The sequence below is a fragment of the Bombina bombina genome, chromosome 1 (assembly GCF_027579735.1).
Source record: "Bombina bombina isolate aBomBom1 chromosome 1, aBomBom1.pri, whole genome shotgun sequence".
In the NCBI taxonomy this organism is placed as follows: Eukaryota; Metazoa; Chordata; class Amphibia; order Anura; family Bombinatoridae; genus Bombina; species Bombina bombina.
Genome location: NC_069499.1, coordinates 1,173,478,424 through 1,173,766,781, shown reverse-complemented (window position 1 = coordinate 1,173,766,781; position 288,358 = coordinate 1,173,478,424). Strand labels below are relative to the sequence as shown.

Here is a 288,358-nt window from a genome sequence, read left to right as displayed (position 1 = left end):
TGACAGATGGTCTGGACTCTACTCCTCTCAGATGGCACGGGTTTAAAGGGACACTAAACCCAAATAAATTCTTTCATGATTCAGAAAGAGAATACACATTTAAACAACAATCCAATTTACTTCTATTATTTATTTTGCTTATTTTTTTAGATATCCTTAGTTGAAGAAAAAGCAATGCACATGGGGCTTCTAAGTGCAGCAACCAATCAGCAGCTACTGAGCCTATCTAGATATGCTTTTCAGCAAAGAATATCAAGAGAATAAAACAAATTAGATAATAGAAGTAAATTAGAAAGTTGTCTAAAATTGCATGCTCTTTCTATATCATGAAATAAAAAAATGGGTCTCATGTCCCTTTAAGGGATTTTGCTCTTCTCCATTTCAGGTGACAAATGGTAGGCGTCTGAGAAGCCAGCTGTCCCAATGCTTTTTGCAATCATTATTTAACCATTAGCTGCAGCCATTTGAGGTAAAGCAAATATACACAAATGTTTGCTATATGATGCTAAGCAGAAATTGCCACTGTTTGCTGACAATCTTACTGTTTTCTTCATGGAGTCTCTAGATTCCCTCCTAGCCCTATTGGAGCTGCTTATAGAGTTTGAACGGTACTCCTATTATAAAACTAATGTCACAATACCCTAGCTTATTGTTGGGAATTTTCCTCTTGCATACATACCTCATAATAGATAGGAATTATGACCCACTTACGAAATCAAACACTTTTATGAAGTGTCATGGCTCAGCAGAGTGGTGGTGGTCAAAATCACAGACTTACTTAAATTAACATGCTCATTTCAGTGTATTCCATTAAAGATCCGCACCCCTGTCTTAGAGAAGATGCAGGGTTTGTTTAATCCATATATTTTGAGGTCTAGATGACCTAAAGTGGCTCTTAGAGCGTTTCAGTACCCAACGTCAAGCATCACTATAAAGCTTTCTTCCTGACAAATATCTCGGCATGGTGGTCGAATGTAATACATGTGTTAGAGAATTAGCAAGCATATCTTCCAGCTTATATTTCTTTAAAGTATTTACTGTGGATACTGATGCATAGACATGCTTCCTTGTTTCTGACCAACTTTATAGTTTGAACATGTCTTGATAAATGGAATTAACTGAAACATTTGCCAATGATCTTACCCTTTCCAGGGTCACTCCCTGAAATGCCTATTCATGTGCCATAGATGCATCCACAAACTTGGCCTACATGTGGCCAATGATATATAAATATACCAAGCTAAAAAAATGTATGCCTCTTTAGGAACTGATGGGGGTTCTGGGTTTCCAAAGAAACTGAAATTTGAAGGCATGCATTTATTTGTGCTCTTAAAATGTTGGAGTTTTCCTATTGAATCCCTGCATTCACCAATGGTATGGAAAGTGAGTTGGAAGAGTGAGACACAGCTAGCTATACAAGCCCTGAACTCTGCATTATAAATGTCAGCTGAATTGCCCTTTCTTTGTGAGTTTGCATATTAGGATGTGCGTGTGACAAACCCTACCATCACTGTAGCATCTGAAGGAGACTGTGGACTAGCCTCCTGCCCACAGATTATGGCCTGTGGAAAAGACCCAGGATTTTACCCTATTTCCCGGGTCAGGGCACGCAGGGGAACAAGGCGGTGACTACCGAGGAGATGCCGCTAAGGCGCAGCCCAGGTAATCGGCCTATTGGAACTATTTTCGGATGTTTTATTCCCTATGTCTGTTACCAGGGGAAGGTGCAGTTTTCTATCACAGTTGGCCCATTTGTACCGGCAATGGGACACTTAGGAACCCTGGTTGGATTCTACAAAGGCATGCTTCCTTCAGGGCGGGGATCCGCCCCACACGTAGCCAGATCTGTGGCACTAGTTTTGGTCACCTCCAGGACTGCCCGGCTGGCTTATCCCCTTATCAGGGAGACAAGTTCCCAGACTCTAAGGTTCCACTAAGCCTACATGCCCAGAGGACAGGCTGAGTTGTATCTGTCTGTCCTATTGTATATTCTCATTGTTCCCCTGATTGAGTTAATCTATTCTGTGGTGTATACCCATTGTTTCCTTGAGTGAGTTAATTATCCAGTCAAAGGGGGGTTGTCCCTGAAAGTATATAAAATGTATGTGAACCTTGCAATAAAGAGTTATTCCTTTGGTTTTACCTAAACTTGAGTCCTGTCTCTTGGTTGGGGTAAAGGGCTATTGTCAGCTATCTACCTGCTGGAGGGGTTTGGAGGGCAGGAGGCAACTTTTTGGCAGAGGTACCCAGGTACCCAGGCGGGTCTGTCACAGTGGAAGACTGAAATGGAAAGCAAGTCAGACCCGCTTAGATTGGCAAAATGATAATTATCCCTAAGAGAGCTATTCATTTAGTAACTATAATTGAGCTTTGCGATACACATATGGTGGAAGTGCCTGGTCATTAGATCACTATGGCATTGAGCATTTCCAGAATGTATGAGATTTGCCGCTCTGCAAAAACAATCTCCTGAGTTGGGTCTCTCTACGGTGAGTCTTAGATTCTACATGAGTCAGGGTTTCACCCTGCTTTGTTTGCTATTTGCTGCTGGCTGCCATTTTTACTCACCTGTCTCTATCTAAGTCTCTTGCAGAGTGTGTAACGCTGCTCACTCACATAGGCGCCCTCTTATGACCAAACTGGAGAACATCATCAGTGAGAGATATGTTCAGTCTGCCTTTGCCCTTGCGTTGTCTCAGACTTCTTTGTGAGTTCCTGTGTATTACGTGGCTTGTCTGATGTCCCTTCTGGTTCCTGATCCATGGCTTGTTCCTGACTCAGCTGTTCTCTTAGTCCCTGATCCCGGCTAATCTGACTACTCGCTTTGGTTCCTGATCCGGCTCATCTGACTACCAGCTCTGGCTTTGACTCCTGGCTTGTCATTTGGCTTTTGGACTGTTTATTATTTTTTGTTATTATTAATAAAGGTTTGATTATTTTTGCATTTATCGTCTCAGTCTGATTCCTGGTACCCTGACATTTTGATTTCTATTCATTTATATTTTAATATCAGTAAATTAACATTAGCTAAGAATAAGCTCAAAGAGACTTAATCCCTCCTGGCTCCAAAATGTGTACTGGAGAGAGAGGACTCATTTGCATAGGGCTAAAATGCAGATGGCTATTATTGTTACTGTTCAGAACCACCTAAATCCTCCACCCTGTTGGCAAAGTTATATTTCCTTATTATATTGTTTCCTATATGTTTTTCTGTTTATATTTTGTGTAGTGTTTGTCACCATAAGCTTACTAGTTTGTTTAAAGAAACTAGTCCTGGTGAAATCAAGCATTTGCATTAGTTCCTTTTGGTACAGTTGGTCCTGTCTTATTATTACAGAAATACTGGTAGCAGAGGTGCTGGACCTGCCTTCTGGCTATGCCTTTCCCTGTAGGAGAGACCTGCTGCAGAGTCTATGGAGCTGTAAGCAAAGAGCTGGCCTTGTGAGCCCCAATTGTCTTTGTAAAACCAGTGCAGGGTAAAAAATCAGTACCTGTCTGGAGGAAGTAGTGTGGCAGAGGGGATGTTACCTGCCTGGAAGAAGCAGTGAGATGGACGGATCTATTCCTGTCTAGAAACAGCCAGGCTTATTCATAGAAGCATATTCTCTGTAGGGTGCTAGACCTAAGAGTTCCACCCAGAAATGATATGCTCCTCAAAATGCAGATAACCATCCAGATAGATAGCTTTATTTAAATTCAACTGCAGAAATGCCTGAAAATGTTTTAGGTATCCTTTACTACAACTAGCACAACCCCTCTCACTTAATTCAACAGCATAAAAAATTACCAATAAACTAAATTCTGGTCACAATGGATGTCAGTGTCCTCTGTACAAACACCCCCATGAAGATAGTTTATCAGTCTGTAAGAAATGTGTCTCTAAAAGGCAGGATACAGAGAATATTCCCAATTCCAATATACTACAGAATTCATCCTCAAACATAACAACTTCTACTTTAATGTAAAATCACATGAAATATATAGGTCAAACAAAACAACCAATACACAAGGATGAATCATCACATACACTGCATACACCAACCAGATACAGGAACCCCAGTGGGTAAACATTTTTCACAACCTGGACAGTCTGTAAAGGATTTAAAATGATTAATCTTAAAGGGAGGTGTCTTGTGTTACTATGAGGTTCTTTGAGCACTCTGTGTCATATACGGCAATCACTTGCAAGTTATACGATTACCACTGAGTGAAAAGAGAACACTGGGGAAAATGGCATTAATTATTATTATTATTATTATTAATAATAATAATTAGTAATTTTCTGCCAAAGTGTGTGGCACTAGAATGGTAAATAAAGAGGGCAGAGCAGGTAGGGTTAGTACATTCATGGTTAAAGTCTATGCAGCACCATTAGCAGTGCCCTGGACCACAGAACGATACCCCCAACATTACAGGTTGCAAACACTTTAAGCTAAGTCTTGATCCACAAGGTAGAAGGCTAAGGACTTGAGGGGATAGATAGGGTCAATGCACTAGGTAAGCTGTACGGTTAATGCAGTCTTTGGAGGGATGTAGGTTAGGGTTAATGAAGTACTGGATGAGTTTTGGAGGCAGGAGGTTAATGTTATGAGGGGTATTGAAGCTAGGGGCTATATCATGTAAAGGGTTAATGCACTAGGAGCAAAAGTGTTTATGATTTACAAGCTGCTGATCAATGATGATCAACCAATATCTAAAAACAGACTACATAGAGATCAGATAATAAGCTACAACAATATAGTAAAACACCCTCTGAAGTGGTAAGAAACCCCAGTACAGAACAGATATTCATAGAACTCCAATTGTACATTTAGTTATTACTTGTACAGTATGAGTCTTTTACACTGCAGCTGTCTACATGAGTAGTAACCAGACTGCTGTGCTTTGCCTTGTGCTTACTAACCTGCTCTTCTGCTGCCCAGATTTATTGCTCACTCTTGCATCTGTCAGAAGAATCAGTATAGATACCAGTGGGACTGACAGTAAGATGCAGCAACTGATAATGATGAAGGCCAGTTGGAGGAACGTGAAAGGAGGAGAGCAGCACTCACCCTTGTAACACAGATACGCTGTCTGCGGACACCTGAAGAACGAATAGAAAGAGCAATTGATTATAACACAGAACACTTAGTTGATCTATATTTATTCATAAAACAATAGAGCAGAAACTACTAGTATGTATCTACAGAAACCAATAACTAATACCTTCGTTTCTATTATCCAGCTATGGCTATATTACAAGTGGTGCGCTATTTAGCGCTCCCGTTTGAGGGCTAGATTACATGTGGAGCACTAAATTAAATTGTAATTAAATTACAAAGGACTGGTTATTGCTACCACAAGCTCGCGGTAGCAATTAGCCCTTATAAAATTAACCAGAGGTCAGACCTCTGGTTAATTTGATAAATATGCCCCAAATGCCCCCAAAATACTGTCTAGTGTATTCTTTTAAAAAATAAAGATGGCAGCATTGTTATTTTTTAATAAAATTACTGCACCAGGCAGTATTTTGGGGCTAAAGTTGACACTGAAAACTGCCTTTACATTGTGGTCTATGGGAACTGTGTGTTCCCAGTAAATAAATATGTATAAGCTTATATACATATATATTTATGTATTAGTATGTGTATATACACATAAATATATGTACAGTATATATAATCATATACATATATATTTAGCACTGCTGCCCATCGCAATGCTAATTACCCCCTGCGCTGAACAAGCTGCAGTAGGAGCCTCTGGAAGTGCGCTCTCGTTAGTGCAATACTTCCCAGAGTTCGCATTGCTGAAAACTTGTAATACCAGCACACATTAGAGAGCGCTAGTATTACACAGCGGAGCGCAAATATCGCTTTCATCAAAGCGATATTTAGTGATCTACTTGTAATCTGGCCCTTAGTGTTAACTTTGCTAGATTTTACGCGTCAGGTAGTGCTCATATTATATACATCATTTTGCGACACAGTAATTCAGTTTTGATTTAGAGGGTACACATATGAGTTTCTGTTAAAGAAAAACAGCGGCACAGCATACATATTAAATCAGTATATTCGTACGTTGGAGCCAGCAGCTATGGACAAGTGTTCTAATTGCTACTAATTAACATGATGTTACAATCATCAAAAAAGGTGCTGCATACAATCAAAGATAAGAGGTCCTATAGCCGCTGCAGTAATAAGTGTAGATCCAAAGGATTTGAATATACATAACAAAAAAATAGTACCCTCTCATGTTATAGGCATAGGAGTATATAATGCTAAGACCAGATTCCTCACATTATTTATATGGATTAAAGATCACTGCCAGGAGACATCTAAAAGCTGTTAAATGTAAACTAAAAAAGAGTGTGGGAGGCGCCCAAAGGCAGTCTGTTATTTCCTTTTTAACCATTATAAATGTGGCCAGAAACAATGTTCCCAAATACTTGTACCTATTTAAAGTACAAATGTACAAATGTTTATACAAAGATATCCAACAACTCAATAGTTTTTATCAATAGAGAATTTATTCAATAAAAAACTAAATACAATTAAAAAACCTTTATAAAATACACATTCATTTAACACTCTCAATATAATTACAAAATTACTAAAGACACTGGTGTCTATTAATATGTAACTGCAATCTGCTAACAATTATAAATCAATTGCAGCTAATATAAAAACATAGATAAAAATAGCCACTAATGTGGTCTAAATGATAATTAAATATAATCGTTGTTTTCTAACAATTTAAAATATATTCTGTTCCATTCTGTTAATTCTAACACAATATGTGTTACAATGACACACACAGTGAAACCGTTGCTGCTCTATAATACGAGCCAGTCCAATTTTGCAAGCTGATTTTTGGAAGATTTGCAGCTACTAAAATGTACGAGTAAGTTCATAAAGTTCAGACTAAAATTGATAGTACAAGTTGATTTGTGGTTAATAGGAGTAAAAAGGTAAGTTCCTATAGCTCAAAATAAAGTGGATATTACCTCTTTTGTCATCACTTTATTTGTCAGATTACTGGATGGTACCTGTATATTTCCAGACAGTCTGAGTGATCCTCGATCGATTCCTTGGCACCGCTACTCAGCGATTCTCGTTTTTCAGAGTGGGTGGTTGGATTTATCCGGAATTGTTATCCGCCAATTAGCTCCTTCAGTTATCGGGTCTTCTAGTGCGAGCACTTTTTTGAACGTGGTTTCGATGTGCTCCTATCGCACCACCAGTAATCTCTTGTTGAAGTATATTGCCGGTGTTGCGGTTATGGGAGTATGGGCTGTATATAAATCCTCAGGCCCTTTTCCAAACAATTTTCAAGCTGTTCTTAGACCATTTTTAGGCTCTTTTAACAGTCTATGAAGCTAAGAACAAGATCAACGTGTGTTGGCTCCCACAGAGTGCCATTTGTTACATTGTGTATTATACTTTGAAAGTATGTATATGTGAGATTAGAATTAAAGAAAAACATTGATGCTGACATTAGGAAACACAGTGTAATATTTTAGACAAAGATTTTAAAATTCGAATTGATGTTTGATTCTGTGAGGTCCATTTATCATTGTGCGGACGGACATGATCGGACATCTTAAGCTAATAGCCCAAAGGGATAGCCCACCTAACATTAAACTGTCATGATTCAGATACAGGATACATTAAAATCACCTCTTTACTGTCTTGCTATTTTCAGTGTATTTCTTCCTTCTCTTGAATTTCTTTTTCAGTAAGAAATGTCATCTTTTATGCCAGCACATTTTATAACACCTGTGAAGGGGCGGTTTTTAAAACTAGATTGCAATCAGGAGGGGTACACAGGTACAGAGAGAAAACTGGCCCAGCTCTTAAAATATCCATTGATTGCAAATAAATACATATGATACCCTTATTCCATGTTATATTTGCAATTATTCCTGCTCAGAATAATGATAAATTTACTCTATATACATATAGTGGCATAAATAAACAGATATGAAAGACAACATTGTTTAGAACAAAAAAGGAATTTAGGGACATGTAAATATGTTTGCAAAAGATTTTTGACTTAACACACACCCACACACATATATATATATATATATGCATGTGCAAAGATATATGTACAAATTCTAGCATTAATAATCATTTATAAAAACAAAATATGAGATAAAATCATATCATGACTTCTAGAAATAGAAATACACATTAATTCATGTGAAAGTGTCATATAACAGATTCAATTTAAAAATAACTTTCTATGAGATATTGTTTGTTGAGGTATGAATGTAGCTATTTCTTGGACATTAAAAGATTAGCTTTAGAGAAATGTGCTTGTTCATGGACAGTAATGAAATGGTATAAATAAAGTTGGGAAAAACCTGAATAACTGCGACATCGATGACTGTTAGTTAACAACAGTCTGATGCTCTTCGCACAATACTTGATGTGCGTGTTTTTGAAGGCTTTTTTGATAAATAAGGGTATCGTATTCAGATCCGCGTCAGCGATGTCTGGCGAGCATATTGACGCCTGTGAATGCACTAAGATTGACGCTTTGATAAATTTACCCCTAAAGGACTTGGAAAGGTTAGAGAATGTCTTTATGTAATCTGCCCCAGTGAGTATATCTGTATGATGTGCAGAAACTTACTGTATTACACACAAAAGGAAGTAAGTATACCTCTATTATACTTCTATTATATGCTGAGCAGTAATACACAGAGCAGTGTGAGCATCTAGTTTGTAAGAGACAAATGTGCCTTTGCATTATACACGGTGCAGTCACACTGTATATCAACATTTAAAAGCAGGGTAGATATTCGTGGAATACACAAATAAGTGTGTGTTATTTGTATTACACATAGCTGCCAACAGTTGAGCAGAAAATTCTAGACACTCTTTGGCCCATATTTATCAAAGTCTGGCGGACCTGATCTGACACTGTGGATCAGGTCCGCCAGACCTCGCTGAATACGGCGAGCAATACGCTCGCTGTATTCAGCATTGCACAAGAGCTGCTGGTGCAACGCCGACCCCTGCAGACTCGCGGCCAATGGGCCGCCAGCAGGGGGGTGTCAATCAACCCGATCGTACTCGATCGGGTTGATTTCCGGCGATGTTTGTCCACCTGCTCAGAGCAGGCGGACAGGTTATGGAGCAGCGGCCTTTGTGACCGCTACTTCATAACTGCTGTTTCTGGCGAGCCTGCAGACTCGCCAGAAACACGGGGCATCAAGCTCCATACGGAGTTTGATAAATATGCCCCATGGAATCAGGGCAATCAGTTAAGAAGGCTAGAGGAGTACTGAGCATGTTCACTGACAGTTCCACCCCAGTCCCTCAAAGGGATAGATGTAAGGGACAATTTTTAGCAAGTGATAAGAGACCACATACCAGGAGTTGGCAGGTATGAATTATATACAGAACAGTGTGTGTATATTACACACAGAGATCTGTGTCTTTTTAAAAACAGAGATAAAAGGGCTGATTTATCAAGGGCCGAATGGCCTCTGATGTCCCTGTTTCCGCGCGAATCTTCAGGCTCGCCAAAAACAGCAGTTAAGAAGCAGCGGTCTTAAGACTGCTGCTCTTTAACTCGTCCACCGCCTCTGAGGCTGCGGACATCAATCCACTTGACCGTATATGATCGGGTTGATTGGCACCCCCTGCTTGCGGCCGATTAGCTGTGAATCTGCAGGGGGCGGCATTGCACAAGCAGTTCACCAGAACTGCTTGTGCAATGTTAAATTCTGATAGCGTATACTGTCGGCATTCAGCAATGTCTGTCGGACATGATCCGCTGAGCGTATCATGTCGGACAGACATTTGATAAATCGGCCCCAAAACCTTTACTACACATTCCCCAGCTTTGCACAACCAACATTGTTATATTACAGGGACAGTAAACACCAAAAATGTTATTTAAAAAGATAGATAATCCCTTTATTTACCATTTCGCAGTTTTGCATAACCAACACTGAAATATACTTTCTACCTCTGTAATTACCTTGTCTCTTAGCTTCTGCAGACTGCCTCCTTATCTCAGATCTTTTGACAGACTTGAATTTCAGGCAATTAGTGCCGACTTAAATAACTCCACGTGCATGAGCAAAATGTTATTTATATGAAACACATGAACTAATGCCCTCTGGCTGTGAAAAACTGCCAAATGCATTCAAATAAGAGGCGGCCATCAATGTCTTAGAAATTAGCATATGAGCCTACCTAGGTTTAGCTTTCAACTAAGAAAACCAAGAGAACAAAGCAAATTTGATGATAAAAGTAAATTAGAAAGTTGTTTAAAATTACATGCCCTATCTGAATCATAAAAGTTTAATTTTTACTTTACTATCCCTTTAATATACTTTATAACATTTAAACCTCTAAATTTCTGCCTGTTTCTAAGCCACTACAAACAGCCTAACATGCTTTTTATTAGTTTTTCACAACAGGAGACTGCTAGTTCATGTGTGCCATATAGATGACATTTTGCTCACTCCTGTAGAGTTGTGCAGGACACAGTACTAATTGGCTAAAATGCAAGTCAGTAGATAATAAATAAATATCCATGTGATAGATAAGGGGGTTGTCAGAAGATACTAGTAGATTAATATAGCCATGTTGGCTGTGCAACACTGGGGAATGGGTAATAAAGGGATTATCTCTATTTTTAAACAATAAACATTTTGGAGTAGACTGTCCCTTTAAACAAAAAGAAAATGTATTAATGACTCATCTAAATAGGGCAGTATTTGCATCAATGCTACAAACAATCAGAGCTGAATGCCTTGATCCTTTCATTAGATTGACCTTGGCTCTCACCTGCACGTGGCTCCAAGATTTTCCACTACCAAACATTGTCCCCCATTTTCACAGTAACTGAGATCGATATCACAGAGACTCCTGCAGGTTCCACTATATTCTTTGTATCCTAATCCACACTCCACTGAACCAGATATATTTTCTTTCACTGCATCTGGTAAGTTTAAGATATCCTGACCTAAGAACTGTTTATGAGGAAGGGATTGTGTGACTCTGGGGGTCTGTGTGCCCATCTGACATGAAGTAAACAGCAGTGTTTTCCCTACTAGCTTTTGTGTGGTGGTGGTTTGAACTGTTAAAATATTAATCACATCTTCTCCCTTTTTTCTGCTGGCAATGTGCTGCAATTCAGCAGAGCCTATATTATTTATAGTCAATTCTGGCATTCCATTTTCCTTCACAGGTGGTACCTCGAGAAATTCTGAGTTTCCGCTGCTTTCTGATTGAAGAAACTGGTCATTTACAAACAATGGATATGCAATGTTACTATTTTTATCTCTTCCTTTATTAGCTCTCTCTCTAACATGCCGTAATGTCTGATTGTCTAAAGTTTGGTTGGTTCTCTCAGATCTGGAAATTGTTGGTTTAACTGTCTTAGGTACAGGCTGCAGCTTCCACTTATTCTGTATTTTAAGTTTTCTCTTTTTAAGATTTTTTGATGAGTTAGTAGTTCTTCCTGATCCATTTATTGTTGGTTTAATGAGGAATACCTTTTCATTTCTTCCATGATGAAATCCTAGCTGTCTCTTCCTTTGACTGCCCACTAGATGGTCTATTCTTCTTAACCAGTCAATTGTTTGTTTTACCTTTTTAGAAAACAGATGTCCCTTCCTCTTGTGTTGTAATTCCAAATGTCTCTTCATCTGATTATATGAAATGTTAATACTTCTTGACCCATCAGTCAGTTGTTTAGAATTCTTTGGAATCAGCTGTCTGTCACTATTAGATGATTTTGGTTGTCCAGTACGGTGCTCAATACCCTTCCTAGTTGCCCCCTTACGTGAATGTTTCTTTATCCTTCTGGTTGATCTTCCTTGAATCTTTAGTATTCGAAGATTAATTTTTCTCTCATATTTTCTCAGCTGGTATTTCAGTATTTCTTTAAAAATATCTGCATCTTCCATCACCTGTATGCTATTCTTTCCGTTAAGAGCTTCATAAGGAAGCCACAATTTATCCTCCTCATGAGGGAAGGAGTCGTCATCTTCTGATATCAACACTGGAAGTACTTTGGTTTTGATATTTTGTAACATTTTTACTCTGTTTGGCAAATTATTCCATGATCCTGTAATCAAAATAATGCAATATTATTCTCTCTCCCACCATATAAATATACTTTAATGCTAAAATGTGTAAAACCTGACAATTAGTCTGGAAAACTAACATTTTATTTAATTTAGGGAATTAATTTAATTATAGTGGTAGTGTTAGGTGTAATTGTAACTTAGGTTAGGTTTTATTTTACAGGTACTTTTGTCTTTATTTTAGCTAGGTAGTTATTAAATTGTTAATAACTATTTAATAACTATTCTACCTAGTTAAAATAAATACAAAGTTGCCTGTAAAATAAAAATAAACCCTAAGCTAGCTTCAATGTAACTATTAGTTATATTGTAGCTAGCTTAGGGTTTATTTTATAGGTAAGTATTTAGTTTTAAATAGGAATAATTTAGTTAATGATAGTTATTTTTATTCAGATTTATTTAAATTATATTTAAGTTAGGGGGTGTTAGGGTTAGACTTAGGTTTAGGGGTTAATAACTTTAATATAGTGGCGGCAACGTTGGGGGCGGCAGATTAGGGGTTAAGAAGTGTAGGTAGGTTGCGGCAACATTGGGGGTGGCAGATTAGGGGTTAATAAATATAATGTAGGTGTCGGCGATGTTGGGGGCAGCAGATTAGGGGTTCATAAAAGTATAATGTAGGTGGCGGTGGTGTCTGGAGCGGCAGATTAGGGGTTAATAATATAATGTAGGTGTCGGCGATGTCGGGGGTGTCAGATTAGGGGTTAATAAGTGTAAGATTAGGGGTGTTTAGACTCGGGGGTTCATGTTAGGGTGTTAGGTGTAAACATAAATGTATTTTCCCCATAGGAATCAATGGGGCTGCATTAGGAGCTAAATGCTGCTTTTTTGCAGGTGTTAGGTGTTTTTTTCAGCCGGCTCTCCCCCATTGATTCCTATGGGGAAATCGTGCACGAGCACGTTCAGCCAGCTCACCGCTAACGTAAGTAGCGCTGGTATTGAGGTGAGATGTGGAGCAAAATTTTGCTCTACGATAACTTTTTGCGGTTAACGCCGGGTTTGGAAAAACCCATAATACCAGCGCTGTCTGTAAGTGAGCGGTGAGCATAAACTGCTCGTTGGCACCGCACAGCTTCTAACGCCAAACTCGTAATCTAGCCGATTGTGTTTACCACATCTATTGGAAGTTTATTACATGAATCCACCACTCTTTATACTGATCCCTCACATTTCTCCTGAATCTGCTATCCTCTAACTTTAGATTGCGATCCCTTGTTTTGGCACTGCTTTTTTAGGGAAAATGCTTTCAGCTTCCACTTTATTAAGTCACTTCATATATTTGAAAGTTTCTATCATGTAACCTCTTTCCATTCTCTCCTCTAAACTATTCATGTTAGATAATATAGTCTCATTGTAAGTTTTATATTTAAGACCATGTACTATTTTAGTTGCCCTCCTTTGGACAGTTTCTAGTTTACTTATATCCTTCTAATGGTTTTCAGAACTGTACACAATATTTCAAATGAGGCCTAACTAGTGATCTGCAAAGTGTCATAAGAACCTTGCTATATCTGCTGCTACAACCTCTACCAATGCAACCAAGTTTTCAAATGGCCTTAGAGGATGCACTGCTGCACTGTGTACTAGATTTTAAATAGTCTGAATTAGTAATTCCCAAATCCCATTGTACCATTAAAGGGACATTAAACACTAAATACATGCTAGATAGAATGATGCATTCAAAGAAAAGATAAGTCCATGAGTAACATGTAGATGCATTTTTTAAAGTTTCATTAGTTGTTTAAAAAGTGACAAAATAAGTGTAAAGTTTTAGTGTCTATAAAACACTGGGAGCTGCCATGTTGTAACTTGTGTTACCTTCTCTGCTGTGGCCAATTAGGGACCATTATAAATAGGTCACTAGAGTGTGCAGCCAATGGTTGTGCTGGATTTAACAGTGTTCTGCACTTCTAATTTCTAACAGGAACTGAAAAGCTCACAATTTCAGAATGGAATTACAGGCAAAGAGGACAAAATAAATAATAAAAGTATATTGCAGAGTTGTTTTATATATACAATTTATCATTTTATATTACCATTTCAAAGTGTTTAATGTCCCTTTAAGGCTGATATTGGCCCTTGCTTTTTTTATCCTAAATGCAAAATTTTGCTCTTGGTAATATTCAATTTTAAATTTTAGATCCCATTTATTTGCCCAGTCCCCAAGTTTTTTTTTATATCTTTGCTCAATGAATCCACCCCTCCTTGAACATCAGCTTTGTTACAATTTGTTTGGATCATCAGCAAACACATCTTCCCCTGGAGCCCACTACCAATATCACTGACAAACATATTAAACAAAACAGGACAAAGAACTGACCCTGGGGAACACCACTAGTATTTGGCCCCTAATCATCAAACGTGGTTATAGAATAGAGGAAACCAAAATATATATGAAACTTATACTATGTTAGAAATGCACAAACTTAATTTACAATAAAGCTTGATACAAAGCTATGCTATCAAGAACCTACCTGAACAAAGCACAAACGAAATCTCCAACAGGAAGCCAAACATAACGTTATAAAAGTCCATAACTCTGATTAATAGTTACTCTAATATGCCACAGTCTGCAGCCTACACCTCTTCTCAGAACGCTGTAAGAATATGAAGTAGTGCGTTCATACTACACAATCAAATGTTCTTCCTTGTAATTATTATCTTGGGAGTGTTCTTTCTTGTTACTTATGAGAAATTACTCCATGTTTCAAGCAGATGTTTATAGGAATCTATTTCTCCAGTTTGTGAAAACAGATGATGGCAAGCAGTCAGTATGAGATCCTTTAATAGTTAAAGGGTATTGTGAATGCTGACAATAATTACTATTATATTACTATTAACACTATTGATTTATAATGTGCTGATATATTCTGCAGCACTACAAAGTGCAATTTAATGACAAACAGACCACAAAGCATACACAAAGAAATAAAATGATCTGAGGACTCTGCTCCCATTAGAATTTACAAACTAACGTCTAGATTATGAGTTTTGCATTATGGTGAGAAAGCAGCGTTATGGCTCTTTTTCACTACCGCTGGTATTGCGAGTTTTGCAGGTATATCTGTACCGCACACTTTTTTGACAGTAACGCAACGTAACTACCGCAGCTTTCAAAAAGTTATTTTTCAATGGGACTTCCACAGTGCCGGTATTACGAGTTTGCTTGTCCGCCCAAAAGGTGAGCGGTACAGCCTATACCGTCAAGATCCGTACCGTAAACTGAAAGTCAGTAGTTATGGCTTTTATGTTACAGAGCTGTAGCATAAAACTGATAACTAAAGTGCTAAAAAGTACACTAAAACCAATAAACTACCTATTAACCCCTAAACCGAGGCCCTCCCGCATCGCAAACACTAAAATAAAATTATTAACCCCTAATCTGCCGCTCTGGGCATCGCCGCCACTATAATAAACATATTAACCCCTAAACCGCCGCACTCCTGCATCGCAAACACTAGTTAAATATTATTAACCCCTAATCTGCTGTCCCTAACATCGCCGCAACCTACATTACTGTTATTAACCCCCTGATCTGCTGCCCCCAAAATCACTGCCACTATACTAAAGTTATTAACCTCTAAACCTAACCCTAAGTCTAACCCTAACCCTCACTAACTTTAACACAATTTAAATTATTCCAAATAAAAATTACAATTGCTACCTAAATAATTCCTATTTAAAACTAAATACTTACCTGTAAAATAAAACCTAAGCTAGCTACAATATAACTAATAGTTACACTGTATCTATCTTAGGTTTTATCTTTATTTCACAGGTACGTTTGTATTTATTTTAACTAGGTAGACTAGTTAGTAAATAGTTATTAACTATTTACTAGCTACCTAGCTAAAATAAATACAAATGTACCTGTAAAATAAAACCTAACCTGTCTTACACTAACACCTAACCTTACACTACAATTAAATAAATTACATTAATTAAATACAATTAACTAAATTAAAAAACAAACAAACACTAAATTACACAAAATAAAAAAGAAATGATCAAATATTTAAACTAATTACACCTAATCTAATAGCCCTATCAAAATAAAAAAGCCCCCCCCCCCAAAATAAAAAAACCCACTAGCCTAAACTAAACTGCCAATAGCCCTTAAAATGGCCTTTTGCGGGGCATTGCCCCAAAGAAATCAGCTCTTTTACCTGTAAAAAAAAATACAAACAACCCCCCAAGAGTAAAACCCACCACCCACACAACCAAACCCCCCAAATAAAATCCTATCTAAAAAACCTAAGCTCCCCATTGCTCTGAAAAGGGCATTTGGATGGGCATTGCCCTTAAATTACTAGTGGGAATTCAACTCCTGGCCACCAGGTGGAAGCAAAGAACACCCCAGCAAAGCTTCAAGTATCCTCCATTACTAGGCTGACCATACGTCCCATTTTGAAAGGGACAGTAACGTTATTTTATGTTTCTTCCCCCGTCCCGTCGTTTCTTTAATAATGTACATTTTGTTTGGTTTTTTTTTATTTATCTGATTGCGGCCAGCATCAGTCTCATTTTTTAGCACACACCGCACACACCACTACTAAAAAATGTTAAAGTCCCCGCTGGCGGGGAGGGCAATTTGTTTTTCACTGCAGGGTTGTGGTTGGGTGACCGTGCCCACATGATCCACACCACGTTTATGCCGCTTGCGCTCAAAATTAGGGACATAATCGAAAGTGATAGGTTAGTCGAGTGAGTTGAGGGGAGAGACTTCAAGACGAGGTCACGAGAGGGAAGATAGCTAGAACTACTAGCTAGCCGCCAAGCAATGTCTTATAGGAGTATGGAGTCTGACTAGATCTGTCATCGATCTAAAGATCATGTGCCTCTGCCATCATCAATTCTGATCATCAGAGAAATAATTCAATATATCAACTTCTGCAAGAGATGTGCACGGTAAGAGTCTGACCTGTGTGCCTATCAATTTAACACTATAAAATGATCCTGCTGCAGTGCAACAGGATGCTAATTATGTTGTACAGTTATCATTATCAATCAAGTAACTGTTTCCACATTTTTCTCAGTTCTTCCTCCATGTAACATTTTTGGGCAACTCAGCTAAAATCTACAACTACTTATACTAATCAATCCAGATCTTCCAAACTCCTGTTCAGAGAGTACACTTTTACCCTACCTTTACCAAAAATCAGTTAAAGGAACATTACACACTAAATAAATGCTATATAGAATGATGCATTCAAAGAAAAGATTAGTCTGAGAATAACGTAGATGTATTTTTTAAAGTTTAATTAGCTGTTTAAATAGACAAAATAAGTGTAAAGTTTTAGGTCTATAAAACAATGGGAGCTGCCATGTTGTAACTTAGGTTACCTTCTCTGCTGTGGCCAATTAGAAACAGTTATAAAGAGTTTACTAGAGTGTGCAGCCAATGGCGGTGTGGAATATAACAGTGTTCTACACTTCCATTTCTAACAGGAACTGACAAGCTCACAATTTCAGAATGGAATTACAGGGAAAAGGGTCAAAATAAATAATGAAAGTATATTGTAGAGGTTTTTTTATATATACAATTTATTATTTTATATTATCATCCTAAAGTGTTTAATGTCCCTTTAATAATTTTGTGGAATTGCCTTGACAACATAGAGGATACTTTGGAAACATTGAGTTAGTTAAAGGGCATGTGATTAAAAAATATACACATTCACAATTTAGATCATGGGACATTGTGAAAACACTGGGGATTGGTATTTAGAAGTTATGGTGAAAACTCACTTTTTTAAAGCATGTTTGTGTTTGGCAAATGTAAAATTGTATGATAAATTTGAATACTTTATGATAGTGGAGATAGTGATACCAATAACAGAAGAATAATTGTTGGCTCAATAGTTTATATTCATGTCATAAAAGTTAATTTTTTTTAAATATCGTACTTTTTTTCCTATGAATAAAGAATATTAACCCTGTCCCGTTTTTGACATCTCAATGTCCCGTTTTTGTCTCAATGAAATATGGTCAGCCTTTCCATTACCCAGAATCCCCAGTCATTCTTTGCCTGCGTAATATTGTAGGTGATGTGCGAAGAAGGTGTCTGAAGAAATCAAGTTATTAATCCATTAATGGGTAATTTCACAAAAAGAACAGCACCATCCAAAGATGAATAAAAGTGTATCTTTATTGGGACATCTCCAAACACAGCACAGAACACGACGTTTCGGTCAGATGACCTTAATCATGTGATTCTGATTCACATGATTAAGGTCATCTGACCGAAACGTCGTGTTCTGTGCTGTGTTTGGAGATGTCCCAATAAAGATACACTTTTATTCATCTTTGGATGGTGCTGTTCTTTTTGTGAAATTGGACATTGTTGGAGGTCATTGGCAGGACCTGGGTACGTGCACCTCCCTGCAGATTGATGCTGTTTTCATTCTTCCATTAATGGGTACCTTTCCCTGCAAGCAAGGATTGGGATATGCGTTGTCCTTGTAATTCTCTTTAGTAAGAGTAATGGTGGCTTTTAGCAGTTGGAAGATGACGAGGTGGTCTTTGCTTACATTCCAACATTTTTGCATCCCCTATATAGAAAACCAGGGTTGGTTACTCTGTTTTTTTTCTTGTTTTTTTAAAATTAGTTTTTATTGGCAGAGAAAAAGCAATCACATGACAATCCAAGGGTACAGTGTCAAAACATTTCAACAAAGATCGGTGCGCAGACCGTCAATTTGTATATATTATAAACAGAGAGTACATTGAACAATATGTAGAGGATAATGGTATTACATTGCGTATTGGGAAGGAATTACATTTATCGAGTACTCTGACAGGCATGTAACCAGAATGCAATAAACGTTACTTAGTCATAAGTGATCGCCTCCATCTCTTTTTTGTTCCTTTATTATAATAACTTATATCAATTATATCAACATTTATTAAACCTCAACACTTAACCAAAAACATCCTAACCAGGGGGAACAAACAAACAAACAAACAAAAAACAAATAAAAAAAAATGTGAGAGATTTGGCTCTACCTCCTCAACTTGGAGGACCACACAATTTAGAGATTAAGATATATTAGAACAGCATTTCTTCTGAGAAATCCGCTCTAGGTTGATTCGTAACTGACTCACTGAGAACCTGCCATTCCTCCCCTCAGAGTTGGTAAAAGCATTATCTCAAGTTGTGCAAAGGGCCTAAGGATTCGTTGCTGCAAGGCTGGTTGTAGTGTTTTTATAAAAGGCTGCAATTTTTTTTAGGAAAGGTTGAAGCCTGTGTTTTGTGCTTAGTTTGACATCAAGCTGTTCTACAAAAAGTTGTTTTATTAAACAAATCTTAAATTGGGCTATCGTTAGTGGTTGTTTAGAGATCCACTTATCAAGAATACAGTGTCTCGCTAACAATGTGCACAAGGTGAGTAGCCTATGGTGTTTTTTATGCGTGTCTTCCCATCTAAAAAGGTATATTTTACTCAAATCTATCTCGGTTTCTATGTTGAATGTAGCCTTTAACCAATATTGGTATTGTCCCCAAAACCATCTGACTAACGGGCATGAGAAGAAGTAGTGTTGGAATGAGGGGGACTCGCTGCAGCATTTAACACAAATGTCGGGGTGTTGTGGTTTCCATTTTGATAACCTATGGGGAGTAATATAATCTTTATGTAGCATTCTGAGCTGCGCCTCTCTAAGGGGCACTGCTAACGTCGCTGATTTGATGGCCTCCAAACTAATTGTCAAGTCTTGTAATGTCAGTGGAGGTGAGAGATTGTTATGTAGTTTCGTTAAAATATGTGTTTGTATTGTGATTTCTTTTCGTTTCAATAATTGCTCATATAAGTCTGACAGTGAGAAACGCCCTATTTGAAACAATGTCTGGGAGATGGCAAAAGGGGATTTGTTCCAGAACTCTGGATTGGATTGCAGGAGGCTCGACACATAATGTCTCACCTGAAGATAAGCAAAAAAATGTTTGTTAGAAATATGAAACCTAGTTTTGAGTTCTTGAAAGGATTTGACAGTTTGTTGTAATGGGTCCAACACATCACCCACTGCCCTAAGTCCAAGAGTTTTCCAAGCGCGGAACGTCTCACACACACATTTACTGCTGGGAAATCTGGGTTTCCTACTAGGGGTATGAATTTAGGAGTATATATTTATTAATCAGTCGCCAAGCTTGTAGAGGGTCTCTATATAGGATACTATTGGCAATTGATGATGGGATATCCTTCAGTGTGGCATAGGGAAGGTATGCTAATGCCATAGGTGCCAGTGTTGCTTCCTCAAGTTGCACATCGCAAAAATGGGAGGTGCCCAGTTGCCAGTCAGTTATCAGCCTAGCCAAGGTCACCCAGTTATAAAGCTTTAAATTTGGGAGGCCCAATCCTCCACTAAGGAAGGAAAGTTGCAATTTCTCTGCAGCTATACAGGGTTTTTTTCTCCGCCAAATAAAAGAGGATATGGCTCGGGTCAGAAGTGTCAGATCATCCTTAGTCATGAGAAAGGGCAACATAAGTAATGGGTAGATTATCTTTGGCAGTATGGTCATTTTAACTAAGTTAACTCGGCCCGACAATCCCAGGGGAAGGTTGATCCAGCTATGGAGCTGAGAGGCAAGACTGTTTCACTTTTCAGAGATATTCAAATTATACATTTTATGGGGGTCTCTATGTACCTTAATGCCAAGATACGTGCTTCTATAAATGGGAATGTATGTCCAGAACTAAAGTGTTTGTTTAGCCACAAGATCTCTGATTTCGATGCGTTGATCTTGTAGCCCGAGAAGTCGCCAAATTCTGAGATTGTATTTAGTATGTGTGGTATGTGCCATGAAGGCGTGTCAACAAATAGCAGCATGTCGTCTACATATAAGGCCATGTGTATGGAGTGACCTCCTATTGTGATGTCCGGGAAAATCTGTCTCAGTTTTATCGCCAATGGTTCTAATGCCAGGTTAAACAGATGGGGTGACAGGGGGCAACCCTGTCTAATACCCCTCTGTAGCTGAAAATCCGGTGAAAACAGGCCATTAGTCAATATACGTGCCTCAGGTGAACTATACATTTTGCATATCAGATCTATAAAGGGGCCCTTAAAATTAAATTGTTGCATAGTATTAATCAGGTGAGACAATTCCACAAGGTCAAAGGCCTTCTCTGCGTCAAGACACAGCAGAAAGGCCTCTTTAGCGTCAGTCTCCCCCCCCCCACCCAAAGACCAGTAATGATTGACAACTTTAAGTACTTTGCGAAGGTTGACTACAGAAGTGCGTTTGGAAACAAATCCCATCTGATCTGGGTGAATTAACAAAGGAAGAACAGTTTTTAGCCTGTTAGCCATAATTTTCATGAAGAGCATGTAGTAAGTGTTTAGAAGGGATATGGGCCTGAATGAATCTGGGAGGGAGTGGTCCTTACCCAGTTTGGGAATAAGGGTGATGTGGGCAGAGGTGAAACCCTTCGAGCGGGCTGTCTCCTCCTTAAAGTAGGTATTAAATAGTTTAGTCAGTGTGCTTGTAATCTGTGGTTGGAGGATTCTATAAAATTCAGTAGGAAGTCCGTCTGGGTCTGGCACTTACCCTAACGGAATAGATTTTAGAGTAAATACTATTTCTTCATCGGATATGGGTGAGTTTAAGTCGTCTAACTGTTCCTGAGTCAATTGGGGCAAATTAAGAGTTTGCCAGAAGCGAGCCTGGGAGTCAGGGTCAGATGGGACTTGACGGGTATATAGTTGTGCATAGTATTGTGCAAAGCATTGTGCAATATCTTTTGGGGATGTGTGTGTGCGTCCTTGAAATTTCAGCGCTGCTACATTGGATTTTGCTGTCCTGGGTTTACCCAGCCTGTTTCCGAACCTAAAGTATTTACCTGCTGTTCTCAGCAGACCCAAGGCAGCCTGGGGCTTCATAAATGCATCAAGTTCCGCCTTTACGGCCCCATACGCCTCATATGTATCGGATGACCTAGTCATACGGTATTTCTTGCAAGCCTGACTCAACTGTTTTTTAAGCTCCATGTACCTGTGTTGAACTTTAAATTTGATTTTAGAAACATACGATATTATGGAACCTGTTAGTACCGTTTTTGCCGCCTCCCAGAAAAGCTGGGCATTTTCTAAATGTGCAAAGTTGTCTGTGTAATAGTCTGTCCAGCTCTGAGTTAAGAATTTTACGAAAGCTTCTAATGAGGCCAAATGTGTTGGGAATCTGAGAATGTTTCTGTTTGGACACGGGCCAGACGAGTTCAAAGTCAACTAGACAGGCGCGTGGTCCGACAGCAGTATGTCATGAATTTTACAGCTATGGACTTGCATGACAAGGGAATTCAAAATCATGAAAAGATCTATCCTAGATAGGGTATGTTTGGCCTTGGCCAGGCACGTGTAGTCTCTACCCTCTGGGTGTTGCAACCTCCATATATCACAGGTGTCAAGGTGCGAGTCAAACATGTTACAAATCTTGGACTCATATCTGGCTTTATAGTTTTTTTTTGGGTCCCTGACCGAGTGGGTATCTAGCCATACTCTGTCCAGTTCTTGTGAGGGGGAAATGTTAAAATCCCCGCCTATGATCAGTTTTGATCCTATATGGGGAGTCAATTTTTGTATCAGATATTTCCAAAAAAACATTGATCTATGGTTGGGGGCATAGACATTGCAAAACACATAATCGACAGAGTTGACATTTGCCTGCACTATCAGGAATCTTCCCTCTGTGTCTGAGTAGGTGTGGTTGATAAGTACCGACAATCTTTTACCAAACAGGATGGCTAGACCTCGACTCGCGCTGGTGTGTGAGAGATAGGATACATGACCCACCCAGTCCCTCTGTAACTTAGAGTGTTCCATATCATTTAGATGAGTTTCTTGCATTAGGGCAATGTCAGCTCCCAGCCACCTGAGGTGAGTGAGAACTGCTTTTCTTTTGATGGGGGAGTTAATTCCCCCCACGTTCCATGTTATTATTTTAAGTGACATGTTAGACTAGGGTCCTGAGGAGGTATGATCGGAGGTAGAGCCAAATTTTTTTTATTAAATTGGTTATTAAAGTACTAAGCTGTGAAACCTCACAAGGTGGGGCAGGATGCAACAGAGATTGGGCAAAATAAGCTGGGTCATACCATATATGGGATCTAGTGTGGCACTTAACACCTCTTCCTGAATTTGGGGGAGCGCCATGTACGTGCACCAGGTGTTCTCTAAGCGCTGGTACCATAATGACCTTAAGTATGTATGAATATGAGGTGCCCTCATCCATGAGGCAGGGATACAGCTTATTAAGTATCGATGGGGTGTTATGTTCAGGAGTATGAGTGTGAGCTACCCTATCTATCTGTCTCTGGGGCATTGTGTGAGTTGAAGAAAGTGTGCTGGGGGTATAAACACATATAACCAAGGCATTGGTCTCAAGGACCAAAATTATCAACAACAAAAAACAAAAACAGAACAATAACAATAAAACTAGAAACAGTACATTAGGGAGACACAGATCAAACATTTGAAAGAAACTTCGTGGGGTGATGAGTATACTCCTGTTGGGAACATCGTCCCAGCCGTACCTGAAAAAGAAGGTATACAAACTCCCCTGTTCCCCCCACCCCACAATATTGCAATAGAACCAGGAAACAACAATGAAAATACCTATACAAACAGTCAACAATATCTTTACACAGGCTATCGCTAAATGGGGGAGAAGAGCAAATAAATGTAAACAAACCAGAGTCCAAAGACTCACATTAGTTACCCATTTTATTAGGACTTCGCTCCATCTGAATTGTGTGTTTTCCTTCAGATGCCAGCCCTCGGCCACCATCCAGGCCAAAGCAAAAGGAAGCATCATCTCCATTTATTAAGTCTCAGTCAAGACAGAAAATCCAAGATTCCTAAAGCTAAAGATGAGATAAGAGATAAGATATTGATTTTCAGTCGGCAGGTAGCTGCGCAGGGCCTGAGGGGGATGAAAGAACTTTGTGCCATACAGTGTTTGTAGGCGCAGTTTGGCAGTATAGAGTAAAGCTACCTGATGACCTTGCTCGTGCAGTTGGGAGCACAGGGGGACGAACTCCTTTGTTTTGTGACCTCCATGGAGAAGTCCTGAAACAGCAGAAGTTTTGAGCTTTCGTATAGAATTTCTTTGTGCGATCTGTATGCTCGTAGGATCTTCAATTTCTCCTGAAAATTTAAGCATTTAAATATGACCTGTCTGGGTCTTTGATTTGCATGTTTAAGAGTTCTTTCCGGCCCCACCCTGTGGGCTCTTTCCACATCTATAGGAAGGATGTCCGTGGGGATTCCCAACAGCTTGGGGAATGTGAGAGCGGTAAATTCCAAGAGGTCTTTCCCATTCAACGATTCAGGGACCCCCACTATGCGCAAATTGTTGCGCCTGCTCCTGTTTTCTAGGTCATTGACACGCTCTCGAAGGAGGTGATTTTCCTTAACTAGTTGCTTAAGTGTTGTTTCTGAGCTAGCTTGCCTGTCCTCAACATCTGAGATACGGGATTTAACTTTGCTTATTTGCGAAGAAAACTGTCGGACCTCGCTTGTTTGGTAGGTTTAGACTGTCTACGGTAAATACAGAAGGTGTGAGACTGCGCCAAAATAAAACTACTACACAAACTCCAAAAACAGATAGAAGTCTCTCAGATTCTATAGAAACTAGCAAATATTTAAAATGCTTGATAATGGAGCGCTCAAGGAGAGCTAAAGTACAGCCGTGTTGGACAGATTATAATACCAGATATGAGTAGACTATAGCAAGCGCAGAAGATTAACCACAAATGCCTAATCTATAAGTCCTAAATAAATACTAGGCAGTACTGCAAATAAATTACTACAATAAATGCAATCAATGAAGTGCGGATAAAAAATGCGAATAAAAAATGGGTATATTTATATAGAGCAATTCATAAGTATGTTTATAAAAAATGTTACATAGATATACTGAAATTCATAAAAATACATTTAATACAATTAATACAATAAGTAAAAGGTCGACCTTAATATCTCAAATAACAATGCATCAATAAATACAATAAAATACAGAAATAAAAATATACAAAAAACAAAGTGCAAAATACAATGGTTTGATACTGTATGTCCAATCGAACAAATGTGATAGTCTATAAGAGAGTCTTTTAGTCCTTTGTGCTTGCAAACTTGAGTATCCGTGTAGACGACAAGCCTCCTAGTGACAAAGGACAGATTCCTTAAGGCAGTGTGTAGAGCCTTATGTGAAATATATAATCTGTACTCACAGTTAAGAAAGTCGATATCTGCAAAAGTATGATGCCCAGGTGCATATACTTGTGTGTTCAATAGTCCCAAAGGATCACCACACCATAAAATTGATAACAATTCGATGATATAAGTATAAATACGATATGGATAAATATGAATATATAATTAATTACAAGTATTAACTACTCGCAATCCTGGAGCCTTCGATCCTACCAGCGGCAGCTAACTGAATAACCCCTGAGAACTGACAGGATGAATTGCAATCAGGCTGAACAGTCTAGGGTGCCGTGGGCCAAAAATTCAGATTCACCGTCTGGTCACAGGAATAACGGCTCTATGCGAATATGGATATTAGCTCCGTGAATGGAGTGATTATGAGCAACGCGTTTCAATTTTTCAATCTTTGTCAAGCTCGTTACCGGAGTACTCTTTCCCGGGTAAATATATACCTATATCTGCGTTCTGATTGAAGGAATTCATAACCAATCGCAATCGCTGCAGGCGCTAACTGTCAATCTTTCTTTGTTCTAAGCCGCGGCCAAGGTACAAACGGCAAGTTGCCATGCCAACATTAAAACTTACAACTTGCTAGAAAAATGGTATGATATATACAAACCACTACTTTAACTGTCATAATCGCACTTGGAAATCAGATTAGAAATGACATCATGATAAATATATAAAAAACACATAAAAAACGAATCGAGTAAAACTGCCAGAGGATATCACATTTAGTAATTTGAAAAGTTTTAGAAGCTTATTAAAATATTTGTTTAAAATTCTTTCACTAGCTTTAATAAGGTGATAAGTATCCTCAGATATAAATATGATAAATATATTTAAATAAATTTAAATATATATTGGGAATAAGGAAAAAGTGGTGAAAAACATATTTGACATTAAAACTAAAATATAATAAGATTAAATATCAAATCTTATTAAAACTTATAAAAATTGGAGTGATAAAATCATATATAAAAATATTAGTATTGTTTTCTTATTCTAACAATATTATTATAAAAAGCAACCTAAGTCAAACTCAAGATTTAGACCATTTGGAGTTAATGTTCTAAGCTCAAATATCCACTTGGCTTCTAATTTGAGAAGTTCATTTAATACATTACTCCCTCTCCAGTTTGGTTTTATTTTGTCAATCACAGTGTAGCTAAAGTGCTTAGTGTTCCCATTATTGCATCTTTTGAAATGTTTAGGGACAGGGAGATCTTTGTTCCTTTCGAGATTCATGTTTTCAATTGAGTTTAGATGTTCCCTAATTCTATCACGTATAGGCCTAGTGGACTCACCTATATATTGAATCCCACATGAACACTCTAATAAATAAACCACATTTGAGTCAGTGCACCTGTATAAGTTTTTGATTTTATATACCTTCTTTGTAATTGTTGATTTAAATTCTTTTCTTTTAGTTGATTGTTTGCAGGCTTTACAGCTCAAACATGGGAAAAAACCCACAATTTTGTCACCTTTCAAATCTATATCATTTAGAGAACTATCTGTTTTCTTTAAATCAGTAGGCGCTAAGTAATTTTTCAGATTCTTGCATTTCTTATATATTACACTAGGTTGATTTGGCAAACATGGGCCAATCACTTCATCAGACTTTAAAACATGCCAATGTTTTTTGAGGATTCTTTCTAATTTTTTAATATCCTTATTGTATTGTGTAATAAACGGGACTGTTAGTTCACCATCTTCCCGTATAGTGGCAACATTAGTTTTACTCTGTTTTCTACTCAATAAGAGATCCCTATTCATATTAGCGGCCTCGGTTCTTGCATTTTCTATTAATTCTACATTGTATCCCTTATTGATAAATTTATTCACCAAAATTTGTGATTGTTGATTGTAATCTAAATCTTCCATGCAATTTTTCCTAATTCGCATGAATTGGCTTTTTGGAATGTTTTTCTTCCATTTATCCAAATGGCAGCTTTCTGCATGTATATAGCCATTGGCATCTACGGGCTTAAAATCAGTTTTGTTGCCTCTCCATATAATAAATATATCATCTATATAACGTTTATAGGAGACCAGATTTGCCCCCAGATCGGTGGAGTCAAGAAATATTCTCTCCCACAGACCCATAAATAAGTTAGCATAACTAGGGGCAAATCTGGTCCCCATCGCTGTCCCACATAATTGCAAGTAAAATTTTCCATCAAAGTTAAAATAATTGTGAGACAGAATAAATCTAATGCTCTCAATTAAAAAAGATTTTTGTTCTGCTGGAAGTGTGTCATCTTTATTCAAATAAAATGTGATTGCTTCAAGCCCTAATTCGTGTTGGATACACGTGTATAGCGCTGAAACGTCACATGTGGCTAAAAGGCATTCTTCATCCCATTCAATATCCTCCAACATTCTCAGGACATCAGTAGAGTCCTTCAAGTATGAAGGAAGACTTTTTACATGATCTTGCAGAAATATATCTATATATTCTGAGAGATTCGCTGTAATTGATTCAATACCCGAGACTATAGGTCTCCCAGGGGGGTCAGAAATATCCTTATGAATTTTTGGGAGACAATATAGGAGTGGAATTTTCGGACATTTAGGTATGAGGTAACTACTCTCCTTATCATTTAAAATACCTACATTGTTTGCCCTCCTCACTAGAGCATTCAGTTCTGTTAAAAAATCATCAGTAGGATTCTTTTTTAGAATTTAATAAGTTTCTTTATCATTCAGTAGATTATAACACATACCGAGATAGCGGTCCTTATCCATAAGGACTATCCCCCCTCCTTTGTCCGCTGGTTTCACTATTACTGTGTTATTAAGTTCTAAGTCCTTTATTTCTGATAGTTGTGCTTTAGTTAGATTTGCCTTTCTGTGTCCTGTTTTTTTCAACTCCAAATTTTGTATATCTTTAGTAACTAACCTCTCAAAGGTCTCGATTGCCCCTCCTTTTATATGTTTGGGGTAAAAACGTGATTTTTCTTTTAGATTTGAATGTTTAAATGTCTCATCTTCCTGTCCTAGAGTATTAGTTCTCTCATATGGAGTTCTTAAAAACCATTTTTTAACCGTTAGGTTTCTAATAAATTTGTGTGCGTCTATAAACGCACCAAATTTATTCACCCTATTCGATGGGGCGAAAGAAAGGCCTTTATTTAGAACCTCAGTTTGTTTCTCTGTTAATTCAATTTTGCTCAAATTGTATATATTACTCCTATCTTCATTTAGAACCTTTTTGTTTTTGGATTTCTGTAATCCTCTCCCTCTTCTCCCCCGTTTTCTGAAGCCCTTCTTTTTCTTTGGCTTTGATGTATGTGTTGTAGATTTACCTCCTCCCAATTTTGATCTCTCTCTAAAAAATGATTCTGTCTCGTTCCTGAATCACTTGGGCCTTGTGTTAGTTGTTCATTGAGTAAAGAATTTTCATTTAATTCTTCTTGATCAGGGAAAGTTAGAGGTTAGAATCTATTTTTATTTTTTAAAATGACATTTCTTGGGGAGCCGAAATCATTACTTCTAAATGCATGTCGATTACGTGTGTGCCACTGGTTTGGAGTATTTCTCCAATTGTTATTATAATTTCTATTTTTATTGTTATTATATGTGCTTTCCCTATATTGATCCCTTGGGTTGGAATCTAGAGTCTTAGAATGAGCATTTTGCCATTTAACTTTGATGGAAAATTTTTTACTTGCAATTATGTGGGACAGCGATGGGGACCAGATTTGCCCCTAGTTATGCTAACTTATTTATGGGTCTGTGGGAGAGAATATTTCTTGACTCCACCGATCTGGGGGCAAATCTGGTCTCCTATAAACGTTATATAGATGATATATTTATTATATGGAGAGGCAACAAAACTGATTTGGAATGGTTCTTTTCGAGAATGAATAATAATGAAAAAAATCTGAAATTTACATTTGAAATTCATGAAACGAGTATAAACTTTCTAGATTTACAAATAAATATTATAAATAACAAGATTGTAACGAAAACTCATTTTAAGCCCGTAGACGCCAATGGCTATATACATGCAGAAAGCTGCCATTTGGATAAATGGAAGAAGAACATTCCAAAAAGCCAATTCATGCGAATTAGGAAAAATTGCATGGAAGATTTAGATTACAATCAACAATCACAAATTTTGGTGAATAAATTTATCAATAAGGGATACAATGTAGAATTAATAGAAAATGCAAGAACCGAGGCCGCTAATATGAATAGGGATCTCTTATTGAGTAGAAAACAGAGTAAAACTAATGTTGCCACTATACGGGAAGATGGTGAACTAACAGTCCCGTTTATTACACAATACAATGAGGATATTAAAAAATTAGAAAGAATCCTCAAAAAACATTGGCATGTTTTAAAGTCTGATGAAGTGATTGGCCCATGTTTGCCAAATCAACCTAGTGTAATATATAAGAAATGCAAGAATCTGAAAAATTACTTAGCGCCTACTGATTTAAAGAAAACAGATAGTTCTCTAAATGATATAGATTTGAAAGGTGACAAAATTGTGGGTTTTTTCCCATGTTTGAGCTGTAAAGCCTGCAAACACTCAACTAAAAGAAAAGAATTTAAATCAACAATTACAAAGAAGGTATATAAAATCAAAAACTTATACAGGTGCACTGACTCAAATGTGGTTTATTTATTAGAGTGTTCATGTGGGATTCAATATATAGGTGAGTCCACTAGGCCTATACGTGATAGAATTAGGGAACATCTAAACTCAATTGAAAACATGAATCTCGAAAGGAACAAAGATCTCCCTGTCCCTAAACATTTCAAAAGATGCAATAATGGGAACACTAAGCACTTTAGCTACACTGTGATTGACAAAATAAAACCAAACTGGAGAGGGAGTAATGTATTAAATGAACTTCTCAAATTAGAAGCCAAGTGGATATTTGAGCTTAGAACATTAACTCCAAATGGTCTAAATCTTGAGTTTGACTTAGGTTGCTTTTTATAATAATATTGTTAGAATAAGAAAATAATACTAATATTTTTATATATGATTTTATCACTCCAATTTTTATAAGTTTTAATAAGATTTGATATTTAATCTTATTATATTTTAGTTTTAATGTCAAATATGTTTTTCACCACTTTTTCCTTATTCCCAATATATATTTAAATATATTTATCATATTTATATCTGAGGATACTTATCACCTTATTAAAGCTAGTGAAAGAATTTTAAACAAATATTTTAATAAGCTTCTAAAACTTTTCAAATTACTAAATGTGATATCCTCTGGCAGTTTTACTCGATTCGTTTTTTATGTGTTTTTTATATATCTATCATGATGTCATTTCTAATCTGATTTCCAAGTGCGATAATGACAGTTAAAGTAGTGGTTTGTATATATCATACCATTTTTCTAGCAAGTTGTAAGTTTTAATGTTGGCATGGCAACTTGCCGTTTGTACCTTGGCCGCGGCTTAGAACAAAGAAAGATTGACAGTTATCGCCTGCAGCGATTGCGATTGGTTATGAATTCCTCCAATCAGAACGCAGATATAGGTATATATTTACCCGGGAAAGAGTACTCCGGTAACGAGCTTGACAAAGATTGAAAAATTGAAACGCGTTGCTCATAATCACTCCATTCACGGAGCTAATATCCATATTCGCGTAGAGCCGTTATTCCTGTGACCAGATGGTGAATCTGAATTTTTGGCCCACGGCACCCTAGACTGTTCAGCCTGATTGCAATTCATCCTGTCAGTTCTCAGGGGTTATTCAGTTAGCTGCCGCTGGTAGGATCGAAGGCTCCAGGATTGCGAGTAGTTAATACTTGTAATTAATTATATATTCATATTTATCCATATCGTATTTATACTTATATCATCGAATTGTTATCAATTTTATGGTGTGGTGATCCTTTGGGACTATTGAACACACAAGTATATGCACCTGGGCATCATACTTTTGCAGATATCGACTTTCTTAACTGTGAGTACAGATTATATATTTCACATAAGGCTCTACACACTGCCTTAAGGAATCTGTCCTTTGTCACTAGGAGGCTTGTCGTCTACACGGATACTCAAGTTTGCAAGCACAAAGGACTAAAAGACTCTCTTATAGACTATCACATTTGTTCGATTGGACACACAGTATCAAACCATTGTATTTTGCACTTTGTTTTTTGTATATTTTTATTTCTGTATTTTATTGTATTTATTGATGCATTGTTATTTGAGATATTAAGGTTGACCTTTTACTTATTGTATTAATTGTATTAAATGTATTTTTATGAATTTCAGTATATCTATGTAACATTTTTTATAAACATACTTATGAATTGCTCTATATAAATATACCCATTTTTTATTCGCATTTTTTATCCGCACTTCATTGATTGCATTTATTGTAGTAATTTATTTGCAGTACTGCCTAGTATTTATTTAGGACTTATAGATTAGGCATTTGTGGTTAATCTTCTGCGCTTGCTATAGTCTACTCATATCTGGTATTATAATCTGTCCAACACGGCTGTACTTTAGCTCTCCTTGAGCGCTCCATTATCAAACATTTTAAATATTTGCTAGTTTCTATAGAATCTGAGAGACTTCTATCTGTTTTTGGAGTTTGTGTAGTAGTTTTATTTTGGCGCAGTCTCACACCTTCTGTATTTACCGTTGACTTTTGTTTGTCTCTCAGTGATTATTTGCAGCCATTATGGATAGAGATAGTGTTCTCTCTGAGTTGAGGATTGATTTTTATAAAGATATTGTGCTAAATATCCAAGAAAGAGTAAGAAATGGAGGGTTGAACAGTGACACCTTAGATCAGATGATGTTAGAATTGGAACATTATCTCAAGCTTGAGATGAGGTACAAGTTAGATTGTGCTTTCTTTGATGTATATATTAAAGAACAGCGGGTACCAAGGGGTCTCAGAATAAAAAAGGAGTGCGCCTTTGATGTAGAAGACTCTGAGTTTAAAAGTAAATGGAGGTTAATTTTGGAGGAGGCATCAATTAAACTTATGAAACTTATAAGGGAATTCAGAGCAAAACTTCTGGAGGATATTAATACCAAAATTAACTCTATAGACTCAAAATTAGGCCCATTTAAAGGAAGTAAAGAATATAAAGATCATGAATCAGAAATAAAAGCACGTCTGAGTACCAACAGAGATGAGCTTATGAACAATAAAGCAAAGAAACTAAAAAGAGATCGAGATGATTACAGCACTTATGAAAATGACCCTAATAATGAATGTTATATTACTCACACATGGAGACATAATAACAATAAAAAAGCATCTCCTAATACTACAATCAATAATCCACCAGTAGAACCTAATATACAAATGAAAGATAAAAAACCAATTAGAGATGAAAATGTTCAACATCAATATAAACAACCTAGTTTCCAAAATAAACCAAAGATAATGTCTTATAATTCTAATAACCTAAGGTTTGGAAATGACAATGGTATTAAACCACTTAGAAGGGAACAAGGCACTTGGCCTCAATCAAGATTGAGACATGCTGAATATAGTCAGCATATACAATATGAACAACCTAGAGTGTACAATGGTGGATATTACCCCAATGATAGAGAACACGTTAGTTTTGAGAATAGAAGTGGCAACTACTGGAGACAAAATAGAGATTATGAGTCTGGATATACCCAGTACCCACCGAATAGAACTAACCAATGGCAAAATGCTCATTCTAAGACTCTAGATTCCAACCCAAGGGATCAATATAGGGAAAGCACATATAATAACAATAAAAATAGAAATTATAATAACAATTGGAGAAATACTCCAAACCAGTGGCACACACGTAATCGACATGCATTTAGAAGTAATGATTTCGGCTCCCCAAGAAATGTCATTTTAAAAAATAAAAATAGATTCCAACCTCTAACTTTCCCTGATCAAGAAGAATTAAATGAAAATTCTTTACTCAATGAACAACTAACACAAGGCCCAAGTGATTCAGGAACGAGACAGAATCATTTTTTAGAGAGAGATCAAAATTGGGAGGAGGTAAATCTACAACACATACATCAAAGCCAAAGAAAAAGAAGGGCTTCAGAAAACGGGGGAGAAGAGGGAGAGGATTACAGAAATCCAAAAACAAAAAGGTTCTAAATGAAGATAGGAGTAATATATACAATTTGAGCAAAATTGAATTAACAGAGAAACAAACTGAGGTTCTAAATAAAGGCCTTTCTTTCGCCCCATCGAATAGGGTGAATAAATTTGGTGCGTTTATAGACGCACACAAATTTATTAGAAACCTAACGGTTAAAAAATGGTTTTTAAGAACTCCATATGAGAGAACTAATACTCTAGGACAGGAAGATGAGACATTTAAACATTCAAATCTAAAAGAAAAATCACGTTTTTACCCCAAACATATAAAAGGAGGGGCAATCGAGACCTTTGAGAGGTTAGTTACTAAAGATATACAAAATTTGGAGTTGAAAAAAACAGGACACAGAAAGGCAAATCTAACTAAAGCACAACTATCAGAAATAAAGGACTTAGAACTTAATAACACAGTAATAGTGAAACCAGCGGACAAAGGAGGGGGGATAGTCCTTATGGATAAGGACCGCTATCTCGGTATGTGTTATAATCTACTGAATGATAAAGAAACTTATTAAATTCTAAAAAAGAATCCTACTGATGATTTTTTAACAGAACTGAATGCTCTAGTGAGGAGGGCAAACAATGTAGGTATTTTAAATGATAAGGAGAGTAGTTACCTCATACCTAAATGTCCGAAAATTCCACTCCTATATTGTCTCCCAAAAATTCATAAGGATATTTCTGACCCCCCTGGGAGACCTATAGTCTCGGGTATTGAATCAATTACAGCGAATCTCTCAGAATATATAGATATATTTCTGCAAGATCATGTAAAAAGTCTTCCTTCATACTTGAAGGACTCTACTGATGTCCTGAGAATGTTGGAGGATATTGAATGGGATGAAGAATGCCTTTTAGCCACATGTGACGTTTCAGCGCTATACACGTGTATCCAACACGAATTAGGGCTTGAAGCAATCACATTTTATTTGAATAAAGATGACACACTTCCAGCAGAACAAAAATCTTTTTTAATTGAGAGCATTAGATTTATTCTGTCTCACAATTATTTTAACTTTGATGGAAAATTTTACTTGCAATTATGTGGGACAGCGATGGGGACCAGATTTGCCCCTAGTTATGCTAACTTATTTATGGGTCTGTGGGAGAGAATATTTCTTGACTCCACCGATCTGGGGGCAAATCTGGTCTCATAAACGTTATATAGATGATATATTTATTATATGGAGAGGCAACAAAACTGATTTGGAATGGTTCTTTTCGAGAATGAATAATAATGAAAAAAATCTGAAATTTACGTTTGAAATTCATGAAACGAGTATAAACTTTCTAGATTTACAAATAAATATTATAAATAACAAGATTGTAACAAAAACTCATTTTAAGCCCGTAGACGCCAATGGCTATATACATGCAGAAAGCTGCCATTTGGATAAATGGAAGAAAAACATTCCAAAAAGCCAATTCATGCGAATTAGGAAAAATTGCATGGAAGATTTAGATTACAATCAACAATCACAAATTTTGGTGAATAAATTTATCAATAAGGGATACAATGTAGAATTAATAGAAAATGCAAGAACCGAGGCCGCTAATATGAATAGGGATCTCTTATTGAGTAGAAAACAGAGTAAAACTAATGTTGCCACTATACGGGAAGATGGTGAACTAACAGTCCCGTTTATTACACAATACAATGAGGATATTAAAAAATTAGAAAGAATCCTCAAAAAACATTGGCATGTTTTAAAGTCTGATGAAGTGATTGGCCCATGTTTGCCAAATCAACCTAGTGTAATATATAAGAAATGCAAGAATCTGAAAAATTACTTAGCGCCTACTGATTTAAAGAAAACAGATAGTTCTCTAAATGATATAGATTTGAAAGGTGACAAAATTGTGGGTTTTTTCCCATGTTTGAGCTGTAAAGCCTGCAAACACTCAACTAAAAGAAAAGAATTTAAATCAACAATTACAAAGAAGGTATATAAAATCAAAAACTTATACAGGTGCACTGACTCAAATGTGGTTTATTTATTAGAGTGTTCATGTGGGATTCAATATATAGGTGAGTCCACTAGGCCTATACGTGATAGAATTAGGGAACATCTAAACTCAATTGAAAACATGAATCTCGAAAGGAACAAAGATCTCCCTGTCCCTAAACATTTCAAAAGATGCAATAATGGGAACACTAAGCACTTTAGCTACACTGTGATTGACAAAATAAAACCAAACTGGAGAGGGAGTAATGTATTAAATGAACTTCTCAAATTAGAAGCCAAGTGGATATTTGAGCTTAGAACATTAACTCCAAATGGTCTAAATCTTGAGTTTGACTTAGGTTGCTTTTTATAATAATATTGTTAGAATAAGAAAATAATACTAATATTTTTATATATGATTTTATCACTCCAATTTTTATAAGTTTTAATAAGATTTGATATTTAATCTTATTATATTTTAGTTTTAATGTCAAATATGTTTTTCACCACTTTTTCCTTATTCCCAATATATATTTAAATTTATTTAAATATATTTATCATATTTATATCTGAGGATACTTATCACCTTATTAAAGCTAGTGAAAGAATTTTAAACAAATATTTTAATAAGCTTCTAAAACTTTTCAAATTACTAAATGTGATATCCTCTGGCAGTTTTACTCGATTAGTTTTTTATGTGTTTTTTATATATTTATCATGATGTCATTTCTAATCTGATTTCCAAGTGCGATTATGACAGTTAAAGTAGTGGTTTGTATATATATCATACCATTTTTCTAGCAAGTTGTAAGTTTTAATGTTGGCATGGCAACTTGCCGTTTGTACCTTGGCCGCGGCTTAGAACAAAGAAAGATTGACAGTTAGCGCCTGCAGCGATTGCGATTGGTTATGAATTCCTTCAATCAGAACGCAGATATAGGTATATATTTACCCGGGAAAGAGTACTCCGGTAACGAGCTTGACAAAGATTGAAAAATTGAAACGCGTTGCTCATAATCACTCCATTCACGGAGCTAATATCCATATTCGCATAGAGCCGTTATTCCTGTGACCAGACGGTGAATCTGAATTTTTGGCCCACGGCACCCTAGACTGTTCAGCCTGATTGCAATTCATCCTGTCAGTTCTCAGGGGTTATTCAGTTAGCTGCCGCTGGTAGGATCGAAGGCTCCAGGATTGCGAGTAGTTAATACTTGTAATTAATTATATATTCATATTTATCCATATCGTATTTATACTTATATCATCGAATTGTTATCAATTTTATGGTGTGGTGATCCTTTGGGACTATTGAACACACAAGTATATGCACCTGGGCATCATACTTTTGCAGATATCGACTTTCTTAACTGTGAGTACAGATTATATATTTCACATAAGGCTCTACACACTGCCTTAAGGAATCTGTCCTTTGTCACTAGGAGGCTTGTCGTCTACACGGATACTCAAGTTTGCAAGCACAAAGGACTAAAAGACTCTCTTATAGACTATCACATTTGTTCGATTGGACACACAGTATCAAACCATTGTATTTTGCACTTTGTTTTTTGTATATTTTTATTTCTGTATTTTATTGTATTTATTGATGCATTGTTATTTGAGATATTAAGGTCGACCTTTTACTTATTGTATTAATTGTATTAAATGTATTTTTATGAATTTCAGTATATCTATGTAACATTTTTTATAAACATACTTATGAATTGCTCTATATAAATATACCCATTTTTTATTCGCATTTTTTATCCGCACTTCATTGATTGCATTTATTGTAGTAATTTATTTGCAGTACTGCCTAGTATTTATTTAGGACTTATAGATTAGGCATTTGTGGTTAATCTTCTGCGCTTGCTATAGTCTACTCATATCTGGTATTATAATCTGTCCAACACGGCTGTACTTTAGCTCTCCTTGAGCGCTCCATTATCAAACATTTTAAAGGTTTAGACTGTCTAGCTGGTGGGGAATCTAGCACACCTGAAGTAAACTTTATCCCAAAGTTTAAAGAGTTATAGTTAGTTGTAGTAGGTGGCGCAAAACAAGTTGCTATTCCCAATGTGTCTTACTGTAAATATGTGTGATAATATGTGGGCTCAATATATGTTAATGTTTTGATGAGTCCTAATTTTATATTCTCTTTTGGAAAAAAATGGATGTCGAAACTATTTAAGAAATAAATATGATCCTTTATTTGATTATGGTAAATTTAACCAATAGTAGTGATGCTAAAAGTACAGTTAAACAAAAATTATTACAATTCCTTCAAAGTTTAAAAAATGACACCGGTGTCTCTATGTATAAAAATGTACATAATATATAAAAAATAAATTAAATTAAAATAATAACGTTGAAATCTTATAATTTATACAGTTTTGGGTTTATCACAAGTTGTAATTTCTAACAGAATGTTTGTAGATAAAATTTTATAGTGGATAAAACAATAGTTGCTGTATAGTTCATATAGGATACTTTGTTTCAAGTTCAGCTATGCAACTGAGATCTTATCTTAGGCAACTATATATCAAATGTAGAGGTATGTTGGTGCGATTTTTATCACACTATAATATAAGTATACAAATTAGTACCTTGAAGTGTATCTGTTTGATATCACTTTTGTGAGATAATTGCGGTTAAATAAACGCCGCTATGCCAGTGTTTTGATTAAGTTTCAAGATCAAGCTGGTGGCAGTTCTATATGAGCTGCTGGCGGTTAAATAAATGCCGCTTTGGTTTCCTCTTATTAGGTGGGCTTATCTGTTTGCTGCGAGAAAATTCACTTTTATATAAGTGTTTGGGTAGTTGTCGTGGCCGCTCAGTTACCTTATCCTTTGTCGGTCTCTTAAGGGTTTCTTGGTGGGATCTTTGTTGTGGTTAAGTGCTAACCGTTTGCTGATGTTTTTTAAGTATCTCCGGTTTTTCTATTCTGTGGCTTGTCTGTCGGTCAGTGACCGATCACGATGGTATGGTTGTTGGATAACCTCCTGATGTGGAATTTTTGCGTGCCTTTCCGGTCTGTTGTTCCCAGGTTTCTTAGATGTTGGTCAGTGACCGATCTGGGTGCTGAAATGTGGTTGTTGGGATAAGTTGAAAGTTTGTAGGATAAGTAGAAAAAGGATTTCTAGTTATCAATGTGATCTTTGCGGTTAAATATATGCCGCTCAGTGGGAACTTGAATATTTCAACTGGGTATAGCTGGTATTCACTTTGTCTTCTCAAATCCTGTGCAGGTGTGCTCTGGTATCAACATGTTTCGGCTGGACAGCCTTTTTCAAGACGCTCGCTTGTTAGGGTGTCCACCCCAGCCTGTAAGGAGTCCATCTTTGGAAGGAAAAAAGATTTAAGCTCTTGCAGCAAAGATTTTTGATCTTGAGCTGGAGACTCTAAGCCTTTAGCAGGAGTTAGATTTTCAGCATGCATTTCCACAATGTGTTTCTGTTGCCTTCTATCCGCTGTCTTGGCCCTCTGGCTCATGATATCTTTTGTGGGGGGAGAGAGTCTGTGAAAATATTTGTCAACTTTCATGTAGCTTGGTAAGATGCTACCTTACTGCTTGGATCAATGTGTAGGTGCGACGAGTCCAATGTGTAGTTAATGTGCCATGTGGTATGAGAGTAGATGACAGAGCTTTCTTTTATTCTATGGGTCAAGAGTGATAAATAGAACCCAGGCAGTTCAACCAAGAGACAAGCAAAAGGGTTAAATGTCATGCAGTATGCTAAAGGAGTTTTCCCTACCTCCTGTTCTTTTCCCCCAGTAAACTGCGCCACGTGTTAGGCCGCAATTAGCATCCGGGTGTTTCAGAGGTCTTTCCTAGAAAAGTGTGGAGATATGCCTGCAATCTCTAAGAATAACCTTTGCAGGGACCCAGTCACTGGTATTTGACACTGTTTGTGGGGGAATGTCGTTGTCGTTGTCGGCAAAATGGCGATCACAACCTTCCCTGTTCTCAGTCTTAACAGCGTTCAGTTACCAAACTCCCCACTTAACTCACACTCTCTGGGTATGCAATGGGGCTCCGTATATGTGGTTGGACCTTGCTCACCCTCCTTTACACTCACGATGCGGCGTGTCTATGGCAGCCGTGGGGATTACAGCCAGAGCCAGATGCGTTGCACCCCCGCTTCTGCCACTGCGGCACTGTCGGGTATCCTCAGCTCCACTGCTCCGGAGCTGTCTCACGTCGACTGAGGGTACCGGCGGAATCACCTCTGATGCGCTCTTCTCACGAGCGGTACTTGAACAGCAGCCTTGTGCTGCGGCCTTGCCGTCCTTGCGTCCGGTGGCTAAGGCAGATGGGAAGCCCTGCACAAAAGAGATTTTCGACTAGCGAGAGCTAGGGTTAGCCTTCCCAGTAAGAAAAGAGTTGTGGGGAGCTGGATGGACCAGTCAGTGTGTAAAAAAGAGCAATTGTTAGGATTTTCTGAGCGGAGCTCTCACTGCTTGAGACCATCCCGATGACCCGCCCACCGGAAGTCTCTGTTTTTTTTTCTTTATCTACAAGTCTATGTCAGTGAGGATTCTGTCATACCTGTTTGCTGTACCTGCCCTACAGTGGATCCACAGGTAAGTGCTTTTACCTTCTAGGTGAGAAGGATGCAGCACTTAAATTCCTTGTTTAAAAAAAAAAAAAAAAAAAAAAAAAGGATAGTTTGAGAACAAGGTGGATCCTTATGGGACTGAATATCCCTTTTAAAATTTGGGGATTTATTGGGGGAAAAAAAGGATAGTTTGAGAACAAGGTGGATCCTTATGGGACTGAATATCCCTTTTAAAGTTTGGGGATTTATTGGGCAGCAGTTCAGGGCACTGTTCTGTCATGTAAAAGCTTTATTGATTTTGGCTATGGGGATTTGTTTGCACAGTTACCTTTTATTTTGTTTGGGTAATATCTCTTTAAGAAAGTTGTTGGTCCGCACCTTACTTTTGAATTTGTGATCATGTGACCGCTCAGTTACTTCCTGAGTGCTGAACGGTTTGTTTGTAGCCGGCTGTTTGGAAGCCGGATTTTCAAGGAGTTTCCTGCTTGTCGCATCTCTGATGGTTGCAGCTTTCTAAGATTTGCAGTTTGAACAAAATTGTTTTATCTGCTGGTGTGGATTGGAATCCTGGTTACCGGATGGGTGATTCTCTCCAGCGTGGCTGGGGTGTAGAGGTGCCGGTTCTAGTAATTATTTAATATCTATGCCTAAAGTTTTTTTATTCTAATTTAGAGTATAAGGAAAATAAAGGGCTATTTTATTTTTACTATGGATGCCAATCCCAAGCTTTCTCTGTCATTTGATAAATGTCTTTATTGTGCAGATGCCCAGGTTATTCCTTCTGTGCAATTTTGTTCCCCTTGCCTTAATAAGGTTTTATTATCTAAGGATAAGGATTCCTTATCTGAGCCTTCTTTTTCTCAGGATAATGCTGTTCAGGAGTTGTATCAGCCTTCCTCTAACTTGTCCCAGTCTTTGACAGATTCACATGCAGTGCCCTGTGGTTCCTCTCAGTCAGTTTCTGAGAGTGTTCGTTTGCCTAAAGATTTTTGCTGCACAGTTCACTTCTGCAGTTTCTGCAGCCCTAACTAAGTGCTTGTACCTAGTTCTCGTAAAAGGAAGAGGAAATCTAAGAACATTTCTATGGGTTCTGTTTCTGCCAAGACTGATTTGGTTAGTCTTTCTCAGTTATCTAGCGAGGATCATTCCTCTGCAGCTTCTGAGGGTGAGATTTCTGACTCGGAATCTGCAGTTCCTAGTACAGTAGATTCTGAGCAGGTTAATTTTAGATTTAAACTGGAGCATCACTGTTTAGTTTTGAAGGAGGTGTTAGCTACTTTGGATGACTCTGAAACAATTGCAGAGGCTCCTAAGAAGGCTAATAAATGGACTAGAGTTTTTTTATGTCAAACCTAAATCTGTGGAGGTTTTTCTGTTTCAGATCGCATGTCTGACATTATGAGGTCAATTTATCAAGCTACCTACAATTTATCAAGCTCCTGAAGGCTTGCCAGAAACAGAAGTTATGAAGCAGCAGTCTAAAGACCGCTGCTCTATAACCTGTCTGCCTGCTGTGAGGAGGTGGACAGAAATCAACCCGATCGAATATGATCGGGTTGATTGAAACCCCCTGCTAGCGGCCAATTGGCCACAAATCTGCAGGGTGCGGTATCAGGGACGGACTGAGACCAACCAGGGCTCCCGGGCGAAAATGTGGCAGGGCCCCCCACCTCCCCTTTGCTCCACCTATCTCCTCATCTCCTCCTCCTACCCTATTGCCCCTCCCATTTCCTGTGACCCTCCCACCTGCCTTGCCCCTCCCATCTCATATGCCCCTCCCCCACCATGTTTTTACTTGCCATATAAAGAGACAATTTTTTCCTTAAAGTCATTACACACACACCTGACTCACACAAGCATGGCACACACACACCTGACTCACACAGACACTGCACAAACATATCTGACTCACACAAACACTGCGCACACACATCTGACTCACACAAACACTGCGCACACACATCTGACTCACACAAACACTGCACACACACACACCTGACTCACACAAACACTGCACACACACACACACACCTGACTCACACAAACACTGCACACACACACACCTGACTCACACAAACACTGCACACACACCTGACTCACACAAACACTGCACGCACACACACCTGACTCACACAAACACTGCACACACACACATCTGACTCACACAAACACTGCACACACACACACATCTGACTCACACAAACACTGCACACACACATCTGACTCACAAAAACACTGCGCACACACACACATCTGACTCACACAAACACTGCACACACACATCTGACTCACACAAACACTGCACACACACACACACACACACATCTGACACACACAAACACTGCACACACACACAAACACATATCTGACTCACACAAGCACTGCACCCACACACACATCTGACTCACACAAACACTATGCACACACATCTGACTCACACAAACACTGCACACACACATACATCTGACTCACAAAAACACTGCACACACACACACACATCTGACTCACACAAACACTGCACACACACACACCTGACTCACACAAACACTGCACACACACACATCTGACTCATACAAACACTGCACACACACACACACACATCTGACTCACAAAAACACTGCGCACACACACACATCTGACTCACACAAACACTGCACACACACACATCTGACTCACACAAACACTGCACACACACACACATCTGACTCACACAAACACTGCAAGCACACACACATCTGACTCACACAAACACTGCACATACACATCTGACTCACACAAACACTGCGCACACACACACATCTGTCTCACACACCACAAACTCTGTAACACCCACATACACAAACACTACACACACTTGAATTACACACCAAACACTGCAACACACACACACCACACAAACACTACCCTACATGTACTGAAACAGATATTTGACTACAGAACAAGATCCACACTCTGCATCATCCTAAATTACTTATTTATTTAATTTGTTTGTCCTATTTTATAGGTACTTTTCTTAGAGTAGACAGAGGCAAGCTGAATCAAGTGTGTGATAAACGTTATAACAATCATGCTAAAAGAGATGAAAGATTAAAAGGACTTTTGTGTCTTACTACTACTAGCCAGCTTTAGTCAGCCCTCTATACTCTCTCTGCTCAGTGAATTTAACCCTAAAAGCTCTGCATGTTGTTTTATGTGTGCAGAACTTGTAGGATTAAGTTCACGTAGCAGGGAGAATGTAAATTGAAGCTGCCAGTGTCTCTGCTGCACCCAGTGATTTATTAGTTAGATAGTGGTGTCCGGGGTTGCCCCTGCCATAAAAAGTTTAAATAACACAGAACAAGTTGAGGGAATTTAAAAAAAACAACAACGGCACAGCAGTAAAATGTCCGTGGTTTTTTCACTGACACTGAGTGATTACTTACTGTGTACTGTCTGCAGAGGCGCTAAACAACCCCAGGCTGGATTTCTAAAGTGCAGCAGCACGTTATAAGTTACCTACTTCAATTGGCTTCGTTTTTCCTTCCACTTCATGGGTGACACACTCTCACTCACTCTCTCTGTATGTGCAGATAGAGCGCTCATGCCCCCAGCCAAGCCAGCCCTCCAGTCCTCCACTGTACATTTGAGCACGCCGCACAACTGCCCCACCCCCCAGAAAAGTTCCCGGCCAATTTTTATTTTTTTTTAAAATGTAAAATAATAAAAAAATAAAAAAAAATAATAAAAAAAATCTTTATTGCTGCCTGCAGTGGTGGCGAGCAGGAAGGGCCCTCTAAGATGTGGGGCCCTCGGGCATGGGCCGAATTGCCCGACTTGTCAGTCCGCCCCTGTGCGGTATTGCACCAGGAGTTCACAAGAACTACTGGTGCAATGATAAATGCCGACAACGTATGCAGTCGGCATTTATCGATGTGCAGCGGACATGATATGCTACATCGTATCATGTCCACTCGCACATTAATAAACTGAATAGAGTTTTTTTATGTCAAACCACAATCTGTGGAGGTTTTTCTGTTTCAGATCGCATGTCTGACATTATGGGGTCAATTTATCAAGCTCCGTACAATTTATCAAGCTCCTGAAGGCTTGCCGGAAACAGAAGTTATGAAACAGCAGTCTAAAGACCGCTGCTCCATAACCTGTCTGCCTGCTGTGAGGCGGCAGACAGAAATCAACCCGATCGAATATGATCGGGTTGATTGACACCCCCTGCTAGTGGCCAATTGGCCCGCGAATCTGCAGGGGGCGGTATTGCACCAGGAGTTCACAAGAACTATTGGTGCAATGATAAATGCCGACAGCGTATGCTGTCATCAATTATCGATGTGCAGCGGACATGATACTCTACATCGTATCAAGTCTGCTCGCACATTAATAAATTGACCCCTATATCTCAGGAATGGGAGAAGTCGGGTGTTTCTTTTTACTACTATTCCTCTTGAGGATAGTTCCTATGGATAGAAACTGGAGGTTTTCTTCATCAGGGTTTGCATTGGCTACCAGTCGCTAGTATTGCAACAGTTGCTGGTGCAGCCTTTTATTGGTGTGACTCATTGTCTGTTCTAATTTCAGGGGAGACTACTATAGAGGAGATCCAAGATAGGATCAAGGCTCTAAAGTTGGCTAAATACTTTTATCTGTGATGCCACTATGCAGGTTGTCAGGCTGGGAGCCAAGATTTCTAGTTTTGTGATACTAGCCCGCAGAGCCCTTTGGTTAAAATCTTGGTCTGTGGATGTGACTTCCAAATCCAAGCTTCTGTCTCTACCTTTTAAGGGTAAGACTTTATTTGGTCCTGGTCTGGCAGAGATTATTTCCACGGTTACTGGTGGAAAAGGAGTCTTTTTACCATAGGGTAAGAAGAATAGACCCAAGGGTCGTCATATTTCTATTTTTTGTTCCTTTCATAACTTTAAGGGACAGAAATATTCCTCTTCTAAATCTGAGCAGGTCAAGATTTATTGGAGAGCTATCCAGCCCTGGAATAAGGGTAAGCAGTCCAGAAAGCCTTCCGCTAATGCTAAGTCAGCATGAAGGGGCTGCCCTCGATCCAGTTCTGGATCATGTAAGGGGAAGGCTTTCCTTCTTTCAGCAGGCTTGGATTTGCGACGTTCCAGATCCTTGGGCAGTGAATGTAGTCTCCCAGGGATACAGGATAGGATTCAAATCTTGTCCCCCCAGGGACAGATTTCTATTATCAAGATTATCTGTAAACCAGGTAAAAGGAGAGGCCTTTTTAAACTGTGTAAGGGATCTGTCTTCTCTGGGAGTTATTATCCCAGTTCCTCTAGCAGAACAGGGTCAGGGATTTTTATTCATATCTTTTTGTGGTTCCCAAAAAGGGAGGGAACTTTTCGACCCTTTCTAGACCTCAAGTTTCTCAACAATTTTTTCAAGGTTCCGTCCTTCAAAATGGAGACTATTTGTTCTATTCTCCCTCTGGTTCAGGAGGGTCAATTTATGACCACCATAGACCTAAAGGATGCATATCTTCATGTGCCTATCCACAGTAAACATTTCAAGTTTCTGATGTTTGCTTTTTTGAATCAACATTTCCAATTTATAGCCCTTCCTTTTGACCTTGCCTTTGCCCCTCAAATCTTTTACGAAGGTTCTAGGGGCTCTTCTGACTGTGGCCAGGTCTCTAGGGATTGCACTGGCTCCTTACCTGGACAATATCTTGGTTTAGGCGCCATCTTTTCAGTTAGCAAGATCCCATACAGATTCTCTGTAAGTTATTCTTGAGTCTCACAGGTGGAAGGTGAATCTAGGGAAAAGTTTCTTGGTGCCAAGTACCGGGGGATGTTTTCTGGGGACAATCATAGACTCTTTATCTATGAAGATTTTTTTGACGGAGGTCAGAAAATTCAAGATTCTGGAGGTCTGTCATTCTCTTCAGTCCTCTGTTTGTCCATCAGTGGCAGTATGCAGGGAAGTAATTGGTCTCAGGGTGGAATCCATGGACATGTTTCCGTTTGCTCGCTTTCATCTGAGACCTCTACAGTTATGTATGCACAGTCAATAGAACGGAGACCACTTGGATCTCTCTCAGAGGATAGTTTTAGACTCTCAGACAAGGATTTCTCTGTCTTGGTGGATCTCCCAGGACAACTTGTCTCAGGGCACTTGTTTCCTGAGACCTTCTTAGGAGATTGTGACCACAGATGCCAGCCTGTTAGGCTGGGGAGCAGTTTGGGGGTCCCTAAGAGCTCAGGGACTTTGGACTCAGGAGGAGTCTGCCCTCCCTATAAATATCCTAGAATTGAGAGGAATTCTTAATGCTCTAACAGCTTGGCCTCAACTGAGTTTAGTCCGGTTTATCAGATTTCAATCGGACAACATCACTTCAGTGGTGTATATATCAACCACCTAGCAGGAACTCAGAGCTTGTCAGCTAGACTTGTGCGCATCGAAAAAAATTGTTTTGGTTCGTTTCGGATCGATTCGGATGTTTTCGAATTTCGTTTTTGGATCGATTTGAATTCGGATACATTCGAATACATTCGTTTCGGATTCGTTCGGATTCAAATAAATTCTGATGTATTCGGTTCGGATTCGATTCGTAAATTTGGAAGTTCGGTATGTGTTAGGTGGGATGTGCTGTGTATTAGACTAGTATTATGTACTGTAATATTAGGTGTAACCCATAGCAGAGTGATATAACCTAATATACAGTACAATACTAGTGTAATTGTGATTAGTCCATGGACATCCGAATGCTACGAATAAATCCGAACTAATTCGGATTTATTCGTTAGATTCGGTGCTACGGTAATTCGGAAATTCGAATCGATCCGAATCTCTGAATTTGACAAATTTGTCCGAATTTAAATTCGGAACAAAACGAAACGCATGTGTCTATTGTCAGCTATGAAGGAGGTGATTCACATTCTTCAGTGGGCAGAGTCTCACAGTTGTCATCTCTATGCCATTCATTCCCCAGGGGTGGACAACTGGGAAGCGGATTATCTAAGCAGGCAGACGTTTCATCCAGGGGAATGTGCGCTCCATCTGGAAGTTTTCTCATGTTAACCCTCAAATGGGGAGTTCCAGAGCTGGATCTCATGGCATCTCGTCTAATCGCCAAGCTTCCAAAATACAGAGCAAGATCAAGAGATCCTCAAGCAGCTCTGGTAGATGCCCTGGCAGTGCCATGGGATTTTGGTCAAATGTATCTGTTCCTCCTGTTACCTTCCTTTCTCGGGTGATAGCTTGTATCAAACAGGAGCAGGCTTCAGTGATTCTAATAGCTCCAGTGTGGCCTCACAGAACTTGGTTTGCGGACCTAGTGAAAAAGTTGTCATTTCCCCCGTGGAAATTGCCTCTGAGGAAGGATCTTCTAATTCGAATTTAGTCTCTCTGAAGCTGACTGCTTGGAGATTAAACGCTTAGTCTTGTCCAGACGAGATTTTTCTGTGAAGGTTTTTGAGACTATGATTCAGGCTATTAAGCCTGTTACTCGCAAGATTTATTATAAGGTATGACGTAAATACCTCCATTGGTGCGAATCTAGGTTTTTTTTCTTGGAGTTAGGTGAGAATTCCCCATATCCTGTCCTTTATTCAGGAGGGCCTGGAGAAGGGTTTATCAGTCAGTACCCTAAAGGGTCAGATTTCGGCTCTGTCGATTCTTCTGCAGAAGCGTCTGGCAATTTTGCCAGATGTTCAATCTTTTGTCCAGGCTTTGGTTAAAATCAGACCTGTGTTTAGGTCAATTGCTCCTCCTTGACAAAATTGGGTCAAAGAGGTATATTTTTCATCGTATAAAAAATCTGCTAGAGGTGTGGCCATATTGATTAGCAAAAATCTAAGTCATAAAATAAAGGAAGTTAAAACGGACCAACAAGGCCGCTATGTTATGATAACAATAGTAATAGATGACAGAGAAATTCTGATCTGTAACATATATGACCCAAATAAAAAAGATAAGAAATTTTGGGAGAATATTCAGAAAGAATTAATAAAATTCTCTAATATCGAGATAATAATGGCAGGGGATTTCAACCTGGCCCCAAAGACACAATTAGATAGAAAGAGAAAGCAGAATATAAGGAGAAACACAAATGGAAAAATCAATAAATATGAGGAAAAAATAATAAATGATATCCAAGAAACGCTAGGGGTGGAAGACATATGGAGAATAATAAATCCAGATAGCTTGGAGTACACACATATCTCAAGAGTACACAACACACTATCTAGGATAGACCTCATAATGACTTCTTTTAAGCCTTTGTAGAAATATAACAGACGTGACTGTTGGAGAAATGACTATATCTGACCATGCCCCAGTTACAATGATAATGAATCAATCAAGAAAGGGAAAAAAAAAACAGATTCTTTTATCCAAATTATTTGAACAACTCAATAAAATTTAAAAAGTTTTTAGATGAAAAATGGGATGAATATAGATCAAACAATATAGAATATATTAATAAACCGCAAACATTTTGGGAAGCAGCCAAAGCGACGCTAAAGGCAGACATTACATCATATATAATACAAAACAACAAGAAAAGAATACAAAAAGAGAGAAGATTAGCAAGAGAGTTAGCGCAAGCATATGCGGAATATAGAGGCTCACCCACACAAAACAATTTGACAAAATATTTTCAAATTAAAAAGCAGAGGAACAAATATATTATGGAACAAACACAATTTGACATGAGACGGAATAGCGGAAAATTTTACAGGTGGGGTAACAGAACTGGGAAGTACTTAGCAGCAACTACAAAAATTCAAAAACCTAAAAACACTATAAAGGCCATACTAAAAGGGAAAGAGATAAGTACTGACACAGAGACAATAATGGAAATATTCAGAGCTTATTATCAAAAGCTTTACAACACAGAGAGAACAAACGATAATAAGAACAAAAATTTATGGGAGAAAATTAAACTACCTAAGATAACGGAAGAACAACAAGACATGATAAACGCAAGAATAGAGAAAGAGGAAATACTAAGTGCTATTAAAAACTTACCAATAGCGAAAGCAGCAGGGCCAGATGGCCTCCCCATAGACTTTTACAAAACAATAATAGAAAAAATAATAGACCCATTACACAATATATACACAAACATGTATAACGAGGAAGGCTCAATATCACAAATATTCAAGGCTGCAAACATAGTGGTCATACCGAAAGAGGGAAAAGATTTAACATTACCGCAATCATACAGACCCCTATCTCTGATAAATACTGACTATAAGATTCTCATGAAGATACTAGCTAAAAGAATGAATAATATTATAACAGATATCATAGGAAGAGAACAAGTGGGCTTTATAAATGGGAGATCATCCACAACACATGTGAGGACTATACTACAAATATTGGAAAAATATAGATTAAACAAAGAAATGAGATTAGAGAGGAAACTACCGGAGGCCTTCCTGCTGTCGTTAGACGCAGAGAAGGCCTTCGACAGAGTCGAATGGGAACATATTGTTAACACACTCAAGGAGTTTAATTTTAAGGGCCCATTTTTGGAATTTATTATGAAATTATATACAAAAGCAGAAACACAGATAATAATAAACGGGGAAACATCTGAATCTATAACACTACTTCGCGGTACCCGACAAGGCTGCCCTCTATCACCACTATTGTTCGATCTGTCATTGGAACCATTAATATACTTACTGAAACAAATACCGTTTGGTATTAAGATGGAAGATCTTGAGATAAAAGCAGCCTTATATGCAGATGATTTGATGCTGTTTGTTGCAAACCCACAAAAACATATAAACCAGATCATTTTGAAAATAGAACAATATGGAGAGATATCAGGTTATAGAATTAACATCACAAAATCCAAAATTTATTGGAAACATAAAGGCAAAGACAATACGAAATATCCATTTGAAGTGGAAGACGATTATATAACATACTTGGGCATTAAACTAAACAATGATCCAACTAAGACATATAAAATAAATTACCATCCACTTATTGCGCAAATTAAAAGAGATCTAAAGATATGGAGTAAATTATATTTAAATTTGACAGGGAGAATACAACTAATTAAGATGATGATATTGCCAAGGCTACTATATCCAATGCAAATGTTACCATTTCTATTAAAGAAGGCAGACTTAATAAGTATAAATAAAATAATCAAAAACTTCATCTGGAAAGATAAGAAAGCGAGGATAAGCTTAAAGAAGCTGCAGGCTACCCAAGAATGTGGAGGTGCAGGATTACCAAATATTCAGTATTATAACTGGGCAATCCTATCAAAATATGCAATAGAATGGATAACGGAAAAAGGCCAGACAGTATGGCTAGAATTAGAACAGAAACTAGCCAACCCAATGAAGTTAACATTCCTGCTGTTTGCATCAACAAGGGAACTAACGAAAGAACAAAAGAATAACGCTATGATAAAAGATACACTATGGGCATGGAAAAAAGTCAATAAACAATTAGAAACAATAAAAGAGATCAAAATGTATATGCCAATACAGGGCAATCCCAGATTTGAACCTGGAAACTACTTTCCCTTTAAAAAAAAAAGATGGAAGCCCAATAATCAAACAAATTAAAGATGTAATGAATATGAAAAAAGGAAACATCAAAACAATGTTAGAATTAACCGACCAAGTGGATACCTTTAAGGGTCAGATTCTACCATACCTACAAATAAAACACCTTATCCAGACAGAACTGGAAAATCCAAGGGAAAATATAAAAGAAAAGATAATGGAGAACATTATTGAAAGAAGCAGAAAGTCAAAATACAAACTATCACTTATATACAAACAATTAATAAAAAAAGAATCATAATTATGTTTGAGAGACATAATAAAGAAATGGGATAGGACCACCTATACAGACATAGGGAAAGAAAGTATACTAAACTGTATAAAGATAGTAAAGAAATCAACACTGGATATGGGTTTAAGGGAATCGAATTTGAGATCATTACACCATGACTATATCACCCCTACAAGGAGAGCAAAATGGGGTAATGAGACTAACCCAGTCTGCATAAAATGTAATAAAAGCATACCGGATATAATACATTATATCTGGCTATGCCCCAAAATTAGACAGTTTTGGTACCAGGTAACAACACTAATATCACAAATAGTTAAAAATAAAATAATCTTAGAACTAGGGAACATCCTGATTTTTAATATACCTAAAGAAATCAAAAAAGAGGAAAGGAGACTAACAACAATGATTATATTATTGTCAAGAAAGCTGATATTTAAATTTTGGATTGAAAAAAGAAAAAAACCTACGATTAGACATCTAAAGGAAATAATACATCAGATTAATGTAGAAAGAGCAGACACTTTGGCTGACGTAGACAACAGAATTGAAATATTCTTTGAAAAATGGTCTCTATATATAGAAGGTCAATCTATAGAATTCCAAAGGAAAACTCTAAAACCTTTTGAAAATGCGGAATATTTCTTGGAAGCTCAAATTAGAGGAGAATGGAGCTTAATAGCACATTGATCGGAGGGGGGGGAGAGGAAGGAATCCGCTTTTTTTTTTTTTTTTTTTTTTTAACCACTCTTCTCTCCACCCACCTATGCACTCTCAACTCCATATAGAAATTAATAGGGCCAAAGAAAGACTGCCTATCAGAACTTAAAGGATGTATTTAAGAACTTATAAAATATAAATTGATTTGATAAAGGAAGGAATCTTTAGAAAATATAACTCAAATGAAAATGTAAACAAAAAACGAGGATGTTCCTAGAATACATTGTGGATATTAGTTAAAGAACTGTAACTTTTTTTTTCTTCATTCTCTCATGTCAATGTTGTAATATTTCCTTTGTTTTTTTTTTAATAATTACTAATAAAATAAAAAAAATAAAAAATACATACAAGGCAGTACCTGATTAAAAAGTCTTATCGAATAGGATAAATAGAGTCCGTAATATTTGCTCACAAATGTGACTCAGGAATGGTGAAAAAACAGCAGAGAAGTGAAAAAAGCTCTGAGTAGCTTGTATATCCAGTTTTGTTGCAGTGGAACCGGGACAAAGTGAATGCCCACTTTAAGGTGTGTGCTCCAAGGTTTGTTGAGATTTATAGCACATTTTGGAGATCCGTATTTCTATAGTTGTAAAGTGGTGGTAGATTATGGGGCGAAGAGTCTTTTTTGTACGCTGACCCCACTGTGTTATAACAGAGGTATTAGAGTCTCCTTGTCCTACTACCAGATCTGGTATATGGATCGGATCCGTAATAAATTAGGATTCCATTGGACACAATATTAACCAATAAATTGTTGTTCCTTCTTTTTTTCCTAATTCTTCCTCTAAGAAGGAGCGGTTGTTGCACAATCTGGGTGTTGTGCGTGCTTTGAAGTTCTATTTACAGGCTACGGCAGATTTTCGTCAATCTTCTGCTCTTTTTGTTATCTTTTCTGGTAAACGGAGGGGTCATAAGGCCACTTCTTCTACTCTCTCCTTCTGGTTAAGAAGTGTTATACGATTGGCTTGTGAGACAGCTGGCAGCAGCCTCCAGAGAAAATTACGGCTCACTCCACTAGGGCTGTCGCTTCCTCTTGGGTCTTATAAAATGATGTTTCTATGGAACAGATTTGCAAGGCGGCCACTTGGTCATCATTACATACTTTTTCCAAATTTGATGTTTTTGCCTCAGCAGAGGCTTCTTTTGGGAGGAAAGTTCTTCAAGCAGTGGTGTCTTCTGTTTAGGTTTGCCTGTCTTGTGTATCCATCCCTTCCATTCTGTGGACTGTAGCTTTGGTATTGGTTCCCACTAGTAATTGAATGGATTTGTGGACTCTCCATGCCATTGGAAAGAAAACATAATTTATACTTACCTGATAAATTCTTTCCTTTCCTGGCATGTAGAGTCCACAACCCGCCCTTATTTTAAGATGGCTTTTTTTCATTTTCTAAACCTCAGGCACCTACATACCTTTTGTTTCTTCTTCTCTTTCCATAATTCCTCGGCTGAATTACTGGGGATTGAGGGTAATGGGAGGATACTTGAAGCTTTGCTGGGGTGTTCTTTGCCTCCGCCAGGAGTTGAATTCCCACTAGTAATTGAATGGATTTGTGGACTCTCCATGCCAGGAAAGAAAATAATTTATCAGGTAAGTATAAATTGTGTTTTTTAGTAGTATGATTAGAGCATTTTTACCCCCCTTGGAAAGATTTCTACAGAAGTTCATGCTAATAACTTTCCAAAAAAAAAAAAAAAAAAGCTTTCGAAAATAATGTTCGTCCATTTAAGAATCAAATTAATATTTGTTGCTAATACTTCATGCATGTGTAAAATATAACAAATAAGAATTTGCTGCTTAAAATTAACATGGGGGTACAAGAAAATTTTTTAGAATTTTATTGCCAATTTGGGCACACCCTGTAAAATTGGTTCTTCACCCCTGTCTGTAAGAATCGGACAAGGTCTTTTGCTGCTTTATTTGTTTGTATATTGTAACATATGCGTCTCCAGGCAGTAATATATAATCTCTGGGAACACATTAAATCGATGTTAATTACAAATGTATTTATGCCAATGTGCCTTCCAGTAGTGCCTCACATTTGCTACAATGTAAATTATTTTATTTATTTGTAATCCCCCTCCTTCAAGAAGTTAAGAAAGACCCTCATGAGACCCTCAAAGGCAGGAAAGAGAGGTCGCAGTAAAGCCAGTAGATTACAACGAATAAATAAAAGGTCATATCATTAAAGTGTGTTTTTCCATGCTAAACTAATGGAATTTGGAATTCTAAAAAAAAAAATACAAAAATTGCAAAATTTGAATTCCAGTGGTCAGTCTTTTCTCCAAGCAAGGCGGTCCTGTCTCTCTTTTAAAAGCTGGTTAATTAGATATTTGGTGGGTAATCAAAGGAACAGTGTACTGTAATTTTCTTCACTCTTTTAGATTGAAATAGTTTTTATTATTGTTGTACAGTGTGAACAATACATGGGTCAGTTCGGTGGGAAAAAAAAAAAAAAAAAAACAGTTGACAAATTTCAAACAAATGTAAGCCATTTAACAGATTCTAATGGTCCACCGCTTCCTCCCTTTTAGTGAGTTCTGTTAGTCACTCTTTACCATGTGTCGTCAATCATAGCTCCTATTGAAGCCAACAATTATTTATTTAATTTTCTGTATCTAAACATATATAACAATCAACATATTTAACTAATGTAACCCCTATGCCAGTCAACTGCATAAATCATATTAATAAATGAACAATAAACGTTTCTTAACAGATCATCGTACCTTATGAACCCTCAGAGCGCACCTTCCAATCCCTCCCATCTTCTCCTATACTCATATCTTTGTCTCCTTCTGTCTCTCCTGTTATCTCGTCCTTATATTTGCTTCTCATTTAGAATCCAATAGAACCAAACTTGGTTGAAGACTTCAACTGTATCCTGTATGTAAGCAGCTGTCTGACACATGTCAAACATGTTTCTAATCCTTCCAAGTATCTCCCCCCTTTCTGGCACTCCTAGTTTCCAGTGTTTTGCTATAGCTGTGCGGGTCACTGTACATAAGATTCTAATTAACTTATTTATTGGTGTGTTAAACCTCAAATCATCGACGTTCAATAGTGCCTGCATAGGTGTCAATATAACTTGCTCCTCTAATATGGTGGTTAACATCTTGGACAGGTCTAGCCAAACCCTCTGAACATTTGGGCATTCCCACCACATATGAAAATATGTACCTAATTGCGTACAGCCTCTATAACACTGTGTGGTGCCTCCCTTAACCATGTGCGCTGTTTTTAGAGGGGTCAAATACCAGCGAAAAGTTGTCTTTATATTGTTTTCCCTCAGATCCGCTCCCAATAAGCCTCTAGCTGAGTTTAAAAAAATCTGGTTCCATGTTGTTAAGTCAAATGTTCTCTCTAAGTCCGCTTCCCACCGAAGAATGACAGGAGATTTTGTTGTTGTGTGTGATTCTTGGATGTGTAAATATAAATGTGATACCGCACTTTTCTGTCTAAAGTCCGCACTGCACAACCTCTCAAAGATGGTTGTGCCTTTGGACTCTATTCCAAACCTAAGATATGATGTAACAGCCGAAGCTATCTGTAAGTATAAAAACCAGGGAAGGCGTATCATTCCAAGTTTATCTTGAAGCTGTTGATACGTTATAATTTTCTTGTTGACCAAGAAGTCTGCTATTCTATATAAATCTTTGTTTTTCCATTAATTTCACTATCCAACAACCCTTGAAAAAGTCCGGCCGGGATCCGGACGAAACGCGTAGGGATACAGTGCTCTTGTGCTCCGGTTACAGCATCAGCAATAGCGGTCTAGGAGGCTTAGGCCTGCAGGGGGACGCTCCGGTGCCGGAACCTATAGTGACGTCAGACGCCGACTTTGTTCGGCGGTCCTGTTTGAAATCTGCTTTGGACATATCTGCCTGAGGATCCGGTCCTGTACTGCGGCTGTGTTGTATACTTGGTGCACGAATTTACTTACTTGAATGTAAGTTTTTATGTTGAATATTATCACTTGTTGTGACAAATAAATAATTCAAGGCTTCTTGCGCTTTTTGTACTTCTTTGCCTTAATAAATCTTTGTGTGCCCATTTATCTATGAGGCGACTAGATTCTCTGGAAACTATATATTTTATGGGTCTTATTAAAGAATTAGCCGGTAAAAATGCATATTGTTTGTTGTATATTTCTAGTTGTTTGATCGTCGTCTTGGTAATTAGGTTCTGAGAAATCTTAAGTCTCTCATCAGTATTTTTACCCCATAGTATATCTCCTGGGTCATCATAGCCCCCTACGAGTGCTTCTAATTTAGGCCATAGTATGTCCTCCTGTCTTCTCCCTAAGAGAGAGTTTTGGGCCAGTCTAGCTGCCGAGTAATAGTCCCTTAGATTTGGGAGTCCCACTCCCCCCAACTGTCTATGTCTAGTGAGTGTGTCATGAGGTATCCTTGCGTGTCTAGACCCTCTAAGATATTTATGAAGGTCTGTTTGAAGAGCTTTCAGGTCAGATTTATCTATGCTTATGGGTAAGGTACGGAACAAATACAGGAGTCTCGGGAGTACCGTCATCTTAATTGACGAAAGCCTCCCATACCAGGAGAAGTTATAACTCTTCCATTTCTGCAAATCAGCTCTAATCGACTTAAACATGGGTATATAGTTAGCTTTATATAGGTGAGAAGAGTGTGTCGTTAGTTTTATCCCCAAATATTTCAAGTCACTTTTCACCCAGTCAAAATCAAAATTTGTTTCAATCAGTTTGATGGTCTGCTTTGGTAAGTTTAATGGGAGTGCTTCTCATTTGTCTAGATTTAATTTGTATCCCGAAACGTCCGAAAATTGTTGTATGATGTCATATATGTGAGGGAGAGAAATTAGTGGTTTTGTTACTGTCAGCAGCACATCGTCCGCAAATAGTGCAATTTTGTGCTGGGACTGCTGTATTTGCAAGCCAGTAATGATTGGGGAATTTCTTATGTTTGCAGCTAATGGCTCGATGCAGAGCGCAAAAAGGAGGGGTGAAAGTGGGCAACCCTGTCTTGTGCCATTGAGAATTTTAAAAGTTGCAGATTGGTGTCCTATTGCTCTGATATATGCTGTTGGTGTTGAATATAAGCTTTTCATTGCCTTCATGAAAGATCCCGTAAATCCCATCTTTATCAGCACCGTGTTCATGTATACCCAGTCCACTCTATCGAACGCCTTCTCCGCATCCAATGATAGGATCAGAGAAGGCGTCCGCTCGCGTTGTAAGTAGTCTATAACCGTAATCATTCGTCTGATATTGTCTGGAGCCTCTCTATTTTTTACAAAGCCAACCTGATCTGGATGTATGATAGAGGGTAAGATGTGTTTCAGGCGATTGGCAAGTATTTTGGTCAAGATTTTCATATCCTGGTTTATTAAAGATATGGGTCTATAGTTTGAACACAGCGAAGCATTTCTACCTTTTTTGGGAATTACAATTATCTTGGCTTGTAGGAGGTCAGCGGGTATAGGTTGGCCCTCCAGTACATGGTTGGCAAATTTAACTATGTGGGGGGTCAATAGCTGTTTAAAAAGCCTATAGTATTCCCCCGGGAATCCATCCGGTCCCGGGGCTTTGCCTGGTTTGAGCTCCTTTATGGCCAATACCACTTCAGCATGTGTAACAGCTGAGTTTAACTGGTCTCGATCTTCCTCAGTTAATTGTGGTAGCTTCGCGGAGTTCAAAAACCTCTCGAGAATAGTCTGCGTTTGGGTGTTGTGTTGGACTTTCTCCCCATCATATAGCTTTTTATAGTAATCTGCAAAAGTGTTCACAATTTCTTGTGGGTGAGATGTGATATTGCCTGATGTGTTCTGTATATGTGGAATGGACATTGACTGGTACTCCTCTCTAATTTTTTTTAGCTAAATACCTATCAGGCTTATTTGCATAGATAAAATAATTAGCTTTAAGTCTTTGGGCTGCCCTAATAGAATTGTCGTTTAATAATGTTAGTAGATCTGCCTTCTTTTGGTTTAGAGAGTTCAATATATTTTGGGAGCCAGTCTGTTTATGTTCCTTTTCTAAAAGATTAATGTCTTGCTGGAGCTGCAGATAGCGAATGTTAGCTTGTTTTTTGTAATTTGTTTTTTCTTTTATTAATAGTCCTCTGAAAACTGATTTGTGGGCTGCCCACACCGAGATAGGGTTTGTTGTGGAGTCTGTATTGATTCTTCACTCTTTTAATGTGTTTTCAATGATCCATTTTACCAACAGAATACATAAAATTGTTTACAAATAGCTCATATACCTTTCTTTTGTCATTTGAAACTGATTCTGCCTATTGTATCCCCACCGATTCTGAATATTTCTGTATAAATATAATGGTAAAAAAAAAAAAAAAAGCTATGTAAAAAAGAAGGCTTTAAATGAAGTAATACTTCTAGTGCAGGGTTGTGATAGGTTCTAAAATGTTAATTTTCCATTGTTCTCTCTATTTGTGGTCTGTTCTCCCTAAAAGCTCATCCAATTGTATTGGGTAATGGTTTCAATAAGCAGAAATGGTTATTTCAAGTACACAAATAAACATAAATGAGATGTTCACTCTCCAACTAGGGTTTGTGGTAGTGGGTGTGGTGTGGGCGGGATCAGAAGTGTCAAGTAACATTTTGACCTGGCTAATAGCTTAAGACTTGAAATTTTGAGCCCTGTATATATACATACATATACATCTTTAGACATGTATATGTATGTATCTCTATGTTAAAGCCATTTGCCTCCCTTTTTTTTCTAACACCGGAAATCTAATTTTTTTAAGCCCTTATAACTTTTTTGTGCAATATTTTTTTTAATATTTTTAATTAGATGGTGTTATTGTGAGTGTAAGTGTACTTTGTAGTGTATTTTTGATGTGTTTGTTACACTTTTTGTTTTGCAAAACAGTAAAGCAGAGCTCTGAGGTCGCACTAACACAATGAGCGTTAACTTCAATTGAGCTCAAGTGATCGTGTTTACTTTCAACTTGTAATATAAGCAAAAAACCTGACGTGCGCAAACACCTGCGATAAACCCCTTTTTGCTTGCACGTAATTGTTGAATGCTATTTACATTTAGTTTTTGAAGTAAAGCAGAGTGGACTGAAATCTGGAAAGCATCAGTGGGTGTTGCAGAGATCCTAACAATTCCAGATATTTCAGGATGCATCTAACCCATCAGGTCAAATGTAAGTTCCAAGAACTGCCCATGACACGCCCAACTCCTCCCAGACTTATCTCCCATCACATACCAGAGCGGCTCCAACTTCACCACCCAGAAGTCCACTTCACCTCAATGTTGCTGAAAGTCTCTGGGAAATGTCAGGAGTCAATATTACCTAAATGTCTTACCTGAGTTCTCTGAAAAGAAGTGGCCGGCAATACCATTTTGAATGCTGCGTCCTGTCATTCTAAACACACTGTCAATGCTATTCCCAAGAGTCAGTACATGAGGGTCAAGGGTAATTGTACTGACCCTGGGGAATATGAAAATCATGCTAGAGACCTCACCGACAGATTTGTTGAGAGAGGATATAAGAAAGAAACTGTCACGCTCAGCTGCTGGGAAGCTCTGCAGTCCTCTCTGTGTGCTTGATTGACATGTGTCTGAGCCACCCCTTCCTGATGATGTCACAACCAGGCTTTTTATTCTGGGCTTCCTGTTTCTCCAGTGCCCGTTTGTTTGTTAACTTTGTGGCTTCTGATAGGATTTCGCTGAGGAATCTCTCTAACTGCTGCTTTTCTGTTGCCAATCTCTTCAAGGACTTACTATGCTGGATTAACCTTCAACCTCCTGATTACCTGTCTCCAAACAATGCAAGTACTGTTTGTTTTGTGAAACTTTCAAACTTCCTGTTTACCTGCTGCAAACCCTGCATATTCAGACTACTCTGTGTAGTGCAAATCTATTCAAATACTGTTATTTCTGTGAAACCTTCAATCTGCATGTTTACCTGTTTCCAAACTCTGCAAATACAATTATTCAGTGTAAACCTTCAAACTGCTTGATATCCTGTTGCCAATCTCAACAAGTACTGATTAATCTGTGTTAACCTTCAAACTACCAGCTTACCTGTTGCTATCACTGCAAGTTCTGACAACACAGTGTTAACCTTCAAACTACCTGATTACATGTTGTTAATTCTGCAAGTTCTGACTACACAGTGTTTACCCTCAAACTGCCTGATTACCTGTTGCATACTCTGCAAAGACTGTCTACACAGTGTTAACTCTCAAACTGCCTGATTACCTGTTGCATACTCTGCAAAGACTGTCTACTCAGTGTTAACCCTCAAACTGCCTGATTACCTGTTGCATACTCTGCAAAGACTGTCTACACAGTGTTAACCTTCAGACTGCCTGATAACAAATGACCTACTCCTGCATTATTAACTGTTTCCTGTTTTACCCTTCTTCTGTCTGAGTATAAGTGGACTATCCCTGCTCTCCTGATTCTGTGGAAGACATTTGAAACCAGTTCCTTATTCAGAAGTCTATCTGGCTGATATCATGAATTACTTTGGCACAGGCTAACCCTGCTCCATATCGTGAGTACTTGTTTTTTGGAGGTTGTCGTGGGGTCACGTCCTGGATTAAACTCAGAGTGCAAGGGTGTTGTTTAAGTTCGCCCTAGCATTTGGGTCTTCTTCTGGACATTTCCTAACCTGACAGTACAAACGGGCCATAATATGGACCCTGACGAGTTATCCAGGGCTGTGGCTCTACAAGGGCAACTTCTAGGAAATCATTCTGCTCATTTGCAATCTTTGGATTCCAAGCTTGACCAGATTACTGCTTTGCTTTATAACCTCTCCGCCCCTTCTCAAGCAACGGTGACTCCTGCTGCCACTGATACTAGCACCAATGCTGTCTTTAATCCACCTCAAACTGTTGGACAGAATATACCACGAATCCCACTTTCAGATAAATATGACGGTAATCCTGAAGAATGCTGTGGATTCCTTAATCAGTGCCGTTTACACTTCAGAAACAATCCTCAAGTTTATTCCAATTCTACTTCTAAAATCACCTTTATTATTTCTCTCTTGAAGGGTAAGGCTCTAGCCTGGGTGTCCCCTCTTTTAGAGAAGAATAATCTGTTACTACAGGATGTGGAATTATTTGTGTCCATTTTTTCTTCTGTTTTTGACAAGCCTGGGAGGTCTGCAGCTGCTGAGGCAGGATTGTTGGATCTGAGACAGGGATCCCTTTCGGTAGCTCAATATGCTATTGAATTCAGGACTTTAGCCGCAGAAACTGATTGGAACCATGGAGCCTTACGGGCAGTCTTTCGCAAAGGACTTTGCGAACGCCTTAAGGATGAACTTGTATTTCGGGAACTCCCCGATTCATTGGAGGGTCTTATCAATTTATGTATTACTCTTGACACCCGGTATTCTGAACGTCTTCAGGAGAGAGATAGGAATCGGAGATCCTTTGTTAAATCTTCTTTTCGTCCTCCTATTCGAACCTCAAGTCTTTCTAATAATAATTCCCAATCTCCTGAGTCTGTGGAACCCATGGAAGTAGGAGCTATTAAATTGTCAGAAGCTGAACGCCATAGAAGGCGTACTCTTGGGTTATGTCTGTATTGTGGTACCAAAGGACATTTACTGAAGGACTGTCCTATCCGGCCAGTAAAAGCCAAGGCTTAACTTTTGATAGAGGGACAGAGCTAAGCCAGAATCCCATGTCTTCCCTCAATTCTAAACTTTTTGTTCCTGTAACTATCTCTTTTGGAAACACCAAGTTTCGAGCTCAAGCTCTCATCGATTCTGGAGCTGCTGGAGTATTCATTGATTCAAACTTTGCTGACTCTCTCAGGGTTCCTCTTCAAGCCAAGAAACATTTAATTAAGGTAACTACTGTCAGTGGACAGCCTCTAGGTACTGGTATCATACAACATTCTACCATTCCTCTTCTTTAGACTGTGGGCATACTTCATTCTGAAATTATTCGTTTTGATGTCATCTCTTCTCCCCACATACCATTGATTCTGGGGTTACCTTGGTTGCAGCTTCATGATCCAGTTTTCTCATGGTCTAAAGGAGAACTTATTTCCTGGGGAACTACTTGTTTCAAACATTGCCTGCAAAATCCCTCTAAACCATCCTGTCCTGTCATAGCTATGGTGGAAGTTCCTGAATCATTGCCCAATTACTATCATGCCTTTTGTGATGTGTTTTCTAAAAAAGAGGCTGAGACGTTACCTCCTCACCGGATATTTGACTGTCCTATCGAATTGTATTCAGGGGCTCCTCTACCTAAGGGAAGGACCTATCCCCTCTCTCGTCAAGAAAATGTCTCTCTTGAGAAATACATAAAGGACAACTTAGCCAGAGGATTCATTCGTCCTTCCTCTTCACCTGTGGGTGGAGGTTTTTTCTTCATTGGGAAAAAAGATGGAGGTCTTCGTCCCTGTATTGATTATCGAGCCTTGAATCAGATTACTGTCAAAAACAGCTATCCTCTGCCGCTCATTTCTGAGTTATTCGATCGTCTTCAAGGTGCTTCTATTTTTTCCAAGTTAGATCTCCGTGAGGCCTACAATCTGGTCAGAATCTATAAAGGAGACAAATGGGGGACGGCATTTAACACTAGATTTTGTCACTACGAGTATCTAGTAATGCCATTTGGATTGTGCAATGCACCAGCAGTATTTCAGCACTTTGTTAACAAAATCTTCCGAGATTATCTAAATCAATTTGTTATCATTTACCTCGATGACATTCTAATCTATTCGAAAACATTACAGGAACATGTACATCATGTAAGACTGGTTCTTCAGAGGTTACGAGACAATTCCCTGTTCGCTAAATTGGAGAAATGCTCTTTTCATCAGAGTTCCATCCCCTTTTTGGGGTATATCATTTCTGAATCAGGTTTTGAGATGGATCCTGCTAAACTGTTGGCTATCAAGCACTGGCCCAGACCAACTACTCTCAAATCCCTGCAGAGGTTTCTTGGCTTTGCCAATTACTATAGAAAGTTTATAAAGAACTTTGCTGACATCACGTCTCCACTCACTTCTCTTACTAAGAAAGGGCAAAATTGTAAGAACTGGTCCTCTTCGGCAGTACAGGCTTTTGAAACGCTAAAATCAGCATTTTCTTCTGCACCTCTTCTCAGTCATCCAATTCCTGATTTCCAGTTTATTTTGGAGGTTGACGCTTCCTCTATAGCAGCTGGAGCTGTTCTCTCCCAACGTGATCCGACTACCAGCAAGATACATCCTGTGGCGTTCTTTTCGAAAAAATTCAATCCTGCCGAGTTAAATTATGATGTTGGCAATAAGGAGCTTTTGGCTATAAAATTAGCTTTGGATGAATGGAGGCATTGGTTAGAGGGTACCAGTCAACCTTTTTTCATTCTGACAGATGACAAGAATCTTTTATACCTCCAAACAGCTACACGTCTCAATCCTCGTCAGGCTCGGTGGGCCTTGTTCTTCTCCAGGTTTAATTTTGTACTTTCCTATGTTCCTGGTTCAAAAAATTCCAAGGCAGATGCTTTATCTAGGCAGTTCCAATCTTCTGAACATTCTCCATTGGATTCAGAACCTATACTACGTCCAGTCAAAGTTTTGGCTCAAGTATCCTCTTTTCCAGTACAGGCTTTACATGCTGCTCAAGTCTGGGTACCATCTTCTTGCAAACTACCTTCTGGTATCCTGTATGTACCCAAAGGATTACGTCTTAAGCTTCTACGTTGGGCTCATGACAACATTTCAGCAGGTTATCCGGGAATAACCAATACATTGTGGAAACTGAAGCAGCATGTTTGGTGGTCCACTATGAGGAGGGATGTTAAGGATTATATTGCTGTTTGTAGTTCTTGTGCTTCGAACAATCTTCTCATCGACCGTTTGGTCTATTACACCCTCTTCCTATTCCTCGTTACCCTTGGTCTCACTTATCCATGGACTTTGTTACAGATCTTCCTGTTTCTGCTGGAAATACGACCATTTGGGTAGTGGTGGATCGGTTCTCCAAGTCTGCTCACTTCATACCTCTTCCAGGCTTGCCTACAGCTCAAAGACTTTCTGAACTCTTTGTTCTACATATATCTCGTTTACATGGTTTTCCCACTGACATAGTCTCAGATTGTGGAGTCCAATTTGTTTCCAAATTTTGGAGGTCTTTTTGTAAACACTTCAGAATCAACATATCACTTTCTACTGCACACCATCCTCAATCCAGCGGACAGACTGAGCGTGTAAATCAAGCCTTGGAATCTTTTCTAAGACATTATGTAGACCATCACCATTCCAACTGGTCTCAGTTATTGCCTTTGGCGGAATTAGCTCACAACTCACGTTATAACGCCTCATTACAGACCTCTCCCTTTAAGGCAGCTTATGGATTTGAACCTAGAACCTTTCCTATGATTACCAGTCTACTGAAGTCCCTGGAGCAGATCGTATAGTGAAAAATCTCAGTAATCACTGGCAACTCATTCGTCAAAATCTACTCTCTTCTTCCTTAAGACATAAGAAATATGCTGATCGCAGAAGGTGCAAGGCTCCTTTACTTCGTACTGGAGACAGAGTATTTTTATCCACCAGATTCATACGTCTAAAACAACCTTGTACCAAGTTGGATCCTAAGTACATTGGACCTTTTCAAATTGTTTCCAGAGTTTGTTCTTCTGCATACCGCCTGGCCTTACCCAAGACTCTCAAGATCCATCCAGTGTTTCATGTCTCCCTACTCAAGCCAGTCATCTACAATCGGTACTCTATCAAGAGTAAACCACCTCCTCCACTTTCCGTAGAGGGAACTTCTGAGTTTGAAGTCAGCCAGATTCTCGATTCCAAGCTACGGGGCAATCGGCTGTACTACCTGGTCCATTGGAAGGGTTATCCTATCTCTGAACGATCTTGGGAACCGGCCTCTCATGTTCATGCTCCAGCTCTTGTCAAGTCTTTTCACAAGAAATACCCTGCCAGGCCCGGTCGGGTCCCCCGGAGGGGTCCTTGAGGAGGGGGCACTGTCACGCTCAGCTGCTGGGAAGCTCTGCAGTCCTCTCTGTGTGCTTGATTGACAGGTGTCTGAGCCACCCCTTCCTGATGATGTCACAACCAGACTTTTTATTCTGGGCTTCCTGTTTCTCCAGTGCCCGTTTGTTTGTTAACTTTGTGGCTTCTGATAGGATTTCGCTGAGGAATCTCTCTAACTGCTGCTTTTCTGTTGCCAATCTCTTCAAGGACTTACTATGCTGGATTAACCTTCAACCTCCTGATTACCTGTCTCCAAACAATGCAAGTACTTTTTGTTTTGTGAAACTTTCAAACTTCCTGTTTACCTGCTGCAAACCCTGCATATTCAGACTACTCTGTGTAGTGCAAAACTATTCAAATACTGTTATTTCTGTGAAACCTTCAATCTGCATGTTTACCTGTTTCTAAACTCTGCAAATACAATTATTCAGTGTAAACCTTCAAACTGCTTGATATCCTGTTGCCAATCTCAACAAGTACTGATTAATCTGTGTTAACCTTCAAACTACCAGCTTACCTGTTGCTATCACTGCAAGTTCTGACAACACAGTGTTAACCTTCAAACTACCTGATTACATGTTGTTAATTCTGCAAGTTCTGACTACACAGTGTTTACCCTCAAACTGCCTGATTACCTGTTGCATACTCTGCAAAGACTGTCTACACAGTGTTAACTCTCAAACTGCCTGATTACCTGTTGCATACTCTGCAAAGACTGTCTACTCAGTGTTAACCCTCAAACTGCCTGATTACCTGTTGCATACTCTGCAAAGACTGTCTACACAGTGTTAACCTTCAGACTGCCTGATAACAAATGACCTACTCCTGCATTATTAACTGTTTCCTGTTTTACCCTTCTTTTGTCTGAGTATAAGTGGACTATCCCTGCTCTCCTGATTCTGTGGAAGACATTTCCTGAAACCAGTTCCTTATTCAGAAGTCTATCTGGCTGATATCATGAATTACTTTGGCACAGGCTAACCCTGCTCCATATCGTGAGTACTTTGTTTTTTGGAGGTTGTCGTGGGGTCACGTCCTGGATTAAACTCAGAGTGCAAGGGTGTTGTTTAAGTTCGCCCTAGCATTTGGGTCTTCTTCTGGACATTTCCTAACCTGACAGAAACTCTGGAAAATATAAAGAAGCAAGTGGATGTTTTAGAAAGAAGTTCCCTGTTTGTTCCTTAAAAGAGATCCACCAATGTGGAAAACAAACCTAAGTTTATCACCACTTATAGCAATGAATTCCACAATATTTGTGGAATTATCAGAGACTCATTGTCAATTTTGGAAATGGATGATAAACTATGAGAAATTGTAAATGCAGGCCAAAACACTGGGTAATATATTATCACCGTCCATGTTACCTGGGTGTAAAAAAACAAATTGGCTTTCTTTGAAACCTTTTTAATTTTATTTCACTGTATTTAAATTGGGGTTAAGTTAGGGGGTGCTAGGTTAGGGGGCTTAGTTTTTAGTTTAATACTTTGCATTGTGGGAGGATGGCGGTTTAGGGGTTAATAGGCTAATTAGATACTTTGCGTTGTGGGTGTTGGCGGTAGAGGTGTTAATAGGTTAATTAGATGTTTGTGTTGTAGGGGGTTGGCAGTTGAGGTGTTAATATGTTAATTAGATACTTTGCGTTGTGGGGGGTTCGTAGTTGAGGTGTTAATAGGTAAATTAAGTGTTTGCGTTGAGGGGGGTTGGCAGATTACAGGTTAATACATTTATTAGGTATTTTGCGATGTGGGGGGATGGTGGTTTAGGGGTTAATATGTTTATTATGTAGTTTACGATGTGGGAGGATGGCGGTTTAGGGGTTAATATTGTGCATGTGTTAAGTGTTTGTTACGGCTTCCAGGGAGTCACAGTACTTTTTTACTAAGCACAAGGCTTGCTGCGCCTGCCTATGTTTAGCGAGCTAAAAATGGAGTAAAATCTCCATAAAGTGCGTGTAAGCTCTTGAGCTACATATGTGATACCGACTGGTTCTATGTTAGTTAATGTGAGTTAAACTGCGGGCGACGTGTAAAATATAGACGTAACTTGTCTGCTGCGCTGTATATGTGATCGCTCAATTAGCCTAAAAATTGGCGACGCTGGGTTTTGCGCCCGTCGCCAAATATGTGATCACGGTCTCAGACTCTGGTGTGCAGAGAATTGAGCAGTCATTTTATTCTTGGATCAAGGCAGCACAATGTTTTGAGCCTGCTCTGTGTATGTCATACAATGATAGCTTTACTAAAATCGTTTTTGCTAATAGAAGTGTATTGCAAAAATAACTCAATATAAAACTAAACTTCACAGATGTACATTTAAATTTTACCATTATGTTCCTTCATTTAGATCATAAAATGCAGCCAGATTCGTTATGTAGTATAGAACTGAATACGTTTGAACTACAGTATCAGGGTGATAATGTAAAGTTAGTCTGTTGCTATTTTACCAAATAGTAGTACTAAGTAAAGGAAAGATATACTGAAGTAAACTAACACTAATTCGCTATCAAATGTATACGCTCACAGTATACCGCAGTCTGACACAATGTAACTTTCCTGCCAGAAGATGTCGCGTTCACTTCCTTGTTAGTAGAGAACGCTCTGGCTTCTCTTTTGTAGTTACTTTTGCAACTTTATGAATTCAAGAAGTCGGAAGTACGTCAGACCCTAGCATACTTAGTTTAAGAACTACTTCCGGTCCTGAGTCACTGTGAGTAAGAATGGCTCCGCCGGGAGAGTGCAAGATGGCGACGGAGGGGACCGAACAGGTAAGAGAAATCAAAGAGGGAATAAACTCAGTATCTTGAGCAAACACTGATAGCAAGCGCATTGACAATACGATGCTGACAGGGATAGCAGACATCTATTTGTATGGCCCTGGCAGTCTGTCATTTTGCTTTGTAAAACTGTCAGGGCGAGCCGTATATCACTATGTTTTTCGTTTATTAGCGCTTTGTGTTATTGGTATTCTTTTGGCTCGGTTTTCAACAGTAGTTTAGTTGCGCAGCTTGTGCCATTATTTTGTGTGTGTTATGGACGCTCGTATATCACCTGAGTTCTATGGATGCTCAGTTGCTGGGCCAAACATTATTTATCTGTCTCAATGCAATGAGAACTCATATACGAGATATAGTGTCGTATTTATAATTCTTCGGACAGACAAGATTCACAGGTGTCTGGGCAGCATTCACTGCAATTAAAGGGCCATAATAATAATAATAAAAAAAGGTACTTGCTCTATTCGTTTGAACATGTAATTTTAAATCTATTGACCCTGCACTACTGTGTGTTTAGAGGTCTATAATAAACGTGCTCATTCTGCATAATAAAACAAACAAACCTTAAAGGGATAGGAAAGTCAGAACTAAACTTGCAAGAATCAGAGCATGCACTTTTAAGACACTTTTAAAATCACTTCTATTTTCAAATGCGCAGTATTCTCTTGGTATCCCACAAATCCTTTACTAGTGGAAGCTGTTTATGATTGTTGCCTGCAGTACAATGCTGTTCCTTCAGCAAAGAATAACAAGAGAATGAAGAATATTTGGTAATAATAGTAAATTTAGGACGCTAAAATACCCCTTTACTCCTGTCCCTTTAAGCAACATATAACATTGCATATTTTTTTCTCAAAACTATTTCATTAAATATAATTCTTAGTTATTGTAAACTTAAACAAATTAAAGCCCAGTATCAAATAATACTCTTAAAATCAGGGGCACTTTAATTAAAGTTTACAATGATGCTTATTTTTAAAAATATTTACCTTTGCATTATGGTAAACATAACGCGATCCTCCGCCCACATCTGCTGCTTTTACTAGCTTATCAATGACGAATCAGTCTTCCTCCAATCGCTTCATTGTCCCACAAGCTGGACGCCAAAGGGGTCACACAATTGGAGGAAGTCGGATTGGATTAGTTATTGATCTGCTAAAGAAAGCAGCAGATGCCGGCGGAGGATCCACGCTCTTTGTTCTACTGAGCAGGTCTGTTTTTTCCACAGCGCATGCAACACTGTCTAGTCACAGTGTGCCTGGTTGCGCCATCAAAATGAATGTAGCTTGCTCATGCTTCTAGACCAGTGCGGGAGCGAGCTACATTAATTTTTATGGCGTGACCGGGCACAATGTGACTAGACAGTGTTGCCGGATGCGCTGCGGAAAAACCAGACCCGCTCAGTAGAACAAAGAGCGGCGTTCTGGTAAAAGGAGCTTTTACTAATAATTTCTTTGCAATAATTTAATTTATAAAGCTGACGGTAAGCTAATGTTATATAATTCTGCACTATGTGCAGAATTATATAATATTAGTTTGTAAGTTTACTGCCCCTTTAAGTCGTTGACTTGACAATCACTTTAATTCTCTGCTGTTTATCCTTTTTTACAGATGGAGATGGATGAAACTCGTGGAGGCACTGGTCTACGCCAGTATTACCTTTCAAAGATTGAGGACTTACAGGTATTACATTTGTATGTTTTTTTAATTGTTCCAACAGATTCCTAGGTGCATCCAAGTTACGTTAATCATTCTCACACCTGCATATTATGTGTACATCTGAAATTTACTTTTTGGTCAGCTCATCTGCAAAGAGAAAAATGTATATAGTGTTTGTATTAGTGCGGGAATCAAATCTTGGTGTTGAACAGTTTTCAGACTCCAAGCAGAAAGCCTGACTTATGGTATGTCATCGATATACAGTTGTGCTCATAAGTTTACATACCCTGGCAGAATTTATGATTTCTTGGCCATTTTTCAGAGAATATGAATAACACAAAAACTTTTTTTCACTCATGGTTAGTGTTGGCTGAAGCCATTTATTATCAATCAACTTGGTTTACTCTTTTTAAATCATAATGTCAACAGAAACTACCCAAATGACCCTGATCAAAAGTTTACATACCCTGGTGATTTTGGCCTGATAACATGCACACATGTTGACACGAAGGGGTTTGAATGGCTATTAAAGGTAACCATCCTCACCTGTGATCTGTTTTCTTGTAATTAGTGTGTGTGTAAAAGGTCAATGAGTTTCTGGACTCCTGACAGACCCTTCTAGTGCTGCACTGACGATTCTGAGTCATGGGGAAAGCAAAAGAATTGTCAAAGGATCTGCGGGAAAAGGTAGTTGAACTACATAAAACAGGAAAGGGATATAAAAAGATATCCAAGGAATTGAGAATGCAAATCGGCAGTGATCAAACTCTAATAAAGAAGTGGAAAATGAGGGGTTCTGTTGAAACCAAACCACGGTCAGGTAGACCAACTAAAATTTTAGCCACAACTGCCAGGAAAATTGTTCAGGATGCAAAGACAAATCCACAAATAACTTCAGGTGAAATACAGGACATGTGGTGTAGCTGTTTCAAGATGCACAATAAGGAGGCACTTGAAGAAAGATGGGCTGCATGGTCGAGTCGCCAGAAGAAAGCCATTACTACGCAAATGCCACAAAGTATCCCGCTTACAATACGCCAAACAGCACAGAGACAAGCCTCAAACCTTCTGGCACAGTCATTTGGAGTGTTGAGACCAAAATTGAGCTTTTTTGGTCATAACCATAAATGCTACATTTGGAGAGGAGTCAACAAGGCCTATGATGAAAGGTACGCCATTCCTACTGTGAAACATGGAGGTGGATCGCTGATGTTTTGGTGATGTGTAAGCTACAAAGGCACAGGAAATTTGGTCAGAATTGATGGCAAGATGAATGCAGTTTGTTATCAAACAGAACGCCTCATTTTCTACTTCTTGATTAGAGTTTGAACACTGCTGATTGGCATTCTCAATTCCTTGGATATCTTTTTATATCCCTTTGCTGTTTTATACAGTTCAACTACCTTTTTCCCACAGATCCTTTGACAATTCTTTTTCTTTCCCCATGACTCAGAATCCAGAAACATCAGTGTAGCACTGGATGAAAGATGCAAGGGTCTGTCAGGAGTCCAACAGTACTAAAATAGAAACTTAGCTAAAAGTCTTGTAAAGATATATATATATATATATATATATATATATATATATATATATATATATATATATATATATATATATATATATATATATTTAGCAAATTAACCTCATGTTTGCTGCAATTGCTTTTCAGTAGCATAACCACCCACCACTTGCCTCATTTGGAGGAGCCAATCTAAGCTTGAGTCTGCAACTGACTAAGCTGGCTCCTTCAAAATGTTAGTAAACGTTTAGTTTTTTGCAGCTCTCATGTGATTTTATATAAAATGTTTATTTGTGTGTAATAAAATAACTCTGCAATATATTTTCATTATTATTTCTGCCCCATTTTCATGTGATTTAGCTCTAAAAATCAAAAGATTTTCTAATTCTCATAACTTGAAATGCACCCTGCTTTCTCAAGGCTTACTCTGCTATATATCTTTCCCTAAATCCTTGAACTGATAACTTAAAAACAATGCACTTTTTTGTCTGAAAAATAAATCCAAATATTCGGGGGAGTTTGGTTATTGAAAAACAGTTGCAGTAAAAAGGGATGCTAATTTAAGACTTAGCTAAAATGTTATTTTATAGCAACACAGCAGGAATATTTTATTACCAGGTTACTTTCCCGTTAAAGCAAATTAGGGAAATATAAGTAGCAGGGTTATCCTTCAGACGACATGCAGTGTGCTTTTTTTAGTTGTATTATAAAAGCCTGTCTGTGAGTGATTGGCTGTGCACGGGCAGGAGGCAGGGTTGAACAGAAGCGCTTGTGTGCAATGGTAAATGTGGGCAGCGGATTGATGCCCGCCAGAGGAGAAGCTGGGCGGGCAGGGGGAATCTGTACACCCCTGCCCGCTGTGTTTGATAAATTGAGCCCTTATTCTCAGCAATACTCCACATCCCAAAGGCAAAACTTTTCTTCACTTTCTTCGATGAGATTTTTTTAGTGCAATTTTTTCTGCAGGTCATTTTTAAATAACATAAAAATTTAAATTAGACAGTTACATTAAGGCACCAGTTCAAATACAATGTATTGGTTAACTGAAGAATAAAAGAATTTGTAATGCTTTATAATATAATTGCATTGCAAATTAGCTGCATACAATTTTTTTATTTTTTTTAATGTCTTTTGAATAAATCTGTTTCCTTTTCTCTTGGTCTGACATAGAAATGTAGTAATAAAAAAGATGCAATGCTCATACTAACGTCTTAAATTCAGAATAAACCGCTTTGCAGACTGGGAAAGGCTAAGGGGCGGGTTTGAAAAAATCTTTGAGAGCAAGTTAACAAGCAATGTGCTGCTGCTTTGCAGCGCTACTGCATATTTGATTGATCACTTCAAACAGAACTTTGCTCTGGATGCACTGTGTTAAGGAAAACTTACACACTGCAACCAGAGCACAGCTCTGTTTGAAGAGAACTGTCTAATGTGGAGCAGCACTACAAAGTTCAAGCGCTAACAGTTCCTGCATGTGTCCTGATTTTCTGCGATGACATCTCAGATCACTGTATGTTCTGCCTTGGGGCTCCACATTTGAAAAAGCATCTGAGCAATTAAGGAGGTAATCTACTGCTTTCAGTACTCATTCTAGATTGCTAATTTGCAGTACTGCAAATCATACGCAGCTTCAATCATAAGTAGCTCTCTCTAATGAACTGATTTTCAAACCTGTCCTCAGGCCTCCCTAACAGGCCACGTTTTGAAGATATCTGAAATTGAGGACAGGTGAAATAATCAGCTGCTTAGTAGTGATTTCCGGAAATGCTTGGACTGTCAGTGGGTTAAAAGGACAGTAGAAAAGACAACACAAGGTCTCCAAATGGCCTAGCACAGCCACAGACATCAAATATAATAAGTAGGTATGCACCATATGGTGTTATACAAGCTGACTGGAAATTCAAAGTCGCCCAGCTGACTGGCCTCCAGTCATGCAGGATCCTAATGTCGTCAGGTTCAGATCCCAAAGGTTGGATCTTCCTGTACAAACTGTTCTAAATAAAAGACACAGCACACCACATGGCCAAGTACAGCTTATAAACCAAGATAATGCATATAGAGGAACGCTCACATTTATAGCATCTCCAGGTGCAGACTGGAACCTTGCAGTTGCCCAGCTGACTAATATCCAGGTAAAACGTGAACCTTATGAACAGCATAAAAACAGGCAGTCACCATGCCCCAATGAACAACATTCAAGAGTGATAACAATTAAGATGGTTTTGGTGAAAACAAAGGCATCATGTTTCTCAAACCCCTAAGGGTTCCATCAGGCTCATACAAAATAAAATGACACACACTCACATTTGTTTACCCTAACAATATTTCTCATCTGTCACTATTATAACATCCTATTGGATAATGTTAGAACATCTCCAATAGGCTAAATACAAAAAAATAACTGCGCTCTCCATTAAAACATATATAAACAAAGCTCTCTATAAGTATTACCATAGAAACATATATTAAACAAAGCTCTTAAGAAAAAAACAATAATAGAAGCCCTATATATGACCAGACTCCAACCAGCCTGCTGCACCCAGTATTTCCAAGAGGTCTCCCATCCAGGTATTGACTAGACCTGGCCCTGCTTAACTTCCGAGATCAGATGGAATTGGATGCATTCAGGACAGTGTGGCAATAGGCACACACATCATATCCATCAAACATATTGTGTGTCCCTGCACATAGACCATGTCCTTAACTTCCCTAGTAAAACACCAACTTATACAACTTGTGACATTACCTACAATAACATACTAAAAACAACTAAACCTCAGTGTCTTAAGACCCAAACAAAACCCATTAATTCTACTTTATTCATACAACATAGCATAATAGTCCTGTTATTACTCTGCGTCAGTCGGGTCACTAATCAATAGGAGAAAAGCAACATCACTACACTTATACAATGTTGCCAACCAATGTTGAACAAAATAATTTGACATGATGATAAACTACATAACTAAAAAGAGAGAAGCGATCAACCTGGGAACAAACAATAGCATAAAAGCCTGTTCTATGGCTAGTTACCACCCTAGGAGCAGCCTCTTTTTGCTCACCATGTGCCTTTCACAGAGAAGAACTTTTCTGTAGTATATCAGTCTGATCCTGACTAAATAGTGCAGCCCAGTCCCGAAATACCAGGCAATCCCTCTCTGAACAAGAGAAACGGCAAAACCCCAGACATGTTTCAGCCGAGCTTGGTCCTCGTCAGTGAGGTGCAGCCATATCCCTCTAGGCACACTGAGCAATGGGTCCACGTCTGGTTTCCTGCATCACCCTTAGGGAGACTTTCCTCAGACTTCAGGAATGTTTTCCTTTGTGGAAAAAAACTGGGGTTAAATGAGGCTGCTCCTAGGTGGTAACTCGCCATAGAACAAGCTACTGAGCTGTTCGATCATGTTAGAGCACATCTCTCTTTGTATGCATAATAATAAACTTTATGTGCATGCTAATTAAAATAATCAATCTATATGTGCGTCCTGACAGTATCATTTGACTACCCATTATCAAACAATATTACAAAAGATAAAATATCGCCAAACTATGCAAAAGAAAATAATAAACCTATATATGTATTGTTGAGCTGTTTTTGCTACCTAGATTTAAACCCTATTGTAAGTCAAATTTTCAGTGAGTGACCCACACAAATTGTTTTTTTTTTTCAGCAGGCCCAGCAGATTCATAATATACCCTTATTACATTTATAATTCATGGCATATGAGAGAGCTGCCGCAAAAACTGTAAGAAAATGTTTAATATTTTCTTAGTCTTTTTTAAATAATGATGAGAATGGCCAAGTGATAACTGCTGTTACTATGATCGCCTTACTAAATTGACATCATGCGTAGCCACATGTGAAATAGGGGCTAATATGGGTTTTTGGGGGTTATGATATAGATAAGAGAGGCCCAATTGTTCACAACATAAAACACTTTTTTATTGCAAGGTGTTGACAGTTATCACGGTGATCACCTGCCTATACAGACAAAATTCATCTTTTTTGAGAGAGGGACTTGTCTGCTAGAAAAAACTTTATTAGGGGTCTCTACACAGATCAAATTTTTTTCTACTTTATTTTTAAAAGATCTTTTGTGTGGTACTGCTCTAAGACCACCATGAGTTTCGAAAGGGATTCTCTTTCAAATGAGGGGTCTTGAAGGTTTGTAGCCAGCCTTCAAGGCAGAAAATGCTGTGATGTGAGATGTCATCACAGAATATGCAGCCTGTGGGGTTTGAAGTACCTCCCCCCCTGCAGCTACAGTGAGCTTCCTGATTCTGCCCCCCTTTATCACCGGCACTCCTATAAAGCCTGGGAGTGCTGCCCACTAGACCACCAACAATCCCCGGCTTGATTTTCTGAAACGCATGGACCGTCAGTGAGTAAAAGGGACAGTAAAAACCTAAATACAAGACATTTCTGTTGTGTTGCTATATAATAGCATCCAAGTCTTTTTTGTTTAAACTTTTATTTAAAGCTAACAGTGGGGTACATATTATGCCATCTTTCTTTAAAGTGATGGTAAACTTTGGTGAATGAAAGCACGTTTTTTTAAAAATACTATAAAAAAAAATGGGAACTTTCATTCATCAAAGTTTACAAAGCAGCTGTTTTGTTAAAAAAATTACCTTTTTTTTCTTTTCACAGCTAGAGCAGCTTCCCCCACCTAGAGATCCTCTATTCATACGTCAGCAATGACTAATCCTGCTTCTTCCAATCACAGCTTTCCCCCCAGGGTAGTCATTGCCTGAGGCCATGCTATGATTGGAGGAAGCCGGATTAGTCATTGCTGACGTGTGAATAGAGGATCTCTGTGGGGGGAAGCTGCTCTAGCCGTGAAAAGAAAAAAAAGTAATTTTTTTAACAAAAATGCTGCTTTGTAAACTTTGATGAATGAAAGTGCCCCTGATTTTAATAGTATTTTTAAAAAACGGTCTTTCATTCACCAAAGTTTGCCTTCACTTTAAAGCAGCACATAGGGTATTTAAATATATCATACATAATCATACAGACATGTTTATCATATCACAAAATTGCTATAATCTTCTTTAACACATATCTTGTTATATCTACTGTACCTACTGTACTTTGAAGAAAAATGTAAATAAATAAAAAAAAATTACACCTGCATCTGTCATCCAAGTCTTAACGTTTTTAAAACAAATGTGATTGCATTTTTTATTGGCTGATAGATATCACATGATATAAGGAGGTAGGGAAAATGTAAGTAACTTTGAAAATAAGAGCCCAGTGAACAAAACTTGCTTGGCATGGAGTGAAATCATGCAAAATCTCTGGGGGTGGGTTAGCTTTTTTCTTTTAATATAGTGGTCTCTCTTTCACATTCTTGAACCCTGCACAGCGAGATAAACATCTCTTAAGTTATTTTTATTTTCTTGCATTACTGATGGATTTATTAGTGAAGTGCTTTAGATTATTGGGCCCTACGTGTTGATGCATTGTTTTTTATTTATACCATAATTGATCATGAAATTCTGCTTTATTCAGTCTTTTCTTTAGACTTTCTTTATTAAATCTAATTCATTAACACAAATTTCAAACCCACTAACCATAAATGGACATAATAGTCCAAGGATTAGTGTATATTAAATTTTGAATAGAGGTAATATATTTGGACACCCCAGATGTGGGCGGAGTTGGTCAGACGCATGTGTGCGACGTCCTGAAGCCGAAGATCGTAGCGACCATCCGCTTACACTCCCTATACGGCCTTTGTGCACTGTGAGGTCCGTTGAGGCTTCTACTTGCAGGGTCATATTTGATCCTACTTGGGTTACGGAGCAGGGAAGTGTCCCAGGCCAGCTGCGGCCCGTTGGCTAGGGCTCCATTCAGACGCCATCTCATCTGTCTGCTGGGGGACCATTTGGATGTCTGCTGGAAAGACCCACCACCTGCAGTGTGCACTTTGCCGGTACTGCTGGAGCTCCAGTCTATGCAATTTATGCCCTGCCTGCTAGGATCTGTGCTGGAATCGGGAGGACTTCTGCCTGCTGTTGGTTAACGGCTGTTATCTCCACTGAGTACCAATTTATCTCCCAGGACCCCGTGGCCGGCTTGAGAGAGACGGTGTGTGGCCACAAACCACACTTCATTTCACTCGCCTGCTGGATGTGGAGCTGAAAAGTGTGAGCTGGGCAGTATATACAGAGCTGTAGATCCTCATGCACGACTATAGGAACCTCTGTTGGGACATTATGGCAGATAAGTAGACTGGTTGCTTTTTCTTTTCCCTCTACTACTGCTTTATATATATATATATATATATATCACAAAATATAAAAAAAAGGGATCTGGGAAGTTGGATGGTCTCCAGGTTTACTATTATGCACCCGGAATTAACTTTGCCTTGAGACTCTCAAAGTTAATTAAACATAAATTGGACACTGCAGGTCTATTTAATTTGAACTCTCTGGGCTGATTTTAAGCTCCCGTGGTACCATATTAGCAAGCCCAAGGGTATTTAATATGGACTTATAAAGTGCTAGATATCTATCTTAATATTATCCACGGCTGTCAGAAAACCTATTATCCACCCTTATTTTGACCTACAGAGACTTTCAGAAGCCTTGTATTCCTCCAGTAGATCAGCTGCTGAGAGGGTCAACCTGTGTTTGTTTTCTTTTTTTTTTTTATGTCAACCTATATTCATGGGAACTGGTTATGTGCAGTTGGAGGCTTATTTAATAGGGCTGTTTTCACAATGTATTTACTAGAGCATTATATTTTTAGAGAGCTCTCTGCTTTAGGGGTGGTCGATTACACCCGTTATAAGGCATTTTTCTGCTGTATGATACTTTTTTCTCTTAGGTTCTTATCTATAGGGTTATTAGAGGTATAGCATCAAGTAAAGTGGGAGAATATTATGGAACCCTCTATGGTCGATTTAAAGGCCAGTTTAGGTTTTATATCTAAGCTGAATTGAAAGGCTAAACATTATTAAGAGCAAAGTGTTGACAGAGAATACTTTTGAATACTACTTACTACCTAGGCTTAGTTGCGTGCTTAAAGATATATTTGAGTTAGTTGGGAAGCTCTTAATTATAAAGACACTACATTTTTTTCACTGTTTTATTAAAAAAAAGAAAAACAAAACACACCTACACCCCCTGAATAGGGGAACTCACATTTTTTTCTTTCACAGTTCACTTTTGGAGATAGCACATCTTAATATATGGATAAATATGTCCATTTCAATAAATTAAAATCACCAATAATGCCTCCTAAAAAAGTTAGAAAAGCACGCAATAGTCTAGAGTTAGGCACTGAAAGTCACACAGATGATACTTTGCAAGCCACACTCCAGATAGATACGAATAATTTGGTGAAAAAAATTTCCGATATTGTCTTACCTCAATTTGATGGTATTAGAAAAGAAATCAACAGTCTTACAGCTGAGTTAAAACAATTTGTCCATAGAATCACTGAAGTGGAAGGCAGAGTGTCAGATCTGGAAGACACTAATTTTATACAGCAGGAGACCATTAAAGTTCAAGAAGATGAGCTCTTTTGTTATACAGAAACGCTTAGAAGACCTTGACAGATCGCGTAGGAATAACTTGAAAATTGTGGGTCTGCCTGAAACTGCAAAATATGGCAATCTGTTGCATTTTGTTTCATATATATTGCCACAGGATGATGCATCTACCCTTAAAAGGCCCATAATATTCAGGTGCCTGAATTTTCAGGACAAGACCCTAATTCTCAATACTTAACGCAAACCTAACACGCTTACAATTAAGGGGAATCAGGTCCTGATCTTTCAGGATTTTTTTGCAGATACCTTAAAACAAATAAACGAGAGAGCCCCGTTCTGCACCCAACTTTATTAATCGGGGGATAAAGGTCCATGTCCCTCTATCATGTGTTTTAACTTATGATAAGTTATGGACGGCAAAATTGCTCTCTCCTCTTGGAATGTGGGGGGGGATATCCTCTCCAATCAAGAGAAAAAGAATTAACCATTTAAAGCGTTTTGTTACCGATATCGCTATGATTCAGGAGACACACGTATCTTTAAGAGGTGGAGAAGCTTAAGTTTAGTTGGGTTGGGGAGGTGATCGCCTCCCCCGCATACAAGAGGAAGGGAGGTGTGGCTTGTCTCTTAAAAAAAAAAAAATCAGATATTCAGATATTGTCAAAAGAAATGGATCCAAAAGGGAGATTTTTAATTTTAGAAATTTCTGTACAAAATACCGTCTGGTAACATTTACGCCCCTAATACTCTCCAAATGGATTTTTGGGATAAGATATACAGTTATATGCAAAAGTTTAGGCACCCCTGACAATTTCCATTAATTTTCATTTATAAATAATTGGGTGTTTGGATCAGCAATTTCATGTTGATCTATCAAATAACTGAAGGACACTGTAATAATTCAGTAGTGAAATGAGGTTTATTAGATTATCAGAAAAGGTGCATAAACTTGGGCACCCTTGTCATTGTGTTAATTTGAATACCTATAAATACCTAGCACTGATTAATTGGAACACACAATTGGTTTGGTGAGTCCATTAAGCCTTGAATTTCATAGACAGGTGCATCCAATCATGAGAAATGGTATTTAAGGTGGCCAATTGCAAGTTGTTCTCTTTGACTCTCCTCTTAAGGCAACATGGGGGCCTCAAAACAACTCTCAAATGATTCTTCAACAGTATGGTTTAGGGCAAGGCTACAAAAAGCTATCACAGAGATTTAAGCTGTCAGTGTTCACTGTGAGGAACATAGTGAGGAAATAGAAGACCACAGGCACAGTTCTTGTTAAGGCCAGAAGTGGCAGGCCAAGTAAAATATCGAAGAGGCAAAGGATGGTGAAAACGGTCAAAAACAGCCCACCTCCAAAGACCTACAACATCATCTTGCTGCAGAAGGTGTCACTGTGCATCGTTCAACAATTCAGGACTCTTTGCACAAGGAGCTGTATGGGAGAGTGATGCCACTCAACAGAGTCGGGAGGTATGCAAACGCACATTTGGACAAGCCAGCTTCATTTTGGAAGGAGGTGCTGTGGACTGATGAAACAAAGATTGAGTTATTAGGTCATAACAAGGGGCGTTATGCATGTCGGCAAAAGAACACAGCACCCAAGACAAACACTTGCTACCCACAGTAAAATTTGGTGGATGTTCCATCATGCTGTGGGGCTGTGTGGCCAGTGCCGGTAATGGGAATCTTGTTAAAGTTGAGGGTCGCATGGATTCCACTCAATATCAGCAGATACTTGAGAATAATGTTGAGGAATCAGTCACAAAGTTGAAGTTACGCCGGGGATGGATATTTCAACAAGACAACAACCCAAAACACTGCTCAAAATCTACTCTGGCATTTATGCAGAGGAACAAGTACAATGTTCTGGAATGGCCATCCCAGTTTCCAGACCTGAATATAATTGAAAATCTGTGGGGTGATTTGAAGCGGGCTGTCCATGCTCGGCAACCATCAAACCTAACTGAACTGGAGATGTTTTGCAAGGAGGAATGGTCCAAAATACCTTTATCCAGAATCCAAACACTCATTACAGGCTATAGGAAGCATCTAGAGGCTGTTATTTCTGCTAACTGGGGAATTAAGGCTGATATCAAGGAGATTCTGATATCTGATCATGCACCTATTATATTGTCTATTAAAGTTAAGAAAGTCCAGGGAAAAGATGCTGGGAACTTTTTCCCCCTACATTTATGGTAAATGATCTAGGGTTTAGGAATTGGCTCATTGGAAAATGGCTGGAGCTTAAGCATTTTAACCAAGGGTACATAACAAAACCAGAGATATTTTGGGAGACTGCCAAGGCAGTACTCAGGGTTGGAATTAACCCCTTAATGACCACAGCACTTTTCCATTTTCTGTCCGTTCGTGACCAAGGCTATTTTTACATTTCTGCAGTGTTTATGTTTAGCTGTAATTTTCCTTTTACTCATTTACTGCACCCACACATATTATATGCAGTTTTTGTCGCCATTAAATGGACTTTCTAAAGATACTTTTATACTTTTTATTTATTTTCATCATATTTTATTATTTACTATAAAAAATTATAAAATGAGGAAAAAATGGAAAAAAAAACACTTTTTCTAACATTGACCCCCAAAATCTGTAACACATCTACAACCACCAAAAACACCCATGCTAAATAGTTTCTAAATTTTGTCCTGAGTTTAGAAATACCCAGTGCTTACATGTTCTTTGCTTTTTTTGCAAGTTATAGGGCAATAAATACAAGTAGTACTTTGCTATTTGCAAACCACTTTTTTTTTTCAAAATTAGCGCTAGTTACATTGAGACACTGATATATTTCAGGAATCCCTGAATATCCCTTGACATGTATATATATATTTTTTAGAAGACATCCCAAAGTATTGGTCTATACCCATTTTGGTGTATTTCATGCCACCATTTCACCGCCAAATGCTATCAAATAAAAAATATTGTTCACTTTTTCACAAATTTTTTCACAAACTTTAGGTTTCTCACTGAAATTATTTACAAACAACTTGTCCAATTATGGCATAAATGGTTGTAAATGCTTCTCTGGGATCCCCTTTGTTCAGAAATAGCAGACATATTTGGCTTTGGCGTTGCTTTTTGGTAATTAGAAGGCCGCTAAATGCCACATGTGTATTATGCCCAACAGTGAAGGGGGTTAATTAGGGAGCATGTAGGGAGATTCTAGGGTTAATTTTAGCTTTAGTGTAGTAGACAACCCCAAGTATTGATCTAGGCCCATCTTGATATATTTCATGCCACCATTTCACCACCAAATGCGATCAAATTAAAAAAAAGTAAAATTGTTCACAATTTTAGGTTTCTCACTGAAATTATTTACAAACAGCTTGAGCAATTATGGCACAGATGGTTGTAAATGCTTCTCTTGGATCCCCTTTTGTTCAGAGATAGCACATATATGGCTTTGGCGTTGCTTTTTTTAAATTAGGTCGCTAAATGCAGCTGTGCACCACACGTGTATTATGCCCAGCAGTGAAGGGGTTAATTAGGGAGCTTGTAGGGTTAATTTTAGCTTTAGTGTAGTAGACAACCCAAGTATTGATCTAGACCCATTTTGGTATATTTTTGGTATATTTCATGCCACCGTTTCACCGCAAAATGCTTTGGCGTTGCTTTTTGGTAATTAGAAGGCCGCTAAATGCTGCTGCGCATCACACGTATCATGTCTAGCAGTGAAGGGGTTAATTAGGGAGCTTGCAGGGTTAATTTTAGCTTTAGTGTAGAGATCACCCACCTGACACATCACACACCCCCTGATCCCTCAAAAACAGCTCTCTTCCCTCCCCCACCCCACAATTGTCCTCGCCATCTTAAGTACTGGCAGAAAGTCTGCCAGTACTAAAATAAAAGGTATATATGTTTTTAAGCATATTTACATACCCACTCCCAGATCACTTACATGTTATATTTATCCATTCCCTCCCCCCTCTCTCCCACTTATTGGAACTAAATTTGTTCATACTGTAGCAGTTCCCACCCGCTCCGCCCCCCTCTTCCTAAAAAAGGTTATTGCAGGATGCTCAATATCGACCCATCACTGCAATAACCGGAAAGCTTCTGGAAGCGATCAGGATAGCTTCCACCGCTTTCCAAGACCGACCATGTGCAGGGTACGTCTTCGGTCATTAACTGTATTTTTTTGGAGGACGTACCCTGCACGTCGTCGGTTGTTAAGGCTTTTGTGGTAAAAAAAGAAAAGATGCTGGAAAGCAAGAGATCTCCAATTGTCAAATCATTTTAGGAATAAATATATTACTTATCTACAACAGCAGACTAGGGCCAATTGGATGGAGTATCAAAAAGCAAGACTGGAAAGAGAAACTTTTCTTAACCAGCAGATGATCAACGTAGAGATTAAAAATAAAGGTCCTAAGTTTCTGGTTAATATTGTAAAAAGTAGGAAACAAAAGAACTTTATTAATGCAATCAGAATAAATGATCAGCGTATGACTGATGATAAAGAAATACAGGATCATTTTTTTCAGTATTTAAAATAATATATGCTCAGGATCCCGTTTCCTTATCTAATAAAGAATCTTTCTGGAAGTCACTGAATCTCCCTCAAATTTCTACAGATTCTTTGGTAGAATTGAATAGAGAAATTCATCAGGATGACATTTTACAAGCAATTAAAAGCGCAGCTAATGCAAAATCTCCTGGTCCAGACCAGATTCCAGACGAGTTTTAAAAGATTCTGACAGCATATTACTCCTATTCGCTCTTCCCTGTATAATAAATACTATACTCAAAATGAGATGCTATCCAAATTTTTTACAAATTCTAATATTGTATTAATCTTAAAAAAAAGTCAAGGATCCTGAGTCTATGGACTCCTACCGTCCTATCTCCCTTCTCAATGTGGACTATAAAATCTTGGCATCTATTATAGCGAACCGTCTCAAAAAAGTATTAAATACTCTTATACATCCTGATCAGACGGGTTTTATATAGGGCAGAACAGTGATGAAAAATATTAAAACAGTGTTGATGTTTATTGAGCACTCCTAGATTAAATCCCATATACAGGATAGTAAAAATCAAATTACAGGAGATTTTGCTCTGATTACGCTAGACGCTGAAAAGGCGATTGATTCAATCTCATGGAATCATTTATTTACCTCTATTGAAAAATTTGGGATATCTGGTCACTTTTTAAATTTCACTAAATTGATTTATAGCAAGCCCGCATCTTTTCTTATTAATGGAAATAAGTCTATAAATATCTTTCTCCAGAAAGTGACTAGACTGGGCTGTCCATTGTCCCCACTTTTATTTAATATTTCCCTAGAATTTTGGTAATAGCTTGTAGAAACAATCTGACAGGTGTCTCGGTTGGGGGCAGGAATCATGTTTTATCTTTTTATGCTGATGACATTCTTTTATTTATGAAGGACTCAAAGGTCTTAATTACAAAATTGCTAGAGATCCTGAAAATATATAGTGCTCTTTCAGGATATAAAATCAACACTAATAATTAAGAATTACTATGGATTGTTAAACTTAAGAATAGTTTAACAGATAGAGAAATGGACAAGAAAAACGTTGACAGTACCTCAGCACTCAAAGGGTTATTACTATAAGGGAAGTAATAGTATCAAGGAAGGGGTAGATGCCAGACAGTGGACATATAATAAAACATAACTTTTACTAGTATACTGGTAAAAAATGGAAGTGTAAGACATAGAATATGTGTAATGACAAAGACATTTAAAACAAAGCCTCATTGGTAATGGACAATTAAGTATGGACATTGGATACTTTGTCCTCACTTTATTTGACTCGTTTTGCCGCGCAGCTCAGCTCAGACCTTCGGTTACAGTATTGCATAGCCTAGAGTAATTGTTGTAGGGGTCAATCCCCTTTTGCAGATAGTTTTGTTGCAATCTACTTATCCCTGGACCATATTTGACTCCTTGGGGTCACACACACACACTGTATATACTTTTTTAACCTAAATTTTAAATGTCTTTGTCATTACACATATTCTATGTGTTACACTTCCATTTTTTACCAGTATACTATTAAAAGTTACGTTTTATTATATGTCCACTGTCTGGCATCTACCCCTTCCTTGATACTATTACTTCCCTTATAGTAATAACCCCTTGAGTGCTGAGGTACTGTCAACTTTTTCTTGTCCATTTCTCTTTATCAGAGCTTTCCAAACTTTTCATGTCGTGACACACTTTTTAGACCTACATCATTTCGCGACACAGTAATTCAGTTGTACTAGCAAACAGGAGGTTAAACCAATTTGTTTTAAGAGATACGGACACATACATAAATTATATAATAATGAAATGTATTTACAAGTAACAGTATGTATGAAGCAAGAAGTAAAAAAAAGTTTAATAACACCAATAGCTACTTACTATTTTAATGGGATGTATAAGGTTGATGGGATGAACACAGTTTCTGAATATTTGGTGTAATATTAGATAAAGACACTCACATTTTTAAGCTTCCACTTCCTATCCATATATCAAGACCAGGAGCAGCAATGCACTACTGGGAGCTAGTTGCAAAAAAAAAAACCCACTGACTTCAGCTCAGCATTTAAGCTGCCACCCTCAGAGCTCGGCGAGTCAGATTGACTACTTCCTGCGCTGCAAACACACTGCTGTCCCACTCACTGACTACACATGCAGTCACGAGCCAATTAAGGAGACTACACGTGCAGTCAGGAGCCAATGTGCCGCCAATGGGAATAGTTTCAGTTCCCACTGAGCTGCGCCAATAGGTTAAGATGATCTGTGTCCCCCTAGGTATCAATCACGTGTCAACCATGTGATATGCGTAGCAGGCAGGCTAAAAGTCAGAAACAAAAAAAAAATGTAAAAAAAATTTGTGCTGAAGCAGGGACACACCTACACACTGCTGCCAACACACTAGTGTGTCCCGACACACAGTTTGGAAAGCACTGCTCTATATACTCGACAGTCAGCACCCCCCTACAAACTAATAGTTATATAGCCTTGCATATGCAGTGCATTTGCACTGTTTGTTATAATTATAATTGGATACTTTATTGTTGGGGCCTTTATTTGTTTGATTACACTATTCACCAATATTACATTAGTTTAACAGATAACCCGTTTGTCTTAGCTACTCAGAAGATTAAATATCTGGGAATAGTCTTATCTAAAGATCCAAATAAGTGGTATGATTTGAACTACCCTCAGCTCTGGGTTGAAATTTTGACCTCTCTACGTGATTGTACTAAACTCCCTTTGTGAAACAAGAAGGGGGTGGTTTAAAATTCTCAAAGCGCCTAAATAGGCGCTTTGAGGATTTTAACCCCTTAAGGACACGGCCATTTTTCAATTTCTTTTCCTAAAGGACCAGGGCTATTTTTAAATTTCTGCGGTGTTTGTGTTTAGCTGTAATTTTCCTCTTACTCATTTACTGTACCCATACATATTATATACCGTTTTTCTCGCCATTAAATGGACTTTCTAAAAATACCATTATTTTCATCATATCTTATCACTTACTTTAAAAAAAATGATAAAATAATAGGAAAAAATGGAAAAAAACACACTTTTTCTAACTTTGACCCCCAAAATCTGTTACACATCTACAACCACCAAAAAACACCCATGCTAAATAGTTTCTAAATTTTGTCCTGAGTTTAGAAATACCCAATGTTTACATGTTCTTTGTTTGTTTTTTTTGCAAGTTATAGGGCCATAAATACAAGTAGCACTTTGCTATTTCCAAACCATTTTTTTTCAAAATTAGCGCTAGTTACATTGGGACACTGATATCTGTCAGGAATCCCTGATTAACCCTTGACATGTATATATATTTTTTTAGAAGACATCCCAAAGTATTGATCTAGGTCCATTTTGGTATATTTCATGCCACCATTTCACCACCAAATGCAATCAAATAAAAAAAATTGTTCACTTTTTCCCAAATATTTTCCCAAACTTTAGGTTTCTCACTGAAATTATTTACAAACAACTTGTGCAATTATGGCATAAATGGTTGTAAATGCTTCTCTGGGATCCCCTTTGTTCAAAAATAGCAGAAATATATGACTTTGGCGTTGCTTTTTGGTAATTAGAAGGCCGCTAAATGCCACTGCGCATCACACGTGTATTATGCCCAGCAGTGAAGGGGTTAATTAGGGAGCATGTAGGGAGCATCTATGGTTAATTTTAGCTTTAGTGTAGTAGACAACCCCAGGTATTGATCTAGGCCCATCTTGGTATATTTCATGCTACCATTTCACCGCTAAATGCGATCAAATTAAAAAAAACGTAAAATTTTTCACAATTTTAGGTTTCTCACTGAAATTATTTACAAACAACTTTTGCAAGTATGGCATAAATGATTGTAAATGCTTCTCTGGGATCCCCTTTGTTCATAAATAGCAGACATATATGGCTTTGTCGTTGCTTTTTGGTAATTATAAGGCCGCTAAATGCCGCTGCGCACCACACGTGTATTATGCCCAGCAGTGCAGGGGTTAATTAAGTCATTTGTAGGGAGCTTGCAGGGTTAATTTTAGCTTTAGCGTAGAGATCAGCCTCCCACCTGACACATCACACCCCAGGATCCCTCCCAAATAGCTCTCTTCCCTCCCCCATCCCACAATTGTCCCCGCCATCTTAAGTACTGGCAGAAAGTCTGCCAGTACTAAAATAAAAGGTATATTTAAAATTTAAAAAAAAATTGTAAAGCATATTTCTTCTGTTAAGTGTGATCAGTCCACGGGTCATCATTACTTGTGGGATATTAACTGCTCCCCTACAGGAAGTGCAAGAGGATTCACCCAGCAGAGTTGCTATATAGCTCCTCCCCTCTACGTCACCCCCAGTCATTCTCTTGCACCCAACGACTAGATAGGATGTGTGAGAGGACTATGGTGATATATTTAGTTTTTATATCTTCAATCAAAAGTTTGTTGTTTTATAATAGCACCGGAGTGTGTTATTCCTTCTCTGGTAGAATTTGAAGAAGAATCTACCTGAGTTTTTTTCTATGATTTTAGCCGGAGTAGTTAAGATCATATTGCTGTTTCTCGGCCATCTGAGGAGAGGCAAACTTCAGATCAGGGGACAGCAGGCAGATTAATCTGCAAAGAGGTATGTAGCAGCTTATTATTTTCTGACATGGAATTGATGAGAAAATCCTGCCATACCGTTATAATGTAAACCCAGCCTTGAATGCAGTAGATGTAGCTGATATCAGGCTGTCATGTATGTATATTTTATACTTCTCTGGTTTTTAGACTGTATACATAGACTTAACCTAATTTGCAGGGACTTGCAATAGGTTTTAAATGACAATTAATTATTGAGGTAAAACGTTTTTTTGCTGGCATGTAAAAACGTTTTTTTTCTCTGAGGTACTGGGTGAAAAAATGTTTTGGGCACTATTTTTCCACTTGGCAATAGTTTTGATTTAAATTAGAGCAGTTCACTGATCCCTCTCACTGTTATGTGTGTGGGGGAGGGGCCATTTTGGTGCTTTCACTATGCATCAGAAAAAACTCAGTCAGAGATTCATTTTCTTCCTGCATGATCCGGTTCATCTCTACAGAGTTCAGGGATCTCCAAAGCCTTTTTTGAGGGAAGTAATCATTACAGCAGAGCTGTGCTGATTGTATTGACTGTGATAAAAAAAAAACAAAAAAAAAAAACGTTTATTTGTGTATTTTTTTTCTGCTGCCTGGGTTAGTTATCATTTGCTGAGGGGAACAATCCTTTGCTAAAACTGTATATTCTGACAAAGATTGATGCTATAACTTAATTATTTTAACTGTTATAATATTTTTCTGTGCTTCTTAAAGGCACAGTTCGTTTTCATATTATTTGTAAATTACTTTGTAAAGTATTTCCAAGTTGCTGTTTATTTGCTAGTGTGTTAAACATGTCTGATTCAGAGGAATATCTCTGTGCTATATGTGTTAATGCCAAAGTGGAGCCCAATAGAAATTTATGTACTAAATGTATTGATGCTATTTTAAAAAACAGTCAATCTGTACAAATTGAACATATTTCACCAAACAACGAGGGGAGAGTTATGCCGACTAACTCGCCTCACGTGTCAGTACCTGCATCTCCCGCTCAGGAGGTGCGTGATATTGTAGCGCCGAGTACATCTGGGCGGCCATTACAAATCACATTACAAGATATGGCTACTGTTATGACTGAAGTTTTGGCTAAACTACCAGAACTAAGAGGTAAACGTGATCACTCTGGGGTGAGAACAGAGTGCGCTGATAATGCAAGGGCCATGTCTGATACTGCGTCACAGTTTGCAGAACGTGAAGACGGAGAGCTTCATTCTGTGGGTGACGGTTCTGATCCAAATAAACTGGACTCAGACATTTCAAATTTTAAATTTAAGCTTGAGAACCTCCGTGTGTTACTAGGGGAGGTATTAGCGGCTCTGAATGATTGTAACACAGTTGCAATCCCAGAAAAAATGTGTAGGTTGGATAAATATTTTGCGGTACCGACGAGTACTGACGTTTTTCCTATACCTAAGAGACTTACTGACATTGTTACTAAGGAGTGGGATAGACCCGGTGTGCCTTTCTCACCCCCTCCTATATTTAGAAAAATGTTTCCAATAGACGCCGCCACACAGGATTTATGGCAAATGGTCCCTAAGGTGGAGGGAGCAGTTTCTACTTTAGCTAAGCGTACCACTATCCCAGTGGAGGATAGCTGTGCTTTTTCAGATCCAATGGATAAAAAATTAGAGGGTTACCTTAAGAAAATGTTTGTTCAAGGATTTATATTGCAACCTCTTGCATGTATTGCGCCTGTCACGGCTGCAGCAGCATTTTGGTTTGAGTCTCTGGAAGAGACACTTCAATCATCCACACTAGATGACATCACACACAAACTTAAATTCCTTAAGTTAGCTAATTCATTTATTTCAGATGCCGTAGTACATTTAACTAAACTTGCGGCTAAAAATTCAGGATTCGCCATTCAGGCACGCAGAGCTCCGTGGCTGAAATCCTGGTCAGCTGATGTTACGTCTAAATCTAAATTGCTTAATATTCCTTTCAAAGGGCAGACCTTATTCGGGCCCGGCTTGAAAGAGATTATTGCTGACATTACAGGAGGTAAAGGTCATGCCCTGCCTCAGGACAAGGCCAAAGCCAAGGCTAGACAGTCCAATTTTCGTTCCTTTCGTAATTTCAAAACAGGAGCAGCATCAACTTCCTCTGCACCAAAACAGGAAGGAGCTGTTGCTCGCTACAGACAAGGCTGGAAACCTAACCAGTCCTGGAACAGGGGCAAACAGGCCAGAAAACCTGCTGCTGCCCCTAAGACAGCATGAATTGAGGGCCCCCGATCCGGGACCGGATCTAGTGGGGGGCAGACTTTCCCTCTTCGCCCAGGCTTGGGCAAGAGATGTTCAGGATCCCTGGGCGTTAGAGATCATATCTCAGGGATACCTTCTGGACTTCAAATCCTCTCCCCCAAGAGGGAGATTTCATCTGTCAAGGTTGTCAACAAACCTAACAAAGAAGGAAGCGTTTCTACGCTGCGTACAAGATCTTTTATTAATGGGAGTGATCCATCCAGTTCCGCGGTTGGAACAAGGACAAGGGTTTTACTCAAATCTGTTTGTAGTTCCCAAAAAAGAGGGAACCTTCAGGCCAATCTTGGATTTAAAGATCCTAAACAAATTCCTAAGAGTTCCATCGTTCAAGATGGAAACTATTCGAACAATTTTGCCCATGATCCAAGAGGGTCAGTACATGACCACAGTGGATTTAAAGGATGCTTACCTTCACATACCGATTCATAGAAGTCATTACCGGTATCTAAGGTTTGCCTTTTTAGACAGGCATTACCAGTTTGTAGCTCTTCCATTCGGACTGGCTACGGCTCCAAGAATCTTCACAAAGGTTCTGGGCACTCTTCTGGCGGTACTAAGACCGCGAGGAATTTCAGTAGCTCCGTACTTAGACGACATACTGATACAAGCTTCAAGCTTTCAAACTGCCAAATCTCATACAGAGATAGTACTGGCATTTCTAAGGTCGCATGGATGGAAAGTGAACGAAGAGAAAAGTTCTCTCTTTCCACTCACAAGAGTTCCCTTCCTGGGGACTCTGATAGATTCTGTAGAAATGAAGATTTACCTGACAGAGGACAGGTTAACAAAACTTCAAAATGCATGCCGTGTCCTTCATTCCATTCAACACTCTAAATCTGAATCAAGAGACCAGAAATTCTCTTCTATGGTGGCTTTATCGGCCACATCTGTCCAGGGGAATGCCATTCAGCAGGCCAGACTGGTCAATTGTAACAACAGACGCCAGCCTACTAGGTTGGGGCGCTGTCTGGAATTCTCTGAAGGCTCAGGGACTATGGAATCAGGAGGAGAGTCTTCTTCCAATAAACATTCTGGAATTGAGAGCAGTCCTCAATGCTCTTCTGGCTGGGCCCCAGTTAACAACTCGGGGGTTCATCAGGTTCCAGTCGGACAACATCACGACTGTAGCTTATATCAACCATCAGGGAGGGACAAGAAGCTCCCTAGCAATGATGGAAGTATCGAAGATAATTCGCTGGGCAGAGTCTCACTCTTGCCACCTGTCTGCAATCCACATCCCGGGAGTGGAGAACTGGGAGGCGGATTTCTTAAGTCGTCAGACTTTTCATCCGGGGGAGTGGGAACTTCATCCAGAGGTCTTTGCCCAAATACTTCGACGTTGGGGCAAACCAGAGATAGATCTCATGGCGTCTCGACAGAACGCCAAGCTTCCGCGCTACGGGTCCAGATCCAGGGATCCGGGAGCGGTCCTGATAGATGCCTTGACAGCACCATGGACCTTCAGGATGGCTTATGTGTTTCCACCTTTCCCGATGCTTCCTCGATTGATTGCCAGAATCAAACAGGAGAAAGCATCAGTGATTCTAATAGCGCCTGCATGGCCACGCAGGACTTGGTATGCAGATCTGGTGGACATGTCATTCTGTCCACCTTGGTCGTTACCTCTGAAACAGGACCTTCTGATTCAGGGTCCTTTCAAACATCAAAATCTAACTTCTCTGAAGCTGACTGCTTGGAAATTGAACGCTTGATCTTATCAAAGCGTGGTTTTTCTGAGTCAGTTATTGATACCTTAATACAGGCTAGGAAGCCTGTTACCAGAAAGATTTACCATAAAATATGGCGTAAATACCTATATTGGTGCGAATCCAAAGGTTACTCTTGGAGTAAGGTTAGGATTCCTAGGATATTGTCTTTTCTACAAGAAGGTTTAGAAAAGGGGTTATCCGCTAGTTCCTTAAAGGGACAGATCTCAGCTCTGTCCATTCTGTTACACAAGCGTCTGTCAGAAGTTCCAGACGTTCAGGCTTTTTGTCAGGCTTTGGCCAGGATTAAACCTGTGTTTAAAGCTGTGGCTCCACCATGGAGTTTAAACCTTGTTCTTAACGTTTTACAGGGTGTTCCGTTTGAACCCCTTCATTCCATTGATATAAAGTTGTTATCTTGGAAAGTTCTATTTTTAATGGCTATTTCCTCGGCTCGAAGAGTCTCTGAGTTATCAGCCTTACATTGTGATTCTCCTTATTTGATTTTTCACTCGGATAAGGTAGTTCTGCGTACTAAACCTGGGTTCTTACCTAAGGTAGTCACTAACAGGAATATCAATCAGGTGATTGTTGTTCCATCCTTGTGCCCAAATCCTTCTTCGAGGAAGGAACGTCTTTTGCACAATCTGGATGTAGTTCGTGCCCTTAAATTTTATTTACAGGCAACTAAAGATTTTCGACAAACGTCTTCCCTGTTTGTCGTTTACTCTGGTCAGAGGAGAGGTCAAAAAGCTTCTGCTACCTCTCTCTCTTTTTGGCTTCGTAGCATAATTCGTTTAGCTTATGAGACTGCTGGACAGCAGCCTCCTGAAAGAATTACAGCTCATTCCACTAGAGCTGTGGCTTCCACTTGGGCCTTTAAGAATGAGGCCTCTGTTGAACAGATTTGCAAGGCTGCAACTTGGTCTTCGCTTCATACTTTTTCCAAATTTTACAAATTTGACACTTTTGCTTCCTCGGAGGCTATTTTTGGGAGAAAGGTTCTTCAGGCAGTGGTTCCTTCTGTATAAAGAGCCTGCCTATCCCTCCCGTCATCCGTGTACTTTTGCTTTGGTATTGGTATCCCACAAGTAATGATGACCCGTGGACTGATCACACTTAACAGAAGAAAACATAATTTATGCTTACCTGATAAATTCCTTTCTTCTGTAGTGTGATCAGTCCACGGCCCGCCCTGTTTTTTAAGGCAGGTAAATATTTTTTAAATTATACTCCAGTCACCACTACACCCTTGGCTTCTCCTTTCTCGTTGGTCCTTGGTCGAATGACTGGAGGTGACGTAGAGGGGAGGAGCTATATAGCAACTCTGCTGGGTGAATCCTCTTGCACTTCCTGTAGGGGAGCAGTTAATATCCCACAAGTAATGATGACCCGTGGACTGATCACACTACAGAAGAAAGGAATTTATCAGGTAAGCATAAATTATGTTTTACATATGCAGCTGTGTAGGATCCCCCCCCAAACAGCTCTCTAACCCTCCACCTCTACCTTACTGGGAGCCATCTTGGGTACTGGCAGCTGTCTGCCAGTACCCTGTTTGCAAATACAAATGTTTTTTTTTTAGGTTTTTTTAATTTTTTTTCCCCATTTTTTCTGTAGTGTAGCTTCCCCCCCCCCTCCACAGACAAATCCCCCACCCGCTCCCAGATCCCTTAGCTTTATTTTTGTTGGGGATTGTATCCCCCCTTACTGCCAGTCTTATATAATTATTTTGCTGTAGTGTAGCGGTTCCCACCCGCTCCCTCCCCGTGCACGCGCCCACCCACCGGCCCCCGTGCGCGCGCCCAACAACCCCGCTCCCGATCCCGCCTTCCTCTCCAATTTGTCACCGATGGCCGCCCACCCGCCTCCCACGGTCAGCTCCCACCCACCAACGATTGCGGCCATCGATGCCGGTGCAGAGAGGGCCACAGAGTGGCGCTCTCTGCATCGGATGGGGGAAAAATGTTATTGCAGGATGCCTCGATATCGAGGCATCACTGCAATAACCGTAAATCGGCTGGAAGCGATCAGGATCGCTTCCAGCCGCTTTAATCCCCAAAGTCGTACAGGGTACGTCGCTGGTCTTTAAAGACCAGGTTGTGTGCGACGTACCCTGTACGACTCGTGATGTTAAGGGGTTAAACCACCCCCTTCTTGTTTCATTTTGTTTTGTGGATTTTGGAGGAAAATCCCTAAAAATTCTAAAGCAAAAGTACCCCCTCCCATTGCGCAGTCTGTATAAATCTCTTTTCTGCTAAACTCCCTTTGTCCCTTTCTGCCAAGATCTCGTTAATCAAAATAATTATATTCCCTAAGATATTTTTTCTTATACAGAATTTTCCATTATTCATTTATAGTAAAGATCTTTAAAAAAATATAAAAAAAAAATTCCATTGTTCGAAATTTCTATGGGGCAAAGGTAAACCGTGTATTTCTATTCAGAATCTTTCTCGTTCTAAAGAGGATGGAGGTATGGCATTACCTGATATCAAGGTTTACAATTGGTCAAGTATGGCTAAAATTGTGTTAGAATGGCTAGCGGGAGTAGATTATATTATTAATACTCAAGTGGAAGAAAGCATAATTTTTCCATATTCACTTAAGGCTCTTCCGCATCTATCTAAAACTGATAGCCTAAAAGTATTATTTTGAAGTTTACTTTTCTAAATATAATAAAAGCGTGGAATAAGATTTGCAAAGGGCTAGATTTAGATAATACCTTCTCCCCCCTTCTTCCTATTCAAGGGAATCCGGATTTCGAGCCTGGACACATAAGGGTTTGAGGTATATGATCCTACTCTTGAATCAAAACAAAATCGATTAAGCTTTTTGAACAATTAGTTTGAGAATTTGGATTAAGGAATAAAGACTTTTTCTCCTGTTAAGTGTAGTCAGTCCACGGGTCATCCATTACTTATGGGATATTAACTCCTCCCCAACAGGAAGTGCAAGAGGATCACCCAAGCAGAGCTGCTATATAGCTCCTCCCCTCTACGTCATACCCAGTCATTCTCTTGCACCCAACTAATAGATAGGATGTGTGAGAGGACTGTGGTTATTAAACTTAGTTTTTATTTCTTCAATCAAAAGTTTGTTATTTTAAACGGCACCGGAGTGTGTTGTTTTTTTTTTCTCAGGCAGCATTTGAAGAAGAATCTACCTGAGTTTTGTGTATGATCTTAGCGGACGTAACTAAGATCCATTTGCTGTTCTCGGCCATTCTGAGGAGTGAGGTAACTTCAGAACAGGGGACAGCTGGCAGGTTCACCTGCAAAGAGGTATGTTGCAGTATATTATTTTCTAAGGAATGGAATTGACTGAGAAAATACTGCTAATACCGATATAATGTAAGTACAGCCTTAAATGCAGTAGTAGCAACTGGTATCAGGCTGATATGTATGTAGGTTTACACTTAAGTATTTCTGGGGAATGGCACTTCTCTGGGAAAATACTGTATGCATATAACTTTTAGCCTAATCTGCAGTGTGAGCGACTAGCAGCAGGCTTTTTAATGACATTTCATAAATTAGATTTTAAACGTTTGCTGGCATGTTAAATCGTTTAATTATCTGAGGTACTTGGTGAAAAATTGTTTTGGGCGTTATTTTCCACATGGCTGTCGTTTGTTTTGAATTAAAACAGTTTACTGAGCTTCCCTCACTGTTGTATTGTGAGTGGGAGGGGCCTATTTTGGCGCTTTTACTACGCATTAGAAATTCAGTCACAGTCTGCCTTCTTCTCCCTGCATGATCCAGGACGTCTCTACAGAGCTCAGGGGTCTTCAAAACTAGTTTTGAGGGAGGTAATCACTCACAGCAGACCTGTGAGACTGTGCTTTGACTGTGATAAAAACGCTTATATTTTCAATTGTTATCAGTTTTTCTGATATTAAGGGTTAATCATCCATTGCTAATGAGTGCAATCCTTTGCTAAATTTATGCATTTACTGTGAAAATTTGTTTTCTATAACTAATCCAGTTCATTGTTATTCAACTGTGACAGTTTTTGTGTGCTTCTTAAAGGCACAGTAACGTTTTTTATATTGCTTGCAAATTTATTTTGAAAAGTATTTTCCAAGCTTGCTAGTTTAATTGCTAGTTTGTTTTAACATGTCTGACACAGAGGAATCTCTTTGTGCAATATGTTCAAAAGCCAATGTGGAGCCCAATAGAAATTTGTGTACTAATTGCATTGATGCTACTTTAAATAAAAGTCAATCTGTACATTTTAAGAAAATTTCACCAGACAACGAGGGGAAAGTTATGCCGACTAACTCTCCTCACGTGTCAGTACCTGCATCTCCCTCTCAGGAGGTGCGTGATATTGCGACGCCAAGTACATCAGGGCGGCCATTACAAATCACTTTACAAGACATGGCTAATGTTATGACTGAAGTTTTATCTAAATTACCAGAACTTAGAGGTAAACGCGACCACTCTGGGGTGAGAACAGAGTACGCTGATAATGTTAGAGCCATGTCTGATACTGCGTCACAAATGGCAGAACATGAAGACGGAGAGCTTCATTCTGTGGGTGACGGATCTGATCCAAATAGACTGGACTCAGACATTTCAAATTTTAAATTTAAGCTTGAGAACCTCCGTGTATTATTAGGGGAGGTATTAGCGGCTCTGAATGATTGTAACACGGTTGCAATCCCAGAGAAATTATGTAGGCTGGATAGATACTATGCGGTACCGGCGTGTACTGACGTCTTTCCTATACCTAAGAGACTTAAAGAAATTTTTACTAAGGAGTGGGATAGGCCCGGTGTGCCCTTTTCCCCCCCCTCCTATATTTAGAAAAATGTTTCCAATAGACGCCACCATACGGGACTTATGGCAGACGGTCCCTAAGGTGGAAGGAGCAGTTTCTACTCTGGCTAAGCGTACCACTATCCCGGTGGAGGATAGCTGTGCCTTTTCAGACCCAATGGACAAAAAATTAGAGGGTTACCTTAAGAAAATGTTTACTCAACAAGGTTTTATATTACAACCTCTCGCATGCATTGCGCCTGTCACGGCTGCGGCGGCATTTTGGTTTGAGTCTCTAGAGGAGACCATTAGCTCAGTTCCATTGGATGAAATCATAGACAAGCTTAGAGTCCTTAAGCTAGCTAATTCATTTATTTCTGATACCGTAGTACATTTAACTAAGCTTACGGCTAAGAATTCCGGATTCGCCATCCAGGCGCGCAGAGCGCTGTGGCTAAAATCCTGGTCAGCCGATGTGACTTCTAAATCTAAATTGCTTAACATACCTTTCAAAGGGCAGACATTATTTGGGCCCGGTTTGAAAGAAATTATCGCTGACATTACTGGAGGTAAGGGACATGCCCTGCCTCAAGACAGAGCCAAACCAAGGGCTAGACAGTCTTAATTTTCGTGCCTTTCGTAACTTCAAGGCAGGAGCAGCATCAACTTCCTACGCTACAAAACAGGAAGAAACTGTTGCTCGTTACAGACAGGGCTGGAAACCTAACCAGACCTGGAACAAGGGCAAGCAGGCCAGAAAACCTGCTGCCGTCCCTAAGACAGCATGAAGTGAGGGCCCCCGATCCGGCAACGGATCTAGTAGGGGGCAGACTTTCTCTCTTCGCCCAGGCTTGGGCAAGAGATGTCCAGGATCCCTGGGCGTTGGAGATCATATCTCAGGGATATCTTCTAGACTTCAAAGCTTCCCCTCCACAAGGGAGATTTCATCTTTCAAGGTTATCAGCAAACCAGATAAAGAAAGAGGCGTTTCTACGCTGTGTTCAAGATCTTTTGTTAATGGGAGTGATCCACCCGGTTCCTCGGTCGGAACACGGACAAGGGTTTTACTCAAATCTGTTTGTGGTTCCCAAGAAAGAGGGAACCTTCAGACCAATCTTGGATTTAAAGATCCTAAACAAATTCCTAAGAGTTCCATCGTTCAAAATGGAAACTATTCGGACAATCTTACCCATGATCCAAAAGGGTCAGTACATGACCACAGTGGATCTAAAGGATGCGTACCTTCACATACCGATTCACAGGGATCATTACCGGTACCTAAGGTTTGCCTTCCTAGACAGGCATGATCAGTTTGTAGCTCTTCCCTTCGGGTTAGCTACGGCTCCAAGAATCTTTACAAAGGTCCTGGGCTCTCTTCTGGCGGTACTAAGACCGCGAGGAATAGCGGTAGCTCCGTACCTAGACGACATTCTGATACAAGCGTCAAATTTCCAAACTGCCAAGTCTCATACAGAGTTAGTTCTGGCATTTCTAAGGTCGCATGGGTGGAAGGTGAACGTAGAAAAGAGTTCTCTATTGCCACTCACAAGAGTTCCCTTCTTGGGGACTCTTATAGATTCTGTAGAAATGAAAATTTACCTGACAGAAGACAGGTTAACAAAACTTCAAAATGCTTGCCGTGTCCTTCATTCCATTCAACACCCGTCAGTGGCTCAATGCATGGAGGTAATCGGCTTAATGGTAGCGGCAATGGACATAGTACCTTTTGCACGCCTGCATCTCAGACCGCTGCAATTGTGCATGCTAAGTCAGTGGAATGGGGATTACTCAGATTTGTCCCCTATGCTGAATCTGGATCAAGAGACCAGAGATTCTCTTCTATGGTGGCTTTCTCGGCCACATCTGTCCAGGGGGATGCCCTTCAGCAGGCCAGACTGGACAATTGTAACAACAGACGCCAGCATACTAGCTTGGGGCGCTGTCTGGAATTCCCTGAAGGCTCAGGGACCATGGACTCAGGAGGAGAGTCTCCTTCCAATAAACATTCTGGAATTGAGAGCAGTTCTCAATGCCCTTCTGGCTTGGCCTCAGTTAGCAACTCTGAGGTTCATCAGGTTTCAGTCGGACAACATCACGACTGTGGCTTACATCAACCATCAGGGAGGGACAAGGAGTTCCCTAGCGATGATGGAAGTATCAAAGATAATTCGCTGGGCAGAGTCTCACTCTTGCCACCTGTCAGCGATCCACATCCCAGGCGTGGAGAACTGGGAGGCGGATTTCCTAAGTCGCCAGACTTTTCATCCGGGGGAGTGGGAACTTCATCCGGAGGTCTTTGCCCAAATACTTCGACGTTGGGGCAAACCAGATATGGATCTCATGGCGTCTCGCCAGAACGCCAAGCTTCCTTGTTACGGGTCCAGGTCCAGGGACCCGGGAGCGGTCCTGATAGATGCTTTGACAGCACCTTGGACCTTCAAGATGGCTTATGTGTTTCCACCCTTCCCGATGCTTCCTCGATTGATTGCCAGGATCAAACAGGAGAAAGCATCAGTGATTCTAATAGCGCCTGCGTGGCCACGCAGGACCTGGTATGCAGATCTAGTGAACATGTCATCCTGTCCACCTTGGTCTCTGCCTCTGAGACAGGACCTTCTAATTCAGGGTCCTTTCAAACATCAAAATCTAATTTCTCTGAAGCTAACTGCATGGAGATTGAACGCTTGATTTTATCAAAGCGTGGATTTTCGGAGTCAGTAATTGATACCTTAATACAGGCTAGGAAACCTGTTACCAGGAAAATTTACCATAAAATATGGCGTAAATATTTACACTGGTGCGAATCCAAGAGTTACTCATGGAGTAAGGTTAGGATTCCTAGGATATTGTCTTTTCTACAAGAAGGTTTAGAAAAGGGTTTATCTGCAAGTTCTTTAAAGGGACAGATCTCAGCTCTGTCCATCCTTTTACACAAACGTCTGTCAGAAGTTCCAGACGTTCAGGCTTTTTGTCATGCTTTGGCCAGGATTAAGCCTGTGTTTAAGACTGTTGCTCCACCGTGGAGCTTAAACTTAGTTCTTAACGTTTTACAGGGTGTTCCGTTTGAACCCCTTCATTCCATTGATATCAAGCTGTTATCTTGGAAAGTTCTGTTTCTAATGGCTATTTCCTTGGCTCGTAGAGTCTCTGAGTTATCGGCCTTACATTGTGATTCTCCTTATCTGATTTTTCATTCAGACAAGGTAGTTCTGCGTACTAAACCTGGGTTCTTACCTAAGGTAGTCACTAACAAGAATATCAATCAAGAGATTGTTGTTCCATCATTGTGCCCTAACCCTTCTTCAAAGAATGAACGACTTCTGCACAATCTAGACGTAGTCCGTGCCTTGAAATTTTATTTACAGGCAACTAAAGATTTTCGCCAAACATCTTCCCTGTTTGTAGTTTATTCTGGTCAGAGGAGAGGTCAAAAAGCATCTGCTACCTCTCTCTCTTTTTGGCTTCGTAGCATAATACGTTTAGCCTATGAGACTGCTGGACAGCAGCCTCCTGAAAGAATTACAGCTCATTCTACGAGAGCTGTGGCTTCCACGTGGGCCTTTAAGAATGAGGCCTCTGTTGAACAGATTTGCAAGGCTGCAACTTGGTCTTCTATTCATACTTTTTCCAAATTTTACAAATTTGACACTTTTGCTTCTTCTGAGGCTGTTTTTGGGAGAAAGGTTCTTCAGGCAGTGGTTCCTTCTGTGTAAAGATCCTGCCTTTCCCTCCCATCATCCGTGTACTTCTAGCTTTGGTATTGGTATCCCATAAGTAATGGATGACCCGTGGACTGACTACACTTAACAGGAGAAAACATAATTTATGCTTACCTGATAAATTCCTTTCTCCTGTAGTGTAGTCAGTCCACGGCCCGCCCTGTTTTTTATGGCAGGTCTAAAATTTAAATTAAACTCCAGTCACCACTGCACCCTATAGTTTCTCCTTTCTCGTTTGGTTTCGGTCGAATGACTGGGTATGACGTAGAGGGGAGGAGCTATATAGCAGCTCTGCTTGGGTGATCCTCTTGCACTTCCTGTTGGGGAGGAGTTAATATCCCATAAGTAATGGATGACCCGTGGACTGACTACACTACAGGAGAAAGGAATTTATCAGGTAAGCATAAATTATGTTTTTACGTATCTTCAAGTCAGACATTTTCTTTCAGTTAAGGAGTTCTGCAAAAAAGAAACATTTTCTTTGGGTGGATTGGATATAATTAAATGATATAGGGCAGGGATACACTCAACAGCTCCTCTCTATAAAAAATTCAATTCATATCAAGGCCAAAAGGATATTAGCATATTATATGTTAAATGGGTTATCGATCTGGAGAATATGCAATTTGCAGACTTCAGAGAGGTTTTTTATAGAATCAATAGATATACAGCATCGATAACTAAAAAGGAGGCGCATATGAAACAAATTAATAGAGCTTATATTTACCCCTCTTATGAAGTCTAGTTGGAATTCGTCTGAGAGCAGTTTATGCTGTAGCTGTCACTCAAGTGAAGCGGACCTTCTTCACTGTTTTTGGCAATGTCCTAAGGTACAAAGAATGTGGTCTCAAATTGGATTTTGGTTGAATACATTTTTAGATATTAAAATCTCCTTGAATAAATATTACATTATTCTATTATGTAATGAGCCATCTATACAAAATAAAGCCTCAATTCAGCCATTCTAATTGGTCGGCATCTTATTCTTAAATCTTGGAAGGATAAATACACTCCCAGCTTTCAAGCCTTTCTAATGGAAATTAGATTTTTAATAGCAGTGGAGCAACATGAGGCCCTAATCTCACCGGAGAGCAAAATTAATAAATTTCTAAAGAAATGGGATAAGGTCCTCCTTTCTCTTCCATTAAGTTTCCAACTTCAAATTCTTCGCCCTATGAGACAGTCAACAGAATTTAGTTTAGTAGTTTTGGCTACTGATTGGTACCCTATGGAATGGAAAAACACGTAACCTTAGAGGGGGGGGGGGTGGAGGTTGTTTTTTTCTGTTTTTCTGGCTGTTTGAGTATCTGTTTGGCTGGCTATCTGTTTGGCTGGCTATCTGTTTGGCTGGCTGGCTGTCTGCCTGTTAGTCAATAAAAAGGGGGGAAAAAAGAGGTAATATATTTGAACTAACAAAAATGTTTCTAGTAAAAGACACTGCTTTTTCAGCGCAATATGCGCAATATGCGCATGTCATTTAATCAAAAACTTGTTTTAGGTATGACTGCCACTTTAACATGTTTCGTATGCATAGTTGTTTATCATAAAATTGCCATAAGAAAACATGAAGCCTTTATAAATTTTTAGCTCACGTGGTGCTCTCTGAAATGGGCATTGCAAATATTAGTTCTTTATTTTTTTTTCTAGTTAGTTGTCAATGAGAAGAGCCAGAATCTGAGGCGTCTCCAGGCCCAGAGGAATGAACTAAATGCTAAAGGTAAATATATATACATATCTTATAAACCTTTTGTCAATAGTTTCAGGTCAGTTATACATCAAAGAGAGCATCATACACTACAAGTTGACACATTTTACAGGACGGTTAGGAGCCACCCACACATTTTTAAAAGGACAGGAAACCTAATGTTTTTCATTAATCAGAGCATACAATTTTAAACAACTTTTCAATGTTATATGTGCAGCCAACAATAAGCAAATAGCAACCAGGTGCTGAACCTACCTAGCTATGCTTTTCAACAAAGGATACCTAAATAATGAAGCACATTAGATAGTAGAAGTAAATTGGAAAGTTGTTTCACATTGTATTCTCTTTGTTAATCATGAAAGACAAAATAGGGTTTCCTGTCCCTATAATGTCCATGGGAAGAGTTTATATTTCAAAATATGTTGAATAACTCAAAATATTAGAATAATAAATAACTTTAGGTGCTGTGACAACTAATGTTGTTTTACTTTAACATGTGAAGCATTTTGTGTATGGTTACTAATTGTGAGTTTTATTCAGTTCGTCTCCTACGAGAAGAACTGCAATTGCTTCAGGAACAGGGATCTTATGTGGGAGAGGTGGTTCGAGCTATGGACAAAAAGAAAGTTCTGGTTAAGGTTTGTAACAACAACTTTCTCAAAGAGAAGAATGCTAAAAAATATTTTTCAATCATGGCAGATCAGTCTCAACTGTTCCCCTCACTCCCAAACAATTAAACCTTCCATACAAGTTCATTACAAACTTATTAATGAAATGTAATATTGATTTCATGTAACCCATTTTTTTATCATTTAGCTAGAGCATACAATTTTAAACAAGTTTCTAATTTACTTCTATTATCAAAGTTGATTCAGTCTGTCCGTATTGTTTGTTTAATGAGCAGCAATGCACTACTGGAAGCTAGTTGATCACATCAAGTAAGCCAATGAGGAGGCATATATGATCAGCCACCTATCAACAGCTAGCTCCCAGTATTGTAATGCTGCTTCTCAGCCTACCTGGATATCTTTTTCAACAAAGGATACCAAGATAATGAAGTAAAATAATCAAATTAAATTAGAAAGTTGTTTTAAAACTCTGTATGCTCTGTCTGAATTGTGGGGTAACATTTGTTGACTTTGCTGTCCCTTTAACAGGTATCCCTACCCTGTGTTTCCCCAAGAGTATGCTGGCTTGACCTGTATAAATGCAACATTGAATGTGCTGTGTATGCTATGTTTATGCACCAGTAACTTAGTGTTTTTCTTTTTAGGTTCATCCTGAGGGGAAGTTTGTTGTGGACGTTGATAAAAATATAGATATCAATGATGTAAGTAATTGGAGTGGCTTAGCTGCTTGTGCATACATACACACATGCAGTACTAAAAAATAAAAATATCACAAGAAAAGATTACAAGTCTGCTAAATGCTAACTTAGAAAAGGCCTAATAACTTTTAGTTCAGGACCAGTAGAAAATGTTGGTTTCCAGTCCCTTTTATACTGTTATTTTTTTAGTAGGGGTGCACATTGAAAAGACTCAAATGTATGTTCCTGGTTTCAGGCTAACACTGCTACATAGCTTTACCCTAATTGGTTTTAGTTGATAACTCCCAAAGTACGTTATTACTAACATTATGACCATGGCTAGCCTTGTTGTCTGCAGACTAAATCCTATATTAGATCCCTCTAAGGCAAATTGTGGGTATAGTTTTGCTTTTGATAAACAATAGCAGTAGAAAAGATTTTAATTTGTTTTAAACATGTTTAGACTTGGTTAGAATTGCCCTGTAATTAATTATTTACTTTTCCTTTGATATAAGCTTAAATTTTATCAGAGTGGTCAGTAAACATTCGTTCATTTCAATATTTGTTTTTGTTCTGTGGAAGAGGGATAATAGTCTGGCGCTGTTTTTCAGGGTTTGGGCTAGGCCCCTTGAACCCTGACCTCAACCCCATTGCATACCTTAGGGTTTAATTGAAATGCCGATTGCGTGCCAGACCAACATCATCCAACATCATTTGACTGAATGGGCAAACATTTTCTCAGACACACTCCAAAATCTAGTGTAAAGCTTTCCCAGAAGAGATGCTGCTTTTTATAGCTGCAAATGGAGGGACAACATATTAATGTCCATGGTTTTGGAGTGGGATGTACAACACGTTCATATAGGTGTGATAGTAGTGTGTCCAGGTATGCACATGATTAAACATTTTGTAGCACATTTAACTTTTGTTTAAAGTCCTTTTCAGGCTATAGTGATTTGATTCCATACATTTGTTAACAGTTCTTTTGAATCAAATGTGAATTTTATTTTTAGTCATATTTTTTCCCCTAAAACTAGGATTGAAATGTATACAAATTGTTCAATTGAAGTTGTCATTACTGTATATATTCTACATACATCTCTGAGATAATTTCCTGCTGTTCTTCAGGTGACCCCAAATTGTCGTGTTGCATTACGTAATGACAGTTACACACTACACAAGATCCTTCCCAACAAGGTAGATCCACTTGTGTCTCTGATGATGGTGGAGAAGGTTCCAGACTCCACATATGAGATGATAGGAGGCTTAGATAAGCAAATCAAAGAGATCAAGGAGGTGATTGAGCTGCCAGTCAAGCACCCAGAACTCTTTGAAGCCCTGGGAATTGCTCAGCCAAAGGTGGGTGACAGTAGTTTGCGGGTTCTATCTTTTAATGTGCAATATCTGTTTATATGCATCGCTTTTAATAAATAACTGTGTTTCCAATATTGTTTGAAGTCTATGCACATTTTTATTATATAAATGTTAATCAATATACTATTTTTACTATTGGTGTTTATTTTTGTACATGCATGATACTCCTTTTAAAGGCTGTAAGTTGCTGGTTTTGAACACAGAATAAATTGACCTTATCTTCATTTGCATTTGTTTTTAGGGGGTGCTGCTGTATGGACCCCCAGGAACTGGGAAGACCCTTTTGGCTCGAGCTGTGGCTCACCATACAGACTGTACATTCATAAGAGTCTCTGGGTCAGAACTTGTACAGAAATTCATTGGAGAAGGTAAGATTGGGATACATAAGCTACATATATGGGTACCTAGAAACACCTGGAATTCCTCTTTGTGTTTCATTGTCCTTTTAATAAACAAACTATTGCATACAATTTTCAACAAATTTACAATTTATCTATTTGCCTTTTATCTATTTGCCATGTTTTTTGAAAAGCAAACCTAGGTAGGCAAAGGCGGATTGATTGCTGCACATATATATATCTCTCGTCATTGGCTTACTAAGTGTGTTCAAATAGCTTCCAGTAGTGCACTGCTGTTCCTTTAACAAAGGATACCAAGATAATGAAGTAAATTTAAAAATAGAAGTGCATTGGAAAATTGTTTAATAAAAGAAAGAAATTGGGCTTCAAGTCCCTTTCTTTTGCACAAGTTAATCCATTGATGTTATGTCCCTTTAATTTATTTTGCATCAGTTATTACATTGGTTGTATCATTTAATGAACTCAAAGCAAAATGTACCAAAAATAAAGTTTATGCTTAACTGATTAATTTCTTTCATTATGGTGAGAGTGCACAAGCCCTTAAATGTGGGATTAAACTCCAGTCCACTAGGAGGCAAGCAAAAATACCTAACATACCAAGATTTTTTTATCCCTCCCACATTTCTGTTAACCTCAGTCAAATGTACAGCCAAGAAAATGAGAATAACAGGAAAGGACACTAAGTAGGGTAAATAAAGTACAAACTAAAACTGCCGCCAACTGAATATAAAAAATGGTTGGGTCTCGTGCACTCATTGCAAAGGAAATTAATTTTAAGTTTTCTTTCATAAGGTGGTGAGAGCCTACAAGTCATCACATGCGGGATCTAATACTCAAGATGTGAAGTCAACAAGAATATAAAGAAAAAAGGGTGGATCATGAACTTAATGCAGGTGCACAAAGTACCAGACGCTGCCTAGAGTACTACTAATGCAGCCTCAGAAAAGGCAAAAACATTGAAATGAAAAAAGTTAGTAAAAGTGTGATGGGAAAGACCAGAGTAGCTGCCTTGCAAATTTGTTCTATTGAACGTCAGGCAACGTAGTGATCTTCTTTTGATAGAGCTTGAAATTTGACACTTCAAGGAACTTGCAGATAAACCCATATTTAGACGATCTTGAAGAAACTGAAGAACTCAATGAATCTGAAAAAGAATTCCAGCGGAAACCCTAACATTCACACCAAAGAATAAAAGGCTTACAAACCTTGTGCCAGGGTGCCAGGAATCAGACTGAGACGAGAAGAGCAAAAATAATCACACCTTTATTAATAGCAAAAAATAATAAAAAGTCCACAAGTCAAATAACAAGCCAGGAATCAAAATCAGAGCTGATAGTCAGACGAGCCGAGTCAAGAGCCAAAGCGAGTAGTCAGACGAGCCGGAATTGGGAACAAGGAGAACAGCAGAGTCAGGAACAAGCCAGAGATCATGAACCAGGAAGGACGTCAGACAGCCAGGTAATACACAGGAGCTCTCACAAACAGGTCTGAGACAACGCAAGGGCAAAGCATACTGAACAGAGGCCCTTTTTAAATAATAAGTGATGACATCACAATTCTGAGACTGCATCCTGTCTCACACGGATGATGTACACCAGTCTGGCCATAAAAGGAAGTGCAGGAAATGAGCAGCATCACACAGTATGCACCAGACAGCAAGAGAGGTGAGTAAAATGGCTGCCAGCAGCACATGGCAAACAGAACAAGGAAAAATCCCTGACAGTACCCTCCCCTCAACGACCCCTCCCCCGCGGGAGGACAAAAGGCTTATTGGGGAAACGGGCATGGAAGGCACGGAGGAGGGCAGGAGCATGAACATCAGAGGAGAGGGAACCCATGAACGCTCCTCCGGACCGTAGCCCCTCCAGTGAACCAAATACTGTACGCGGCCCCTGGACATACGAGAGTCAATAATGCTGCTGACCTCATACTCCTCATGGTTGTCAACAAAGAGAGGTCAGGGACGAGGCAACACAGTGGTAAACCAATTACAAACCAATGGTTTCAAGAGGGAGACATGAAAAACATTGGAGATGCGCATTGCAGGAGGAAGGTCAAGAGCGTAGGCCACAGGATTGACCTGTTGGAGTTTTCGAAAAGGACCAACATAACGGGGAGCCAGTTTATTGGAAGGCACACAAAGATTTAAGTTGCGGGAGGACAGCCAAACTCTCTCACCAATCTGGTAGGAAGGCCTGGAACTTTTGGTGCTGCATAGAACGATGAAGGAAATCCTGAATCTGCACCCACGTGGAACGGAGTTGCCGGAGATGCTCCTCCAAAGCCCCGGAATACCCTGAGACATGAATGAATCGGGCAACAAGGATGGTTGAAACACATAATTCGTCATGAACGGGGATAACTTGGAGGAAGCATTAATAGCACTATTACGAGCAAACTCTGCCCAAAGTAACACTTCAGACCAATTATTGTGGTGATCTGAGACATAGCAACGGAGGAACTGTTCCAGAGCTTGATTAGACCGTTCTGCAGCCCCATTGGATTGAGGGTGATATGCCGAGCAGAAGGAAAGCTGGATCCCCATTTGAGCACAAAAGGAATGCCAAAATCTGGAGACAAACTGGCTACCCCGGTCTGACACTATCTCCTTGGGTAACCCATGTAAACGGAAGACCTCCCGGGCAAAAATTGAAGCAAGCTCCTGAGCGGTAGGCAACTTCTTCAAGGGAATGCAATGTGACATTTTAGAAAAACGGTCAACCACCATAAGGATAACAGTATTGCCATTGGAAACAGGGAGCTCGACAATGAAGTCCATGGAAAGATGTGTCCAAGGACGCTCACCATTAGCAATAGGTTGAAGAAGACCCACAGGAAGACGTCGAGGAGTCTTATTCTGTGCACAAACTGAGCAGGAGGCAACATACGCAGCAACATCAGAACGAAGAGTTGGCCACCAGAATTGTCGAGTGACAGACCAAATCATTTGGTTCTTGCCTGGGTGACCTGCAGCTTTAGGATAGTGGTTAGTTTGCAAAAGTTTAGTTTGAAGATTCTCAGGAACAAAACACTTACCACTAGGTTTCTCAGGAGGTGCATTGGTTTGTGCAGCCAGGATCTCCTCCCCCAAGGCAGAAGTCAAATTAGTACGTATGGTAGCCAAAATATGGTCAGGAGGTATAACTGGAGTAGGTACAGACTCCTCCTTGGACAGAGGGGAAAATTGTCGAGAGAGAGCATCAGCCTTAACATTCTTACTACCAGGCAGGTAGGAGACCACATAATTAAACCGAGACATAAATAGCGCCCATCTGGCCTGTCGGGGCGACACGTTTTGCTTCAGATAGATAAGTTAAATTCTTGTGGTCAGTAAGAATGAGCACTGGCACGCTAGTATCCTCGAGAAGATGCCTCCATTCCTTGAGTACCATAATTATGGCCAGTAATTCCCTGTCGCCAATTTCATAATTGCACTCCGCTGGAGACAATTTCTTAGAGAAGAAACTACACGGATGCAAGGAACCGTCAGGCGTAGGACGTTGAGACAAGAGGACACCTACACCAGTCTCAGACGCATCTACCTCAAGAACGAAAGGCAGGACAAGGTTAGGATTAGCCAGAACTGGAGCAGCAGCAAAGGCAGTCTTAAGACTATCAAATGCCTTAATTGCAGTAGGTGACCAATGGAGTGGATCATTCTCTTTACGGGTCATGTCTGTGATAGGTTTGACCAAGCAAGAAAAGTTTTTAATAAACTTTCTATAGTAATTGGCGAACCCCAAAAAAACGTTGAATAGACCGAAGACCAACTGGGCGAGGCCACTGCAGAACTGCAGATAACTTGTCAGGATCCATGGAGAACCCTGCAACAGAGATAACATAACCTAGGAAGGTTACTCGAGTCTGATGGAACTCACATTTCTCGAGTTTACAAAACAGGCCGTTCTCACGTAGTCTCTGAAGAACCCGTGTATCATCAGAACGATGAGCCTCAGGTGTGGGTGAGTGTATGAGGATGTCGTCCAAGTACACCACAACACACTGTTGCAACATATCTCGTAGGACATCATTAATAAATTCCTGGAAAACAGCAGGAGCATTACATAGGCCAAAGGGCATTACAAGATACTCATAATGCCCGCTCCTGGTGTTAAATGCTGTTTTCCATTCGTGGCCCTCCTTGATCCTAACGAGATTGTACGCTCTTCTCTAATCAAGTTTAGTAAAGACCGTAGCTCCCATGAGGCGGTCAAAGAGTTCCGTAATGAGCGGAATAGGGTAAGCATTCTTAATGGTAAGATGATTAAGACCCCTATAATCGATGCATGGTCTTAACTCGCCACCCTTTTTCTTCACAAAGAAGAAGCCAGCCCCTGCAGGAGAGCAGGATTTGCGGATGATCCCCCGTGACACAGCATCAGCAACATACTCCTCCATAGCACAATTCTCCGCAACAGACAGAGGGTAAACCCGGCCCCAAGGAGTAATGGCTCCGGGTTGCAGGTCTATGGCACAATCGTAAGACCGGTGAGGAGGCAACGTACCGGAACGCACCTTGTCAAAAACGTCTAGGAACTCTCGGTACTCCTCTGGCAATTGAGATACCGAAGAAGTGCACAATACTTTAACTGGTTTCCGAAGACAAGTGGAAATACATTGCGGAGACCATGAAAAAATTTCGGACCTGCGCCAGTCGAGACTGGGATTGTGCTTTTGGAGCCAGGTATAACCCAGAACAACCGGAAAATGCAGAGAGTTTATCACCTGGAACTGGAGGGTTTCAAAATGGAGAGCCCCAACAGCCATGGATAAAGAAGCAGTTTCGTGAGTAACGAGTGCGGGCTGAACTGGCCTGCCATCAATGGCCTCAATAGCAAGCGGAATGGACCGAGGCAAAACAGGAATGGAGTTCTTTGATACAAAAGCCCTATCAATGAAATAGCCCGCAGCACCAGAGTCAACAAGAGCCTGGGTGACTGGAGGAGTCCACCCAGGAAAGGACAACCGTGACCAATGGTTTCTCCTTTAGCGGTTCCGGGGACAAGGATAAACCACCCAAGGTCTGCCCCCGACAGCATCTTAGGTGTGAGTTTTTCCCGGCCGTGTAGGAGAAGACTTCAAAAGGTGGCCCTGTAACCCACAATAGAGGCAGAGCCCCTCCCTCCTCCTAAAGGCCCTCTCCGCCGCGGAGAGATGCGTGAATCCCAACAGCATCAGCTCAGCAGTACCTGGTGACTCGGGACCAGGAGGCATGAGAGGAGAGGGAGGCATGGGTGGGAGCGAACACGTAGGAGACAAAGGAACAGGAGGCTTCCGCAAGCGCTTCTTGAAAGAGGGCCTCTCACTTAGTCTGTCAATTAGAATCAAAAAAGACACCAATGCCTCGAGATCTTCTGATAAATCTCTGGCAGCAACTTCGTCTTTAATCGCATCAGAGAGCCCATGAAAGAAGGCGGCAGCAAGGGCTTCATTGTTCCAACCTACCTCTGCGGCAAGCGTACGGAACTCAATGGCATACTGAGCAACAGATACTGCACCTTGCTGAATGGGTCGTTTAGCAACAGGGGAGGAGCGAGCTGGAACATCAAATACCCTTCGAAAGGATGCCACAAATTCAGGGTAATTTAAAATCACAGGTTTATTAGTCTCCCACAAGGGATTAACCCAGTCAAGAGCTGTGTCAGAGAGTAACGAGATGAGAAATCCCACCTTAGCTCTGTCAGGGAAATGCCTGAGGTAACATCTCAAAGTAAATGCCCACCTAGTTCAAAAACCCTCTGCACTGATTAGGATCGCCTCCATAACGCTGAGGTAGAGGTGCAGAACCGGACATGCTCCTGGTAGGACTAGGTGCAGCAGCGGAAACAGTAGCAACCATAACTTGCGGGACACTTTGGTCCAAATGTGCAGTGCGAGTCAGCAGGGTTTGCAGGGCTAGTGCAAATTGATCAAAGCAGTGATCCTGTTCATCCATCCTGGAAATGATGGCAGGTAAAGGTGGATTATTAGCACCATCAGGATTCATGGCCTTTGCGTAATGTCAGGGTGCCAGGAATCAGACTGAGACGAGAAGTGCAAAAATAAAAACACCTTTATTAATAGTAAAAAATAATCTAAAGTCCACAAGTCAAATAACAAGCCAGGAATCAAAACCAGAGCTGGTAGACAACCCTCTCTGACTCAAGATCAAATGTTTAATCTCCAAGCCAGTACCTTTGAACAACCAATAGTGTGATGACTGTTAGTTTTATACACCTGATGAAACGGTTGTTGTGACCGGGAAACGCGTAGTGTATTAGGTTTTAATAAACTTATATGTTATATTTTAACCTATCTGTCATCACGCTTGTTTTTATCTTTGCTTTGAAAAGCTATTTTTAACTTTTTATCAGCTATCAGCTTTTGACACATCAATATTAGCTGTGCATTTGCCCTGAGGAGGATACTTGTACCATCATTGGGCATTTTTGCGACCCCAAGTACTTGTGGGGTTTCATGAAATCTTCACTTTGGCTACTGGATCGGAGTAGATCGTGAGGATAAGCTCGCTGGACAGCTTGTGAATAGTTCAGCTTGCACCTGTGGCACTTCTCAAGTGCTCTGAATCTAGTAAGTGATCTTGTATCGTTGTGTGGGGGTCCTATTCATCTACGATTTCACACTATTGTGGCGCCTCCTTCTTTTCTCCCCTCTATCTGCAGATCGTCGCTGGTGCCATCAGCTTTGGAAGGAGTATTTGCTGCCGCATACCCGCTATCTGAGGGAACACCCGGAGGAAATAATCTCCACTCCATGAACTTTGGATAAGAACTATTTATACACCCTATTTGTTTTTGGGCACCTATTGTATGTATCTGGTATTTTTATGCTATACCTCCACTAATATGTGTCTCTAACATTGTTTGTTACTATTGTGCGTTTGTAACTACTCTCGCATTGATAGTTATATCATCTCATCAACATAGTTGCTGGAGGTTGTTTTCGATATCTTTATTTTTTGATTTGGAAGACACATTAGTAACACTTTATAGGCACAGTGTTTTTATCTATATCCACAGTTATTTTGTTATTTATATATTTTTTGTACACTCATATGTACTTTTATATATAGTTATCTATCACTTTAAGAATACAGTTGTGAATACATATCACACACATTTCTAATCCTTGTCCTTTGTTGAAGAGGGCAGTCAAGACTTTGGGATATACATCACATGTTCACTTTTTGTACACTTTATTCGTGTGCATATTTAGGCGCCTTCATTTTTTTACATCACTTTTGTTTTCAAAAATAAAAACACCTTTATTAATAGTAAAAAATAATCTAAAGTCCACAAGTCAAATAACAAGCCAGGAATCAAAACCAGAGCTGGTAGACAACCCTCTCTGACTCAAGATCAAATGTTTAATCTCCAAGCCAGTACCTTTGAACATTTAGATCTTGATGAAAAAGGAGGGTAACTGGACATTTGGATCCGATCCGCAAACCAAGTCCAAGCAATCAGAATGTCTGAAGCCTGTTTTTGCTCAATTCAAGCGATCACTCTATCACAAAGGGTGGGAATAGGTAAATTTGACAAATTGTCAAAGGGAGTATGAATTCCACCTGCTAATCCTGAAATTTGGCACAATACCAGTGAAGTGTGTGATTTGAGAAGCCATTAGATCTACAGTATCTCCGGAAGGCCCTACAGATTGAACAACTGGCTGAGAGACTAGTCTCCAACTTCCCAGTTGTTTACTTGAGGAATATGAATTGCTAATATTATTCAGTGATTTGTTTCAGCCCATCTCAAAATGCCAGATACCTCCTCACAGAGTTTCCCCTTGATGATTTATAATGTGCCATGGCCATAACGTCCGAATGAAATCTCAGAAATTACTTGTTTGAGAGAAGGCCAGCTCTGAAAATTGATTTAAGTTCTAGAATGTTGATCGGTAACCTTTCCTCATAAGGATGCCTCTGCCAGGCTGTTCCACCTTTCCTGTCGATCTGTATCTGCTGCACCTCTCTGTGAGTCCCTTCATTGGCTCCCCATTCACAGCAGAATCAAATTCAAAATTCTCACCCTTACGTACAGAACTCTCACCAACGCCGCTCCCCTCAACCTATCCTCTCTAATACACAAGTATACTCCAGCCAGTCCACTAAGATCCAACAATGACCTGCTCCTTGCATCCGCAACTATCACTTCCTCTCATGCTAGACTGCAGGACTTCTCTCGTGCAGCACCTACCCTCTGGAACACTCTCCCTCGTGCTGTCAGGCTTTGCCCTAATTTTTCTTCCTTTAAATGTTCCCTGAAGACTTTTCTGTTCAGGGAAGCCTACCACCCAAAGCCTACCACCCAACTCAATAATAAATTAATTTCACTTACCTAACATTTTCCTCATATAACTCTGTATTAACATCCTTCTCAATCTTGCAGTCCTCACCTCCTGTTTCTCAACCTCCTACCCTTCTAGATTGTAAGTTCCCACGGGAATAGGGCCCTCAATCCCTCCTGTATGTGTTTGTAAATTTTGTCCTGTCTCTTTCAAGTCTTGTATTGTTTTATTTAAATGAATTGTATCCATGGACAGCGCTGCGGAATATGTTGGCGCTTAATAAATGAATAATAATAATAATAATGAGAACAGACCCCTTGCACTCTTTTGAGACTTTCAGACTACACGCTCAATCTGATAAACTGGCATCTGTGGTGATTACCACCTAAGACAGCTGAAGAAAGGATGCCTCGTGAATTATTGAGGATTGCTTCTGCCACCAAAAACGACTGACTGGGTCTGTGATCCAGGAGAATCCTCTGAGTAATATTGTTGCAGTCTTTGTTCCACTGCTTTAGCATCTTTAGCTGCAGAGGACGTAATTGAAATTTTGCAAATGGAATGGCATTTGAAGCGGCTACTAAAGGATGAGAGAGCTCTGTTGCTGAGCACAAGCTCTTTGCAATTTCTCCCTGCTTTGCTCAGTAAGAGATAAAATCATGATCACTGAGTTTGTGAATACCCCCAGAAAGGCCACTTTCTTCTGAGGTGTGAAAAACCTTGTTGCTATTAGTCTCCCCAGATGGAAGGATGGAGCTTCAACCAAAAGATTGTTTAAATAGGGAGCAACTGCTATGCTCTGATCTCTCACTACAGATAGCAGAGCTCCCAGTGTTTTTGTAAATATTCTGGGAGCTGTAGAGAGCCAAAGAGAAGAGCTACAAATTGGAAGTGTTTGTCCAAATAAGCAAACATTTAACATTGATAATGATCCCTGTGAATAGGGATATGAATATAAGCATCATTCATGTTTATGGTCATCATAAATTAACCGTGTTAAACAAGGGGCAGAATTGTTCAAATAGTTTCCATTTGAAAGTGGGAACTTGTTCAGTTTTTTTTTTTTTTTTTTTTTTTTTTTTTATTTAAGAACTGTCAAATAAAATGGTACATACAGACTTATCATTCAGTAGTTATACATATATTTTGCAAGTTGAGTCTTTAAAGAAGATATATAGAGATCAAGACAGTGCTCAAATTTTTATACCCCTTAGACATCATATTAGGTCGCTCTTGGACCCATTAGAAATTTAAGATCTGTTTGGTGTGGGGTAGTATTAGTCAAATGCTGTGAATAAAATGACAGTAAGAAAAACTGTAAAGGGAAGGCTTTACATACTGTGATGAAGAAAACAATAGAGAAAAAAGTCCCAACTGGGCTAATAGTTAAGAAAGTAACTAGCTGTCTAGCATTCCTAGTGCAATAGGGAAAATATATTATGCTGCACATACACAACGTGAGGTTATAAATATATGTAATATTTTTCAAAGGTTCCTCTTGGTATCTGTCTTAATGATAAGACCTTATGTAAGGCAATCTTTTTAGAACAGGGTGGAGATTATCAATGTTGGGGCAATGTATATTCGTGTTAACTATAGTAACAAGATTGATAAAACTGCTAATACTATATTATATGGATTACTGAGGTAATAATGCTACATACTAAAAAGTGGATTGGTGGCACAACATATTTCTGTTGTTTCATAAAGTATCCCGCCAATACCCTCACTATAGTGTTGGAATACATAGCAATCCTCTATACATGGCATCTAATGTTTTATACTACTGCCCCCCCCCTGCGGCCCCGGCCGCCAGCCACTGGGGAGAGACTATGCATCTCACAGACATATAAACTATTATTTATTTTCCTAGAGATAGCCTTCCTTCAGAATGATAGTATAGGAAAGAATAGGAAAAGAATATGCTATTGTGTCAAAAATTAATATTAATCATCTTAGAATAGAGGGTTGCGTGAGGTATGGGGTATATCTATGCTATCATCTCCTAAACACAATTAACAGAAACTAAACATGAGAAACAAGTAACTCTAAACATCTCTGCCAACATGCCACCCTTCAAAATGAATCCCTTGTAGTCTTCTCGATTCAACCTCCTTGATGGGGTGAGCAAAGTTACATCTGATCAGTATAACAGGATGGCTGTTTAACCCCTGCTAGCTAACGTTTCAATAATCTAGCCTTTATCTGATATAAAAACCTGTGAATTTTTGCGATGACAGGACTTGAGTTCTCTTAATGTTTGTTGCGCCTTATATGAGGGTTGTGAAGGAAAGTGAGATATCCGCTCAGCGTAACTCCAGTGTAAAACAACAGGTGACTGAGTCCATTTTTTTGTCCCTTGGATTAGTGTCCCTGCTGTGCCTTGCTCTGTTAGCCTCCGGTTCACATGCTGAGATATGGATCCAGTAAATTTTTGAGAGCGCCCGCTCAAACGAGGTGTGCTGGTCGAGGTGATGTTCTGTGTCCCCTGATCTTTTAAATCTGTAAAGCAAATGGCTTGCTGCTTCTCTTGTGCTGCGGACATTCTTGGTAGCAATTTAGTGGTCTGCGCAGCAAAGGCTATTGTAGGAGACTCCTGTGGTTGTGGCAAGTCAGCCAGCCCTCCCGGCTGTGAGAAATCTTCAGGCGATTCTGTGTCGAGGGAACCTTTAACATTTGAAGATCTAGTTAGTTGTGTGGCATGGGTTTCTTTATTAAGCAATATTTGCATCAGACAATCATATGGAGCCTTATCCATCATCTTGTGAAACAACATTTCAAGTCTCTCCAGCTTCTCATCCAATCGCTGCCAGTAGGATTCTCCCGCCATGTGCGCCATTTCAAGTATCGCTGTGCAAGGTAGTTTTTTTTTTTTGAAAAGTGTGTTGATTCACTCTACTGCAGATATCTGATAATTCTTCTCGCTAGTGCAAAAAAGCTGTAATTCCCAGTTAGGAACAAGTACCTCGGATTTACCGAGGGGGAAGCGCCGCCATTAATGAGCCACCGCTCCAGGCCCCTAGTGTCCTTTCCAGAGATCCAATGTCAGAAATACAGCCCAATTATTAGTGATAAGCCCTCTGAGGAGCTAACAGACGTTGTAGCTATATACTGATATATTTTAGCTGTGTGGTGGTGCCTATAATCGGTGGATTTTAAGCTTCTCGATCAGAGCTCTTGGAAGTTGCGACCGGTCAGGATCGCTGTTAGGACACGCCCCCCCTTGTTCAGTTTTTTTTAATATCCAGAATGGGTCTGAAAGTTCCTTCTTTCTTTGGAACAATGAAAAGATTTGAATACAACTGCAGAGTTCTTTCCTATTCTGGAACTAGAATTATCACTCCCATTTCTTGCAGTTGTAGAACGCACAAGAAATTGCATTTGCTTTTAATTTATTTTTGGGGAGATGTGAAAGAGGGAAACCCATCGGGAACCCCTGAGCAACTATGCTTAGAACCCGGGGGAACCTAAAACGACCAGACCTTCTGAAAAAGGTTAAATCTGCCCCCTACCAGAACTAAGTTTGGTTCGGGAGCTGCATCTTTGTGTACATTTAGTAGACTGTGATGACTTTCGAAGAGTCTGTTTTTATGTTAGCCATTATAGCAGAAAGGAACTAAAATAACCAGCAGGTCTGTTCTTTCCCTTAGGACTTTTATCTTGTGGTAAAAAGGCACCTTTTTCTTCAGTACAGCAGCGATAATGAGACCTTTACTAAACAAAATCTTTCCCTGAAAGGGAAAAGAAAAAAGTTTAACCATGGCTGCAGAGCCACAAAGCTTCTCTGGTGAGCAAGACCATAGCTGAATTATTTGGATAAATGCTTATTAACTCTACTTCTGGTAAGCAGGCCAACGCTGAATTCTTTGCATTAAAGGGCCATAATACCCAAATGTTTAAACACTTGAAAGTGATGCAGCATAGCTGTAAAAAGCTGACTAGAAAATATCACCTGAACATCTCTATGTAAAAAAGAAAGATATTTTACCTCAAAAGTTCCTCAGTAGCCACCTCCCATTGTAAAGGATTTCTAAGCAGCATATTAGTATGTCTGTCCCGGGACAACTGAAAGGATAAGCTTCGTGCACTCTCATATTATTTCACCAATCAGGTAAAGGAAGCTTACTATGAAATCTCATGAGAGTTAAGTCAAATCTCATGAGATCACAGTAAGAGTTCATGACCTCAGCACTGCTGATGCTGATTGGCTGCTGTTCATTTCTTCATTTTTTTTAATTTTTTTACCTGCAGCTGGGAGCAGCCGAGTATAACTTTTTACACAGAACTTACTCTGGTAAGTCCAGATAAATTTGAGGAAACAGATCTGTATAATCTCCATTCCACTGCTTGAACATGCTTAGTTGCAGAGGCCTGAGACAAAAACGAGGAAACAGAACGATGGCCAATGTTGCCACTATCAATCCGATAACCTCCATGCACTGAGTCACAGACAGACAAGGATTGGACTGAATAGTTCAACATCTATATAGAATTTATAGTTTGCTGATCTCTGCCAGAAAAAAACTCATTGAAGCAAAGTCTAATAGGGTTCCCAGAAAGGGTACTCTTATCTGAGGAACTAACGAACTCCATTCCAGGCTCACCTTCCACTAGTGGGTCCGTAGGAAGGAAAGCACAAGGACGGTATGGAACCTGCCAGTTGAAAGGACGACGCATGGACCATTATATTGTCCAGAGAAGGCGCTACTGCGAAGCCCCGCGGCCTTAGAACCACCAAAAAGATCCCAGCACGTTTATGAAAGTCTGGGCGTCGAGGCCAGACTGAAAAGGATAAACACAAACCTAGAATGTTTGTCCCGAAAGTCAAACCTCAGGAACTTGTGATGATATCTGTGGATAGGAACATGAAGAGAAGCATCCTTTAAATCCACCGTTGACAGAAATTGACCCACTGGATCAAAGAATGGTACAAATAGTCTCCATTCTGCGAGGAGCGATGAGAAACCTGTTCAGACTCTTATGGTCTAATACTGATCTAAAGATTCCCTCCTCTTTTATTGCGGGAACCACAAATAAATTTAAATAAAACACCCTGCTCCAGCTCCAGTACTGGAATGGGAACAAGACACTCAGGGAGGAGAGACCTCTTACACAATGCAAGGATGTGTCTCCTATTAACTGCCCTGCAGAATTCCCAGCAATCCCAAACCTCTAAACCCAAGACTGAGCAAGGACGGAAAATCGCCCTCCGCAAGATCCGGTCCCGGATCAGGGGCATGTCCTGCCTGAGTCAACAGTAGATTTATTATTTGTATGATTAATACGTAAATTCTGTTAACACAAAAAAGAATTACTTCTGTCAAGCCAGAGCTCAACAAAGTCTTTCCCGTGCCAGGAATCGCTAAAAAGCGAAGACTTAGAGCTGACACCTATATAAACAGGCTTTAACCAAAAGGCTCGCTGAACTGGAACAGAGAAACCTGAAACCTATAATTTCAGTGTGAAAAATTTGAAAGAAAAGTTACCCAACTCAAAAGGCTTTTATCCTAGCCTGGTCCCTTATCTGATTTATCTGATTTACTAGTAACAGAACACCACATCAAACCATACTGCCGTTGCACAGTTGGTTGCTGTTACAAGCCTAGTTGTATGAACCTTTATACCTTCTTACTATCCTCTAAAGGTATTGTAGAACTTTTAGCTAGGTTGACCATGGGAAAACATCCTTTTGATGAAAGGGAATGCAGTTCTCCATCCCAATAACTCACTGGACGCCCTAGGTAACAACTTTAGTGACAGAGTCTTCCAGGATAGCTAAAACCTCCTAAGTAACAGAGGTAGACGAGCAAAGACAAAGGAAAAACAACCTCAGGACCAAATAAAGAGATAATTCAATCTGAGCCTGAGAATTCATTAACAGAAAATCCCGAAGTATCTTCCTCTTCGTCAACATGGAAGAAATATCTGGGATAGCAATTTTTAAACAATCATACTGATTGAAATTAATTCCTCTAGAAACGTTTACTTCTACATAGAAAAAACTATGATGTGTGAAATGTTAGAGGAAGCGCAGGAAACTGTATGTGGGCCATAATTTGTGGAACACTAGAGGAGAAATTGGCATAGGTTGACCATAGTCAACAGACTCCCATAGTGGTATGGGTCAGAGAAGAAACAAAAAATCTTTTTTTTTTTTTTAAAGTAACACAAACGGTACTGTCTTTTAAAAATTAAGAAGTAATTAATATGTTGTGCAAACTTATTCCATCCGAAGACATAAAGCATGGAGAAAACAAGTAAACAGTACTCTGTTACTGTCTCTTTAAATGTTAAAATCAACTCATTTACTGCGTACATGTCCAAGCTACATCCCAAAGGATGGCTGAAATAATAAACAGAGAAATTATGGCAAATAAAATGAACAAATAAAAACGTTACTGTCTCTTTAAATTTTAAACAGTAACGTTTACTGCAGTCCGCTTTACATCGCCTGCTTACAAAAAATTGCTGAGTGTATCATTTTATCAAGTAAGCATGCAACACGTAGCCATCATAGTACATCCTTGGGCACGGAAATGACTGAGACACAAACTGATAGAAATTTTTACATGAGTAAAATGTGCAATCCTATTTAATAGAAAATCCACAGATTGTAAACTGATCCGGAGTGCATCTGCAGCGCTATCCGGACCCACATAGGACCAAACACAGAGAGCTCCTCGCTCAAAAACTGCTCTATGTGACACCCTCTCCTGTGTACTAAAGAGCAAGTGCGGTCCCAGTCGGCCCAAGCCTCTCCCATCGTGGGCGTGATATCTCTATCTAAAAGACTGCATTGACATTCATGGACGGAATATCGGCAGAAGAAAAGCGCCAAAACAAAAGCCCGCCCCTCGTGGGCGGAACAAGACAAACTCTCCCGGTCGCCATCATTATAATAAAAAAGGTGACCGGGAGATTGCACTGAACCTTTTTAAGTTGGTAACAAAAAGTAACACCGGATCAAGGCATAAAAAATGCATGTTTGGACAAAAATACTCCTTTTCTGGTTACCACAACAATAAAGAAACCATAAATCAAAGGTTATATGTCTCACTGTTATCGGGCACATCCCACATGGTATCCTGCCCGGTTAACATAGCCACTCTCCTTAGCCCCAGTGCCTGCAGCCAGACGTGCTGCCAGAAAAACTTCTAATTATCGATCACAGTGTTACCGTCTCCTATACAGGCGATACATGGAACAAGGCAACATGTCACAGTAGGAGTCCTCTTCACAATATAGCTCCTATACGTGTCTCCCCACCACAAAGCCATAACCTACTATGTGAAAGCTGAGTGGTACATAGTAAATAGGGGAGCCCTTACAATAAAGGTACATTACCCCACTACAAAATAGGTAGTATATACACAGCCATTTCTGAGGTAGTACTGTCCCAGAAAAACAAAAGAGCTGCACATACCTCTATGCTGAGCGACAGCATGATAGGTCCCACAGGATCAACAGGTCTTTTCCCTCCTGCAGTTCTGTGGAGACACACAGGGCCTTAGTTAATATTTCCTAAGCCCATATTCTGAAGGGCAGCACTCAGTATGGGAGGCGCAGTGAGAATTTAATCCCACCAGCTCCCATTGCTTTAAAGCCACCAAATGCTTCTCTTGTTACTGAAGAGACTGATCTGGTCTAGGCTACACCCCTGAACAAAGCAGCACACTCAGGCACTACTTTAAAAATAATAAACTCTTGATAGAAGAATCTATAACCAACACCTCACTTTGCCTCTTCCTATCACTAACACAGGCAAAGAGAATGACTGGGGTGGGAGGGAAGGGAGGAGCTATATATACAGCTCTGCTGTGGTGCTCTTTGCCTCCTCCTGCTGACCAGGAGGGGATATCCCACAAGTAAGGATGAAATCCGTGGACTCATCGTATCTTGTAAAAGAAATACGGTTTTTGGTGAATGGTTAAATTGTTTTGTATGATTTTTTAAATTGTTTTTTCATTGTATACTTTTGTAATGTATGCCTCTCCTTCCCATACGAAAAGGCAGTATGCACCCCTTAGCGAGACACCCTGTAAAGTGTGTCTTTATATAATTCCTCCAGGGAAATAGGACTGGCAAGCATTATTATAGAATCTCACCAGCCCAGACACCTTTTTAGAATTGGGCCCTGAGCCAGAGCACAACTCCTGACATACTGAAAAGCAGTAAAAAAAAAACATTGTTCACTAAAGTTACATATCCAAAGCTGTCAGCGGAAAAATTAACTACACTCTAGTGCTGCAACTTATAAATAACAGCTAAGAGACACAACCCTACCACTAGTGCTACAGCATTACAAGTACACCAGGTCACATCCCAGGTAATACACATAGCAGTGTGCTTAAAGATATATACAATTTCAAACGAGGTACAGTGTAAGGCTCAAACACAAAAAAAACGGTTGTTTCTCAATAAATGTAAATAAGTGCTCTTAATCTTACCACCTTTGTTCAAATGTATTCATGGAAACAGAATACATGAGTAATGTACTGACTAATAGCCAGTGGTCTATGTCCATGCCGGAATATATTTACCTGTCGGCATCCACTCTACCGTGCTTATCCAGTAAAGGTGCTTATCATGTGTATTATGCAGTAGCCAAGGAACTAGGAAAGGAGTACACCAATGAACCATCTGGAGGATGATGCAGGATAAATTCGCTGTGGGAAAATCACTCTCACAGCCAATTTTACTCATTTTACACCCCTCTGTCCTATTAACAGCTTTCTGGAGGGGGGATAACAGGTCTCACATTGGTCTGAGAACCCCTATCTACTTTGAATCTGAAGCATTTCAAATTTTCACCTTTTTCTGTAGTGGACATATTAGATTGAGGTATACAGGGAAGTGATAGGGATTAAAAGCTCTATTTTGGGTATTTTTTTACCTGCCTTCTACTGAGCTTGGGTTTGATCCCACGTGATGGCTTGTGGACTCTCACCACCTTATGAAAGAAATAATATAGATTCAGTGATGCATCCTGTGTTTTCATCAAAAGACTTTGAATGTGTATAATTTTATACTTGTGTGTATATCATTTTGAATAATTGTTCATATAAATGTAATGTTTGCATTTTTTTTCACTCCAATCTTACTAGGAGCCCGTATGGTACGTGAGCTCTTTGTCATGGCACGAGAACATGCTCCCTCCATTATCTTTATGGATGAAATTGATTCTATAGGGTCCTCTCGATTGGAGGGAGGCTCTGGCGGAGATAGTGAGGTGCAGCGTACAATGCTTGAGCTTCTTAACCAGCTGGATGGCTTCGAAGCTACCAAAAATATAAAGGTATGGACTGGCATGAAGAGGGTGTTATAAAAATTAAGTTGGTAAAGTATATGTACAATTATTGAAGGATTTTTTGAACGTATAGAGGGGAAAAGACATTGCCTAGTTCAGGGTGTGAAGACATGTTAATGCCTAAGTTACACTATTGACCTATTGGAGCAACATAATAGTGATTAAGAACTTCCATACTGTCAACAGGTGATCATGGCAACCAACAGAATCGATATATTGGACTCTGCTCTTCTGCGTCCTGGCCGTATTGACAGGAAGATAGAATTTCCCCCTCCTAATGAAGAGGTAACAGGGTTTATTGACTTTTAGGTTTTCTTCCACTTTATTCTTTCTGGTCTCATTCTCCATTTCCGAATGTATTCTTCCACAGGCTCGCCTGGATATTCTTAAGATTCACTCTCGAAAAATGAATCTAACTCGTGGAATCAACCTGCGCAAGATTGCAGAGCTAATGCCAGGAGCATCAGGGGCAGAGGTGAAGGTGAGACTTTTTTCAATAAAGGTAGAGTGGGATTTCATACATTCAGTAATAAGAAAATTTAGGCTTACCTGATAAATTTGTTTCTTTTTAGACACGAGTCCACAGATTTCATCCTTGTGGGATTACGCCTCCTGGTCAGCAGGAGGCGGCAAAGAGCACCACAGCAGAGCTGTATATATATAGCTCCTCACTTCCCTCCCACTCCAGTCATTCGACCGAAGTTAGGAAGAGAAAGGAAAAGCCAAGGTGCAGAGGTGTCTGAAGTTTAACAAAAAATAATAACCTGTCTCATAGAACAGGGCGGGCCGTGGACTCATCGTGTCTAAAAAGAAAAATATTTATCAGGTAAGCATACATTTTCTTTTCTTTTTAAAGACATGATGAGTCCACGGATTTCATCCTTACTTGTGGGATACAATGCCAAAGCTAGAGTACATGGATGAAAAGGGAGGGACAAGACAGGGAACCTAAACGGAAGGCACCACTGCTTGAAGAACCTTTCTCCCAAAAACGTCCTCAGCCGAAGAAAAGGTATCAAAGTAGTAAAATTTAGAAAAAGTTGAAGAGAAGACCAAGTAGCAGCCTTGCAAATCTGCTCAACTGAAGCATTATTTTTGAATGCCCATGAGGAAGCAACAGCCCTGGTGGAATGAGCCGTAACTCTTTCAGGAGGCTGCTGTCCAGCAGTCTCATATGCAAAACAGATGATATTCTTCAACCAAAAGGAAAGAAGTAGCCGTAGCTTACGTTCTCTAGAAAAAATGTCAGAGAAGACGATTGACGAAAGTCCTTAGTCGCCTGTAAGTAAAATTTTAAAGCACGGACTACGTCCAAATTGTGCAGAAGACGTTCCTTCTAAGGAGGAGGATTAGGACACAAGGAAGGAACAAAAATCTCCTAATTAATGTTCTTGTCTGAAACAAACTTATGAAGAAAACAAAGTTTAGTACATAATACCACCTTATCCGAATGAATTATATTGTAATGCAGAAAGCTCAGACACTCTTCGAGCAGAAGAAATGGTAACAAGAAATAAAACTTTCCAAGATAACTTAATATCTATGGAATACATAGGTTCAACGGAATCCCTTGAAGAACTTTTAAAATCTAAATTCAAACTCCATGGAGGAGCAATTGGTTTAAACACAGGCCTGACTCTAATCAGAGCCTGACAAAAGGATTGAACATCTGGGACATCTGCCAGACGCTTGTGTAACAAAATCGATAAAGCAGAGATCTGACCCCTTAGGGAACTCGCTGATAAACCCTTCTCCAATCCTTCTTGGAGAAAAGACAAAATCCTGGGAATCCTTATTCTACTCCATGAGTAACCCTTGGATTCACACCAATAAAGATATTTACGCCCTATCTTATGGTAAATCTTCCTAGTTACAGGCTTACATGCCTGAAATAAGGTATCTATGACCGAATCAGAGAAAACTCGCTTGTATAGGATCAAGTGTCCAATCTCCAAGCAGTCATCTTCAGAGAAACTAGATTTGGGTGGAAGAAAGGACCCTGAATAAGAAGGTCCTTCCTCAACGGAAGTGTCCAAGGTGGTAGAGATTATAAGTCCACCAGATTGGCATACCAAATCCTGCGAGGTAACGCAGAAGCAAGGAGGATCACTGATGCCTTCTCCCACCTGGGAAAGAAGCGCAAACGGGGGAAATAGATATTCTAGGCTGAAGGACCAAAGAACTGCCAAGGCAGCCATCAGCTCGGACTGGGGGCCCCGGACCCCGACCCCAGACATTCTGACAATATGCCATTAGAACCAACTCCGGCCGACCCCGTTTGAAAATCAGATTGGATAATACTCCCAGATGGAGTTCCCACTCTCCTGGATGAAAAGTCTGTCTACTCAGAAAATCTGTTTCCCAAGTGTCCACCCCTGGGATATGGATCGCTGACATATAGCAAGAATGAGCCTCCGCCCACTGGATCTTGGGCTACCTCAGCCATCGTTAAGGAACTCCTCGTTCCTCCCTGATGATTGATGTAAGACCGTCGCCATGTTGTCCATCTGAAAACTGATCAAACTGGGCTGAAGCCAACTGAGGCCAGACCAGAAGCGCCTTGAAGGTCGCTCTCAGTTCCAGGATGTGTATAAAAAGAACAGACTCCGCTGAGTCCACACTCTGCTAAATCATGTTCCCTGGGATAAGTGATCCAGAGACAACCACCATAGAAGAGAGTCCCTTGTCTCTTTGATCCAGAGTTATTTGAGGAGACAAGTCTGCATAGCCTCCGTTCGATTGCCTGAGTATGCTCAACTGCATAAGTCTGAGGTGGAACGAACAAACAGAATTTTAAGGGTCTCAAGGCGCTGCTCATTTTATCAACCTTGGAAGGATGAAAGGCTGAGTGGACCTCACCAGGAATTTAACCTGCAACCCTTGGGTTGTTACAGAGCTCAGCAACAGTGCCTTAGCATGCTGAGCTATATGTCCGGCTATTGTCCATTGCTGTCACCATCAGCCTGATTACCTCTATGTACTGAGCCACTGAAAGCCGAGAAGTGGACTGAAGGACTAGACCAGTATCGATAGACCTTGATTTCCTGACCTCGGTCAGAAAAATCTTCATTGATATGGAATTTGTCATGATTCCCAAGAAAGCTACCCATGTGCTTGGGACTAAGGAACACTTTTCCAAAGTCACCATCCACCCGTGAGATCACGGGAAGTATAACACCATGTCCGTGGAAGTCTTGCTTGCTGTAAGGATGACGCCTGGACTAGGATATCAGCCAGATAGGGCGCCACTGCAATGTCCCATAACTGAAGCACCGCCAACAGCGATCCCAGGGCCTCTGTGAGAACTCGGAACTGTGGCAAGACCGAAAGGAAGGACCACGAACAGGAAGTGTTTGACCAGAAAGGCAAACCCTAGAACTTGAGACGATTCTCGTGAACGACACATGAAGGTACTCGTCCTTGAATCCACCATTGTCATAAATTGACCCTCTAGGATCAAGGGAGGAATGGAACAAATTAATAGTTTCCATCTTGAAGAACAGTACACTACTTTAAAAAATGGTCTGAAGATTCCCCTTTTTCAGGAACCACAACCCAGATCCTGTACCAGTATTAGAACTGAAACAATCACTCCCAGGTCTGAGAGGTCTCCTACACAGTGTAAAGACATCTTTCCTTTTGTCTGATCTTCAGACAACCTTGAAAGCAGAGCCTGCCTCTGAGAGGAAAACATTTGAGCTTGAAACCAAACTTAAGCGAAAACGGAAAGTCGGCCTCCTACAAGATCCAATCTTTTTTTTTATTTTTTATTTTCGTCAAGCCATGTCCCAACAATGTCTGCTCCTGGCAAGGAATCACCAAAAGCTTAGTTTTAGAGCATATATCCGTAAAACAAGGCTCTAACCATAAGGTTCCAAGAGCTGGAACAGAGCCACCTATGCTCCCAATTTGATAAATGGAAGGGAAGAAATTGAAATAAAGGAATTAGCCAATGTTTATCCAGTGAAGCTACTGACTTAATAGCATCAGACAACGCATCAAACCAATATGCCGTCACACTAGTGACGGTGGCCAAGTACACAGATGGTTCCCATTACTAAATTGTGTCCATAAGACTATCCTCTAAGGGTATAGAATTTCTCGTAGTGAAGTTGAAACTACTCCTTTCCCCCCTAGGGAATGTCATCCAGCCTCCTTAGCTGAGTCGGCTATGGGAAACCGTCTTGTAAATATAGGCAATGCCTAAGGCACCAATTACATCTGAAACTTAGATTCTCAGTAGCATGGAGGAACCTTTTAGAATAGCAACTCCTCTAGCAATGCCTTTTGTGTGCTTTTTTTTTTTTTTTTATACCTCGTGGAAAAATATATAATGCATCATAACCCCGAGTGGAGTTTGAAGGGAACTGCATGTGGGCCATAACATTTCAATGGAAACTATAGGAGAAATTTGTGGCCATTGTTAACAGACTCCCAAACGGCAATCGCCGTAGAAGGAGTAGGTTCAAAAAGAGAAAATACATTTTTAATAAATTTTCACATAGGAAACGATACTGTTCCTTTAAAACTGAAAAGTAACTCTATTCTTGTGTGCGTTCGTTTCATCCTCAGTCACAAGGGATGAATTAACAAACAGCTGAAATTCATTTATTACAATTTACACAGAACAAAACGTTACTGTCTCTTTAAATCTTAAAGTAACTCAGTTTTGTGTGCTTTTGAACCATCACAAAGGATGAATTAACAAATAAACAGCCGCAATTCTTTCAATAAAATTTACACAGAAAAAATTTTACTGTCTCTTTAAATTTTAGAAGAACGGCTTATTTCTGTTGTGCAGAAAAACAATCCAATAAGAATGTTAATATTGCTGTAAATAGACATCGCTATGTACATCAAAAAAGCAATGTCTTATGTAACAATACCAAATGAAATTTACAAGGAACCGCAGAGCACTGTCTGTGGGTCATAAAATTATTTTGGACACTATAGGAGAAAATTGTGGCATGGATTGACCGGTGTCACCAGACTCCTAACAACAATCACTTTAGAAGGAGTATATATAATGAAAAATTAATACACAAAAAAACAGTACTGTTTCTTTAAATGTTAAAATAACATTATCTTTTGCGTGCTTTTGTAGTATCCTATCACAAAGGATGAACTAAACCAAGCAACTGAAATCATAATAAAGATAACAGATAAAAAAACTTTACTGTCCTTTAAATTTTTAAAAACCACATTGTGTTTGTGTGCTTTTATCTTAAAATTGCCAACTGACATTTAATTAGTAAGCAAAACATGTTCTGGACCTACTGAACCTCGGCTATTGTGCTGAAGGTGCCCAAGTTATCACTATAACGATGTATTTAGGTCTAGCACTGAGCGCTTAATAGTAGTGTTAAAACGCTCTACCCTTTGGTATCATAATGGAGGTAGAGAGCGCAACTAACAAATGCTCGATATAGCTCCGCCCCTCGTGGGCATGATAGTACTCCATCTCCCAGCACTGATTGTACTGCGTCCAGAGATGGAGGAATGAGCTAAACTAACGGCGGGAAGATAACTCCGCCCATCGTGGGCGTCACCGTACTCAACTCCTGGTCGACATTAAGATCTTATAGATTTGACACCGGGGGATATAATAATTAAGTCAAATGAATAAAAGTTTAGCCGAGTATGCTACCGCATGTCAGGTAGCTCTATCTCCCACAATAGTGACTCAAAACACGTCTGTGTAAAGTAACATTATCTTTTGTGTGTTCTCTGACGCCACATAAATTTCTTAAGCCCCAGTGCCTGCCAAACAAAGCTGTGCTGTCATAGGATCCCCTCCCCTGTATAAGTCTAGGAGGATAGCGTCCTAACATAAGAGATCTGTCTCATCAAGTGCCCCACATCCTCTGAGGATCCAAGACCCAGAATAAAAAGTTGGCACCTTTAACATCTGCCCGACAGCAGGGCAGCCCAGCAGGTTTAGGAGGTCCTCTCCCTCCCATAGCCCTGTGGAAAATCATAAGCCTGAGTTAAGTATGCTTAGGCTGTCAGGAGAAGGGCAGCATAAATGTATAGGAGGCGCAGTGAGAATTATGTCCCACCAGTTCCTATTGCTCTAAAGCCACCAATAGCTCTACTACAGAGACTGATATGGACTACGGCTACACCCTAGAACAAAGTAGCACTCTCTGGCACTACTTTAAAATTAATAAACTCTTGATTGAAGAATCTATAACTAACACCTCACTTTACCTCTTCCTATCACTAACGTAGGCAAAGAGAATGACTGGAGTGGGAGGGAAGGGAGGAGCTATATATACAGCTCTGCTGTGGTGCTCTTTGCCTCCTCCTGCTGACCAGGAGGCGTAATCCTACAAGTAAGGATGAAATCGGTGGACTCATTGTGTCTTTAAAAAGAAATGAAGTGCTGTGTTCAAATAAATCCTTTGTGACAAGCAGATGGGAATTCTACCTTGTGTTCAGAGACATAAAACTCACTTGAACTCATCCCAAGCATTTCTTATTTTTGCTAAACAAAACCCTTAGTCGTCTTTTCCACCAGAATCAGGTAGATCCGTGTTATTGATATTCTTCTGGTGGCCTGAGGCTAAAGCCCATTTTATAATATGCAACAAAAAAAAGGCTTTTATATACATAATTTGGAATGGAAATGCTGCCTTGTGATACATCACGTTATTTGTCTTGCAGGGGGTGTGCACAGAAGCTGGGATGTATGCTTTGCGTGAGAGGCGTGTCCATGTCACACAGGAAGATTTTGAAATGGCTGTAGCAAAGGTGAGTTAACGCAGGGTATTAAACATTGTAAAGCTAACTCCTGGCAGGTAAAGTGTTAATCCAAAGGGCAGTGCTTTAGGTATGACCCCTTGCATATAAACATATACTAGTATAGGTATTTGTTACTCTATTCTGTTAAATATTTTTACTGTGTTTGTCTCTACTAAAATTGTTGAGTGTGACCATCAAAATGTTTAGGCACAAGAAGACATTTGTATAATCATTTTTTTTTCTGTATTGAAGGGAAAATATAGCTGTGTGCAGGTCATTTGTTAAAACATTTTAATTCTCTGCATGTGTTATGTAAAATGAAATACTGCTTTATTATTGCTGGCGTTTTATTATTTGCCTTGGTTAAATGGTTGAGTAACTAAGCTAAAGAGACAAATGAGAAATGGCAATGATAACATAAGGAAAATGCACAGAGCACTCACTAGTGTATTGGACATAGTGCTTCAAACATTACTCTGGATATATGAGCATTTACTTAATCCCCCCCAAATATTATGTTAAAGAAATCTATTTATTCAAAATCAAATATCTTCAGTTATTTATAGAAAATCTAGTATATTCTGCAATGTTTGTTTTTGTGTCATTAAAGTTGTATCAAACACTAAATGGAATTTTCAAAGGGACAGTCTACAATAGAATTTTTGTTTAAAAAGATAGATAATCCCTTTATTACCCATTCCCCAGTTTTGCATAACCAACAGTCATATTAGTATACCTTTAACCTCTGTGATTGCCTTGTATCTAAGCATCTTCTGACAGCCCCCTGATCACATGACTGTGACTATCTATTGACTTGCATTAAGTATTGTGCTAAATCTTAATCAATTACAAAAGCATGTGATAAGAGGCAGCCTTCAAGGGCTTATAAATTAGCATATGAGCCTACCTAGGTTTAGTTTCAACTAAGAATACCTAGAGAACAAAGCAAATTTGATGATAAAAGTAAATTGGAAAATCGATTAAAATTACTATTAGTATAAGTACTACTTAGTATAAGTACTATTTGAATAATAAGTTTAATTTTGACTAGACTGCCCCTTTAACAGTTTTTAAAATAGAGGGAATGATTTAAGGGACATAAAAACTAACATTTCTTCTGTTAAGTGTGATCAGTCCACGGGTCATCATTACTTGTGGGATATTAACTGCTCCCCTACAGGAAGTGCAAGAGGATTCACCCAGCAGAGTTGCTATATAGCTCCTCCCCTCTACGTCACCTCCAGTCATTCTCTTGCACCCAACGACTAGATAGGATGTGTGAGAGGACTATGGTGATATATTTAGTTTTTATATCTTCAATCAAAAGTTTGTTATTTTATAATAGCACCGGAGTGTGTTATTCCTTCTCTGGTAGAATTTGAAGAAGAATCTACCTGAGTTTTTCTATGATTTTAGCCGGAGTAGTTAAGATCATATTGCTGTTTCTCGGCCATCTGAGGAGAGGTAACTTCAGATCAGGGGACAGCAGGCAGATTAATCTGCAAAGAGGTATGTAGCAGTTTATTATTTTCTGACATGGAATTGATGAGAAAATCCTGCCATACCGTTATAATGTAAACTCAGCCTTAAATGCAGTAGATGTAGCTGATATCAGGCTGTCATGTATGTATATTTTACACTTCATTTTTCTGGGAAATGGTACTTCTCTGGCTTTTAAACTGTATACATAGACTTAACCTATTTTGCAGGGACTTGCAATAGGTTTTAAATGACAATTAATTATTGAGGTAAAACGTTTTTTTGCTGGCATGTAAAAACGTTTTTTTCTCTGAGGTACTGGGTGAAAAAATGTTTTGGGCACTTTTTTTCCACTTGGCAATAGTTTTGATTTAAATTAGAGCAGTTCACTGATCTCTCTCACTGTTATGTGTGTGGGGGAGGGGCCATTTTGGTGCTTTCACTATGCATCAGAAAAACTCAGTCAGAGGTTCATTTTCTTCCTGCATGATCCGGTTCATCTCTACAGAGTTCAGGGATCTCAAGAGTCTTTTTTGAGGGAAGTAATCATACAGCAGAGCTGTGCTGATTGTATTGACTGTGATATAAAAAAACGTTTATTTGTGTATTTTTTTCTGCTGCCTGGGTTAGTTATCATTTGCTGAGGGGAACAATCCTTTGCTAAAACTGTATATTCTGACAAAGATTGATGCTATAACTTAATTATTTTATCTGTTATAATATTTTCTGTGCTTCTTAAAGGCACAGTTCGTTTTCATATTATTTGTAAACTACTTTGAAAAGTATTTCCAAGTTGCTGTTTATTTGCTAGTGTGTTAAACATGTCTGATTCAGAGGAATATCTCTGTGCTATATGTGTTAATGCCAAAGTGGAGCCCAATAGAAATTTATGTACTAAATGTATTGATGCTACTTTAAAAAATAGTCAATCTGTACAAATTGAACATATTTCACCAAACAACGAGGGGAGAGTTATGCCGACTAACTCGCCTCACGTGTCAGTACCTGCATCTCCCGCTCAGGAGGTGCGTGATATTGTAGCGCCGAGTGCATCTGGGCGGCCATTACAAATCACATTACAAGATATGGCTACTGTTATGACTGAAGTTTTGGCTAAACTACCAGAACTAAGAGGTAAACGTGATCACTCTGGGATGAGAACAGAGTGCGCTGATAATGCAAGGGCCATGTCTGATACTGCGTCACAGTTTGCAGAACATGAAGACGGAGAGCTTCATTCTGTGGGTGACGGTTCTGATCCAAATAAACTGGACTCAGACATTTCAAATTTTAAATTTAAGCTTGAGAACCTCCGTGTGTTACTAGGGGAGGTATTAGCGGCTCTGAATGATTGTAACACAGTTGCAATCCCAGAAAAAATGTGTAGGTTGGATAAATATTTTGCGGTACCGACGAGTACTGACGTTTTTCCTATACCTAAGAGACTTACTGACATTGTTACTAAGGAGTGGGATAGACCCGGTGTGCCTTTCTCACCCCCTCCTATATTCAGAAAAATGTTTCCAATAGACGCCGCCACACGGGACTTATGGCAAATGGTTCCTAAGGTGGAGGGAGCAGTTTCTACTTTAGCTAAGCGTGCCACTATCCCAGTGGAGGATAGCTGTGCTTTTTCAGATCCAATGGATAAAAAATTAGAGGGTTACCTTAAGAAAATGTTTGTTCAACAAGGGTTTATATTGCAACCTCTTGCATGTATTGCGCCTGTCACGGCTGCAGCAGCATTTTGGTTTGAGTCTCTGGAAGAGACACTTCAATCATCCACACTAGATGACATCACACACAAACTTAAATTCCTTAAGTTAGCTAATTCATTTATTTCAGATGCCGTAGTACATTTAACTAAACTTGCGGCTAAAAATTCAGGATTCGCCATTCAGGCACGCAGAGCTCTGTGGCTAAAATCCTGGTCAGCTGATGTTACGTCTAAATCTAAATTGCTTAATATTCCTTTCAAAGGGCAGACCTTATTCGGGCCCGGCTTGAAAGAGATTATTGATGACATTACAGGAGGTAAAGGTCATGCCCTGCCTCAGGACAAGGCCAAAGCCAAGGCTAGACAGTCCAATTTTCGTTCCTTTCGTAATTTCAAAGCAGGAGCAGCATCAACTTCCTCTGCACCAAAACAGGAAGGAGCTGTTGCTCGCTACAGACAAGGCTGGAAACCTAACCAGTCCTGGAACAGGGGCAAACAGGCCAGAAAACCTGCTGCTGCCCCTAAGACAGCATGAATTGAGGGCCCCCGATCCGGGACCGGATCTAGTGGGGGGCAGACTTTCCCTCTTCGCCCAGGCTTGGGCAAGAGATGTTCAGGATCCCTGGGCGTTAGAGATCATATCTCAGGGATACCTTCTGGACTTCAAATCCTCTCCCCCAAGAGGGAGATTTCATCTGTCAAGGTTGTCAACAAACCTAACAAAGAAGGAAGCGTTTCTACGCTGCGTACAAGATCTTTTATTAATGGGAGTGATCCATCCAGTTCCGCGGTTGGAACAAGGACAAGGGTTTTACTCAAATCTGTTTGTAGTTCCCAAAAAAGAGGGAACCTTCAGGCCAATCTTGGATTTAAAGATCCTAAACAAATTCCTAAGAGTTCCATCGTTCAAGATGGAAACTATTCGAACAATTTTGCCCATGATCCAAGAGGGTCAGTACTTGACCACAGTGGATTTAAAGGATGCTTACCTTCACATACCGATTCACAGAAGTCATTACCGGTATCTAAGGTTTGCCTTTTTAGACAGGCATTACCAGTTTGTAGCTCTTCCATTCGGACTGGCTACGGCTCCAAGAATCTTCACAAAGGTTCTGGGCACTCTTCTGGCGGTACTAAGACCGCGAGGAATTTCAGTAGCTCCGTACTTAGACGACATACTGATACAAGCTTAAAGCTTTCAAACTGCCAAATCTCATACAGAGATAGTACTGGCATTTCTAAGGTCGCATGGATGGAAAGTGAACGAAGAGAAAAGTTCTCTCTTTCCACTCACAAGAGTTCCCTTCCTGGGGACTCTGATAGATTCTGTAGAAATGAAGATTTACCTGACAGAGGACAGGTTAACAAAACTTCAAAGTGCATGCCGTGTCCTTCATTCCATTCAAGAGACCAGAAATTCTCTTCTATGGTGGCTTTATCGGCCACATCTGTCCAGGGGAATGCCATTCAGCAGGCCAGACTGGTCAATTGTAACAACAGACGCCAGCCTACTAGGTTGGGGCGCTGTCTGGAATTCTCTGAAGGCTCAGGGACTATGGAATCAGGAGGAGAGTCTTCTTCCAATAAACATTCTGGAATTGAGAGCAGTCCTCAATGCTCTTCTGGCTTGGCCCCAGTTAGCAACTCGGGGGTTCATCAGGTTCCAGTCGGACAACATCACGACTGTAGCTTATATCAACCATCAGGGAGGGACAAGAAGCTCCCTAGCAATGATGGAAGTATCGAAGATAATTCGCTGGGCAGAGTCTCACTCTTGCCACCTGTCTGCAATCCACATCCCGGGAGTGGAGAACTGGGAGGCGGATTTCTTAAGTCGTCAGACTTTTCATCCGGGGGAGTGGGAACTTCATCCAGAGGTCTTTGCCCAAATACTTCGACGTTGGGGCAAACCAGAGATAGATCTCATGGCGTCTCGACAGAACGCCAAGCTTCCGCGCTACGGGTCCAGATCCAGGGATCCGGGAGCGGTCCTGATAGATGCCTTGACAGCACCATGGACCTTCAGGATGGCTCATGTGTTTCCACCTTTCCCGATGCTTCCTCGATTGATTGCCAGAATCAAACAGGAGAAAGCATCAGTGATTCTAATAGCGCCTGCATGGCCACGCAGGACTTGGTATACAGATCTGGTGGACATGTCATTCTGTCCACCTTGGTCGTTACCTCTGAAACAGGACCTTCTGATTCAGGGTCCTTTCAAACATCAAAATCTAACTTCTCTGAAGCTGACTGCTTGGAAATTGAACGCTTGATCTTATCAAAGCGTGGTTTTTCTGAGTCAGTTATTGATACCTTAATACAGGCTAGGAAGCCTGTTACCAGAAAGATTTACCATAAAATATGGCGTAAATACCTATATTGGTGCGAATCCAAAGGTTACTCTTGGAGTAAGGTTAGGATTCCTAGGATATTGTCTTTTCTACAAGAAGGTTTAGAAAAGGGGTTATCCGCTAGTTCCTTAAAGGGACAGATCTCAGCTCTGTCCATTCTGTTACACAAGCGTCTGTCAGAAGTTCCAGACGTTCAGGCTTTTTGTCAGGCTTTGGCCAGGATTAAACCTGTGTTTAAAGCTGTGGCTCCACCATGGAGTTTAAACCTTGTTCTTAACGTTTTACAGGGTGTTCCGTTTGAACCCCTTCATTCCATTGATATAAAGTTGTTATCTTGGAAAGTTCTATTTTTAATGGCTATTTCCTCGGCTCGAAGAGTCTCTGAGTTATCAGCCTTACATTGTGATTCTCCTTATTTGATTTTTCACTCGGATAAGGTAGTTCTGCGTACTAAGCCTGGGTTCTTACCTAAGGTAGTCACTAACAGGAATATCAATCAGGAGATTGTTGTTCCATCCTTGTGCCCAAATCCTTCTTCGAGGAAGGAACGTCTTTTGCACAATCTGGATGTAGTTCGTGCCCTTAAATTTTATTTACAGGCAACTAAAGATTTTCGACAAACGTCTTCCCTGTTTGTCGTTTACTCTGGTCAGAGGAGAGGTCAAAAAGCTTCTGCTACCTCTCTCTCTTTTTGGCTTCGTAGCATAATTCGTTTAGCTTATGAGACTGCTGGACAGCAGCCTCCTGAAAGAATTACAGCTCATTCCACTAGAGCTGTGGCTTCCACTTGGGCCTTTAAGAATGAGGCCTCTGTTGAACAGATTTGCAAGGCTGCAACTTGGTCTTCGCTTCATACTTTTTCCAAATTTTACAAATTTGACACTTTTGCTTCCTCGGAGGCTATTTTTGGGAGAAAGGTTCTTCAGGCAGTGGTTCCTTCTGTATAAAGAGCCTGCCTATCCCTCCCGTCATCCGTGTACTTTTGCTTTGGTATTGGTATCCCACAAGTAATGATGACCCGTGGACTGATCACACTTAACAGAAGAAAACATAATTTATGCTTACCTGATAAATTCCTTTCTTCTGTAGTGTGATCAGTCCACGGCCCGCCCTGTTTTTTAAGGCAGGTAAATATTTTTTAAATTATACTCCAGTCACCACTACACCCTTGGCTTCTCCTTTCTCGTTGGTCCTTGGTCGAATGACTGGAGGTGACGTAGAGGGGAGGAGCTATATAGCAACTCTGCTGGGTGAATCCTCTTGCACTTCCTGTAGGGGAGCAGTTAATATCCCACAAGTAATGATGACCCGTGGACTGATCACACTACAGAAGAAAGGAATTTATCAGGTAAGCATAAATTATGTTTTTTCTTTCATGATTTAGATAAGAGAACTTCATTTTAAACAACTTTCCAATTACTTCTATTATCACATTTTACATCATTCTGTTGTCCTTTGTTTAGAGAGCAGCAATACAATGCTGGGAGCTAGCTCTATACCTTGACTGAGCCAATGCAAATAGGCATATATGTGCAGCCACCAGCTAGCTCTCAGTAGTGCATTGTTGCTTCTGAGCCTACCTTGGTATGCTTTTAAACAAAGGATAGCAAGAAAACAAAGCACTTTACATAATAGAAGTAAATTGGAAAGTTGCTAAAATTGCACACTCTAGCTCAATTAAGAATTAGTAAAAAAAAAAATGCTTTACTTTAAGAGCATGTAATTTTAGGACTAGCAACCCTGCCGCTGATGGGACCAGCATGCTGTCGGGGTCTCGAGCTGTACTACTGTGTGTTTGCACTATTTGTTAAACCCACACAAAAGTATTTTCCTAATCTTGACCGTTTGTCCTTTACAGGTTATGCAAAAAGACAGTGAGAAGAACATGTCAATCAAGAAGCTGTGGAAGTAATTGTATTTAAGGATGTGGCACCTAGAACTATTGGTTCTACCAATTGGTGTGTTTGTGCTGCCAGTTCCTGGCCCTGCTTCTATTCCAAAGGACTTGACACTGTATATGTTATAATTTCAGCTGCTAGAGGCACATCTGTCGTCAGCCTTTTATACAATGCTAAGAGTGGGTTATTAACTGCTGTTGAATCTAGACCTAGAATTAGGAAACATGGGTTTGGCAGGGACCATTGGTGACACAGTTCCTGGAAAAGTAAATCCAGATTTAGTTTTTTTTTTGTTACTCAGAGAATTATTCCATGAAGTCTGTTTAATAAAGAACAGAACAAAATGAAAAAAATCTTTTTATTGTTAAACTTCAAAACTTTCTTTACAATGAAAAAAATAAACTATAGTAAAAAAAAAAGACATTCAGACCCAGCTACCAAAGCTTTGTATATGTAAACTGCACACCGCTTAGTAAATAGTATGGCTTTTTTGTTTTATAAACTACCTCATCTATCCTGAGAAGATTTGCAGTATCAACGCGCTGAAGGTGGCTTATTTCTACCAGCTACAATCCTATGACTGCACCCAAGTCATGTGTGCACTTCTTACCACAGTAACAGAACCGCTTCTTAACTAACACACACATAACATTTGGTCCTGCTCACATGCATAGATTGGTCCCCTGAGAATAAACGATTTATTAATCCCACAATGGTCTATTCACAGCACCCCCACCAATATCATATTAGGTGACATATTACAGAGTAAACACCTGTCTGACTGTGATATGGGGGGGAATTAGTGCAAAGTAGTTAAATTAAACATAAAAATATCAATTGAACACCAGCTACATTTAAAATGCTGTCCTGAAACCTATTCTAGCATAAAACACACAGATCCACCCAGCAAATAGTGCAAATATATTTTTGCTTATAAAAATAGAACAATTTAAAAACACAACTATATTCTTGGAATGTATGGCATTTTTGCAACATCTTAAGCTGGAAGAAAGCAAAGTGTAAAATATATGAAGGCAGGTGGCAGCTTTATTTTATGTACCATGCCAGATACTTTATTATTTGTTGCCCCCACAGTACCTTATGTTGGAAAATCACTTCCCATTTCCTTTTTCAGCTCTTATGGGGCAGTATGGTACACAAATCATATGTCAATTTAGAAATACACATACCTGAGAACTAAAACACAGCTTCTGCCATTTACAGGATAACTGTTCCCAACCCTCCCTGTGGCATTAACTTACTCCTGCTACACTCAAGGCTAAAAAATAAACTCCTATTCATATGGACAATAAAGAAAATTTGTTCTTTGCCTGGTGCAATACTAAAATCCACATTCTCAAAACAGAAAACAACTTGGAATGGTAGAAGAGCCAAGCAGTTAAGTGAGCCGGATCCCAAGAACCTGCTCCAGCTCCTGTCTGCGTTGCTGCACCTGAAACAAGACAACAAAAAAATAAGCATTCATTTCCTTCCCTGTGTCAAGTTGCAAACAGTATAACCGGTGCAAGATGAAGTGTGTAAGGAAATTATATGACCTAAAAACAGAACTCAAGGGAGAACCTGCTTTGTGAAAAAGAAAATTTATGCTTACCTGATAAATTTGTTTCTTTTTAGACACGATGAGTCCACGGATCATCATCCTTACTTGTGGGATTACACCTCCTGGTCAGAAGGAGGAGGCAAAGAGCAGCAGAGCTGTTAAATAGCTCATCCCTTCCCTCCCACTCAAGTCATTCGAGCAAAGTTAGGAAGAGAAAGGAAAAGCAAAGGTGCAGAGGTGTCTGAAGCTTACAAAAAACAACCTGTCTTAAAAGAACAGGGCAGGCCGTGGACTCATCGTGTCTAAAAAGAAACAAATTTATCAGGTAAGCATAAACTTTTCTTTTTAACCCCTTAAGGACAAGGCCATTTTTTTTTTATTTCCCTTAAAGACCAGGGCTATTTTTTAATTTCTGCAGTGTTTGTGTTTAGCTGTAATTTTCCTCTTACTCATTTACTGTACCCACACATTATATACCATTTTTCTCGCCACTAGACTTTCTAAAGATACCATTATTTTCATCATATCTTATAATTTACTATTAAAAAAAAAATGATAAAATATGAGGAAAAAATGGAAAAAACACACCTTTTCTAACTTTGACCCCCAAAATCTGTTACTCATCTACAACCACCAAAAAACAACCATGCTAAATAGTTTCTAAATTTTGTCCTGAGTTTAGAAATACCCAATGTTAATGTGTTCTTTGCAAGTTATAGGGCAATAAATACAAGTAGCACTTTGCTATTTCCAAACCACTTTTTTTCAAAATGAGTGCTAGTTACATTGGAACCCTGATATCTGTCAGGAATACCTGAATATCCCTTGACATGTATATATTTTTTTAGAAGACATTCCAAAGTATTGATCTAGGCCCATTTTGGTATATTTCATGCCACCATTTCACCGCTAAATGCCATCAAATAAAAAAAATTGTTCACTTTTTCACAAACTTTAGGTTTCTCACAGAAATTATTTACAAACAACTCGTGCAATTATGGCACAAATGATTGTAAATGCTTCTCTAGGATCCCCTTTGTTCAGAAATAGCAGACATATGGCTTTGGCAATGCTTTTTAGTAATTAGAAGGCTGCTAAATGCCGCTGCACATCACAGATGTATTATGTCTAGCAGTGAAGGGGTTAATAAGGGAGCTTACAGGGTTAATTTTAGCTTTAGTGTAGAGATCAGCTTTCCACTTGACACATCAGACCCCCTGATCCCTCCCTAACAGCTCTCTTCCCTCCCCCACCCCACAATTGTCCCTGCCATCTTAAGTACTGGCAGAAAGTCTGCCAGTACTAAAATAAGGTATCTTATTTTTTTATATATATTTTTTTTAAGCATATTTACATATGCTGCTGTGTAGGATCCCCCTTAGCTCCAAACCTCCCTGACACCCCCACCCCCCCAACAGCTCTCTAACCCTCCCCCCTATTTTTTTTCCACTTTTCTTTAGTGTAGCTTCCCCCCCCAAGACTAAACCCCCCGCCCCTCCCAGATCACTTAAATTATTATTAAAATTTTCTCTTGTAAGATGTATCGAGTCCACGGATTCATCCATACTTGTGGGATATTCTCCTTCCCAACAGGAAGTGGCAGAGAAAGCACCCACAGCAGAGCTGTTTATATAGCTCCTCCCTTAGCTCCACCCCCAGTCATTCTCTGCCTGCTTAACTGCTAGGAAGGGCAAAGTGAGTGTGGTGACAAATGTTTTTATTTTCTCAAGCAAAAGTTTATTTTAAATGGTACTGGTGTGTACTATTTACTCTCTGGCAGAAAAGGGATGAAGATTTCTGCAAGGAGGATGATGATCTTAGCACTTTGTAACTAAGATCCACTGCTGTTCTCACAAGGGCTGAAGAGTACAGGAAAACTTCAGTTGGGGGAACAGTTTGCAGGATAAACTGCATTAAGGTATGTTCAGTCTATTTCTAGACAGACTGTGTTATTTCTAGAAAAAGCTGGCAATATCCCCATGAGGGAAAGGTAAGCTGTATTCAGTAAAAGAGGAATCCAAGCTTGCATAAAGGGCTCATAGTTACTGGTGACACTGATAGGAAAAAAGGTTTTGGTTCAATATGCAAATGTAACGTTTTTTTGAGGGACTTTAAGGGGTCTTTGTGGCTTATTTAAGGGTTATTAACCCACATGGCTAGTTTAAGAAACACTCTGTGGTGTTTCTTTTAGGCCCCATAACATCGAGTGAGGTGGGAGGGGCCTATTTTCAGTTGCACAGTTTATTTACCTCAGAAGCATCCAGCTACTTCTCCAGAGATTCCTGCTGTATTTGAGGGCTGTAAAGAGGTTTTTTTCCCCACAAATCGTTCCTAAAGGGCAGGTAGGTGCCACAGCAGAGCTGTGGCAAGGTGCTGAATGTTATTTTACCGGTTTTGAATTTTTTTCAATCCGGTTTTTACATTAAGGGGTTAATTGTTTATTTGCAAAGTTACTAAGGCTTTATGATGCTACTGTAAAAATTTCGTTGTTTTTACTGCTTTTTTACATTGTTTTGCAGAGTTTGTGCAGCTTTTTTTTCTCTTAAAGGCACAGTACCATTTTTGTTTAAAGTGTTATTTACATTGATTAAAGTGTTTTCCAAGCTTGTTTGTTACATTACTAGCCTGTTTAACATGTCTGACACCAAGGAAAAACCTTGTTCTATGTGTTTAGAAGCCATTGTGGAACCCCCTCTTAGAATGTGTCCCACTTGCACTGATATGTCTATAAATTATAAAAAGCATATTTTAGCACTTAAAAATATTGCAATAGATAATTCTCAGTTAGAAGGAAATGAGGGTTTAGCATCTAGCTCTCCCCATGTGTCACAACCAGTAACGCCCGCACAAGTGACGCCAAGTACCTCTAGTGCGTCTAATTCATTTACTTTACAAGACATGGCCACAGTTATGAATAAAACCCTCATAGAGGTTTCTCTAAACTGCCTGGTTTACAAGGAAAGCGTGACAGCTCTGGGTTAAGAACAAATGCTGAGCCGTCTGACGCTTTAGTAGCCGTATCCGATATACCCTCACAATGTTCTGAAGTAGGGGTAAGGGATTTGTTATCTGAGGGAGAGATTTCTGATTCAGGAAAGACGCTCCCTCAGACAGATTCTGATATGACGGCCTTTAAATTTAAGCTTGAACACCTCCGCTTATTGCTCAAGGAGGTATTAGCTACTCTAGACTATTGTGACCCTATAGTGATCCCAGAGAAATTGTGTAAAATGGACAGATACTTAGAGGTTCCTGTTTACACTGATGTTTTTCCAGTCCCTAAGAGGATTGTGACTATTGTTACTAAGGAGTGGGATAGACCAGGTATTCCGTTCGCTCCCCCTCCTGTTTTTAAGAAAATGTTTCCCATATCTGACACCATACAGGACTCGTGGCAGACTGTTCCTAAGGTGGAGGGAGCTATTTCTACTCTTGCTAAGCGTACAACTATACCTATCGAAGACTTGTGCTTTCATAGATCCTATGGATAAAAAATTAGAGGGTCTCCTAAAGAAAATTTTTGTTCATCAAGGTTTTCTTCTCCAACCTATTGCATGCATTGTTCCTGTAACTACTGCAGCTGCTTTCTGGTTTGAGGCTCTAGAAGAGGCTCTTCAGGTGGAGACTCCATTAGAGGATATTATGGATAGAATTAAGGCCCTTAAGTTGGCTAATTCTTTCATTACAGATGCCGCTTCCAAATGGCTAAATTAGCAGCAAAGAATTCAGGTTTTGCCATTTTAGCATGCAGGACGTTATGGCTTAAGTCCTGGTCTGCTGATGTGTCATCAAAAACTAAATTGTTGAACATCCCTTTCAAAGGAAAGACCCTATTCGGGCCTGCACTGAAAGAAATTATTTCAGACATCACTGGACAACAACAAGATGAGGACCAAACAAAATAATTTTCGTTCCTTTCGGAACTTCAAGGGTGGTTCCGCTTCAGCTTCCCCTGCAGCAAAGCAAGAGGGGAACTCTGTCCAATCCATATCAGTCTGGAGACCTAACCAGGCTTGGAACAAAGGTAAACAAGCCAAGAAGCCTGCTGCTGCCTCTATGACAGCATGAAGGTGTAGCCCCCGATCCGGATCTAGTAGGGGGCTGACTCTCTTTGCTCAGGTTTGGGCAAGAGATGTTCACGATTCCTGGGCTTCAGAAATTGTGTCCCAAGGATATCTTCTGGACTTCAAAGACTCCCACCCCCCAAGGGGGAGATTTCACATTTCTCAATTGTCTGCAAACCAGACAAAGAGAGAGGCGTTCTTACGCTGTGTAGAAGACCTACATACCATGGGAGTGATCCGCCCAGTTCCAAGAGCGGAACAAGGGCTAGGTTTTTACTCCAACCTGTTTGTGGTTCCCAAAAAAGAGGGAACTTTCAGACCAATCTTGGATCTCAAAATTCTAAACAAATTCCTCAGAGTACCATCTTTCAGGATGGAAACTATTCGGACTATTCTTCCTCTGATCCAGGAGGGTCAATATATGACTACCGTGGATTTAAAGGATGCTTATCTACACATCCCTATTCACAGAGATCATCATCAATTCCTCAGATTCACCTTCTGGACAGGCATTACCAGTTTGTGGCCCTTCCCTTCGGTTGGCCACGGCTCCCAGAATTTTCACAAAGGTGCTAGGGTCCCTTTTGGCAATTCTAAGACCGCGGGGTAAAGCAGTGGCGCCTTATCTAGACGACATCTTAATTCAGGTGTTGACTTTCCAGCTAGCCAAGTCTCACACGGACATCGTGTTGGCTTTTCTGAGATCTCACGGGTGGAAGGTGAACATAAAAAAAGAGTTCTCTCGTCCCTCTCACAAGAGTTTCCTTCCTAGGGACTCTGATAGACTCGGTAGAAATGAAAATATTTCTGACAGAGGTCAGAAAATCAAAACTTTTAATCACTTGCCGAGCTCTTCATTCCATTCCTCGGCCATCAGTGGCTCAGTGTATGGAGGTAATCGGACTCATGGTAGCGGCAATGGACATAGTTCCTTGTGCCCGCCTACACCTCAGACCACTGCAACTATGCATGCTAAAACAGTGGAATGGGGATTATGCAGATTTATCTCCTCAAATGCATCTGGACCAAGAGACCAGAGATTCTCTTCTCTGGTGGTTGTCTCAGGACCACCTGTCTCAGGGAATGTGTTTCCGTAGGCCAGAGTGGCTCATAGTAATGACAGATGCCAGCCTGCTAGGCTGGGGTGCAGTCTGGAAAAATCCCTGAAAGCACAGGGCTTATGGTCTCGGGAGGAATCTCTCCTCCCGATAAACATTCTAGAACGGAGAGCGATATTTAATGTGCTTCAGCTAGCTGCGGCCAAATTCATCAGATTTCAGTCTGACAACATCACAACTGTAGCCTACATCAATCATCAAGGAGGAACACTGAGTTCTCTAGCGATGATGGAGGTAACCAAAATAATCCGATGGGCGGAGGATCACTCTTGCCATCTCTCAGCAATCCATATCCCAGGGGTAGAGAACTGGGAGGCGGATTTCCTAAGTCGTCAGACTTTTCATCCGGGGGAGTGGGAGCTCCATCCAGAGGTATTTGCCCAGCTGACTCAGCTATGGGGCACACCACAATTGGATCTGATGGCGTCCCTACAGAACGCCAAACTTCTTCGTTACGGGTCCATGTCTTGGGATCCCCAGGCGGTACTGATAGATGCTCTAGCAGTGCCCTGGTCCTTCAATCTGGCTTATGTATTTCCACCGTTTCCTCTCCTCCCACGTCTGGTTGCCAGAATCAAGCAGGAGAGAGCTTCGGTGATTCTGATAGCGCCTGCATGGCCACGCAGGACTTGGTATGCAGACCTGGTGGACATGTCATCTGTTCCACCGTGGACTCTGCCAATGAGGCAGGACCTTCTAATCCAAGGTCCGTTCAAGCATCCAAATCTAATTTCTCTGCGTCTGACTGCTTGGAGATTGAACGCCTGATTCTATCAAAGCGTGGTTTCTCAGAGTCGGTCATAGATACCCCGATTCAGGCTAGAAAGCCTGTTACCAGGAAAATCTATCATAAGATTTGGCGCAAATATCTTTGTTGGTATGAATCCAAGGGTTACTCATGGAGTAAGATTAGGATTCCTAGTATTTTGTCCTTTCTCCAAGAAGGATTGGAGAAAGGATTATCAGCTAGTTTCTTAAAGGGACAAATATCTGCTCTGTCTATTCTTTTACACAAACGTCTGGCAGATGTTCCAGACGTTCAAGCATTTAGGCAGGCCTTGGTCAGGATCAAGCCTGTATTTAAACCTGTTGCTCCGCCATGGAGCCTAAACTTGGTTCTTAAAGTTCTTCAAGGGGTTCAGTTTGAACCTATGCATTCCATAGATATTAAGCTTCTATCTTGGAAAGTTTTGTTTTTAGTAGCTATCTCTTCTGCTCGAAGAGTTTGAGTTATCTGCTTTACAGTGTGACTCACCTTATCTTGTTTTCAATGCAGATAAGGTGGTTTTACGTACCAAATCTGGATTCCTTCCTAAGGTTGTTTCTAATAGGAATATCAATCAGGAAATTGTTGTTCCTTCGCTGTGTCCTAATCCTTCTTCAAAGAAGGAACGTCTGTTGCACAATCTTGATGTGGTTCGTGCTTTAAAGTTCTACTTACAAGTAACCAAGGATTTCCGTCAAACATCTTCATTGGTTGTTTATTCTGGTAAGCGGAGAGGTCAAAAGGCTGCGGCTACCTCTCTTTTCGGCTGAAAAGCATCTTCTGTATGGCTTATGAGACTGCTGGCCAGCAGCCTCCTGAAATAATTACTACTCATTCTACTAGAGCAGTGGCTTCCACATGGGTTTTTAAAAATGAGGCTTCTGTTGAACAGATTTGTAAGGCGGCGACTTGGTCTTTGCTTCATACTTTTTCCAAATTCAATACTTTTGCTTCTTCGGAGGCTATTTTTGGGAGACAGGTTCTACAAGCAGTGGTGCCTTCCGTTTAAGGTACCTGTCTTGTCCCTCCCTTCATCCGTGTCCTAAAGCTTTGGTATTGGTATTCCACAAGTATGGATGAATCCGTGGACTCGATACATCTTACAAGAGAAAACAGAATTTATGCTTACCTGATAAATTTCTTTCTCTTGTGATGTATCGAGTCCACGGCCCGCCCTGTCTATTTAAGACAGGTATATTTTTATTTAAAAAAAACTTCAGTCACCACTGCACCATATAGTTTCTCCTTTTTCTTCCTAGCCTTCGGTCGAATGACTGGGGGGTGGAGCTAAGGGAGGAGCTATATAGACAGCTCTGCTGTGGGTGCTCTCTCTGCCACTTCCTGTTGGGAAGGAGAATATCCCACAAGTATGGATGAATCCGTGGACTTGATACATCACAAGAGAGAAATTTATCAGGTAAGCATAAATTCTGTTTTTATTCCTACCCTCTCCCACTTAATTTAAACAAATTGTTCCATAGTGTAATGGTTCCCGCCCGCCTCCCCCGTGCGTGCCCCCAGCTACCCCGCCCACAGCAAGCCATCGATACCCACCCACGATTGTGGCCATCGATGTCCGGTGCAGAGAGGGCCACAGAGTGGCTCTCTCTGCATCGGATGGGGAAAAACTTATTGCAGGATGCCTCGATATTGAGGCATCATTGCAATAACCGGAAAGAGGCTGGAAGCGATCAGGATCGCTTCCAACCACTTTAATCCCCAACGTCGTACAGGGTACGTCGCTGGTCTTTAAAGACCAGTTTGTGCAAGACGTACCCTGTACGACATATGTCGTTAAGGGGTTAAAGATAAGAGTCCACGGATCATCATCCTTACTTGTGGGATACAATACCAAAGCTAGAGTACACGGATGATAAGGGAGGGACAAGACAGGGAACCTAAACGGAAGGCACCACTGCTTGAAGAACCTTTCTCCCAAAAGCAGCCTTGCAAAACTGTTCTACAGAAGCTTAATTTTTGAATGCCCTAGTGGAATGAGCCGTAATTCTTTCAGGAGGCTGCTGTCCAGTCTCATATACAAAGCGGAGGATACTCTTCAACCAAAAAGAGAGAGGTAGCTTTCTGACCCTTACGTTTTCCAGAGAAAATTACAAACAGAGAAGAAGACTGACGAAAGTCTTTAGTTGCTTGTAAGTAAAACTTTAAAGCACGGACTACGTCCAAATTGTGCAGAAGACGTTCCTTCTGAGAAGGATTAGGACACAAGGAAGGAACAACATGCTCCTGATTAATGTTCCTGTCTGAAACAACCTTAAGACTGAACCCCGCAAAACGACCTTATCCGAATGAAAAGTAAGGCGAGGCGAATTTTATTGCAATGCGGAAAGCTGAGACACTCTTCGAGCTGAAGAAATAGCAACAAGAACTAAAACTTTCCAAGATAACGTAATATCTAAGGAATGCATAGGCTCAAACGGAGCACCTTGAAAAACCTTAAGAACTAAATTCAGATTCCATGGAGGAGAAACTGGTTTAAACAGAGGCCTGATCCTAACCAAGACCTGACAAAAAGATTGGACATCTGCCAGACGTTTGTGTAACAAAATAGATAAGGCAGAGATCTGACCCTTCTCCAAACCTTCTTGGACAAAATTCTGTGAATCCTAACTCTACTCCATGAGTAGCCCTTGGATTCACACCAATAAAGATATTTACGCCATATCTTATTATAAATCTTTCTAGTTACAGGCTTACGTGCCCGAATCAAGGTCTCTATGACCGAATCAGAAAAACCCCGCTTGGATAGGATTAAGCGTTCAATCTCCAAGCAGTCAACTTTAGAGAAACTAGATTTGGGTGAAGGAAGGGTCCTTGAATGAGAAAATCCTTCCTCAATGGAAGTCTCCACGGCGGCAGGGATGACATGTCCACCAGATCGGCATACCAAATCCTGCGAGGCCACGCAGGGGCAATGAGGATCACTGATGCCTTCTCCCGTTTGATTCGAGCAATGACCCGAGGAAGAAGACCCGGGGGAAATAGATATGCTAGGCTGAAGGACCAAAGAACTGCCAGAGCATCTATCAGTTCCGCCTGGGGATCCCTGGACCTCGACCCGTATCTCGGGAGCTTGGCATTCTGACAAGATGTCATGAGATCTAACTCCGGTCGACCCCATTTGAGAATCAGGTTGGAGAATACTTCCGGGTGGAGTTCCCACTCTCCCGTATGAAAAGTCTGCCTGCTCAGAAAGTCTGCCTCCCACTTGTTCACCCCTGAGATATGGATCGCTGACAGATGGCAAGAATGGGGCTCCGCCCACCAAATTATCTTTGCTACCTTGGTCATCGCTAAAGAACTCCTTGTTCCTCTCTGATGATTGATGTAAGCCACTGTCGTTATGTTGTCCGACAGAAATCTGATGAACTGGGCCAAAGCCAACTGAGGCGAGGCGAGCATTGTAGATCCCTCTTAGGCACAGTCTGTTCTTCCGATAAACATTCTGGAACTGAGTCCAAACTCCCTGAGCCTTTAGGGAGTCCCAGACCGCTCCCCATCCTAAAAGGCTGGCGTCTGTTGTCACAATCACCCAGGAAGGTCTGCGAAAGCATGTCCCCTGGGATAGATGATCCAAAGACAACCAACATTGAAGAGAGTCCCTCGTCTCCTGTTCCAAGGTTATTCGAGGAGACAAATCTGCATAATCTCCATTCCACTGCTTGAGCATGTTTAACTGCAGAGGTCTGAGGTGAAACCAAGCACACGGTATGATGTCCATTGCCGCCGCCATTGGTCCGATTGCTTCCATGCACTGAGCCACTGACGGCCGAGAATTGGACTGAAGTGCTCAACAGGTATCTAGAATCTTTGACTTTCTGACCTCTGTCAGAAAAATCCTCAGATATAGAATCGATTAGAGTTCCCAAGAAAATTACCCTCGTCTTTGGAATTAAGGAACTCTTTTTCAGATTTACCTTCCACCCATGAGTTCTCAGGAAGGATAGTACAATGTCGGTATGGGACCTAGCTTGTTGACAAGATGGCGCCTGGATTAGAATATCGTCCAGATAAGGTGCCACCGCAATGCCCCGTGGTCTTCGAACCGCCAGCAGAGACCCCAGAACCTTTGTGAAAATTCTAGTAGCCGTGGCCAAGACCGAAAGGAAGGGCCACGAACTGAAAGTGTTTGTCCAGAAAGGCAAACCTTAGGAACTTGTGATGATCTCTGTGGATAGGAACATGAAGATATACATCCTTTAAATCTACTGTCGTCATAAATTAACCCTCCTGGATCTATGGAAGAATGGAACGAATAGTTTCCATCTTGAATGATGGAACTCTGAGAAACTTGTTTAGACCCTTGAGGTCTAGGATAGGCCTGAAAGTTCCCTCCTTTTTGGGAACTACAAACATATTTGAATAAAAACCCTGCCCATGTTCCTATGCAGGAACGGGACAAATTACTCCCAGGGAGGAGAGGTCTCTTACACAATGTAAGAACGCCTCTCTTTTTATCTGGTCTACAGATAATCTTGAAAGAAGAAATCTTCCTTGAGGAGGAACATTTTTGAACTCCAGCTTGTATCCCTGAGACACTATTTCTATAGCCCAGGGATCCTGAACATCCCGAACGAAGAAAGTCTGCCCCCTACCAGATCCGGTCCCAGATCGGGGGCAAGCCCTTCATGCTGACTTGGAATCAGCAGCAGGCTTCTTGGATTGCTTACCCTTGTTCCAAGACTGGTTTGGTCTCCAAGTAGGCTTAGATTGCGAATAGTTTCCTTCCTGTTTAGAGGAGGAATTGCCCTTGAAATTTCGAAAGGAACGAAAATTACTTTTTCGTCCTTTCTGTTTGCTTCTTTTATCTTGAGGAAGGAGATGACCTTTACCTCCCGTGATATGAGAGATAATTTCCTTCAGACCAGGTCCAAACAAGGTCTTTCCCTTGTAAGGAATTGCTAGAAGCTTAGACAACATCCGTGTTATTAGGTTCGAGAAACGCGTTGCAATATTAAACCTGTTTTTAAATTTGTACACAGAGGTGTCTGCCTTTTCACTTAACAGTGTAAGTCATATCTTCACTGAGGTATTTCGTATTTCCAAGTCCACAACAACCTGTATCCTGCACACTGCCAACCCCACGGTGTTTGGTTTCTTTTGGACGCAAACCAATCTGAGAACAGCTCTTACCTTGATACGGGATAGTATCCAGTTAGCTGACTACTGCAAGTGTCAGCCTGCCTATCTGCACTGAATAAGTGCCATCAAAAATTGCAAGTTTTATTCTTTATCTGCCTTTTTCCCCACACCATTTATGGATTTCACTATGAGGCGCCCATTTTCTTTTTAATCTAGATCATCGAGGTGAACAGAGATCATTCCCCCAAGTGGAGCTGCCTTTCAGAATTGAATTCTTTCTTTATTATTTGAACTTTGGTTTCACAAATATGGACACTATTCACCAAGGTTATTAATATTGGTCACTAGCCAATACTTATTTACTTTATTAATTTATTATCGATTATTTCAATTATTTTTTGAGAGTTCACTTACCATTCATATACAACATTTTGTTATCACACGTTTTTTTTTATCATTTCCACACGTTTTTTGGTATATTTTATTTATTTTTTAGTGCGCCACCTTCCTAGGTGTTTTTCACTTAGTCTTTTTTTACACTTGAAATCTGAAAAAACAGTGAATAAACTAGAATGTGAGCATCCACCCACCGAACATTCCACGCCAATCATGGCAAAAGAATTCCAGGTTCCTCCAGGGTGGTTAATGTAAACCACTGAGATGAAATTATGCAACTAGAACCTGAAAAACCGGATAAAACAACTGAGGCCAAGCCATCAGAGCATTGTAAATCGCTCTCAACTCCAAGATGGTTATGGGGATAGCGGCTCACAAGACCATAGTCACCGACCAATTACGGGCTGGCGACTGCGACTATTACTCAGGAAAGTCTCCTAAACAGATTCTCCTGAAGGAACCCAAAGATTCTGGAAAATGCGAGTAACGATCCTGCTAAGTCTTGCAAGCAAAATGAGAGTTTGAATGCTACTTCTCCTCTCTGATCCCAGGGAAGAATCTCGTTCCGACAGATCTATCCTCCATGATCGACACAATATTCTCACTCCACTATCTGAACATGCATAACCGCAGACTGTCTGACAGGATCGAACAAAGGGATGATGTCCAATGAAGCAAACATCAGACCATTACCTCTACTGTTTAGCCCTTCAGTGGCTCAATGTATGGAGTGCTGAAAGAGGCAAGAAACTTCTATTTCCTGACTTCTGACAAAAATATTTTCAGAGATAGGGAAAACTAATCTTGTCCCTAAGAAACTACCCTTGTAGTTGGAACAAGGGAACTCATTTTTAGACACACATCCATTTGAAGAATGAAGCAAGACAACAAGATTTCAGAATGAGTTTGCTTGTTCAAAAGATGGCACCTAAACCAAATGACGTCCAGGAATGGCACCACAGCAACTCCCTAAAACCTTCAGGAGAACCCTGGCAAAGCCAACGGGACAAACCAAAAACTGAAAGTGTTTGACAGAAAAGCCAACCTCTCGAACTTGGAATGCGCATCCTCCAGGACTATGGTCACTATGAACTGACCCACCTAGATCAAAAGGCAGAATGGAACCACTGGTTTCCATTTGCAGAACGAGACCTTGAGACAATGAGTTGAGACACTTCAGGTCTACTAAAGGACAAAATATTCCCTCCTTTTCGGAAACCTCAAACAGGAATGATAAATCCTAAGCCCCGTTCTCTTACAGGGACTGGAACCATCACTCAAAGGGAAGAGAAGTCCTAAACGCACTAACAAGAATGTCTAACAGTTATCTGGCCCGCAGATAAAATTGAAAGATGGAACCTGCCTCATACAGGGAAGGAATGACTACAATGTAGAAACCCTGAAGTACTATGTCCAGACTATCTGGGATATCTTGAATCTATATTTGCAGACAAACAGAAAGAAACAATCCCGTATTGAGGGCAGATTCCGCTATATCCGAATTGTACGGATGCACCAGAAAACCTGGACTCATAGGAAAAATCCACAGCTAGCACAGCGAAGCCAGATCTAGCTTCTGGCTGAATTGCTTGGAAGCATAGAGATAAAGAATTGGCTAGCTTAAGAGCCTTAATTCTGTACTGGATCTACTCCAAACGAGACTCTACTGTCACCAGCTTAGTCCATAGATCCTGAAAAAAAATTGTTATCCTCTCTTGAAAATGTATTTCTCTAGCCAGAGTAGAAATGCCCTACTCATCTAGGCACCGTGCACCCTGATATTTAACGATGACAGCGACAGGAAATATCTTGTTAAATACAGGAGACAGAAAAAAAGGAAACCCAGACTTCTCCAGTGAAAAATCTAGAATGGCCTGGAAAATGAAAAATTCTTCCAGGAGCATCCTAGTACTTAGAAAGATTACTGGATTCTTTAGTGTTGACAACGACATACATATCGGAGTCGCTCCAAAGTAGCCAAAACCTCAAACCATACACAAAAGGTGTTCAAGCTGAAATCTGAAGAATACTACTCCAGCATCAGGAGAAGGAATTATACTGTCTGAATCTGAGATTTCACTCTCAGAGGCTACTGACTTATCCTCCTCATCAGACCTATGAGGGAGACAACCAGTGAAGCAACAGGAGGTACAGAGACCTTACTATCTGTATCTCTAACATTCTCCTCCTGCGATTTCCCATCAGTAAAAGGAAAAATCAGAAAATGCCACAGACACCGCAGAAGATACTTGGGCAGCAATTTCTGCCGGCAAATAACTCCTCCAGGAGATTGAGAGGAACCTGTTGTAAGAAAGGTATAGAGAGGAGCGCCAGTTAAGTCAAGGTCTGGTGTGTGTGTGTGTGTGAGAGAAATGTGTTCACGCTAAAATCAAATAAATGCAACCCTTTGTGAGGGCTGAGTTCCTATGGTAGGCTACAGAGGCTAATATGATAGTAAGACAATTGGGGATAGATATAAAGGATACGATACAATTTATTACAAACACAAATTAAATCTATAGACATGGATCCATGGTACATAAAAATATATATATGTATAAAAACAATTTAAAATAGTTATCCGTGAAATTCAAAGGGGGATATATCCCTCCAAGGACAAAATGTCCCCAAGATGGTATACAGAGATTGGTAGAAGTTATTGGACTAGACTACCCTCTGCTTCATATGGTAATACAAAAACTAGTTAAACAGATTGGTGGGATAGTGTCCACCAATATGGAAAATACAATCTTAGGTAGATAAGAATGCAGCTGAGTAATGATAAATCATATGTGAATAGAAACACAATGAGGAGACTAGAGTGATCAAAAAGTGTGATCAAAAATTAACTAGTGTGTACACAATCTAGTGTAAAAAACGAGATCTCAAAAATAATAATACAAAAAGGTAATGAAAAGAAGTGTCGCAAATCACATAGCAAATGATGTGTGGTGGAAAAAAATATAAAAATCTATCAGAAGGAAGCAAAAAAGTGAATATATGAATAATGTAAAAAATTAGAGTAAGTGGATAATTGTAATATTCTGTTCACGTTTTTATAAAGTGTCACAAATAAAGAATATAAGATACAGCGTATAATCACATCAATGTCCATAAAAAAATCAGATAGTAATGACGTTATGGCGATCCTGATAAAAAAGTGTATCCAAAAGTTATAATGAAGGTAAGTTATTTCAATAAACGTTCCTTATCCTCCAAAGAATCCTAATACTCCAGTTAAAAATAGTGAAAAACAGTTCCAAAGCCTCCGTTTCAAGGCAAAAATTAAAAACAAAAATAACAATATAAAAGCTGGGAAATCCTCAAAACCTAAGGATAGAGAAAAAAAATAACATAGTATAATACTGTTAAGGTGTAGATAAATCAAGAAATATAGCTCACCATATAGTTGTCAACGCGTTTCGGCCCACAACTTGGGCCTTTCTCAAGACTCAAGATTGAGAGAAACCGCAGGGCACTGCATGTGACATCGGAAAAGCTAGGGACAACTAAGGAGAAAGCTGCGGCATTGCCTAACCAGCATCATCCTAATGGACATGAGGCTCAGAAAAAGGTAAACATATTTATTTTATTTTATTTTTTTAGGCAGGGAAATATAAAAGATACCACACCTTGAACTCTCAGAAACTGCCGACTTTAGCAATCCTGCTAATCAAGCAGTACTGAGATATAAATGAACCCCTGAAAAAACACAGTTCTATAAAGATTTATTATCAATATGATAAACAAAAATTTATATAAGGTCCTGTCCTCAAGAGCTACAATCACCCTTAGCTTAAAGGTACTAGCGAACTCCCCACTAAACTACCATGGAAAAACCTGCATATATAAATCCTCAACCTATGGATGTAAAAAAGATGCACTCCGGTAGTACCTGCATAAGTCTACTTGAAAAAAGAAATGTCTCATTCCAGTACAGGCATGATAAATGACTTAAATAAAAAATGGCTTGACATTTTCAATCCACGGACAGCTAGCCTTCTTTAATTAAATAAATCTCACCCCCCTCTTCTCACATCACTACACGGCTACCAAAGCTCGCAAACTAACGACTACACTGCACAATAGCCGCCGCATCAATACTAGACAGCAAATCTTGCGGTACAAACACACTGAAACTGCCGGCGCCATTCAGAGGAAAGAGAGGGAGGAACTAACCCAGCTGAGAAAAACAGCGCCATTATCTAAAGCGCGCACGCTTCCCAGCCTTCAGGAAAAAGGAAATTTATGCTTACCTGATAAATTAATTTCTTTTACAATATACAGAGTCCACGGGTTTCATCCTTTACTTGTGGGATATAATCCTCCTGCTAACAGGAAGTGGCAAAGAGCACCACAGCAGAGCTGCTATATATTTCCTCCCTTAACTCCTCTCCCCAGTCATTCGACCGAAGGTATAGAAAGAGAAAGGGAAAAAAGAGGTGACTGAAGTTTATAAAAAAATAAATCCTGTCTCAAAATGACAGGGTAGGCCGTGGACTCGGTATATTGTAAAAGAAATTAATTTATCAGGTAAGCATAAATTTCCTTTTCTTTTACAAGATATACCGAGTCCACGGGTTTCATCCTTTACTTGTGGGATACCAATACCAAAGCTTTAGGACACGGATGAAAGGGAGGGACAAGACAGGAACCTAAACGGAAGGCACCACTGCTTGAAGCACCTTTCTCCCAAAAATAGCCTCAGAAGAAGCAAAAGTATCAAATTTGAAACATTTGGAAAAAGTATGAAGGAAGGACCAAGTCGCAACCTTACAAATCTGTGTAACAGAAGCATCATTTTTAAAAGCCCAGGTGGAAACCACAGCTCTAGTAGAATGAGCCATAATCTTCTCAGGAGGCTGCTGTCCAGCAGTCTCATATGCCTGGTGGATGATTCTTTTCAGCCAAAAAGAGAGAGAGGTAGCCATAGCTTTTTGAACCCTACATTTCCCGGAATAAACAACAAACAGAGAAGATGTTTGACGGAAATCCTTGGTCGCTTGTAAATAAAAAAATTTAAATGAACCACGTCCAAGTTATGTAACAGACGTTCCTTCTTAGAGGAAGGATTAGGACACAAGGAAGGAACCACAATTTCCTGATTAATATTCTTATTTGAAACAACCTTAGGAAGAAATCCAGGTTTAGTACGGAAAAACACCTTATCAGGATGGAATATAGGATAAGGGGAATCACATTGCAATGCAGAAAGCTCAGAAACTCTTCAGGCAGAAGAGATAGCTACTAAAAACAAAACTTTCCAAGATAACAGCTTAATATCTATGGAATGCATGGGTTCAATCGGAACCCCTTGAAAAACATTAAGAACTAAATTCAAGCTCCATGGCGGAGCAATCGGTTTAACACAGGCTGGATTCTGATTAAAGCCTGAACGTCTGGGACATCTTCCAGACGCTTGTGAAGCAAAATTGACCAAGCAGAAATTTGTCCCTTCAAGGAACTAGCTGATAATCCCTTCTCCAATCCTTCATGGAGAAAAGACAAAATCCTAGGAATCCTAATCTTACTCCATAAGTAACCCTTGGATTCACCCAATAAAGATATTTACTCCATATCTTATGGTAAATTTTTCCAGTGACCGGCTTGCGAGCCTGAATCAGAGTATCCATGACCGGCTCAGAGAAACCCCGCTTAGATAAAATCAAGCATTCAATCTCCAAGCAGTCAGCTGCAGAGAAGTTAGATTTGGATGTTGGAACAGACCTTGAATAAGAAGGTCCTTTCTCAATGGCAGTCTCCATGTTGGCAGAGATGACATGTCCACTAGATCTGCCTACCAGGTCCTGCGTGGCCACGCAGGCGCTATTAGAATTACTGAAGCCCTCTCCTGTTTGATTCTGGCAATCACACGAGGAAGGAGAAAAAAAAAAAAAAAGGTGGAAACACATAAGCCAGGTTGTAACGACCAAGGTACTGCTTGAGCATCTATCAGTACAGCCTGGGGAATCCCTTGACCTGGACCCGTAACATGGAAGTTTTGCATTCTGTCGAGATGCCATCAGATCCAATTCCGGTGTGCCCCGTTGATGAATCAAGGTTGCAAACACCTCCGGATGGAGTTCCCACTCCCCCGGATGAAAAGTCTGACGACTTAGAAAATCCGCTTCCCAGTTCTCTACTCCTGGGATATAGATAGCAGACAGATGGCAAGAGTGAGCCTCCGCCCATCGGATTATCTTTGATCTATCATCGCTATAGAACTCCTTGTTCCCCCTGATGATTGATATATGCCACTGTCGTGATAATGTCCGACTGGAATCTTATGAATTTGGCCGAAGCCAACTGAGGCCACGCCAGCAGCGCGTTTAATATCGCTCTCAGTTCCAGAAGATTGATTGGCAATTGAGACTCCACCTGAGTCCACACACCCTTAGCCTTCAGGGAATTCCAGACTGCACCCCAGCCCAGGAGGCTGGCGTCCGTCGTTACTATTACCCAAGATGGCCTGTGGAACCACATCCCTTGGGAAAGATGGTCCTGTGACAACCACCACCGAAGAGAGTCTCTGGTCTCTTGGTCCAGATTTATCTGAGGAGATAAATTTGCATAATCCCTATTCCACTTACTGAGCATGCACAGTTGTAGTGGTCTGAGATGAAAGTGAGCAAACGGGATGATATCCATTGCTGCTACCATTAGTCCGATGACTTCCATACACTGAGCCACTGATGGCCGATGAATGGACTGCAGAACCCGGCAAGAATTTAGAATCTTTGATTTTCTAACCTCTGTCAGAAATATTTTCATGTTTACCGAGTCTATCAGAGTTCCCAGCAATGGAACTCTTGTCTGTGGAACTAGTTAACTCTTTTCTACATTCACTTTCAACCGTGAGTTCTTAGAAATGACAACACGATGAGACCCTAGAACCTTTGAAGATCCTGAGAGCCGTGGCCAACCTGAAGGGAAGGGCCACAAACTGATGTTTGTCCTGAAATGCAAATCGCAGGAATTGATGATGATCCTAGTGGATAGGAATGTGAAAGGTACGCATCCTTCAGGTCCATGTATTGACCCTCCTGGATCATTGGCAAAATTGTACGAATGGTCTCCATCTTGAACGATGGGACTATGAGAAACTTGTTTAGACATTTGAGATCTAAAATTGGTCTGAAAGTTCCCTCTTTTTTGGGAACCACGAATAGATTTGAATAGAACCCCTGACCCTGTTCCAAATCTGGAACTGGGCAAATTACACCCATGGTGTAGAGGTCTTTTACACAGCGTAAGAACGCCTCTCTTTTTGTCTGGTCTACAGACAACCGTGAAAGATTAAATCTCCCCCTTGGGAGGAAATCCTTGAATTCCAACTGGTACCCCTGGGTCACAATTTCCAATGTCCAGGGATCCTGTACATCCCTTGCCCAAGCCTGAGCAAAGAAAGAGAGTTTGTCCTCTAATAGATCCGGTCCCGGATCGGGGGTTGCATCTTCATGCTGCCTTGGTAGCAGCAGTGGGCTTTTTGGCTTGTTTACCCTTATTCCAGGCCTGGTTAGGTCTCCAGACCGACTTGGATTGAGCAAAGTTCCCTTCCTGCTTCGTGGAGGAAGAGGAAGCAGAGGATACTCCTTCAAAATTTTGAAGGAACAAAAATTATTTTATTTACTCCTCATCTTGAGGGACTTGTCCTGAGGTAGGGTGTGACCCTTACCTCCAGTAATGTCAGAGATTATTTCCTTCAGCTCAGGCCCGAATAGGGTCTTACCTTTGAAGGGAAAAGATAAAAGCTTAGATTTAGACGAGACGATACGTCAGCCGACCACGACTTTAGCGATAACGCTCTGCGCGCTACAATGGCAAAGCCTGTGTTTTTTACTGCTAATTTGCAATTTGAAAAGCAGCATCAGTCATAAAAGAATTGGCTAATTTAAGCGCCTTAATTCTGTCTAAAATGTCCTCTAAAAGGTTTCTCAACCTTCAGAGACTCTTCCAAAGCGTCAAACCAAAAGGCAGCTGCAGTAGTTACTGGAACCATGCAGGCTATAGGCTGTAAGAGAAAACCCTGATGAACAAATAGTTTCTTTAGAAGACCCTCTAATTTTTTATCCATAGGGTCTTTAAAAGCACAACTGTCCTCAATGGGTATAGTTGTACATTTAGCTAAAGTAGATCTAGCTCCCTCCACATTAGGGACCAATTGCCAGGAGTCCATCATGGTGTTAGACATAGGAAACATTTTCTTGAAATTAGGAGGGGGAGAAAACGGTATACCTGTCTATCCAATTCCCTCTTAACAATTTCCAAAATTCTCTTAGGAACCGGAAAAAAACATCAGTGTAAGTAGGTACCCCTAGATATTTGTCCATTTTACACACCACAAAGTCTTTAAACACTTTATTGATTTAAAACAATTTTGACAAAAAAACGGTACTGCGCCTTTAAGAAAATAAAAAGCCCACCATTTCTGCAAAACTGCTTAAAAATGAACACAGATGCACAATTTTTAGTGAATTCTGCCCTATAGTGCAGTCGGATGTTGCACCCCAAGTAAGGACAATTAACCCTTCAAGTTATTGAAGAAAATTAACAACGTTTTTAATAAAAACCCCTTATGAACGTTTATAATCCCTAGCACCGCCTATCTGCCCCCAGGGATCTTAGGAAAAACTCTAAACCACTCCGGTACACCAGTGTAGAGTTTGGGCCCAACCGGAGCTAAAAATGGCTGCCTGTTTGTGAGGAAACTGCGCAACTGAGGTGCGAAAATAGGCCCCGCCCATCCACTACGATGTAAGCTGAGCCCAGCAATTGCATGTAAAGCGGTCTCAAAAATAGCCATGTGTGGTAGAAAAAAACTTAATGAAGTGAAGTACTAGCCATGTGGACCCTCATAAAGGAATAAAAACACCAGCCAAACCCTTTTTTTTTTTTTAGCTTGATAATAAAATCGTTAGGCTGCCCCAGTGTCTCACCATGTCCTAATGCATTATAATACACAGGATCACAGTAATAACAGAATTTATGTTTACCTGATAAATTTCTTTCTCCAACGGTGTGTCCGGTCCACGGCGTCATCCTTACTTGTGGGATATTCTCTTCCCCAACAGGAAATGGCAAAGAGCCCAGCAAAGCTGGTCACATGATCCCTCCTAGGCTCCGCCTACCCCAGTCATTCGACCGACGTTAAGGAGGAATATTTGCATAGGAGAAACCATATGGTACCGTGGTGACTGTAGTTAAAGAAAATAAATTATCAGACCTGATTAAAAAACCAGGGCGGGCCGTGGACCGGACACACCGTTGGAGAAAGAAATTTATCAGGTAAACATAAATTCTGTTTTCTCCAACATAGGTGTGTCCGGTCCACGGCGTCATCCTTACTTGTGGGAACCAATACCAAAGCTTTAGGACACGGATGAAGGGAGGGAGCAAATCAGGTCACCTAAATGGAAGGCACCACGGCTTGCAAAACCTTTCTCCCAAAAATAGCCTCAGAAGAAGCAAAAGTATCAAACTTGTAAAATTTGGTAAAAGTGTGCAGTGAAGACCAAGTCGCTGCCCTACATATCTGATCAACAGAAGCCTCGTTCTTGAAGGCCCATGTGGAAGCCACAGCCCTAGTGGAATGAGCTGTGATTCTTTCGGGAGGCTGCCGTCCGGCAGTCTCGTAAGCCAATCTGATGATGCTTTTAATCCAAAAAGAGAGAGAGGTAGAAGTTGCTTTTTGACCTCTCCTTTTACCTGAATAAACGACAAACAAGGAAGATGTTTGTCTAAAATCCTTTGTAGCATCTAAATAGAATTTTAGAGCGCGAACAACATCCAAATTGTGCAACAAACGTTCCTTCTTTGAAACTGGTTTTGGACACAGAGAAGGTACGATAATCTCCTGGTTAATGTTTTTGTTAGAAACAACTTTTGGAAGAAAACCAGGTTTAGTACGTAAAACCACCTTATCTGCATGGAACACCAGATAAGGAGGAGAACACTGCAGAGCAGATAATTCTGAGACTCTTCTAGCAGAAGAAATTGCAACTAAAAACAAAACTTTCCAAGATAATAACTTAATATCAACGGAATGTAAGGGTTCAAACGGAACCCCCTGAAGAACTGAAAGAACTAAATTGAGACTCCAAGGAGGAGTCAAAGGTTTGTAAACAGGCTTGATTCTAACCAGAGCCTGAACAAAGGCTTGAACATCTGGCACAGCTGCCAGCTTTTTGTGAAGTAATACCGACAAGGCAGAAATCTGTCCCTTCAGGGAACTTGCAGATAATCCTTTTTCCAATCCTTCTTGAAGGAAGGATAGAATCCTAGGAATCTTAACCTTGTCCCAAGGGAATCCTTTAGATTCACACCAACAGATATATTTTTTCCAAATTTTGTGGTAAATCTTTCTAGTTACAGGCTTTCTGGCCTGAACAAGAGTATCGATAACAGAATCTGAGAATCCTCGCTTCGATAAAATCAAGCGTTCAATCTCCAAGCAGTCAGCTGGAGTGAAACCAGATTCGGATGCTCGAACGGACCCTGAACAAGAAGGTCTCGTCTCAAAGGTAGCTTCCAAGGTGGAGCCGATGACATATTCACCAGATCTGCATACCAAGTCCTGCGTGGCCACGCAGGAGCTATCAAGATCACCGACGCCCTCTCCTGATTGATCCTGGCTACCAGCCTGGGGATGAGAGGAAATGGCGGGAACACATAAGCTAGTTTGAAGGTCCAAGGTGCTACTAGTGCATCCACTAGAGCCGCCTTGGGATCCCTGGATCTGGCCCCGTAGCAAGGAACTTTGAAGTTCTGACGAGAGGCCATCAGATCCATGTCTGGAATGCCCCACAGGTGAGTGACTTGGGCAAAGATTTCCGGATGGAGTTCCCACTCCCCCGGATGCAATGTCTGACGACTCAGAAAATCCGCTTCCCAATTTTCCACTCCTGGGATGTGGATAGCAGACAGGTGGCAGGAGTGAGACTCCGCCCATAGAATGATTTTGGTCACTTCTTCCATCGCTAGGGAACTCCTTGTTCCCCCCTGATGGTTGATGTACGCAACAGTTGTCATGTTGTCTGATTGAAACCGTATGAACTTGGTCCTCGCTAGCCGAGGCCAGGCCTTGAGAGCATTGAATATCGCTCTCAGTTCCAGAATATTTATCGGTAGAAGAGATTCTTCCCGAGACCAAAGACCCTGAGCTTTCAGGGATCCCCAGACCGCGCCCCAGCCCATCAGACTGGCGTCGGTCGTGACAATGACCCACTCTGGTCTGCGGAACGTCATCCCTTGTGACAGATTGTCCAGGGACAGCCACCAACGGAGTGAGTCTCTGGTCCTCTGATTTACTTGTATCTTCGGAGACAAGTCTGTATAGTCCCCATTCCACTGACTGAGCATGCACAGTTGTAATGGTCTTAGATGAATGCGCGCAAAAGGAACTATGTCCATTGCCGCTACCATCAACCCGATCACTTCCATGCACTGAGCTATGGAAGGAAGAGGAACGGAATGAAGTATCCGACAAGAGTCTAGAAGTTTTGTTTTTCTGGCCTCTGTTAGAAAGATCCTCATTTCTAAGGAGTCTATAATTGTTCCCAAGAAGGGAACCCTTGTTGACGGGGATAGAGAACTCTTTTCCACGTTCACTTTCCAGCCGTGAGATCTGAGAAAGGCCAGGACGATGTCCGTGTGAGCCTTTGCTTGAGGAAGGGACGACGCTTGAATCAGAATGTCGTCCAGGTAAGGTACTACTGCAATGCCCCTTGGTCTTAGCACAGCTAGAAGGGACCCCAGTACCTTTGTGAAAATCCTTGGAGCAGTGGCTAATCCGAAAGGAAGCGCCACGAACTGGTAATGTTTGTCCAGGAATGCGAACCTTAGGAACCGATGATGTTCCTTGTGGATAGGAATATGTAGATACGCATCCTTTAAATCCACCGTGGTCATGAATTGACCTTCCTGGATGGAAGGAAGAATAGTTCGAATGGTTTCCATCTTGAATGATGGAACCTTGAGAAACTTGTTTAAGATCTTGAGATCTAAGATTGGTCTGAACGTTCCCTCTTTTTTGGGAACTATGAACAGATTGGAGTAGAACCCCATCCCTTGTTCTCTTAGTGGAACAGGATGAATCACTCCCATTTTTAACAGGTCTTCTACACAATGTAAGAACGCCTGTCTTTTTATGTGGTCTGAAGACAACTGAGACCTGTGGAACCTCCCCCTTGGGGGAAGTCCCTTGAATTCCAGAAGATAACCCTGGGAGACTATTTCTAGCGCCCAAGGATCCAGAACATCTCTTGCCCAAGCCTGAGCGAAGAGAGAGAGTCTGCCCCCCACCAGATCCGGTCCCGGATCGGGGGCCAATATTTCATGCTGTCTTGGTAGCAGTGGCAGGTTTCTTGGCCTGCTTTCCCTTGTTCCAGCCTTGCATTGGTCTCCAAGCTGGCTTGGCTTGAGAAGTATTACCCTCTTGCTTAGAGGACGTAGCACTTTGGGCTGGTCCGTTTTTACGAAAGGGACGAAAATTAGGTCTATTTTTCGCCTTGAAAGGCCGATCCTGAGGAAGGGCGTGGCCCTTACCCCCAGTGATATCCGAGATAATCTCTTTCAAGTCAGGGCCAAACAGCGTTTTCCCCTTGAAAGGAATGTTTAGTAGCTTGTTCTTGGAAGACGCATCAGCCGACCAAGATTTCAACCAAATCGCTCTGCGCGCCACAATAGCAAACCCAGAATTCTTAGCCGCTAACCTAGCCAATTGCAAAGTGGCGTCTAGGGTGAAAGAATTAGCCAATTTGAGAGCATTGATTCTGTCCATAATCTCCTCATAAGGAGGAGAATCACTATCGAGCGCCTTTATCAGCTCATCAAACCAGAAACATGCGGCTGTAGTGACAGGGACAATGCATGAAATTGGTTGTAGAAGGTAACCCTGCTGAATAAACATCTTTTTAAGCAAACCTTCTAACTTTTTATCCATAGGATCTTTGAAAGCACAACTATCCTCTATGGGTATAGTGGTGCGTTTGTTTAAAGTAGAAACCGCTCCCTCGACCTTGGGGACTGTCTGCCATAAGTCCTTTCTGGGGTCAACCATAGGAAACAATTTTTTAAATATGGGGGGAGGGACGAAAGGAATACCGGGCCTTTCCCATTCTTTATTAACAATGTCCGCCACCCGCTTGGGTATAGGAAAAGCTTCTGGGAGCCCCGGCACCTCTAGGAACTTGTCCATTTTACATAGTTTCTCTGGGATGACCAACTTTTCACAATCATCCAGAGTGGATAATACCTCCTTAAGCAGAATGCGGAGATGTTCCAACTTAAATTTAAATGCAATTACATCAGGTTCAGCCTGTTGAGAAATGTTCCCTGAATCAGTAATTTCTCCCTCAGACAAAACCTCCCTGGCCCCCTCAGATTGGGTTAGGGGCCCTTCAGAGATATTAATATCAGCGTCGTCATGCTCTTCAGTAACTAAAACAGAGCAGCCACGCTTACGCTGACAAGGGTTCATTTTGGCTAAAATGTTTTTGACAGAATTATCCATTACAGCCGTTAATTGTTGCATAGTAAGGAGTATTGGCGCGCTAGATGTACTAGGGGCCTCCTGAGTGGGCAAGACTCGTGTAGACGAAGGAGGGAATGATGCAGTACCATGCTTACTCCCCTCACTTGAGGAATCATCTTGGGCATCATTGTCATTATCACATAAATCACATTTATTTAAATGAACAGGAATTCTGGCTTCCCCACATTCAGAACACAGTCTATCTGGTAGTTCAGACATGTTAAACAGGCATAAACTTGATAATAAAGTACAAAAAACGTTTTAAAATAAAACCGTTACTGTCACTTTAAATTTTAAACTGAACACACTTTATTACTGCAATTGCGAAAAAACATGAAGGAATTGTACAAAATTCACCAAATTTTCACCACAGTGTCTTAAAGCCTTAAAAGTATTGCACACCAAATTTGGAAGCTTTAACTCTTAAAATAACGGAACCGGAGCCGTTTTAACACTTTAACCCCTTTACAGTCCCTGGTATCTGCTTTGCTGAGACCCAACCAAACCCAAAGGGGAATACGATACCAAATGACGCCTTCAGAAAGTCCTTTCTAAGTATCAGAGCTCCTCTCACATGCGACTGCATGCCATGCCTCTCAAAAACAAGTGCGCCACACCGGCGCGAAAATGAGGCTCTGCTTATGCTTTGGGAAAGCCCCTGAGAAATAAGGTGTCTAATACAGTGCCTGCCGATATTATAATATCAATATACCCAGATAAAATGATTCCTCAAGGCTAAATATGTGTTAAAAATGAATCGATTTAGCCCAGAAAAGTCTACAGTCTTAATAAGCCCTTGTGAAGCCCTTATTTAACATCGTAATAAACATGGCTTACCGGATCCCATAGGGAAAAATGACAGCTTCCAGCATTACATCGTCTTGTTAGAATGTGTCATACCTCAAGCAGCAAGAGACTGCACACTGTTCCCCCAACTGAAGTTAATTGCTCTCAACAGTCCTGTGTGGAACAGCCATGGATTTTAGTTACGGTGCTAAAATCATTTTCCTCATACAAACAGAAATCTTCATCTCTTTTCTGTTTCTGAGTAAATAGTACATACCAGCACTATTTTAAAATAACAAACTCTTGATTGAATAATAAAAACTACAGTTAAACACTAAAAAACTCTAAGCCATCTCCGTGGAGATGTTGCCTGTACAACGGCAAAGAGAATGACTGGGGTAGGCGGAGCCTAGGAGGGATCATGTGACCAGCTTTGCTGGGCTCTTTGCCATTTCCTGTTGGGGAAGAGAATATCCCACAAGTAAGGATGACGCCGTGGACCGGACACACCTATGTTGGAGAAATCCTCTTTTTCTTTTAACAGAATTACTGCTTACCCCTTCCCTCTATGGGAACTATGTCAGCCAGTTCTGATATATCAGTCTCCTCAGAAATAAATGACTGAACATACCTCAATTACTTGTGGGATATCTCCTCCTGGTCAGCAGGAGGAGGCAAAGAGCACCACAGCAGAGATATATAGCTCCTCCCTTCCCTCCCACTCCAGTCATTCGACCGAAGTTAGGAAGAGAAAGGAAAAGCCAAGGTGCAGAGGTGACTGAAGTTTAACAAAAATAAAGGACCTGTCTCGTAAAAACAAACAAATTTATCAGGTAAGAATAAATTTCCTTTTCATTTACAAGATACGATGAGTCCACGGATTTAATCTTTACTTGTGGGATACAATACCAAAGCTATAGTACACGGATGAAAACAGGATGGACAAGATAGGGAACCTAAACGGAAGGCACCACTGCTTGAAGAACTTTCCTCCCAAAAACAGCCTCAGACAAGGCAAAAGTATCGAATTTGTAAAATTTGGAAAAAGTGTGAAGAGACAACCAAGTTGCAGCTTTGCAAATCTGTTCAACAGAAGCATCATTTTTGAATGCCCATGAGGAAGCCACAGCTCTAGTGGAATGAGCCGTAATTCTTTCAGGAGGCTGCTGTCCAGCAGTCTAATATGCAAAATGGATGATACTCTTCAGCCAAAATGAGAGAGAGGTAGCCGTAGCTTTCTGACCCCTACGCTTCCAAGAAAACACAATAAACAGGGAAGACGATTGACGAAAATCCTTAGTTGCCTGTAAGTAAAACTTTAAAGCACGGATCAAGTCCAAATTATGTAACAGCCTCTCCTTCTTAGAAGAAGGATTAGGACACAAGGAAGGAACAACAATTTCATGATTAATATTTTTATTAGAAACAACTTTAGGAAGGAAACCAGGTTTGGTACGTAACACCACCTTATCGGAATGGAAAATAAGGAGAATCACATTGTAATGCCAAAAGCTCAGAAACACTGCGAGCAGAAGAAATAGCGACTAAAAATAAAACCTCTTCCTATCACTAACAGGCAAAGAGAATGACTGGAGTGGGAGGAGCTATAGATACAGCTCTGCTGTGGTGCTCTTTGCCTCCTCCTGCTGACCAGGAGGCGATATCCCACAAGTAAGGATGAAATCCGTGGACTCATCGTATCTTGTAAAAGAAAGAAATAAATTACCTACTCTAGCTGCCATAAAGGTTAAGTAAAGCACTAAACAGTGCTTGACAAACCTGTTAAAAAATTAGGAGCCAGTAAGAATATTTGGGAGCCAGGCAGTTGGATTTGTATATAGATATATGGAGAATAACCCAAAAAGTTAGGAGCCAGGGGTAAAATGATAGGAGCCAGTTTGTCGAGCCCTGCACTAACACATACAACAAAAACGGGCTATAAATAATAGAACCTAGGTTATGGAGGACTGATACAAAAACGATGACTCCTTTCAGATAACAGAAAGATCCACATAGTTCATTTTAACGATGTCTCCTAAAACAGAGATACATAAAAATAAAGAAATGAACCCCTTCCATGAAGAGAGATAATTCTTAGCCTCCTGTCACATGCCTAAAAGTGCCTGCCTACTGCCCATACAAATCCTCTACTAAGGATTCTGTGTAGTCCCACTAAACAATACAGAGAGCCCATCTTACTTTAATGACTCTGAAGTGCCAACCTCCTAGTTGCAGAAGACAAAAGGCACTTACCTGTATTCTAGCCGTCCGGCAGTCAGACAACTCACAAAGTATGAGAGGATGCCGCTCCTCACAGAGACTTGTGTAAAAAGAAAGACAGAATAAACTTACTCAGGCTTTCTATGCCAGGGCAGCAACATGTTAGGAAAACGCAGCAAAGCACACTTTACAAGTTCCTAATTGCTTTAAAGCTACCACAGCCCTGCTGAAGAGACTAACGTGGAGTACAGCTATACCCAAATTGTGAAGGAAGATCAGAGCAATCCTGCCCTGTCTTTAAAATAAAAAAATCTTGATAGAAGAATTCTAATCAGGACACCTAATTACTTCACCTCCTCCTTGCACTAGAGGCAAAGAGAATGACTGGGGGATTGTGGGTAGGGAAGTGATACTTAACAGCTTTGCTGTGGTGCTCTTTGCCTCCACCTGCTGGCCAGAAATGATATTCCAAACAGTAATTGATTTTGATTATGATCCGTGGACTCACTGTGTCATTACAAAGAAATATCTAAGGTTTTACAGCAAGAGAATCAACTATGATCTTGGGAGAAAGAGGGTAAATGCTAAGAATTAACCTTAAAGAAGATGTGTCTAGAGACTGCCTCCTGCGCCCATGCCTGCTCATAAAACTCTGCATGTCTCTCCTCTTCTGGATTCCCCATTGTATCAGTCATGATCTAAAAGAATAAACACAAACTACATTAAACCCATAGTGCCATTCATTTATGGTTGTAACTCCACTCTGAACAATAGGTGCTCTTTAAATTAGACCTTAAACACACCTTGAGGTCACGGCTCTGGGATTTCAGCCAATCTTGTATGAATTCCTGGGGGTTGTTGCTGAAGCTCAGCATGAAATCTCTCTGTGTCTTCAACTGGTTTATGGATTCTATTGTCTCATGTATCTAAAAAGGTAAACAGAGTTTAAAAGGTTATATTCCAGAACAAACATTAGAAAACCTATGTGACCCGAAAAAACGTCATAGGTTTTTGGTGGCCTCTGGTTGTGTGGAACTCACCTTAATATCCAGGTTAGCAGTCTCCTGCTGATTAGTAGTTGATGCCAGGAAGTTGCTCATTTGGGATTTCAAGGGGTCATCAACTTCAACATCAATATCGTAACAAGCGGTCTTCTTCTGGTCATTAGGGTCTACACTATGGGCAAATTTGAACAAAAATATTAGTTCAAGAGATATTGAATTTTAGTCATACATTTTAAAGTTTTCACTATGTTGCAGTACAAGCCCGGCAATGCAAGAGTATTACTTTTAAATTTTTCAGTCAGGATGTGGTTTTCCTGAAATTTAAATCAATGCACAAAATGTGATGGACAATTTTAAAATGTGAGAGAGGGTCATGATAGGCAATGTTTTTTCTTCTTCTTCTAAGAGTTGTCCCCATCAGCCAGTAAACAGTGCCACTGTACACAATCATGCACTTCCTTTAATTGTTACTTTAAACAGCTTTTAACATTTTTTTCATGGAAAAAATATTTTAAAATGCTTAATTACTGCTTTTTATAGACAAAATAGAACAATGTTAAGTATTGATGTCCTTTAAGTAAACCATCTGTTTATATATTGCTGTATTAAAAGCTTTTCATATTCCTTTAATCCTTTCAGCCGAAATGATGATACACTTTTCTAACCTCACCTGATGGTATGATTGATTATTATGGGGTCTGGATGTTGTAGCAGACTTGCCAGCTTCAGAGGAATTTCTGAGAATTTCATGCGAATGCAGTTAAAAATCTGAAAGGGGTATGGGAATATTGTGGTATGAGATGCAGCCACATGGAGGGAAACAGAAAAGGGTAATGGATATGATATAAGCACAGTTAAAGAGACAGTCTACTCCAAAATGTTTATTGTTTAAAAAGATAGGTAATCCCTTTATTACCCATTCCCATGTTTTGCATTACCAACAGTTATATTAATACACTTTTACCACTGTGATTACCTTGCATTTAAGCCTCTGCAGATTGCCCCCCTTATCTCTGTGCTATTTACAGACTTGCCTTTTAGCCAATTAGTGCTGACTCATAAATAACTCCACAGGAGAGAGCACAATGTAAATCTATATGACACACATGAACTAACAATGTCTTGCTGTGAAAAGCTATACAAATACACAGATAAGAGGCGGTCTGTAGCGGCTTAGAGGCAGGTAGAAATTTAGAGGTTATAAAGTATATTAATATAACTATGTTGGGGAATGCTTAGTAAAGGCGTTCTCTATCTTTTTACATTTTTGGAGTAGACTGTCCCTTTAATGGAGCATGCAAGACCATAGGAAATGGATGAGATGACAATTGAGAAGACTTGAAAAAAAGATGGGAATAGAAGAAATGATTTAGGGAGTGGAAAGCTACTAAGAACTTGCAAGATGGATGCACTGTGCAAAGAGTCACCTCTTACCTGTCTGAAGTAACGATTGCAGTTGATATACTCCTTATCATGGCTGTCCTGCAGTTTGTTGGTCTTGATGTGCAGCCACAGAGCCTGCATGATGTTTGCACGGGTCTGAGTGTGCACACCAAGTAGGCGGGCAAGGCGGGGGTCTAGCTTGTACTGAGGTGGCTGGTTAAGAGAGAAGAAAAACTTAGAACAAATGTTTGTTTCTCTTGTAAGGTGTATCCAGTCCACGGGTTCATCCATTACTTGTGGGATATTCTCCTTCCCAACAGGAAGTTGCAAGAGGACACCCACAGCAGAGCTGTCTATATAGCTCCTCCCCTAAATGCCACCTCCAGTCATTCTCTTGCAACTCTCGACAAGGGAAGTATCAAGAGATAAGTGGTGACTTAGTGTAGTGTTATTTTTAAACGGTACCGGCGTTGTACTGTTTTTACTCTCAGGCAGAAATTAGATGAAGAATTCTGCCTGGAGGTTGATGATCTTAGCGGTTTGTAACTAAGGTCCATTGCTGTTCTCACACACAACTGAAGAGTATGGAAGAAAGCTTCAGTTGGGGGAACGGTCTGCAGATTACCTGCTTTGAGGTATGTTCAGTATTTTTATTTCTAGAGAGATTAAATAAGTTCTAGAAAATGCTGACAGAGCCTTGTGTATTTGAGGTAAGCCTGATGCAGTGATTTAACAGCGAATGGGATCATGCTTACAAAACAGGGTAATACTCATGTTAATATTATTCAGTGTCAAAACGTTTACATGTTTTCATAAATAGAACATTTTTTCTCTGAGGGAGATAAATCTTTATTTGGGGCCTAGTTTTCCACATGGCTAGTCAGATACTCCTAGGAGTATTTTCTTAAGGCCCCTCTGACAGCCAGTACATGGTGGGAGGGGCCTATGTTAGCACTATTGCTGCGCAGTTTTAATTCAGACTGAGACATCCAGCTTCCCTAGAGGAGTCCTTTGGCATCTGAGGACCATTATAAGGGGTTTATTCCTTCACCAAATTGAGAGCTGTGGCAGTTGCTCAACTGTTTTTTTTTTACCAGTGGTTGACGCTTTTGAATCCGGTTTGGGGGCTAAGGGGTTAATCATCCATTTGCAAGTGGGTGCAATGTTGCTTTAGTCCCTTACACACACTGTAAACATTTCGAAGACTTTACTATATTTTTACACTGTTTGCAGTTTAAGTGCTAGTTTTTTCTCTTAAAGGCACAGTAACGTTTTTGTTTAATTACTGTTTCACCTTTATTAAAGTGTTTTCCAAGCTTGCTTGTCTCAATACTAGTCTGTTAAACATGTCTGCCATAGAGGAAACTCCTTGTTCAATATGTTTGGAAGCCATGGTGGAACCCCCTCTTAGAATGTGTACCAAATGTACTGAAATTTCTATAAACTATAAAGACCATATTATGGCGCTTAAAGATTTATCTCCAGAGGATTCTCTGACTGAAAAAAGGGAGATTATGCCATCTAGCTCACCCCATGTGTCAGAACCTATAACTCCCGCTCAAGTGACGCCAAGTACATCTAGCGCGTCCAATTCTTTTACCTTACAGGACATGGCGGCAGTTATGACTAATACCCTTACAGAGGTATTGTCCAAACTGCCAGGGTTACAAAGAAAGCAAGACAGCTCTGGGGCCAGAACTAATACAGAGCTTTCTGACGCTTTAATACCTGTGTCCGATACACCCTCACAATACTCAGAAGCTGAGGCAGGAGAGCTTCTATCTGTGGGTGACATTTCAGATTCAGGGAAGGCGTTGCTTCAGTCTGATTCTGAAATGACAGCGTTTAAATTTAAGCTTGAACACCTCCGCTTATTGCTTAGGGAGGTTTTAGCGACTCTGGATGACTGTGAACTCATTGTAGTTCCAGAGAAATTGTGTAAGATGGAAAAGTACTTTGCAGTACCTGTTTACACTGATGTTTTTCCAGTCCCTAAGAGGTTTTCGGAAATTATTACTAAGGAATGGGATAGACCAGGTGTGCCGTTCTCTCCCCCTCCTGCTTTTAAAAAGAGGTTTCCAATAGATGGCGCCATACGGGACTCGTGGCAGACGGTCCCTAAGGTGGAGGGAGCAGTCTCTACCCTAGCGAAGCGTACAACTATCCCCGTCGAGGACAGTTGTGCTTTCCTAGATCCTATGGATAAAAAATTGGAGGGTCTCCTTAAGAAAATTTTTATACATCAAGGTTTTATTCTCCAGCCTCTTGCATGCATTGCCCCAGTTACTGCTGCAGCGGCTTTCTGGTTCGAGTCTCTTGAGGAGGCTCTACAGGTGGAGACCCCGTTAGATGATATTTTAGATGACGCAGTTTTTCATTTAACGAAGCTGACGGCTAAGAATTCAGGTTTTGCCATTCTGGCGCGCAGGGCGCTATGGCTTAAGTCCTGGTCAGCAGACGTTTCTTCAAAGTCTAAGCTTCTTAACATCCCCTTCAAGGGACAGACCCTATTCGGGCCTGGTCTGAAGGAGATCATCTCTGACATTACTGGAGGAAAAGGGTCATGTTACTGGAGGAAAAGGGTCATGCCCTCAGGATAGGTCCAGCAAATTAAGGACCAAGCAGAATAATTTTCGTTCCTTTCGAAACTTCAAGGGTGGCGCAGCATCGGTTTCCTCTAATGCAAAACAAGAGGGAAATTTCACCCAGTCCAAACCAGTCTGGAGACCTAACTAGACTTGGAACAAAGGGAAACAGGCCTAGAAGCCTGCTGCTGCCTCTAAGCCAGTATGAAGGGGTAGCCCCCGATCCGGGACCGGATCTAGTAGGGGGCAGACTTTCTTTCTTCGCCCAAGCTTGGGCAAGAGACGTCCAGGATCCCTGGGCACTAGAGATTGTTTCCCAGGGTTATCTTCTGGAATTCAAAGGTTCATCTCCAAAGGGGAGATTTCATCTCTCACAATTATCTGCAAACCAGATAAAGAGAGAGAGATTCTTACGTTGCGTTCAAGACCTACTGGTTATGGGAGTGATCCACCCAGTTCCAAGAGAGGAACAGGGGCAGGGTTTCTATTCAAACCTGTTTATAGTTCCCAAAAAAAAAAGAGGGAAATTTCAGACCAATCTTGGATCTCAAAATCCTAAACAAATTTCTCAGGGTCCCATCCTTTAGACAGGCATTACCAGTTTGTGGCTCTTCCCTTCGGGTTAGCCACGGCGCCATTCTGATTCAGGCGTTGACTTTTCAAATCGCCAAGTCCCATACGGACATTGTCTGGCCTTTCTGAGGTCTCACGGGTGGAAAGTGAACAGAGAAAAGAGTTCTCTTTCTCCCTTCACAAGAGAGTTTCCTTCCTAGGAACTCTGATATTTTCAGTCTAACTTCCTACCGTGTTCTTCATTCCACTTCTCGGCCGTCAGTGGCTCAGTGTATGGAAATGATCGGCCTAATGGTAGCGGCAATGGACATAGTTCTGTTTACCCACTGCAACTTTGCATGCTCAATCAGTGGAATGGGGACTACACAGATTTGTCTCCTCTGTTAAATCTGGATCAAAAGACCAGGGATTCTCTTCTCTGGTGGTTATCTCGGGTTCACCTGTCCAGGGGAATGAGTTTCCGCAGGCCAGAGTGGACTATAGTGACGACAGATGCCAGCCTTCTGGGCTGGGGTGCGGTCTGGAACTCCCTGAAGGCTCAGGGTTCGTGGACTCAGGAGGAAGCCCTCCTTCCGATAAACATTCTGGAACTCAGAGCGATATTCAATGCTCTTCATGCTTGGCCTCAGCTAGCTGCGGTCAAATTCATCAGATTTCAGTCGGACAATATCATGACTGTAGCCTATATCAACCATCAGGGGGGAACATGGAGTCCCCTGGCAATGATGGAAATTTCAAAGATAATTCTATGGGCGGAGGTTCACTCTTGCCATCTATCTGCTATCCATATCCCAGGAGTAGAGAACTGGGAGGCGGACCTTCTAAGTGGGCAGACTTTTCATCCGGGGAAATCCGGAGGTATTTGCCCAGCTGATTCAATTATGGGGCAAATCAGAACTGGATCTGATGGCGTCTCGTCAGAACTCCAAGCTTCCTCGTTACGGGTCCAGGTCGAGGGATCCCCAGGCGACGCTGATAGATGCTCTAGCAGTGCCCGGGTCCTTCAGCCTGGCTTATGTGTTTCCACCGTTTCCTCTCCTCACTCGTCTGATTGCCAAGATCAAGCAGGAGAGAGCTTCAGTGATTTTGATAGCACCTGCATAGCCACGCAGGACTTGGTATGCAGATCTGGTGGACATGTCATCCTTTCCACCATGGACTCTGCCGCTGAGGCAGGACCTTCTACTCCAAGGTCCATTCAAACATCCAAATCTAATTTCTCTGCGTCTGACTGCTTGGAGATTGAACGCTTGATTTTATCAAAACGTGGTTTCTCCGAGTCGGTCATTGATACCTTGATTCAGGCTCGGAAGCCTGTCACCAGGAAAATCTATCATAAGATATGGTGTAAATATCTTCATTGGTGTGAATCCAAGGGTTACTCGTGGAGTAAGGTCAGGATTCCCAGGATACTATCTTTTCTCCAAGAAGGATTGGAAAAGGGATTATCGGCTAGTTCCTTAAAGGGACAGATTTCTGCTCTGTCTATTCTTTTGCACAAGCGCCTGGCTGATGTTCCAGACGTTCAGGCGTTTTGTCAGGCTTTGGTTAGAATCAGGCCTGTGTTTAAACCTGTTGCTCCGCCATGGAGTTTAAATTTAGTTCTTAAGGTTCTTCAAGGGGTTCCGTTTGAACCCTTGCATTCCATAGATATCAAGCTTTTATCTTGGAAAGTTCTGTTTTTAGTAGCTATCTCTTCGGCTCGAAGAGTTTCTGAGTTATCTGCCTTTCAGTGCGATTCCCCTTATCTGATCTTCTATGCAGATAAGGTAGTTTTGCATACCAAACCTGGGTTTCTTCCTAAGGTAGTATCTAATAGGAATATCAATCAGGAAATTGTTGTTCCGTCCCTGTGTCCTAATCCTTCTTCAAAGAAGGAACGTCTGTTACACAATCTTGACGTGGTTCGTGCTTTAAAGTTTTATTTGCAAGCTACTAAGGATTTTCGTCAAACATCTGCATTGTTTGAGGCCAAAAGGCTTCGGCAACTTCTCTTTTTTTTTTTTTTTTTTTGGCCAAGAAGCATAATTCGTTTAGCCTATGAGACTGCTGGCCAGCAGCCTCCTGAAAGAATTACAGCTCATTCTACTAGAGCGGTAGCTTCCACATGGGCTTTTAAACATAAGGCCTCTGTTGAACAGATTTGTAAGGAGACGACTTGGTCTTCGCTTCATACTTTTTCTAAATTCTACAAATTTGATACTTTTGCTTTCTCGGAGGCTATTTTTGGGAGAAAGGTCTTACAGGCAGTGGTGCCTTCTGTTTAAGTACCTGCCTTGTCCCTCCCTTCATCCGTGTCCTAAAGCTTTGGTATTGGTATCCCACAAGTAATGGATGAACCCGTGGACTGGATATACCTTACAAAAGAAAACAAAATTTATGCTTACCTGATAAATTTCTCTCTCTTGTGGTGTATCCAGTCCACGGCCCGCCCTGTCACTTTAAGGCAGGTGTTTTTATTTTTTAAACTACAGTCACCACTGCACCCTATAGTTTCTCCTTTTTCTTACTTGTCTTCGGTCGAATGACTGGAGGTGGCAGTTAGGGGAGGAGCTATATAGACAGCTCTGCTGTGGGTGTCCTCTTGCAACTTCCTGTTGGGAACGAGAATATCCCACAAGTAATGGATGAACCCGTGGACTGGATACACCACAAGAGAAAGAAATTTATCAGGTAAGCATAAATTTTGTTTTTCCTATCAAATAATTATATCATTCTAACTACGCCTCGGAGAGTGCTCTCCTTTAACTTCCTTCTCTCTCAGCTCTACTTTCCTAACATATTCCAAAGCTTCATGCACTTATCAATACCACTAGTATTGATCCCCAACCTCACCTGGTGATCCAGCATTAGAAGCAGGGTACATTTCACATTGATATCTCCTGGGCGCTTGACCTGGAAGCCATCTGTTTCTTGTGTGGTGCTCATTCTGTGCCACTGAGAAAAATAAATGAGATTAATAGTAAACACTGACCTCTGTGCTGTGCCTTTCTACTAATTTAATTATCTCTCTTACCTCCACTAAATGGTTGTCTGGTCCATACAGATCTCTATCCAGCTCAATAACAAGGCTCTTAAAGAAGGATGAAAACTTTCTCTTTTGTTTAGTGGGCTGAAATAAACCACAATTGAACCTATGAGTTACAAAAAATGCTAAATTTTAATGTGCTATTTCACTATCTAGGATGAATCTCACAGCGCCATCAGCCATATCTGACAGGGATCACTAAAGACAAACATATAGTTAACCTAACTACAAACAAGTAGAAGAACATCAATACCATTTTAATACTTATAGTTAACCAATTCAAACTGCACAGCCCAATAAAGCCAATCACATCCACACAGCTTTCAATTACTAAAAACTACCACATCCAACTACATACAGTGCATTATCAACCCCTTCCTAAGCAAACTCTGTATCACTTTTCTCGGGCATACTTTTCCAGGATACAGTGCATAAAGAATATAGTAATAAAATACACAAAACAAAATGTATGCTTACCTGATAAATGTAATTCTTTCTTGACACGATGAGTCCACGGATCATCATTCATTACTGTTGGGAATCAATACCCAAGCTAGAGTACACAGATAAGGGAGGGACAAGACAGGAAACCTAAACGGAAGGAACCACTGCTTGAAGAACCTTTCTCCCAAAAGCGACCTCAGCCGAGGCTAAAAAGTCAAATTTATAGAAGTTTTAAAAAGAGTGACGAGAGGACCAAGTTGCAGACTTGCAAAACTGTTCCACAAGGCTTCATTTTGAATGCCCAGGAAGAGGAAACAACCCTCATAGAAAGAGCCGTTACTCCCTTGGGAGGCTGCTGTCCAGCAGTTTCATAGGCAAAGCAAATGATACTCTTCAGCCACAAAGAAAGAGAAGTAGCCGTAGCTTTCTGTCCTGTACGTTAAACAGAAGAAAATCCTTAGTCGCCTGTAAATAGAATTTTAGTGCACGAACCACATCCAGATTGTGTAGAAGCCGTTCCTCCTGAGAAGAAGGATTAGGACACAAGGAAGGAACAACAATCTCCTGATTAATGTTCCAGTCTGAAACTACTTTAGGGAGAAACCCTAATTTAGTACATAAAAAGGAGACTCATACTGCAATACCGAGAGCTCTGAAAATCTACGAACAGATGAAATCGCGTCAAGAAACAAAACTTTCCCAGATAACAATCTAATATCTAAGGAATGCATCGGCTTAAACAGAGCCCCTTGAAGAACTTAAAGAACTAATTAAAACTCCAAGAAGGAGTAACCGGTTTGAATACAGGTCTGAGTCTGACAAACCGATTGTACGTTTGGGACTCCATCAGACGTTTATGTAACAAAATAGACAAGGCAGATATTTGACCCTTTAGGGAACTTGTTGATAATCCCTTCTCCAAACTTCTTGGAGAAAGGACAGAATTCTAGGAATCCGAACTCTAGTCAAAGAGTAGCCATTGGATTCACACCAGTATAGATATTTACGCCATATTTTATGGTAAATCTTCTTAGTCACAGTTTACCGAGCCTGAATCACGGTCTCAATGACCAATTCCGAAAATCCCCGCTTGGATAAAATTAAGCGTTCAATCTTGAAGCAGTCAGCTTCCGAGAAACTAGATTTGGATGAAAGAAGGGTCCTTGAATAAGAAGGTCCTTCCTCAAAGAAAGTCTCCAAGGTGGAAGAGATGACATGTCCACCACAGAAGCTTGGCATTCTGCCCAGAAGTCATGAGAACCAATTCCGACTGACCCCATTTGAGAATCAGGTTGGAAAACACTTCCGGATGGAGTTCCCACTCCTCCGGGTGAAGGTCTGCCTGCTTAGGAAGTCTGCCTCCCAGAGGTCCACTCCTGGAATGTGGATCGTCAACAGACAGCAATTGTGGGTTTCCGCTCACTGAATGATCTTGTCTACTTCTGTCATGGCCAAGGAACTCCGAGTTCCTCCCTGACGGGTGGAGTAAGCCACTGAAGTTATATTATCCGACTGGAACCTGATGAACGGGGCCGAAGCGGAGACCAGGCCAGGAGAGCATTGAAGATTGCTCTCAAATCCAGAATGTTTATGGGTAGAACAGACTCCGACCGAGTCCATGTTCCCTGAGCCTTTAGAGAGCCCCAAACTGCTCTCCGTCCTAGAAGGCTGGCATCTGTTGTCAATATCACCCAAGAAGATCTGAAAAAGCAGGTTCCTGGGAGAGATGATCCTAAGACAACCATCAAAGTAGAGATCCCTTGTCTTCTGCTCCAGCTGTAATCGCGGAGACAGATCCGCAAAATCTCTGTTCCACTGCCTGAGCATGACTAACTGCAGAAGTCTGAGGTGGAAACGGGCAAACGGGATGATGTCCATTGCCGCTACCATCATCCCAATTACCTCAATGCACTGAGACTGAGGAGAGGACTGAAGTGCTATGCAAGAATTAAAAATTCCTTGATTTCCTGACCCTTGTAGTTAGAACTGAGGAACTCTTTTCCAAATTCACCTTCCATCCAAGAGTTGAGAAAATTCTGGGAACTGTGGCAAGGCTGAACGTAAGAGCCCCGAGCTGAAAGTGTTTTTCTAGAAAGGCAAACCTTAGAAAATTGTGATGGTCCGTGTGGATGGGAACCTGCAAGTAAGCGTCCTTTAAATGCACCGTGGTCATATTAACTGACTCTCTTGGACCCAAGGAAGAATAGAACGAAGAGTTTCCACCTTGATTAGACTCATGAATAAAATTGGTCTGATGGTTCCCTCCTTCTTGGGAACCACAAACAGAATAGAATAGAATCCCAGACCTTGTTCCTGCTTTGGAACAGAAACTATCACTCCCAGGACAGAGAAGTTCCATATAAGTGTAAGAACACCTCTTTTTTTTGTCTGAACAGCAGAAAATCTTGAAGGCAGAACCTGCCCCTGGGAGGAAAAAATCTTAAACTACAGTTTGTAGCTCAAAACCAAGCTTAAACAAAGAAGGAAAGCCTGCCCCCCACAAGATCCAGTACCAGATCGGAGGCAGGCTCTTCATGCTGTCTTTCATTCAACAGCAGGCTTTTTGGATTGCTTTCCCCTATTCCAAGACTGAAGTACAGCTCATTGTGGGCGTGCCAATAAGTAATCTCCCGGTCGGCTATATCAGTTATGAAACCAACGGGAGATGAGAATCACATATAACATTCAGCCCCAGTGCCTGTGTCCGAGCTGCCCATAGTGTTCCCTAAGACTCTAGGACAGTGCTTTCCAAACTGTGTGTCGTGACACATTAGTGTGTCGGCTGCAGTGTGTAGGTGTGTCCCTGCTTCAGCACAAATTTTTTTGAATTTTAATTTTTTTTGGTTTCTGACTTTCCGCCTGCTATGCATATCACATGGTTGACACGTGATTGATACCTAGTGGGTCACAGATCATCTTAACCTATTGGCACAGCTCAGTGGGAACTGAAACTATTGCCATTGGTGGCACATTGTCTCCTGACTGCACGTGTAGTCTTCTCAATCAGCTCATGACTGAATGTGTAGTCAGTGAGTGGGACAGCAGTGTGTTTGCAGCGCGGGCAGTAGTCAGTCGGACTCACGGAGCTCTGAGGGCGGCAGCTTAAACGCTGAGCTGAAGTCAGTGTTTTTTTTTGTTTTGTTTTTTGTAGCTAGCTTCCAGTAGTGCATTGCTGCTCCTGCTCTTGATATATGGATAGGAAGTGGAAGCTTAAAAATGCGAGTGTCTTTATCTAATATTCCACCAAATATTCAGGAACTGTGTTCATCATATCAACCTCATACATCCCATTAAAATAGTAAGTAGCTATTGGTGTTATTAAACTTTTTTAATTCTTGCACATACATACTGTTACTTGTAAATACATTTCGTTATTATATAATTTATGTATGTGTCAGTATCTCTTAAAACAAGTTAGTTTAACCTCCTGTTTGCTAGTACAACTTCATTACTGTGTCGCGAAATGATGTAGGTCTAAAAAGTGTGTCACCAACATGAAAAGTTTGGAAAGCTCTGCTCTAGAAGAATCAATACCTCTCTTACAAAGAAAAAAATTTCGATGAGGTCAGTATGAAAAGTAAAGTGTCCAACCTTTTTCTGAGTTTACTTTCTACCCCCAGAAATAAAGTCAGCACTTACCTCATCTTCTACCTGACAGCAAGGCAGTTCCCAGGTTTGAGAGGTCCTCTCCCTCACATGGACCTGTAAATAAACGAAAGTCCTAAGTAATATCCCTCAGGTTTTCAGGGTAAGGGAAGCATCAGTATATGGGAGGCACAGTGAGAATTATGTCCCACAAGTTCCCATTGCTCTAAAGCCACCACTGCTCTACTGAAGAGACTGATATGGACTACGGCTACACCCTAGAACAAAGCAGCACAATTTTGTACTACTTTTAAAAATAATAAACTTTTGATTGAAGAATCTTTCTAACAGCTAATTTACCACCTCCTTGCTCTTAACATAGGCAAAGAGAATGACTTGGGTAGGATAGAAGGGAGGTGATATTTAACAGCTTTGCTGTGGTGCTCTTTGCCACCTCCTGCTGGGCAGGAGTGATATTCCCAACAGTAATTAATGATGATCCGTGGACTCATTGTGTCATTAGAAAGAAAATGAAAGAAGCTATTTATTAACGTTGTGCACAAACTAAGCCAATGTAACCAATACTCTACATATAACTGCTGATAATGCTCTAATTAAAATAATTCATTACTAATTACATTATATATATACATTTATTTATTTTTAAATGTTTGCAATTCAAATGCTTACAAAAATAAATAAGACAAACCAATAGTGAAAAAAATAACACTAATATAATCAAATCTCACACAATATATTGAGTTCAATGAATCAGATAACTGTAAATCTATTCATATTGGCTCAAATGATAATTTTAAAAAGGTGATAAAAAAAAAAATAATAAAAATTAATGAATGGAAGTTTAAAAGACGTGTTTGGCTTAGGATGGTCCATTATCAATGCAACAAAGTGCTGTGTGTGTATGACCAGCAGCAAAGGCATACAGAGAGGGTAACAGCTGATGTCCAGATTGTTACCAATTCAGGAAAATACTGCATACCAATATCAATTCCTGTATGTATGTATGTAAATACACACACATACATATAGTGTGAGGAAGGGGAGTATTCCCCGAAACGTCACTGCAAAGTTACATTAAGACCAGAGAGTGCTGTCTTCTATCCGTTATATCATTACCTATATTCTAGCACCCTGGCATTTGTGATACCGTTTGTGAGAGTGCACTTGTCTTTGTATTCTATATATAGAATACCATATATACATACACACACAGTATAAATATTTTTATTTATTAAGGTTGACTCACATCATCTAGAAGTTTACCCTCCACTCTTAACTCCCAGGCGCTCATTCGCTCTCCCTCCTCTCCGTCAGGTTTGCCGGGAGTGAATGTGTTTGAGATGTAAATTCTCAGCTTGCGCTTTTGCTGGAAATAAAACTTTGCATTAAAAGATTTTCTATGCTCACATTTTACATCTTCCCATGCCTTTATTTGAATCTTCTGTTCTATTTTATCTTTCCCCATTTTCCTCCTCTCTACCTCTCTCTTAATCTCTCATTTTCTCTTTCTTAATATTTATATATATACACATACCCAAACAAAACCCTATGTAGATGTAATTTCCCCCCCACCCATTTAAGCCTCTAATTATAATTAAGTGATTATAATTGAACATTCTATCTGCCTAACAGATGCCTTTTGAAAAACTGTTCTCTGTATAGCTTTGTATTGTGGTCTGTGGTTTTATTCTGTCACTGCCCCTTCAGTCCACCCTTATTACAGTAAGAGGTTTCTTGATAGCTTCCTGAATTTCCATCCTCTTCCTAGTAATCGTCTGATCCAGTTTTCTCTCAAATGCCAAAAGGTCCATATATGCCTGAGACTCTGGGACCAGCTCTCGTATCTGTAGGGAAAAATAAAAATGGATGCATTATGTAAGAGTTGCTTAATGAGAAGATGTATACAGTGAGTTACAGAATAATACAAGAAACACTGCATGAAGTTAGATGGAAGGGAGACAGGGAACAGTTAAGAAAAAACACAATGTATGCTTACCTGATAACTATTTCTCTTGTGGTGTATCCAGTCCACGGATCATCCATTACTTGTGGGATATTCTCATTCCCAACAGGAAGTTGCAAGAGGACACCCACAGCAGAGCTGTTATATAGCTCCTCCCCTCACTACCATATCCAGTCATTCGACCAAAAACAAGCAGAGAAAGGAGAAACCATAGGGTGCAGTGGTGACTGTAGTTTAAATTTAAAAATTACCTGCCTTAAAATGACAGGGCGGGCTGTGGACTGGATACACCACAAGAGAAATAAATTTATCAGGTAAGCATAAATTGTGTTTTCTCTTGTAAGGTGTATCCAGTCCACGGATCATCTATTACTTGTGGGATACCAATACCAAAGCTAAAGTACACGGATGAAGGGAGGGACAAGGCAGGTACTTAAATGAAAGGTACCACTGCCTGTAAAACCTTTCTCCCAAAAATAGCCTCCGAAGAAGCAAAAGTATCTAATTTGTAGAATTTTGAAAAAGTATGAAGCGAAGACCAAGTCACCGCCTTGCAAATCTGTTCAACAGAAGCCTCATTTTTAAAGGCCCAAGTGGAAGCCACAGCTCTAGTGGAATGAGCTGTAATCCTTTCAGGAGGCTGCTGTCCAGCAGTCTCATAGGCTAAGCGTATTATGCTTCTTAGCCAAAAAGAAAGAGAGGTTGCCGAAGCCTTTTGACCTCTCCTCTGTCCAGAGTAGACAACAAACAAAGCAGATGTTTGACGAAAATCTTTAGTAGCTTGTAAGTAAAACTTTAAAACACGAACCACGTCCAGATTGTGTAATAGACGTTCCTTCTTCGAAGAAGGATTAGGACACAAGGATGGAAAAACAATCTCTTGATTGATATTCTTGTTAGATACCACCTTAGGTAAAAACCCAGGTTTGGTACGCAGGACTACCTTATCAGAATGAAAAATCAGATAAGGAGAATCACATTGTAAGGCAGATAACTCGGACACTCTACGAGCCAAGGAAATAGCTACCAAAAAAAGGACTTTCCAAGATAAAAGTTTGATATCTATGGAATGAAGAGGTTCAAACGAAACTCCTTGAAGAACCTTAAGAACCAAATTTAAGCTCCATGGTGGAGCAACATGTTTAAACACAGGCTTGATTCTGACTAAAGCCTGACAAAATGCCTGAACGTCTGGAACATCTGCCAGACGCTTGTGCAAAAGAATAGACAGAGCAGAAATCTGTCCCTTTAAGGAACTAGCTGACAAACCTTTTTCCAAACCTTCTTGGAGAAAAGATAATATCCTGGGAATCCTGACCTTACTCCATGAGTAACCCTTGGATTCACACCAATAAAGATATTTACGCCATATCTTATGATAAATTTTCCTGGTGACAGGCTTTCGTGCCTGTATTAAGGTATCAATGACTGACTCGGAGAAGCCACGCTTTGATAAAATCAAGCATTCAATCTCCATGCAGTCAGTCTCAGAGAAATTAGATTTGGATGGTGGAAAGGACCCTGAAGTAGAAGGTCCTGTCTCAGAGGCAGAGTCCATGGTGGAAAGGATGACATGTCCACTAGATCTGCATACCAGGTCCTGCGTGGCCACGCAGGCGCTATTAAAATCACAGATGCTCTCTCCTGCTTGATCTTGGCAATCAGTCGAGGGAGCAGAGGAACCGGTGGAAATACATAAGCCAGGTTGAAAGACCAGGGCGCTGCTAGAGCATCTATTAGCGTCGCCTTGGGGTCCCTGGACCTGGATCCGTAACAAGGAAGCTTGGCGTTCTGGCGAGACGCCATGAGATCCAGTTCTGGTTTGCCCCAGCGATGAATCACTTGTGCAAACACCTCCGGATGGAGTTCCCACTCCCCCGGATGAAAAGTCTGTCGACTTAGAAAATCCGCCTCCCAGTTCTCTACACCTGGGATATGGATAGCGGATAGGTGGCAAGAGTGAATCTCCGCCCAGCGAATTATCTTTGAGACTTCTAACATCGCTAGGGAACTCCTTGTTCCCCCTTGATGGTTGATGTAAGCCACAGCCGTGATGTTGTCCGACTGAAATCTGATGTATCTCAGAGTTGCTAACTGAGGCCAAGCCTGAAGAGCATTGAATATCGCTCTCAATTCCAGAATATTTATTGGAAGGAGTGACTCCCCCTGAGTCCACGATCCCTGAGACTTCAGGGAGTTCGAGACTGCACCCCAACCTAGAAGGCTGGCATCTGTCGTCACAATTGTCCAATCTGGCCTGTGAAAGGTCATACCTTTGGACAGATGGACCCGAGATAGCCACCAGAGAAGAGAATCTCTGGTCTCTTGATCCAGATTTAGTAGAGGGGACAAATCTGTGTAATCCCCGTTCCACTGACTGAGCATGCATAGTTGCAGCGGTCTGAGATGTAAGCGTGCAAACGGCACTATGTCCATTGCCGCTACCATTAAGCCGATTACTTCCATGCACTGAGCCACCGAAGGGCGCGGAATGGAATGAAGAACACGGCAGGAATTTAGAAGCTTTGATAACCTGGACTCAGTCAGGTAAATTTTCATTTCTATAGAATCTATCAGAGTCCCTAGGAAAGAAACTCTTGTGAGTGGGGATAGAGAACTCTTTTCCTCGTTCACTTTCCACCCATGCGACCTCAGAAATGCCAGTACTATGTCCGTATGAGACTTGGCAATTTGGAAGTTTGAAGCCTGTATCAGGATGTCGTCTAAATAAGGGGCCACTGATATGCCCCGCGGCCTTAGGACCGCCAGAAGGGACCCTAGAACCTTCGTGAAGATTCTTGGGGCTGTAGCTAATCCAAAGGGAAGAGCTACAAACTGGTAATGCCTGTCCAGAAAGGCAAACCTGAGAAACCGATGATGATCTTTGTGTATCAGAATGTGAAGATAAGCATCCTTTAGATCCACTGTAGTCATATATTGACCCTCCTGGATCATAGGTAGGATGGTACGAATAGTTTCCATCTTGAATGATGGAACTCTGAGGAATTTGTTTAAGATCTTTAGATCCAAAATTGGTCTGAAGGTTCCCTCTTTTTTGGGAACCACAAACAGATTTGAGTAAAAACCCTGTCCTTGTTCCTCTTTTGGAACTGGATGGATCACTCCCATAATTAGGAGGTCTCGTACACAGTGTAAGAATTCCTCTCTCTTTATCTGGTTTGCAGATAATTGTGAAAGGTGAAATCTCCCATTTGGGGGAGAAGCTTTGAAGTCCAGAAGATATCCCTGGGATATGATCTCCAACGCCCAGGGATCCTGAACATCTCTTGCCCACGCCTGGGCGAAGAGTGAAAGTCTGCCCCCCACTAGATCCGTTATCGGATAGGGGGCCGTTCCTTCATGCTGTCTTAGAGGCAGCAGCAGGTTTTTTGGCCTGCTTACCTTTGTTCCAGGTCTGGTTTGGCCTCCAGACCGTCTTGGACTGAGCAACAGTTCCCTCTTGTTTCGCATTAGAGAAAGTTGATGCCGCACCTGCCTTGAAGTTTTGAAAGGCACGAAAATTAGACTGTTTGGCCCTGGATTTGGACCTGTCCTGAGGAAGGGCATGACCTTTTCCTCCAGTGATATCAGCAATAATCTCCTTCAAACCAGGCCCGAATAGGGTCTGCCCCTTGAAGGGAATGTTAAGCTGACCATGATTTAAGCCAAAGCGCCCTGCGCGCCTGTATAGCAAAACCAGAATTCTTAGCCGTTAGTTTAGTCAAATGAACAATGGCATCAGAAACAAAAGAATTGTCTAGCTTAAGTGCTCTAAGTTTGCCAAGTATGTCATCCAATGGAGTCGCTACCTGTAAAGCCTCTTCCAGAGACTCAAACCAGAACGCCGCAGCAGCAGTGACAGGAGCAATGCATGCAAGGGGCTGTAGGATAAAACCTTGTTGAATAAACATTTTCTTAAGGTAACCTTCTAATTTTTTATCCATTGGATCTGAAAAAGCACAACTGTCCTCGACAGGGATAGTAGTACGCTTTGCTAAAGTAGAAACTGCTCCCTCCACCTTAGGGACTGTCTGCCATAAGTCCAGTGTGGTGGCGTCTATAGGAAACATTTCTCTAAAAATAGGAGGGGGAGAGAACGGCACACCTGGTCTATCCCATTCCTTAGTAATAATTTCTGTAAACCTTTTAGGTATTGGAAAAACATCAGTACACACCGGCACTGCATAGTATTTATCCAGTCTACACAATTTCTCTGGCACTGCAATTGTGTCACAGTCATTCAGAGCAGCTAAAACCTCCTTGAGTAATACGCGGAGGTGTTCAAGCTTAAATTTAAATGTAGAAATATCAGAATCAGGTATCTTTCCTGAGTCAGAAACATCACCCACAGACTGAAGTTCTCTTTCCTCTGCTTCAGCATATTGTGAGGCAGTATCAGACATGGTTCTTAAAGCGTCAGTATGCTCTGCATTTCGTCTAACCCCAGAGCTATCTCGCTTACCTCTAAATTCAGGTAGTCTGGCTAATACCGCTGACAGTGTATTATCCATGACTGCCGCCATGTCTTGTAAAGTAAACGCTATGGGTGCCCTAGATGTACTTGGCGCCATTTCATGGTGAGTCCCTTGAGCGGGAGTCAAAGGATCCGACACGTGGGGAGAGTTAGTCGGCACAACTTCCCCCTCGTTAGATTCCTCTGGTGATACATTTTTTAAAGACAGAATATGATCTTTATTGCTTAGAGTGAAATCAGTACAATTGGTACACATTCTAAGAGGGGGTTCCACCATGGCTTTAAAACATAATGAACAAGGAGTTTCCTCTATGTCAGAGATGTTTGTACAGACTAGCAATGAGATTAGCAAGCTTGGAAAACACTTTAAATCAAGTTAACAAGCAAATATAAAAAACGGTACTGTGCCTTTAAGAGAAACAAATTTTGTCAAAATTTGAAAAACAGTGAAAAAAGGCAGTAAATCAAACAAAATTTTTACAGTGTATGTAATAGGCTAACAGAGCATTGCACCCACTTGCAAATGGATGATTAACCCCTTAGTTCAAAAAAATCGGATCAAAAAAACGACAGACGTTTTTTTAACAGTCACAACAAACTGCCACAGCTCTACTGTGGCTCCTACCTTCCCCAATAAACGACTTTAGGCCCTTTAGAGATGTCCTGTAGCCTTCAGGGAACTTCTGAGGAAAACGGGATGTCTCAGTCTGTAATTTTAACTGCGCAAAAAAGCGCTAGAATAGGCCCCTCACACTCATACTACAACAGTGGAAAGCCTCAGGAAACTGTTTCTAGGCAAAAATAAAGCCAGCCATGTGGAAAAAAATTAGGCCCCAATAAAGTTTTATCACCAAGCATATATAAAAAACGATTAAACATGCCAGCAAACGTTTTATATAGCATTTTTATAAGGGTATTACCCCCGAGAGCAAGCATGATACCAGTCGTTATTAAATCACTGTATTGAGGCTTAACTTACATTTATCAGGTATCAGCAGCATTTTCTAGCATTTCCAATTCTAGAAAAAATTGTAACTGCACATACCTCATAGCAGAGTAAACTGCACGCCATTCTCCCTCTGAAGTTACCTCTCTCCTCAGATATATGTGAGAACAGCAATGGATCTTAGTTACAACCTGCTAAGATCATAGAAAACTCAGGCAGATTCTTCTTCTATCTCTGCCTGAGATAAAACAGTACAACTCCGGTACCATTTAAAATAACAAACTTTTGATTGAAGAAAATAAACTAACTATTTTTCACCACTCTCTCTTACTACCTCCATGCGCGTTGAGAGTTGCAAAAGAATGACTGGATATGGTAGTGAGGGGAGGAGCTATATAACAGCTCTGCTGTGGGTGTCCTCTTGCAAATTCCTGTTGGGAATGAGAATATCCCACAAGTAATGGATGATCCGTGGACTGGATACACCTTACAAGAGAAAGGATGTAAGGAAAGTTTAAAAAAACCCCAGATGATAACATATGCTGAGTTACCATATTGCAGATAAAGTTATAAATAGGAAGTGAATGGATTGTTGTGAAAGGAAGGAGATAAACCTGTGTGACTAAGGGAATAGAGAGGACAACCATTTGCTAGTAGCAAATAGATAAAGTGGAGACCCCTTATTAGAAAGTACCAATGCTACAATGCTTTTTCAAATGAGTGGTCCAGTGTTAGTCAGTTTCCAGGCGATTGGACAAATACCTCACAACATTGATTCTATTTAAGGTTCTGGCAATTTTTAAGAAGCCTTTCTTGCCCCTTCATCAAAACAATAGATCATAAGACTCCTTCCTTTTTCAGAAGTTCTACCATTCAAATCAGTTGTTTCATGTCCTTACAGCTATCCAGCGATTAAAATAATGATAATCTGGAAGAAACCCTAGCCTTATTTTGCTGTTTTTTATGTTAGGGTTCATAGATTCATATTTTTCTGAAGGAACAACAAAAAACAGGCAAATACACAAAAGATGGGGTTGTTGGTTCTAAACTGCCACAAAAACCTATATTTCTGTGTTTGTAATTGAAAAAAATATTTAATGGGGTCTTAAAAGGAAGGATAGGTAAGGGATAAGAAAGGTAACATATAGAGCAAACGGAAGAGAAGACACATGAGAAAAAGTAGCAGTGGAAACGGTTTACAGAAGTCAAGGTAATATCAGAAAAAAAAAGTGGTAACTGGAGTGACCTAGTGGGTAAGTTGTAAATTCTTCAAGTAAAGACTGGTGAAATTGAGCAGAGGAGGAAATTGAGGCTCATTTGGTAAGGGGATAAATTAGCAGAAGAGAGAGAGAGGTGTGTTATGTAAGGGAGACTGTGGTTAGAGACCCACCCTCTGTGGTAACACCTTATCAGCCATCTTCCGCCTTTTAACTCTGCAAAGAAAAAAATATAGATTATATATTGTACATACGAGCACCATATATATTAAATATAACTGATAGACACACTCAAGCATCACTAATAGTGCACATATATAAATCATTCCCCCCAAATCAAGCACTAGCAAGGCAAATCATTTTACTTTTTGATTTTATTAAATATAATGTATATATTTATTTTTTTCAGGAGGGATCTTATACACACACTGTCAAGTTGATGGCACATGGGAACACAAAAAGTGTATTATAAATATACTGATGTAGTGTCTGCTATGTCTGAGGAATAAGTATTGCAAAACCCATAACTATGACAACAAATAACCTGTTGTGCAAAATACCCAGTAACTGCTGTCATTCAGTTTGGTGTGCACTTGTGAGATATATATATATATATATATATATATATATATATATATATATATATATATATATATATATATATATATATTTTTTTTTTATTTCTACACACCCCTGTTAAAATGTCAGGTTTCTGTGATGTAAAAAAAAGAGACAAAGATAAATCATTTCAGAACTTTTTCCACCTTTAAATGTGACCTATAAACTGTACAAGTCAATTGAAAAACAAACTGAAATCTTTTAGGCGTAGGGAAGTAAAAAAAAACAAACTAAAATAATATGGTTGCATAAGTGTGCACACCCATAAACTAAGACTTTGTTGAAGCATCTTTTGATTTTATTACAGCACTCAGTCTTTTGGGTATGAGTCTATCAGCATGGCAGATCTTGACTTGGCAAGATTTGCCCACTCTTCTTTGCAAAAACACTCCAAATCTGTCAGATTGCGAGGGCATCTCCTGTGCACAGCCCTCTTCAGATCACCCCACAGATTTTCGATCGGATTCAGGTCTGGGCTCTGGCTGGGCCATTTCAAAACTTAAATCTTCTTCTGGTGAAGCCATTCCTTTGTTGATTTGGATGTATGCTTTGGGTCATTGTCATAATGAAAGATGAAGTTCCTCTTCATGTTCAGCTTTCTAGCAGAAGTCTGAAGGTTTTGTGCCAATATTGACTGGTATTTGGAACTGTTCATAATTCCCTCTGCTTTGACTAAGGCCCCAGTTCCAGCTGATGAAAAACAGCCCCAAAGCATGATGCTGCCACCACCATGCTTCACTGTGGGTATGGTGTTCTTTTGGTGATGTGCAGTGTTGTTTTTGCGCCAAACATATCTTTTGGAAATATGGCCAAAAGTTCAACCTTGGTTTCATCAGATCATAACACTTGTTCACACATACTTTTGGGAGACTTCAGATGTGTTTTTGCTAAATTTAGCCAGACTAGGATGTTTTTCTTGCCACTCTACCCCATAGCCCAGACATATGAAGAATACAGGAGATTGTTGCCACGTGTACCACACAGCCAGTACTTGCCAGATATTCCCGCAGCTCCTTTAACACTGCTGTAGACCTCTTGGCAGCCTCCCAGACCAGTTTTCTTCTCATCTTTTCATCAATTTTGGAGGGACGTCCAGTTCTTGGTAATGTCACTGTTGCGCCATATTTTCTCCACTTGATGATGACTGTCTTCACTGTGTTCCATGGTATATCTAATGCCTTGGAAATTATTTTGTACCCTTCTCCTGACTGATACCTTTTAACAATGAGATCCCTCTGATGCTTTGGGAGATCTCTGCAGACCATGGCTTTTGCTGTAGGATTCAACTAAGTAAATGTCAGGAAAAACCTACTAGAACAGCTGAACTTTATTTGGGGTTAATCAGAGGCACTTTAAATGATGGCAGGTGTGTACTGACTCCTATTTAACATGATTTTGAATGTGATTGCTTAATTCTGAACACAGCTACACACTTATGCAACCACATTATTTTAGTTTTTTTTTTTTGTTTACTTACCTCATCCTAAAATATTTTAGTTTGTTTTTCAATAGAGTTGTACAGTTTATAGGTCACATTAAAAGTGGAAAAAGGTTCTGAAATGATTTATCTTTGTCTCGTTTATTTACATGACAGAAACCTGATATTTTAACAGGGGTTTGTAGACTTTTTATATCATTTCTCAAAGAAAAACGTAGGAGCCAGGGACCCACAAACTATTATGGAAATATTTTTTTAGATAGCAGGATTGTTAACCCTTACTACCACATTGTAAAGGTTTCCACCTATACAAGAAAATTGTACCATACTCCATAGAGGAGAAGTATACCAACAAGAAGAAAATATTTTACTATACTCCATAGAGAAGTCTATTTAAAAGAAGCGTACCATACTCCACGGGGAAGAAGTACATCTCCTTTTACAACAGGGAGGCCCACCACATCCAGCAGTAGGAAAGGTTTACCATACTCCACAGAGAAGAAGCAACCCATACCCTTAGGTACTGGAAGAAGAAAGTACAACACTACAGGTGATTACCCAAACGGTAAAACAGCTTCAACACAGATAGGGATTAAATCCCCTCCATGCTTTCAACATACCTCTTATGTTTGAGGTTTTAAAAGGTGAGCAATATTCTTTCACTATTGTCACACAACACACCAGTGCTTTCATACTGCAACATAATTTGTTTCTTTGTTTTTGTTCTCTCCCTTCTATGAGCGCTGACATCTGAACCCCATACTTCACACACACATATATTATATATATATAAAACAAACTAAGACCAAGTGAAGGGTGCACAGGCTTATGTAATCACCCCAGACATATACAAAACATGGAAGGGGACTGCACTCTCAGACCGGACCGGGTACGCATCCCATGACCCTGCAACATGCTCAGCCCTGGATGCTCACTGGCAATCACAGGAAGCTGTGCTGTCCCCAGAATCATAGGCAGTTAACCCTAGACAGGTCTGGGTGCAATAACCATAGGGAAAATTACAAAACAAATTAATACAAAACACAGAGAAATTTCAGCACTCACTCACAAGCTCTCAGCTAAGATTAAAAGCAAAAATAGAAGGGTTAGTTACCAAATTTCGCCAAATGGGACAAACCCAGGTACCACGTCAAGGTCCCTTCCAAAAACCTGGGACCCTAAAACGGCCACACAATGCAAGCTTTCAATCCTTTTGGAAGGGACCTTGGCGTGGTTCCTGGGCTTGTCCCATTTGGCCAAATGCAGTAACTAACCCTTCCATTTTTGCTTTCAATCATAGCCAAGAGCTTGTAAGTGAGTGCTGGACTTTCTCTGTGTATATATATTATACCATATTTATGCCCATATTTTCAGATTGGGATGTTTGTATTAGTTACAGTATTAGCGTAGTCAAATATGTGGGATCTTTGTACCGCACTGATTTCTGCTTTAGCAGCGCCATACACATAGCCACAACATCGCATTATATTACAACTAAGGCGCATTGAACATCATACAACACTCTATTCAAGTAACATACAATTAGTCTCTTGTAACCTTATGATTATGCTATTTGTTTGTGTATGTAATATTGTTTTTAATTTTTGCCTTGGTGACTTTTTGACCCTCTAGGGCCTCTGTAAGGTCTCTCGCGCATGCGCAGTTGCGCTGAAGGGACGCCACACGCACTAGCAGGATCAGTACCAGGTAAAGCACATAAATTGTTTGTTCACTTGTTGTTTTGTAAGGTCTGAGGACGGTGGTAACACCGAAAAAAAAGTAAAGTTTGGTGGTAAACACGGAGAGTGCCTTTCTTGCTTTACATACATACATATATACACACACATACATACATACATACATACAAAATTAAACTTTTGTGGTTCAGTTAGAGCATGCAATTTTAAATAACTTTCCAATTTACTTATTTTATCTAATTTGATTTGTTGAAAAGCATACCTAGGCTCAGGAGCAGGCAAGCACTACTAGAAAGCTAGCTGCTGATTGGTGGCTGCATATATGGCTCTTGTTACTGGCTCACCCATGTGTGCAGTTAGCTCCCAGTAGTGCATTGCTGCTCCTTCTACAAATGATAACAAGAAAATGAAACCTTTAATAGTATAAGTAATCTGAGTTTGAGTTTCATGTCCCTTTAAGCAAAAACAAATGTGCAGAAGATCATTTGCATGCTTGTTTACAAACAAATTTCACCAGTGTCTTAAATGGAGCATGCCAGTAATCTTTCATCTAGGTACACATGAAAGTAAAAATACAAAAACTTAGAAAATGCCTGTGGCTTAATGGATATGGTCTCTGACCTCCATTGCCACTATATTGGGTTTGAAACCACATGAATACTCTCCACTTTTTCTTAGATTTAAAAAAAAAAAAAAAAAAAAAAAAAAAAAAGAGAATCAACCTTTGTAATTGAATATGCTACACCACAAATACAATGCACAGCTCACTTGTAGCTCTACCGTAGTAGTGAATATTTTTCTGTCAAAGGGCTTGGATAAATTCCAGTTTATAAATTCCCACTAGTCCCAATCAAGCAGTGGACAAGTAAAGCAGGCATTTTATTAATCCACTAGTTGTTGTTTTTCATAAATCTGACTGATACTGTAGTGATATAATTGTAATGTTCTTGCTTTTTGCATTTTAAAAGAAAGCTGTATGAATACAGACACAAACCTATAAATGCATAATTTACAAAAAAAAAACAAAAAAGGGAGCCGCACAAAACCCCCAAAAAATTCTGAAGGGCGAGGTCGTGGACTCTCCCTGCCAGGAAAGAAAGGAATTTATCTGGTAAGAATACATTTTGTTTTCTTTCCAAAGGCAGGGAGAGTCCACGACTTCATTCTCCCAAACGCTGCTTCAAATTTGTAAAAAAAATCTGATCCATAGAGGCTTCATTTTTTAAAGCCCAGGAAGAAGCTACTGCTCTAGTGGAATGAGCCGTTATCCTCTCAGGAGGATGCTGTCCCGCTTTCTCATAAGCCAAGTGGATGACACTCCTCAACCAGAAAGACAATGAAGACGTAGTAGCCTTCTGACCCTTACGTCTACCCGCATAGATGACAAATAAAGATAAAGATTGTCTGAACTCTTTAGTAGCCTAAAGGTAAAACTTCAAAGCACAAACCACATCCAGATAGTAAAGAAAATGTTCCTTCGCTGAAGGATTGGGACACAAAGAAGGAACAACAATCTCTTGATTAATGTTACAATCTGACACCACCTTATGAAGGAAACCTAGCCTAGTGCATAAAACCGCCTTATCGGTATGGAAAACAAGGTAAGGGGGGGGGGGGGTCACGCTGTAAAGCCGAAATCTCAGAGGCAATGGCTAACTGAAACAAAACTTTCCAAGATAACAGTTTAATGTCAATAACATGCATGGGCTCAAACGGAGCCTGCTGCAAAACACGCAGAACAAGATTGAGACTCCAAGGCGGAGCCACAGGTCTAAACACAGGTCTGATCCTAGTCAAAGGACTTCACATCCGGAAGCTTAACTATTCTCTTGTGTCCCTTTAGAGAACTGGCAGATAGACCCTTCTCCAAACCATCCTGGAGAAAAGATAAAATTCTGGCAACCTTTACCTTATGCCAAAAAAAAAAAAAAAAAACACGTTCCTCACACCAGTGCAGGCAAGTTCGCCATAACTTATGGTAGACGCGCCGACGAATCGGCTTAAGAGTTTGAATCTAAGTGTCTATGACACAGAGAATCCTCTCCTAGCTAGGACTAAGCGTTCAATCACCATGCAGTCAGCCTAAGAGAATCTAGATTTTTATGTAGGAAGGGACCATGTATAAATAGATCCCTGCGACAAGGTAACCTCCATGGAGTAGAAGAGGACATTCTCACCAGATCCGCAAACCAGATCCTTCGCGGCCAGGATGGAGCAATTAGAATCACTGATGCTTGCTCCTGCTAGATGCAGGCCACCACACGAGGGAGAAGAGGCAATGGAGGAAAGAGATATGAGTCTGAACCTCCATGGAACCGCTAGAGCATCTATTAACTCTGCTTGAGGATCCCTTAATCTCGACCTGTACCTGGGTAGTTTGGCTTTGAGACGAGCCCATGAGATCTATCTCCGGCATCCCCCATCTGCTACAAATCTCTGCAAACACCTTGGGGAGGAGTGACCATTCCCCCAGGTGAAAAGAGTGTCTGCTGAGGAAGTCTGCTTACCAGTTGTCCACCCCCCAGATGTGGATCACTGACAGCATACAGCTGTGGGCTTCTGCCCATTCTAAGATTTGGGACACCTCCCTCATCGCTAGGGAACACTCAGGTAACCTTCCAACTTCTTGTAAATGGGTTCCTTAAAAGAAGAGCCATCTTCCAGAGGGATAGTGGTGCGCTTAGCTAGCATTGAAATGGCACCATCCATCTTAGGGATGGAGCCCCACAGTTCCAACTGAGAGTCAGGAACTGGGAATAAACGTCTTAAAAGTTGAAGGGGAAAAGGACGTTCCAATTCTCTCTCATTCGCTCTTGATAATGTTCGCCATACGAACTGGGACAGGAGAAGTCTGTGGGGCCTTCCTGTCCTCGTAAACCCTGTCTAGCTTAGGGATATTATGCTCCTCAGCCAGTTTAGCTTCTGGAACTTCTAACGTAGACAGAACCTCCTTTAGTAAAAAATGCATATTTTAAATCTTTAATCTGAAGGAGGGCTCCTCGGAAGGAGGATTTGATATTTGATCATTGAAGTCTCCGACTCAGAGATTTCGCCCTCTGATGCTACTGAAGTTAACTCATCCTCGGACAGTTGAGACATACTGACTAGATCCGATAGGAAATTAGATGCATCTAAATCAGTAGAACTATGTTTAACCTTTCTCTTATGTTCCCCAGAGATAGGCAAGGCACTCAGGGCGGCAGACACAGCAGATTGCAACTGCGTGGTAAAGTCCGCAGGAAAAAAGCTCCCACCAGCCGGAGTATTAGGCGTGCCGTGGGGAACTGCATGTGAAGCGGATTGAGGGGATAGGGTAGGTATCTCCCAGATCACAGAATCCTGAGAGGTTGACGGCTCAGAGGGACTAATTATGCTAGGGGGGTTAGCAGACTTTGCTCCCTTCTTAGACTTTAGAACAGTACCCAGGATATTGGAACAAAATTGAGCAGGTGGGCAAACCACAGCCTCCTAACAATATAAGCAGGTGTTATTTAATATAGAAGGAGTAGAAACTTCTAACGTATTATCAGAGTCCTCCATTGCTGGAGATGCAATCCCACAGTAAGAAAAAAAACAGTTTCAAACAGCAACTTTATTATTAAAAAGAGGCACCTTTATAACCCCAATGGCTGGGGCACTCACCATCTCCTAGACCCAGAGAAGCTATAGAAAACGCTCTCCGTAGGATTGCTAGAGTTCCTGCAGCAGGATTGTAAGGAAAATGAATGTAGCCGCACCTGATCACGTGGTGCGCAAGAATGGACCTCCCTGCTATGAAAAAGCGTGCAAAGGTAATAGGAGCTGCGCAACTCACAAAAATGAAAGTGAAACCTGTCTGTTCCATTGCCAAAAGTAAACAGCCTATATGAGCCCAAACTTTCACAAAGTGTTCCTTAAAAAACAAAGCAGTACATATTCCCCAGACTGTTCCAAAATAATCTACACTGAACTGAGATATTAACCCCAGATCCTATTGAGGTTATGAGGAGTCACACTGTGACCCTATACTAGGAGTCCCTGCTAAATCGTAAATAAAGCAGACTTACCCTCCAGGATCTATGCAGTGGAACAGATACAGCCTCTCAAGTGTGATAGCCTTGCCACGGTGTTCTGACAGGGACCTGAGTGTGGAAAGGCAAGCAGTGTAACTCAGTAACACCGATTGCCCAGTAGCTGTTGGATAGAGAATCTGGATCGCTTCGCAGAAAAAAAAAAAACTTTCCCTGCATCTCCAGACTCTAACATTCATCAATACTTTTATTGAGAGTATTACATGATTACTTAAAGCTTCAGTCCTCTCTTGAAGGGAAAATACCCATTAAAAAGATTATCCGAATCTTCTGACACTTCTCTGCTATCCTCCTCTAGTGACGAAAGGCAATGAATGACTGGGGGGATGGGGGAGGGATATTTAAGCCTTTGGCTGGGGTGTCTTTGCCTCCTCCTGGTGGTCAGGTGTTGTATTTCCCAACAGTAAGGAATGAAGTTGTGGACTCTCCCTGCCTTTGGAAAGTAAGTGCTGCCATCTACTGCTCTTGCAAATGGATAACATTCTTGCAAAACTGGTGCCATTTAGTACTCCAGAAATGGGCAGGTTCCTAAGCCTATGTCTCTGCTTTTCAACAAAAAGATATCAAGAGAATGGAAAAAAAAAAACGTAATAATAGAGGTCAATTAGAAAGTTGTTTATAATCACATGCTCTATCTGAATTATGAAAGAAAAAAAAATGTGGGTTTCATATCCATTTAAATAAAAAACATAATTTATGCTTACCTGATAAATTCCTTTCTTCTGTTGTGTGATCAGTCCACGGGTCATCATTACTTCTGGGATATAACTCCTCCCCAACAGGAAATGCAAGAGGATTCACCCAGCAGAGCTGCATATAGCTCCTCCCCTCTACGTCAGTCCCAGTCATTCGACCAAGAATCAACGAGAAAGGAGTAACCAAGGGTGAAGTGGTGACTGGAGTATAATTTAAAAGATATTTACCTGCCTTAAAACAGGGCGGGCCGTGGACTGATCACACAACAGAAGAAAGGAATTTATCAGGTAAGCATAAATTATGTTTTCTTCTGTTATGTGTGATCAGTCCACGGGTCATCATTACTTCTGGGATACCAATACCAAAGCAAAAGTACACGGATGACGGGAGGGATAGGCAGGCTCATTATATAGAAGGAACCACTGCCTGAAGAACCTTTCTCCCAAAAATAGCCTCCGAAGAAGCAAAAGTGTCAAATTTGTAAAATTTGGAAAAAGTATGAAGCGAAGACCAAGTTGCAGCCTTGCAAATCTGTTCAACAGAGGCCTCATTCTTAAAGGCCCAAGTGGAAGCCACAGCTCTAGTGGAGTGAGCTGTAATTCTTTCAGGAGGCTGCTGTCCAGCAGTCTCATAGGCTAAACGTATTATGCTACGAAGCCAAAAAGAGAGAGGAGGTAGCAGAAGCTTTTTGACCTCTCCTCTGTCCAGAGTAAACGACAAACAAGGAAGAAGTTTGGCGAAAATCTTTAGTTGCCTGCAAGTAGAACTTGAGGGCACGAACTACATCCAGATTGTGTAGAAGACGTTCCTTCTTTGAAGAAGGATTTGGACACAAGGATGGTACAACAATCTCTTGATTGATGTTCCTGTTAGTGACTACCTTAGGTAAGAACCCAGGTTTAGTACGCAGAACTACCTTGTCTGAGTGAAAAATCAGATAAGGGGAATCACAATGTAAGGCTGATAACTCAGAGACTCTTCGAGCCGAGGAAATAGCCAATAAAAACAGAACTTTCCAAGATAACATTTTTATATCAATGGAATGAAGGGGTTCAAACGGAACACCCTGTAAAACGTTAAGAACTAAGTTTAAACTCCATGGTGGAGCAACAGCTTTAAATACAGGCTTGATCCTAGCTAAAGCCTGACAAAAGGACTGGACGTCTGGATTTTCTGACAGACGTCTGTGTAACAAGATGGACAGAGCTGAAATCTGTCCCTTTAATGAACTAGCTGATAAACCCTTTTCTAAACCTTCTTGTAGAAAAGACAATATCCTAGCGATCCTAACCTTACTCCAGGAGTAACCTTTGGATTCGCACCAGTATAGGTATTTCCGCCATATTTTATGGTAAATCCTTCTGGTAACAGGCTTCCTAGCCTGAATCAGGGTATCAATAACCGACTCAGAAAAACCACGTTTTGATAAAATCAAGCGTTCAATTTCCAAGCAGTCAGCTTCAGAGAAGTTAGATTTTGATGTTTGAATGGACCCTGTATCAGAAGGTCCTGTCTTAGAGGTAGAGACCAAGGCGGACAGGATGACATGTCCACCAGATCTGCATACCAAGTCCTGCGTGGCCATGCAGGTGCTAATAGAATTACTGATGCTCTCTCCTGTTTGATTTTGGCAATCAATCGAGGAAGCAGCGGGAAGGGTGGAAACACATAAGCCATCCTGAAGTTCCAAGGTGCTGTCAAAGCATCTATCAGAACTGCTCCCGGATCCCTGGATCTGGACCCGTAGCGAGGAAGTTTGGCGTTCTGGCGAGACGCCATGAGATCTATCTCTGGTTTGCCCCAACGTCGAAGTATTTGGGCAAAGACCTCCGGATGAAGTTCCCACTCCCCCGGATGAAAAGTCTGGCGACTCAAGAAATCCGCCTCCCAGTTCTCCACTCCCGGGATGTGGATTGCTGACAGGTGGCAAGAGTGAGACTCTGCCCAGCGAATTATCTTTGATACTTCCATCATTGCTAGGGAGCTTCTTGTCCCTCCCTGATGGTTGATGTAAGCTACAGTCGTGATGTTGTCCGACTGAAACCTGATGAACCCCCGAGTTGTTAACTGGGGCCAAGCCAGAAGGGCATTGAGAACTGCTCTCAATTCCAGAATGTTTATTGGAAGGAGACTCTCCTCCTGATTCCATAGTCCCTGAGCCTTCAGAGAATTCCAGACAGCGCCCCAACCTAGTAGGCTGGCGTCTGTTGTTACAATTGTCCAGTCTGGCCTGCTGAATGGCATCCCCCTGGACAGGTGTGGCCGATGAAGCCACCATAGAAGAGAATTTCTGGTCTCTTGATTCAGATTCAGAGTAGGGGACAAATCTGAGTAATCCCCATTCCACTGACTTAGCATGCATAATTGCAGCGGTCTGAGGTGTAGGCGTGCAAAAGGTACTATGTCCATTGCCGCTACCATTAAGCCGATCACCTCCATGCATTGAGCTACTGACGGGTGTTGAATGGAATGAAGGACGCGGCATGCATTTTGAAGCTTTGTTAACCTGTCTTCTGTCAGGTAAATCTTCATTTCTACAGAATCTATAAGAGTCCCCAAGAATGGAACTCTTGTGAGAGGAAAAAGAGAACTCTTCTTTTCGTTCACCTTCCATCCATGCGACCTTAGAAATGCCAGAACTAACTCTGTATGAGACTTGGCAGTTTGAAAGCTTGAAGCTTGTATTAGAATGTCGTCTAGGTACGGAGCTACCGAAATCCCTCGCGGTCTTAGTACCGCTAGAAGGGCACCCAGAACCTTTGTGAAGATTCTTGGAGCCGTAGCCAGTCCGAATGGAAGAGCTACAAACTGGTAGTGCCTGTCTAAGAAGGCAAACCTTAGGTACCGGTGATGATCTTTGTGGATCGGTATGTGAAGGTAAGCATCCTTTAAATCCACTGTGGTCATGTACTGACCCTCTTGGATCATGGGTAAGATTGTCCGAATAGTTTCCATTTTGAACGATGGAACTCTTAGGAATTTGTTTAGAATCTTTAAATCTAAGATTGGCCTGAACGTTCCCTCTTTTTTGGGAACCACAAACAGGTTTGAGTAGAACCCTTGTCCTTGTTCCGACCGTGGAACCGGATGGATCACTCCCATTAATAACAGATCTTGTACGCAGCGTAGAAACGCTTCTTTCTTTATCTGGTTTGTTGACAACCTTGACAGATGAAATCTCCCTCTTGGGGGAGATAATTTGAAGTCTAGAAGGTATCCCTGAGATATGATCTCTAGAGCCCAGGGATCCTGAACATCTCTTGCCCAGGCCTGGGCAAAGAGAGAGAGTCTGCCCCCCACTAGATCCGGTCCCGGATCGGGGGCTCTCGGTTCATGCTGTCTTTGGGGCAGCAGCAGGTTTCCTGGCCTGCTTGCTCTTGTTCCAGGACTGGTTAGGCTTCCAGCCTTGCCTGTAACGAGCAACAGCTCCTTCCTGTTTTGGTGCAGTGGAGGTTGATGCTGCTCCTGTTTTGAAATTCCGAAAGGGACGAAAATTAGACTGTCTAGCCTTAGCTTTGGCTTTGTCTTGAGGTAGGGCGTGGCCCTTACCACCTGTAATGTCAGCGATAATTTCTTTCAAACCGGGCCCAAATAAAGACTGCCCCTTGAAAGGTATATTAAGTAATTTGGACTTAGAAGTCACATCAGCTGACCAGGATTTTAGCCACAGCGCCCTTCGTGCCTGTATGGCGAATCCTGAGTTCTTAGCCGTGAGTTTAGTTAAATGTACTACGGCCTCCGAAATGAAAGAATTAGCTAGTTTAAGGACTCTAAGCCTGTCCGTAATGTCGTCTAGCGTAGATGAACTAAGGTTCTCTTCCAGCGACTCAATCCAAAATGCTGCCGCAGCCGTAATCGGCGCGATACATGCAAGGGGTTGTAATATAAAACCTTGTTGAACAAACATTTTCTTAAGGTAACCCTCTAACTTTTTATCCATTGGATCTGAAAAAGCACAGCTATCCTCCACCGGGATAGTGGTACGCTTAGCTAAAGTAGAAACTGCTCCCTCCACCTTGGGGACCGTCTGCCATAAGTCCCTAGTGGTGGCGTCTATTGGGAACATCTTTCTAAATATTGGAGGGGGTGAGAACGGCACACCGGGTCTATCCCACTCCTTAGTAACAATTTCAGTTAGTCTCTTAGGTATAGGAAAAACGTCAGTACTCGCCGGTACCGCAAAGTATTTATCCAACCTACACAGTTTCTCTGGTATTGCAACGGTGTTACAATCGTTAAGAGCTGCTAAGACCTCCCCTAGTAATACACGGAGGTTCTCCAATTTAAATTTAAAATTTGAAATATCTGAGTCCAATTTGTTTGGATCAGAACCGTCACCCACAGAATGAAGCTCTCCGTCCTCATGCTCTGCGAGCTGTGACGCAGTATCAGACATGGCCCTAGCATTGTCAGCGCACTCTGTTCTCACCCCAGAGTGATCACGCTTGCCTCTTAGTTCTGGTAATTTAGACAAAACTTCAGTCATAACAGTAGCCATATCTTGTAATGTTATCTGTAATGGCCGCCCAGATGTACTAGGCGCCATAATATCACGCACCTCCCGGGCGGGAGATGCAGGTACTGCCGCGTGAGGCGAGTTAGTCGGCATAACTCTCCCCTCGCTGTTTGGTGAAATTTGTTCACATTGTACAGATTGACTTTTATTTAAAGTAGCATCAATACAGTTAGTACATAAATTTCTATTGGGCTCCACCTTGGCATTGGAACAAATGACACAGATATCTTCCTCTGAGTCAGACATGTTTAACACACTAGCAAAAAAACTTACAACTTGGTTATAATCTTTTTTAGCAAAAAAATACTGTGCCTCAAAGAGGTACTAAACGATTAAATAACAGTTGAAATAATGAACTGAAAAACAGTTATAGCATCAAACTTTAAAACAACACAACTCTTAGCAAAGGTTTGTTCCCATTAGTAAAATAACAATAATTAAATTTGACATAAAAAGTACAAAGCAACGTTTTTATGCACAGTCACTATAAGAATTCTCACAGCTCTGCTGAGAGAAGTTACCTCCCTTCAAAGAAGTTTGAAGACCCCTGAGATCTGTCAGAGATGAACCGGATCATGCAGGAAAAATAAAAGTGACTGACTGGAATTTTTTGATGCGTAGTAAAGAGCGCCAAAAACGGCCCCTCCCTCTCCCACACAGCAGTGAAGAGAAACGAAACTGTCACAATTACAAGCAAAAAACTGCCAAGTGGAAAATAATGCCCAAATATCTATTCACACAGTACCTCAGCAATGTAAACGATTCTACATTCCAGCAAAAACGTTTAACATGATAAATAGTTATTAAAAGTATTAGTGACCTTTAGCAGAGTAGTTCCGGTGAAATACCATCCCCAGAATACTGAAGTGTATACATACATGTCATTTTAACGGTATGGCAGGATTTTCTCATCAATTCCATTCAGAAAATAAAAACTGCTACATACCTCAATGCAGATTCATCTGCCCGCTGTCCCCTGATCTGAAGCCTTTACCTCCCTCAGATGGCCGAGAACAGCAATATGATCTTAACTACTCCGGTTAAAATCATAGTAAAAAACTCTGGCAGATTCTTCCTCAAACTCTGCCAGAGAAGTAATAACACGCTCCGGTGCTATTGTAAAATAACAAACTTTTGATTGAAGTCATAAAAACTAAGTATAATCACCATAGTCCTCTCACACATCCTATCTAGTCGTTGGGTGCAAGAGAATGACTGGGACTGACGTAGAGGGGAGGAGCTATATGCAGCTCTGCTGGGTGAATCCTCTTGCATTTCCTGTTGGGGAGGAGTTATATCCCAGAAGTAATGATGACCCGTGGACTGATCACACATAACAGAAGAAATAAATTTAAATTAATATTGAGGTAGTTATTTTTCTCCTTCTAATAAAGTACAGTTGAAAGGATGATCAAATATGAATGATTAACCAATTAAACTGGAGACAGATAATATAGATTTTAAAATACAGCAGTTTACTTGAGAATATGACTTAGGATCTAATGGTAAGTTTTGAAAAGGTAAAATTCACCATCACTTTAATGTCAGTTGAGGGTTTTATGTAGGGTTGCACCGACACTAGTACCAGTACTTGTAATCGGTCAAATGCTCCGATACTTAAACCGATACCTCCAGATCTTAGAGCTTACCCATATGCCATCTTGTGGTGTTTTTTTCAAACTTCATGTTCCCATTTCATTTTAAGCTGGAGTGGAGACTTAGCTAAAAAGTGTTCACTTCTGTTCTGCCAATACAAATTGCTGTTATTTGTATTATTGTAAGTCAGAGCAGTGCTCCAAAAGCTGCTACTATACAGCTGGAAGCCTACCTGGGAGAGATCACTGTACCTCATTCAGACAAACCCCTGAAGTACTGGGCAGTTAATAAACTGAGATTTAATGGCCCAAAAATATCTTTCTGCCCCATGCAGTAGTGTGGAAAGTGAAACTGTTCAGCTTAGCGTCAAAAGTCCTTACTGATATAAGAAACAGACTTATAGCTGAACATGCAGAGATGCTTCTGTTCCTTAAAAACATAATTTATGCTTACCTGATAAATTTATTTCTCTTGTGGTGTATCCAGTCCACGGATCATCCATTACTTGTGGGATATTCTCATTCCCAACAGGAAGTTGCAAGAGGACACCCACAGCAGAGCTGTCTATATAGCTCCTCCCCTCACTACCATATCTAGTCATTCGACCGAAAACAAGCAGAGAAAGGACAAACCATAGGGTGCAGTGGTGACTGTAGTTTAAAATTAAAAAATACCTGCCTTAAAATGACAGGGCGGGCCGTGGACTGGATACACTACAAGAGAAATAAATTTATCAGGTAAGCATAAATTATGTTTTCTCTTGTAAGGTGTATCCAGTCCACGGATCATCCATTACTTGTGGGATACCAATACCAAAGCTAAAGTACACGGATGAAGGGAGGGACAAGGCAGGTACCACTGCCTGTAAAACCTTTCTCCCAAAAATAGCCCCCGAAGAAGCAAAAGTATCAAATTTGTAGAATTTTGAAAAAGTATGAAGCGAAGACCAAGTCTCCGCCTTGCAAATCTGTTCAACAGAAGCCTCATTTTTAAAGGCCCATGTGGAAGCCACAGCTCTAGTAGAATGAGCTGTAATCCTTTCTGGAGGCTGCTGGCCAGCAGTCTCATAGGCTAAGCGGATTATGCTTCTTAGCCAAAAAGAAAGAGAGGCTGCCGAAGCCTTTTGACCTCTCCTCTGTCCAGAGTAGACAACAAACAACAATCTCTTGATTGATATTCTTATTAGATACCACCTTAGGTAAAAACCCAGGTTTGGTACGCAGAACTACCTTATCTGCATGGAAGATCAGATAAGGAGAATCACATTGTAAGGCAGATAACTCGGAAACTCTACGAGCCGAGGAAATAGCTACCAAAAAAAGAACTTTCCAAGATAAAAGTTTCATATCTATGGAATGAAGAGGTTCAAACGGAACCCCCTGAAGAACTTTAAGAACCAAATTTAAGCTCCAAGGTGGAGCAACAGGTTTAAACACAGGCTTGATTCTAACTAAAGCCTGACAAAATGCCTGAACGTCTGGGGCATCCGCCAGACGCTTGTGCAAAAGAATAGATAGCGCAGAAATCTGTCCCTTTAAGGAACTAGCTGACAATCCTTTCTCCAATCCTTCTTGGAGAAAAGATAATATCCTGGGAATCCTGACCTTACTCAATGAGTAGCCCTTAGATTCACACCAATAAAGATATTTACGCCATATTTTATGATAGATTTTCCTGGTGACAGGCTTCCGTGCCTGAATCAAGGTATCAATGACTGACTCGGAGAAACCACGCTTTGATAAAATCAAGCGTTTAATCTCCAGGCAGTCAGCCTCAGAGAAATTAGATTTGGATGGTTGAAAGGACCTTGAAGTAGAAGGTCCTGTCTCAGCGGCAGAGTCCATGGTGGAAAGGATGACATGTCCACCAGATCTGCAAACCAAGTCCTGCGTGGCCACGCAGGCTCTCTCCTGCTTGACTTTGGCAATCAGACGAGGGAGCAGAGGAAACGGTGGAAACACATAAGCCAGGTTGAAGGACCAAGGCGCTGCTAGAGCATCTGTCAGCGTTGCCTTGGGGTCCCTGGACCTGGATCTGTAACAAGGAAGCTTGGCGTTCTGACGAGACGCCATGAGATCCAGTTCTGGTTCGCCCCAACGAAGAACCAATTGTGCAAACACCTCCGGATGGAGTTCCCACTCCCCCGGATGAAAAGTCTGACGACTTAGAAAATCCCCCTCCCAGTTTTCTACACCTGGGATATGGATAGCTGATAGGTGGCAAGAGTGAATCTCTGCCCAGCGAATTATCTTTGAGACTTCTAACATCGCTAGGGAACTCCTTGTTCCCCCTTGATGGTTGATGTAAGCCACAGTCGTGATGTTGTCCGACTGAAATCTGATGAACCTCATTGTCGCTAGATGAGGCCAAGCCTGAAGAGCATTGAATATCGCTCTTAGTTCCAGAATGTTTATTGGAAGGAGTGACTCCTCCTGAGTCCACGATCCCTGAGCCTTCAGGGAGTTCCAGACTGCACCCCAACCTAGAAGGCTGGCATCTGTCGTTACAATTGTCCAATCTGGCCTGCGAAAGGTCATACCTTTGGACAGATGGGCCCGAGAAGAGAATCCCTGGTCTCTTGGTCCAGATTCAGTAAAGGGGACAAATATGTGTAATCCCCATTCCTCTGACTGAGCATGCATAGTTGCAGCGGTCTGAGATGTAGGCGTGCAAACGGCACTATGTCCATTGCCGCTACCATTAAGCAGATTACTTCCATGCACAGAGCCACCGAAGGGCGAGGAATGGAATAAAGAACACGGCAGGAATTTAGAAGTTTTGATAACCTGGACTCCGTCAGGTAAATCTTCATTTCTACAGAATCTATCAGAGTCCCAAGGAAGGAAACTCTTGTGAGGGGGGATAGAGAACTCTTTTTCTCGTTCACCTTCCACCCATGCGACCTCAGAAATGCCAACACTATGTCCGTATGAGACTTGGCAATTTGGAAGTTTGACGCCTGAATCAGGATGTCGTCTAAATAAGGGGCCACTGCTATGCCCCGTGGCCTTAGGACCGCCAGAAGCGACCCCAGAACCTTCGTAAAAATTCTTGGGGCTGTGGCTAACCCAAAGGGAAGAGCTACAAACTGGTAGTGCCTTTCTAGGAAGGCAAACCTGAGAAACCGATGATGATCTTTGTGTATCGGAATGTGCAGATAAGCATCCTTTAAATCCACTATAGTCATGTATTGACCCTCCTGGATAATAGGTAGGATGGTACGAATAGTCTCCATCTTGAATGATGGAACTCTGAGGAATTTGTTTAAGATCTTTAGATCCAAAATTGGTCTGAAGGTTCCCTCTTTTTTGGGAACCACAGATTTGAGTAAAATCCCTGTCCCTGTTCCTCCTTTGGGACTGGATGGATCACTCCCATAACTAGGAGGTCTTGTACACAGTGTAAGAATGCCTCTCTCTTTATCTGGTTTGCAGATAATTGTGAAAGGTGAAATCTCCCTTTTGGGGGGGAAGCCTTGAAGTCCAGAAGATATCCCTGGGATATAATTTCCAACGCCCAGGGATCCTGGACATCTCTTGCCCACGCCTGGGCGAAGAGCGAAAGTCTGCCCCCTACTAGATCCGTTACCGGATAGGGGGGCCGTTCCTCCATGCTGTCTTAGAGGCAGCAGCAGGTTTTTTGGCCTGCTTACCCTTGTTCCAGGTCTGGTTAGGTCTCCAGACCGTCTTGGACTGAGCAAAAGTTCCCTCTTGTTTTGCATTAGAGGAAGTTGATGCCGCACTTGCCTTGAAATTTCGTAAGGCACGAAAATTAGACTGTTTGGCCCTTGGTTTGGACCTATCCTGAGGGAGGGCATGACCTTTTCCTCCAGTGATATCAGCAATAATCTCCTTCAAACCAGGCCCGAATAGGGTCTGCCCCTTGAAGGGAATGTTAAGCAGCTTCGATTTTGAAGTAACGTCAGCTGACCATGATTTAAGCCATAGCGCTCTGCGCGCCTGGATAGCAAAACCAGAATTCTTAGCCGTTCAAATGAACAATGGCATCAGAAACAAAATAATTGGCTAGCTTAAGTGCTTTAAGCTTGTCAAGTATTTCATCCAATGGAGTCGCTTCCTGTAAAGCCTCTTCCAGAGATTCAAACCAGAACACCGCAGCAGCAGTGACAGGCGCAATGCATGCAAGGGGCTGTAGGATAAAACCTTGTTGAATAAACATTTTCTTAAGTTAACCCTCTAACTTTTTATCCATTGGATCTAAGAACGCACAACTGTCCTCGACAGGGATAGTAGTACGCTTTGCTAGAGTAGAAACTGCTCCCTCCACCTTAGGAACTGTCTGCCATAAGTCCCGTGTGGTGGCGTCTATTGGAAACATTTTTCTAAAAACAGGAGGGGGAGAGAACGGCACACCTGGTCTATCCCATTCCTTAGTAATAATTTCTGTAAACCTTTTAGGTATTGGAAAAACATCAGTACACACCGGCACTGCATAGTATTTATCCAGTCTACACAATTTCTCTGGCACTGCAATTGTATCACAGTCATTCAGAGCAGCTAAAACCTCCCTGAGTAACACGCGGAGGTGTTCAAGCTTAAATTTAAATGTACAAATATCAGAATCAGGTTGCATCATCTTCCCTGAGTCAGAAATATCACCCACAGAAAGAAGCTCTCCTTCAGCTTCTGCATATTGTGAGGCAGTATCAGACATAGTTCTTAAAGCGTCAGTATGCTCTGTATTTCGTCTAACTCCAGAGCTATCTCGCTTTCCTCTAAATACAGGTAGTCTGGCTAATACCGCTGACAGTGTATTATCTATGACTGCCGCCATGTCTTGTAAAGTAAACGCTATGGGCGCCCTGGATGTACTTGGCGCCATTTGAGCATGAGTCCCTTGAGCGGGAGTCAAAGGATCTAACACGTGGGGAGAGTTAGTCACCATGGCTTTTAAACATAAGGAACAAGGAGTTTCCTCTATGTCAGACATGTTTATACAGACTAGCAATGAGACTAGCAAGCTTGGAAAACACTTTAAATCAAGTTAACAAGCAAAAATATAAAAAACGGTACTGTGCCTTTAAGAGAAACAAATTTTGTCAGAATTTGAAAAACAGTGAAAAAAGGCAGTAAATCAAACAAAATTTTTACAGTGTGTATAATAAGCTAACAGAGCATTGCACCCACTTGCAAATGGATGATTAACCCCTTAGTTCAAAAACCGGATAAAAAAAAAAACGATAGACGTTTTTTTAACAGTCACACCAAACTGCCACAGCTTTACTGTGGGCCTACCTTCCCCAATAAACGATTTTGGAAGCCTAAAAGCCCTTTAGAGATGTCCTGTAGCATTCAGGGAACTCCTGGGTGTCTCAGTCTGTAGTAGTTAATGCACAAAAAAGCACTAAACTAGGCCCCTCCCACTCATAGTAACACAGTGGAAAGCCTCAGGGAACTGTTTCAAGGCAAATTTAAACCAGCCATGTGGAAAAAAACTAGGCCCCAATAAAGTTTTATCACCAAAGCATATATAAAAACGTTTAAACATGCCAGCAAACGTTTTATATTGTAAATATAAGAGTTTTACCTCAGAAAGTAAGCATGATACCAGTCACTATTAAATCACTGTATTCAGGCTTACCTTACATAAATTTGGTATCAGCAGCATTTTCTAGCCTTCATTTCATCTTCTAGAAAAATATTAACTGCACATACCTCATAGCAGGATAACCTGCACGCCATTCCCCCGCTGAAGTTATCTCTCTCTTCAGACATGTGTGAGAACAGCAATGGATCTTAGTTACAACCTGCTAAGATCATAGAAATCCCAGGCAGATTCTTCTTTTTTCCTGCCTGGAACAAAATAGCACAACTCCGGTACTATTTAAAAATAATAAACTCTTGATTGAAGCAAAATAACAGCTACATTTCACCACTTATCTCTTACTACCTCCATGCTTGTTGAGAGTTGCAAGAGAATGACTGGGTATGGTAGTGAGGGGAGGAGCTATATAGACAGCTCTGCTGTGGGTGTCCTCTTGCAACTTCCTGTTGGGAATGAGAATATCCCACAAGTAATGGATGATCCGTGGACTGGATACACCTTACAAGAGAAAAGAACTTACTACTAACTTTTGAAAAATGTATTCTAATTGCTAAATTGCCTGTTATACTGCTAGTTCTCATCTTACACAATTATGCTCAAAACATACTGTACTCTGAGGAACATCCTTAAGCTTATATAATTGCAGGAAGAGTGTTCATAGGACAAATTAAGTTAATTCCTATGAACACTCATCCTACAATTAAAGGACTAGATTTAATTACATTTGATTGGTAAGCTTTATTATGAATATATTTTATTTATAAACGTGTTATGTGAAATTTCTTCGAGTTTTTACAACTTTGTGACAACAAATAAAACTTATTATTTCACAATGTCTTTTGAGTTACAGTTCTTCATAATTATAAAGAAGCTATCTTAAATCATTAGTCTGTATGGTGCTTGAGAAACTGTCACGTGACATGTATCGGCGAGTTTTTGAAAAAAAGTATCGTACTTGTATCGGTCTAAAAAAAAATGGTATCGGTGCAACCCTAGTTTTATGGTAATCAGTCTACTAGTTCCTATTGTAAACATTTCCCATGTAGCAGATGAAAATCATTTAGGACACTTACAACTAACATGCCAAATTATTTCCTTAGCAAGAATAGGGTGGATTTGATTTAAATCAAATCATAATTTAAGTAATTAAGACTGTATTTAAATCCCTGGTTTTCTACATAACATTATTATGAAACTTAAAATTTTATTATTTTTCCAGGAAAAAAAAAAAATGTTGAGAGCGGCAGGGAGGGAGAAGTAGGGAGGGGGGGGACAAGAGAGAGGGGAATTCGAGTGGATGGGGGAATCAGAGGGTAGGAAAGGTTCTTGGAGGGAGAGGTAGGTAAATGGAGGGAGGGGGAGGGAGTTGGGCAGCTACGCTCGAGATAAAAGTGCACAATGCCCCCTAAGAGGTATTTTTCTTTTCTTACACATTTTGGCCCGTGTAAATAGGCTTTAACACTAGTGTGTGTATTATATATATATATCCTAAATACCATCAGATATATGTAGAAATAAGTATTTATGAATACATCGAACATATTCTGTTATGTAAAGAACATTGGAATGTTTAATATTCATATTTTCATGTCAGGTTGGCACACATAAGAATATGCAATCGGGTTTGCTCGTGAGTGGGTGTTTTTTGTTTTTTTCTTGCACGCGTCAGGTGCGACATTTTGAATTTAACTATTTGCGCGTCAGGATAACTTTTTACTATCAACTCGTCATACCAGCACAACCTCAATGCACGCAAAAAGTTTACTCCTAGTGCAATTAGCGCTCCAGCAAAAACGCAAAATAGTGCTCTACTCATAATCTGGCCCTTAATAAATAACTAATGTATGCCATAGAAAATAACACAAAAATATTGTTTGTTTTGCATTTCAAATAGTGATATTTGCGCATATTATGGTACTTTTGAAACCTTAAGGGTTTGGTTTTTATTTTTTTTTATTTTTTTAATTGCTTGGTCTACTGAAAAAAAAAAAAAAAAAAAAGTATAATTTGTGTGGATAACAAAGAAAAAGAAAAAAAGCAATAAAAAAAAAAAAAGCAATGAGATTAAAAACAAAAAAACATTCTAGCCCTGGGATGTAAAATGGTTCAGCAGCAAAATTATTAAAGGCTATTGAAAATGCAAAAGAAAATGGTTTTGTTATATGCAGACATAGTGCAAAAATAAACATTCCCTGGGTTGAATCCCTGCAAAGGACTTAAACACATAGCTAAAGTTGGTTTCAGAACAGCAATTATGCAATCAACAATGCAATAAAAAAAAATAAGGTCTACAGAGTATTTTATTTTTGCATTTTTATGTCCAATAAAATGTTTAATTAAGCATAGTTTAACAAAATACTAAAAAATTGTATAATTTGCCTGTCTCTACTACATGATTGCTAAGACCAGTGTAAGAACTCTTTACATCTGGTTCTAAATAGCCAGAGCATATATAAAGATGTTTTTAATCCCTCTTAAAACTACTTAGAGTCATATTATATACATCTATAAACTTAAATTTGCTGTATTGAAGACTTTTATTTCATAAATCAAAAAGTCACTTACCCTCTCCTTTGGTTAGCTCCAGGTGGGTGTCCTTGAGGGGTAAGCAGTCGTTTTCTGAATGGCTCCATTATTATTGGGTTTATTCCAGGTCTGATGGGAGACCCTCCCCCATATCCAGGATGCATGGGAGACCCCACTTGCATACCAGGCAGCGCCATCCGTGAGCCGTGAATCATACCTGGGCGCTATGGTAGGAGAGAAAACAAAGGGCGGGTAGGTAGGGATACTGACATGAAAAGGAAGAAAGATGTAAGAAGAAGGCATACAGGTTACACTTGCTTTGCCACATGCAAGAGGCCTAATTTAATACACATACATATACAAGCATATATACACACTAGATATTTATTCTTGTGAAAGTACAACACATTGAGATCTGGATTTGCACATATCTGTGTGCTGCACTTTCACAAGAAAAATTCTGGCTCTGAAAAGCACGAATGCAGCTTGCAGCCTCCTCTTTCCTGATTTTTAGGCCAGAAAGTGGACATATTTAACATATACACACACACACACACATTGTCTTAGCAAGTGAGTGCCTGGTGGTCTTTTTTGAAAAACATTTTTGAATACATTGTTTCCCCTCATTCCTGTTTTTTCACATGGAAGATGACCTTTTTAATTTCCCTCATATTCCCCCACTTCTCTCCCATCTCTTAACTCCCCCTCCCCACCAGCTCCCAGGTGTGCTGGGCTTACAAGCCTCACCTAGCTGGAAAGACAAGTTTCCTTCTTCAAATCTGTGCAAGGCATGTAGGGAAATACTGTTATAACATAAAGGTAGCTCTGCTGAGCAAGATGCACAAACACTTAGTGATTGTAAAGTTACACAATGGTCAAACCAGAATTTGATAGCTTTTCAAAATAAAATAGAACTTTTATTCATCCATTTTTTAATCAGGAACATTTAAGTTCTTAATCTTTTAACGTATATTTCCTAGTGTTCCGTATTCCACCAGGCTCTGTGTCATTCATTTTTCTTTTTTTTCTGTGACATTTTGGTTTTCATTGGAGTTGAAATCCTGGCTGTTAGGCAAGCAGGACTTTAGCTAATCTGCAAGTTATTAGTCTGCCTTGCAAAGTAAAAGCGCACTCCCGTGTAAAGCATGCATGTCAATCACACTAGGGAATCCCTTCTTACGTCATTACAAAAGGACAGTACACTGTAAAATTGTTTTCCCCTTAATAAATTTCCAATGACTTGGTTAAACCAGCTGCAGAGTATAAAAATGCAGAAGAAAATGCATTTTCAGGTTTGTGTAAATGAATAAACATTATAAAATAATTAAATATGGATATGTGTATGTTGAATCCTCGTTATTAAAAAGAAACTTAAATATTGATGGTGACTTCTTGTCTCAAAAACAAAGAAAGTAAATATAGTGAAGCAGTGCTTGACAAATGTGTTTAAAAATTAGCAGCCAGTAAGAATATTTAGGAGCCAGACAGTTGGATTTGTATATAGACAGATGGAGAATAACCCAAAAAGTTAGGAGCCAGGGGTAAAATTCTAGGAGCCAGTGGCTCCCAGGCTACTGGGTTTGTCGAGCCCTGTAGTGAAGTACAATTTAAATGGTGATATAATCAAACACCGCCAAGGGGGTTACTCACACTTTGATGAGCCTAACCGGCTCTGGAGATGGCGCACACCTGGTTTTATACTGCCAGGTACCCAGTATTCATCCAGCAAAACTGAATATAAAATATCACAAATATTTATTAAAAGCATATACAGATAATAAAAAGCCACAATCTTGCTCCCCTTCAGAAGTGGAATAATATGTAGCATGATCTATGATCTATGATCTATCTGCATCCATCCTGACTCAATATCAGTATATACCGCCCACTAAATATATATTGTGGACAGATACCTGAGTGCCTTTTGAATGGGAGCAAGATTGTGGCTTTTTATGTGTTAACGATTCCCTCATGTGTCCCATTCTTTCTGAAGACATGCTGCATTTTCTGTGATGACTCAGATCACAGCATGTTCTGCCTTGGGGGTAACAATTATATATTTCACTGCAAGTGAACATGTACTTTTATAACTATTTATTTGTGTATATGAAATAGCTGGTTTTGTGCTTTGAAACCACAGCCTATTACAATAGTTTGAGCTTGTAGGTAATATCAGATCTTATGTCATCACTTTGTGCACACACACATATTTGTCTGTAAACCAAAGCTCAATATTTAGAGAGAACAATGGAAAAATATAATTTTATTAGTTATCTCTTCTACACCCCACTAAGAGTGTAATTTATTTTGCTGGTTGTGTTTGCATAGCCTGTCAGTTGCCTGGATTTAGGTATAGAAACTTTAAGTATAGTTTGGGATACCACAGGCTAAATCAGCTATTTCAAATGCTGAAATAAGGGTAAAGGAGCTACTTGTTAAAGTTATAGTAAAACTAAGCGTTTAACAAACGCTAGGATTTACCATCACTAAAAATAAACTCTAGTTTGTCATCAATTACTAAAAAACGGGTGCTAAATTCACCCTTTCTGTGCTGAAGTATATTGCTAAAATCAGCGCCTCCAGCCACCCACAGCACAGCACTCTTCTTCAATGAGGTGACGTTTTCACCTCTAAACCTATAGCAGTGAGCGTCAACTGACATCCTAGCACGGCTAGAGGTGGAAACGTTACCTCACTGAAGAAGAACGCTGTGCTGTGGGTGGCCAGATGCGCTGATTTTACAGTTATACTTGAGCACAGAAAGGGTGAGTCTATTTTTAGTAATTGATTACAGAAATTAGAGTTTATTTTTAGTGATGGTAAATCTTAGAGTTTGTTAAACACTTGGATTTACCATCACTTTAACAATTTAACACACTACAGCAGGTAAAATGGATACTTGGGAACAAATTAAAGGGGAGAAAAATTTGGGGTAAACTGTCCCTTTAACATATTGGAATCGATACAGATAAGTGCATCCATATTATAAACTATCCGCTTGAAAATAATAAGTGAATAACTTTTTTCCGCTACAGCTTAATTGATTTTAATAACTTTTAGTTGAAAAAAAAAATTATTTTATTAATATACAAAAGTCTGGCATTAGTTTCGATACCGCAAATAGATCAAGGGGATCACGCATGAAGCTTCATTGTTTACAATGTGACGCAGAGATTAGACTTGCGAATGCGCCCAGTTTACTGTCTCGGGAGCGATCCTAGATGCTGACATAGAGAGCGGGTGGGACCGTTCATTACATTATACGTATCTTAGAGCAGGAAGTACAATGGGGGAGGAGTGAGGTACAGTAACGGTTTTTTACATTACTCAGATTTAGCATTTAGAAACTTTAAAAAAAGATAAAAAAAAGTTAGCAACTTTGTTCATAAACATAACTGAACACAGACATAACTGAAAAACACAAACTGCTGCAGTGCTGAGATCAGAGCCTACAGCACAAATGAACTGGTCAGCAGTCAGACTCTCAATGATCTGAAGCCGACTTAAAAATCTATATAGTGTGGTTTGTCAGTAGGAGTGAAAGGCAGAAAAGGAAAGAAAGACAACCCTTTGGGAGACAAAAATAAATGCAGAAAGTATTCTGAGACTAATACAAAGGAGAAAAGGGAAACAGATGCAGATTAGTAAGCGTTACGCAGGTGTTGAATCAAAAATGGTCCGGCTCCTAACCTTACATTCTTACTTTTTCAAATAAAGATATCAAGACAACGAAGTCGCATCGCTTCTGAAGTTCAAATATTTAATCTCTAAAGGCTGTGACAGACTGCAAGCGGAGCGGTGCGCAGCATGTAGATGCAGCTGTGAGCGCTCAGTGTGTCCTGCCTTTTCATCTCTGAGCACACTACTGCGCCGGGTCACGTAGCTGAAAGCTCAGAGATGAAATATTTGAACTTCAGAAGTGGTGCAACACGGTGCAAAGCGGCTGCTTTGCCTCGCTTGCAGTGTGTCACAGCCTTAAATGCTCAGAGATGAAAAGGCAGGACACACTGAGCGCACACAGCCGTATCTACACGCTGCGCGCCACATCGCTTGCAGTGTGTCACAGCCTTATTTTTTTAGCAAAGGTTTCTGTGCTTTGCAGCTTCTTGACTGATCATTTGTGCTGATGCCAATCAGGGAAAGATATATGCATATGTGCATGCAACATTGAGGGGTCACTTCCAGTTCACAGAATTCTCTTCATTTTCAGAAACACATTTTAGGAAAGGTTGGCAAACTAAATAATAAATATGTACTGAAAAGTCATTTTACTATGTATAATTAAACATTTTATACTACAGTTTCAGTGTTTGCATTTCTTAAAATGGGACAGATATGAGTGCAGTGGTGAAGAGTAGGAGCACAAAAGACCAGGAAAAGACCAAAAGGAATGAGAAAAGGGGGGACATAAAGAACGAAGGAAGAGAAAGGAAAATAAGTGTTAGCTGAAAACAGTCAGAAGTCAGTCAGTCATGTGATGTTTGGAAAGAGAAACAGAAGGAGCGAGTGTGTGAGACAGTAATGCTAAAAAAAGTGAGGGAGAACAAGAATCAATATGAAAGATTTAGGTTAACGTAACTTGCCAAAGATTCCAGCAGCACTACTACAACTCTTATACAGCTTGTAGTTGCATGGGCAAGCATATCAATCCATAAAAGGTGCAACACCATTATTATGCTTTACCTAAATGTGTTTCACAAGGGACAAGGAGTGTCACATTTAGTTTAATTCTCACTGCTGAAACCTCATGTCTAAATCTCAAGGCTTAAACATGTCTGGACATTAAAGGACTGGCTCATTACGGCTGCTTTCTAGTCGCTTCAGCCTTCAGGCAACAACCACCCAGTAAGGTGTCTTTGCTATCAGACATACAAAAGAAAATGTATTTTCTTTACAAGTAAATTAGAAAGTAACATAACAAAATATTCCAATAAAATAATGCACAAATACACAGCTCCTAACTTACCAGATTATTCTACAAATATTTATATGAAACTACCTTTTTGTTGAAAAAGAAATTGTAACTCTCTCTCAAGTACAAATTGCCAACCCCTAAGTATAAATTATGAATGGCTGGTGTACACAATTAGAACTAAAGTTTTTTAAAGTGATAATATTTTGTTAAAGTAATGGTAAACGTTCCCCTTTGTATAAACGGATCCGGAATGTTAGTGATAGTTTAGATGGAGTTTAAATCATCAGTTGTAAGGAAGATGCGCTAAAAAAAAAAAAAAAACAAAAAAAACTTACTTTTAAATCTAGCACTGAATTCCAAACACCTTGGTCTCCGGCCGCCCACTTCAAAGCTACTTTTTTTTTTTTTATGAGCTAATGCTTTGAACTGTTCTCCAATGGGCGCTCTAGCTACAAAAAACAAACAAAAAAAAACAACTTACCGCTAGAACAATGATTGGCGAACAGTTCATACCAGTAGCTCACAAAAAAAAAAAGGTAGTTTTGAAGTGGGCAGCCAGAGCGTGGGGTATTAGAAATTCAGCACGCTACTTTAAAATGTAAGTTACAGAGTATCTTTATTACAAATGATGAAATAAACTCCATCTAAAATATCGCTAACATTCTGGATCTGTTTATACAAAGAGGAAAGTTTACCATCACTTTAATTTAGAAATCAATAGTGCTGCTATGTGCATACATTATTCAAAGTCCTAGCAAAGAAGGCCAATAGAAATAAAGATGTGACTAACGTAAGCCATACCTCACACAATTTTATCCTAAATTGATGCTAACCATGTGTCTTGTAGCTTTTATATCATATACAACAACAATATACCAAATTAAAGGGACACTGAACCCAAAACTTTTCTTTTATGATTCAGATAGAGCATGCAATTTTAAGCAACTTTCTAATTTACTCCTATTAATTTTTCTTTGTTGTCTTGCTATCTTTATTTGAAAAAGGCATCTAAGTTTTTTTTTTTGGTTCAGTCTCTGGACAGCAACTTTTTAATTGGTGGATGAATTTATCCACCAATCAGCAAGAACAACCCAGGTTGTTCACCAAAAATGGGCCGGCATCTAAACTTACATTCTTGCATTTCAAATAAAGATACCAAGAGAATGAAGAAAATTTGATAATATGCGTAAATTAGAAAGTTGCTTAAAAATGTCATGCTCTATTTGAATCACAAAAGAAAAAATTTGGGTTCAGTATCCCTTTAAAGTATATTATATATCAGTGAGGGTAAACGTTCTAATATATGGGGGCCACAGATTAATATATGGCCCATAAGGGTTCTAAAATATTGATTTATGGATATTACAGATGTAATATATATTCTGCATAAATAAAAAGAGAGAAGCGCTCAACCTGGGAATGAACAATAGCATAATAGCTTGTTCTATGGCTAGTTACCACCCAAGAAGCAGCCTCTTTTTGCTCAACATGTGCCTTTCACAGAGAAGAACTTTCCTGTAGCATATCAGTCTGATCCTGACTTAACAGTGCAGGCCAGCACAGAAATACCAGGCAATCCCTCTCTGAACGAGAGAAACGGCAAAACCCCAGACATATTGAGCAAAAAGAAGCTGCTTTTCGGGTGGTAACTAGCCATAGAACAAGCTATTATGCTATTGTTCGTTCCCAGGTTGAGCGCTTCTCTCTTTTTATTTATGCAAATTATGACACTTGGGGAAGTCTCCCCAAGTGTGATGCGGGAATCCAGACGTGGACCCGTTGCTCAGTGTGCCTAGAGGGATATGGCTGCACCTCACTGACGAGGCCCACAATAGGCCGAAACGTACGTCTGGGGTTTGCCGTTTCTCTTGTTCAGAGAGGGATTGTCTGGTATTTCGGGGCTGGACTGTACTGTGAAGTCAGGATCAGACTGATATGCTACAGGAAAGTTCTTCTCTGTGAAAGGCACATGTTGAGCAAAAAGAGGCTGCTTCTAGGGTGGTAACTAGCTATAGAACAAGCTATTATGCTATTGTTCGTTCCCAGGTTGAGCGCTTCTCTCTTTTTATTTATGTAATATATATTCCTTTTTCCTGGGCACAAATTCTCAGTTCTAAATTTTCCATAGGGCTGCAAAAACTAATGCAGGGAGGCTCAAAGGCAACTTGTTGGCCATCCCAGTTATATTTATCTATTTTAATATTGTAATTTGTTATGAATAGTTTGGCTATATCACACTGGTTTTCTGTCTATAAAGACTAATCATTGGGATGCTCACCTATGTCTACAAATGTACTGTCTAGTAGAGGCTAGAATAAACCTGTGTCACATGTAATGTAAAATATTACCAAAATCAAATAAACCACAATCATGAAATAAAAAACAGGATCTTCTGAAGGGCAGCACTCCATGCAGGGTTCAGCAGACCAATCAATTCTGTAAAGTAATAATAAAAAAGGAGGTGCCTCCATTTTATTAATTTATTATGGGGTTTTTTTGTTTTGTTTTTTTAAGTATCTACTAAAGGGCTTTCTCAAATGAGAAATAGATTTTGTTGATATCCTTTATTATGCATCCAGGCAACATAGTTCTGCTCCCATTACTATGTTTTTTCCACCTCATGGTTTATAATTACAGCAAATACCACACCACTGCAATTAAATCAGTGATCGACAAACCCAGGAGCCAGGGAACCATTGGCTCCCAGAATTCTACCCCTGGCTCCTAAGTTTTTGTGTTATTATCCAAATATCGATATACAAATACCACTGTCTGTCTCCTAAACGTATCTCTGGCTTCTTAATATTCTTTCTGGCTTCTAACTTTTTAACAGATTTGTCAAGCCCTGGTTTAAATGGTGAAATACTAAAATGAAGGGCAAGGGTGAATGACAAAATGAAATCCCCATAGACTACAATGGAATGTAAAATTAAAGGAACATAAAATACCTATTTTTTCTTCCCTGATTCATATACAGCATACCATTTTAAACTACTTTATCATTTACTTCTATTATCAAATTGTCTTCATTTTCTTGTTATCCATGGTTGAAAAGCAGGGATGCAAGCTCAGGAGCGTGCTCCTGTCTGTAGCACTATATGGCAGCAGTTTTGCAACAATGTTATAAATTAGCAAGAACACTAGATGGCAGCACTATTTCCGGTCCTGTAGTGCTTCAGGCATGTACACATTACCTACCTTGGTATCTCTTCAACAAAGAATAACTTGAATACAAAGTAAATTTGATAATAAAAGTAAATTGGAACGTTTTTTAAAATTGCATTCTCTATTTGAATAATTAAAGAAAAAATGTGGGGTTCCACGTACCTTTATAAAATCATGGAATTTAAAATTTAAAGTGTCATAACAACAAAACTTGGGAGATAACCTAAACACATATTTAACAAATCTATTCCCCGAGTACAGTTGTAGGTTATGAGAGTGAGATTACATGGGATTATAGATGTTTTCTATGGAATTACAAGGGGAAATGATAAAATTGAATACTCAGACTTTAATGGGGGAACTAAATGTGACAAAGAAACAAATGTAAAAGTCGAGTTTAGCATCCCAAATTCCAGCGCACGGTTAGAAGGTACCAAATCCCGTCGTGGGGAGGGGGGGCATGGATAGGTTCCCAGCAGTGGTAGAGGCGCCCGGGAACAATATTGGAAAAAGAGCGATCTGTTCCAGTACCTACCCCGGGCACCGCCGCAGGGAACCTATCCATGCCCCCCCATCACGTTACCTTTCTGAAGTAATTCCCACGGTAAAGTGTACGTTTCTACTTTCTGAAGTAATTCCCACTGTAAAAATATAACATGTTTAGGTAAATGTGGAGTCGTTCCCGGGGAATTTGGGACGCTAAACTCAACTTTTAAATTGCATAGATGTTTGGCACATAGCCTTAAAAAAATACAGTATCGTGCTCTAAGCCTGAGATTACTTTGGATTGTAGCTCCTAGACTTTAATGGGGGGTAAATTAAATATGGCACACAGGAAAAAAAAATAAGATATCATATAGATATTTGCCACATGTTTTCCAAGTACAGTAGTGGATTCTAAGAGTGAGATTAGAGGGACAGTGCACACTCACAGCTGCAACATTTTGTTATGCATAACCATTGCACTGGCATAAAAAAATAGCAATATATATTGTTTTTTTTAAATGTGTACCTTTCTGTTCCAACTTGTGTACAATGTGATTCTGGGCCACCCTTTGAGAAGGGCAGAGTCAACATCTCCATAAAGAACACCTACTTGCCAATCATAAGCATCATGCAAAATAACCTCAGACGCCCATTTGTATACAAAGCACGTGCATGACTGTGTGACCATGTGTGCTAGTTCACAATAGCCCGGTCATGCTAGTGCTCCAAGGATACAGGTTGCGCACGGTTACGTTATTATAGCTGTATTTGGTACATACATTTGGATAAAGTGGTCAAAGAAGTGCTAATGAAATTTTTATAAGAAACTTTTTCAGATAGTGCGGTTACGGTTAAGCTGGCATGCGTTAAAAAAAAAAAAGTGTATGTTGGGACATCATTTCAGATACCCCAGATAGCACAGTCAAGCAAAGAGAATAGATTTTTTTTATTTGTCTCACAATTCTAGCATTATAGCAACCTTGGCACAAATTTCCACATTCAAAATAGCACTTACATCACTAGGAACAGACCATTGCTTACTGGTTAAAATTGCTATTATTCTTGTGAGGGTACTGCAATAACATAAGCAGCACTGGTCCTAGGGAAAACAATGCAATGAGGCGTCTGTATTTCAATAATATACACTAAAGAGATCATGACATAACTATATCTGTCTAAACAATAAAAATAAAGAATGGCATGGGGTGTTGTACTAGTGTACGAGATACATAAATAGGGGGTGACGGGTGTACGTTACCTGATATAGATTTGGTAGAGCTCTGTACCCTGCTGGGCTTGGTCCGCGCATTAGATGCATGGGACTTCCAGGAGCAACAGGTAGACCCCCTCGAGAGGCCATGGGGTCACAATGGGAGAGCACACCTAGGTATACAGCTTATTCTTGCGTTTACAGGGGTTTGAGCAACCTACTCAAGAGTATAACGTGAGCACACAGCAACCTGCCAGTATAACCCCAGTGTATGTAAAAACTCTTTTGTATGGGAGCTTAGCACTATGCAGCCTCCTCTGTGTAAAGTCAGCTATGTGCAATCACAGCGTGTGTAAATGTATTGCAAGAATGCTACACACTGCTCTAATGTTTAATCTGAGATGAGCCTCCTGCGTGTAAAAGTAGTTTAAATATGTAAATTGAGCAGCGGGCGAACTCCCTCTGTGTGACCCCAGAAATGTGACAGACTCTTCCAATGTTTAACCACAGCACTGTCCAAAGGCGAACATCCTGTTTTTGATCGCACCACTATGTAGCCTCAGTCCTGCGCAACTTCTTCTTGTAAGTGACCCACTGTAAATCTCAGTACTGCGCACCCCTGTTTCTCACTATGTGTAATCCCAACAATGGACAGTCTCCCCTCTAAATCAGCCCTGTAGATCTCCACTTTTTTTGTCGCAGAGCAGCAACTGTCCAGTGTACATAACCTCACTTGTGTGCCGCCTTCCCCTGGATGCAACCACAACGTTATACAGCATGTACTACTGCGTGTAACCTGATAACTGTGCCTCCTCCTGCGCGTAACCTGCCCAGGTGTGTAACCACCGCTCCTGCAATCTCTTCTTCTTCCTGTTGTTGGGTTTGTAGGAAGTTATTGAAGGGGTTTTCAGTTAGTGTCATCACTTCCCAATAGAGAAACAAGCCTCCCCTCTCATCTCTCCCCTCCCCTCTCTCCACACCCTCCGCCATGCCTACACACCCTTTACCCTCCCCACACCCTCTTCATCACATTTTGTCCTCCCATCTATAACCGTCTCATCTTTTTTGGCTATCAATACCGCTAACAGTAGTCACGCAGCGCGAGACTTTGGTATCCCTGGCTGTGATTGGCTGGGACGCTGTTAAGTCGCGCATGCGAACGTCACAGGCCTGAACACAGTTGTGTAAGATCTAGCGACGCCGCTAACTGGCTGGCTTTGTAGGATCTTGATCTAATGTCGCGCGCGCCACTGTGAAAGGTCATTAAAGTGGTTCCGCGTTTCTGTGAGAGTTGTGACTCGGTCAGGGGGACGCGCGCGCCACTGTGAAAGGTCATTAAAGTGGTTCCGCGTTTCTGTGAGAGTTGTGACTCGGTCAGGGGGACGCGCGCCCCCGTAGGACTGAACTTTGAAAGGCGCACGCGCTATGGAACGTCTGGACCGCTTGTCTTCCCTGATTCAGAGGAAGTTTTTAAATGAAACTTTCCGTCGCCACTTCTGTGTAGTGCTGGCTTGTATAGTGGTGGGCGGCTCAATTGTGAAGGAGTTCTCGCCGTTGCCGGACACTTATCTAAGCAACAAACGGAACTTTCTCAATGTGTAAGTCTGGCCGTGTCACTAGGCTCTAACATGGCCTTGGCAAACGCAATGTTTTCCATGCAGCATACCATCTGCTTTATTTGTTTTGAAGGCTTTCAGCGCCACAGTTACATTGATACTTTGTTTGTTTGAAAGAATAACTTTCTAAGCTAAGCCTTGGTTTACATCTGTGCATGTTTGTATAATTTCTACGAAGCGTTCTCCATATAACCTATTGAATTTAGAGCCGTTTCTCAACATTATACTGAATCGTTTTTTAAATATTTGCATCGTTACATTAATTACGTACCTCCCAACATCTGAAAGAGCCATCTGTCTTGTGCATTGATTTTTTTAATCATAGGAATACATTTCCTGTAAATTTACTCTGAAAATTCATGTTTTTTCAATTTCCACAAGAGCCATTCTATAAAGTTCAGAAAACCAACCTTGCTAAAGCCTGCACACTTGTGCTTGATCAGTGTAGTAGCTCACATAGCCTAACTGGCTTCAGCAGATAAGATAAAGTACTTTTGTTTTATTATTCTGCTAGGTCATACAATTTTAAACAACCTTCCGGGCTACTTATATAACTTAATTTGCTTCTTTCTCTTGGTATCCTTTACAGAAGGAGCCACAAAGCACTGCTAGCTGAACACTTCTAGTCAGCCTATTACAAGATAAAGATTCAAATGTGTCTAGTCATTAATCACCAGCTAACTCCCAGTAGTGTAGGATATGTGCATACTCAAAAAAAAATAAAAAAAAGATATCAAGACAAAGTTCATATGAAAATTGACGTGTCTTAAAAATGGCATGCTCTATCTGAATAATGCAAGCTTAAAGGGACAGTCTACACCAGAATTTTTATTATTTTAAAAGATAGATAATCCCTTTATTACCCATTTCCCAGTTTTGCACAACCAACACAGTTATAATAATATACTTTTAACCTCTGTGATTATCTTGTATCTAAACCTCTGTAAACTGCCCCTTTTTTCAGTTCTTTTGACAGACTTGCAGTCTAGCCAATCAGTGCCTGCTCCCAGATAACTTCTCGTGCACGAGCACAGTGTTATCTATATGAAATACGTGAACTAACACCCTCTAGAGGTGAAAAAATGTTAAAATGCAATCTGAAAGAGGTGGGCTTCAAGGTCTAAGAAATTAGCATATGAACCTCCTAGGTTAAGCTTTCAACTAAGAATACCAAGAGAACAAAGCAAAATTTGTGATAAAAGTAAATAGGAAAATTGTTTAAATTTACGTGCTCTATCTGAATCATGAAAGTTTATTTTGGCCTAGACTGTCCCTTTAATTTTGACTTTCTGGTCCCTTTTAAATGGCTTATCAAAGGGTATGTCCTTGAAGTGTAAACCAAAAAAAAATAGTTTCAATGCTTTTTAAACATCCCATTTCCATGTTGATCTTTTGTAATGCATTGCTTTCTTTTGTATACGTAAAGTATGTGTATAAATATATAATGCAAGAGGTGTCCCTTTAAAAGCTAATATTTAACACTTGGAACAAGCTTATAGTCTTGTTTAAATGGCGAAATAAAGAGAAAATAGAAATTTTTCCCTGTACAGGCTGTGCTTATAGTGATGTCTGTCAACAGTGCTTTTAACAGTCAATACAATGTTAACCGAAATATGTACATATTATTGTATAACATATGTTACTATTGCTTTTATCATATATACAGTATATGCTGGAGTAGACTTTGTCCCTGTGAGTACAAAACTAAACCAGCAGACAGGTCACAGGACTATTAAACTCTAGTGTGTATTGCTTCCTATTGGTGCATGGGGATAAAAGGCTAATATACTATTACCTGCACTGGATTCAGCGACATGTGATATTTATATTGTAAAAGACTTTGGGTTAATTAGCCCTGCAATGCATTTTATACTGTAAGATGGTGAGTAATTGTATCAGTGCATCGGGTGTGCTGCAACTATCTCTGGCATACAATAAATTAATAACAATGATGCAGGAGATCAGACATGTTATTACAAATCCGTAGAGAGGCTTACAAAGTTTTTATTCATTTACAGGATTCTTTTGAGGCTATAACACACTATTTACATAGGCAATGTCTATATAATTACTATACCTTTACTTACACAATTATATAAATGTGCATTTACAGATTGCCAAAGAGTGTTACAGCACTCCCAATGCACTGATACAATTACAGGTATACCTCGTTTTATTGCGCTTCGCTTCATTGCGTTTTGCAGATACTGCTCTTTTTACAAACACCACCAGTAAACCAGCTTGACTCACTGAAGGCTCAGATGATGGGTTAGCATTTTATTTTGCAATAAAGTATTTTTTAATTAAGATATAATATGCATTGTTTTATTTAGATATAATGCTATTGCACATTTAATAGACAACATTATAGTGTAAATATATAACTTTTATATGCAGTGCTATAGTCACTTTATTGTGGTGGTCTGGAACCAAACCCGCAATATCTACGAGGTATGTCTGTACTTACCATCTTACAGTATAAAATGCATTACATAGATAAAAATCTTCACCCAAAGTCTTTTACAATATAAATGACGTGGCTGGGCGATATGGGCAAAAATGAAAATAACAATTTTCATAAGTTACTAAAATGCCTTAATTTTCTAAATAAGCTCCCGGGAGGGAGGAGACAGGCTCAGTGGAAGTGAAAGCAGTCTGAATAACTTGCTGCATACATTTAAAGATACAGTGTTGCTTTCTATGCTTATTTAACCACGGATTGTAACACCTTGCATCATCCGCCACAAAGACTGATATAATAGCATTCTTGCTCAATAGTGTAATTCAATATACAGTCTCTTTTGGCAGGTAACAATCAGGATTTGAAATTATTCTCTGGTGCTCGGCTAATAACACTCATGTGGTTGAAGTAAATAGTGACATGCAGTGTTAAATGTATACTCCAACTGGGTTGTTCACAAACACACTTAGTAACATTTAAAAAAACAATAACCAGTGTTTTATATTGGTCGCACAGCTCAGACTCTAAGTAAATATGTGTAATACATTGTATTCATAGTAATAAATATAGAAGTCTGAGATTGTGGTTTAAAACTTAGTGTGCTGCACAGACAACTCCAGGGTACTCACTGTTCTCTGGTCCCACTACGCAGATGGTGGATAAACTGTAACATTCCTCCTCACCGGACCGTGTTTGTTCAGCCAAGGACCCGGGACCACATTAAACTCCTCGGCTTTCTCCAATGCCGTAATTTATGTGTATACTCAATCCAATGAGAAAAAAAGCGTTGCAGGTATTTGTTGTAATAACAAAACCACAGGTACACACCACTCCTCACCTCAGCTGCATCCGCCGCGTTTCCTGCCGCTAAACGGCACTTTGTCAGGGAAAGCAGTCTGAATAACTTGCTGCATATACTTATTCCTGGAGATTTATTCAATAAAATAATTGTTTTTATTTTCAAACACCTACATTACATATATACTGTAAGTATTTAAAGCATTAGCTATTAAACATTTTTTACTTACTGTGTAGATGTATGAAAATAAAAACAAATATTTTATTGGATAAATCTCCAGGTATTTGTATATGCCAGGGCCACATCTGTTATTCAGACTGCTTTCACTTCCACAGAGCCCCCATCCCTCTCCCTGGAGCTTGTTTACTTTAGATTGTATAACCCTGCAGACAGTGGCAGTGCAGTCAAATCTCTGCTTTATCCTGCCCGTAGTGCAAGTTTCTTACTTGCCTCCAGCTTCCAGTCGCATGAGTGAGCAACCCTCCTTGACCACGTGTCTCCACTCTTCTATACCCTGCAATACAGCCTCTTCTAATCGCTGTGTGTGCACAGCTCCTCTGCCTAGCTATATGCTAGGCCAGAACATGTCACTCAATTACCGGTGGCCTGGGATTGGCTCCTTCCATTGTATTCACACGGCACAATCATTGTGACGTGATCTCCCCCCAGGCCCCACACCCCATAAAAACCTGCTGATTCTCGTGGTTTTTAAATCGCAATGGTTAATCGTGGTTTAAAACCGCATATGCGGTTAATCGCCCAGCGCTACATGTGGCTGAATCCAGTACAGTTAATAGTATATTAGCCTTTTATACCCATAATGAAGAGCAGCGCAGTGAATGTCCCACACCAGGGGAAAATGTATTAATAATAAATATGTACTCAGTCAGTGAATCAAGGACACCCCTGCGGAGCTGTTGTGCTAAAAAAAAAATATTTATTTTCCTTTCCTAGCCTCAGCAACACAGGCACATAGCACAGTGTAATCCTCCTGTGTGGTCAATGCCCAGCCCTGATGCACACAGGAGTGTATATATGTATTTAATAATGTTAATAGGAGCCAATAATTATAGAGTACTGTAAATACATATAGACTTAACCCTTACAGTGCCACACTGCAATGCATGTATTCATCAGTGTATGAACATGATTTAACCCCTTGCTTACTGAGGCTGTGTTTGGGATAACATTCACTTTAACAATCTAATGGGAATCAAACGTAGCACTGAACATGCAACACAGATTTAACCCATTGTTTGTTTAATTTAAGAGCTCAACCTTTTTTAATCTTTCTGCATGAGATGAATCTACCATGGATTTCTTTTAGGCCTCCACTCACACACACCCTCCCCCCTGGACTGACTCTCTGTGAGGCGCCGGCCAGAGCACCCATGACCGGCAGCCAGAGTCTCCACCCGCCAAGCCCAGTGTGCTGATTTGCTCCCTTTACCTTCTTGCATTCAAGTTCCCCCGGCCAGTACCTGGCTGTCTGCTGCCGCACCCCCAAGCTTGAGGATTTTACACTGAGCTGCACGGAGTGACTCACATTTACAGTAATTCACAAAGAGGCAAGCGATGCTCGATTCCTCCTCAGATGACTGGCGGTCCTGTGTCCTCACTCTGTTACAGCTGACTGAGACGACACAATCTAGACAGTCACAGAGTCAGTTGTTCAGCGCTGCACGCCACTAAACTTCAGCTGCTGCCACCACCTCACACCACGTGCAGTTGACAATATTACTCTCACCGGGCTAAACTTAGTGTAGCAACAACCCCCCCCCCTAAATATTTAAATGGATAAAGCATCTTATCTATAAAACTGGAATACCTTCCCATATCTCCTATTTTCATAGCACACAAATTGTGTGTGTGAATACTTACATAAACTAGGATGTAGAAGTCTTGAAACTAACAAGACTACCATGTGAGGCTAAAAGATGCTCTTAGAAGCATCATATGATTCTTGCAAATAAAAACTAAGGACATGACATTTGAATGAAGGCCTGCTATTTAAAATGAGGGGATATAAGTTTTCATGGGCATTTGCATTTGTTTGAATGCCAAATATGGCTGCAGGAAGTTATTTTCGGCATTTGATTTTTTTTTGTGTTAAAGTACAACACACAAACATCTGGATTGGAGTTATAAGATCTATTTTTTTGGCCATGAAAATTATAGGGATTTCTTTATACCCATCTGTACGGTGGAGTTAGCAAGGAGTTATTTCATGTTCCTTGTTTGTATTCACATGGTTCTACCAGGTGAAAGCTGTTGCCATAGTGTTCACCAGATTGGCGTGCGTAACCCTTAAAGGGTCAGTGTACACCAATTTTTATGTAACTGCATGTAATAGACACTACTATAAAGAAGAATATGCACGGATACTTATGTAAAAGTCAAGTAAAAAACCTTTTAAAAATTCACTCTTGATGAGGTTAGGCTGGGACGCCCAGTGAAAGGGACTGGGAAATCAGGAGGAGCAGACATCCCCCTGCCCCTTCCCTGCATATGAAAAGACAGATTATACAAACGGGAAAAGCAAGATCTGTAGACCTGAGTCTACATCTGATACTTTGGGCTTGGTTAGGAGTCTGGAAATCGTCAAGTTAAGATAAGCAAAACTGTACAGTGTTACAAAAATACTCCCAGATAGGTTATATAAATGTATCATCTGCAAAGAAAAATCTAGTGTACAATGTCCCTTTAACTTGAAAGAGGGGACATTTGTCTTAGAAATTGTCGTCTTTTACTGAAATGAGTTTTCATGCTACTCTAATAAGTAAATAAAATATAGACCCACACACGTATATGATTGTGTGCATAATTAAATAAAACACTAATAGACTTCACTCACAGTTTGGACTGCATGGCCTGAACAGTTTGCATCCTGTTCTATGTGCACTTTCAGTAACCTGGGCAAAACTCTGAGTAGAAGGAGTTAAAGGACCAATAAGCATAGCATAATAGCACACTCAATAAATGCATAATAAATAGACAATGTAAAAGCACTTTGTTTTAATTTTACATGAGTAGTAAATTTCAAATTGCAAATTTCAAAGTTTGTTTTTTTTTTCCCCTTCATGACAGCCATCGGCCAATCACTAAATGCATATACCTATAGTCTGTGAATCTTGCACATGCTCCGTAGGAGCTAGTGCCTCAGAAAGTGTGCGTATAAACACAGGCAGCTAAATCCAGAGCAGACTGGATGCAAAATCCAGTAGGGATTAGCACTTTATGGGCTAGATTGCAAGTGGCATGTGCGATATTGAAATATCATTCCCATGTTGACGGTAAACACAAGCACAAATTAAATTTGCACTTGTCAGGTTAATGCAATTGAAGGCCTTGTGTAAAGGGTTAGGGCTTAATAAAAAGTTGCACCAAGCACAACATAAATACATTAAAATAAAGTGTTACACTCATATATAAAATATCTAATAAAAATTATTCATATAAATTAAAAGGTATATGACAAGGGGGGCGATTTATCAATGTCCACCAGACATCGCTGAATACCAACCGCATATGCGGTCGGCATTTAAAGTGAAGGTCAATTTGGATCAATTAGTGCCCGGTTTTTAATAAACCTATTAAAAACAAGGGCACTTTAATTTATCAAAATTGACATTTCACTCCTTTTCTTCAAAAACTTACCTTTTAATCCTGAAAGCCGCTCCAGCGCTTCCCCCGGCCGACAGAAGCCTCTTCTTACGTCAGAAATGGCGAATCCAGCTTCCTCCAATCACTGCTTTCCCCCCAGGGGCATCATGGCCTGATGCAATGCAGTGATTGGAGGAAGCCGGATTCGTCATTTTGGACCCGCAAAGAGGGCTTGCAACGGGTGGAGGAAGTGCTGGAGCGGCTTTCAGGATTAAAAGGTACGTTTTTGAAGAAAAGTAGTGAAATGTCAATTTTGATAAATTAAAGTGCCCTTGTTTTTAATAGGAGTATTAAAAACCGGGGACTTATTCATCAAAATTGACCTTCACTTTAACATTGCACAAGCAGTTCAAGTGAACTGCTTGTGCAATGCCGCCCCCTGCAGATTTGCTAGCAGGGGGTGTCAATCAATTAGATTTTATGCGATCAGGCAGATTGATGTCCACAGCCTCAGGGGCGACGGACGAGTTAAGGAGCAGCGGTCTTAAGGCAGCTTAAGACAAATTTTAAATAATCTGAATAATAATTGCTAAATCCCGTTCCTCTTTAGTTATAGTCAGTAATGTACCATTGACACTCTAATTGGCCTTTGGGTTTATGTAACATATCTATAATTTTGCTCTTGGTAATATTACATTTCAGATCCTATTTATTTGCCCAGTCCACCAGTTTTTAATTTTTTTTAATATTACTGTTCATTTGATCAACCCCTCCTGGAACATCAACTCGGTTATACATTTTTGTATCATAAGCCAACCTTCCCCTGAAGCCCTCTTCTAATATCAAGAACTGACCCTTGGGGAACACCACTAGTAACTGACCCCTCATTTGAATGTACTCCATTAATTGAAACCCTCTGCCTTCTGTCCTTAAAGGTACAGTATACACACATTTCCATATAACTGCATGTAATAGACACTATTATAATGAATATTATGCACAGATACTCATAACCCCCCCCCCCCCCCCCCCCAGTATAAAACCGTTTAAAAACTTACTTAGAAGCTTCCAGTTTAGCTCTGTTTAAAAGGTTACTGGAACACCCACTGCAAGTGGGAAATAGCAGACAATCCCCCTCCCCCTTCCTTTGCATATGAAAAGACCCTTTACACAAACGAAAGCAAGCTGGAGTAGGTATCTGTCGGTATTCTAAAACTTTGGGGCTTGGTTAGGAGTCTGAAAATCGGAGCGATGTTATTTAAAAATACGCAAAACTATCCATTTAAAAAAAACAACAAAAAAACTGTGGGCTATATAAATGGATAATCTACAAAACATTTATGCAAAGAAAAATCTTTTGTATAATGTCCCTTTAAGCCAGTATTCTGCGCACTTAAAGTGATGGTAAATCCAATCGTATTACAAATGCTAGGATTTACCATCACTAAAAATATACATGAATTTTACTTATTTTGTACACTCACCCTAGCTGTTAGGAAAGCATATCGCTAACACAGCGCCTTCTCCAATGAGGTGACATTTAGACCTGTAGCCTGGCTAGGATGTCGGCTGACATGCACGGCTATTAGTCTAGAGGGGAAAACGTCACCTCATTGAAGAAAGTGCTGTGCCTTGGGCAGCCGGAGGCCCTGTGTTAGCAATATGATTTCCTAACAGCTAGGGTGAGTAGTGTAACACTGTTTTTTAAAAAATGAGAGAAACTCATGTTTGTTTTTAGTGATGGTAAATCCTAGAGTTTGTCCTTTTGTCTTCTAAGTTGTTTGTCTGAAGGTTAGACAAGTGTTTCCTTTTAAAAAAGTTTCCATTAATTTCCCTGCAGTTGAGGTCAATTGGCCCATAGTTATAGTTAATGGGTTTTACTGTTTGTTTTTCACATAGGGAAAAATGTTCTATGTATTTTTTAATAAGTGTGTGTTTGTGTATATATGTATGTATGTAAGAGCTAGGAAAGGGAGGGCACTCTCAGGATTTATATACATCAAAGTTAGTTTATTGTTTATAACAACAACAACGTTAGAAAGTCATAAGGATAGGTCGACGTTTCGGCTTACATAGAAGCCTTCATCAAGACAAATGAACAACTCACAACGGCGACTTGCAGCCGCACACACCACCACCAGCAAAACAGTTTTGCTGGTGGTGTTGTGTGCGGCTGCAAGTCGCCGTTGTGAGTTGTTCATTTTTCTTGATGAAGGCTTCTATGTAAGCCGAAACGTCGACCTATCCTTATGACTTTCTAACGTTGTTGTTGTTGTTATAAACAATAAACTAACTTTGATGTATATAAATCCTGAGAGTGCCCTCCCTTTCCTAGCTCTTATCTACAATCCATTGAGGATTGCACCCAGGTGCTTCATTATTAGTTGAACCTGGAGTGCTGGAACACGTGCTAATTGGATAATGTGTGTGTGTGTGTATATATATATATATATATATATATATATATATATATATATATATATATATATATATATATATATATATATATATAAATAATTTTCTTCTATGTGAATAACATTGGAATGTAAAATATTCATAACTACCTTTTGAGTTGGCGCAGTTGGTCTAACGCGGTATCGGGTTAGTGAGCAATAAGTAGTAGTGGTTTTCCATTGAGGATTGCACCCAGGTGCTTCATTATTAGTTGAACCTGGAGTGCTGGAACACGTGCTAATTGGATAATGTGTGTGTGTATGTGTATATATATATATATATATATATATATATATATATATATATATATATATATATATATATATATATATATATATATATATATATATATATATATATATATATATATATATATATATATATATAATTTTCTTCTATGTGAATAACATTGGAATGTAAAATATTCATAACTACCTTTTGAGTTGGCGCAGTTGGTCTAACGCGGTATCGGGTTAGTGAGCAATAAGTAGTAGTGGTTTTTTTTTTCTTCTCAGTATGCACACTCCATTGAAGTCTATAAGGAGAAGTTAGTGAGGTCTCCATATTCTAAGTCTTGAAGTTAGTGCGTGTCAGGTTTTGCACGCAGGCAAACATTTTACTTTCAATTTGTAATACGCTCACCAACCCACGCACGCTTAAAGTTTACTTCTGGCGGTGTTGGGACATAAGCAAAACTGCTAAATAGTGCACCACTTGTAATCTGGCTCTATATCTGTTGAACAAGTTGATACCTACCAGGTGAGTGACCCCTCTTCCAGGTGGAATGAACCATGCCCTTTTTACAACATTTAAACTGCCTTCCCCTAAATGCTACTCAATCTTAGTAACCTCTATCTTGGGATGCAAAGAACTAAGTTCCTGTCCTCTACAATGAAAATGTTAGTGCTTGCTTATCCCCTACCCAGCTGTGTGTAGGAGTGAAGCACTTGAGGCGCAGTCACATTGGGGGCTTGTTATCTGAGATTGGTTAATCAGTTTCTTCTGAGATGTCTTGTTTAGGCTGGATGGTTCTCCTGTTGATGCTCTATATTGCCCTGTCCTGTTAAGACTTTGTTTTAAATATGGTGGACTGATTTTTAGTGAAAACTTTTAACAAGTCCCTCAGCAAGATGGTTTAAAACCTTATTTTAAGCCTGTATGGCTCTTAAATACTAATATCTGAATATTTGGATACTCTTGAGATAGATATAAATGTACACTACCGGCCATTGTTTCCAATTTTATAATGCCGTTTTGAAAAATATATGTGAATTAGTTTGCAAGATCATAAAATAATCTACATGTTTCTTAAATATACATGAATAAATTTAAATGTTTTTAAGTTGCAGAATCTAAGTTCATTTTTTTTTAATAATTCCTATGGTTATGTCAAACCTAATTTGATTAGTCTTAAACCTAGGAATACATCTCTTCTTCTTTTATACACCAATTCAGAGTTTTCTTCCTTTTTTCTTTCAGAGAATTTATTCAGAGTTGGAATGTCTGTTCACAAATGAAATGTATAGGACAGGGAAGGTCTTCATCATATCGGCACAATAAATCAGAATGATGTTGTACATCTGATCCTCTTTTGAGATGTTTGGGTATAATATATTTTATACCATTTCTTCAGCCGTAAGGACTTTTACAAAAGTACCTTTATTGCGTACATTTTAGAATAAAGGAATTTTTGTAAGTCACTATTTGATGCTATTCTTCATGATGCTGATTGATAAGAGTCCAATGCCCTTTTTATTTATTTTTTTGTAAAATGTATCTATTTTTATAAACTGTCTTTCTGGGAACATTCTTCAAACACAAAGATTGATGGTTTTTCCTTCTCAATAAATTCAGGACATTAATCTATATCTAACCAGTTTGTTACAGTACAGTTTCTTCACAGCCAGAACTTGGATGAAGGTCTCAAGAAAACTTGCATCAACAATAGCATGGTCTGAATCAGTGGAATAGTGCTTGTCTTTCCCGAAAAATTAATTTTCCTTCTTATCTCAAGCAACAACTGGATTGGTGACTTCAGGCGCCTTCCCTGTACAGAATGCCTTTTGGAACAAGATTAAAGGGACACTGTACTCTAGATTTTTCTTTGCATACATGTTTCGTAGATGATGCATTTATATTGCTTATCTGGGAGTGTTTTTGTATTTTTAAATAACAATGTGCTGATTTTCAGACTCCAAACAAAGCCTCAAAGTTTTAGATGTATACTGATGTCTACAGATCCTGCTTGGGTCTTTTTATATGCAGGGGAGGGGGGTCTGCTCTTCATGCTTTCTTAGCCCATTTCAGTGGATGTCCCAGGTTAACCTCATCAACAGTGCTACATTGGGAGTTTCTAAGGAAGTTTTTTAAAAGGTTTATATCAGATTTTTAGGTCTGTATTTGTGCATATTCTTTATAGTAGTGTCTATTACATGCAGTTATATGAAAATTAGTGTATAACTGTCCCTTTAAGATATATTTCAGAAATCTAGGCTGGGGAGCAACCTGTCAGACATTTGTACAGGAAGTTGGAATCCAAAACAATTGGTAAGCCACCTTTATGGTGGTAGAGGGTCAGTTTCTGCTAATTCTTTTTGGAGTAAGGGTCACGGTAATTAACGAGCATGTGAGCCAACATATGAAACTTTCTGCATTTTTAAATTTTATTTAATTTTTTCAGGGCTTGATACACCACATAGAAACAAGTGCTGCCTCCCTACAAAATGCCTTCATCCTGCTCTAGTTTTTTTTCTACACGTCTCTTAGGCCCAACAGCTGCATCTTTGCACGTCAATCAGATTCAGCTTACTCTTCACTTCCTTCCAACTCTTCATTCCAAACAAAGGTTCCATTTTATTTAAGTCGCCATGGCCACCTGGGCGCAATTACATATACGGCGCAGGCTTCAGCGCAAGCTCTGCAACTCGCGCCGACCGTAATTTTACCTCGCACATCGGGCTATAACATATACGGCACCTGCAGTTCATAAAGTGCCGTAAGTCGGATAAACTAGCGATGTCCAGAAATGAGCATAAATACAAATTTCTGGAGTCACTAGTGACTTATGGCACTTTAGTAACTGCCGGCGCCTAAGAAAAATAAAAAAAAAATCTAATCTCCCTTAAAAGTCTAACACGCCTTCCAAAAATAAGCCCGACACGTAAAACCCCCTATATCCGCAAACCCCCCTCTCACAACTAATAATAAATGTATTAACCCCCTTAACCGACAACCCCCTAAAACGCAATAAACCTAATTAAACTATTAACCACTCTATCCGCCATCAAACCCACACCGCAAGTAATAACTAAATTATTAACCCCTAAATCCGCCAACCCCATCATCGCAAACTACCTATCAAAAGTATTAACCCCTAATCCGCCATTATCCCACAACGCAAACTATCAAAGTATAAACCCCTAAACCGCCAAAGCCCACAACGCAAATAAATAAATTACTAAGCCCCCTAGCCTAACACCCCTAAATGAACCTAAATTACAAAATACTAAAGTTACTATTAAAATAAAAAAAACTAACACTACTTTAAAATAAAAATAAACTAAGTATAAATTAAAGGGCCAGTCAAATTCTGGTGTAGACTGTCCCTTTAAGCTAAAATTACAGAAAATAAAGTTTAACCCCCAGGTTAATACTCGCCATGCTGCGACCTCTTCTTCCAGGAACAATGCGGCGCAGGGCAGAGATTAAGACCGGCGACCCTGGAACTGAAGACCAGCTACTGCGGAGCCATGGAGCATGGAGGATCCTCTTCGTACAATCACCGCCGCACACTGGATTGAGAATTCAAGGAACGCGATTAAAAATGAATTCCTATTGGCTGATTTGATTCTTCAAATTCAAATCGGCCAATAGGATGAGAGCTACTGTTTTACTGTTCGGGGGGACTTTGTTTATTTTTTGTAAAAGAGCTGATTTTCTTGGGGCAATACCCTGCAAAAAGCCCTTTTAAGGGCTACTGGTAATTTATTCTTAGCGTAGGGGGTGTTTTTATTTTGGGGGGCTTTTTATTTTTATAGGGATTAGATATAATGTTTTTAAATTTGGTAATTTTTGTTTTTTATTTTATGTAATCTTAGATTTTTTTATTTTATGTAATTTTAGCTTAAAGGGACAGTCTACACCAGAATTTAAATTTTGATTAGACTGTCCTTTTATACTTAATTTATTTTTAAAGTAGTGTTAGTTTTTTTTATTTTAATAGTAACTTTAGTATTTTGTAATTTTGGTTCATTTAGGGGGTATTAGGTTAGGGGGCTTAGTAATTTATTTATTTGCGTTGTAGGCTTTGGCGGTTAGGGGTTAATACTTTTATAGGTAGTTTGCGATGTTGGGATTGGCGGATTTATGGGTTAATAATTTAGTTATTACTTGCGGTGCGGGTTTGATGGCAGATATAGGGGTTAATACAGTTTATTAGTTATTGCGGTTGACAGGTAGATAGATATTGCGCATGCGTTAGGTGTTAGTTTATTTTTGCTGCCAGTTTCAGGAGTTACGGTGCTCCCAAACTCAGCGCAAGGCCTTCTGCGGCTGCCTTGTATGGCGAAGTGAAAATGGAGTAAGATTTCTACATTTTTACCACGTAAGTCCTTGCGCTGAATATTGGATATCGATTTGCGACACGGCCCCATGTTAGCCATGTTGCGGCCCGACGGGTGAAATATACGTGCCGTATTTATATGCAGCGCTGTATATAGGATACCAAACCCGCACAAAAACCAGGCGTCGCCGACTTTTGCGGGTTACGCCGCATATGTAATGGGGCCCCTGGTATCTAATATGGCAAGTCTTGGTATTAGGTGTTTGCTTGTAGCTTAATGCTTGCCAGCACACAATACTATTTATTTGAAAGTGAGAAATCTGTTTTAAATACCTATATATTGTACGGTTTATGAGCGTCCGTTCAGCCACCTTGTCATACCCTTCTTACAGGGATAGACTGCTTCCTAGAGGGGCATGTTGCCCTTTAGCAAAACGGAAGATTCCATATTGTGAGCTGTAGTATTGTTCCAAGGAAAGCAGTGATTTATTAACCTAAGGAACCAGAGAACAGCTCCTACATTTAACTGTCTTTCATATATTTTACACATGTCTGTAAAGAAATTCCTTTCTTACAACGGTACTATTCCTTTTAGGCTTCCCAACCTTTTTTTAGGCCTTCATGGAAGGAATAATTAGCCTACTTGCTGCAGTGTATTGCTTATTTATTGCTAGAACACATATTATATAGATAAAAGTATTGAGTTCACTTATTTCAGCCATGCCCTTTGCTAACAGGTGCATGAAATCCAGCACCTAGCCATGAAATGTACATAGACAAACATTGATCGTATAATTGGTTTTACTGAAGAGCTCAGTAACTTTCTGCCCTGCTAGATTTGTCCCAGTCATCTATAAGTGCTGTTGTTGCATATTGCCTACTGTAAAGTTTGGTGAAAGAGGATAATGGTTTGGGCTAGGCCCCTTAGTTCCAGTAAAGGGTCATCTTAATGCTACAGTTTACAAAGACCTAGACCAGGGGTCAGCAACCTTCGGCTCCCAGATGTTTTGTAACTACATTTCCCATGATGCTCAGATAGCCTAAAGAGTGTCTCAGCATCGTGGGAAATGTAGTTCCAAAACATCTGGGAGCCGAAGGTTGCTGACCCCTGACCTAGACTATGGGGTGCTTTCAGATTTGTGACAACAGTTTGGGGAAGGCCCTTGACTATTTCAGCATGATTGTACCCAAAATGATGTCCATGTGAAGGAAGTTGAGTGGCCTACACAGAGACCTGACTTAAACCCTGTTGAACACCTTTGGGATGAATTTGGAAGCTGATTGCGAGCCAGACCTTCCTATCCAACATCAGTGCCTGACCTCACAAATTAAATTTTGGATGAATAGGCACAAATTCCCACAGATACACTCCAAAATCCTGTAGAAAGCTGGTGGCTGTTATATGCCCATTGTTTTGGCATTGGATTTCCATGAAGCTCATATAGGTGTGTTGGTCAGGTGTTCACATACGTTTGACCATATAGTGTATGTATCTCTCAGCCTCACAGTTTTGTCTTAACAATAATTGTCGTCTGAAAGAATGTCGATAAATATTTGATATTCACTTTTTACAGAAGTCAACTTTTCTTAAGATTTAATCAGACTTTATTGCTCAAATAATAATTCTCATGGCGCATATGGGAAACTAAATTCTTATGAAATGTCAAGGTAATCATTATCTACACAATTAAAATGTCAAAACATTTCATGCACTTTACTTTCTGCACAGTTTAGTTTATATTGTGTACTCAAGTAAAGGAGTAGTGTGCGTACACAACCATATGCTTTGCTAGAACACCAATCACCCATATACTTACTGCACGTAAGCTTTTCATGTAATCAGTGTCTGTAAAAGTGTTGCAAAAACTCCCTGTCCAGGAATAACCATTATTTAGTTTGATGAAGGAGGGGATAAAAGTATCATAGCCTCTGCTGAATATGCAAAATAAACAAGCTATAGATCTCCTATGTTTGTAAACTTTTCTATTTTCTGTGCCCATGCAATTACATATATTAAATATTTTAAACTAGATTGCAAGCATTGATTTTTATTTTTATAAGACTTTAAAATATCTTGGTACAACTTAACTTTCCAACTTGACCAACTAGCTCAGCAGATGACAGTTAAAGGGACAATCTGCACCTTGGTCATCTTAAAGTCTTACCTTAGATTAAGCTGCAAATATTCTGCACCCTTTCTATCCACTTTTAAATCGCTGCCAAGCTCTGCCCACTGATGACATCACGATCTGGTCTGCATTAAAGTCTCACTAGTTACAAAAGACTCACTAGTTAAATTCAACAGATTGTCTAGATTCAGCCCAGATTGGGATGTCATCAGTGGGTGGAGTTTGTCAGCCATTTCAAAGTAGCCATAAACAATATTACAGGGACATGAAACCCAAAAAAATTATTTCATGATTCAGATAGAGAATACAATTTCAAACAACTTTCCAATTAACTTCTATTATTTAATTTGCTTCTTTCTCTTGTTATCCTTTGCTGAAATGTTTATATAGGCAAGTTCATGTGCAGCAGAGAACCTAGGTCTTAGCTGTTGATTGGTGGCTGCATATATAAACTGATTGTCATTGGCTCACCCATGTGTTCAGTTAGAAACCAGTAGTGCATTGCTGCTCTTTCAACAAATGATACCAAGAGAATAAAACAGATTAGATAATAGAAGTAAATTAGAAAGTTGTTTAAAATTGTATTTCCTATCTGAATCATGAGAGAAAATTTTTGGGCTTCATGTCCCTTTAATTTTAAAATAATTTTTTACTGTTCCTGCTGCATGATATAGAAAGGGTTGCAGGAGGATATTTGCAGCTTAATCTAAGGTAAGACTTTAAGATAAAAAAAAGTGTAGACTGTACCTTTTAATGTAAATACAGTATGGGCCAGATTACGAGCGGCTCGCTAACTGCTGCAAGCAAGCAATATCGAATTTATTGCGGTTGTTTGTGCTCGTATTACAAGTTGAAAGTAAATGCGAACACGTGAGGGAAATCACTATATACGCTCGTCTGGCTAGTGTGACTTAACGACGCATGTCATACAGGGTACGTCGCACACAACCTGGTATTTAAAGACCAGCAACGTACCCTGTACGACATTAGGGTTTAAATCGGCTGGAAGCGATCCTGATCGCTTCCAGCCACTTTCCGGTTATTGCAGTGATGCCTCGACATCGAGGCATCCTGCAATAACTCTCCTTGGCCATCCGATGCATAGAGAGCCACTCTGTGGCCCTCTCTGCACCGGACATCGATGGCCGGTATCGTTGGTGGGTGGGAGCCAGACTGGGAGGCGGGTGTGCGGCCATCGATGGGCCGTGGGATGTGGAGAGGGGCGGGATCGCCAGGGCGCGCGCACGGGAGCCGGGAACAGGTAGGGAACGGGTGGGATCCGCTACACTGCAGAAAAAATTTGAACAGAAAGTGGGGGGAAAAAATAAATAAAAATTATCTAAGGGATCTTGGAGGGAGGGAGGTGGGGGGCAAGCTACACTACAGAAAAATTATAAAAAAAATTAATAAAAAATATATTTTATTGTAAACTGGGTACTGGCAGACAGCTGCCAGTACCCAAGATGGCTACCAATACGTTAGAGGAGGAGGGTTAGAGAGCTGTTTGAGGGGGGATCCTAAACATCAGCATATGTAAATATGCAAAAAAAAATAATTTTTGGAAATACCTTTTCTCTTGTTAAGTGTGTTCAGTCCACGGGTCATCCATTACTAATGGGATATATTCTCCTTCCCAACAGGAAGTTGCAAGAGGATCACCCAAGCAGAGCTGCTATATAGCTCCTCCCCTCACATGTCATATCCAGTCATTCTCTTGCAACCCTCAACAAAGAAGGAGGTCGCGAGAGGAGCTGGAGTTTTTACTTAACTATGGCACCGGAGTGTGCTGTTTTTCTATCTCAGGCAGTATTTGGAAGAAGAAACTGCCTGCGTTTTTTTTCTATGATCTTAGCAGGCGTAACTAAGATCCACTGGCTGTTCTCGACATTCTGAGGAGTGGGGTAACTTCAGAAACTGGGAATAGCATGCGGGGTCCTCCGCAAATGAGGTATGTGCAGTACTTTATTTTCTGGGAATGGAATTGACTAAGAAAATACTGCTGTTACCGTATGATGTAAGTACAGCCTTAAATGCAGTAGTAGCAACTGGTATCAGGCTGATAAATGTATGCACAGTCGAGTTATATTCTAGGGACTAGAATTTGACTGAGAAAATACTGTTAACACTGAAATAATACTTAAGCCTTCTCTGCAGTGGTAGCGACTGGTAGCAGGCTTAGTGATAGCTTTGCATGACATTGAAAAATGTTGTTTTTTAATAAAACGTTTACTGGCATGTTATTCGTTTTTGTGAGGTACTTTGGTGATAAATCGCTTTGGGCATGATTTTTTTCCACATGGCTAACATATTTTTCTGCATGGAAACCGTTATATCAGGGCTCCCACTGTTGTGATTGGAGTGGGAGGGCCCTTGTTTTAGCGCCTTGTTGCGCAGTTAAAATTATTGCACAGTCTTCCTGCTTCTTCCTCCTTGATCCAGGACGTCTCTAGAGAGCTCAGGGGTCTGCAAATTTCATTTGTGAGGGAGGTAATCAGTCACAGCAGTTCTGTGACAGTGTGCTGACTGTGATTAAAAGCGTTAAATCTTAATTGATATCTGTTTTATCCGTTTTGGGTATTGAGGGGTTAATCATCCTTTTGCTAATGGGTGCAATCCTCTGCTAATAATACACTTCTTGTTAAGAATTGTTTAATTATATCTGTATTTTTGAAGCGCTGCAGCGTTTTTTATATTGCTTGTAAACTTATTGAAAGTGATTTCCAAGCTTGTTAGTTTCATTGCTAAGTCTGTTTTAAACATGTCTGATTCAGAGGAAACTGTTTGTTCATCATGTTCAAAAGCCAATGTGGAGCCCAATAGAACGATGTGTACCAATTGTATTGATATTGCTTTGAATAAAAGTCAATCTGTACCGATAAAGAAGCTATCACCAGACAACGAGGGGGAAGTTATGCCGCCTAACTCTCCTCACGTGTCAGTACCTGCGTCTCCCGCTCGGGAGATGCGTAGGATTGAGACACCTAGTACATCTAGGCCCTTACAAATCACTTTACATGATATGGCTAATGTTATGAAAGAAGTATTATATAATATGCCCGAATTAAGGGGCAAACGCGATAGCTCTGGGTTAAGGACAGAGCGCGCTGATGACACGAGAGCCATGTCTGATACTGCGTCACAATTTGCAGAACATGAGGACGGTGAGCTTCATTCTGTCGGTTACAGTTCTGATCCGGGGAGACCGGATTCAGAAATTTCAAATTTTAAATTTAAGCTTGAGAACCTCCGTGTGTTACTAGGGGAGGTATTAGCGGCTCTGAATGATTGCGACACGGTGGCAATTCCAGAGAAATTGTGTAGGTTGGATAGATACTATGCGGTACCGGTGTGTACTGACGTTTTTCCTATACCAAAAAGACTTACAGAAATTATAAGTAAGGAGTGGGATAGACCCGGTGTGCCTTTTTCCCCTCCCCCGATATTTAGAAAAATGTTCCCTATAGACGCCACCACACGAGACTTATGGCAGACGGTCCCTAAGGTGGAGGGAGCAGTTTCTACGTTAGCCAAGCGTACCACTATCCCGGTGGAGGATAGCTGTGCTTTCTCAGATCCAATGGATAAAAAATTAGAGGGTTATCTTAAGAAAATGTTTGTTCAACAGGGTTTTATATTGCAGCCTCTTGCATGCATTGCGCCTGTCACGGCTGCAGCGGCATTCTGGTTTGAGTCTCTGGAAGAGGCGATTCGCACAGAGCCGTTGGATGAGGCCTTGAGCAAAGTTAGAACCCTTAAGCAAGCTAATGCGTTTGTTTCAGATGCCGTAGTACATCTAACCAAACTTACGGCTAAAAATTCCGGATTCGCCATACAGGCGCGCAGAGCGCTCTGGCTTAAATCCTGGTCAGCGGATGTAACTTCCAAGTCTAAGCTACTTAACATTCCTTTCAAAGGGCAGACCTTATTCGGGCCCGGCTTGAAGGAAATTATTGCTGACATTACGGGAGGTAAGGGCCACGCCCTTCCTCAGGACAGGGCCAAACCAAAGGCCAAACAGTCTAATTTTCGTGCCTTTCGTAACTTCAAGGCAGGAGCAGCATCGACTTCCTCCGCTCCAAAACAGGAAGGAACTACTGCTCGTTACAGACAGGGTTGGAAAGGCAACCAGTCATGGAACAAGGGCAAGCAGGCCAGAAAGCCTACTCCCGCCCCTAAGACAGCATGAAGTCAGGGCCCCCTATCCGGAGACGGATTTAGTGGGGGGCAGACTTTCTCTCTTTGCCCAGGCTTGGGCAAGAGATGTGCAGGATCCCTGGACGTTAAAGATTATATCTCAGGGATACCTTCTGGATTTCAAAACCTCTCCTCCACAAGGGAGGTTCCATCTTTCGAGGTTATCGACAAACCTAGTAAAGAGAGAGGCATTTCTACAATGTGTACAAGACCTCTTAATCATGGGAGTGATCCACTCAGTTCCGCGATCGGAACAGGGACAAGGATTTTACTCAAATCTATTTGTGGTTCCCAAAAAAGAGGGAACCTTCAGACCAATCTTGGACTTAAAGATCTTAAACAAATTCCTAAGGGTACCATCGTTCAAGATGGAAACCATTCGACCATCCTACCCATGATCCAAGAGGGTCAATATATGACCACAGTGGACTTAAAGGATGCTTACCTTCATATACCGATTCACAAAGATCATTATCGGTACCTGAGGTTTGCCTTTCTAGACAGGCATTACCAGTTTGTGGCTCTTCCCTTCGGGTTAGCCACGGCCCCGAGAATTTTTACGAAGGTTCTGGGTTCACTTCTGGCGGTACTAAAACCACGAAGCATAGCGGTGGCTCCGTACCTAGACGACATTCTGATACAAGCGTCAAGTTTTCAGAATGCAAAGTCTCATACAGAGATAGTTCTAGCATTTCTGAGGTCGCATGGGTGGAAAGTGAACGTGGAAAAGAGTTCTCTGTTACCACTCACAAGGGATCCTTTTCTAGGGACTCTTATAGATTCTGTAGAGATGAAGATTTACCTGACGGAGTCCAGGTTATCAAAGATTCTCAATGCTTGCCGTGTCCTTCATTCCGTTCCAAGCCCATCAGTAGCTCAGTGCATGGAGGTAATCGGCTTAATGGTCGCGGCAATGGACATAGTGCCATTTGCGCGCCTGCATCTCAGACCGCTGCAACTATGCATGCTCAGTCAATGGAACGGGGATTACTCAGATCTGTCCCCTTTGCTAAATCTGGACCAGGAGACCAGAGATTTGCTTCTCTGGTGGTTGTCACCGGTTCATCTGTCCAAAGGAATGACCTTTCGCAGGCCAGATTGGACGATTGTAACAACGGATGCCAGCCTTCTAGGCTGGGGAGCAGTCTGGAATTCCCTGAAGGCTCAGGGATCGTGGACTCAGGAGGAGAAACTCCTCCCAATAAACATTCTAGAATTAAGAGCAATATTCAATGCTCTTCTAGCTTGGCCTCAGTTAGCAAAGCTGAGGTTCATCAGATTTCAGTCGGACAATATCACGACTGTGGCTTACATCAATCATCAAGGGGGAACCAGGAGTTCCCTAGCGATGTTGGAAGTCTCGAAGATAATTCGCTGGGCAGAGTCTCACTCTTGCCACCTGTCAGCGATTCACATCCCAGGCGTAGAGAACTGGGAGGCGGATTTCCTAAGTCGCCAGACTTTTCATCCGGGAGAGTGGGAACTTCACCCGGAGGTATTTGCTCAACTGATTCGTCGTTGGGGCGAACCGGATCTGGATCTCATGGCATCTCGCCAGAACGCGAAGCTTCCTTGTTACGGGTCCAGGGACCCGGGAGCGGTGCTGGTAGATGCATTAGCAGCCCCTTGGGTTTTCAACATAGCTTATGTGTTTCCACCATTTCCGTTGCTACCTCGGCTGATTGCCAGGATCAAACAGGAGAGGGCATCGGTAATTCTGATAGCGCCTGCGTGGCCACGCAGGACCTGATATGCAGACCTAGTGGACATGTCGTCCTGTCCACCATGGTCTCTTCCTCTGAGGCAGGACCTTCTAATTCAGGGTCCTTTCAACCATCCAAACCTAATTTCTCTGAGGCTGACTGCCTGGAAATTGAACGCTTGATTCTATCAAAGCGTGGGTTTTCGGATTCGGTTATTGATACATTAATACAGGCTCGGAAACCTGTGACAAGAAAAATTTACCATAAGTTATGGCGTAAATATTTATATTGGTGCGAATCCAAGAGTTACTCATGGAGTAAGGTTAGGATTCCTAGGATATTAGCTTTTCTACAAGAGGGTTTAGAAAAGGGTTTATCCGCTAGTTCGCTAAAGGGACAGATTTCAGCTCTGTCTATTCTTTTACATAAACGTCTGGCAGAGCATCCAGGCGTCCAGGCCTTTTGTCAGGCTTTGGCTAGAATTAAGCCTGTGTTTAAAGCTGTTGCTCCTCCATGGAGCTTAAACTTGGTTCTTAAAGTTCTTCAGGGTGTTCCGTTTGAACCCCTTCATTCCATTGATATTAAGCTTTTATCTTGGAAAGTTCTGTTTTTGATGGCTATTTCCTCGGCTCGAAGAGTCTCTGAGTTATCTGCCTTACATTGTGATTCTCCTTATCTGATCTTTCATTCAGACAAGGTAGTTCTGCGTACTAAACCTGGGTTTTTACCTAAGGTTGTTTCTAACAGGAATATCAATCAAGAGATTGTTGTTCCATCATTATGTCCTAATCCTTCTTCAAAAAAGGAACGTCTTTTGCATAATCTAGACGTGGTCTGTGCTCTGAAGTTCTACTTACAGGCAACTAAAGATTTTAGACAAACTTCTTCTCTGTTTGTTGTTTACTCCGGACAGAGGAGAGGTCAAAAGGCTTCGGCTACCTCTCTCTCTTTTTGGCTTCGTAGCATAATACGTTTAGCCTATGAGACTGCTGGACAGCAGCCTCCTGAAAGAATTACAGCTCATTCCACCAGAGCTGTGGCTTCCACCTGGGCCTTTAAGAATGAGGCCTCTGTTGAACAGATTTGCAAGGCTGCAACTTGGTCTTCACTTCATACTTTTTCCAAATTTTACAAATTTGACACTTTCGCTTCTTCGGAGGCTGGTTTTGGGAGAAAGGTTCTACAGGCAGTGGTTCCTTCTGTTTAATGTTCCTGCCTTGTCCCTCCCATCATCCGTGTACTTAGCTTTGGTATTGGTATCCCATAAGTAATGGATGACCCGTGGACTGAACACACTTAACAAGAGAAAACATAATTTATGCTTACCTGATAAATTTATTTCTCTTGTAGTGTGTTCAGTCCACGGCACGCCCTGTCTTTTTAAGGCAGGTTCTAAATTTTAAAATTATAACTCCAGTCACCACTGCACCTTATAGTTTCTCCTTTCTCGTCTTGTTTCGGTCGAATGACTGGATATGACATGTGAGGGGAGTAGCTATATAGCAGCTCTGCTTGGGTGATCCTCTTGCAACTTCCTGTTGGGAAGGAGAATATATCCCATAAGTAATGGATGACCCGTGGACTGAACACACTGCAAGAGAAATAAATTTATCAGGTAAGCATAAATTATGTTTTATTTTAGTACTGGCAGACTTTCTGCCAGTACTTAAGATGGCGGGGAGGCTGATCTCTACATTAAAGCTAAAATTAACCCTGCAAGTTCCCTACAAGCTCCCTAATTAACCCCTTCACTGCTGGGCATAATACACGTGTGGTGCGCAGCTGCATTTAGCGGCCTTATAATTACCAAGAAGCAACGCCAAAGCCATATATGTCTGCTATTTCTGAACAAAGGGAGTCACAGAGAAGCTTTTACAACCATTTGTGCCATAATTGCACAAGCTGTTTGTAAATAATTTCAGTGAGAAACCTAAAATTGTGAAAAATGTAACTTTTTTTTTTCATTTGGTCGCATTTGGCGGTGAAATGGTGGCATGAAATATACCAAGATGGGCTTAGATCAATTCTTGGGGTTGTCTACTACACTAAAGCTAAAATTAACCCTAGAAGCTCCCTACATGCTCCCTAATTAACCCCTTCACTGCTGGGCATAATACACGTGTGGTGCGCAGCAGTATTTAGCGGCCTTCTAATTACCAAAAAGCAACGCCAAAGCCATATGTCTGCTATTTCTGAACAAAGGGGGATCCCAGAGAAGTGTTTACAACCATTTATGCCATAATTGTACAAGTTGTTTGCAAATAATTTCAGTGAGAAAAAGTGAGAATAATTTTGTGAAAAAGTGAACAATTTTTTTTATTTGATTTCATTTGGCGGTGAAAGGGTGGCATGAAATATACCAAAATGAGCCTAGATCAATACTTTGGGATGTCTGCTAAAAAAAAATATACACATGTCAAGGGATATTCAGGGATTCCTGAAAGATATCAGTGTCCCAATGTAACTAGCGCTAATTTTGAAAAAATGTGGTTTTGAAATAGCAAAGTGCTATTTGTATTTATTGCCCTATAACTTGCAAAAAAAGCAAAGAACCTGTAAACATTGGGTATTTCTAAACTCAGGACAAAATTTAGAAACTATTTAGCATGGGTGTTTTTTGGTGATTGTAGATTTGTAACAGATTTTGGGGGTCAAAGTTCGAAAAGGTGTTGTTTTTTTTTACCATTTTTTCCTCATATTTTATAAAAAAAACTTTATTTTCATCATATCTTATAATTTACTATAATGGTATCTCTAGAAAGTCCATTTAATGGCGAGAAAAACGGTATATAATATGTATGGGTACAGTAAATGAGTAAGAGGAAAATTACAGCTAAACACAAACACAGCAGAAATGTAAAAATAGCCTTGGTCCTTAAGGGAAGGAAATTGAAAAATGGCCTTGTCCTTAAGGGGTTAAGAGCTCTGGTTAACTGTTATGCTCGAATAAAAAGTGGTAAAAACACATCAAAATACATTGTACAGTAAGCTTACGCTCAAAATTTTTTATTATTATTTTTTAAAATTGCATAAAAAAGTTATAATGGCTCAAAGATATGAGGTCTTGAGTATTTGGGAAGAAAAAGGATGCAAAGGGCTTTAACATAGAGATACATATCATGTCTAAATATGGATGTGTGTGTGTACAGCTGTATATATGTATTTACAGACCTATATACGCATGTAACTACATAAATACATATATAGACATATAAATAAGTGCATTGGATCCCTTTGAAGTTAAGTAGCTGAAAACATGAAAAATCATATTTATGCAATATTCATATTTAATAAAGTGTTTGTGTACTGTAAATATTTCACATAGGGCAATATGCTCTAAGTATTTGTAAATAGATATTCCTGTATATATCTATACCTATGTATTTATGAATAAATAGAACATATTCTGCTATGTGAAGGTCATTGGAATATGAAATCTTCATATTATTATGTCGGGTTAGCGCACTTGAGAAAATGCGATCGGGTTTGAGCTCGAGTAGGGTTTCCCTCCACGTTCCTTCCATTGACTTCTTTGGGGAAATGCCTTTTTAACCCCTTAAGGACCAAGGACGTACGCCACACGTCCTCAAAAAAAATACAGTTAATGACCGAGGACGTGTGGCGTACGTCCTTGGTCTGGAAAGCAGCTGGAAGCGATCCTGCTCGCTTCCAGCTGCTTTCCGGTTATTGCAGTGATGCCTCAATATGGAGGCATCCTGCAATAACCCCCCTTGGCCATCCGATGCAGAGAGAGCCACTCTGTGGCCCTCTCTGCACCGGACATCGGTGGCCGGTATCGTTGGTGGGTGGGAGCAAGTCTGGGAGGCGGGTGGGCGGCCATCGATGTGCCGAGTGGAGTGGAGGGGGGAGGGAGGGGCGGGAGCGCGCACGGGGGGCGGCGGGCGGGCGCGTGCACGGGGCGGGAGCGGGAGGGAACCGCTACACTACAGAAAAATACACTTTCAAAAGTAAAAAAAAAATAAGTTTTTGAAAGCTGTAAATAAACAGCTAAGAGATCTGGAAGGGGTGGGGGGTTGATCTTGGGGGGGGGGGGGGGAAGCTACACTACAGAAAAGGTTGTTTTTTTAAAAAAAAAAAGGCACATTTTTTCACTAAACTGGGTACTGGCAGACAGCTGCCAGTACCCAAGATGGCGCCCATTAAGGCAGAGGGGGAGGGTTAGAGAGCTCTTTGGTGGGGGATCAGTGAGGCTGGGGGCTAAGGGGGGATCCTACACAGCAGCATATGTAAATATGCTAAAAAAAAACACAAAAAAGGCCCAAATATAGCTTTTATTTTAGTACTGGCAGAGTTTCTGCCAGTACTTAAGATGGCGGGGACAATTGGGGGGTGGGGGAGGGAAGAGAGCTGTTTGGGAGGGATCAGGGGGTCTTATGTTTCAGGTGGGAGGCTGAGCTCTACACTAAAGCTAAAATTAACCCTGCAAGCTCCCTACAAGCTACATAATTAACCCCTTCACTGCTAGCCATAATACACGTGTGAAATGCAGCGGCATTTGGCGGCCTTCTAATTACCAAAAAGCAACGCCAAAGCCACATATGTCTGCTATTTCTGAACAAAGGGGATCCCAGAGAAGCATTTACAACCATTTGTGCCATAATTGCACAAGCTGTTTGTAAATGATTTCAGTGAGAAACTTAAAATTGTGAAAAATTTAACGTTTTTTTTAATTTGATCGCATTTGGCGGTGAAATGGTGGCATGAAATATACCAAAATGGGCCTAGATCAATACTTGGGGTTGTCTACTACACTACACTAAAGCTAAAATTAACCCTAGAAGCTCCCTACATGCTCCATAATTAACCCCTTCACTGCTGGGCATAATACACGTGTAGTGCGCAGTGGTATTTAGCAGCCTTCTAATTACTAAAAAGCAACGCCAAAGCCATATATGTCTGCTATTTCTGAACAAAGGGGATCCCAGAGAAGAATTTACAACCATTTAAGCCATAATTGCACAAGCTGTTTGTAAATAATTTCAGTGAGAAACCAAAAGTTTGTGAAAAAATTTGTAAAAAAGTGAACGATTTTTTGTATTTAATCGCATTTGGCGGTGAAATGGTGGCATGAAATATACCAAAATGGGCCTAGATGAATACTTTGGGATGTCTACTAAAAAAAAATATATACATGTCAATGGATATTCAGAGATTCCTGAAAGATATTAGTGTTCTAATGTAACTAGCGCTAATTTTGAAAAATAATGGTTTGGAAATAGCAAAGTGCTACTTGTATTTATGGCCCTATAACTTACAAAAAAGCAAAGAAGATGTAAACATTGGGTATTTCTAAACTCAGGACAAAATTTAGAAACTATTTAGCACGGGTGTTTTTTGGTGGTTGTAGATGTGTAACAGATTTTGGGGGTCAAAGTTAGAAAAAGTGTGTTTTTTTCAATTTTTTCCTCATATTTTATAAATTTTTTTATAGTAAATTATAAGATATGATGAAAATAATGGTATCTTTAGAAAGTCCATTTAATGGCGAGAAAAACGGTATATAATATGTGTGGGTACAGTAAATGAGTAAGATGAAAATTACAGCTAAACACAAAAACCGCAAAAATGTAAAAATAGCCTTGGTCCCAAACGGACAGAAAATGGAAAAGTGCTGTGGTCATTAACCCCTTAATGACCACAGCACTTTTCCATTTTCTGTCCGTTTGGGACCAAGGCTATTTTTACATTTCTGCGGTGTTTGTGTTTAGCTGTAATTTTCCTCATACTCATTTACTGTACCCACACATATTATATACCGTTTTTCTCGCCATTAAATGGGCTTTCTAAAGATACCATTATTTTCATCATATCTTATAATTTACTGTAAAAAAAATTATAAAATATGAGGAAAAAATGGAAAAAAATGCAGTTTTTCTAACTTTGACCCCCAAAATCTGTTACACATCTACAACCACTAAAAAACACCCATGCTAAATAGTTTCTAAATTTTGTCCTGAGTTTAGAAATACCCAATGTTTACATGTTCTTTGCTTTTTTTGCAAGTTATAGGGAAATAAATACAAGTAGCACTTTGCTATTTCCAAACCACTTTTTTTCAAAATTAGCGCTAGTTACATTGGGACACTGATATCTGTCTGGAATCCCTGAATATCCCTTGACATGTATATATATTTTTTTAGAAGACATCCCAAAGTATTGATCTAGGCCCATTTTGGTATATTTCATGCCACCATTTCACTACAAAATGCGATCAAATAAAAAAAAATGTTCACTTTTTCACAAATGTTTTCACAAACTTTAGGTTTCTCATTGAAATTATTTACAAACAACTTGTGCAATTATGGCATACATGGTTGTAAATGTTTCTCTGGGATCCCCTTTGTTCAAAAATAGCAGACATATATGGCTTTGGCATCGCCTTTTGGTATTTAGAAGGCCGCTAAATGACGCTGCGCACCACACGTGTATTATGCCCGGCAGTGAAGGGGTTAATTAGGGAGCATGTAGGGAGCTTGTAGTTTTAATTTTAGCTTTAGTGTAGTGAGGTAGACAACCCAAAGTATTGATCTAGGCCCATTTTGGTATATTTCATGCTACCATTTCACCGCCAAATGCGAACAAATAAAAATAAAACGTAAAATTTTCCCAATTTTAGGTTTCTCACTAAAATTATTTACAAACTGCTTGTGCAATTATGGCATAAATGGTTGTAAAAGCTTCTCTGGGATCCCCTTTGTTCAGAAATAGCAGACATATATGGCTTTGGCTTTGCTTTTTGGTAATTAGAAGGCAGCTAAATGCCGCTGCGCACCATACGTTTATAATGCCCAGCAGTGAAGGGGTTAATTAGGGAGCTTTTAGGGAGCTTGCAGGGTTAATTTTAGCTTTAGTGTAGGTATCAACCTCCCACATGACACATCACACCCCCAGATCCCTCCCAAACAGCTCTCTTCCCTCCCCCACCCCACAATTGTCCCCGCCATCTTAAGTACTGGCAGTAAGTCTGCCAGTACTAAAATAAGAGTTTTTTTGGGTTTTTTTTTTAAAAAAAAATAATAATTCTGTTCTGTAGTATCCTCCCTTAGCCCCCAACCTCCCTGATCCCCCCCAAACAGCTCTCTAACCCCCCTCTCTCTGCCTTATTGCACCATATTGGGTACTGGCAGCTGTCTGCCAGTGCCCAGTTTGAAATGAAATATGTTTTTTTTTATTTTTTTTTAAAAAAAATACTATTTTCTGTAGTGTAGCTGCCCTCCCTCAACACCCAACCCCCCAACCCCTACCAGATCGCTAAACATTTGAGCTGCTAAAGTTTTGAGCTGCCCACCCTCACTCCCACCGAGTACCATCATTGTTTCATAGTGTAGGGTTCCCACCCGCCCGCGCGCCCCGCTCCCGTGCACGCGCGCGTGTCCGCTCCCGTGCACGCGCGCGCACCCGCAATCGATCCCGCCCCCCTGCCCACCGATGGCCGCCCACCCGCCTCCCTTGGTAAGCTCCCACCCACCAACGAACATGGCCATCAATGGCCGATGCAGAGAGGGCCACAGGGTGGCTCTCTCTGCATCGGACGGCTAAAAAATGTTATAGCAGGATGCCTCAATATCGAGGCATCACTGCTATAACATGAAAGCAGTTGGAAGTGATCAGGATCGCTTCCACTGCTTTCAAAGACCTACGACGTACAGGGTACGTCCTTGGTCATTAACTGCATTTTTTTGCAGGACGTACCCCATACGTCGTTGGTCGTTAAGGGGTTAAAGGGACAGTCGAGTCAAATTTTTTTTTTCATGATTTAAATAGGGAATGTAATTTTAAACAGCTTTCCAATTTACTTTTATCACCAATTTTGCTTTGTTCTTTTGGTATTCTTAGTTGAAAGCTAAACCAAGGAGGTTCATATGCTAATTTCTTAGACCTTGAAGACTGCCTCTAATCTGAATGCATTTTGACCACTAGAGGGCATTAGTTCATGTGTTTCATATAGATAACATTGAGCTCATGCACGTGAAGTTACCCTGGAGTGAGCACTGATTGGCTAAAATGCAAGTCTGTCAAAATGCAAGGTAATTACAGAGGTAAAAAGTGTATTTCTACAACGGTGTTGGGTATGCAAAACTGGGGAATGGTTAATAAAGGGATTATCTTTCTTTTTAAACAACAAAAATTCTGATGTTTAAGTCGGTTGCAATATTCTAACTTCAGCTCTTTGCACTTGTCGGGTTAGTGTACGAGTGAAAACGTTTTACTTTCAACTTGTTTTACGCACACGTACCGACGAACAAAAAAAACCTTCTAGCGGAGTTAGCACGGGAGCAATAATTAGTGCTCTGCTTGTAATCTAGCCCCATGTTGCGTGTCTGAATATCAGATTTAAAAATATTTTCCCTTAATTTTCAGTAGTCATGTTTCAGGGGGCAAAAAAATATTCCATTGTGACAGGTTATAATCTAGGAAAATATATAGCCTGTTGTTTGTTTATTTTTTTATTTTCCTCTAATATAATACTAATTTTACTTTCATTGTTCTTTCAGGTACTTCGTGAAATTTTCCTGGGCATGGACATTCTTTCTCCTTTTGCCTTTTATTACACTGACAAATTATATACTTACTCAAAGCTCAACAGAGGTTCTACGTCGATTAATGTCGTTATTTGTGGGAACAGTCATTTGGTTCATCTGCACAAAATTCTTTATGTTTATTGAGAATGTTACTGGGAGTTGTTATACTTCACAGTTGATATCAGACATAAAACAACCTGCTGATAAAAGAGAGTGCATGTTAAAAGGTGGCACATGGCATGGATTTGACATATCTGGACATTCTTTTTTACTTCCATACTGTGTTCTAATTATATTGGAAGAAACTGTTGTTATACACAACTTAAGACTTGATGGACACTGGAAGAAAACAATCATAAATGCTCTGTTTGTAGCATTGGGTTTATTGTCTTTGATTTGGGTTTGGATGCTTTTTTGCACAGCAATTTATTTTCATGATTTTTGGCAAAAAATCATAGGAGCTGGCTTTGGTATACTAGGATGGTTTGTGACCTACAAATACTGGTACGTTAGGACTTTTTCTCCGGGCCTCCCTCCTGCGAGTGCAAATCGGAGGCTAAAACAAAAGAACTACAGCAATTAATATTTAGCTGCATGTGCCAGCTCATTTAATACATATTTGTTAGTTTTAATTTATTTTGATAACTTAAAACCAGTATAGCTAATTTACTTTGAACATTTTGTTTGCTGACACAAAGCAAATGCATGTTGCTTGTATAAAAACACTACATTTAGTTGTGAGTTTTGTAATCTCATGAATTACTTATTCCATTTATGAATCAAAGGAAAAAGTCCTTAATTATAAGTATTAAAGTTTTCCCAATAATGCATTATTATTGTAACAAAATATGTTTAGCGTAAACCACTTTCTGTTCATGTTTTTTTTTTTTTTTTTAATATTAAGGATGGGCAAAGAAAAAATATTATTTTGCTAACCATCAGATCTGTAGGTCTACTATAGCTGATCTCACTGCCTGCTAATAAAAGATCACGTTTGATCAGATAGCATTTTGAGCATATATTAGGAATATATAATTCTGATGAATACATTAGTTTTTGTGGTAGACCTTACAACATATGCTAAAATAATTATATTGCAGATATTTGTTACCTTCTCAGTGTTGATTATTTTTTTCCTAGTGGGTCGTTCAACACAGAGCATATTATCAGCAAAAAGCACTGCATTGCAGAATAAATGTTTTAAATCATGTAACACTAATATTGTTAGCAAAAATGTCAATGTTTTTTGCAACTCAAGACTAGATCATGAATACACCCCTTAAAAAGCCTAGTGGAATCCATGATCCTAGTCTTCTTTGCTACATCATATTAGGGACAAATTTAAAGGGACACTGAACCCAAATTTTTCTTTTGTGATTCAGATAGAGCATGCAATTTTAAGCAACTTTCTAATTTACTCCTACTATCAATTTTCTTCGTTCTCTTGCTATCTTTATTTGAAAAAGAAGGCATCTAAGCTTTTTTTTGGTTCAGTACTCTTGACAGCACTTTTTATTGTTGGATGAATTTATCCACCAATCAGCAAGAACAACCCAGGTTGTTCACCAAAAATGGGCCGGAATCTAAACTTACATTCTTGCATTTCAAATAAAGATACCAAGAGAATGAAGAAAATTTGATAATAGGAATAAATTAGAAAGTTTCTTAAAATTTCATGCTCTATCTGAATCACGAAAGAAAAATTTGGGTTCAGTGTCCCTTTAAATGAACCTGTGCTCGTGCGAATCACTGTGTAGAATGTTGTAGTAGCTGGTACATTTCTTATACCTAAGTATGATGCCAGGCTCTCTTTAGGGAGTGGAACAAGCAAAATAAAATAGAATTAGTAGGATCATTATGACTAATACAGGCTCTCCAGGACCAGGACCCTTCAAAATAAATTATGCATATTAAGAAGCACTTTTTTTGCATGAAAAAAGTTGTTTATTTTCAGTTTTTTAGCTAACAGGAAATGGACAGTGACACATCAATCATAAAACAAAATATTTTTTTTTGGTTTCAGTCTTACCAAATATTAAAAACTATATAAAAATAAACAAAGGAGAAATGTTTTTTTTTTTGTTTGTTTTTGTTTTTTTAATCTAAAAAATAAATTATTTTTTTGTTTTTATTCTTGGGAGAGGATGGGTTGCCATGGTCCACCAACTGGCCTAAGGTAGACCTCTTGTGCAGTTTCTGTCACTTTCAAAATCAAATTCAATATAGGTTATGAATATATATTTTCCTTTATGAAACCATTTAAGATTAAATGTTTTATGTCCCTTTAGAAGAATGTAGAGAAGTTATGCGTTTAGTAAAATTTATTCCTTACAGTAGGAGGTGACAGAACTTTGGGACATTTAGAAGCCACCCACAATCTTTTTGTGCATGCTAATTATGACCCTTGGGGATTAATATCACTAAGGGTGATGGCAGAAAAACAGACTTCTGCAAATTTAAAGGGACGGTCAACTCCAAATTTTCTATTGTTTAATAAAATAGATAATCCCTTTATAACCCATTACCTAGTTTTACATAACCAACATGGTTATATTAATATACTTTTTACCCCTGTGAATACCTTGTATCTAATCCTCTTTTGACAGCCCCCTGATCACATGGCTATTTATTTATTATCTATTGACTTGCATTTTAGCCAATTAGTGCAGTGTCGGCCACAACTCCACAGGCATGAGTACGATGTTATCTATATGGCTCACATGAACTAGCAGTCTCCTGTTGTGAAAAGCTAATAAAAACAGCATGTGATACAAGGCTGTCTGTAGTGGCTTAGAAACAGGCAGAAATTTAGAGGTTTAAATGTTATAAAGTATATTAATATAACAATGTTGGTTGTGCAAAGCTGGGGAATGGGTAGTAAAGGCATTATCTAGCTTTTTAAACAATAACAATTTTGTTGTTTACTGTCCCTTTAAAGAGATGGTAAATACTAGTGCTTCAAAAACACTAGGACTTGCCATCACTAAAAATAAATAGGACCTTCAGTCACCACTTTATAAAAAAAAAGTGTGCTAAACTTACCCCTTCTGTGCCGCAGCCTCCTCTCTAAACTCAGTGGCTCCTGCCACGCAGGTCACAGCACTCTGAGGGGATGTTTTCACCTCTAAACCAATAGCCTTGCTAGCATACAGAACAGTGCCATATGACTAACACAGGGCCGGCCTAGGTGTTCAGGCACCCTGTGCGGGCGATAGGGATAGAGGGGCAGAGAGTTAGGGATCGGGCAGGGACAAAGGGATAGAGGGACAGGGACATCAGCACCCCCTGTGAGACCCATCAGCACCTCCTGTGAGACCCATCAGCACCCCCTGTACCACCCATCAGCACCCTCCGTAAGACCCATCAGGTCTTCAGGCACCCTGTGCAGGTTACCTACGTGGCGCCCCCCCCCCCCATTCACCTTAATATCAACAAAAAAGGAGAGGGACGGGGACAGAGAAATAGGGATAGAGGGGCAGATAGCTAGGGTCAAAGGATAGGGATCGGGCAGGGACATAGGGATGGAAGGACAGGGACATCAGCACCCTCTAACACCCATTAGCCAAAGCGCACCGCCTTTAACCGCCTTAGCCCCCCCGTAACCTGCGTCAGCCACAGTGCCCCACGGTAACTCAGCGCAATGGCGCAATTTAGATGTAGGTTGGCAAATCAAACTGACTACGGACCAATCGGATAAAACATTGGAAATAGGCATTACTACATTATCTGATTGGTCTGTGTGTCTGTGAAGTCACTGGCTGGACAACCAATCGGATCATGTTGCTAGTGTGCCGCTAGTGCTTTGTGCTCACACCCCAAGCCTTCCACTGTAGTACCTGTACTGTTTACTTACACGTTACACTTGAGCATGCACCCGCCGCCCTCGGTAATAAAAAAGCGAATTAAAAAAAAAACTGCTTTCAACCCTGCAAATCACCGCCTAAAAAAAAAAACTGCCTTCAATCCTGCAAATTAGGCGCCCTCTGGGATGTTGCGCCTTGTGCCACCGCACAGGTCGCACACCCCAAAGGCCGGCCCTGGACTAACACAACTATTGATTTAAAGGTGGAAACATCACCTAATTGAAAAAATAATGCTGTGCTGTGGGTGGCCAGAGCCGCATAGTTTAGCGAGGAGCCCACGGCACAGAAAGGGTAAGCTTAGCACACTTTCTTTTTTTAAAGTAGTGACTGAAGGTCCTATTTATTTTTAGTGATGGTATGTCCTAACGTTTTTGAAACACTAGGATTTATCATCACTTTAAGTTTGCAGAAGACGTCTGTAAAAATATCTTCTGTGCCTTGAAATACAAACGGAGAATGATGGGTAACATCTAAAATGTATCCAAAAATTACATTACTATCAGTTTCACCTTCAATTTTTGTTTCTACTGTTCCTGGAAGCAACTATTCAAAAAGTTTCAAGTATAGAGAAAGACTGCTATATAAACACAAAATTCAATACTGTGCATAAAAACAGGTTAGAAAACTGCCTCTAAGTTAACCTTTCCGCTACCGAAAAATCTTGCCCATAGTACTGTACTTGAGAATTTTTAGCATCTTGGCAAAACATTTATTTTTTGTAATTTATTTATAGTTAGGGGTTAATGAACCTGACTGGCGCCATTTTGTCTTTTGCATCCATCTTGTAATGATTAAACTTTATTATAATGGGTTATTCTGTAGTGAGAAATATATGCTTGTTATTTTACTCTACTAAGCCAGCTAACCTTGTAGATGTCCCGGGCACTAGGCCAGGAAGGGTACTATCTCTAAGATGTTCAAACGACCTTATTGTTATCGCAGATGGATTGCTTATTATGACTATAGATATTGTTTAGAGCTAGTGAATTTCCAGAATAACACTGTGTATAACTGTGTAAAATGACACGGCCATAACGTGTCCTCAAATTAACCGTATCTGCTGTTACTGTAGTCTATAACACATGTGTGTCTTTCAATAAAGAACAATAGTTTTTGGATCATTGCTGCGTGGTCTGAGTCTGTTCTAAGGATATCCTTATCAGATAATCTACATCTACTTCAGGTGGTAAAGTGGGCCTGCGGCTTCGGCCTGACCTGACACTCCCCCCCTGAAACCAACACCTTACAGTTTCTGGTGTCAGCTCGTGGGATTTACACAGGGTGCGTAAGTGTTTTTTTTTTACTCTGCTTTCCCTCTGTGAATCTGAACCTAAATTTAGTTGGTTGTATTTCGTAATAGGTGTTATATATGATAAAGGGTTAAGGGATTCCTGCAATTGAGTGCAGGGGGTTGTGCCGAGGTTCTGAGTCCTGCGGGCACTTGTGATAATCCCTCTAGCCAGGTTTACAGTCCTGGGCTAGTGTAAGACAGGTATTGTAGTCCTGTCTGGTAAGCACGCAAGATAAAAGTTGGCATGCACTTGAAAGTGGCATCGCTTTGTGATACGTGGGTTTGAGTCCGACGTGTTGAAATTATCCATATCCATGTCCTATAATAGAGTTTTGTTACCCACCTGGAGCTAATGTTTGATATCTGATGCTTTGCTTTGCTTATTTGCTTTTTAATGCTATATAATTGTGCTGTGCTTAGAAAAAAATAAGTGGCTATGCATTTTATTATTGTTGCCATTATTGTGTTGAGGAATGGGGTCTGCAAATAGATAATAATGCACAGAGAAGATTACATATTTAATGTCTACAAAAGGGTTAACAGTTTCTGTTAAAGACAGAAACATTTCAAGCAGAGAGACATCCACTCGCGAAAAGGAGGGGGGATCATAAAAAAAACAGTAAGCACTGCTGTGTAGAGTCAAAGAGAAAACTCTGTTAAAGAATGATGAGGGCTACGAAGGGGGGCCACCGAACGCACACAGATCAGAGAACAGAAAAAAAAACTGTTACAGCAGCTCTGTTTGTGAAACTCTTTCTCTTTCTTTGTTTGCAGTAATGAAAAGGAAATTTCGTATCAACAGAATAACAAAATAAACAAAGAGAAGAACGGAGGATGTTTTCTCCTACATTGGTGTATCCGGTCCACGGCTTCATCCTTACTTGTGGGATATTCTCATTCCCTACAGGAAGTGGCAAAGAGAGCACACAGCAGAGCTGTCCATATAGCTCCCCCTCTGGCTCCGCCCCCTAGTCATTCTCTTTGCCGCTCTGAACAAGTAGCATCTCCACGGGGGTGGTAAAGAGTATGTGGTGTTAGTTGTAGATTTTTATTTCTTCTATCAAGAGTTTGTTATTTTAAAATAGTGCCGGTTTGTACTATTTACTCTACAACAGAAAGTGAAGAAGATTTCTGTTAAAAGAGGAGTATGATTTTAGCACCAGTAACTAAAATCCATTGCTGTTTCCACGCAGGACTGTTGAAACCAGAGAACATCAGTTGGGGGAAACAGTTTGCAGGCTTAACTGCATCAGGTATGATCAGTCATATTTCTAACAAGACCATGTAATGCTAGAAGACTGTCAGAAATTCCCTCTGGGATAGGTAAGCCATTTTTTCTTAGACTCTGTATAAAATGATGGCTTATATTTAGGGCTCTATGCTGGTTGACACTATTGTGGGCTTTAAAATCGAATGCTTTTTAGCATGTTTTTCTCTATAAATAAGGTGTTTTTTCAGATTTTAAAACACTTTTGGGGTTTAATTTCGGCCTGGCACTTATTTGGACACCTAAATTTAGTCAGAAAGGCCCCTCCACTCTGGAATGAAGAGGGAGGAGGCCTCATTTTCAGGCCTAAATTGTGCAGTTGTTTTTGCCTAGGCAATCCATGCAGCTTCATGTGGGGCATCACAAAAGACTCCAGAGAGGCTTATTTCCTACTAAAATAATCCCTAAGGAAGGTAAATGGCTACAGGAGAAGCTGTGGCTAGTACTGTAGTGTGTTAACTGGTTAATAACTCCGGTTTGGGCATTAAGGGGTTAATTGGTCTGAAAATTTGTGTGCAATCTTTTCAAAGCATTAAGGCTCTGTGGTGAAAATTTCATTAAAATCGGATGTTTCTTTCATGGTTTTTTGATGTTTCAATAATAATGTGTGCACTTTCATTATTTAAAGAGACAGTAACGTTTTTGTCAAAAATAATTTTTATTGCATTGTAGTTCTGTTTAAGTCTGTCAAACATGTCTGAATCTTCAGATAGCCTATGTTCTGTATGTCCAAAGGCCAAGGTGGTTCCCCCATTAAATTTATGTGTGAAGAGTGCCATAGCGTCCAAACAGCTTAAGGACAGTACAATCACACTTAAAAATATAGCCCAAGATGATTCTTTAGCTGAAGGTAGTGAAGATAGCTTGCTTTCGTCTCCTTCTGTGTCAACACCAGCTATGCCCGCGCAGGCGATGCCCAGTATATCTAGCGCACCAATTGCGATTACTATGCAACAATTAGCATTTTTTATCCAAACTGCCAGCTTTTCCTAGGAAGCGTGATTGCTCAGTTTTAAACACAGACAATGAGCAAGCAGACGCAGAGGATAATTTATCTTTAGTGCCCTCACATCAATCTGACTTGGAGGTGAGGGAGGGCCTGTCTGAGGTAGAAATTTCTGCCAGGAAAAGTTTCTCAGCAGGCAGAGCCTGATACTATAACATTTAAATTTAAGCTAGAACACCTCCGCGCCCTACTTAAGGAGGTTCTAGCTGCACTTGAAGATTGTGATCCTTTGGGGATCCCAGAAAAATTGTGTAAAATGGACAAGTTCCTAGAGGTCCCAGTACACACTGATGCGTTTCAGATACCTAAGATGGCGGATATCGTGTCTAAGGAGTGGGAGAAGCCAGGTGTACCTTTTGTTCCCCCTCCTATATTTTAGAAAATGTTCCCAATTGTTGACCCTAGAAGGGACGCGTGCCAGACGGTCCCCAAGGTAGAGGGGGCAGTTTCAACGCTAACTAAGCGCACGACTATACCATTAGAAGACAGTTGCGCTTTCAAAAAATTAGAAGGTTTACTTAAGGGAATATTTGTTCTACAAGGTTTCATTCTTTGACCAATTTCCTGTATTATTCCTGTAACTACTGCAGCGGCTTTTAGTTTGAGGAACTGGAAAACTCGCTCCAGAAGGAGACTGCTTATGTCGAAGTCATGGATAGAATTCATGCCCTAAAGCTGGCTAATTCTTTCATCACAGATGCCGCTTTGCAAGTAGCTAAACTAGCGGCGAAAAATTCTGGTTTTGCCACCGTGGCGCGCAGAGCGCTTTGGCTAAAATCATGGTCGGCTTATGTGTCATCCAAAACAAAATTGCTTAATATTCCTTTCAAGGGTAAGACCCTATTTGGGCCAGAGTTGAAAGAGATTATTTCAGATATCACTGGGAAAGGGCCATGCCCTTCCACAAGGTAGAGCCTTCAAGGCTAAAAAACAAGGCCAATTTTCGTTCCTTTCGCAACTTCAGGAACGGACCTGCTTCAACCTCTACAGCTACTAAGCAAGAGGGTAAAGCTTACCAGCCCAAGCCAACATGGAAACCTTTGCAGGGCTGGAACAAGGGTAAACAGGCCAAGAAGCCTGCTGCTGCTGCCAAGACAGCATGAAAGGGTAGCCCCCGATCCGGGACCGGATCTAGTAGGGGGCAGACTTTCTCTCTTTGCTCAGGCTTGGGCAAGAGATGTTCCGGACCCCTTGGCACTAAAAATTGTCTCTCAGGGGTACCTTCTAGAGTTCAAAGACCTTTCCCCAAGGGGAAGGTTCCACATGGCTCACTTATCTTTAGACAGATAAGGAGACAGGCATTCTTACTTTGCGTACAGGACCTTTTAAAAGATACACCCAGTTCCGACAGCAGAGCGAGGACTGGGTTTTTACTCAAACCTGTTTGTAGTTCCCAAAAAAAGAAGGAACTTTCAGGCCAATTCTGGACTTAAAACTTTTTAGAAAAAATTCAAAATGGAACCATTCGGACAATTTTAAGAATGTTCCAGGAGGGTCAATATATGACTACCGTGGACTTAAAGGATGCGTATCTGCATGTTCCGATCCACAAAGATCACCTTCAGTTCCTGAGGTTCGCCTCTCTGGACAAGCATTATCAGTTCGTGGCTCTTCCTTTCGGATTGGCCACTGCTCCCAGAATTTTCACAAGGGTGCTAGGGTCCCTTCTAGCGTTGCTAAGGCCAAGGGCATTGCAGTAGCACCTTACCTAGACGACGTGTTAATACAAGTGTCGTCCTTTCACAAAGTGAAGACTCATTCAGACATTGTCCTAGCCTTTCTAAGGTCTCACGGGTGGAAGGTGAACATAGAAAAAAGTTCTCTGTCCCAGTTCACAAGGGTTCCCTTCCTGGGAACAATAATAGACTCAGTAGAAATGAAGATCTTTCTGACAGAGGTCAGGAAGTTAAAACTTCTGAACACTTGTCGAGTTCTTCAATCCATTCCTCAACCCTCCATAGCTCAATGCATGGAGGTAATAGGACTCATGGTCGCAGCAATGGACGTGGTTCCATTTGCTCGAAATCATTTAAGACCATTGCAACTGTGCATGCTCAAACAGTGGAATGGGGATTATGCAGATTTGTCTCCCCAGATTCAAATGGACCAGAAAACCAGAGACTCACTCCTCTGGTGGTTGTCTCTGGATCACCTGTCTCAGGGAATGAGTTTCCGCAGACCGGAGTGGATCATTGTCACGACCGACGCCAGCCTCCTAGGCTGGGGCGCGGTCTGGGAGTCCCTGAAGGCTCAGGGTCTATGGTCTCGGGAAGAATCTCTTCTCCCGATAAACATTTTGGAATTGAGAGCGATATTCAATGCGCTCCAGGCATGGCCTCAACTAGCAGAGACCAAATTCATCAGATTTCAGTCGGACAACATGACGACTGTAGCTTACATCAATCATCAGGGGGGAACAAAGAGTTCCCTGGCGATGAGGGAGGTATCCAAATTCATCAAATGGGCAGAGGATCATTCCTGCCATCTATCAGCAATTCACATCCCAGGAGTGGACAACTGGGAAGCGAATTATCCGAGTCATCAGACTTTCCATCCGGGGGAGTGGGAACCCAGTTAGCTCAACTAGGGGGCATTCCCGATCTGGATCTGATGGCGTCACGTCAGAACTCCAAAGTTCCATGTTATGGGTCCAGATCCAGGGATCCCAAGGCGACATTGGTAGATGCCTTAGTAGCGCCTTGGTCGTTCAATCTAGCTTATGTCTTTCCACCATTTCCCCTTCTCCACCGGCTAGTAATCGAACAGGAGAAGGCTTCGGTAATTCTGATAGCTCCTGCGTGACAAGCAGGACTTGGTATGCAGACATGGTGAATATGTCATCGGTTCCGCTATGGAAGCTATCTTTGAGGATAGGACCTTCTAATTCAAGGTCCATTCGAACAGGGTTTTCGGATTCAGTATAGATACCCTGATCCAGGTTAGAAAGCCTGTCACCAGGAAAATTTACCATAAGATATGGCGGAAATAGCTTTGTTGGTGCGAATCCAAGGGTTACTCATGGAATAAGATTAGGATTCCAAGGATATTGTCTTTTCTCCAAGAAGGATTGGAGAAAGGTTTGTCAGCTAAGCTAGTTCCTTATAAGGACAGATATCTGCTCTGTCTATCCTGTTACACAAGCGTCTGGCAGAAGTACCAGACGTTCAAGCGTTTGCACAGGCTTTAGTCAGAATCAAGCCTGTCTATAGACCTGTGGCTCCTCCATGGAGTCTCAATTTAGTTCTTTCAGTTCTTCAAGGGGTTCCGTTTGAACCTTTACATTCCATAGATATTAAGTTATTATCTTGGAAAGTTTTGTTTTTGGTAGCTATATCTTCTGCTCGAAGAGTTTCTGAGTTGTCTGCTTTGCAGTGTAATTCACCCTATCTGGTGTTCCATACAGATAAGGTTGTTTTGCGTACCAAACCTGGTTTCCTTCCAAAAGTGGTTTCCAATAAGAATCTTAACCAGGAAATAGTTGTTCCTTCTCTGTGTCCTAACCCAGTTTCTAAGAAGGAACGGCTGTTACACAATCTTGATGTGGTTCGTGCTTTAAAATTCTATTTAAAAGCAACTAAGATTTCAGACAAACATCGTCCTTGTTTGTTGTCTATTCTGGTAAGAGGAGAGGTCAGAAAGCTACTGCTACCTCTCTTTCCTTCTGGCTGAAAAGCATCATCCGATTGGCATATGAGACTGCTGGACAGCAGCCTCCTGAACGAATTACAGCTCATTCCACTAGAGCTGTGGCTTCCACATGGGCTTTCAAGAATGAAGCTTCTATTGAACAGATTTGTAAGGCAGCGACTTGGTCTTCACTGCATACATTTGCCAAATTTTACAAATTCAATACTTTTGCTTCTTCGGATGCTATTTTTGGGAGAAAGGTTTTGCAAGCAGTGGTGCCTTCCGTTTAGGTTACCTGACTTGTTCCCTCCCTTCATCCGTGTCCTAAAGCTTTGGTATTGGTTCCCACAAGTAAGGATGAAGCCGTGGACCGGATACACCAATGTAGGAGAAAACAGAATTTATGTTTACCTGATAAATTTCTTTCTCCTACGGTGTATCCGGTCCACGGCCCGCCCTGGCATTTGGTCAGGTTTAAATTTTTATTTTTGTACACTACAGTCACCACTGCACCCTATGGTTCTCCTTTTTCTCCTAACCGTCGGTCGAATGACTGGGGGGCGGAGCCAGAGGGGGAGCTATATGGACAGCTCTGTTGTGTGCTCTCTTTGCCACTTCCTGTAGGGAATGAGAATATCCCACAAGTAAGGATGAAGCCGTGGACCGGATACACCGTAGGAGAAAGAAATTTATCAGGTAAACATAAATTCTGTTTTTTATCCTGTTTGAAATGTGTTTTCTCAATTTGTGGGGAAATGGCCATTCCTTGCAAATTCTGACACTTTCAAATACGTTGTAACTTTGGTGGAAAGTTGATCTTATTGTATTTTTATGTGTCTTTGGTATGTTATGGAATATTTGTTTTCTGGAGGAGGAAAGGAGAAAAAAAGGGGGAGTGAATTCTGGTATGCGAGATGAGATGGGCTTGTGTGTCTGTGTCGCTGTAAAAATGTTTCTTTCTGTTTCTTTGCTGGGAAATCAGACGTTGTAAGGAGGTATTTTGTAGTGTTACTTTTATAAATGTATGTTAGTCTCAACAGCATGTTTTAAGTATGTGTGTTATATATGCAGTTTTAGTTTTAAGTGATAGTTGTATGCAAGTATAAAAACTGTCCACCTGTTACGGCATATAAATATATGGTTTTTGCAAGGGAACTAATTAAAGGATTTGTGAATGTGCGGAGGATTGAGGACCTTTGGTCATGTTCTGGTAAATGAAAAAGATTAACATTAACAAGGTCTGTGCACGGAGTTAGTGGAAAAGATAACATATAGTTATAGGCTGTATATCATTACATTTATCTAAAAGTATTTGGGTCCGTTTCTGTTGCAAGTAAATTAATCTGCAGGTCATGATGCAGTACAGAGGTTGAATTTGTGTGGTAAATCATACAAGCAGCCTAAATTATGGTTAGGGTATACATATGTAATTTACGTGATAAATGGTTAGTCCTTAAAGGGACAGTTCACTGTAACATAGTTTTGATATTCATGTATTGTTAATGACTTGTTATTTGCATTTGCAAGTTTGTGTATATATGAAGTAAATTGCAATGGGTTGAATTTCGGATAATCCTTATCTTATATTTGTCTGTAAAATCAGAGCTCAGTGCATAGACAGAGCAATAGAAAATTGTCAGTCTATTTTTAAAGGACCAGTTCACTCATGTGAAAGAAGTTCAGGAGCAGCAATAACTCTGTATTAGTAGTTTGTAAAATATATTTTTGGAGACCTTTCTTTGTATTATTCATTTTAAATCTGCCGTTTAGATAGCAGATATTTCTTTTGCAGTGTAACGGAATTCTCTCTGTAATGCAAACTGAATTGATAAGTTGTCTACTATCTTAAGTGTTGCGATCTTTGAGACTAGCGGAAAAAAAAAAAAAGACGAACAGAGGAGTGAAAATATTTAAAGGCATACAGGCAAACTGATATAAATCTGCGATTTTAAGGAAATATTTACAGAGAAGACAATGAGGTTTACTGTAAGCCTAACACTATTATATTTAACTGTGTCCGCAGTTTCAATTAAAGATAATTTTTAATTTGGGTAAAATTTCCTTTTAACTAGCCTGCAGCCTGCATCCTGCATCCACTGTGAGTGTGTTTTTATGCTGGTTATGCTTGCTTATGCTATTTAATGGCCAATGGATCATTGGGAACAATTTAAAGGGGAAATTTTATTATGATTCTTTTGTAGAAAGCTCATTTTTTGTGTTATATGCAATTGTTATATTTGGCTAGAGAGCTGCAGAATGGTGAATATCAAATTATAAACAGAGTTAGATCCAATAATTTTGTTGTTGTTAACATTTTGGTTATGTAAAAGTATAGACTGCATTCTTGAGTTTTTTTCACAAGTTATTTGTGTCACATCTGATTTATTTAACAGTGGATTTGCATGGTGCATGCGGGCAGGAGCTATATAGAACAATGGCTGTACCATTCCAAAATAGGATAATTAGGTGTGTTTGTGTGTTCCTTTGTAAGTTTATGATTCGGGATTTTATGTGTAAATATGCAATTGGAGTTTATGGAGCATCTGCAGTGATTGTATCATTAGTATGATCTCATAGTATTGTGCATAGTAGACGTTGCAGAGCCAGGGTATAGATGATTCTTATGGGATGTTTTTAATTCTGTGTAGTGTTTTGCGAGTGCTGTGTTGCGGGGAATGTCAGTATATGTGTTGAATTTCAGGTTAATTGTGGTTGTTTAAAGTTTGTGTTGGCAGTTCATGTTTTGTTGTGTGGCATAGACAAGTGGTTTTACATGTTTTCTAAGAGATTGTTATGTTTTTCTCTTTTGTGACTGTGTGTGGAAGCGTGCTGTCTGAATGGCATATTGCATAGTGCGGTGTATTTGATGTGGCTTGCTATTGAGAATAGTATTCTGCATGCATGAGTGGAGTGCATGATTTGTCTTTTAGTTTATTGTTATATTGTGTTTGCGTGCCACATGGGATGTTTCACGTAAACAAGGGGGAAGTATTGATGAGTATCTTTGTGTGAGTTAGGTGATTAGTTTTAAGTAAGAACGTGAACCTAAAATGTTTTTATTTTTCTATTTTTGTTCTTAACACAATATTTGTATTTGCAGGATGAGATCATGCAGCTGTATCCAGAGATTAAAGATACTAACTGAATTATTTTTGAGTTTCCATATTTAGGTAAAATCTGTACAGATAAAATTCCATAAGTGCATTCTTCCAAAGATTGAAGATTGAATGCAAGTAAACCTTTTACAGAGAAAAAAAATGAAGATAAAAGACCTTTTGTCAAGCTTGTTTTAACCACCATACTGCAATAAAAGTTGCTGAAATATCTTTAGATCCATTCTTTGCTTTGCATGCTGGTACCAGCCCCGGAACTGGACTCTGGGTAATCCATGACTGTTTCCTCTGATGTGTGTCGTCAAAACATAAAGACTATCCTTCTCTGGACTGTGCCTTGCCGGTTGATATTGAGGACCTGTTATGCTGTTACAGGGTCAACCAATTAAATTAGGGGAGTATTGTTTTAACTCGTGTACTTATATTTCTTGTTTTGTATACTATTGTATTGGTGTTATTTTCTGTTGATCATATTAGTTATAAGAAATCATAAAGTTTTGTCTACAGAAAAGTATGCCTTATTGATCTTAGTGCACATTGTAGTTTATGTACTTAAACAAAGTAACCCTTTAGATAAGCGTAACTCTAAACCTTGCAGTATGGTACCCTATTGAATGGCCCACTGAGTATAAAAAAATATGTTTGCACCTTTATAGGTCAAAGAAAATGCTGCAATATATCAGAATATTTTAGACCCTTCACCCTATAGAACATAATGAGGACATGTCTCGGCTAGAAGTTTATATTAATTATACAGAGAAATATTTATTTAGGCAGTAGCATAATTATAGTTTATGAAAGCAAATGTATTTTTCCCTTTTATTAATTGGTATGGTATCTGCAAAGTGATTTTGGTAATTCCAGATGTTTGTCAAAGAAAGGATTTATTTTACCATAAAGATGTGTTTACCTTTAAAGGATTTTGTAGTTTTAAATGATGTTATGATTGTATTCTTTCCTCACAAACTATACAACCAAGGGGTTGTGAAAAAGGGGTACATTCAAATAGCACTCACATCCTCATATAGAAAATCAAATGGTTTGGCGTGGCATGTGTGTGAAAGAAATGACACATTAAAAATTAAACTTTAATAGTGAAATTTAAAAATTTAATATGTAATTTCTTTCACACACATGCCACGCCACACCATTTGATTTTCTATATGAGGATGTGAGGGCTATTTGAATGTACCCATTTTTCACAACCCCTTGGTTGTATAGTTTGCATAGAATTCAGTACATAGCACCAATGGGCATATAAGATTATCACTAAGGCCTAAATCCAGACTACTACCAGCCCGATCCTCTATACTCCTAGTAGTGCCATTGCACCCTCCCTTTCTTGTATTCTTTCCTCATACAGGAGTGTGAGAGAATTTAGGTTGCATAAAATAATTAGTAAACTAGTAGTGTTTATATCAGATGAGATTGTTGACTATTAAGATTATAGTTGGAGAAGTATAAACATTATAGATAGTAGCTGTGCTAAATAAAGCAACACTGGGTTCTTTTATCATTAGTATTTCTAAGTAACAGTGTAAAGAGATTAATTTATTTTAAGAAAATATTTTTATTGAATGTTTTATTTTTCATTTTTGTTACAGGGCAGGCCTTAGCATAAGTTTTAGCACAGCCATTCAGCCTCTTGATGAAGTCTAGCAGTTTTCATTTGCTTAGTATTCATGAAGTATCGTTTAAATTGTATAGAGAAGCTGTGATTTATTCTCTGTAAAGTATCAATGTATTTAGTTTGTATTATATATCAACAATGGTTTTTTTCTTGGTTTTAAATTACATAGGATGAGTTAAGCTAAAGGAATTGTGATGCTTAAAAAATGAAAGAAGTTTTATCTGGACATCGTTGTGATTGTATTGGGGTGTGTACTCATTTTGTGCTGTTTCTGTTTCCTTCTTAGAATCCTTCTGGCTTGAGTGTCTGCTTGCCATGGGGATCCACTGGCTGCCTTGTCTACCCCATGAACAAACCATCAGATTTTCAGCATCTCCCTACGGAAGAACACTGGATAAGCACCCCTACTGCAAATGAACTGTATTAAAGCAAAGTGTCTGAGGAAGGTGGAGCGCTCTAAGAGGACAAAGACTGTTGTTTAAGTGATCAGAGGCCACCTAGAGACAGTTGTGCTGTTACCATGTCATGCTTTACTGTGGAGAAAGAACTGTTGGACATATTGGGGGGTGCTAGCAATGCAGGTGGAGAAATAAACTATGCAGCGTTGTTTGGGGGTAGATGGGGGGCTGATTGGGTCTTTGTGCGGATAGACCGGTAGTTTTTGGGATGCTGGGAGGAGACAGAGTATTGGAGAGGCCGCACCTATGTGCAGTGGCAAATTGTGCCCTATTGGCCTATAAAGTTAACATGTGAATATTTTTCTCTCTAGTATTCTCACATAGAGTTCTGTTACCGTAGTATTAGGCTCATACTGTTGTTAAAGGCTTTTCCTCATTTTCTGCGCCTCTCTATTTTTATGTTATTCTGTTAGAATAAAAGGGTGGTATGTTAGGGGTTAATGAACCTGACTGGCGCCATTTTGTCTTTTGCATCCATCTTGTAATGATTAAACTTTATTATAATGGGTTATTCTGTAGTGAGAAATATATGCTTGTTATTTTACTCTACTAAGCCAGCTAACCTTGTAGATGTCCCGGGCACTAGGCCAGGAAGGGTACTATCTCTATAAGATGTTCAAACGACCTTGTTGTTCTCGCAGATGGATTGCTTATTATGACTAAAGATATTGTTTAGAGCTAGTGAATTTCCAGAATAACACTGTGTATAACTGTGTAAAATGACGCGGCCATAACGTGTCATCAAATTAACCCTATCTGCTGTTACTGTAGTCTATAAGACATGTTGTGTGTCTTTCAATAAAGAAGAATAGTTTTTGGATCATTGCTGCGTGGTCTGAGTCTGTTCTAAGGATATCCTTATCAGATAATCTACATCTGCTTCAGGTGGTACAGTGTGCCCGCGGCTTCGGCCTGACCTGACACTCCACCCCCTGAAACCAACACCTTACAATATATATATATATAGTTTTATTTTATAATTTTGTAACAATTATTTAGTTTACAAGTGCACATAATGTAACTGTTACAAACTATAAGTTTGAGTGTGGTTGTATCATCCATGTTCATTCATATCAGAAGTCTGCTCATTATTTCCTGAGACCAGCTTTCTGCATATTTCTTTATCTTAGTATCAACAAATGCATAGTAACATAGTAGATGAGGTTGAAAAAAAGACAGAAGTTTGAGTTCAACCTATACAAATCTAATATACTTACAAAAAAGCTCCAGCTAAAATTAAATTAATCCCATTAAAAAGTGACCCATTTAACACAAGCAATCATATCCCTGAATTCTGTTTCTAGCCAGAAATGTATACAAAACATTTTTAATCGTATCTAAGGTATTGGCATTCACTACCTCCTTTGGTAATGAGTTCCACAATTTTATTGCTCTAAAAATGAGATTAAATCTCCTTTCCTCCAGCCTTAAATTGTGACCTCTTGTCAAAAACCGTTTTCTTGGAATAAATAGAGCTTCTGCCATCTCTGTATATAGGCCTTGAATATATTTATAAATGAGCCGACTATAATAAATAGTCTGTTTGTACAGCATCAGAACTATACATATAATAAAAAGAAAATATAACATAACACATTTAAGTATTGCACAATGTAGCTTATTAAACAGCTACATTTCTTTCCTAAGATAGGGAGAGTCCACAGCTTCATTCCTTACTGTTGGGAAATGCAACACCTGGCCACCAGGAGGAGGCAAAGACACCCCAGGCAAATGCTTAAATATCACTCCCACTTCCTCATTACCTCAGTCATTTTTTGCCTTTCCTCACGTTAGGTGGTGGCAGAGAAGTGGCAGAATATTCGGAGAGTCCTGAAAATGTGTATCTGCCCTTCAAGATAGGATTGGAGTTTTAAGTAGTCATGTCAACCTCTCAGTGAGAGTATTGATGAAAGTTAGAGTTTGGAGATGCAGGGAAAGTTTTTCTGTGAAACCATCCAGACTACTGCTAACAACTCTTAAGCAATCAGTGTTGATGAGTTTCACTGCCTGATTTCTCACTCAAGTCCATGTCAGGAGCGCTGCTTTAAGACTGTCACACATGAGAGGCTGTGTTCTCTTTCACAGCATGGATCCTGGAGGTAAGATTGTTTCAATTTTTACACATAAAACGCTAAAACATGGTCACAGTGTGGCTCCTTTATACCTTGATAGGATCCAGGGTTAATATAATCTGAAGGGGGTTTATTGAACAGTTGAGGTTAATTAATCAGTGTATTAATGATTTACATGCTGCTTTGTGTGTGTTTTTTTTTCCTGGGCTGATAGACTGTGTGTTTTTGGTTGGAACAAACAGGTTTCACTTTCATTTTTTAAAGTGTTGCACAGCTCCTATTACGTGCTGTACTTGTAATAACAGGGCTATGTTCATTTCCTCCATTCCTGTTGAGACTTGAACCAGAGGAGAGCATTTCCTCGGTTAACTGTCTGTGTCTAGGAGGTGGTGAGTGCCCCAGCCATTGGGAGTATAAAGGTGCAGTTTTCTATAATAAAAAAACATTTTTATTTGTGTCCTTCTGTGGGTATAACCTGAGCTATGGAGGACTCTGACATGTTGGAAGGTACTCCTTCGGTACTAAATCATACCTGTTTATATTGTGAGGAGGCCGTGGTTTTCCCGCCCACTCAATTATGTTCCACATGCCTTAACACCGTTATAAAGTCTAAGAAGGGAGACAAGCCTGCTAAGGCTCTTAGTCCCTCTGAGTCGTCTACCTCTCAGGACTCAGCGTCCTGTGAGATTGCTACCTTTGCTACAATATCCACTCCACGTGCAGTTCCCCATAGCACATCTAATCATCCGGAGGGGGTCTTCTTCCTGCGGACTTTGCCGCGCAGTTACAAATGGCAGTGTCTGCGGCCTTCAGTGCATTAGCTCGCTCTAACAAACGCGAGAGAAAGTTTAAACAGAGCTCTCCTGACCCAGAGTCATCTAAATATTTATTGGATTTAGCTATTATGTCCCAGTTATCTGATGATGAGTTAACCTCTGTAACTTCAGAGGGTGAACTTTCTGGGTCGGAGTCCTTAGCGTCTAAGCCTCATGCTGCGGAGGAACCGTCCTTTAGATTTAAAATTGAGCACTTGCATTTTTTATTAAAGGAGGATCTGTCTACGTTAGAGGTTCCAGAGGCCGCGCTGCCTGAAGAACCTATGATACCTAAATTAGACCGAGTTTACGAAGACAGGAAAGTTCCTTTGACTTTTCCTGTGCCGGTTAAGATGGCGGACATTATTACGAACGAATGGGAAAGAATTGGTTCTTCCTTTTCCCCCTCGTCTACTTTTAAAAAGTTGTTCCCGGTCCCGGACTCTCAACTGGATTTGTGGAGCTCCATTCCTAAGGTTTTAGAGAAAAGCAGTGCAAGTCTGCTAAGAAATGTACATCTGTAAGCACTCAAATTCCCTATAAATTTTCAAGACCTGGAGAGCAGCAGGAGGCAGATATTCAACAAGGAAAAAAATATAACTTTTATTTAGGCAAACTTAAAATAAATGGACAAAAAATTTAAAAACACAGGAATGCCATCTAGACTTAAAGTAATAAGTATAGGATAAAGTGGTTGTGGGGAAAGACATATTAGTGGCACAGAACACAACACTCTGGCTTATGTACTATAACAGTGATTACTACATAAATAACCTAGGATGTCGGTGTTAATCCATGGTTTTATTGAAATATCCACATATAGTTCCAATGATAATAAAGAGTTTGTTGTTGAGGGTCAGGGTGTGTCTCAGTATCAGTAGATTGTAAATTAATTGAGGGTAGGAATCTATGGATGTTTGCTGGCACTTGCCTGATTGTGTATCTAAACAGAATGCTGACAAAGCTCTTAAAGGAGAGTGTCAAATTAACCTTCAAATAGTTACTAGGTATATGGAATTTACACGGTTCTTAGAAAGGTAGTTTGCTGTAAGGTACTCATATTTTCCATATAATACAAGTCCAAAAAATGAAATTAGATACAGAGTGGCTACAATAGCTGTAGCATAAATATTTTAATAAGACAAGTGTATATTTCCAATATGCTGGACTGGATATAATCAATTGAATATATATTAATCAGATTATATATTTGCTTCCACTGTGGCGTATATAATAAGTTTACCAACCGCATTAATAAAGTGGAAAAATAGATTTGACCATATCAGGGATAATTATGTAACTAATCTAGACTTTTAGACTGGCTTCATATAATGATTATATGTATCTATAAGTTGCCATTTAAATATTATTCCTAAGAGACCTTCGCCTAGATTTAGAGTTTGGCGTTAGCCGTCAAAACCAGCGTTAGAGGCTCCTAACGCTGGTTTTTACCGCCCGCTGGTATTTGGAGTCAGTCAGGAAAGGGTCTAACGCTCACTTTGCAGCCGCGACTTTTCCATACCGCAGATCCCCCTACACCATTTGCGTATCCTATCTTTTCAATGGGATCTTTCTAACGCCGGTATTTAGAGTCGTGGCTGAAGTGACCGTTAGAAATCTAACGACAAAACTCCAGCCGCAGAAAAAAGCCAGGAGTTAAGAGCTTTCTGGGCTAACGCCGGTTCATAAAGCCCTTAACTGCTGTGCTTTAAAGTACACTAACACCCATAAACTACCTATGTACCCCTAAACCGAGGCCCCCCCACATCGCCGCCACTCTATTAAAATTTTTTAACCCCTAATCTGCCGACGGCACACCGCCGCCACCTACATTATCCCTATGTACCCCTAATCTGCTGCCCCTAACACCGCCGACCCCTATATTATATTTATTAACCCCTAATCTGCCCCCCTCAATGTCGCCGACACCTACCTACACTTATTAACCCCTAATCTGCCGACCGGACCTCGCCGCTACTGTAATAAAGTTATTAACCCCTAATCCGCCTCACTCCTGCCTCAATAACCCTATAATAAATAGTATTAACCCCTAATCTGCCCTCCCTAACATCACCAACACCTAACTTCAAGTATTAACCCCTAATCTGCCGACCGGACCTCACCGCTACTATAATAAATGTATTAACCCCTAAAGCCAAGTCTAACCCTAACCCTAACACCCCCCTAAGTTAAATATAATTTAAATCTAACTAAATAAATTAACTCTTATTAAATAAATTATTCCTATTTAAAGCTAAATACTTACCTGTAAAATAAATCCTAATATAGCTACAATATAAATTATAATTATATTGTAGCTATTTTAGGATTTATATTTATTTTACAGGCAACTTTGTATTTATTTTAACCAGGTACAATAGCTATTAAATAGTTAATAACTATTTAATAGTTACCTAGTTAAAATAATTACAAAATTACCTGTAAAATAAATCCTAACCTAAGTTACAATTAAACCTAACACTACACTATCAATAAATTAATTAAATACAATACCTACAAATAAATACAATTAAATAAACTAACTAAAGTACAAAAAATAAAAAAGAACTGAGTTACAAAAAATAAAAAAATATTTACAAACATTAGAAAAATATTACAACAATTTTAAACTAATTACACCTACTCTAAGCCCCCTAATAAAATAACAAAGCCCCTCAAAATAAAAAAACATAATTTATGTAAGAACTTACCTGATAAATTCATTTCTTTCATATTAGCAAGAGTCCATGAGCTAGTGACATATGGGATATACATTCCTACCAGGAGGGGCAAAGTTTCCCAAACCTCAAAATGCCTATAAATACACCCCTCACCACACCCACAAATCAGTTTAACGAATAGCCAAGAAGTGAGGTGATAAAAAAAGTGCGAAAGCATATAAAATAAGGAATTGGAATAATTGTGCTTTATAAAAAAAAAAATCATAACCACCACAAAAAGGGTGGGCCTCATGGACTCTTGCTAATATGAAAGAAATGAATTTATCAGGTAAGTTCTTACATAAATTATGTTTTCTTTCATGTAATTAGCAAGAGTCCATGAGCTAGTGATGTATGGGATAATGACTACCCAAGATGTGGATCTTTCCACGCAAGAGTCACTAGAGAGGGAGGGATAAAATAAAGACAGCCAATTCCTGCTGAAAATAATCCACACCCAAAATAAAGTTTAATGAAAACATAAGCAGAAGATTCAAACTGAAACCGCTGCCTGAAGTACTTTTCTACCAAAAACTGCTTCAGAAGAAGAAAACACATCAAAATGGTAGAATTTAGTAAAAGTATGCAAAGAGGACCAAGTTGCTGCTTTGCAAATCTGATCAACCGAAGCCTCATTCCTAAACGCCCAGGAAGTAGAAACTGACCTAGTAGAATGAGCTGTAATCCTTTGAGGCGGAGTTTTACCCGACTCGACATAAGCATGGTGAATTAAGGATTTCAACCAAGATGCCAAAGAAATGGCAGAAGCTTTCTGACCTTTTCTAGAACCGGAAAAGATGACAAATAGACTAGAAGTCTTTCGGAAAGACTTAGTAGCTTCAACATAATATTTCAAAGCTCTAACAACATCCAAAGAATGCAGCAATTTCTCCTTAGAATTCTTAGGATTAGGACATAATGAAGGAACCACAATTTCTCTACTAATGTTGTTGGAATTCACAACCTTAGGTAAAAATTCAAAAGAAGTTCGCAACACCGCCTTATCCTGATGAAAAATCAGAAAAGGAGACTCACAAGAAAGAGCAGATAATTCAGAGACTCTTCTGGCAGAAGAGATGGCCAAAAGGAACAAAACTTTCCAAGAAAGTAATTTAATGTCCAATGAATGCATGGGTTCAAAAGGAGGAGCTTGAAGAGCCCTCAGAACCAAATTCAAACTCCAAGGAGGAGAAATAGACTTAATGACAGGTTTTATACGAACCAAAGCTTGTACAAAACAATGAATATCAGGAAGATTAGCAATTTTTCTGTGAAAAAGAACAGAAAGAGCAGAGATTTGTCCTTTCAAGGAACTTGCGGACAAACCTTTATCTAAACCATCCTGAAGAAACTGTAAAATTCTCGAAATTCTAAAAGAATGCCAGGAAAAATGATGAGAAAGACACCAAGAAATATAAGTCTTCCAGACTCTATAATATATCTCTCTAGATACAGATTTACGAGCCTGTAACATAGTATTAATCACAGAGTCAGAGAAACCTCTTTGACCCAGAATCAAGCGTTCAATCTCCATACCTTTAAATTTAAGGATTTGAGATCCTGATGGAAAAAAGGACCTTGCGACAGAAGGTCTGGTCTTAACAGAAGAGTCCACGGTTGGCAAGAGGCCATCCGGACAAGATCCGCATACCAAAACCTGTGAGGCCATGCTGGAGCTACCAGCAGAACAAACGAGCATTCCTTCAGAATATTAGAGATTACTCTTGGAAGAAGAACTAGAGGCGGAAAGATATAGGCAATATGATACTTCCAAGGAAGTGATAATGCATCCACTGCCTCCGCCTGAGGATCCTGGGATCTGGACAGATACCTGGGAAGTTTCTTGTTTAGATGAGAAGCCATCAGATCTATTTCTGGAAGTTCCCACATTTGAACAATCTGAAGAAATACCTCTGGGTGAAGAGACCATTCGCCCGGATGCAACGTTTGGCGACTGAGATAATCCGCTTCCCAATTGTCTATTCCTGGAATATGAACCGCAGAGATTAGACAGGAGCTGGATTCCGCCCAAACCAGAATTCGAGATACTTCTTTCATAGCCAGAGGACTGTGAGTCCCTCCTTGATGATTGATGTATGCCACAGTTGTGACATTGTCTGTCTGAAAACAAATGAACGATTCTCTCTTCAGAAGAGGCCAAGACTGAAGAGCTCTGAAAATTGCACGGAGTTCCAAAATATTGATCCGTAATCTCACCTCCTGAGATTCCCAAACCCCTTGTGCTGTCAGAGACCCCCACACAGCTCCCCAACCTGTAAGACTTGCATCTGTTGAAATTACAGTCCAGGTCGGAAGAACAAAAGAGGCCCCCTGAACTAAACGATGGTGATCTGTCCACCACGTCAGAGAGTGTCGTACAATCGGTTTTAAAGATATTAATTGAGATATCTTTGTGTAATCCCTGCACCATTGATTCAGCATACAGAGCTGAAGAGGTCGCATGTGAAAACGAGCAAAGGGGATCGCGTCCGATGCAGCAGTCATAAGACCTAGAATTTCCATGCATAAGGCTACCAAAGGGAATGATTGTGACTGAAGGTTTCGACAAGCTGAAATCAATTTTAGACGTGTCTTGTCTGTCAAAGACAGAGTCATGGACACTGAATCTATCTGGAAACCCAAAAAGGTTACCCTTGTCTGAGGAATCAATGAACTTTTTAGTGAATTGATCCTCCAACCATGATCTTGAAGAAACAACACAAGTCGATTCGTATGAGATTCTGCTAAATGTGAAGACTGAGCAAGCACCAAGATATCGTCCAAATAAGGAAATACCACAATACCCTGTTCTCTGATTACAGACAGAAGGGCACCGAAAACCTTTGTAAAAATTCTTGGAGCTGTAGCTAGGCCAAACGGCAGAGCCACAAACTGGTAATGCTTGTCCAGGAAAGAGAATCTCAGGAACTGATAGTGAGCTGGATGAATCGGAATATGCAGATATGCATCCTGTAAATCTATTGTAGACATATAATGCCCTTGCTGAACAAAAGGCAAGATAATCCTTACAGTTACCATTTTGAATGTTGGTATCCTTACATAACGATTCAACATTTTTAGATCCAGAACTGGTCTGAAGGAATTCTCCTTCTTTGGTACAATGAAGAGATTCGAATAAAACCCCAGCCCCTGTTCCAGAACTGGAACTGGCATAATTACTCCAGCCAACTCTAGATCTGAAACACATTTCAGAAATGCTTGAGCTTTCACTGGGTTTACTGGGACACGGGAAAGAAAAAATCTCTTTGCAGGAGGTCTTATCTTGAAACCAATTCTGTACCCTTCTGAAACAATGTTCTGAATCCAAAGATTGTGAACAGAATTGATCCAAATTTCTTTGAAAAAACGTAATCTGCCCCCTACCAGCTGAGCTGGAATGAGGGCCGCACCTTCATGTGGACTTAGAAGCTGGCTTTGCTTTTCTAGAAGGCTTGGATTTATTCCAGACTGGAGATGGTTTCCAAACTAGACATGTGCACCGCTAAAAAATTCGGTTCGTTTTCGGTTCGGATCGATTCGGACTTTTAGAATTTCGTTTCGGATCGAATCTGATTCGGCAAAATTTGAATAAATTCGTTTCGGATTTATTCGGATCCGAATAAATTCGTTTCGGATTTATTCGGATTCGGCTGAATTTGGTTCTATTCCGTTCCGAAATTCGGTATGTTTTTAGTACACTAACACCCATTTAGTACACTAAGTCACTAACACCCATAAACTACCTATGAACCACTAAACCGAGGCCCCCCCACATCGCAAACCCTATAATAACATTATTTAACCCCTAATCTGCCGATCGGATATCGCCGCCGCCTACATTATAGCTATTAACCCCTAATCTGCTGTCCCTAACACCGCCGACCCCTACATTATAGTTATTAACCCCTAATCTGCCTCCCCCAACGTCGCCGCAATCTAACTACAAGTATTAACCCCTAATCTGCCGACCCGATATCGCCGCCGCCTACATTATAGCTATTAACCCCTAATCTGCTGTCCCTAACACCGCCGACCCCTACATTATAGTTATTAACCCCTAATCTGCCTCCCCCCAACGTCGCCGCAATCTAACTACAAGTATTAACCCCTAATCTGCCGACCGCAAATCGCCGCCACTATAATAAATGTATTAACCCCTAAACCGCCGCACTCCCGCCTCGCAAACACTATAATACATTTTATTAACCCCTAATCTGCCCTCCCTAACATCGCCGCCACCTACCTACAATTATTAACCCCTAATCTCCCGCCCCCATCGTCGCCGCTACTATAATAAGGTTATTAACCCCTAAACCTAAATCTAACCCTAACACTAACACCCCCTAACTTAAATATAATTTAAATAAAACGAAATAAGTTTACTATAGTTAAATAAATGAATCCTATTTAAAACTAAAGACTTACCTGTAAAATAAACCCTAAGATAGCTGCAATATAACTAATAGTTACATTGTAGCTATTTTAGCATTTATTTTTATTTTACAGGCAACTTTGTATTTATTTTAACTAGGTACAATAGTTATTAAATAGTTATTAACTATTTAATAACTACCTAGCTAAAATAAATACAAATTTACCTGTAAAATAAATCCTAACCTAAGTTACACTAACACCTAACACTACACTATCATTAAATTAACTAAATAAATTAATCATATTTAAAACAAAATACTTACCTGTAAAATAAACCCTAATATAGCTGCAATATAACTAATAGTTACATTGTAGCTATTTTAGCATTTATATTTATTTTACAGGCAACTTTGTATTTATTTTAACTAGGTACAAAAGCTATTAAATAGTTATTGACTAATTAATAGCTACCTAGTTAAAATAATTACAAAATTACCTGTAAAATAAATCCTAACCTAAGTTACAATTAAACCTAACACTACACTGTCATTAAATAAATTAACTACAAGTACCTACAATTATCTACAATTAAATAAACTAAAGTACAAAACCCCCCACTAAATTACAAAAACAAACAAACACTAAATTACAAAAAATAAAAAAATATTACAAGAATTTTAAACTAATTACACCTAATCTAAGCCCCCTAATAAAATAACAAAGCCCCCCAAAATAAAAAAAATGCCCTACCCTATACTAAATTACAAAAGTTAACAGCTCTATTACCTTACCAGCCCTGAACAGGGCCCTTTGCGGGGCATGCCCCAAAGAAAACAGCTCTTTTGCCTGTAAAAAAAAAAACACAACCCCCCCCACATTACAACCCACCACCCACATACCCCTACTCTAACCCAAACCCCCCTTAAATAAACCTAACACTACCCCCCTGAAGATCTCCCTACCTTGAGTCGTGTTCACCCAGCCGGGCCGAAGTCTTCATCCGATGGGGCAGAAGAGGACATCCAGACCGGCAGAAGTCTTCATCCAAGCTGGGCAAGAAGAGGTCTTCCATCCATCATACAAGTACCAAAATACAAACAAACACTAAATTACAAAAAATAATAAAATATTACAATAATTTTAAACTAATTACACCTAATCTAAGCCCCCTACTAGCTATTAATATAGCTTCAATATAACTAATAGTTACATTGTAGCTATTTTAGGATTTATATTTATTTTACAGGCAACTTTGTATTTATTTTAACTAGGTACAATAGCTATTAAATAGTTAATAACTATTTAATAACTACCTAGCTAAAATAAATACAAATTTACCTGTAAAATAAATCATAACCTAAGTTACAATTACACCTAACACTACACTATCATTAAATTAACTAAATAAATGAATCCTATATAAAACTAAAGACTTACCTGTAAAATAAACCCTAATATAGCTGCAATATAACTAATAGTTACATTGTAGCTATTTTAGCATTTATATTTATTGTACAGGCAACTTTGTATTTATTTTAACTAGGTACAATAGCTATTAAATAGATATTTACTGTTTAATAGCTACCTAGTTAAAATAATTACAAAATTACCTGTAAAATAAATCCTAACCTAAGTTACAATTAAACCTAACACTACACTATCATTAAATAAATTAACTACAAGTACCTACAATTAAATACAATTAAAAAACTAAACTAAAGTACAACCCCCCCCCACTAAATTACAAAAAATAAAAAAATATTACAAGAATTTTAAACTAATTACACCTAATCTAAGCCCCCTAATAAAATAACAAAGCCCCCCAAAATAAAAAAAATGCCCTACCCTATACTAAATTACAAAAGTTAACAGCTCTATTACCTTACCAGCCCTGAACAGGGCCTTTTGCGGGGCATGCCCCAAAGAAAACAGCTCTTTTGCCTGTAAAAAAAAACACAATCCCCCCCCCCACATTACAACCCACCACCCACATACCCCTACTCTAACCCAAACCCCCCTTAAATAAACCTAACACTACCCCCCTGAAGATCTCCCTACCTTGAGTCGTGTTCACCCAGCCGGGCCGAAGTCTTCATCCGATGGGGCAGAAGAGGACATCCAGACTGGCAGAAGTCTTCATCCAAGCGGGGCAAGAAGAGGTCTTCCATCCATCAGAAAAGTACAAAAAAACAAACAAACACTAAATTAGCAAAAATAATAAAATATTGCAATAATTTTAAACTAATTACACCTAATCTAAGCCCCCTACTAGCTATTAATATAGCTACAATATAACTAATAGTTACATTGTAGCTATTTTAGGATTTATATTTATTTTACAGGCAACTTTGTATTTATTTTAACTAGGTACAATAGCTATTAAATAGTTAATAACTACCTAGCTAAAATAAATACAAATTTACCTGTAAAATAAACCCTAACCTAAGTTACAATTACACCTAACACTACACTGTCATTAAATTAACTAAATAAATTAATCCTATATAAAACTAAATACTTACCTGTAAAATAAACCCTAATATAGCTACAATATAACTAATAGTTACATTGTAGCTATTTTAGCATTTATATTTATTTTACAGGCAACTTTGTATTTATTTTAACTAGGTACAATAGCTATTAAATAGTTATTGACTAATTAATAGCTACCTAGTTAAAATAATTACAAAATTACCTGTAAAATAAATCCTAACCTAAGTTACTATTAAACCTAACACTACACTATCATTAAATAAATTAACTACAAGTACCTACAATTAAATACAATGAAATAAACTAAACTAAAGTACAAAAAAAACAAACACTAAATTACAAAAAATAAAAAAAATTACAAGAATTTTAAACTAATTACACCTAATCTAAGCCCCCTAATAAAATAACAAAGCCCCCCAAAATAAAAAAATGCCCTACCCTATACTAAATTACAAAAGTAATCAGCTCTATTACCTTACCAGCCCTTAAAAGGGCCTTTTGCGGGGGCATGCCCCAAAGAAAACAGCTCTTTTGCCTGTAAAAAAAAACACAATACCCCCCCCCACATTACAACCCACCACCCACATACCCCTACTCTAACCCAAACCCCCCTTAAATAAACCTAACACTACCCCCCTGAAGATCTCTCTACCGTGTCTTCACCCAGCGGGCCGAAGTCTTCATCCGATGGGGCAGAAGAGGACATCCAGACCGGCAGAAGTCTTCATCCAAGCGGGGCAAGAAGAGGTCTTCCATCCATCAGAAGTCTTGATCCAGGCGGCATCTTCTCTGTTCATCCATCCGGAGCGGAGCGGCAGCATCCTGAAGACATCCCACGCAGAGCATCCTCTTCTTTCTTGATCCGACGACTAGGTGACTGTACCTTTAAGTGACGTCATCCAAGATGGCGTCCCTTGAATTCCGATTGGCTGATAGGATTCTATCAGCCAATCGGAATTAAGGTAGGAAAAATCTGATTGGCTGATTCAATCAGCCAATCAGATTCAAGTTCAATCCGATTGGCTGATCCAATCAGCCAATCAGATTGAGCTCGCATTCTATTGGCTGATCGGAACAGCCAATAGAATGCGAGGTCAATCTGATTGGCTGATTCCATCAGCCAATCGGATTGAATTTGAATCTGATTGGCTGATTGAATCAGCCAATCAGATTTTTCCTACCTTAATTCCGATTGGCTGATAGAATCCTATCAGCCAATCGGAATTCAAGGGACGCCATCTTGGATGACGTCACTGAAAGGTACAGTCACCTAGTCGTCGGATCAAGAAAGAAGAGGATGCTCTGCGTGGGATGTCTTCAGGATGCTGCCGCTCCGCTCCGGATGGATGAACAGAGAAGATGCCGCCTGGATCAAGACTTCTGATGGATGGAAGACCTCTTCTTGCCCCGCTTGGATGAAGACTTCTGCCGGTCTGGATGTCCTCTTCTGCCTGATCGGATGAAGACTTCGGCCCGCTGGGTGAAGACACGGTAGAGAGATCTTCAGGGGGGTAGTGTTAGGTTTATTTAAGGGGGGTTTGGGTTAGAGTAGGGGTATGTGGGTGGTGGGTTGTAATGTGGGGGGGGTATTGTGTTTTTTTTTACAGGCAAAAGAGCTGTTTTCTTTGGGGCATGCCCCGCAAAAGGCCCTGTTCAGGGCTGGTAAGGTAATAGAGCTGATTACTTTTGTCATTTAGTATAGGGTAGGGCATTTTTTTATTTTGGGGGGCTTTGTTATTTTATTAGGGGGCTTAGAGTAGGTGTAATTAGTTTAAAATTGTTGTAATATTTTTCTAATGTTTGTAAATATTTTTTTATTTTTTTGTAACTTAGTTCTTTTTTATTTTTTGTACTTTAGTTAGTTTATTTAATTGTATTTATTTGTAAGTATTGTATTTAATTAATTTATTGATAGGGTAGTGTTAGGTTTAATTGTAACTTAGGTTAGGATTTATTTTACTGGTAATTTTGTAATTATTTTAACTAGGTAGCTATTAAATAGTTATTAACTATTTAATAGCTATTGTACCTGGTTAAAATAAATACAAAGTTGCCTGTAAAATAAATATTAATCCTAAAATAGCTACAATATAATTATAATTTATATTGTAGCTATATTAGGATTTATTTTACAGGTAAGTACTTAGCTTTAAATAGGAATAATTTATTTAATAAGATTTAATTTATTTCACTAGAATAAAATTATATTTAACTTAGGGGGGTGTTAGGGTTAGGGTTAGACTTAGCTTTAGGGGTTAATACATTTATTATAGTAGCGGTGAGGTCCGGTCGGCAGATTAGGGGTTAATACTTGAAGTTAGGTGTCGGTGATGTTAGGGAGGGCAGATTAGGGGTTAATACTATTTATTATAGGGTTATTGAGGCGGGAGTGAGGCGGATTAGGGGTTAATAACTTTATTATAGTAGTGGCGAGGTCCGGTCGGCAGATTAGGGGTTAATAGGGGTTAATAAGTGTAGGTAGGTGTCGTCGACGTTGAGGGGGGCAGATTAGGGGTTAATAAATATAATATAGGGGTCGGCGGTGTTAGGGGCAGCAGATAAGGGGTACATAGGGATAATGTAGGTGGCGGCGGTGTACGGAGCGGCAGATTAGGGGTTAATAATAATATGCAGGGGTCAGCGATAGCGGGGGCGGCAGATTAGCGGTTAATAAATATAATGTAGGTGTCAGTGACGTTGGGGGCAGCAGATTAGGGGTTCATAGGGATAATGTAGGTTGCGGCGGTGTACGGAGCGGCAGATTAGGGGTTAATAATAAAATGCAGGGGTCAGCGATAGCGGGGGCGGCAGAGTAGGGGTTAATAAGTGTAAGGTTAGGGGTGTTTAGACTCGGGGTTCATGTTAGGGTGTTAGGTGCAGACTTAGGAAGTGTTTCCCCATAGGAAACAATGGGGCTGCGTTAGGAGCAGAACGCTGCTTTTTTGCAGGTGTTAGGTTTTTTTTTTCAGCTCAAACTGCCCCATTGTTTCCTATGGGGGAATCATGCACGAGCACGTTTTTTAAGATGGCCGCGTCCGTAAGCACCGCTGGTATTTAGAGTTGCAGTGGCGGTAAATTATGCTCTACGCTCCCTTTTTGGAGCCTAACGCAGCCCTTCTGTGAACTCTAAATACCAGCAGTATTTAAAAGGTGCGGGGGAAAAAAAGCCAGCGTTAGCTACGCGGGTCGTTACCGACAAAACTCTAAATCTAGCCGCTTGTAACTACAGTGTATTATACTATATGAATATAGTGATTTTTTGTTAGACCTAGAAAAGATTTATTGTGTCATCTATACTTCTGGCAGTGTACCAGGTATATTAGCATAAATGGATCTATACTAGTGATTAGTGATGTCGCGAATAGTTCGCCGGCGAACATAGCTTGTTCGCGTTTGCCGCGGCGGGCGAACATATGCGATGTTCGATCTGCCTCCTATTCGTCATCATTGAGTAAACTTTGACCCTGTATCTCACAGTCTGCAGACACATTTCAGCCAATCAGCAGCAGACACTCTCTCCCAGACCCTCCCAGCTCCTGGGCAGCAGCCATTTTAGATTCATTCTGATCCTGCATTCTTAGTGAGAGGAGGGATAGTGTAGCTGCTGCTGATTTTATAGGGAAATTGATAGCTAGGCTAGTGTATTCAGTGTCCACTACAGTCCTGAAGGACTCACCTGATCTCTGCTGTAAGGACAGCACCCCAAAAAGCCCTTTTTAGGGCTAGAACATCAGTCGTTTTTTTTTGCCTGTGTAATTTTGACTGTGAAACATCAGTCTGCTATTGTAATCTAATTGCAATTGCCTGCCTGCAGTGCCACCACTCATATCTGTTGTAACAGTAGTGTAAATTTTGTAAAAAAAAACTTTTTTGACTGTGAAACATCAGTCTGCTAGTGTAATCTAATAGCAGTTGCCTGTCTGCCAGCGTGTGTGCCAGGCCCACTTGCCAACTAGTGCCACCACTCATATCTGTTATAACAGTATTGTAAATTTTGTAAAAAAAAACTTTTTTGACTGTGAAACATCAGTCTGCTAGTCTAATCTAATTGCAGTTGCCTGCCTGCCAGCGTGTGTGCCAGGCCCACTTGCTAAGTGCCACCACTCATATCTGTTGTAACAGTAGTGTAAATTTTTTTTTAAAAAAAACGTTTTTGACTGTGAAACATCAGTCTGCTAGTGTAGTCTAATAGCAGTTGCCTGCCTGCCAGCGTGTGTGCCAGGCTCACTTGCCAACTAGTGCCACCACTCATATCTGTTGTAACAGTAGTGTAAATATTTTTTAAAAAAACTTTTTTGACTGTGAAACATCAGTCTGCTAGTGTAATCTAATTGCAGTTGCCTGCCTGCCAGTGTGTGTGCCAGGCCCACTTGCCAACTAGTGCCACCACTCATATCTGTTGTAACAGTAGTGTAAATATTTTAAAAAAAACTTTTTTGACTGTGAAACATCAGTCTGCTAGTGTAATCTAATTGCAGTTGCCTGCCTGCCAGCGTGTGTGCCAGGCCCACTTGCCAACTAGTGCCACCACTCATATCTGTTGTAACAGTAGTGTACATTTTTTTAAAAAAAACTTTTTTGACTGTGAAACATCAGTCTGCTAGTGTAATCTAATTACAGTTGCCTGCCTGCCAGCGTGTGTGCCAGGCCCACTTGCCAACTAGTGCCACCACTCATATCTGTTGTAACAGTATTGTAAATATTGTAAAAAAAAAAAACTTTTTTGACTGTGAAACATCAGTCTGCTAGTGTAATCTAATTGCAGTTGCCTGCCTGCCAGCGTGTGTGCCAGGCCCACTTACCAACTAGTGCCACCACTCATATCTGTTGTAACAGTAGTGTAAATATTTAAAAAAAAAACTTTTTGACTGTGAAACATCAGTCTGCTAGTGTAATCTAATAGCAGTTGCCTGCCTGCCAGCTTTGTGCCAGGCCAACTTGCCAACTAGTGCCACCACTCATATCTGTTGTAACAGTATTGTAAATTTTGTAAAAAAAAACTTTTTGGACTGTGAAACATCAGTCTGCTAGTCTAATCTAATTGCAGTTGCCTGCCTGCCTGCCAGCGTGTGTGCCAGGCCCACTTGCTAAGTGCCACCACTCATATCTGTTGTAATAGTAGTGTAAATTTAAAAAAAAAAAAACGTTTTTGACTGTGAAACATCAGTCTGCTAGTGTAGTCTAATAGCAGTTGCCTGCCTGCCAGCGTGTGTGCCAGGCTCACTTGCCAACTAGTGCCACCACTCATATCTGTTGTAACAGTAGTGTAAATATTTTTTAAAAAAACTTTTTTGACTGTGAAACATCAGTCTGCTAGTGTAATCTAATTGCAGTTGCCTGCCTGCCTGCCAGTGTGTGTTCCAGGCCCACTTGCCAACTAGTGCCACCACTCATATCTGTTGTAACAGTAGTGTAAATATTTTAAAAAAAACTTTTTTGACTGTGAAACATCAGTCTGCTAGTGTAATCTAATTGCAGTTGCCTGCCTGCCAGCGCGTGTGCCAGGCCCACTTGCCAACTAGTGCCACCACTCATATCTGTTGTAACAGTAGTGTACATTTTTTAAAAAAAACTTTTTTGACTGTGAAACATCAGTCTGCTAGTGTAATCTAATTACAGTTGCCTGCCTGCCAGCGTGTGTGCCAGGCCCACTTGCCAACTAGTGCCACCACTCATATCTGTTGTAACAGTATTGTAAATATTGTAAAAAAAAAAAACTTTTTTGACTGTGAAACATCAGTCTGCTAGTGTAATCTAATAGCAGTTGCCTGCCTGCCAGCGTGTGTGCCAGGCCAACTTGCCAACTAGTGCCACCACTCATATCTGTTGTAACAGTATTGTAAATTAAAAAAAAAAAAACTTTTTTGACTGTGAAACATCAGTCTGCTAGTGTAATCTAATTGCAGTTGCCTTCCTGCCAGTGTGTGTGCCAGGCCCACTTGCTAAGTGCCACCACTCATATCTGTTGTAACAGTAGTGTAAATTTTTTTAAAAAAAAACTTTTTTGACTGTGAAACATCAGTCTGCTAGTGTAATCTAATTGCAGTTGCCTGCCTGCCAGCGTGTGTGCCAGGCCCACTTGCCAATTACTGCCACCACTCATATCTGTTGTAACAGTATTGTAAATATTTAAAAAAAAAACTTTTTTGACTGTGAAACATCAGTCTGCTAGTGTAATCTAATTGCAGTTGCCTGCCTGCCAGCGTGTGTGCCAGGCCCACTTGCTAAGTGCCACCACTCATATCTGTTGTAACAGTAGTGTAAATTTTTTTTAAAAAAACTTTTTTGACTGTGAAACATCAGTCTGCTAGTGTAATCTAATTGCAGTTGCCTGCCAGCCAGTGTGTGTGCCAGGCCCACTTGCCAACTAGTGCCACCACTCATATCTGTTGTAACAGTAGTGTAAATATTTTTTAAAAAAACTTTTTTGACTGTGAAACATCAGTCTGCTAGTGTAATCTAATTGCAGTTGCCTGCCTGCCAGCGTGTGTGCCAGGCCCACTTGCCAACTAGTGCCACCACTCATATCTGTTGTAACAGTATTGTAAATATTTAAAAAAAAAACTTTTTTGACTGTGAAACATCAGTCTGCTAGTGTAATCTAATTGCAGTTGCCTGCCTGCCTGCCAGCGTGTGTTGCAGGCCCACTTGTCAACTAGTGCCACCACTCAAATCTGTTGTAACAGTAGTGTACATTTTTTTAAAAACAACTTTTTTGACTGTGAAACATCAGTCTGCTAGTGTAATCTAATTGCAGTTGCCTGCCTGCCAGCATGTGTGCCAGGCCCACTTGCCAACTAGTGCCACCACTCATATCTGTTGTAACAGTATTGTAAATTTAAAAAAAAAAAACTTTTTTTGACTGTGAAACATCAGTCTGCTAGTGTAATCTAATTGCAGTTGCCTGCCTGCCAGTGTGTGTGCCAGGCCCACTTGCTAAGTGCCACCACTCATATCTGTTGTAACAGTAGTATAAATTTTATAAAAAAACAAAACTTTTTTGACTTTGAAACATCAGTCTGCTAGTGTAATCTAATTGCAGTTGCCTGCCTGTCAGCGTGTGTGCCAGGCCCACTTGCCAACTAGTGCCACCACTCATATCTGTTGTAACAGTAGTGTAAATTAAAAAAAACAACAACTTTTTGACTGTGAAACATCAGTCTGCTAGTGTAATCTAATTGCAGTTGCCTGCCAACCTGCCAGCGTGTGTGCCAGGCCCACTTGCCAACTAGTGCCACCACTCATATCTGTTGTAACAGTAGTGTAAATTTAAAAAAAAAAAATTTTTTGACTGTGAAACATCAGTCTGCTAGTGTAATCTAATTGCAGTTGCCTGTCTGCCAGTGTGTGTGCCAGGCCCACTTGCTAAGTGCCACCACTCATATCTGTTGTAACAGTAGTGTAAATTTAAAAAAAAAACAACTTTTTGACTGTGAAACATCAGTCTGCTAGTGTAATCTAATTGCAGTTGCCTGCATGCCAGCGTGTGTGCCAGGCCCACTTGCCAACTAGTGCCACCACTCATATCTGTTGTAACAGTATTGTAAATTTAAAAAAAAAACCTTTTTTGACTGTGAAACATCAGTCTGCTAGTGTAATCTAATTGCAGTTGCCTGCCTGCCAGCGTGTGTGCCAGGCCCACTTGCCAACTAGTGCCACCACTCATATCTGTTGTAACAGTAGTGTAAATTTAAAAAAACAACAACTTTTTGACTGTGAAACATCAGTCTGCTAGTGTAATCTAATTGCAGTTGCCTGCCCGCCTGCCAGCGTGTGTGCCAGGCCCACATCCCAACTAGTGCCATCACTCATATCTGTTGTAACAGTAGTGTAAATTAAAAAAAAACAAAAAACTTTTTTGACTGTGAAACATCAGTCTGCTAGTGTAATCTAATAGCAGTTGCCTGCCCGCCTGCCAGCGTGTGTGCCAGGCCCACTTGCCAACTAGTGCCACCACTCATATCTGTTGTAACAGTAGTGTAAATTTAAAAAAAAAAAAAACTTTTTTGACTGTGAAACATCAGTCTGCTAGTGTAATCTAATTGCAGTTGCCTGCCTGCCAGTGTGTGTGCCAGGCCCACTTGCTAAGTGCCACCACTCATATCTGTTGTAACAGTAGTGTAAATTTAAAAAAACAACAACTTTTTGACTGTGAAACATCAGTCTGCTAGTGTAATCTAATTGCAGTTGCCTGCCTGCCAGCATGTGTGCCAGGCCCACTTGCCAACTAGTGCCACCACTCATATCTGTTGTAACAGTATTGTAAATTTAAAAAAAAAAAAACTTTTTTGACTGTGAAACATCAGTCTGCTAGTGTAATCTAATTGCAGTTGCCTGCCTGCCAGTGTGTGTGCCAGGCCCACTTGCTAAGTGCCACCACTCATATCTGTTGT

General features: G+C 40.1%; 4 protein-coding genes and 1 pseudogene across 4 annotated transcripts; 2 read left to right on the top strand and 3 right to left on the bottom strand.

Moving 5' to 3' along the window:
- Positions 1-4,635: 4,635 nt before the first annotated feature.
- Positions 4,636-14,637, bottom strand: LOC128663788 (uncharacterized). Its single transcript, XM_053718295.1, has 4 exons — positions 14,569-14,637; positions 10,791-12,075; positions 4,904-5,083; positions 4,636-4,693 (listed from the first exon to the last, which is right to left on the bottom strand). Exons 1-4 carry the CDS (start codon positions 14,627-14,629, stop codon positions 4,636-4,638), a joined length of 1,584 nt encoding a protein of 527 aa, XP_053574270.1. The 5' UTR covers positions 14,630-14,637.
- A 52,393-nt stretch (positions 14,638-67,030) lies between these two features.
- Positions 67,031-136,333, top strand: PSMC5 (proteasome 26S subunit, ATPase 5). Its single transcript, XM_053699710.1, has 12 exons — positions 67,031-67,134; positions 68,755-68,826; positions 101,029-101,098; positions 101,627-101,724; positions 102,360-102,416; positions 103,521-103,751; positions 104,008-104,134; positions 121,519-121,709; positions 121,908-122,006; positions 122,092-122,202; positions 128,388-128,474; positions 135,871-136,333. Exons 1-12 carry the CDS (start codon positions 67,087-67,089, stop codon positions 135,922-135,924), a joined length of 1,245 nt encoding a protein of 414 aa, XP_053555685.1. The 5' UTR covers positions 67,031-67,086; the 3' UTR covers positions 135,925-136,333.
- LOC128646209 (uncharacterized) lies at positions 72,849-72,967 on the bottom strand (annotated as a pseudogene).
- Positions 136,251-220,279, bottom strand: SMARCD2 (SWI/SNF related, matrix associated, actin dependent regulator of chromatin, subfamily d, member 2). The gene is made up of 13 exons (XM_053699705.1): positions 219,222-220,279; positions 209,437-209,621; positions 186,849-186,891; positions 179,797-179,919; positions 179,322-179,441; positions 174,014-174,109; positions 173,833-173,934; positions 167,891-168,052; positions 167,127-167,224; positions 166,493-166,628; positions 166,256-166,378; positions 166,049-166,150; positions 136,251-137,363 (listed from the first exon to the last, which is right to left on the bottom strand). Exons 1-13 carry the CDS (start codon positions 219,321-219,323, stop codon positions 137,310-137,312), a joined length of 1,446 nt encoding a protein of 481 aa, XP_053555680.1. The 5' UTR covers positions 219,324-220,279; the 3' UTR covers positions 136,251-137,309.
- Positions 220,280-220,352: 73 nt separating this feature from the next.
- FITM2 (fat storage inducing transmembrane protein 2) lies at positions 220,353-256,220 on the top strand. Its single transcript, XM_053699715.1, has 3 exons — positions 220,353-220,432; positions 220,505-220,771; positions 251,210-256,220. The coding sequence occupies exons 2-3, from the start codon at positions 220,599-220,601 to the stop codon at positions 251,817-251,819; spliced, it is 783 nt and encodes a 260-aa protein (XP_053555690.1). The 5' UTR covers positions 220,353-220,432; positions 220,505-220,598; the 3' UTR covers positions 251,820-256,220.
- Positions 256,221-288,358: the final 32,138 nt, after the last annotated feature.

Bases quoted from the DNA above. Each gene is read 5' to 3' on its own strand.
- PSMC5 (XM_053699710.1), top strand. From the start codon at position 67,087: ATGGCTCCGCCGGGAGAGTGCAAGATGGCGACGGAGGGGACCGAACAG. The intron at 103,752-104,007 runs GTGGGTGACAGT...ATTTGTTTTTAG, and splicing joins TGGGAATTGCTCAGCCAAAG to GGGGTGCTGCTGTATGGACC. The intron at 128,475-135,870 runs GTGAGTTAACGC...TGTCCTTTACAG, and splicing joins TTGAAATGGCTGTAGCAAAG to GTTATGCAAAAAGACAGTGA.
- FITM2 (XM_053699715.1), top strand. From the start codon at position 220,599: ATGGAACGTCTGGACCGCTTGTCTTCCCTGATTCAGAGGAAGTTTTTA. The intron at 220,772-251,209 runs GTAAGTCTGGCC...TTGTTCTTTCAG, and splicing joins AAACGGAACTTTCTCAATGT to GTACTTCGTGAAATTTTCCT.
- SMARCD2 (XM_053699705.1), bottom strand. From the start codon at position 219,323: ATGGCCTCTCGAGGGGGTCTACCTGTTGCTCCTGGAAGTCCCATGCAT. The intron at 179,920-186,848 runs GTGGGTCTCTAA...TTTTCCCTACAG, and splicing joins ATAAGGTGTTACCACAGAGG to ATACGAGAGCTGGTCCCAGA. The intron at 174,110-179,321 runs GTGAGTCAACCT...GGTTTATTTCAG, and splicing joins AGGGTAAACTTCTAGATGAT to CCCACTAAACAAAAGAGAAA.
- LOC128663788 (XM_053718295.1), bottom strand. From the start codon at position 14,629: ATGGACTTTTATAACGTTATGTTTGGCTTCCTGTTGGAGATTTCGTTT. The intron at 5,084-10,790 runs GTGAGAGCCAAG...TTCGTTCTTCAG, and splicing joins AATCTTGGAGCCACGTGCAG to GTGTCCGCAGACAGCGTATC. The intron at 4,694-4,903 runs GTTAGTAAGCAC...GTCTGTTTTTAG, and splicing joins TCTGGGCAGCAGAAGAGCAG to ATATTGGTTGATCATCATTG.